Source organism: Scyliorhinus canicula, chromosome 2 (assembly GCF_902713615.1).
Source record: "Scyliorhinus canicula chromosome 2, sScyCan1.1, whole genome shotgun sequence".
Taxonomy (NCBI): Eukaryota; Metazoa; Chordata; class Chondrichthyes; order Carcharhiniformes; family Scyliorhinidae; genus Scyliorhinus; species Scyliorhinus canicula.
The window spans coordinates 149,420,519-149,708,876 of record NC_052147.1 but is presented as its reverse complement, the minus strand read 5'-3'; the positions used below and the strand labels follow the sequence as shown (position 1 = coordinate 149,708,876).

Genomic DNA, 288,358 nt, shown 5'->3' with positions numbered 1-288,358 from the left:
ATCATCCTGCAAAATTGGGTAATACTTACAGGCAAGTATCAGAGGCACGGTCGCATTCAGAAGGCTTGATGGACAGAGATAAAGGATAAGAGAGGTTGGATGGTAAAAAAGAGAAAAGACAGGCACTGATTATATTGTACCTCCTGTGGCGCGGGGTGGTACCCAATGTGCTTTCCACGAAATGAACTTCCTTTGACGTGCAGTCACTATTTGTAATGTACAAAACAAGGCAGCCAATTTGCACACAGCAAGGTGACCATGAGCAGATTGAGTTGGCAACAGAACAGACAGAAATGGCTCAGCAAGTGGAGCTGTGTTAAGTCCAACATAGTGGTGAAATCAGTCTTTCTTGGCAAGGAGATATCAAGAGGACTGGCTAAAAGTTGGCGATCAGGCTGTTCAGTAATTCATATCAGTGGAGGAGAAAGTGCAAAGACTAAAAGGATGACAGAATTCCAGATCATGGGCCTAAATGGCTGACGGTATGGCAGTGAGGAGAATTTTTCTCATTAAAAACTACATTACCGTGAGGTAACAGTACAGAAGTAAGGGCATTTATCAAGTGTTTTTCACAACATCAGAACATCCTAATGGGCTTTACAACCAATGAAGTACGTCTAAGTGTTGTTAAATTCAAAATACACAGATGCTAGGAATCTGAAATTAGAACATAAAGTGCTGAAAAAACTTAGCAGGGTTGGCAGCATCTGTGGCGAGAGAGGAGTTAATGTTTTGACCCTAACATGGCTGCTTTGGACTGTAGAGAGGTAGAAATGTGATGCGATTTATGCTTTCGGAAAAGGGATGGGGAGGGTCAGGGAGAGCAAAAGGTAAGGTCAGGTATGTGTCAAACTAAAGATGGGACAGATGCACAAAGCATGGATCTAGCGTGTTACTGGCAGAATATAGGACAACTCTGTTGTCTGAAAGCAAAGACATGAAAACAAGAAAAAACATGAAAACCCACTTCTTTACTGCCCCCCCCCCCACACCCCCTCCCCCCACGGCACATGCCCCACCATTCTCACACACCCCAAAACCGTGACCATTGTCATCCCCAGGAATGACATTTGGATTTAGTTTTGTTAAGTTTCTAGTGCCATTTTGCTTTAGATACAGTGCCCCAGTAGGGGCCGTCAGCCCCCTCTCGTTCTTTTTTAATTTATTGATCTTTTTATTTTATTAAAAAAGTACAAATAGGGGCTGTACCAGAGAAGCCTGCTCCTGGGCCTGGCTAACATGACAATCAACAGGACTAGGCAGCATGTGGTCGAAGGGGTTGTCCGTCTTTTATTACAAGGGCTGGCACATCGTCTTTTTTAAAATTTCTGTTTATTGTTTTTGGTTTACTAAAAGAGTATAAATAGGGGATTGGGACACTGGGTAGTGTGGGAGGAGAGTGGTGAGACTGAACAAGTCAATAAAGTCCAAACAACTTGAATCCTTTTAACACATACAGGGCCTTCTTAAATATTACATCTGAAATGTGAAACCTTCTGGGGTCCCAGGTTCGATCCCGGCTCTGGGTCACTGTCTGTGTGGCGTTTGTATATTTTCCTCATGCCTGCGTGGGTTTCGCCCCCACAACCCAAAGATGTGCAGAGTAGGTGGATTGGCCACGCTAAATTGCCCCTTAATTGGAAAAAATAATTGGGCACTCTAAATTTTATTTTTTTTAAAGAAATGCGAGACCTTCGACAGTGCAGCAACCACTTAGTGCAGTATTATAGAGTGCCACTCCAGATTATGTGCTCAAGTCGCCGAGCTGGGCTTCAACTCATGACCATCCGACTCCTTAGACTGGATAAATATTGCATCTACTGTACATTTTCCTCAGTCCTGTACTTATAATTTGTTCATTTTAACACAGCTCTGCATTACCATACCATTATCCTCACCCTTCCAGCCCAGCAGCTTAACATTCACTATAAGTGTACAGAAAAAACAACTGCTCGGCAGTGTTATTCAATATGTTCATTGCTGTGCAAACATTTGTGTTATAGGTCCTGGCTACTCCATCAGTACTCATCATTTTACTGTCTAATTTAGTTAAACGATACTGGACTTCAAAAACAACCGACTCTCTCAAATATTCATGCTTAATGCGAAGGTCTAGAAGTTAGTAACAAACGGTCAAAAATTGATTAAATAGCAACTAAAAGATCCAGCCCACTAACTCAGCAAAAACTCAACATGCACAATCTCTACGCATACAGCTATTTGCCAGAGGCACTTTGTAAAAAGTCCACACCAGAAACTTCCCACGTGTGGGAGCACAATGCACCAAGCATGTGATTGTGGAAGGAATTCAATGGGAGAGGACTCAAATGCTGACTTGCAAAGAGTGATCACATTTCAATTCAGTTAGGCCAACTTTAGCAATGTTGTCTTGTGGCAATGAATGTAATGAATCCACCTATCAGCGTTCTGTTGTCTGCTCTGCGTCGATCAAGCTCAAATACACACACTGAAATTGCTGCATTGCAGACCATATATGCATGCTGAACTCTATCCATACAGAGTTACAGGTTTAACCACAGAAATGCCTGATTTGCTTCTGCTGTGCGTGTTACTCTTACAAAACGAAGATTTTTTTTAAAAGGTTACTTGTCAATATATTTCTGCCTTCAAAACAGCTGGCCTTCATAGGATAACCACAATGAAAAGATCCAATGCAGTTTCCTGTTGCCATAGGAAATATACTGATCCACAGCTTCAATTGTCAGCTGCAGATTAAAGCACACACTATAGTTTTGAATTAACATTATTTCAAAAAGTGTGAGATAGGGAAAATGAATCCAAAATAGACAGCTTTACAGAAAGGAAAATGTAATTAACACTGTAACACTATGACAGTTGTTCAAAGACACTTCTACCCTGACTGCATCTGTGAAAGATGTGCACAAATCCTGTTACAAAATACAGATAACTTATTTCAGCCACCTTACATTTCCTGTGGTTTGATATTTGCAATACAAAACAGGCTAATAAGTTTCCAAAGAAAAGCTGCATTATCAGAGAAAAAAATGCAAATGAATCTCATGCTCAGCAGTCTTTGCGCCAAAGAATTGGGCTGTTTAGGGAAAGGAACCAACGTGCACCAGAATCTGGAGAAAATTGCAGAAACAAACTGCTAACAGCTGGGCTATACAGGGCACACACAAACATCAGAATGTAATGTCAATATAAAGAAACAACCTGCAATTCACAGTCACTGCAACAAGGTCAAAGGAAAGGTCTAACCATTCTCGAAATTTGTCAGCAATAAGATATAGGACAAAGACCTGTAATTGTCAGCCTGCGATTCAGAAAACTAACTTGCCTTTCCCTTGTCAGGTTAAAAATGTCACAGTGGCAAAGAGGGTTGTGAGTTCAAGTCCCACTCCAGGCCTACCGAGTAATATAGCATGGAACAAAAGTGACTTGACCGGAGTATACCAAGATCACTGAGAAAATGCAAATGACCTAAGCCTGTGTCCTCAGTGCACTCCTACACAGTGGGGAGCCCCGAACAATACATATGAGGCAGGAGAAAAGGGTGAACAGCTTCCACCTTCATTCTTGGCAGGACAAGGTCACCAACACAGAGGCATATGGGGCATGCGAATTCCATCAACATACACTCCTTGTGAAGCCAAAGATGTCTATGCTAGCTCAGATGGCTGATGGCCACAAATCCAAAGTCCTTCCGCACAGTGAACTGGTGACTCACAACCTCTTGGACGTTCACATCTCCACTACAAGGACACCTGCAAATTAGCTATGAAGATAGTGGACACTGACCCTGACAACTGGGAGATAGAAATGTGCACCTTCTCAACCCACTGTCTTCCTCTGCAGCAAATGTGACAGAGACTGCCCTGCCTGAATGGGGCCCCGGAGTTACAATACCAGGCACTGTTTAACAAAGAACATAGAACTGCACTGTACATTCAGGCCATTCAGCCCACGATGTTGTGCCGAACTAGTCTGAAACTAAGATTAAATTTTAGTGCACTCCATTGCCTATCCAATAACCGCTTGAAAGTTCCTAAAGTGTCCGACTCCACTACCATAGCTGGGAGTGCGTTCCACGCCCCAACCACTCTTTGAGTAAAGAACCGACCTCTGACATCCCTCCTATATCTTCCACCATGAATCTTATAGTTATGCCCCCTTGTGACAGCTACATCCACCCGAGGAAAAACATTGAGGGAGCTAGGGCTTTTCTCATTGGAGCGAAGGAGGACGAGAGGTGACCTAATTGAGGTGTATAAGATGATGAGAGGGATAAACAGAGTGGATGTTCAGAGTTCACTAGCACAGTGCAAACCATCAACTTGAGACAGAATTCCGACACCAAGCACAGTATTACGATCCCCGACCAGACCCCAACAGTGGCTAGGATACTGGACAGAAACTCAATATTTAAATTTAATTTTGTAAGACTGTGAGGAAAGGATACCTCGTTCCAGGAGTGATTCATGCAAAATAGGAATACGGTAGATTAAAACAAACTTTATTACTAAAATATCTTAAACAACACACAAGACAATAACTTACAATTACCCTTTAAGCAATGCTAATCGATATAGTGATACAATAACCCTTAACTGCTAACTCTACTTCCACTTAAACAAACCCATCACAGGTCAACATCCACTTTTAAATACAGTTAGCAGACCCAGGCATACTTGCTTAAGAGATGTTCTTTGATAGACCTCGACCTAAATCCCCTCAGAACAATGCAGAATCGATAGCTGAAGTTTTCAGAAACTGTCTTCATGGTTTGACTAGCTCCTCCCATTAATTACAAGATATCAACTGCACACAATGTCTCTAATTAACGACTCCACAGGGAACCCTCTTAATATAAACAAATATCTATCAGCCCAAGATTTTATGATGCTTTAATCGCACCTCGATTCCTAAAAAGCTTAGCAGCCTTGCAAACCAGGATTTTTTAAAACTCTACTGCAGCAGTCACACACTAACCCAGGCTTTTAACCCTTCCTGCACCAAATACATATAATACAATATATATGAAATTCCTACATGCATCACAGCAGGAATCTAAGCTGATGCTGCCATACAGTACAGAGAGATTGCTACAATGTCAGAGGTGTCATCTTTCAAATGGGACATTGACAGAGGCCTTGCTTGCCCGCTTAGATGAACATAAACGCTCCTACAGTACTTCAAAGAGCAGCAAGGAGTTACCCTCAGTGTCTTGGCCAATACTTATCCCTCAATCAACATCACTAAAAGCTAGTGCAGCACGGTGGTGCAGTGGTTAGCACTGGGACTACAGTACTGAGGACCCAGGTTCGAATCCCGGCCTTGGGTCAATGTCCGTGTGGAGTTTGCACATTCTCCCCGTGTCTGCATGGGTTTCACCCCCACAACCCAAAAGATGTGCAGGTTAAGTGGATTGGCACACTAACTTAATTGGAAAAAAATAATAATTGGGTAGTCTAAATTTATTAAAATAAAACATCACTAAAAGCACACAATCTGATCTTTAACGCATTAACTGTTTGTGAGATCCTGCTCTTTTCAAATTGCCCATCATGTGTCCTACATCACAACAGTGGCTCCATTTTAAATATTCCTGCATGGCAGTAAAGTGCTTTCAAATGTTGTGACGGGTCCTATGTAAGTGAAAGTTTTTCCTCACTTTCCTTCGAATAATGTTATGGGATCGTTCTTTGTCAGGCAGACACGACCTTGGTTTAACAATCCTTCAAAGTATGCTGAATAATACCGAGGTGTCTTCTTATTCATAGAATGTACAGTGCAGGAGGAGGACATTCAGCCCATCAAGTCTGCATTGGCCCTTGGAAACAGCACCCTGCTTAAGCCCATGCCTCCTCCCCATAACCCAGTAACCCTACATAACCTTTTGGACACTAGGGGGCAATTTATCATGGCCAATCCACCTAACCTGCACATCTTTGGACTGTCTGCGGAATCCGGAGCACCCAGAGGAAACCCATGCAGACACGGGGAGGAAACGTAAACTTCACACAGGTAGTGACCCTAGTTGAAATTGAACGCAGGCCCCTGGAACTGTGAGGCAGCAGTGCTAACCACTGTGTCGCCGTGCTGGATTAGCAGTCTTACTTCAATGGAACACATACATAGAGGCACTACAGGAGCAACAGTCCCTTTCTTGATGAGGGTTTTGACATAGAAACATACAAAACAGGAGGAGTAGGCCATTCGACGGGCCACTGGGCGGGCAGTGCTGTCCCCTTGCCCTCCACCACCTTCACCTGTGTCACACCACGAAAACCTTCCTGCTCCAGCTGCTCTCTCTTTCTCGTGGCACTTCTCGTCCGCTGATGCATACACCGACCTCACCAGAGGGTTCGTGTGATGGACTGGGCTGTGTTCACGACTCTATAGATTCTTACGGTCTTGTAATCACCAGATTACCTTCCCTGGGCACTCGTACACATTTTGCCCTCAAACACCTCAACATTCGGGTGGGAAAGAGCCAAAAAAAATCCACCCTGAGCGGGAGCTACCAAATAGAGCATAGAACATAGAACAGTACAGCACAGAACAGGCCCTTCGGCCCTCGATGTTGTGCCGAGCAATGATCACCCCCTACTCAAGCCTAACGTATCCACCCTATACCAGTACCCCCCCCCCCCCCAATTAACCTTCCTTTAACACTAAGGGCAATTTAGCATGGCCAATCCACCTAACCCGCACATCTTTGGACTGTGGGAGGAAGCCGGAGCACCCGGAGGAAACCCACGCACACACGGGGAGGACGTGCAGACTCCGCACAGACAGTGACCCAGTCGGGAATTGAACCTGGGACCCTGGAGCTGTGAAGCATTTATGCTAACCACCATGTTACCGTGTGACTTCTCACTCCATGGCCGCCACCGTAAATACCGACTACAGCCTTTTAACATCAACAAACGGGCACCAAAAGTACCTAGAAACCCCCCATCGGCCGCACTGCCAAACAGGATGGGAAAGAACCAATCGCCCAGCTGAAAAGCCAGTAGGAATGAGGGAAGGGAAATCTCAGCCTCGGAGCAGAGAACTTCAGGTAGAGCCACAAAACGGGCGAGGGCCCACCCACCAGAGCTCCGAGTGCAGACCCAGGCGCTGATGGACAAATGGACAAGCATTGACTCTTACCAATTATTACAGCTGCATCACAGCTTGGTATAGCAACTGCTTGGACCAAGACCGTAAGAAACTATAGAGTCGTGAACACAGCCCAGTCCATCACACGAACCCTCCTCCCATCCACCGACTCTGTCTACCACCAGCTGCCTTGGGAAAGCAAGCAGCAAAGACTCCTCCCATCCGGGATATTGTTTCTTCCGACCTCTTCAATCGGGCTAGAGATACAGAAGACCCTGAGGGTGTGGGGGCAGCAGCACCGGAGGCTGGAGGGGGCCTCGGTTTGGGAACCAATCTGCGGGAAACATAGGTTTGCTCTGGGGGGGGGGGGTTTCAGGGGTGGCAATGGGCGGGGACTGAGCAGTTTGGGGATCTATTTGTTGGGGCAGCTTCTCGAGCTTGGAGGGGTTGATGGAAGAATTCGAGTTGCCCGCCGAGAATGGGTTCCGGTATTTACAGGCGAGGGATTTTGTCAGGAAGCATGCACCAACCTTTCCCCACCTACTGCCCCAGGGGCTACAGGACATGGTGGTGTCAAAAAGGAGGATTGATGAGGGTAGAGTGTCGGAAATTTGTAAGGGGTTAATAGATTGGGAGGGAGCCCCAATAGAGGTAGTGAAGCATAACTGGGAGGAACAGTTGAGGTAGAACAAGTGGGTAGGGCTTCAGAAGTTTAATTTCACGAGCTTGGTGGGTAGGGTGAAGGCTGATTTGCTGAGGTGGGGCAATCAGTTCAGGCAGTGAAGATGAATGTGTTGCCGTGATTCTTGTTTCAATGCCTGCTGGACTTTTTGCCCAAACACCCAGGGAAGTATTCAGTGAGTCTGGTGGTGATGGCCACTTTGAAGATCTGGAGGTAGTGTAGGTATCATTTTAGGTTGGGAGCTGGGTCGGGGATGTCGATTCAGGGAATCATCAGTTGAGCTGGGGAGGATGGACACAAGATTCCGGGGAGGGGAAGAGAGGGGGATTAAGGAAATGAAGTATTTTTTTCTGGGATGGGGATTTGAGAGTTTGAAGGAGTTGGGCGAGATGTTTGGGCTGGCACGGGGTGAAAGTTTCAGGAAAATGCAGGTACAGGACTTTACAAGGAACGTCTTCTTGCACTTCCCGACGGTGACTGCCTCATCGTTGCTGGACGCAGTATTGTCAGCAGGGGGGACTGAAGAGGGAGGTCGTCTCGGCAATTTACAGGAGGATTTTGAAGGAGGACGGGGTGTCCATGGAAGGGGTTAAGATGAAGTGGAAGAGTTGAGGGTGCTGCTGGTGGAGCGTCTGTGGTGCAAGGTGCTGCGGAAGGTAAATGCCTCAACTTTGTGCGCAAGGCTAGGGCTGATACAGCTGAAGGTGGTGCACAGGGCACACCTCACAAAGTCTAGGATGCACCAGTTATTCAAAGGCAGCACGGTAGCATAATGGTTAGCACAATTGCTTCACAGCTCCAGGGTCCCAGGTTTGATTCCCGGCTTGGGTCACTGTCTGTGTGGAGTCTGCACGTTCTCCCCATGTCTGCGTGGGTTTCCTCCGGGTGCTCCGGTTTCCTCCCACAGTCCAAAGATGTGCGGGTTAGGTGGATTGGCCATGCTAAATTGCCCTTAGTGTTGGGTGGGGTTACTGAGTTATGGGGATAGGGTGGAGCTGTGGGGTTGGGAAGGGTGCTCTTTCCAAGAGCCGGTGCAGACTCGATGGGCCGAATGGCCTCCTTCTGCACTGTAAATTCTATAACGGCGTGGGAGATGTCTGTGAGCGATGTGGGAAGGGGACTTTGAACCATGTGCATAAGTTTTGGCCTACCCGAAGCCGGAAAGGTTTAGGTGTTCAGCACCATCTCTGGGATCCAACATGTGGACGTGGCGCCCGGTCCACTAGAAGCCATATTTGGGTGTTGGACTAGCCGCAGCTGCAGGCAGGTGCAGGGGGCGGGGGGCTGATGTTTTAGCCTTCGCCTCGCTGATTGCTCGTCGGCGGGTCTTGTTGAGGTGGAGGTCAGCTTCTCCACCCTGTGTCTCGCCATGGCGGGGGGGACCTGCTTGACTTTTTAACCCTGGAAAGGTGACATTTGCTCAGGGGAGGGGGGAGGCGAATAATCGATTCAACAGTTGTTGGGGTTTGTTTATCATGCATTTCTAGGATTTGGTTACCGTTGATTGTTGAGGGGGGTTTGGGGGGTTGTTGCGAATTGCAAAACTGTCCAAAATTTGTTGAATAAAAATACTTTTAAACGTTCAGAAAGGACAGCATTGATAATCGAGTGGGACTCAATTCGGGATATTATACAATGAACAGGTTTTGGTAAGCTGGAGGTAACAGCAGCTGCACCAGAGGGACAGCAGTGAAGTAATGGATGTTTGGGCGTGACAAAACCATGAACAAGTCTTCCTCATAGCAAAACCTGTGCTATGGAGGCAGATGTAGACTGACAGGATATGAGGTTGAAAACCCAGGATGCTATGGTCACAATCAGCACAGTTCAGCCTGGGAGACGCACAGAGTTGGAAGCAAGGTACTTAAGTCTATGGTGAAGGGCAGGACAACAATTCTGGTGATGTATGTCCCCAATGGTTAACTGGATCAAGTTCTATCACATCCAAGAGTCTGGCAGCACACAAAGTCAATAGATGGGAGGATAACTAGTTAGAGCTGGGCAACATGGTGCATCCAGAAGCTGAGCTCATATTTGTGCATCATATTGTCGAAGGGCAACGCACAAATGAGGTAAAAGACAAAATCTTGGAGTTGACAGTGCAGGGATGGAAAGAGAAACTTGTCACTTATATTTCAGTACAGGATACACGACAAAGTGTCTGCGATTTTTTTACTCCATGTCTATTTGTAGTAACTCATTCAGCCGTTTAAACTAAATTTATCTGTAGAAAGAATTAGTAGATTTGGAAAATTCAAACAAATCATAAAAGTATCAATTGCCACCGAAATACTTAACTATTTGTGCATGGCATGTCAATAACCTTCTAAAGCAAGTTTGGTCTATATTAAATTCAGCAGTTGGATGATAAAATGGTTAGGTTGCCATAATATCTCATGAAATAAATGCTTTTGCGAAGCAACGCAGCTGAAAGTGCCGAAAACATCAACGTGTCTCTTACCCTGGAGACCTCAATTTACCTTGACCCTGATTTCCAACCTATTCTTAATATTAATGAAAAATGAGCAATGAAAATGAAAACAGCCATAACAAAGCACATTGTCTGTTCAGGTTTGAACGGTAAAAGTACAGCCACGGAAGGCTGTGCAACAGGAAGCAGTCACAAAAATAGGAAAGAGCTAACGCTCAACAGTGGCACAGTTACCACAGGCAGCAGCCAAAACATACATAAAAACGGATACACTAATTGCATCACTTGAGGTACATATACAATTGAGAAAATTCAGCACATACCACACCACTCCCATGAATACTGCAGTTATCTTCCCATGTGAACACTTAATTGCCCTCTTATCCCAGATTTTAGGTTGCGTGCTGTGTGGTTTGGTGCAGGAGGGAGGTGTCAAGCCTTGTACCAGGCTGCATATATGCAGAGGCATCCATGTCACCCCAGTACTAAGTTTTGAAAATCCTTGACTTCGTTTGGTGTCTTTTCCCCCCTCACTACAGCGGATCCAATTTTGTTTTTTGTGTCATCTCCTTCTGTAGAATCAAAACGGGCTTGGGAATGGAAGAATGGAGAGTTGGGGGCTTCAGTGGTAGAGGAGGTTAGAGATAGGCAGAAACCAGAACATGAAGGAAGCCAACCCAAGTCAGAAAGGCAGCATTGGTAATCAAGTGGGACTTGGTTAGGAATAGGGTACAACAGGAGGCAGAATGGTGGCGCAATGGTTAGCATTGCTGCCTCACGGCGCCGAGGTCCCAGGTTCAATCCTGGCTCTGGATCACTCTTCCTGTGGAGTTTGCACATTCTCCCTATGCTTGTGTGAGTTTCGCCTCCACAACCTAAAGATGTGCAGGGTAGGTGGATTGGTCACGCTAAATTGCCCCTTAATTGGAAAAAAATAATTGGGTACTGTAAAATTTTTTTTTTTTTTTTTTTTAAAGGAATAGTGTACAACAAACAGGCTTTGGTGAGCTGGAATTTATCGAAGCTGGACCAGAAGAACAGCATTGAAGTAATAGACTTTGGATGTGACCAAGGCATGAACAAGGGTTTCTAGGGAAAATATACAGAGGTAGAAGCAAAGCTGAATAATGTCACAGAGGTGAACATAGGTGGTCTTTGTCTTCAACAGATGATATGGCTGCTATCAATACAGTTCAGCCTAGGAGGGGAATGGAGTCGGAAGCATGGCACACGGCTCTATAGTGACAGGCATGACAAGGGATCTGATGATGTCTCCAGTGATTAACTGAAGGAAGTTCTACCTCATCCAAGAAACAATGTTGAACATGTAGGGTATAAGGGTTCAATTTCAATAGTGAGAAAGGATATTATCTCCGACAATGTGGAATCTGTATGGGTAGAGCTGAGAAATACAAAAGGACAAAAAACATTAGTGGGTGTCATATATAGACCCCCAAACTGCACTGGTGAGGTTGGGAATGGCATTAAACAAGAAATTAGTGATGCATGTAATAAGGGAATATCGGTCATCATGGGTGATTTTAATCTTCACATAGATGGAGTAAATCAAATTAGCCACAATGCTATAGAGGAGGAATTCCTGGAGTGTATACGGGATGGTTTTCTTGACATATAAGTGGAGGACCAACAGGAGAGTAGGCCATTTTCAACTGGTACTGTGTAATGAGAAGGGAATTATTGCCAATCTGGCTGTACGGGACCCCTTGGGGATGAGTGACCATAACATGATAGAATTTTTATCAAGTTGGAGAGTGAAGTAGTTAATTCGGAGACTAGGGTGCTGAATCTTAATAAAGGGAACTAATGGGTGGCATGTGGCGCAGTGGATAGCACTGGGACTGCAGCGCTGAGGACCTGGGTTCGAATCCTGGCCCCGGGTCACTGTCCGTGCGGAGTTTACACATTCTCCCCATGTCTTTGTGGGTTTCACCCCCACAGCCCAAAGATGTGCAAGTTAGGTGGATTGGCCACGCTAAATTAACCATTAATTGGAAAAATAAATAATTGGGAAATCTAAATTTTAAAAAATAAAATAAAGGGAACTATGAGGATATGAGGCGTGAGTTGGCCTTGAAAATGAAAAATCGCTTATTGTCACGAGTAGGCTTCAATGAAGTTACTGCGAAAAGCCCCTAGTCGCCACATTCCGGCGCCTGTCCGGGGAGGCTGGTACAGGAATCGAACCGTGCTGCTGGCCTGCTTGATCTGCTTTATAAGCCAGTGATTTAGCCTTGTGAGCTAAACCAGCCCCTATGATAGATTGGGGAGAGTTACTTAAAAGGATGACAGTGGATAGACAATGGCAAACATTCAAGGAACACATGGAGGAACTACAGCAACTGTTCATTCCTGTCTGGCACAAAAGCAAAGGGGGCAAGAGGGCCAATCCATGGCTTACAAAGGAAATTAGAAATAGTATCTGATCCAAGGAAGAAGCATACAGATTGGCCAAGAAAAATTATAGATCTGAGAATTGGGAGCAGTTCAGAATTCAGCAAAGAAGGACGAAGGGATTGATTAAGAAGGGGAAAGTACAGTACGAAAGGAAGCTTGCAGGGAACAGAAAGACTGACACTAGGAGTTTATACAGATATGTGAAGAGAAAGATTGGTGAAGAGAAATGTAGACCCAGTGCAGACAGGAACAGGGGAATGCAGAATAAGGGACAAAGAAATGGCTGAGCAATTAAATACATACTTTGGTTCTATCTTCACAAATAAGGATGCAAATCAGATCCCAGAAATGTTGGAGAATGAAAGGTTTAGTGAGAGGGAAGAACTGAGGTAGATCAACATTGGTAGAGAAATGGTGCTGGGAAAACAGATGGTAATGAAGGCAGATAAATCCCTAGGGCCTGAGAATCTGCATCCCAGATTGCTTAAGGAGGTGGCTCTGGAAATAGTCGATGCATTGGTGGTCATCTTCCGGGATTCTATAGACTCTGGAACTGTCCCTGCAGATTGGAGGTTAGCTCACATCACTCTGATATTCAAAAACGGAGGTAGAGAGAAAGCAGGGAATTATAGACCAGTAAGCCTAACATCGGTAGTGGAGAAAATGCTTGAATCCATTATCAAGGACTTTATAGCGGAACATTTAGAAAGCAGTGGCAAGATCAGTCAGAGTCAGCATGGATTTATGAAGGGAAAATCATGCTTGACATATCTGTTGGAATTCTTTGAAGAGGTAACCAGTACAGTCGACAAGGGGGAGCCAGTTGATGTGGTATATTTGGACTTTCAGAAGGCATTTGACAAAGTCCCGCATAAGAGATTATTGTGCAAAATTGAAGTGCATGGGATTGGGGGAGGTGTATGGAGGTGGATAGAAAACTGGTTGGCAGAGAGGAAACAAAGAGTAGGGATTAATGGGTCCTTTTCAAATTGGCAGGCAGTAATCGGTGTGGTACCACAGGGATCAGTGCTGGGACCCCAGCTATTCACAATATATATTAATGATTTGGATGAGGAAACAAAATGTAACATCTCAAAGTTTGCAGATGATACCAAATTAGGTGGGAGGGTGAATTGTGACGAGGATGCAGGGATCCTACAGCATGATCTGGACAGGTTGGGCGAGTGGGCAAACCAATGGCAGATGTAGTATAATTTGGATAAGTATGAGGTTATTCATTTTGGAAGCAAAAACAGAAAGGCAGATTACTACCTGAATGGTTGTAAATTGGGAGAGGGGAGTGTGCAGTGGGACCTGGGTGTCCTTGTGCACCAGTCACTGAAGGTAAGCATGCAGGTGCAGCAGGCGGTAAAGAAGGCTGATGGTATGTTGGCCTTCATTGCAAGAGGTTTCGAGTATAGAAGCAGGGATGTGTTGCTGCAATTGTACAGTGCCGTGGTGAGGCCACACCTGGAGTATAGTGCGCAGTTTTAGTCTCCTTCTCTGAGGAAGGATGTTCTTGCTCTCGGGGGAGTGCAGCGAATGTTTATCAGACTGATTCCAGGGATGGCAGGATTTCACATGAGAAGAGATTGACTAGGTTGGGATTGTTCTCGCTGGAGTTCAGAAGAATGACGGGGAATCTCAGAGATTTATAAAATTCTAACAGGACTAGACAGGGTAGATGCAGGGAAGATGTTACCAATGATAGGTGTCCAGAACCAGGGATCACAGCCTTATTATTCAGGGTAAACCATTTCGGACAGAGATAAGGAGACACTTCTTCACACAAAGTGGTGAGCCTGTGGAATTCATTACCACGGGAAGTAGTTGGTGCTAAAACTTTGAATATATTCAAGTGGCGGCTAGATATAGCACTTGGGGAGAATGGGATCAAAGGCTATGGGGAGAAAGCAGGATTAGGCTATTGAGTTGGATGATCAGCCATGATCGTGATGAATGGTGGAGCAGACTTGAAGGGCCAAAACGCCTCCTCCTGCTCCTATCTTCTATGTATCTATAAGAGAAGGGTTAACTAAGTAGAGCGGAGCAACATAGTACAGACGGAAGCTGCCCTCATATCTGTGCATCGTTTTGTCGAAAGGCAACAAGAAAATGAAGTATGGTTTAAATCCTAATGGGAATCTGGGGGTGACAGCCTCGGGATGGAAGGAGAAACCATTGCTTAAGTTGCTCTGGCTACAATCAAAAACCCAGAGTCAGGTAACGACAGCCCCAAGTAACTAGATGGTCAAAAAGATGTTTGACCAAGGATGGTTGTGTTAACTTTGTCAAAGCTGTCGAGGGATGGAGGACAACAAGAAACGACAATTCACCATCCTTCAAAATTCCCAATGTTCCAATTTCAAAACACATGGTGATTAATTATTAATTTACTATTGCAAGGCAGCATGTGGCACAGTGGTTAGCACTGGGACTGCGGCGCTAAAGACCCAGGTTCGAATCCCGGCCCTGGGTCACTGTCCGTGTGGAGTTTGCACATTCTCCCTGTGTCTGCATGGGTTTCACCACCACAACCCAAAGATGTGCAAGTTAGGTGGATTGGCCACGCTAAATTGCTCCTTAATCGGGCCCTCTAAATTTTTTTTATTTTAAATTTACTACTGCACATATTTCTAAATATTTTCCCTTCTTTTTGGGATGGGACCATCATGACAAAGAATTTTTATTGCCTATCCTTGGTTGTCCTGAGGACATGAAGGAACCAGCCCTGTTGTGCACCATTGGAGCCACATGTAGGCCAGACTGGTTGGCATGCCCAATGATGCATCACATCAACATTAATGCATCACATCAACATTAATGCATCACATCAACATTAATGCAGCAGTTTTCAAAGCCATTCAGTGGCGCTAGCCCACAAATTAACCAGATTGATTTGAGTTTGATTTCACAACTTGGTGTGATTTGAACACTCAGCCTCTCGTTTCCTTGCCCAGCACCATACAACAACCGTGTGACTATCATATCAACACAAGGTCCTGTAGATCTTTCATTAGTTTATAAAGGCACCATCATAACAAACACGATATTTGCAACTTAGCTTCAATTATCCAACAATGCTCTATTTCAAATGTAAAAATTCTTACCTTGAAAGGGTGCCATGAGGCCAAGATTTCCAACCCATACCCTTGGCTCCCCAACAACCATTCTTGCAGTTAGTTTCAGGACAACAGTTTGCATGCAGAATTAGGAAATCCAGTCAGAATCAGCAATGCATTTTATGTATTACATATTATCTGCATGTTAATCAAGTTTGATGAATATAGTTGTCCTGTAACTTAACACATAAATGTACCCAACCACCCATACAACACATTTAGAAATCAAACTTTTGCGGGCAGCGTGGTGGCGCAGTGGTTGGCACTGCTATCTACAGCACTGAAGACTTGGATTCGATTCCTACCCCGGGTCACTGTCCATGTGGAATTTGCACATTCTCACCGTGTCTGCATGGGTTTCACAACCCAAAGATGTGCAGAGTAGGTGGATTGGCCACGCTAAATTGCCCCTTAAATGGAAAAAAAATAATTGGCTACTATAAATAAAAACTAAAAAAAAACAAAATCAAACTTTTGCATTAAACCTACACTTTATTTGCTTTGTTAAAAAAATGTATGAAAATGCATTCAAAACCTTCTGTAGCCTCTTTAAAATCAGAAATTGTGCTCTTGTGAAATGCCAATGTATTTTTCATCAGCAACTTGAAAGGAGCCATGTTAAAAATTACTTGGACCACTGACTTCTTACTGCTATAAAAATGTCAGCAGTGACAGAGATTGTGTCCAAATCTTTATCTTGAAGATAGAACATGCAGAAGAGATCAAATGAAGGGAACAAGAGGGCAAAGTGAGACGATGAGAACATACTTTTGGCCAGACTGAGCCCAAATGTCTTTGACAGAAAAATACATTTTACCAAAGTGGACAAATCCAATTCAAGACCAAAAGGAAGATCTCCATGTGGAGGCAGAGGCACAGCTACGGTACTAAATAGATAGAACTTTGTAGCTGACTTAATTTGAGAAGAGCAATATTGGATAGGATAAAAATGTTGGCAGTAATCAAAGCAGAAAGGGTAACTAAATCGGATACAACCTCAGTTACTGAGGGAAGAGTGTGTGAAAATGGCATAGGTTCTGGCCACACCTTTCACTCCTTGGATTTGCAGGAGGTTACACTACAGGAGGACGGTACCAGAGAATTGGAGGATTGCAAGTGTTGTGTTCAAAAAGAGAGGATTGGGACCAGCCAGACTGCCCAACATCAGTGATATGGGAAACTTCCAGAAACAACAATCATGTACAAAATAACTTGCCACTTGGAAAAGTAGTGCTAACAAATGAAAGTCAGCATGAATCTGTTCAAGACAAATGGTGTTTAATTTACTTGATTGTGTGTTTTGAAGAACTAACGGAGGTGGTTTATGAGGGCAGTACAGTTGATACTTTGTAAATCGACTGTCAAAAGGCATTTGACAAAGTACCACATAACAGACTCATTTGTAAAATTCAGCCTGTGGGAATTAAAGGGACACAGGCAGCGTGGATATGAAATTAGCCGAAGGACAGAAAGAAAGCAGTAGTGCCCATGGTATTGCATTTCAGACTGGCAGGAAGTAAATTGTGGTATTCTTCACGGGTCTGTATTCAGATCACTGATCTTTATATATTAATGTTCTGGGCATGCTGGACATTATTTCAAACTCTGCAAGTGAGATGAAACTCAAATGTAATAGCGAGAAGGGTTGTCACAGACTTCAAGTGGACATAGACTGGCATAATAGGCACGCATGGCAAAAGTAATTTAACGCAAAGGAGTGTGGTGACAATTTTGATAGGAAGAATGAGAAGAAGCATTCGAAGTTAAATTATTCCATTTTAAATAGGGTCTCGGAAACAGAAAGAGCTGAGATCGACGTGCACAAATCTGAAGATGGTAGGACAAGCTGATATGGAGCACATGGTTCCCTCGACGTTATAAATTGATGCACAGGGTGCAAAAGCAAAGACCTTATGCAAAACCTAAATAGCACGGGTTCGGCCTCTGCTGGGCTGCTGAGTTCAATTTTGGGAATTGTACTTCCAAAGATATCACGGTATTAGACAGGGTGCAGAGGATATTATTCAATTGTGTGGAGAAACTGGAATTGCTTTTCTTAGAACAGAGGAGATTATGAGAAGATCTAATGAGTGTTCAAAATCTTGAAGAGTCAGGAGAGTAAAGAGAAGGTGCTTCCAGTGAAACAAGGGCAATAACCAGAGGGCGAAGATTTAGGGCAATCGGCAAAGGGACTACATGGCAACAAATTGGAGATATCCAGAATGCACTGTCCGGAAGTGTGGTGGAAGCAGATACAAAGATTACTTTCAGAAGGGAATTAATTGATGAAATACTTGAAAGGAAGATGTTATGTATCAGAGTAACATCAATGGCTGGTCTACCATCACTTGTTACGCAATAACTTCACCGGTGTTTCACAGGTTTTGTGGAGTTCACCACTGTGTCCTGATTGAGCAGCATCTTGTAAATAAACCCCTTGCATATGTTATATGAACTTCCATGTGCCACCACTGAATCGTTCCAAGGTTATAACAATGAATATAACAGAAAAGTACAGGATTATGGGAAAAGATCATAGGGTGATACTACTTAAGTGCCGCTATCAAAGAGATGCACAGATGCATGAGCCAATGACCTCCTACCATATGGCCTCATTCTACAAAGGTATGATTCTATCTCAAAGCAACTGTTGTTCTTCTGAACCAATGTTTTTTAAAGTTTTACCCCAGGACCCACTTTGGCCAACTGGCCTACCTTTGGGATTCACTCCGACCGACCTTCACGACACACGTCACATTTGCTTTCCTTTAATGAGGAAGGAGAGCCTGCTTGGTCCTCACGATCTCACTTCAATCAGGTTCACAGGAGAGGGGCAGAGGGGCGGCATGTGGGGCAGTGGATAGCACTGGGACTGCGGCGCTGAGGACCCGGGTTCGAATCCTGGCCCCGGGTCACTGTCCGTGCTGAGTTTGCACATTCTCCCCATGTCTTTGTGGGTTTCACCCCCACAACCCTAAGATGTGCAGGTTAGGTGGATTGGCCACGATAAATTGCCCCTTAATTGGAAAAAAAATAATTGGGTACACTAAATTTTAAAAAAGGTTCACAGGAGCGGGCAATGTGGATATCAGGTGCAGACGCAGCAAGTTCCTCTGTGCTGTCTTCACCTTTGTGAGAATGGAAAATCTAACCTTGTAGGTCACCAAGAAGGGCAATAGGATCAACGCGCTTGTTTTACTCGGCACTGGAATCTCCTGGGACTTGCTGTTCCAGAATGCTGACAGTCTCGTGGACCTTTGACATGCTTTTAATGTGCTGTCACAGGTCAGGTTTAGCAGCTCAGTCTTTTCCTTTGGAGTTAGATGCAAGTTAATAAGTGACTCCGGTGTCTCAAACTCAAAAGGAATTTTTCACCCACCACTTCCCCAAAATCTGAAAAGTCTCCTCTCATTCGGCAACAAAATAGGTTTTGCATCGACACAATTGACAAAACCATACCTCAAGAAATCATCTTTATACTGCTTTGTTCCCGATTGAAGTTTCTTCTTTGTCTGCTGTTCAGAAAAGACCCTGGAACTCTGTACGGAGCTAACACTAGCACTGCTCTGTCCTGCCGTGAACTCTCCTGTGCGGCTCTCTCCAGCAGATTAAGATGTGCGATCCTAGCCTACAGGTACACTGCCTATTTGTGTCCCCAGCCATCTAACACAAGTCATCTCCACAGTCCGCATGCCTTGCTTGCTAGCAGTTGGTAAATGGAAGAAGCTCACCTCCATGATTTTGCATCAAAAGCAAGTACATATAGGGTGCTTACATCAAGTGTACATGCAGGACTTGCTGACCTGCTCACTGCTGCCACTTACGGTCGGAAGACTGCACTCGGCCTCATTTTGTTGTCATTTTAAAGCCGGTACCGGCCGCCATTCGCAGTTTAAATGCCAGCAGCGATCGAGACCAAAGCAGGAACACCGCAACCGATTGCTCCGTGACCTGCCCAACACCCGCCTGCGACCCACCCACGGTTCGTGACCCATACTTTAAAAAGCCCTGCTCTAATCTAAACCTCCTCACAAGAGGGCCTATCAGGTGAGAGGTGACAATTATATCCAGGCCTTTTAAATTATTTGATTAAAATAGGTTCCTCTAAGGGCAGAAGGTTTTTTTGAGTTAGGGCATCATGATCAGCACAGGCTTGGAGGGCCGAAGTGCCTGTTCCTGTGCTGTCATTTATTTTTGTCCTTTTTTAAATTATGACCTCACATGCTCATTCCTAATGTTGCTCCTCAGATAAAGATCATCTCTGTTGGAATCATGAAGACTGGTTCAATGATGATAATGAGGCAGTAGATTTACAGTCAAGTTTCAAAACTAGGCTTCCTTTTGTACAAATTGAGAAACCAAGGAGTTTGGATGAGGCTCAATGCATGGTGCAGTGGGAGATGTGGGACAGAAGAACCCGAGGAATTTCCACGTTGTTGGAAAGAAGAGGACAAATCATCAACTACAGTGCAGATAGGAAACCATTCAGGGCCCTGTGAAAACCCACAACCATAACAGAAATCAAAATCCAATCCAAACTGAACACAATACTCGAGGAGTTTCAGACACTATTACCAATTACTAGTTCATTTTTTCCAATTAAGGGGCAATTTAGCGTTGCCAATCCACCTACCCTGCACATCTTTGGGTTGTTGGGGTGAGACCCACGCAAACACGGGCAGAATGTGCAAACGCAGGCAGCACGGTGGCGCAGTGGTTAGCATTGTTGCCTCACAGCGCTGAGGTCCCAGGTTCGATCCTGGCTCTGGGTCACTGTCCGTGTGGAGTTTGCACATTCTCCCTGTGTTTGCGTGGGTTTCACCACCACAACCCAAAGATGTGCAAGGTAGGTGGATTGGCCACGCTAAATTGCCCCTTAATTGGGAAAAAATGAATTTGGGACTCAAAATTTTTTTAAAAAGAGAATGTGCAAACTCCACACGGACAGTGACCCAGAGTCGGGATCGAACCTGGGACCTCGGTGTCATGAGGCAGCACTGCACCATCGTGCTGCCCCTATTATTTAAATATTTTCCAAACAGGAGCTCAAGGTAGAAAACTGGGTGTCCCGATAGCACAATGGTTAGCACTGCTGCCTTACGCGGGTTCCATTCCAGCCTTGAGTGGCTGCTGCCTGTGTGGAGTCTGCACGTTCTCCCCATCTCTGTGTGGGTTTCCTCCGGGTGCTCCGCTTTTCTCCCACAGTCCAAAGATGTGCAGGTTCGGTGGATTGACCATATTGCCTCTTATTTGCCTCTTAGTGTTCAGGGATGCGCTGGGGAAGTTGTGGGGTTATGGGGATAGGGTTGGTGAGTGGACATGGGTAGAGTGCACTTTCGAAGGGTTGATACAGACTCGATTGGCTCAATGGCCTCCTTCAGGACTGCAAGGATTCTAAAACTGACCTAGATTTTAACACCTCACAAAAGATCTCCTCACATGTTGGTTAATGAGATTAACACCCGACAGTCCTTGTCCCTGCCTTCCACATACTTTTTTTTAAAATCGGGATTCCTATCGTGGCATCCAAAACAAAACGAAATGAAACAGTGAAACAGCTCACTTCTGAACACTTTACCATGATATCTACAAAATCAGATTAATATCTGTAATTTAAGATAACATAAATGCTAACGAGGGGAGATAATAGTGCAATTGCTCTGAGGTCACGGGTTCAAAAATCTGGTTCACAACTGCGCGTTTAGGGAAGGAAATCTGCTAACCTTCCCTGGTCTGGACCACATGTGACTCCAGACCTACAGCAATGTGGTTGACTCTGAACTGCTCCTCTGAAATGGCCGAGCAAGCCACTCAGTTCAATAATAATAATAATAATCTTTATTATTGTCACAAGCAGGCTACATTAAAACTGCAATGAAGTTACTGTGAAAATCCCCTAGTCGCCACACTCCGGCGCCTGTTCGGGTACACTGAGGGAGAATTCAGAATGTCCAATTCACCAAACAAGCACATTTTTCAGAACTAGTGGGAGGAAACCGGAGCATCCGGAGGAAACCCACGCAGACACGGGGAGAACATGCAGACTCCACACAGACAGTGACCCAAGCCGGGAATCGAACCTGAAACCCTGGCGCTGTGAAGCAGCAATGCTAAGCACTGTAGGTATGGGCAACAAATGCTGGCTTGCCAGTGACACCCAAACCCCATGAAATAATAAAAAGGGGGTGGGGAATGCATCTGAGCTTGTCTCAGGGTTCACCTTCAATTGATGCTGACTTGCATTGATACCTCCCCCTGCCAAACAAACTGAAACTATTGCTGTTCTGGCCATTTGAGAAGAGCAACAAAGGGTTTCTACTGCACACCCAGTCACGAGTCAATGCCATTAGTGGAGAAGAAAAAAACTGGTGGGTTGGGGTGGTGGGGGAGGAGGAGAAGAAAGCAGAAAATGATTGGAGTTAAAAAAAATTGAATAAATGAAGAACGGTGGTTTAAGGGTATCTTGGTTGATGCATCACAGCTCTTTGGTTCCAATATTTCTTGCCAAGATAACAATTTATGATTCACTGCTTGTTGCACTGAAATCTGAAATTGGGCTTTCCGCATCTCCACTTCTATCTCAAAAAATCTAAACCAAAACCTCGGGTCACAAACTTCGACTGATTTTGCAACACGAGGCTCCTGCTACACATCTGCAAGATTGTTGTGGTTAGTACAGATTAAAAATAATCACATCATGTGCTATAGTTATACTTGACTGCAGCCCTATACATGCAAATGCATGCTATACACACACCATACTCCAACACCCACATCTACATGCCACCATTAAACCCAGACTACACACTGTCACTCTTGTTTTTATTTCTGCATCACAGCTGAAACATGCTGGCTGATAGAGAAAAACAGAAAAAAAAACTTGCATTTATATAGCATCTTTCATGACTTGAGGATGTACCAAGGCAATTTGCTGCCATGAAGTCCACAAATCTAACCCTACAAGCAGTCACTCACCACCCTAACTTGGAAATAGATCACCGCTCCTTCACTGTCGCTGGGGCAACAACCTCCCTAACAACACAGTGGGTGTACCTGCACCTCAAGGACTGCCACGGTTCAAGAAGGCAACTCACCACCACCTTCTGAAGGGCAACTAGGGATGGACAATAAATGCTGGCCTAACCAGCGACACCCACATCCCGTAAATGAATTTTTTTAAAACTCCTAAGCTCTCAATTTCATCACGTAAGGAATTAATTTAGTCTCACTTTGTTGGAGCACCAAGTGGAAACAGCACTTCACTTTGTAATCAAGTCTAAGTCACTGAGGCACAAAGCATAAATTTTTTTGAAAGATCAAAAATATCGAGAGCAGTTACAGAGCTGAGTCAGAATTGTTGAGCATTTTAGCAGTTGAACCAGGAGCAGCATTGGCAGATGTCTGGAGTACCACTGTTGGATCCATTCTCCTTGCCAGGGAAGAGACATAGCAAGAGCTCTTCAAACAGGCAAATACACGCAAGAGAAAAAAAAAAATCTGAGTAAAAACAATCATTTGGATTTTTGAGCTCTGTAACACAAGAAGGCAGGTCAGAGAATTTGCGACTGTGCCATTTCATTAGTCTGTTCTGTACCAATACAAGACACTTTAACACCTGCAAACCTTGCAATAGCAAAATGAAATTACCTCTTCCATGCCTATTACTGCTATTTGTGGGCAAATGATGTTGTGAAAGCCACAATGAGGCTGTCTAAACCTATTACCTTTGGACCATTTACAGACAGGCAAAGAGTAGACCTTCATCCATTGCTCAAATTAATAACAGAAGGAAGCAAAAAGAACAGAAACTGGTGATCACAAAAGCGAGCTGAAAAGAACGAAAAGTGATATCATGTTAAGTCAGAATGTCACAGCACCAAGAGATATAAAAGACAGTTTCAGTGTCACAATTGTTTTTCCAAGGCCACATAAATCCTTTACGGGAATCATAAGTAAAATTAATGTATCAAAGCAGTGTGTTAAATTCATTCTTTATGGAAGAAAGCTATAAAAAATTCTGGACCGGGAAGGATTACTTCGTTCATATGGGATGGGAAGGTGGCCAGAGTGAGAAAGGTGCTGCTACAGAGGGGAAGGCAGGCAGGGGGTCTGGGTCTTCCGAACCTGATGTACTACTACTGGACGGCAAATGTGGAGAAGGTGCGGAGCTGGGTCGGAGGGGTTGATTCCCAGTGGGTCAGAATGGAGGAGAGTTTGGGTAGGGGGTCAGAATTGAAGGCGCTCGCAACAGCGCCGCTCCCGATGGCCCTGGGGAAATACTCAGGGAGTCCAGTAATAATAGCTTTGTTGAGAATTTGGAGGCAGTTCGCCAACACTTCGGGTTGGGGGCAAGGTCAAAGGAAATGGCGATTCGAGGGAAGCACAGGTTTGAGCCAGGGAAGTGGGATGAAAATTTTCGGAAATGGGAGGAGAAGGGGATTAAGACACGAAAAGATTTGTTTCTTAGAGGTCGGTTTGCAGGATTGAAGGAGCTGGAAGCAAAGTATGGGCTGGAGCAGGGGCAAATGTTTAGATACATGCAGGTTCGAGATTTTGCCAGAAAGGAGATACACAGCTTCCCTGTGGAGCCAGCCTCCACATTGCAGGAGGAGGTGCTGACAACAGGGGCACTAGTGTCGGCAGTTTACGGAGCTATTTTGGAACAGGAGAAGGCACCACTGGAAGGGATTAAAGCAAAGTGGGTGGAAGAGTTGGGAGAGGTTAGAGAGGAGGGGGTCTGGTGTGAGGTGCTCAGGAAAGTGAATGCCTCCACCTTGTGCGCGAGGTTGGGGCTGATACAGCTGAAGGTGGTATACAGAGCACACCTCATGAGAGCAAGGATAAGCCGATTCTTTGAAGGAGTAGAAGATGTGTGTGAACGTTGCAGGGAGGGCCCGCTAATCACGTTCATATGTTTTGGTCCTGTCCAAAGCTGGAGGGTTACTGGAAGGAGGTTTTTAGGGTAATTTCTAAAGTGGTGCACGTGAAACTGGACCCGGGCCCCCGGGAGGCCATATTCAGGGTGTCAGACCAGCCAGAGTTGGAAACGGGTGCGGAGGCAGAAGGTTGTAGCCTTTGCCTCGTTGATCGCCCGAAGGCAGATCCTGATAGGTTGGAGAGCAACCTCTCCACCCTGTGCCGTGGCAGGGGGACCTGATGGAATTCTTGACTCTTGAGAAGGTTAAGTTTGAACTGATGGGAAGGATGGAGGGGTTCGACAATTCATAGGCATTATTCATTATGCACTTTCAAGAATTGGATAACATTGAACATTAGCTGGGGGTGATGGGTGGGAGGGTTGGGAGGAGGGGGGCTGCGTGTCTTAATGGCGACTATGGGTCATCCCTAATTCCTTTTCGTCATTTATTTGTGTCAACATGCGGGTTAATGTTTGGGGTTTGGTGGGAGGATGGGGTCGTTGTTATTGATATGGGGATTGACATTTTTGCTCCCGATTATTGTTTATTGTTGGTGGGTGTAGATTAGGGAGAAATGTGAAAAAGGAGAATAAAAAATATATTTTTTTAAATGGTACAATGGACCTACTTGGCTTAGGACCCAATATACATGATGTCAGCCAAACATTGAGAAATTCAATGCATTAAATGGTTACAGGGCACCTAGACTAGTTGGAAGAAAGCAGAACGTTCAAGTAAATGAATGGGGGAATAGCAGAGAGCTTTAGTTAATGTAAGGGAATTTACAAACGTATAATGTCAACATTGAAACAATAACCAAGATACAAATCAAGGAGTTATGTCTGCCTGTCTAACATCAGCAATAAAGGAACATAGGAAATGTTTTCAGGGTGCAATTAAATGTTCATCCAATAGAATACTCATCAAGGATTTTCAAGTAATACACAATGCCTCAATCTAAAGGAATTCTTTGAATCAGCAATCAAATTATTGAATTACATGGTTACAGTTTACAGAAGTTTCAAGGGAATGGGGAAATAACAAATAAGTTTGACATTGCAAATTATGTAAACAGTCAAAACATGGAGGTAAAAACAGAAATTGCTGGAAAATCTCAGCAAGTCTAGCAGCGTCTGTGGAGGCAGATAGTAGAGTGAACGGTCAGTCGAATAGGACTCTTATTCAGAACTTGAGTCATTATTTTTTAAAATAAATTTATAGTACCCAATTATTTTTTTTCCCAATTAAGGGGCAATTTAGCATGGCCAATCCACCTAACCTGCATATCCTTGGGCAGTGGGGGTGAAACCCACGCAGACATAGGGAGAATGTGCAAACTCTACACGGACAGTGCCCCAGGGCCGGGATTCAAACCCGGGTCCTCAGCGCCGCAGTCCCAGTGCTAAAGAGTCATTATTAAACTCAAAACATTTGTTTTGTTTCTTTCTCCACAGATGCTGCCAGACTTGGCTGAATTTTTTTTCCAGATTTCCTGGACCCACTGTATTTTGCCTTTATTTTAGACGTTGGGATGAATTATATGCAGGCGCCGAAATGCGGCTTCATTCAAAAACCTTTTCACCCCTCAGAACGAAAATACACAAAAAGTTGGGTTTTTTTGACGAATTTTGACAGGATGGATGATGCCACAGTCAGTTGCTAACCTGTCCTAAAGCATGACTGGAAAACATGAGAATCACAAAAAGGCATTCAAACCTTAAACAAGATTAGAAGAAAATTTAAATGCATATTAAGTCAGAGGTGTGAAACAAATAGCCATTAAAACTAGTTAGTGCTATTATTCTAACTTTTTTTTAACAAAAAGACGCTGTACAAAGATCTGCTTCCAAACAGAAACTGCAAGCTAAATATATAGATAAACATATGATTCTGGCCCTTTGGGATCACGGGACGATCACCGACTGAATACAACTACTCAGGGAAAAACTGGAGATTGAAATATCTGATCGCGAACCTCTACCTCATTCAGAATAAGAGCAACATTTGTTTTCATGAAGGCTTTACTGTGGCTTAATGCCTTCTTCAGGAGAAAGAAATTACAGTTATATCACAAGAGGCCGCAGTAGTCAATACAAAGACACATTTCCACAGCTGGATTCTGTGGGAAACACATCACAAATTACACACAAGTTGCAATAAGGAACAAAATTAATGCCCTGTTTTCTTGAGCTTATTATTGAATATCTGTTGCTGGAACTAATGTGCTTCAAAATCTACACAAGCAGCTAATTCCTTGGCCAGCAGGACTTCCAACAGCGCAGTGGTACTCTGCAATGCATCCTAGCTTTTGTGTTCAAATCTCTAAATGAGGCTTGAATCCACAAACTTCTGATCCAAAGCGGAGTGTGCTACCTCAAGGCCAACACCTTGCCGGGAATGCGCCCTTCAACAATAAATTAAATAAATACTCTATTTTATTTCCTCAAAAATGTTATGGCATAACTTGCAACTGAAATAACCAGCCCTTTAATCTACTTTTCAGAAAGGAAGTATAAAACACCAACATGTAATCAATTTCATTATAAAAACAGAAGCAGGTTGGTCAATCTAGATCACATCTACTTGGAGAAGAATGAACTTGGCTTGCACACAAGTTTCTTACAATCCTAGGCGGGTCAATTCCACCCATGATGCCAATCAATTATTTCCCGTGATTTTAAACACAATTTCAATGAGCACAGGATCACTGCTTTGGAGTGCGTTAAGTTTACTTTTCAATATATTCAACTGTGAAAAGCAAATGCCGACACAGGATTTTTCCCCTCAAGCTACAAATGAGCCCATTTAGACTGAGGTTATATATGTGTGGGAGTGAACTCTTTTACAGTGACGACTCTGTGGCCAATTTTCCCCTCACTCACCCAGAGGCACTACAACAAACAATAGAGATATTTACCACATTGTGTCAATGTCTAGGTTGAGAGAAGTTAATTCAATACATACCGGGACCTACACTAGCACTCGGGTGGCTCATACGCTTCAGTCAATGCAGCAAATTCACCCTTTCGAAAACTTTTGAAGCCACATTTCTGTCTCTCCCAATAAGCTCACGGATCCATCTACACTCGAGAGTTTGTGGGTGTAGATCTGCTACGTACAACATTTAGCTTCATACAAACAAAATAATTTTCTGTTTAATGTCAGAACAGGGCACTGGGCACTGACACTAAACACATTTACGCAACTTAACTGTAGATTTCTCAAAAGAGATCTCAATCCCCTTGAAAAGAAACCTCTCAGAAGGTGGCTCTACGTATTCAAAATATTTGAGGCAATTCGGACCCGGAGGGTGACTGTCCGAAGGCTGTCAGCCGCCCACTGTCAGGAGCGCAGGGTGCACAAGACGCTCTGTAGCGAGGTGCGGGTATCACTCGTGCCTGACACTGTGTCGCCCCTTACCCCCTCAGGGGCTCCTGGAATCTGGCACATCATAACTGAAGGTTCTTTTGTTTTTCTGCCTCCATAGATAGTTCAGGCAGTGCTCTTCACCAACACTCCGACTCCCTCCCTCCCCACCACCCTCCTTTCCCCGCTCTCCCCACCAACCCCCTTCCTTTGATACAGAGACGTGGGTATCTGGTCTCTCCAGTGCAAAGTTTAGTACTTGTAACATTTGTTTTTTTGTAGAAATGCATTGTGAACTGTTTTAATAATCAGTGTATTCACCCCCACTGCCCCTCCCCGTACATTTGTTAGTGGGGGAGTATTTTGGAGATAGTGACCACAATTCTGTGACTTTCACTTTAGTAATGGGGAGGGATAGGTGCGTGCAACAGGGCAAGGTTTACAATTGGGAGAAGGGTAAATACGATGCTATCAGACAAGAACTGAAGTGCATAAATTGGGAATATAGGCTGTCAAGGAAGGACACCAGTGAAATTTGGAACTTGTTCAAGGAACAGATACAACATGTCCTTGATATGTGTGTCCCTGTCAGGCAGGGAAGAGATGGTCGAGTGAGGGAACCATGGTTGACAAGAGAGGTTGAATGTCTTGTTAAGAGGAAGAAGGAGATTTATGTAAGGCTGAGGAAACAAGGTTCAGACAGGACGCTGGAGGGATATAAGATAGCCAGGAGGGAACTGAAGAAAGGGATTAGGAGAGCTAAGAGAGGGCATGAAAAATCTTTGGCGAGTAGGATCAAGGAAAACCCCAAGGCCTTTTACACATATGTGAGAATGACTAAAGCGAGGGTAGGTCCAATCAAGGACAGTACTGGGAGATTGTGTACTGAGTCTGAAGAGATAGGAGAGGTCTTGAACGAGTACTTTTCTTCAGTATTTACGAATGAGAGGGGCCATATTGTTGGAGGACAGTGTGAAACAGACTGGTAAGCTCAAGGAGATACTTGTTAGGAAGGAAGATGTGTTGGGCATTTTGAAAAACGTGAGGATTGACAAGTCCCCCGGGATATATCCATGGATTCTATGGGAAGCAAGAGATGAAATTGCAGAGCCGTTGGCAATTATCTTTTCGCCCTCACTGTCAACAGGGGTGGTATCAGTGGATTGGAGAGTGGCGAATGTCGTGCCCCTGTTCAAAAAAGGGAATAGGGATAACCCTAGGAATTACAGGCCAGTTAGTCTCGCTTCGGTGCTAGGCAAAGTAATGGAAAGGGTACTGAGGGATAGGATTTCTGAGCATATGGAAAGACACTGCTTGATTAGGGATAGTCAGCACGGATTTGTGAGTGATAGATCTTGCCTCAGACAGTCTTATTGAATTCTTTGAGGAAATGACCAAGCACATGGATGAAGGTAAATCAGTGGATGTAGTGTACATGGATTTTAGTAAGGCATTTGATAAGGTTCCCCATGGTAGGCTTATGCAGAAAGTAAGGAGGCATGGGATAGTGGGAAATTTGGCCAGTTGGATAACTAACTGGCTAACCGATAGAAGTCAGAGAGTGGTGGTGGATGGCAAACATTCAGCCTGGAGCCCAGTTACCAGTGGCGTACCGCAGAGATCAGTTCTGGGTCCTCTGCAGTTTGTGATTTTCATCAATGTCTTGGATGAGGAAGTTGAAGGGTGGGTCAGTAAATTTGCAGACGATACAAAGATTGGTGGAGTTGTGGATAGTGAGGAGGGCTGTTGTCGGCTGCAAAGAGACATAGACAGGACGCAGAGCTGGGCTGAGAAGTGACAGGTGGAGTTTAACCCTGAAAAGTGTGAGGTTGTCCATTTTGGAAGGACAAATATGAATGCGGAATACAGGGTTAACGGTAAGGTTCTTGGCAATGTGGTGGAGCAGAGAGATCTTGGGGTCTATGTTCATAGATCTTTGAAAGCTGCCACTCAAGTGGGTAGAGCTGTGAAGAAGGCGTATGGTGTGCTTGCGTTCATAGCAGGGGGATTGAATTTAAGAGCCGTGAGGTGATGAGGTAGCTGTACAAAACCTTGGTACGGCCACATTTGGAGTACTGTGCGCAGTTCTGGTCGCCTCATTTTAGGAAGGATGTGGAAGCTTTGGAAACGGTGCAAAGGAGATTTACCAGGACGTTGCCTGGAAAAAGGGTAGGTCTTAAGAGGAAAGGTTGAGGATGCTAGGCCTTTTCTCATTAGAACGGAGAAGGATGAGGGGAGACTTGATAGAGGTTGATAAGATGATCAGGGGAATAGATAGAGTCGACAGTCAGAGACCTTTTCCCCCGGGTAGAACAAACCATTACAAGGGGACATAAATTGAAGATGAATGGTGGAAGATATAGGGGGGCGAGGAGGGGGGGGGGGGGGGGGGGGGGATGTCAGAGGTGGGTTCTTTACCCAGAGAGTCGTGGGGGCATGAAATGCACTGCCTGTGGAAGTAGTTGAGTCGGAAACATTAGGGACCTTCAAGCGGTATTGGATAGGTACATGGATTACGGTAGAATGATGGGTTGTAGATTCATTTGTTCTTAATCTGGGACAAAAGTTCGGCACAACATCATGGGCCGAAGGGTCTGTTCTGTGCTGTATTTTTCTATGTTCTATGATTCTCAACATGTCATTGAGAAAACGCAGAAACTGTTTATAAAACATCTACTCTTCAACATGGCTTCAGATGTGCAGCAAAAGTTCAATATTTCCCAATTAGCAAATTCCTTATCTTGGAGTGAATCGTGATTCCAAAGACTTTGCAGCCCCCGTAGACATCTGACCTGAAAGCAGTTCTTAAAATGCTGCTTCCGGCATTCTTGGACGCAGAATAGCTCTTTGTTATGTGATGAGGAAAGATATATGTTTAGCACTGGTGTTGGGGGGGTGGGGGGTCATTTGAATGATGAAGAGGAGTTATACTCCATTCCCAACAGTGAACTCCCATTTATGCAAATTAATGTCTGAATGTGCAAATGCAGGGTTAAGACCATTTAAAGTCTGACACATGGGTAAGCACTCTCTCAGAGAACCGGAGGGGGAGGAGCAGTTTGCAGTTTCCTACTGGGGAAACGTCTGGATCATACAGAATGGTGAGATTGCCATATCTTTTGCAACCTTGGCATGCCTAGCCACATATAACACAGGACCATCATCTTGTCTTTAGAGTACAGTAATAAAAAGAGGCTTCATTGTTAAAAGAGGTTATTTTTAGATTATGTTCATCTGCTCTTCAGTCGCGCTTGTGCTGAAGTGTTGAAACTCCAGTCTAATACTTCGTCCCAATTAATTTCAGTGCACAAGTGATTTATGACTGGATTTCATTTTTCTTCTATTGTCTGGTCTCTAGACCCCCACAGTTCAACAAATTCTTATGTCAGTTTTCTTTTGCAAGTCTTTCAAAGTCCCATTGATTCAAAACCTTCCTACCCAAGTCTTCGAAACAAGCAAATCACATGGGCTCCAAATTGATTTAATTCCACAGAACCTGTCCCTGGATATTTCTTGTCAACAAAAATCTCCACATCACAAAAATCTTAACACAGAATCCCTCACAATCCCCCCACCGTTTCCCACTTGCAAGCCAACAGCAATTCACAGAACAACGTGGGAGTGAACGCAACCCTGTCATTAGCCATGTCTGTGCCAAGGCACCCTGAGGCAAGAGCTGAATGCCATCTCTAAAACAGAAACGAAGCTCAGGAACTAATAGCTTCAGCTGCCAGACAAGTCTTCTCAGGTGCAAACAAAGAAAGGAACTGAAAATGACGCAGTCTGCCTTTGGTCTACGCACAGGGAGAACAGTCATCAAGAAGACATCACATTCAGGGAGGTTGGCGATATAATGGTTAAACCACTGGACTAGTAATCCAGAGACCCCAAGCTAATGATCTGAGGCTATGGGTTCAAATCCCACTACAGCAATCGGCTGAATTTAAATTCAGTTAAAGTTGATTCTGAAAATGGCTCCCTCTCGCAAGTGACTGGCCCTTCCTAGGTTGTCTGATGAGGAAAGGTCGAGCAGATATTGGTATTTAGAAGAATGAGAGGTGATCTTATTGAGACTTTTAAGATTCTGAGGGGGCTTGACAGGGTAGATGCACAGATTCAGAAAATGATGTCTCTCATTTAAGACAGCAATGAAGAGAGATTTCTTCTTTCAGATGGTCACCGGTCTTTGGAATTCCCTTCCATAGAGAGTAGTGGTCATTGAAAATATTCAGAGTGGAGTTGAATAGATTTTGATTAAGGATTATAGAGCAGCAGGAAGAAAAATGACGGTTGAAGCTACAATCAGATCAGCCATAATGACCGTGAGACGTAGGAACAGAAGTCGGCCGTTCGGCCCATCATGTCTGCTCCGCCATTCAATGAGATGGTGACTGAATCCTCAACTCTACCTTCCTGCCTTATCTCCATAACCCTTGATTCCCTTATGGATTAAAAATCTGTCTATCTCAGCCTTGAACATACTGAGCTACCCAGCATCTACAGCCCTCTGCTGTAACAAATTCCATAGAGTCACTACCCTCAGAGAAGAAACTTCTCCTTAAGGTCTTAATTGGGCGACGCCTTTCTCTGAGATTATTCCCACTGGCCCCAGACTCTCCCAGCATCTACCCTTAGTGAATGGTGGAGCAGGTTCAATGATTAATTACTTATTCCTTTTTAAAATTTAAAAATTAAATTTAGAGTACCCATTTCTTTTTTCCCCAATTAAAGTGCAATTTAGCGTGGCTCATCAACCTAACCTGCACATCTTTGGGTTATGGTGGTGAAACCCACACAGACACAGGGAGAATGTGCAAACTCCACATGGACATGCTCCCATTTCTTATCATCTCATAGGCTTGGCATATGCAAGATCAGAAGCAAGGTAAGACTGTATGATTGTGTAAGCTGGCACAGGCAGCTTTGCTGCCATCTTTGGAAAATAAATTCTATCAACAGGAAATCCTATTTGATCAGCAAGTACATACAAATGTGTCTGTAAATTACCTCAGCTTCTTAAAAGTTAATAATTCTGAGCTACACTTTTGAAAAAGCCAAAAATAGAAAATGCAGCACATAAAAAAATCACAAAGCAGTGACATATCATAGAATCTCTAGTGCGGAAGGAGTAGGCTAGTTGGCCCATTGAGTCTGCACTGACCCTCTGAAAGAGTACTTAATCTAACCTACACATTTTTAGACACTAAGGGGCAATTTAGCATAGCCAATCCACCTAACCTGCACATCTTTGGGTTGTGGGAGAAAACCTGAGCACACAGAGGAAACCCACGCAAAGGGAGAAAGTGCAAACTCAACACAGAATGTGACCCCAAGGTTGGAATTGAAACCGGGTCCCTGGCGCTGAGGTAGTAGTGCTAACCACTGTACCACCTTGTAATCCATCCGGAATTCCAGATACCATCAATTGCAGATTCTTAAATAAAGCTGCAGCCATTAATACTCCAATGAGAGCGTCAGTCACACACACCAAATGCAATCACAACATAAAAACGCAAAAATATTCAGATGGAATTAAAACCATGGGGAATTATTTGCAGTCAGTAAATCCATTGGGGGGCAGAGGGAGGTGGTTCAAAGCATTGCTGAAGAACCTAGGGTTCTGAAGTAATGGCTTGCAACTACTTTCAGATGTCTATTATTATGCTCTACACACACGTACACAGCAAGAACGCAACTGGCAAGAGTTTTGATTCATAGAACATCTTTCAGAAACATCACCTGTTAAAAACCACATCAGCAGATGGGGGGGGGGGGGGGGGGGGGTGGAAGAGAAGAGGTGGAGGCAATTGTCTGAGCCAGAGTTTGCAAATGTATGCAACTCTGGAGCTTTAAGAGGAGATTCGACTGAATGCAGCACTACCGCACAATTATTACTAAATTGAGAATGGATTTTTCTTCAAATCAGCATATTGAAAATCTAACTATCAACTCAGTTTTAGGTTTGTAAAATGCTGTTAACATACAACAGCCGGTACAAAAGAAAAGTCAGCAATAATCAGGGAGAGAACCAAGTCACCATTTGCAGACCAAAATCCAAGAAAAAGGGGGATGGGTGGTTGAAAAATAACTTAAATCAGTGTCACCGATAATGGCAATATAACGTCCTGATGAGTGCAAAATGAAAAGCTTTGACAGTGAAATCTTTTTTCAACAACTCTGTACCGGCAAACGACCATTGATAAAATCCTGTCAAGCCCTGCCAGCCTTCAAAGGACTGACTGCAAACGTTTTGACTCCAAAAATTAAAAGATCCGACTCATTTGTTCCAGTGTCTCTTGCAGCACCCCCACCTCCCCACAAATGAAGCAAGCAGTTCACCGAAACCCACCCGCAAGATGTCATGCCAGGAAACTCCAAGCCATCGGCAGCTGATTTTTTTTCGGCAATTTTTTTTTGCATTTAAAAAGCTGTTGCTTCGCCTGGTGCAGAGTGCAACTTGTCAGCTCGGGATGCTGCCTGCAACCCCCCCCCCCCCCCCCTCCTCCCCCCTATATCCTCCCATGCAGCAGAATTCAATGCTTTGCAAACTGCAAGGGCATCTGAAGGGAATGTTAGACTGCGCCCCTCTCCTGCCGGCGCTCCGGATTGCAGTGCCCGCGCTCGGGGTGCCGCCTGTGCTGGGGAAGGGTGGGGGTTTCGTGGGGGGGGGGGGTGAAGGGACAGTCTCTCACCTTCCGACAGCTCCAGTTCCAGCTCGGCCAATTTCACCTTCACATCGCGAGGGAGGCTGGGTGTTTCCATGCCGGCCATGGATGGCAAACCCACCCCCACCCACTTTTTTATTTTCTCTCTCCAGCTCCTTCTTCTTCTTCTTCTTCTCCCTCACGCTTTCGCTGCTACTGATGCCGCCGCCCTCCTCCTCCTCTTGCTCCGACTCAGCGCTGCCATGGCGCCAGTACCCCGCACCGACTAACCCTCCCCCCGCCTCGCTCAGGCAGGGCGCACGCGCGAGCCGACTAGCTGTCAATCACACGAAGGCGCCGCCCCCACCGGTCCGTCACACGAAAGCCCCGCCCCTCCCTTCAGTCACACGGATTTCCCGTCCGTCACACGAAAGTCCTGCCCCCACCTGTCAGCCACAGGAAGACGCCCCTCGCCCGTCAATCAGGTGCTGGCACCGCCCCCACCCGTCAATCACGCGAGGCACCGCCCACCTGTCAACCGGCCTTTCCTCCGGATCCCCGGCCGGTGGGGGGGGGGAACTCCGGCTCTCTCATTGGCTGCCAAATCGTCCACGTGCCCCGCAATGCCTGACACACCTTCCGATTGGCCTGTCTCGATGGGCCCTCTTGCCCAATCCCCGGAGTGTACCGCCCGCTTTCTCCTCTGAAAAACTCAACGTGTAGCATGTATCTGAAGAAGGAGCTGCGGAAAGCTCGTGTTTGAAACAAACCTGTTGAACTTTAACCTGGTGTTGTAAGACTTCTTACTATGTATCTGATAACAGAGGACGGAGTTGTTGGTGGGAAAACCAACTGTTAAATGGGGAAATGAATATAGTTGTGTTTAAACTTGAATGTTTTAACAAACTTTGAGAAGTTGCAAACATTTCTGGTTTCATATTATAGATGCACATTCACCTGAGGAAGAAGGTGCGCTCCAAAAGCTAGTGATTCAAACAAACATGTTGGACTTTAACCTGGTGTAGTAAGACTACTTACTGAGAAATATATAGATGCACAGGGAAATATGTCATAGAGACCCTTTGACTCTAGTCTGTGCCACTCATCAAGCACCTATCCTATTTCCATTTTCCAGTGTGTGATGTGGAGATGCCATCGTTGGACTTGGACTCAATGAGCACAGTAAGAAGTCTTACAAAACCAAGTTAAAGTCCAACAGGTTTGTTTGGTGTCACCAGCTTTTGGAGCACAGCTCCTTCGTCAGGTGAGCATTTTCCAGCACTCAGTCCCTAGCATCGTATGCTATGGCGTTTCAAGTGCACATCTAAATGCTTATTAAATGTTGCGAGGGGAACAGCACGGTGGCGCAGTGGGTTAGTCCTGCAGTCTCACGGCGCTGAGGTCCCAGGTTCGATCCCGGCTTTGGGTCACTGGAGTTTGCACATTCGCCCCCACAACCCAAAAGATGCAAAGGCTAGGTGGATTGGCCATGATAAATTGCCCCTTAATTGGAAAAAATTAATTGGGTACTCTAAATTTTTTTTTTAATGTTGCACATTTCTGCTCCCACCACTCTTTCAGTGAGGTCCAGATTCCAACCATCCTCTGGTTAATTTTTTTCCCCTCAAATACCCTCAAAATTTCCAGTCCATTAGCTTAAATCTATTCCCCCCCCCCCCCCCCCTCCCCGGTGCAAGGAAGATTTATCGGGACAATGCCAGAACAGAGGTTATAACCACCAGTAAAGACATGAACAGGCTGTGGCTCTTTTCTAGAGAATGTCCTGATAATGTAATGGAAAGGAGATTATATTAAACCTGCATTAGAAAACTGATTCAGCATCAACTGGAGTATTGTTTCCAAATTTGGGCTCTGCACTTTAGAAACAATGTGAAGCATTTAGAGAGAGTGCAGAAAGGTTTCAGGCTGAGGAACTTGGGACTGTTTCCTTGGTGAAAAGATGATTGAGAAGATTTGATGGAGGTGTTCAAAATCATGAGGGGTTTGTTTAGAGCAAATAGGGAGCTATTGTTCCTCTGGGTGAAAGGATCAAGAACCAGATATCACAGAATTAAGGTGACTGTCAAAAGAAGCAATGGCAACCCAAGCAAAACATTTTATGCAGAAGGAGGCCATTTAGTCAGTGGAGCCCATGACGGTTCTGTTCCTATTTAAGCAGAGTCCAAAACTAGGGGCCATAAAAATAAGATAGCTGCTCATAATCCCATTCAGTGGTGCAGTGGTTAGCACTGCTGCCTCACGGTTCTGAGGACCCGGGTTTGATCCCGGCACCAAGTCACTGTCCATGTGGAGTTTGCACAGTCTCCCTGTGTCTACATTGGTCCCACTCCCCCAACCCAAAAAATGTGCAGGGTAGGTGAATTGGCCATGCTAAACTGGCCCTTAATTGGAAAAAAAGAATTGGGTACTCTTTAAAAAAAAAAAAAATTTAAATAAACCCATTCAGGAATTCAAGAGAAACTTTACCCAGAGAGTGGTGTGAATGTGGAGCTTTCTGCCACAGGGGGGTTGTTGAGGTGTATATTGTAGATGCATTTAAGCAAAAACTAGATAAAAACATGAAGCACAAAGGAATAGAAGGACAAGTTGATGAAATGAAAAAATGAAAATCGCTTATTGTCACGAGTAGGCTTCAATGAAGTTACTGTGAAAAGCCCCTAGTCGCCACATTCAGTGCCTGTCCGGGGAGGCTGGTACGGGAATCGAACCTTGCTGCTGGCCTGCTTGGTCTGCTTTAAAAGCCAGCGATTTAGCCCAGTGAGCTAAACCAGCCCCTTAAAAATCGCTTATTGTCACAAGTAGGCTTCAATGAAGTTACTGTGAAAAGCCCCTAGTCGCCACATTCCGGCACCTGTCCAGGGAGGCTGGTACGGGAATCGAACCGTGCTGCTGGCCTGCTTGGTCTGCTTTAAAAGTCAGCGATTTAGCCGAGTGAGCTAAACCAGCCCCAGATGAGGTGAGATGAATTGGTTTGGGAGGAAGTTTGTGCAGATCATAAACACAGGCATGGACCAGTTAGGTATTAATGGCCTGTTTCTATGTTGTAAGCTTTTTAAAATAAATTTTGAGTACCTAATTCATTTTTTCCAATTAAGGGGCAATTTAGCGTGGCCAATCCACCTACCCTGCACATCTTTGGGTTCTGGGGGTGAAACCCACACAAACTCAGGGAGAATATGTAAACTCCACACGGATAGCGACCCAGAGCCAGGATCGAACCTGGGACCTCAGCGCCACGGGGCAGCAATGCTAACCACTGTGCTGCCCTCTATGTTGTAAGTTGTTATGACTGCAGCTAATGTTAATGCTGAATATCAGTATTACTTTAATAAACAGTACTTTAATCATATCAGCTCTCTGAAATTCTGTCTTTATTTCTACCTTCACTTTATCTGTACCTCTTAGTTTAGTCTCAGTTAAAGATTTCAAATAATCAATCTTCTGCTCCCAGAAAAGTCTTTGTGACAGCCAAAGCCATTTTCAAATGAGAGCTCTTTAATACCCCTCAACCAAAAACCCCTGAATCCTCCCCATTCTTGTATCTTTTAAATTCCCAAATTCCAATCCAATCAAGGAATTTTGATCCCTCAAAGAGCCCCTACATTTATTATAACCACAGCTGATGTTAATGCTCAACAGCCAGATATCAGATGGAAATCTCTCATCTCATTGGATTCTTTTTTTCATTGTGTTGAAATGGGAAGGAAAAGCTACTGAACACAAAAGCATAGGATAGCTTTTAAAATGTAAAGAACCAAAATGTTTATTAAATAGAAAAAATAAAAGTTAAACACAAAAGATTAAAGATACACATTTGGAAAAATCTTACAATGTAACACCGCCCAAATGCTTTGTCAGGTGCAAAATAAAATTATACTTTCTGGCAACAGTATTTAGAGACTCTTAACCACAAAATCCAGGAAATGTTACCTAAACTAAGAAATGACTTTCATTTTAAACAATCCAAAACTTCCCAGAACCAAACCACGCTGATGTGTTTTGTCCAAAACAAACTGTGTATCAGGATAAACATTCCACTGACCCAAAGCTAAGTTGCTTTTCTTCAATTAAAATACTTTCATAGCCTTTCAGTACACTCCAAAACAAAGGAAAGGGCATTGAGTTGAACCTCCCCCCACCCTGATAACGACCCCCACCCCCTTCACGAACAGCAAATGACTACAGCTGAAACCCTGTTGTCATAGGGGCTGGTTTAGCACAGTGGGCTAAACAGCTGGCTTGTAATGCAGAACAAGACCAGCAGTGCGGTTTCAATTCCCGTTCCAGCCTCCCCGAACAGGCGCCGGAATGTGGCGACTAGGGGCTTTTCACAGGAACTTCATTGAAGCCTGCTTGTGACAATAAGCTATTATTAGATATCCTTTTCATCTTGGTCCTCCATTGTCTTTGAATGTCCCTTTGAAAACTCAGGTTCCCCACTGCTGCCTGCGGCACTGAGGACCTGGGTTCAATCCCGGCCCCGGGTCACTGTGTGGAGTTTGCACATTCTCCCCTTGTCTGCGTGGGTTTCACCCCCACAACCCAAAGAGACACAGGATAGGTGAATTGGCCACACTAACTGGTCCTTAATTGAAAAAAAATAATTGGGTGCTCTAAACTTATATTTAAAAAAAGAAAACTCAGGTTCCCAAGTATTAAAATCTTCCATGTTCTTATTTTACCTCTATTTTGAATTAATTAAATTTAAAGCGCCTGACTCTGTTTACTCACAAAACCCTGCAAGATATGAATGCTCTTTGCCATCCTTTGAGATTCCTTTGAAATGCACCAGCTACACATTCTTTTTTAAAATAAATTTAGTGTACCCAATTCATTTTTTCCAATTAAGGGGCAATTTTGCTTGGCCAATCCACCTAACCTGCACATCTTTTGGGTTGTGGGGGCAACACCCACGCAAACACGGGGAGAATGTGCAAACTCCACACAGACCCAGAATCGAACCTGGGACCTAGGCGCCGTGAGGCTGCAGGGCTAACCCACTGCGCCACCGTGCTGCCTACCAACTACACATTCATTTCAACACATCCCAAATGCAAATTTCAAATTTACCCTGTCGACTTGTAATTTTAAACCCTCCATAAGGCCTCAATTCAAATTACAAAAAGATAATGCCTTTAATTTTTCATTCCTTAGATTTTAGAGCCACTGTGACTTCAACAATCTCACCTTTGATTAACCCTGAACACACTCAGACATAACTTCACCCTTATCTAGTCAGAATATATACATAACCACAGAAATATAAATATAGAAATTCAACGTAAGAGTCAGGATATTATGCTTCATTATAGAAGACATGCTGAGACCACAGCCGGAATTCCCATGTCGCTGCAGTGAATGAGGTTTTGGCTGAGTGCCAAATTCCCCATTCCCACAGGCAACGGTGGCAGGGAAAACTGAGGCTTGAGACCCCTGGCCCACATCTCGAATACTGTGTGCAGTTTTGGTCTCCTCATTTAAGGAAGGATGTAAATGCGTTGGAGGCAGTTCAGAGGAGTTTTACTGGATTGATACCTGGAATGAGCGGGTTGTCATATGAGGATAGGTGATAGGTTGGACAGACTGGGCTTGATCCCAATGGAGTTTTGAAGAGTGAGGGACGACTTGACTGAATTATATAAGATTCCAAACGGGATCTTCACAAGGCGGACATGGAAATTATGTATGTTTCCTCTTGCGGATGAGCCCAGAATGAGGCGGCACTGTTTTAAAATTAGGAGTCGCCCTTATAGGACTGAGATGAGGAGAAATATTTTCTGTCAGAGGGTTGTGTGACTCTGGAACTCTGTGCCTCAGAAGGTGGTGGAGGCCGGGGATCACTGAATATTTTTAAGGTGGAGGGAGATAGATTCTTGTTCGGTAAGTTTATCAGGGTAGATGGGAATGTGGAATTAGAAATACACACAGATTAATCATGGTCAGCCAAGAATGGCGGAGCAAGCTCGAGGGGCATCTTGCTCCTATTTCATATGTTTATATATACACATCATCACAAAGCTCGTTGTAATACTTAAAATTAATCGAAACCCCCAATCAGTGTATCCTCCTGTTCCTTTTTCTCTCAGGTGGTCATGGAAATATTTAAAGCACTCGATAAGGTCAACTCTCAGCTCTTCAAGAGAACAAAGTCATGGCCTGTTCAGTCCTTCTTACTGGTGTTTCAAAAACATTTCCAAATGAGGGGCAACTTAACGTGGCTTAGGCCAGCAGGGTGGCACAGTGGTTAGCACTTCTTTTTTAAAATTTAGAATATCCAATTCATTTTTTCCAATTAAGGGACAATTCAGCATGGCCAATCCACCTAGCCTGCACATCTTTTGGGTTGTGGGGGTGAAACCCACGCAAACACAGGGAGAATGTGCAAACTCCACACGGACAGTGACCCAGAGCCGGGATCAAACCTGGGACCTCGGCACCGTGAGGCAACTGTGCTAACCACTTGCGTCACCATGCTGCCCTGTGGTTAGCACTTATGCCTCATGGCACCAAGGGCCTGGGTTCGATCCCAGCCCATCTGGAGTTTGCACATTCTCCCCGTGTCTGCGTGGGTCTCACCCCCACAACCCAAAAAGGTGTGCAGGGTAAGTGAATTGACCATGCTAAATTGCCCCTTGATTGGAAAAAAGAATGAGGTACTCTAAATTAATAAAAGAAAAGTTAGCATGGCAGACCCTACCATACATATCTTTGGGTTGAGCTGAAACCCACGCAGACACGGGGAGAATGTACAAACTCCGCATGGACAGTGACCCGGGCCCGGGATCGAACCCAGGTCCTTAGCACCATAAGGCAGCAGTGCTAGCCACTCCACTACCGTGATGTCTGACTGCTTCATGTTGAATGTGTAACTTTGTTCTTTGTGTAACTACGCTGTTGTGGCTTTGTGTTTGCACTGCTATTTTGTCGTGAACAGGTGCCTGTGTGTATGGCACAGTGCCTTTTCCTTGTCGGTTCACGGTTAATGTGATATCTGGATCGTTACATTGTTTGATTTTATCCTTTTGTTGATATTGTTGACCATCATTGAACAAAATATTCTGTGGTGCTGCAGGTTGTGTTTGCTGCTTGCTGCTGCTTATAGCTGCAAATGCTACATCTTTGGGTTGTGGGGGTGAAACCCACGCAGACGTGGGGAGAATGTGCAAATTCTACGCAGACAGTGACCCGGTGCCGGGATCGAATCCGGGTCCCCAGCGTCAAAGGTAGACTGTGACCCAGGGCCGGGATTCGAATCCAGGTCCTCAGCACTGTAGGCAACAATGCTAACCATTGTGCCATGTGCCGCCTCATTAACCTTTATTTTATGTAGAATCTACATTGTCTACTTTGCAAAAATTCCCATGCCACATATAATGCCCGCTTCTCTTTCTAATCATTACGCTGTTACTTAAGCTACGACCCATGAATTTTATCGCACATCACATTTCTCCCTTCCAGTCACTTGCTGTGTATTTCTTTTTATAAGATATAATGTAAGTTTGAAATTTGGTATTTGTAAAGATATACTTTATCCGTAAAATATCTGAGGGCAACACGGTAGCACAGTAGTTAGCACTGTTGCGTCACAGCGCCAGGGTCCCAGGTTTGATTCTTGCTCGGGTCACTGTCTGTGTGGAGTCTGCACGTTCTCCCCATGTCTGTGTGGATTTCCTCCGGATGCTCCGGTTTCCTCCCACAGGTCCCGAAAGACGTGCTGTTAGGTGAATTGCACATCCTGAATTCTCCCTCTGTGTACCCGAACAGGCGCCGGAATGTGGCGACTAGGGGCTTTTTCACAGTAACTTCATTGCAGTGTTAATGTAATCCTACTTGTGTTTGATAACAGTATCACACCGGAGGTGGTGGTAATGGCAGAGGATGGTATGCAGGCTGGTAAGGTGGAAAGTGATTTGGATTCTCGGTTGATCATCAAGAAAATAAGCAACAAGGGGTCCAACATGTTCTGCAGGCTGATAATCAGCAAGAGGGAGATGATTGGGAAAGTCCCAAAACAGAATGTCCGATGCCTGGTACCATAGTGACCTAAAAGAGTCACAGGCACCCGCTGAAAAGCTCCATCCACTCTGGCAACAGCTCCTGATGAACAGGCAGCGACACACAAATGTGCACAGCTTGGATCACCCTCTGGTGGCAAGGGAATCCACTGCACCTCACTTTGCCATGGCAAACTTGCAACCAAATATGAACCAGATCTGATCCCCGCTTATCTTGAGGTCAGGTTCTTTTATGAGCAGGTGCTAAACTTGTCCTTTATCTCTGCTTCCCACAAAACGAAGAGCTGCCAGCTCACCTGATGCTGCAGTATGACTGTCAGTGGGAGAAACTGGAGCCTCTCACCCATTTGCAGAGCAAACCTTGGCACGTTTACACAACATGGATTAATTCATCATCGAATCATAGAATTTACAGTGCAGAGGGAGGCCATTCAGCCCATCGAGTCTGCACCAGCTCTTGGAAAGACCACCCTACTTAACCCCACGCCTCCACCCTATTCCCGTAACCCTGCAACCCCATCTAACCTAAGGGCAATTTGGCATGGCCAATCCAACTGACCTGCACAACTTTGGACTGTGGGAGGAAACCGGAGCACCCGGAGGAAACCCACGCACACACGGGGAGAACATGCAGACTCCGCACAGCCAGTGACCCAAGCAGGAATCAAACCTGGGACCCTGGTGCTGTGAAGCCATAGTGCTAGCCGCTACGCTACCGTGCTGCCCTGAATCACCAACAACAACGAAAAAGGTTATTTAAGACTTTGTGAAGTTGCAATCTCAGTTAACCAGAACATTCCAGCTGCTGTATACATTTCTACTTTTACAGACACCCTTTCAACTCGGTCAGGTTGTGAATTGTAACCTGCTATCGTACTGCGACACTGGCTGTGAACAAGCCATCAAACTGCTGATTGTACCACTATATGAGGGGCTGGTTTAGCTCACTGGGTTAAATCGCTGGCTTTTAAAGCAGACCAAGCAGGCCAGCAGCACGGTTCGATTCCCGTACCAGCCTCCCCGGACAGGCACCGGAATGTGGCGACTAGGGGCTTTTCACAGTAACTTCATTGAAGCCTACTCGTGACAATAAGCGATTTTCATTCATTTTTTCTTTTTTTTCATATGAAACCTATAAAGTAAAAAGATTATATATCAGTGTGTGGGGTGGGCGGCTCGGTGGCGCAGTGGTTAGCGCTGTTGCTTCAGGGTGTTGACGACCTGGGTTCAATCCCAGCCCTGTTTGTGCAGAGCTCACACATTGGCTGTGTGGGTCTCACCCCCACAACAGGGCAGCACGGTAGCATGGTGGTTAGCATAAATGCTTCACAGCTCCAGGGTCCCAGGTTTGATTCCCGGCTGGGTCACTGTCTGTGTGGAGTCTGCACATCCTCCCCCTGTGTGCGTGGGTTTCCTCCGGGTGCTCCGGTTTCCTCCCACAGTCCAAAGATGTGCGGGTTAGGTGGATTGGCCATGCTAAATTGCCCGTAGTGTCCTAATAAATGTAAGGTTAAGGGGGGGGTTGTTGGGTTACGGGTATAGGGTGGATATGTGGGTTTGAGTAGGGTGATCATGGCTCGGCACAACATTGAGGGCCGAAGGGCCTGTTCTGTGCTGTACTGTTCGATGTTCTATGTAACCCAAAGATGTGCAGCTAGGTGGATTGACCACACTAAATTGCCCCTTAATTTAGAAAAAAAAGAATCAGGTACTCTAAATTAACTTTAAAAATCAGTGTGTGGGGCAAGCTTTCTTTAATCAATTTCTGCAGTGATAGGTTTCTCCTGGGTGAGGTAAATTAATTTGCAGCAACTGGTCTTCAACCCTCAGGGAAGGTGGGGGTTACTGTCGACATTCAGCACAACTCCTGCCAGGTGGAACAATCAACAGTTCCAGAAGGTTCCCTGCTGTGTCTGCTGACCTCAGCTTCCTTAAGGAGATGGGACACTGTGAAATTAGAGAAAATCTTCTATTCCTGTGGCCCGTTGTGATGTTTGGCAATGCTCCAGTGGGAGCAAGAGGTCAAATTAGCCGATAGTCAAGTGAGGGAGCCAAGCACAGTGCCTTCTAGTTCACAAGTCTGTTGCTGCTGTATTCAGCCAGATCCAGCTTTTTAAAAGCTGCAGCCTTCATATTAATTCAGTCCAGACTGCCAGTTATTTCGGACATGATTCATGCCCTTCGTCCAATGGACATCCAGGCAAGAAGTCCTGGGAAAGTTTCAGGTTGAGACGTTCCTGATCACCGACAGGTATGATAAACCTTCTTTCCCTCTTGGTTAAAGTAATGCAACTCGCTGCCTGGAAACATTCCCTTACCAGCTCACCAACTGGAGAGTCTGTACAGTTAATCTATATAATCCCTACAGTGCAGAAGGAGGCCTTTCGGCCCATCAAGTCTGCACCAACCCGACTTCCGGTTGCGGCGATGCGGAGCTAAGCCGAACGTTCGGTGGCTCCCGCTATTTCCGGACTTTTGGGCTCTTTTTAGGGCCCGTAACGGCGATGGACGGACTATTCCCGGGGTGGGAAGACATCAGCTACGCTTCTCTGCCGGTGGATGGACTGGACTAGGAGCGGGGCGGTCAAAAAATCGGCTCTGGAGCAGAGAAAGGTGCGAGGGAGGAAGACCAAGATGGCGGCGGGCGGGGAATCGGCAGCGTGAAGGCAGTGGGCGCAGGAGCAGCAGGAGCTGCTCCATCGCTGCTTCAGGGAGCTGAAGGCTGAGCTGCTGGAACCGCTAAAGGCCTCACTTGACAAGCTCACAGCGACTCAGACGGCCCAGGGGGCAGAGATTTGCGAGGTCCGGCAAAAGGCCTCAGAGAATGAAAATGAAATCCTAGGCCTGGCAGTGAAGGTGGAGTTGCACGAGGCGCTCCACATGAAATGGCAAGCGAGGCTGGAGGAAATGGAGAACCGCTCGCGGCGGAAGAATTTGCGGATCCTGGGCCTCCCGGAGGGGCTGGAGGGATCGGACTTGGGGGCCTACGTGGTCACGATGCTGAACTCGCTAATGGGATCGGGGTCCTTCTGAGGGCCCTTGGAGCTGGAGGGGGCCCATCGCGTGTTGGTGAGAAGGCCCAAGCCTAACGAGCCGCCAAGGGTGGTTCTGGTGCAGTTTCACCGGTTCGTCGACCGCGAATGTGTGCTGAGGTGGGCCAAGAAGGAGAGGAGCAGCAGGTGGGAGAATGCAGAGATCCGAATTTACCAGGACTGGAGTGCGGAGGTGGCAAAAAAAAGGCATGGTTATAACCGGTCGAAAGCAGTGCTGCACAAGAGAAGGGTGAAGTTTGGCCTGTTACAGCCAGCGCGCCTCTGGGTCACTTATAAAGACCGCCAAACGACCGGTCGTTGGGATGGCGGGAGCAGCCGGGGTCAGCAGGAGTCAGCTGACTTACGGAAGTGCAACGTGAGGGGCAACGCAGCTAGGGGGGGCCCTAGCTGGGGGGGAGGGGGTGTTTGGGGGGGGGGGGGGAGTGGGGGGGGGGGGGGGTTACCGGGTTGCTGCTGGAAGGGCCGAAGGGGAACTGATGGTATTAGGAGGGGTCGGGACGAGGATCTGCCACTGTGGGGAACGGGCCGTGAGAGGACTGCGGGCACGTGGTTGGCCGTGGAGGAGTTATGGTTGACCGGCGGAGAGGGAGGGTGAATAGCCCCCCGATTCGGCTGGTCACATGGAATGTAAGGGGGCTGAATGGGCCGGTCAAACGGGCCCGGGTGGTCGCACATTTGAAGGGGCTGGGGGCGGATGTGGCTACGCACCTTAGGGTGGCGAATCAGGTAAGGTTGAGAAAGGGGTGGGTTGGGCAAGTGTTCCATTCGGGGTTGGATGCGAGGAACCGGAGGCTGGCAATTTTGGTGGGGAAGAGTATGTCGCTTATGGCGTCGAGTCTGGTGGCGGATAGTTGTGGCAGATATGTGATGGTGAGCGATAGGCTCCAGGGGGAGCGGGTGGTACTGGTTAATGTGTACGCCCCAAATTGGCATGATGCAGGCTTTATGCGGCGTATGGTGGGCCGGATTCCAGACCTTGAGATAGGGGGTTTGATATTGGGAGGAGATTTCAATACAGTGCTGGACCCAGCACTGGATCGCTCCAGGTCCAGGTCCAGGACGGGTAAGAGGCCGGCGGCGGCCACAGTGCTGAGGGGGTTCATGGACCAGATGGGAGGGGTGGATCCTTGGAGGTTTATAAGGCCGGGGGTTAGGGAATTCTCGTTCTTCTCCCACATCCACAAGGCTTACTCCCGGATTGACTTTTTTGTCTTTAGCAGGGCGTTGATTCCAAGGGTGGTAGGTGCGGAATATTCGGCGATAGCCATCACGCCCCGCATTGGGTGGACCTAGAGCTGGGGGAGGGGAGGGACCAACGCCCAATGTGAAGGTTAGAGGTGGGGCTGCTGTCGGACAAGGAGGTGTGCGGGCGGCTCCGGAGGTGCATAGAAGGGTATTTAGAAACGAATGATAATGGGGAGGTGCAGGTGGGGGTGGTCAGGGAGGCATTGAAGGCGGTGGTTAGGGGGGAGCTGATTTCCATCAGGGCACATAGGGCGAGGGGCAAGAAAAGGGAGAGGGAGAGGTTGGTGGAAGAGATGGTGAGGGTGGACAGGAGGTACGCGGAGGTCCCGGAAGAAGGGCTATTGGGAAGCATCGTAGTCTCCAAGCGGAGTTTGATATATTGGCCACCAGGAAAGCGGAGGCGCAGTGGAGGAGGGCGCAATGGGCGGTATACGAATACAGGGAGAAGGCGAGTCGGATGCTGGCACACCAGCTCTGGAAGCGGGAGGCGGCAAGGGAGATAGGGGGAGTTATGGATGGAGGAGGGAGTCTGGTGCGGAGTGCGAGGGGCATTAACGGAGTGTTTAGGACCTTCTATGAGGAGTTATACCGGTCAATGCCCCCAGTGGAGGGGGGAGGAATGGACCGCTTTTTGGGCAAGCTGGAGTTCCCGAGAGTGGAGGAGGAGCAGGTGGAGGGTCTGGGGGCGCCAGTTGAGCTGGAGGAGCTGGTTAATGCGATGGGGAGCATGTAGTCAGGGAAGGCACCGGGGCCCGATGGGTTCCCGGTTGAATTTTGTAAGAAGTTTTCAGACCTGCTGGGCCCGCTGCTGGTGAGGACCTTGAATGAGGCAAGGGGATGGGGGGCTTTGCCCCCAATGATGTCCAGGGCGTTAATCTCATTGATTCTGAAGCGGGATAAGGACCCCCTTCAGTGTGGATCATATAGGCCGATTTCGCTCCTCAATGTGGATGCGAAACTGCTGGCCAAGATATTGGCCAGGTGGGTGGAGGATGTGGTGCCGCAGGTTAATCACGAGGATGAAACGGGTTTTGTGAAGGGGAGGCAGTTGAACGTTAATGTGCGGAGGCTTCTCAATGTCATAATGATGCCGGCGGTGGACGGGGAGGCGGAGATAGTGGCGTCGATGGATGCGGAGAAGGCCTTTGACAGGGTGGAGTGGAGATACCTTTGGGAGGTTTTGAAGAGGTTCGGTTTTGGTGAAGGATTTATTAGGTGGGTGAGGCTGTTGTATGATGCCCCGGTGGCGAGTGTGGTGACGAATAGGAGGCGGTTGGAGAACTTTTGGTTGTACCGGGGGACGAGGCAGGGGTGCCCCCTGTCTCCCCTGCTGTTTGCGTTGGCGATCGAACCCCTGGCCATGGCGCTGAGGGAATCGAGGAACTGGAGGGGGATAGTGCGGGGGGGGATCAGCTGTCGTTGTACGCGGACGTTTTATTGTTGTACGTTGTAGACCCGGCGGGGGGTGCTGGAGGTGATGAGGATTCTTGGGGAGTTCGGGGACTTCTCTGGGTATAAGCTCAACGTGGGGAAGAGTGAGCTGTTCACGGTGTATTCGGGGGACCAGGAGAGAGGGGAGCTTCCGCTGAAAAGGGCAGAGAGGAGTTTCAGATACCTGGGGGTCCAGATAGCCAGGAGCTGGGAGGCCCTGCATAGGTTAAACTTTACGAAGCTGGTGGAGCAGATGGAGGAGGAGTTTAGGAGGTGAGATGTGTTGCCACTCTCCCTAGCGGGCAGGGTCCAGTTGGTCAAAATGACGGTGCACCCGAGGTTTCTGTTCCTCTTCCAGTGTCTATCTATCATGATACCGAAGGCTTTTTTCAGGAGGGTCAGTAGGAGTATTACGGGGTTTGTGTGGGCGCAAAAGACCCCGAGGGTGAGGAGGGTATTCCTGGAGCGGGGCAGGGAAGTGGGGGGGGTTGGCGCTGCCCAACCTGTGTGGGTACTACTGGGCTGCGAACGTGGCAATGATACGTAGGTGAGTGACGGAGGGGGTGGCATGGAAGAGGTTGGAGGCGGCGTCCTGTGTGGGCACGAGCTTAGAGGCGCTGGTGACGGCGCCGTTGCCGCTCCCCCCAGCAAGGTATTCTATGAGTCCAGTAGTGGTGGCCAACCTCAAAATTTGGGGGCAGTGGAGGCGGCATAGGGGGGAGGTGAAGGCTTCAGTTTGGTCCCTGATACGGGGGAACCACTGGTTTGTACCAGGGAGGATGGACGGAGGGTTTTTGAGCTGGCACAGGGCAGATTTCAGGCGGATGGGGGACCTCTTTCTCGATGGGAAGTTTGCGACCTTAGAGGAGTTGGAGGGGAGGTGGGGTCTCTCCCCAGGGAATATCTTCAGGTATATGCAGATTAGGGTGTTTGTTAGGCGGCAGGTGGCGGAGTTTCCTCTGTTGCCGCCAAGAGGGGTTCAGGACAGGTGCTCTCGGGGACGTGGGTCGGCGAGGGGAGGATCTCGGCAATCTACCAAGTGATGCAGGAGGGGGAGGAGGCCTCGGTGGAAGAGCTGAAAGCGAAGTGGGAGGAGGAGCTGGGAGAGTAGATCGATGAGGGGACGTTGGTGGATGCTCTGGGGAGGGTGAATTCCTCCTCCTCTTGCGTACGGCTTAGTTTAATCCAACTAAAGGTGCTGCATAGGGCGCATATGACTGGGACCAGGCTGAGCCGGTTCTTTGGGGGAGGGGACAGGTGTGGCAGGTGTTCGGGGAGCCCAGCAAACCACACCCACATGTATTGGGCGCGTCCTGCGTTGGAGGGGTTCTGGAAGGGGGTGGCGGGGACCTTGTCAAGGGTGGTTGGCTCCAGGGTGGAGCCGGGCTGGGGGCTCGCAATTTTCGGGGTAGCATCGGAGCCGGGAGTGCAGGAGGCAAAAGAGGCCGGTATTCTGGCCTTTGCGTCCCTGGTAGCCCGACGCAGGATTCTTTTACAGTGGAGGGATACGAAGCCCCCGAGCGTGGAATCCTGGATCAACGACATGGCCGGGTTCATCAAACTGGAGAGGGTCAAGTTTGCCCGAAGGGGGTCGGTACAAGGGTTCTTCCGGCGGTGGCAGCCGTTTCTAGACTTCCTGGCGGAGCATTAGGGGGTGGTCAACATCAGCAGCAACCCAGGGGGGGGGGGGGGGGGGGGGGGGGGGGGGGGGGGGGGGGGGGTTACTTGTTTGCTATGGGGGATGGGTGTGTGGTTTCATGGTTTCATGCTCATTATTTTTGTTAATTTATTGCTTTTGTATTTGGGGGGGTTACTGTTTTTCTTTGTTTTGTTGGTTAAAATTTGTTGAAAATTTGAATAAAAATTATTTTTTAAAAAAGTCTGCACCAACACTCTGAAAGAGCAGCCTACCTAGGCCCGCACCCCATCCCTATCCCCGTAACCCCACCGACCCTCTGAAAGAGCATCTTCCCAGGCCGACACCCCCTCCCTATCCCCACAACCTCACCTAATCTTTGGACGCGAAGGGCAGTTTAGAAATTTAGCATGGCCAATCCATCTAACCTGGTAGATTTATTAAGGGCGGACTTCCGGTGGCTGAGATGTGCTGAGTAGTCGCATGAAAGGTGGCTCTCCCCCTAGAAACTCAAACCAAGGTAGTTTTGACCTGAAGATCGGCCACCAAGGAACAAGGCCATCTTGGGTGGCCCCCAAACAAAGGGAAACCCCAGAGTGCAGAGGCACGTTCACATGGTGAGTATGGATGACCCTGCAGGATGGGGGGGGGGGACAGTAACCTCCCAATCAGGATAGTCACATGGAGGACAGCACGGTGGCACAGTGGGTTAGCCCTGCTGCCTCACGGCGCCGAGGTCCCAAGTTCGGTCCTGGCTCTGGGTCACTGTCCATGTGGAGTTTACACATTCTCCGTGTCTGTGTGGGTTTCACCCCCCACAACCCAAAGATGTGCAGGCTAGGTGGATTGGCCACACTAAATTGCCCCTTAATTGGAAAAAATTAATTGGGTAATCTAAATTTTAAAAAAAAGAATAGTCACATGGAACGTCGGGGGACTTAATGGCCTGGTGAAAAGATCCAGGGCGGAATTCTCTGTCGGCCGACGCCAAAATCGGGAAACGTACTTGGACGGAGAATAGATTCCAACACTGAAATCATGGCGGGTGCTGATTTTACACCAACCCACCTAGAGTTGCCGGGCGGGAGCTATTGTATGCACCACTGTCAAGGGCAGCACCAGCCGACAGTACCCCTGGCATCTCATAGACCTTGGGGCACAGGTGCATCTGTGCCATCTCGAAGACCCTATGCCCAGTCGGTTCAACACATCCATTTCAATGTGGACTGTGCCCATCAGGCTGCCCGGGCGGCTGGGTTCGCCGCCATTGCTGACATGCCTCAGGTCCAGGTGGTGATCGACGGGATGCTTGTCCCATATGATAACCTGAAGATGACAGGTCGCTCTACACCAACCAAAAGGGGTACCACTTGATGAACATGCAGCTGATATGTGACTATCAGATGCGCATCAAGCATGCCTGTGCCCGATACATGGGCAGTGTGCGCAACGCCTTAATCCTGGCACATTCTTGGGAGGTTGTCTCCTGGGCGACAGGGGTTATCCACTGCAGTTGTGGTTGATGACATCTATCCGGAGGCCACGCTCCAACGCTGAGACCTGCTACAAAGAAGCCCAGGCAATGACCAGGGATGTGATGCGGTTCAGGTGCTGGGACCGCTCTGGAGGAGCCCTCCAGTATGACGCTGAGAGGGATGCCCACATTGTGGCGGCCGGCTATCAGATGATCCCATCGAATACCTTAGGTGGCAGTGGGGAGGACGGTCCTGGGGGGCGGGGGGACACCCACAGCATCAGCCCATTCCTCACCGGTCCTGGGGGGCGGGGGGACACCCACAGCATCAGCCCATTCCTCACCCGCCCCCACCGTACACTTTCTTTGGCCAGCCCAGACCAGCCCACCCCTCACCTCCGTGTGACAGAGCACCGAGACAGGTTTAATGTGCACAAATATTTACAGATACATGCCCTAGCCCCGATAAACTGTGCCCTGCGCGCCTCAATTTAACTGGTGCCTAACTTTCTGGCCTTATGGACCATAACGCTACGTCCACATGGATCAGGAGTGGTCAGTACATTAGGAGTGGAGGCAGCCTGCTGTGTTTCCCACCAAGCAACCTGGGTCCCAGTTGGCGGCCATCTTCTAGGGCGACTGGGCCTGGATGGGCTTTGCTGCTGCTCGGGTGTCCAGGGTGACATGGTGTTGCCCTGTACTGCCCACCAGATGCGCCAGGGACAGGAGGGAGGGAGCCCCAGGCGCTGCAATGTTCTTGCACCTCTCCTGCGGGAGTCACCGGCATGGGCCCCATCAATTTCTCATCCCTCGAGATACCTGATGACCCCCGGGCTACTCCATGGAACGGGGGTGCAAATGGAGCTATCTGCTGAGGCTCCCCTGCCACTTGGCACTGCCAGCCTTGGAGGCCCACGCTGGTCTCGACCAGGGTCTACATGCATGCGGCCATGGAGCACAAGGAGTGGACCATCGCGGCCTGGGACTGTGCCACATCACGCTGTGACTGTGCCACCACCTTCTGGATCTGTGTCACGTCAGCCAGTGATTGTGCCAGCTCCCTCTGGGACTGGGCCACCTTCCTCTGTGTCTGCGCCATGCCAGCACCTGGACAATGCCACCCACGTTCCCAGCCATGGCCTGCTGTGATGTCCAGGTGGCTCTGGGACATGGCTGCTGGTGACTGGGCAACCCAGTCCTGGGCCTTGGCCAGCATCTGCACTGAATTCCCCAGGCCTTGGGCATGCTGATGTATAACCAAAACCCTCGCCCCAATGCCTTCACCGCGGACGCCATCCGTGCGGTGTTGGCTCGGGTAGCAGGAATGGTCGCTACCACCTCCTTCTGCTGCATGCTTTTGGACTCCTCCAATTGGACCTGCAGATACTGGATGCTCGCCGACAATCCCTCATGGGTGGCACGGTAGCACAGTGGTTAGCACTGTTGCTTCACAGTGCCAGGGTCCCATGTTCGATTCCGGCTTGGGTCGCTGTCTGTGCGGATTCTGCACGTTCTCCCCGTGTCTGCATGGGTTTCCTCCCGCAAGTCCCAAAGACATGTTTGTTAGGTGAATTGGACATTCTGAATTCTCCCTCTGTGTACCCGAACAGGCGCCGGAATGTGGCAACTTGGGGATTTTCACAGTAACTTCATTGCAGTGTTAATATAAGCCTACTTGTGACAATAATAAAGATTGTTTTGTAGTCCCTGACTCTGCGACTGCATCTCCACAATCAATGGGACTGTCTGTTCTAGATGCCTAAAGCCCCTCTGGATGGCAGCTAGTCCCTGGGGTTGGCCCGCTCTCCGACCGTCCGCCCCCTCGGGTGTTCCTATCGCCACCTGCTGTACCGGAGCAGCTGTGTGGTGAGCACCAGAGAGTGTCCCAGGAGCCTCCTCACTAAAATCCTCGACTGAGAGAAGTGTTTCTGGGATGGTGGAGGGTGTTGGAGAGACAGCTGTGATGGGAAATCACTGTCGTCCCCAGACCGGAGCTCCGGGGTGTCTCGGGTCTCTTGTCGAGGGCTGCCCTCCGTGCTGCTGTCGTCTTCACTACTCGGCTCACAGGGGTCTCCGGCTGTAGCACTGGCTGGGGGCGGGATGTGCCAGATGGAGCCGACCCATCCCCAGCAGGTCCTGCAAGACACAAGACAAGGGGCATGATTAGACCACGGGCCGAGAGGGAGGGGGGGGGGTGATGTGAAGGTGGGAATGAGGGTGGAGTGAGTGCGGTGAGGGTGGTGTGGGGTTAAGGTGGGGGTGACTGATGGAACCATCAATTCTACGGACACATGCTTGTAGGATTAGAATAGCAGTTTTAATATACTTACATCAGAGCCAGCCTGTTAGCCGTTGAACTTTCGGTGAACTGGCTGGCTGACTCTGCGGCACGGATCTTTATACAGCAGCTCCAGGGGGGAGGAGTTCTGGGCGGAGCCATGGGGGGAGCCCAGTACAAACTCTCGAGTGCTCCCAGAGCTACTCCCCCTGGTGGTCAGGTAGTGCAACTGCACTTACAATATTGATACATATATATACTTGGAACACAGTGAGATTGGTAACTTGTAATACCGTGTGAATCTCATTCACCCCAGTGACGGTGAGAGTGGGGGTGTTTCTGGGGGCGTTGACACATGTCCCATCGGGAACCCCAAAAGGGGTCTCACGTCCTCGCCTGTGGCCGATCTCTACCCCAGCGGCTTCCCTTTCCTCTGGGCCGCTGACCACATCATGGTGAGGGGCCACGGGACGGAGGGGGGGGGGGCAGTGTTAAACAGTCCGACGCATGCAGCCCAGGGGGTGGGTGGGTGCTGGCCTCAGTGGCCAGGGCACCCAGCCATGTGGCCGGTATAGGTGCCAGTGTGTGGTGCAGGGCGGGGTTTCACCCGCCCTCCGAGTTGGTGGGGGGGGGGGGGGGGGGGGGGGGGGGGGGGGGTCAGGTTACTGGTGTGTGGGATGGGGTTAGTGCCAGGGACACAGTGCTGCCTACTCACCCTGGCTGGCCTGAGGACATTGTGCAGTTTTCTTCCTGCACTGCTGGCAGGTCCGGACGGCGCTGCTCGTGGCGCTGGCCGCCTCTGCCGCGTGCGCCCAGGTACCGTGTCCGATGTTGGCTGGCAGCCGCCTTCACGGGCCAGAGTACAGGGTAGCCCGGCTCCCATCCATGGCATCAAGGAAGGTCTGGAGCTCAGCATCAGTGATACAGAGTGCTGCTCTCCTAGCTGCCATCCTGTTGGCTGGGATGGTGTGTGTGGGGAGTGAAGTGTGAATATGAAGCTGCAGCTTGTCAGCCTCCTGAATGCCAATCACAAAACCGGCAAATCCGGCACCGTTTCTCATGGGAATCAATTGTGCTCCATGTGTCGCCGGTGTTAACCCCTTAACAGTCACTGAATCAGTCCAATGCGGCGCCAGTTTTGCTGTCGTGGAAGTGTACGAAACGCTCCCTGGTGTCAACACTGAGTCTCAGGAACGGAGAATTCCATCACCAGAGTGTCGTCCACCTGAAAAGGCTGAGGGCCGACATAGTTTTCCTCCAAGAGACACACCTGAGGGAAAAGGCCCGACTGTGGGTAAGAAAGAGCTGGATAGCACAGACCTACCAAGTGTGCTACGGTGCAAGGTCTAGGGGCTGGCCATACTGTTCAGTAGGAGGCTGACATTTACTGCAATAAGGAAGGTGAAGGACCCAGGGGGGACGGTATGTAATGCCAGTGCTGTCCTGGAAGGGGTACCAGTGATACTTGTGAATATATGTACCCCAAACTGGGACGATGCAGACTTTATCTAAAAGACTATGGCAAAAATCCCCAACCTAGACTCCCACGGACCCATCATGGATGGAGACTTTAACTAAGTACAGGACCTGGTGATGGACAAATCCAGCTGCAAAACGGGGAAACAATTAGCCATGTCGAGAGAACTCAGCTCCTTTAATGGAGCAGAGGGGAGGACTGGACCCGAGGAGGTTCACGCACCCGAGAGAGACGGAATTTTCCTTCTTCTCTCCATTTTATCCCTATGTTTTCCACACAGTTTGAACAGTTTTAACTGCTTTATTTAAATGCCCCAAGATCCATTCTACTGAACGCAAGCCAATTTTCTTTCTGGCATCATCACATGTTTTCCACAAGCACTAAAATTCAAAACATCCTTCAATTGTGTTTGAATCAGCAAGCCATTGCGTGCTGTTTGTGGAATCCACAAGGTGGCAGCATTCCACACTACGCTGCACTGAACTCCTCTGTCATTCCAGATCACTGGTCATCACATTGGGCTGTGGACAGTTACCCCAGGATTGCCGTCAATCTGACAGCACCGACAGAATCATAGAACTACTACAGTGCAGAAGGAGGCCATTTGGCCCATCGTGGAAACACCGGCTCTCTGATTGAGCAACTCACTTAGTTACGTCCTCCCACCTTCTCCCCCATAACCCTGCACATTCTTCCCTTTCAGCCAGTAGTCAGAGATGAAATAACCGAGGGGTTATCCAGCGAGGCTTTGTGGGTGGAACAAAGAAATAAGAAGGGGATGGTCATCTTATTGGGGTTGCACTGTAGAAGAACAAGTATGCAGGGAGATTTGCAGGAGTAATAGAGTTGTCATCGTAGGGGTTTTTAATTTTACGAACATAGACTGGGACTGCCATAGTGTTAAAGGCTTAGAATGGTTGGAATTTGTTAAGTGTGTTCAGGAAAGTTTCCTCAGGCAGTATGTGGAGGGTCCTGCTCGGGAAAGGACGAAACTTGACCTACTCTTGGGAAATAGGGCAAGGCAAATGACTGAGGTGACGGTGGGGGACCACTTTGGGACCAGTGACCATAGTTCTATTAATTTTTAAATAGTTATGGAAAGGGACAAAACTGATCCACAGGTGCAAGTTCTAAATTGGGGCAAGGTTAACTTTGATGAAATTAGGCAGGAGCTTGCAAGGGTTGATTGGAATAGCTTGCTTGAGGGCAAAGGGACCTCCGCCAAGTAGGAGCCCTTTAAAAGTGAAATAGCTGGAGTTCAGGGTCTATATGTTCCTCTTAGGGTGAAGGGCAAGGCTGGCAGGAGTAGGGAACCCCAGCTGACAAAACATATTGAGGTTTTAGCCAGGAAAAAGAAGGAGGCATGGCTTAGGTACAAGCAGCTGGAATCAAGGGATTCGCTGGAGGTGTACAGGGGATGCAGGAGTATACTCGAGAAGGAAATTAGGAGGGCAAAAAGGGCGCATTAGGTAGCTTTGGCTGAGAGGATTCAAGTGAATCCAAAGGAATGATTTAAGTATATTAAAGGAAAAAAAATAACGAGACAGAGAATAGGACCCCTCAAGGACCAAAGTGGACACATGTGTGGAACCGCAGGAGAAGTGAAGAAGGCTTTTGGCATGCTGGCCTTCATCAGTCAGAGCATTGAGTTTAGAAGTTGGGAAGTTATGTTGCAGTTGTACAGGTCGTTGGTGAGGCCGCACCTGGAGTATTATGTTCAATTTTGCTCGCCTTGCTACAGGAAAAATATAAATTGGAGAGAGTGAGGGCAGCATGGTGGTACAGTGGTTAGCACTGCTGTCTCACGGCACCAAGGTCCCAGTTTCGATCCCGGCTCTGGGTCACTGTCCGTGTGGAGGTTATACATTCATAGATTTTTCATAGAATTTACAGTGCAGAAGGAGGCCATTCGGCCCATCGAGTCTGCACCGGCTCTTGGAAAGAGCACCCTACCCAAGCCCATACCTCCACCCTATCCCCATAACTGAGTAACCCCACCTAACACTAAGGGCAATTTGGACCCTGAGGGCAATTTAGCCTGGCCAATCCACCTAACCTGCACATCTTTGGACTGTGGGAGGAAACCGGAGCACCCGGAGGAAACCCACGCACACACGGGGAGAACGTGCAGACTCCACACAGACAGTGACCCAAGCCGGGATTCGAACCTGGGACCCTGGAGCTGTGAAGCATTTGTGCTAACCACTATGCTACTGTGCTGCCCAAATTAAAATCGCTTATTGTCACGAGTAGGCTTCAATGAAGTTACTGTGAAAAGCCCCTAGTCGCCACATTCCGGCGCCTGTCCGGGGAGGCTGTTACGGGAATCGAACCGTGCTACTGGCCTGCCTAGGTCTGCTTTCAAAGCCAGCAATTTAGCGCAGTGTGCTAAACAGCCCCGTGTCTGCGTGGGTTTCGCCCCCACAACCCAAAAGATCTGCAGGGCAGGTGGATTGGCCACGCTAAATTGCCCCTTAATTGGAAAAATGAATTGGCACACTAAATTTTTTTTTTAAATTGGAGAGAGTGCAGAAGCGATTTACAAGGATGTTGCCAGGATTCAAGGGACTAAGTTATAGAGAGGGATTGGACAGGCTAGGACATTTTTCTTTGGTGGCAGCATGGCGGCACAGTGGTTAGCACTGTTGCTTACGGTGCTGAGGACCTGGGTTTGATCCTGGCCCTGCGTCACTGTCTGCGAGGAGTTTGCACATTCTCCCCGTGTCTGTGTGGGTTTCACCCCCACAATCCAAAGATGTGCAGGGGAGGTGGATTGGCCAGGCTAAATTGTCCCCGAGAACCGAGGTCCTCAGCGCCGTGAGGCAGCAGTGCTAACCACTGCACCTCTGTGCCACCCCACCAATGATCAAAAGTAAGGTGAATGGACAACAAAGTCTGCTGGCACGACCTACTGAGTTTCTCTTTTGTAAAAATTAATCAAAGGAAACATCTGGATGAATTTTAACCTAGAAGATCACGGAAGGGCTGGGTACAGGTTAGTGGGGGAGGGGTTAAGTAAGGGGAAAATGTGAGCAAGGTGGGAGGCTGTGTCCACCCACCTACCTCTGTATTTCATTCCGGTAAATCGTAACTACGACCAAGGTTTATTTCAATACAATTCAATACTGCTCTACTCCCCTAAGGGTCTCCTTCCCGACTTACACCTAGGTGGGATTTTTATACCACTGGAGCTCTCCTTGTAGAGTGGAAACCCCACCTCTTAAAGGGGAAGTCCTGCCTCCCCCCCACCCAAAGGGGAAGTTCATATTCTGGGGAGGTCATGGGAAATGGTATTTTCCTGATCCCGGGACCTCCATTAGGATTACAGCATAAGGCTTCTTGCGTGCAATTAGCCCAGGAAACAGCAGAAATCATAGAATCCCTACAATGCAGAAGGAGGTCATAGAGGTCATTTGGCCCATAGGGTCTGCCTAACCCTCCAAAACAGCACCCTTCCAAGGCCCCCTCCCCCACCCTATCCTCATAACCCCACCTAACCTTTGCACACCAAAAGGCAATTTAGCAAAGCCAATCTATCTAACCTGCACATCTTTGGACTGTGGGAAGAAACTGAAGCACCCAGAGGAAATATATGCAGACATGGGGAGAAGTTACAAACTCCACAAGATCACCCAAGTTCGGAATCGAACCCGGTCCCTGGCGCTGTGATGCAGTGGTGCTAACCACTGAGTTGCCAATTTCACAATGTTACTCATTTAATTAGAGAAGTTTCAACATGGAATTTCTATTCTAACCTGGGTCCAGAGGTTTCCCAATCTTCCTGGAGCTCGCCAATTAAAACAGGGCGATGTTACAGTGGTAAGTGAGGCAGTTAAGGGCAGCGCGGTGGCACAGGAGGTTAGCACTGTGGCCTCATGGCGCTGAGGTCCCAGATTCAATCCCAGCTCTGGGTCACTGTCCGTGTGGAGTTTGCACATTCTCCCTGTGTTTTCGTGGGTTTCGCCCCCACAACCCAAAGATGTGCAGTGTAAGTGGATTGGCCACGCTAAAGTGCCCCTTAATTGGAAAAAAATGAATTGGATATTCTAAATTTATAATAAATAAATAAAAAGAAAAATATAACTTTTTAAAAAGAATTAAAATATTTTTTTTAAAAAGGTGAGGCGGTGAAGCCATGATGGCGAAAATATTATTTTATTACTTTTGGTCCGTGGACCCATAATCGGGATGTGCCTTTAATCAGAAGACTCTGTTGAAACAGTCTGCTTGCCAGGACGCTGTGTTCCCAGCTTTTGTATTTTGCAAAGGAGAAACCAGACTCTTTGGCACTGAGTGCTTCTTAGGAACCAGCTTTAGAGGGACTCAGTTCGATTGGTTAACTGATGGGTTGGCCATGGTTAGTGTTTTGCCTGACAACAGCCAGTGATTGGTTCCTGCGTGATGCTTTCTGAAAGAACTTGGCACAAGTATAAAGAGCTTGGAAGTGAAAGGAACGCTCTCACTTTCTCTCCCCTGCTTGCTGAAGCGAGAGAACTGCTCAATTGTCCTGAAACCAGTGAGTACCTGACACATTCTTTGCTGTAAACTTGAAATGATACTGAGTCTGCAGAGAAAGTAGGCAACCTTGCCAGAGAAAACCATCTCCAGCCCCGAAAGAAGAAGTACCAAAATGAAAACCTGAACTTTTGAAAGACATTGGCTGGAAGTCAACCCAGTGCATCAAAGATCCTTATCCTTTTATTTTTATTAATATTTTCTTCCCCTTTCCACCACCCTTACCCCTTTGTGTCGTTTGTCTGTGTGTGTGGAGAGAGCGGGGTGAGTTCTGAAGAGGGTTTGGGGTGGCACGGTGGCGCAGTGGTTAGCACTGCTGTCTCACGGTGCCAAGCAGCTGGGTTCTATCCCGGCCCCGGGTCACTAGCCGTGTGGAGTTTTCACATTCTGCCCATGTCTGCGTGGGTCTCACCCCCACAACCCAAAGAGGAGGAACTACTTCTCGCAGAGGGTGGTGATTTTGTGGAACACGCTGCCCCATACTGCGGTGGTATCGGAGTCATTAAATGGTTTCAAGAAGGAGATAGATATATTTCTGATACAAATATGGGGGTTATTATTATTATTATAAGCCATCACCAGAGGAACTTAAAAAATTCATATGAAGTGCATAATATGAAAGTGTCATGTGTACATCAATATATCTGAAGCCAGGCCAGACTTGACAAGGAGTTTGTGATATTAGTTTTAAATAAACTGTTTCTCAGTTTTAAATTAAGAACAATTAGGTCCTACTGCCATATTTGAAAACAGTACTTTAATATATAACTGCAAGGTTAAATCATTGGGACTGTCAGTCATTTAAATTGGGAGATTGAGTAAAAGCCCCTAGGTCATATTTGGAAGGCTTTCCACTGTTGGGTTGAAATTACTGTCAAAATTGTATTTAATTTTAATAATCTTTATTAGTGTCGCAAGTAGGCTTTTGTTGGTCTTACTCCATCCGAATGGGGATGTTTTTGACGGTAAAAGGTGTATGAGTGCCCAGGGAAGTTAATACTCCTCTGGTGAGGTTGGTGTATGGATCAGAGGACGAGAAGTGCCACAAGAAGGAGAGAGCAGTTGGAGCAGGAAAGTTTTCGTGGTGCGTCACAGGTTAAGATAGCGGAGGGCAAGCGCTGTCCGACTAATGGTTGACAGAGCAACTGGTGGAGTTTTTGGATGGGAAATTCCAGAAGCAGAGGAAGGAGGCTTCGGAAGACTGGGCTAAGGTGGTGGAGCCGCTCAGAGCTGCGATTGAGAGAATGGAGCAGAGGCTGGAGACTCAGGGCCTGGTGATTCAGGAGGTGGAGGTGGCGGTGGGGGAACACGAGGAGCGGATGGCCTCATTGGAGATGGAGTTGGGGATGGTTGAGGACAACCAGAAGAGGCTGAGAGATAAATTAGAGGAACTGGGGAACCGTTCCAGGAAACAGAACCTGAGGATCATCGGGATGCCTGAGGGCATTGAGGGAGCAGAGGCCGCCATATATTTGGTGAGGATGCTGGAGAGGCTGATGGGGGAGGGAGCCTTCGGCTAGCCCCTTGAGGTGGATGGGGCATAAAGGGTGCTGAGGAGGAGGCCGCATGTCTGGGAGTTGCCGAGGGCGATGGTGGTGCAGTTGCATCAATTCTTGGACAAAGAAAATATCTTGAAATGAGTGGGGAAAATCAACAAATGCACCTGGTAAGGGAATGAGCTGCAGGTCTACTAGGACCTGGCCGCGGAGTTGGCAAAGAGGAGGGCGGGTTCAACCAGATAAAGGCTACCCTCTTCAAGAAGGGGGGTGAGGCTTTGGGTTTTGTACTCTGCCCGCTTTTGGGTGACACGTCAGAAAGAGGAGTTTTATTTTGACTCAGCAGAGGAGGTGATGGACTTTATGAGGGACCATGGACTGGTAAGGGTGTGAGGACATTGAACGTTGGGGAGGAGCTTTGTGTTAATTTGTCATGTGAGAGTACCTTTACAAAATGGATGTTTAAGCAATGTACCTTTAAGAAATGGAGCAGCTCATATTACTGAAGTGATGTCAGAGGGTGGGGGTAGCTGAGTTGAGCTCACTTCTGTTTTTGGGAGTTAGTTTCAGTTTTGAGGAGAAGAGTTTGGGTGTGTCTGTGTTTGCAGTGACCTGCGGTGATCTCTGCCAGGAAAGACTATCTCTGACTCATTTGGGTGATTTAAACTCATAATAGTAATGTCTTTAACCTGATGTGTTTCTGTTTAAAGGTGTTTAAGTATTTTGGAGGTTTGAAGGAACATTTTGAGGGATTATTTAGTGTTGTATTATTTTCAGGGTTGGTAAATGATCCAATGTTTATTTAAAAAGGTTAAGTTGAATTCTTGGAATAACCATTGTGTTGTGTTTAAAAACCCACGTGTCCATAATTGTAATACACACCTGGAGACCAAGCCGTGTGCTTCAAAAGCAACAATACATTAAAGGGAGAGGCTGGTTGAACTCCATAATATATTTTGGGATTCTGAAAACGCCGCTCCCATAACACATTGTAAAATATACTGGGAGGGTAGTTTGGGGTGGGTTTCGATGGGGGAACGGCAATGCTGAGTGTGCCTTTTGTTTTTCTTGGTTAGTTGGCAGTGGTGTACATTAGGTAAAAGGGTTGGGGTGAGGGGGAGTCAGAGGCCTTGGGTGAGGGTCATCATGCTAGCTGGGTGGGCTAGTTTTAAAAAAAAAATTGAGATTGCCCAATTCTTTTTTTTTCAATTAAGGGGCAATTTAGTGTGGCCAATCGACCTACCCTGCACATCTTTCTGGGTTGTGAAGGTGAAACCCACGCAAATATGGGGAGAATGTTCAAAATCCACAGGGAGAGTGACCCAGAGCCGGGATCGAACCTGGGACCTCAGTGCAGGGAGGTGGCAGTGTGTTGGCTAATTAACGGGAATGAGATGGGGGATGTCAGTCAGAAGGCGTGGGGTGGGTGGATGGGTTGTTTAAGGGTGGGGGGGGGGAGGAGAAGGAGGAGGGTGGCTTATATGGGTGTAGTTGGTGTTGCGCAGTTGGGAAGGGAGAGATGGCGACAGACATCTGAGGGCGGGCCTGCAGGGATGGATGACACGGGTCGGGGGCTGGTCCAAGAAGGGGAATGGCTGACCGGCAGGAGGGGGAGGCCTTTTCTGGCTGTCCACAATCATCCCCAACTCCATCTCCAATGAGGCTATTCCAGGCTAGTCACGTAGAGCATGAGAGTGCTGAATGAGCCGGTTACAAAGTCACGTGTTTTCACACATCTGAGGAGTCTGATGGCGAACGTTGTATTTTTGCAGGAGACGCAGCTGAAGCTGGGTGATCAGATGAGGCTGAGAAAGGGATGGGTGGGGTAGGTGTTCCACTCAGGCTGGATATGAGGGGTTTGGCAGTGTTGCTTAACAAGAGGGTGGCGTTTGAGGTGGGGAGCATTGGGGGCCAATCCGGGGGTAGTTATGTGATGGTCAGTGGGAAGGTGCAGGAGATGCCGGTGGTCCTGGTAACTATCATTGCCCCGAATTAGGACAACATGGATTTTATGAAGCGGGAACTGGGAATGATTCCGGACCTGGACTTGCATCGGTTCATTATGGGGGTGATTTTGATTTGGTCCTGGACCCGGGTCTGGACCAGTTGAGTCCTAAGTCGTCGAGGGTGTCAGCAGTGGCTAGGGAGATGAGGGGGTTCATAGAGTGCATGAAGGTTCGAAGGCCAAGGGCGAAGGAGTATTCATACTTCTCCCGTGTGAGCCGGGTGAATTCCCGGATTGATTTCTTTATGATGGACAAGGTGCTGCTGGCGGAGGTGGTCGACTCGGAGTATCCAGCGATTGTGGTTTCTGACAGCTGGCATGCTGTGGAAGGCTTTCAAGGCTGTAATTAGAGGGGTATATATTTTGATTTGGGTGCACAGGAAGGGGGTGGAGGGGGAGGAGAGGGCAAGGCTGGTGGAAGACATTTTGTGGGTGGACAGTAGTAATTTAGAATTCCCAATTTTTTTTCCAATTAAGGGGCAATTTAGTGTGGCCAATCCACCTACCCTGCACATATTTGGGTTGGGGGAGTGAAACCCACGCAGACACGGAAAGAATGTGCAAACTCCACACGGACAGTGACCCAGGGCAGGGATTCGAACCCGGGTCCTCAGCGCCGCAGTCCCTGTGCTAACCACTGCGCCACATGCCGGACAGGAGGTACTTGGTTGCACCGGAAGAGGGGTTGCTGAGGCAGAAGCTCCAAATAGAAGTTGGGTTAGTGTCTACGGGGGAAGGCAGTGGGGCTGTTGCAGAGGGCCAGAGGAGCAGTGTATGATAATGGTGAGAAAGTGAATAGGATGCTGGACAATCATTTGAGGGAACAAGCAGTGGCAAGGGAGATTTTCGAGCAAGGGACAAGAGGGGTAAAGTGGTGACAGATCCTGAGGGGGTGAATTGGGCATTTGAGGACTTTTATAGGAGGTTGGATGAGTCGGAGCCCCTGACGGGAGAGGAGGGGATGCGGCAGTTCCGGATGGGTTGGAGTTTCCCAAGGTGGAGAAGGGGCGTGTTCAAGGCTTGTGGCCCCAATTGGGTTGAGGGAGGTGATGGATGGTATGGGTGCAATGCCGGCAGGGAAGGTCCTGGAACCGGACAAATTCTCAGTGGAGTCTTATAAAAAGTTTGGGGTGGAGCAGGGGGCCACTGTTCATGAGGACATATAATGAGGCGAGGTGGGGGGGGGGGGGGGGGGGGGGGGGGGGGGGGGGGGGGGGGGGGGGGGGGGGGGGGGGGGGGGGGGGGGGGGGGGGGGGGGAAGGGGGGGAGAAACTTCCCCCTACTTTATCGCAGGCTTCCATCTCCCTGATTTAAAGAAGGATAAAGACCTGGAGCAGTGTTGGTCGTAATGCCCGATCTCATTATTGAATGTTTAAAAAAAAATTTAGAGTACCTAATTCATTTTTTCCAATTAAGGGGCAATTTAATGTAGCCAATTCACCTACCCTGCACATCTTTGGGTTGTGGGGGTGAAACCCACGCAGACATGGGGAGAATGTGCAAACTCCACACAGACAGTGACCCAGGGCCGGGACCGAACCTGGGACCTCAGTGCCATGGGGCAGCAGTGTTAACCACTGTGCCACTGTGCTGCCCTTACAGATGTTACTTAACGTGATTATGATACCATCTGAGGGGCAGGATGTAGAGATAGTGGTGGTGATGGACGCGGACAAGGCTTTTGATCGGCTGTGTGTTTGAGGTGCAGGGGCGGTTCGGGTTCAGGCCGGGGTTTGTGGATTAGGTCCGGCTGCTGTACAAAACTACAGGTGGCGAGTGTGCAGATGATCCGAGTGAGTTTGGGTACCTTGGGCTACACCGTGGGACAAGGCAGGTGTGCCTGCTCTCCCCGATACTTTTTGCCTTGGCAATTGAGCCATTGGCAATGGCGCAAAGGGAGTTGAGAGATTGGAGAGGGATTGACCGGGGTCCGGGGTGAGGGCGCGGCATATAGAGTTTTGCTATATGACTTCTAATTATATATTTTGGACCCGTTGGGCAGCTTTGGGGGGGTGGGGGGGGGGGGGGGGGGGGGGTGGATTATGGAGATGTTGGTGAATTTGGCCAGTTTTTGGGATATAAATTCAACATGGGTAAGAGTGGAATGTTTCCAATCAATGCAAGATAGGAAAGGAGGTTAGTGGAGTTACGATTTAGGGTGGTGTGGACGAGCTTTAGGTACCTTGGTATCCAGGTGGTGCAGAGCTGGGCCCAGCTGCATAGATTGAGCTTGGCTCGATTAGTAGAAGGGATTAAGATGGATTTTAAGAGTTTTGTCGCTGTCGCTGGCTGGGCGGCGACAAACTCAGCGAAAATGACTGTGCTGCCTCAGTTCCGTTCATGTTTCAGAACTTCCCCAGATTTGTCCCTAAGTTTTTTTTAGGGAAGTCAATGGGGTTGGTCTGGAGATAGAAACCGTTCATCGATTTCTTCAAGGTGTTATGGGCCAGCGTTTAGAAAACTCCAAAGTATATCATGGAGTTCACCTGACCTACAACTGTTTATAGATTTTGGTTACAATGAGCACAAGAGCCTACCTTTCAGGTATTATTCAACAGAGGTCTTAGGTGCTTTTAATCAAAAAACAAGCTTTATTCTACAAATTTAGTTAACAATTTTATAAACACACACAGTAAGATTTTAATCAACAACAAACATAAAGACACAGCTACAATAACCTATGTATAACCCTTAATTAATTCCCCCTTAACTGTTCCAATTTGATAACAATATCCAAGGAAAAACCAGTACCCCCTTTTCAAAGGTGTGGTCCAGCAAACAGCACTCAAGTCTTGGTATTGATGCTCTTGTTTCCTTTCCAAACAGCAGGTTTGAATTCCTTCCAGAAAGCAACTATCTCCTTTAAGTTATCAAGTAGTCTGGAAACAGTATTTTAAATGAAGATAGAGAACCCTTCTTTTCAACCTGTGATGTCAAACTCAAAAACAAAAGTAAAAACTCACAGAGCCACAGCCCAACTCCACCCACACAATGCCATCACTGAAGCCATGTGATAAGACAAAAATATTTCTTAAAGGGACATTCCTATAACAAAGAAGAATTGAGGGGTCAGCAAGGGGGGTATTTGGCAGGCGTAAGGCGGTTAGAATGGAGAAGGCGGGATGTGGTGGGGTATTGATGTCAGGGGATTGGAGGGTTGTGGTTGTTTATTGGGTTCATGTGTTGTTCTTCTGATATTCTGGTTATATTTGTTAAATGCCTTGAATAATAATATTGTTAAAATAATTATCAATATCGCATGGCCCCTGGGCAGCACGAGGCACAATGGTTAGCACCTGCCTCAAGGAGCCGAGGTCCCAAGTTCGATCCCGGCTCTGGATCACTGTCCGTGTGGAGTTTGCACATTCTCCCCATGTCTGCGTGGGTCTCACCCCCACAACCCAAAGATGTGCAGGGCAGGTGGATTGGCCACGCTACATTTCCCCTTAATTGGAAAAAACAATAATTGGGTACTCTAAATTTTTTTTAAAATTGCACAGCCCTGCTGACAAAAAGTGCTGATACAATGCAAAAAAAAAGGTTTTTTTCTCTCTCTTCTGCCTTCTCTCTTACCTCCATCCCATTGTTCTCCTTCCATTGGTCTCTGTCGCCTTCACTACTTGTTTTCCTTGGTTTACCTCCATTCCTTGCCAGCTGTGACTCTGCAGCAAAGTTCAGGGCACAAATCCCACTCCAGGACTCAAGGTGCGTGTTATAATTTGACAGTCGTGCAGAGTAAAAGAGGATGTTGGAGTCAGCCTTTTTGGCACCTAGGTTTAGTCACAAAACCCAAAGGTAAAGACTCCCTTTTGCTTTCCCCACACACAGTGCAAACCAGTTCTTATATATACTTCAGAATGACGCCCTGACCTTTCCCCAGTTAGTAGTAGCTGCTCTCCCCTACAAGAGCATGTACCTCATTGTGACAGATTGCAACATTGACAGCCTACACTACTGACAGAGGCTGAGAGCCTTTTGAGGTGGCACCTTTCATATGAGGCATGTAACTGCGACCCGCCTGCTTGTTCGGGTGGCTGTGTAAAATCTCTGGCACTATTTTGAATAACAGGGGTGTTATCCCGGGTGCGCTGACCAATAAGTATCCATCAATCAACATCGTCAAATCAGATTATCTGATCATTGCCACATTGTTGTTTGGGGATCTTACTGCCACATTTCCCCAACAATAACATGACTGCAATTTAGATATATTTCGCTGGCTGTGAAATGCTATGAGATATCCAGTGTTCATGAAAAGTATGAGACGAATGCAAATAACCACAATTCTTTCTTTTCTCCTTGTCTGCTCTTGATTTTCACTGCTTTTTTTCAAACTTCCTTACTGTCTGCTTTCTCCCACAGTCCTCCTTTCCCTCCCAGCAGGTCACACAGGTGAGGAGGAAGAACAGGTGGTCGCAGGTATAGGGGTTAGCAACTTGGTTGAGAAATTCACTAAATCAATTGAGTCACCCGATTGGCAGCACGGTAGCACAAGTGGATAGCACTGTGGCTTCAGAGCGCCAGGGTCCCAGGTTTGATTTCCCGCTGGGTCACAGTCTGTGCGGAGTCTGCACGTCCTCCCTGTGTGTGCGTGGGTTTCCTCTGGGTGCTCCGGTTTCCTCCCACAGTCCAAAGACGTGCAGGTTAGGTGGATTGGCCATGATAAATTGCCCCTAGTGTCCAAAAAAGGTTAGGAGGAGTTATTGGGTTACGGGGATAGGGTGGAAGTGAGGGCTTAAGTGGATCAGTGCAGACCCGATGGGCCGAATGGCCTCCTTCTGCACTGCACTGCACTTCTACACACATCTGAAATCATACTTGATTTTGAAAACTGCAGGGCAACATGTCTTTGCTGGAAAGAAGATTTTAGAATTATATGGCTACCTCCCAACACCCATATAACTAGAACTCATAGCGCCTGGAATTAGGTTAATTCCAGAATTATTCTGTTTCTATTCAGCATAATAATTTAATCTGCTCTTTTATGTGTCCCCCCCCCCCCCCCCCCCCCCCCCCCCGCCCAACCAAACAACATCTCAAAAAATGTACACATTCCCAATAGGAGGGAATATGCCCTTGCATCAAATTATGCGCGGGTTCAAATGTTCTTTTTATTTTTAAATAATTTTTATTGGAATTTTTTACAGAAAATATAAAAATATAACAACAAGTATAGCAAAAAGCAGTAATATGCAACTAACAGCCCCATAACACCCACAATTCCCCCCATACCGTAACATCACATGTATCACACTCCCCCCCCCCCACCCCCACCCCCCCCGAACAAGAGAACTTAACCATAAATTAAAATTAAATAAATCAAATTTAATAAAATAAGCCAACATAATCAACGTGTCCCCCCCCCCCCCCCCCTCCCCCCCGGGGTTGCTGTTGCTACTGTCCCAGTACCCTATCGTTGAGCCAGAAAGTCGAGGGAAGGTTGCCACCGTTTAAAGAACCCTTGCACCGATCCTCTCAGGGCGAATTTAACCTTCTCAAGCTTAATGAAGCCCGCCATGTCATTGATCCAGGTCTCCACGCTTGGGGGCCTCGCGTCCTTCCACTGTAGCAAAATCCACCCCAACCCCAAAGATCGCGAGTCCCCATCCTGGCTTGACCCTGGATCCCACCACCCTTGACACCGTCCTCGCCACCCCCTTCCAGAACTCCTCCAATGCCGGGCATGCCCAGAACATATGGGCATGGTTCGCTGGACTCCCCGAGCACCTGACACACCTATCTTCACCCCCAAAGAACCTACTCATCCTCGTCCCAGTCATGTGGGCCCTATGCAGCACCTTGAATTGGATGAGGCTAAGCCGCGCACACGAGGAGGAAGAATTTACCCTCTCCAGGGCATCAGCCCATGTCCCGTCTTCGATCTGTTCCCCCAGTTCCCCTCCCACTTCGTTTTCAGCTCCTCTACTGACGCCTCTTCCACCTCCTGCATAAGCTTGTAGATATCGGATATCTTCCCCTCCCCGACCCAGACCCCCGAGAGCACCCTGTCACTCACCCCCCTCGCGGGGAGCGCAGGGAATCCCTCCACCTACCGTCTAGCAAATGCCTTTACCTGCAGATATCTAAACATGTTTCCCGGCGGGAGCCCAAATTTCTCCTCCAACTCCCCAGGCTCGCAAACCTTCTGTCGATAAACAGGTCCCTCAGCTGTCTAATGCCCGCTCTATACCATCCCCGAAATCCCCCATCCATGTTCCCCGGGACGAACCTATGGTTCCCCCTTAACGGAGCCTCCATCGAGCCTCCCACTTCTCCCCTATGTCGCCTCCACTGCCCCCAAATCTTGAGGGTAGCCGCCACCACCGGACTCATGGTATACCTCGTGGGAGGGAGCGGCCACGGCGCCGTTACCAGGGCCCCCAGGCTTGTATCCCCACAGGACGCTCTCTCCATCCGTTTCCATGCTGCCCCCTCCATCACCCACTTACACACCATCGACACGTTGGCCGCCCAGTAGTACCCCGAGAGGTTGGGCAACGCCAGCCCCCCCCCATCTCTACTCCGCTCCAAGAAGACCCTCTTCACCCTCGGGGTGCCATGCGCCCAAACAAATCCCATGATGCTGCTGGTCACCCTTTTAAAAAAGGCCCTAGGGATAAAGATGGGCAAGCACTGGAAGAGGAACAAGAACCTTGGGAGAACCGTCATTTTGACGGATTGCACTCTGCCCGCCAGCGATAGCGGCACCATGTCCCACCTTTTAAATTCCTCCTCCATCTGTTCCACTAGTCTGGTGAAGTTAAGCTTATGAAGAGCCCCCCAACTCCTGGCCACCTGCACCCCCAGGTACCTGAAACTCTTCACTGCCCTCCTGAAGGGGAGCCTCCCAATTCCCTCCTCCTGATCTCCCGGGTGCACTACAAATACCTCGCTCTTTCCTAAGTTCAGCTTATAGCCCGAGAAGCCCCCAAATTCCGCTAACAGCTCCATCACCCCCGGCATTCCCCCCTCTGGGTCCGCCACATATAACAGCAGGTCGTCCGCATACAGCGATACACGATGTTCCTCCCCACCCCGCACCAGACCCCTCCATCTCCCTGACTCCCTCAACGCCATGGCCAGCGGTTCAATCGCCAGTGCAAAGAGCAGGGGGGACAGGGGGCACCCCTGCCTGGTCCCACGATAAAGCCTAAAATACTCCGATCTCCTTCCATTTGTGACTACACTCGCCATTGGCGCCACGTAAAGCAGCCTCACCCATTTGATGAATCCCTCCCCAAATCCAAACCTCTCCAGCACCTCCCACAGGTACCCCCACTCAACTCTATCAAATGCTTTCTCTGCGTCCAGCGCCACCACTATCTCCGCCTCCCCCTCCACTGCCGACATCATGATAACATTGAGCAGTCTCCGCACATTCGTGTTGAGCTGCCGCCCCTTGACAAATCCTGTCTGATCTTCATGAATTGCCTCTGGCACACAATCCTCTATCCTGGTAGCCAGGATCTTCGCCAGCAACTTAGCATCTACGTTCAGGAGCGAGATCGGCCTATATGATCCGCACTGCAAGGGTCCTTATCCCGTTTTAGTATCAGAGAGATCAGCGCCCGCGACATCGTCGGGGGCAAAGCCCCCCCCCCCCCCCCCCCCCCCTCCCACACCTTATTGAAAGTTCGCACCAGCAGGGGACCCACCAGGTCCGCATATTTTTTGTAAAATTCTGCCGGGAACCCATCCGGCCCGGGGGCCTTACCTGACTGCATTTGTCCAATCCCCCTGACTAGCTCCTCCAACTCTATCAGCGCCTCCAGCCCCTCTACCAGCCTCTCTTGGGAAACATAGCCTGTTCATGAAGCTCTCCATCCCCTCTCTCCCCCTCGGAGGTTCCGACCGGTACAATCCCTCGTAAAAGTCCCTAAAGACCCCATTTACTTCTGTCCCCTTCTGCACTACATTTCCACCCCCATCCTTCACTCCCCCAATTTCCCTAGCCGCATCTCGCCTACGGAGCTGATGCGCTAACATCCTGCTCGCCTTCTCTCCATACTCATATACCGCGCCCTGCGCCCTTCTCCACTGTGTCTCCGCCTTTCTGGTGGTCAACAAGTCAAAATTGGCCTGCAACCTGCGCCGTTCTCCCAGCAACCCTTCCTCCGGTGCCTCCGCATATCTCCTGTCCACTTCCAGAAGCTCTCCCACCAGTCTCTCCCTCTCCTTCCTCTCTCTCCTTTCCCTGTGGGCCCGGATGGAGATCAGCTCCCCCCGGATCACTGCTTTCAGAGCCTCCCAGACCATCCCCACCTGGACCTCCCCCGTATCATTGGTATCCAGATACTCCTCAATGCTTCTCCGAACCCTCTTACACACCTCCTCCTCCACCAGCATCCCCACATCCAGGCGCCAGAGCGGGCGCTGGGTTCAAATGTTCTGTGTGACCACTGAATCAAACTCAAATCATTCCAGGAGCAGGTGAAATGAGATTCCGCTGCTGCATGTGGCATCAGTCCTTAATTTCTGAAAATATTTACTTCCTTCAGGGAACTGTTCTCCTGGGACAGGATGTTTTGTTATGATTACAGTGGAGAAGATTAACCTTTTAAAAAGAAATTTCAACTTCCAGTATTGACTGAAAGATTTACCCCATAAGATTTCACATGTTAAATTAAAGAGCATTTACTGTGCAGGAGTCTTCCAACTTAAGACTTACCATCTTTCGGAAACACCGATGGCGTGTGATGTTGTACGAAGTAAATAATGGCATGATGGGAAAATTGGTCAACTACTGGGTACAATGTAAGAAAAGCTGACTTCGCATGACCTAAAGCCTGAATAAGATCAGAGAAGGTCAAGCTGATCCAAAATGCCTGTGCTCCGCAAATACTGATAAGACTAACTCGTCATAACCCAAAGCAGTCTAAATACGACAAGATAAGGTCAGAACAAGTCTCCTCCGACTTTTAAAGATTCAATCAAAGGACAAGATAATGGTCTGAATGATGAGACAAAGAGTCCTGAAAGGTCAGCAAGGTGACGCCTGTTTTATGATATTGCTTATGTTTGTACTTCTGATCGAATTCCTGACCAAGCTGTAGTCACGTAATCCTGATTCTGATAATGTATAAATACTGAGCTAATTTTCTGTGAAAGTGCGGACTTGAGTAGGAATCAGCAGTGACACTCCCTGCTCTCTGACCTCAACTTTCAGCCAAAACTGCATGCAGTCTGTTCGAAAATAAAGTCTTGTTATGTTTTCTTAACGAGCGTTGTTGAATCTTTCTACCACAGTCCAGAAGCGGGAAAAATATTTACTTCAACAGGCGGGATTCTCCGTGCCAGAAACACGGCAAAATCGAGGCGTGTAATTCGGTGGAGAATAGTTTCCGATGCCAAAATCGTGGCAGGCACCGCCGGTTTGACGCCGTATCGCGATGCTCCGCCTCCTCAGTAATGGCCGTGCGTAGTTGAAACACTGTTCACATATCAGTATGGGGCCACCTGTGATTCTCCGCCTCCGATGGGCGGAGTTCCCTATGGTGCGGTCCCCGTGTACTCTCAAACATCGTGAACCTGGCGAGCTGACTCCTGAAAGAGAGAGAGAGGGCGTGTAGGCAGTGACCAGCACCGCCATACTTCACTGACAGTCATGCCGCTGGCCAGGGGAGGGCTTCTGCCAGGGTCGGCAGGAATAGTGGGGGGTGGCCAGGAGGTGGGCTGTGGGGTCGGGGTGGATGGGTATGCAACACAATTACTGCAGCCGGCAAGGCAGCCATGCAGCTGCGTATGCCACTGACAGCCCGTTTTAAACCTGGTGCCCTGGGTCGTATAGGTGACCCCCCCCAGGGCACCCGCCTGGGTGCCCTCTGGCCCCGGCCAATCCATCAGCTGTATGGGCGCGCTGAAGCACAACCTGTCCCATCTCTCCGGCCCCGATCAGTGTGTGTGTGGGGAGTGTATTGTTTAAGAGCGGCTGCAGCTTGACAGTCCTGCGAGTATCCGTCACAGACCCGGCGATTCCCGCACCATATTTTGTGGGTTTCGAGGGCGCCGGTGTTAGCCCCTCACCGGTACCAGAATCAGTGCAGGTGTGGCATCAATTTTTCTGACGTGAAAGTCCATGGATTGTCCGTTGGTGTCAACAGGGTTGGATTCTCCGATTCTGTGGCTATGTCCGCAGGATCTGTCTGGTCTTACGACCCAAAAGTGCACGCCGCCCCCGCACCGATGCTCCATCCAGTGGGGGGCTAGCAGCCGTGCCATGGAAAGCCCCGGCTTTACCTGACGATATGGAAGCAGAATGGCCAGGTCCGTGGCCGCACATTGGCGGCCTGCGGTGGCGGCACTGTATAACATGGCGCCGGCCGCGCACAGACCTGGCCTGCCAAAAACTGCCCCCCTGTAGCCCTCCTCGCAACCCCCAGACCACCCCACCAATCCCCGAAGCCTCCCCTGCAAGCAGAATGGCTCTCTCCCCGACTGTGGCGGCTCCACGCAATGTCCCTGAAAAGTGAGAGGACATGCGCCCCACGCCATCGGGGACTCGGCCCATCAGGGGTGGAGCATCAGGGGAAGGCCCCAGGTGACGTCCGGAGGCCGTCCCGACGGCCTGCAGCATACTTCTCGAGTATACCGTTCTTGAGGGGGCAGAGCATCCGAAAAATGGCCCCGCCCCCAATTCCGGCGTAAAAATTGATTCTCCGGCAGATCGGCGAACATGATTTCGGCATCGGTGATCGGAGAATTCCGCCCAAAGACTCAGAAACGGAGAATCGTGCCCAAATTGCTGACGCCAGAACTGAATGGGTGGTGTTCTACTATCGCAAAATTGCCGCTGTTCCCAGATCAATCCAGCAACCATTAAGGGGCTAGCCACATGGAACACGACTGATTCCAATGAAAAATGGTGTGTGATTCACCGGATTTGGGATTGATACTCGAGGGGCTGACAAGCTGCAGCCACATATCAGTCATACACTCCACACATACACATCCCAGCCAACAAGATGGCAGCAAGGAGTGCGGCATCCCGATTCACAGACACTGAGATGGAGGCCCGATTCGATGCAATGGAGAAGAGGCAGGCTACCCTGTACCCTGGAGTCAGGAGGTGGTTGCTACCCGCTGCCGTTCGTCGGGCCTGGGTTCAGGTGGCAGAAGCGGTCAGCGCCGTGGGCAACACCTCCAGGACCAACCATAAGTACAGGACAAAATTGTATAACCACCTCAGGGCGGCTGGGTGAGTAGGCAGCACTGTGCCCCCGGCACTAAACCCCATCCCACACACCCATAACCTACCCCTTCCCCGGGGAGGGGGGGGGCAATCAAACCTACACCTGCACCTCTTGCCATCACCCATATTGGCAGCCATGGCTGGGTGCCCTGGCCACAAAGGCCACCAGCTACCCACCCCCTGTGCTGCATGCGCATGACTGTCTAACACTGCGTTTTCTGTCTCCCATCACCCCCCACCACCGGAGAAGGCGGAACACACCCGCCAAGAGAGGGAGAAAACTGGAGGGAGACCGTTGGACCTGCGGCCCCTCACCGCAGCAGAGCAGCGGGCACTGGACTCGATTGTTGGCCCTGGGGAAAGGGCAGACACCAAGGTGGAGGTCCGCATTGGGCGAGCAAGTGAGACCCCTTTGAGGGGTGGTTCCCCATGGCACCTGTGTCACCATCCTGACACCCCAGTCCCCCACCCCCCCCCCCCCCCCAGCCCCCCCCCTCCACCACCACCCGCCACTCCAACACCACCCCACACTGCCCCCTCCACCCCCCCCACACTGCCACACCCTTGCCCCTCCCCCCCACCACAATACTGCCCCCTCCACCACCACCCGCAACCCCAGCCCGCTGTCCAATCATAAGTCTTCTCTTGTGTCTTGCAGGTTCACCTGGTGATGAGGCGGGACCTTCTGGTGCCCCCGCCCCAAACCCAACCACAACTCCAACCCCAGGAGGAGAGCAGCGAGGAGAAGGAGGAGGACACGGACACGGACACAAGCTTTCAATCCACAGCCCAAGACCAGTCCGGGGACGACACTGACTTCCCGTCACAGCTGTCTCCAACACCCTTCACCATCCCAGAGACACTCACCTCAGTTGGGCAATTTAGCGAAGAGGCTCCTGGGGTACTATTTGGTGCAACCACATACCTGCTGCGGGTTAGCAGCTGGAGGTAGAAACCCCTGAGGTGGCGGACGTCAGAGGGAGGCCCGGCCCCAGGGAGCAGCCATGGGTTCTGGATTTCTGGAAAGAATGGTCCCATTAGGGCAGCACGGTGGCCTAGTGGTTAGCACAACCGCCTCACGGCGCTGAGGTCCCAGGTTCGATCCCGGCTCTGGGTCACTGTCCGTGTGGAGTTTGAACATTCTCTCCCCGTGTCTGCGTGGATTTCACCCCCACAACCCAAAGATGTGCAGGGTAGGTGGATTGGTCATGCTAAATTGCCCCTTAATTGGAAAAAATAATTGGGTAATCTAAATTTATTAAAAAAAAAGAAAAGAATGGTCCCATCGATCATGGAGATGCAGTCACAGAGCCAGGGACTGCATGAGGCGTAGTCAGTGAGCAGCCAGTACCTGCAGGTACAATTGGGAGGAATTGAACTACCTGCAGGAGCTGGAGGTGGCGCTGGCAATGCGGCCACCCAGGCCAATACTGCACAGGTGGTGTCCGCAGTGGAGGCCTTGGGGACAAAGGTTTCGGTCATGGGTCAGAATGTCTCAGGCCTGGGACACTCTGTGCAGGCGTGGCCGAGGCCCAGGACAGGGTTGCCCTCTCACTGGCAGCCATGTGCCAGAGCTATCTGAACATTTCAGTACCGCTCCTGAGCTGAGGGCATCAGCGGTATTGCCCGGGCACTGACCATCATGGCATATGTTCGGGGAAGAAATTTCTATATGTGTGTCAGAATTGGTATAAGTATAATAAAGATGTCTCAAGTATTACAACAGCACATGTCAAGGGAAAAAAACAGCAGGCAAGGGGTTAAAATGTTGGACCTTAAAGAAAAGTCACCTGCACTGGAGATAATTCAATCATCTCACAGGGATAAGAAAGGGGACCCATGTCACAGAAATCATGGCTCCAGCCTGTCTGTAAGGGATTCATTGTCCAGCCCAGTGCAGGGGGTAAAAAACACGTTAACACCCATCCAGAAGTTAGGGTAAAGGAAATATGTTGAACAGAATCCAAGAGATTGTAAAGAAGCATTCTGTTAGCTGATCGTCTTCCCATTAAAGGGACCAGAAAATATGCACACTGATCACTTGTATTTCCGACTGAATTGATTACGTCAATGCCTACTTGTAAACCTGAAAGAACCTTAAATATATATGCCTGTAATTCTGACTATAAACAGAGCTGACTTTGAGAGTTAAGGCTAGCAGCAGAACTTGCCACTCCTGTGTGCATACAGCAATTCCGAATAAACACAGCTTTTACAACTCCACGCGGTCGAGAACAGACTCTGAGCATTTCTTCCCTCCAACAACACATATCCAGAGGGAGGTGGGCCAGTCATGGCTGATGTGGCTCAGATCTAGATGGTGGTGGCACAGCCACTGTGTGATGTGAAGCAGTAACACTCCCTGTACTCCATCGGCGCGAGCATCGAGACCCTCGTCAGGGCGGTGTGGGCATCCAGGCCTGGCAGTGGCAGGTGGAGGAGCCTCAGAGAATTGTTCTGCTTGCACCCCCAGTCCATGGAGTAAGCCTGGGGACCACCGGGCACCCCTAGGGTGGAGGAGGTGATGGGGCCGTGCCAGTGACTCCTGCAGGGGAAGTGCGGAACAGCGCAGCACCTCAGACATTCCCCTCTACTTCTGTGCATACAGTGAACATTACATGGTACCATGGAGTGAATGTTGAATGGGTGCAATTAGGAAAAATTAGGAAAACTAGATGCAGGCAAGAAAAAAAATCGAAAAGCCACTCCCTGCTTTGCTTGCAAAGAAATGTGACTTCAAGCACGTGACCTCCAGTCCGCACTACCCTCAATCAAATGGATAGGCAGAGAAGAGGTCCACATCGTCAAAATCCTGCTTAAAAAGGCCTGGCACCACGCAGTGACCCGCACTCAGCTCTGTTGGCATATGCACCACTCCACTGAGTTGTGGATTGGCTCCAGCCCAATTACTCATGGGTAGAAGGCTGCAGACAGCACTCCCCACCATGCCGGAAAAAGTCGATGAGCCATCGTGCAGAAAATCACGGCACAGAAACCAAAATAGGTTCAGTATTACAACCGACCCAGCAAAGATGTTGGACGACTTGGGACCGGACGACACCGTCAGGGTGCAGACACCGTAAGGATGGTCCATGACTGCCAAGGTCACGAGACAGGCAGGTCCCCAATCATTTGTCATCCTCACGGATCAAGGATCCATACTGAGACGGAATTGGAGGGAATTAATGAAGCTGAAGGGCAATCCGTTCACCATACAGCCAAGGCTGGATGAAGGAGATGCTCCTCCTCACACGCCTGAGCATCTGCACACGCCACCAAAGGAAGGGCCACCAACAGCGACAAATACTGAGCAAGTGAGGCTGCCCAACAGCACCCAAGCTGCCTCTACCTCAACACAAGCACTACAACGGTCCACTGGGTTTTGAAGACAACCTGACAGACTGGATTTGTAAACAGTACAAGACTTTTTAAAACACCGGACACTCAAAAAAAGAGAAAAAATTTGTATGTTTTCAATTCGACCCAGTTCAAATTAATGTATCTGTAAATAGCTTATATGTGTTTGTAAATGATTTAACAATCATCTTGAAAAAGGAGAGGATGTAAGAATATGTAGAATATCATTTGTGTCTAATTTAATAACCGAACTGTAAGTAAAGATAAGTGCCGGGTGCATAGACTCAGATTCTAGCATCCGACCACAGGTGGCGTGATGACAGGAGGGTAGGTCACTGGAAGACAGGACGCATGGCGATAGGAGGAATCTCCTGCACAGCACACAGAGACAGAATCTGGACAACAAGCACAGAGTACAGTCGCATATCGAGCAGCTCCTGAGTCAACAGTTAATAGAGTTAACCATAGTTGTTTGTATTAGCCATAATATCCAACTGGGATCTTACATCATAGAATCCCTTTAGTGATTCAATTAATTAATAAAGTTTTGTTCATTTACAAAGCCGCATGTTCTCTGATCATTTCAACGACAAGGACCTCGCCATCCGTGCATGCAGAGAACATTACAGACACCAGATGCACGAGCAGCAGCCAGGGTCATCCAGGCCTGGTTGCCCCAAAAGACGACAGTCAAAGGAGACCCAGGTCACAGGACGGGAATTGTAGCAGTCCGCCTCCATTCACCAGGGCACAATTTAGTGATAGCGACTAGGGCACGTATATGTATATATTTGTGCACATTAAACATCTGTTAACACTGTTACAATCTGCCTCAATGCTCTGTCAGAACAGTGTGAGGGAAGGGCTGGTATGGGCTAGCTGCAGAGGGATTGCAGGGGGTGGTGGTGGGGGGATGGGCAGAGATTGGGGTGGACTTGGTCCAGACAGCAGTTCAGCCAGCTCTCTCCGCTCCGGCATCCCAACCCCATGCCACTCCCCAGCCCCGCTCACCCCCCACCCCCATCCCTGTCCCCACTTCCGCCACCCCAGGATGGGACAGTGTGATGGAATGGCCAGCTCACATGGAGGGATCACCCAGATGGACGATGTAAAGGGCTACCGTGGGCAGGAGTCAGGCGTTGCCAAATGATGTGGAGCACCAGAGCTCATCGCAGAGCGGGTTGTCATCATCTTCCATCCCATGGATCAGACCTGCTGTTACTGCCAACCCAGACCCGCCTGCACTCTGTAGTGACACTGTGGGTGATACAACCACTGTAGTTATGTGTACTGCAGTAGGGGGATGTATGGCCGTACCTGTAATACAGGTTTCTCCGATAAGCCCCTGCCGGCTAGCTCCGCCCACAGGGAGCTTGTGTATAAATATGCGTTAGCTTCGCTGAGATACTATTCTACAGCTGCCGTCGGAGGAATACGTCTCACAGCAATAAAGCCTCTCTTGTACTTTACTCGAGTCTTTGTGTACAATTGTTAGCGCCACAATTTATTACAGTGAGATTTTCCATACACCATGGACATCAGGATCAAACCTGACCGCCTGCAGCTGGATCAGCAGTCGCCCCACGCCAGGAAAGACTTCATTCACTGGCTCGCAGTCTTCGAGGCCTACATCTCTTCAGCGGACCCTCCCCCGATGGAGGCTCAAAAACGACAGCTTCTTTACTCGAGATTCAGCTCCAGCGTGTTTCCGCTAATTCGAGATGCGCCTGACTACGCCCGGGCCATGGAACTGCTCAAGGAAAACTACGCACAGTCGACGAACACCCTGTTTGCAAGACATCTACTCTTTACTCGCGTCCAACAGCTGGGTGAGTCGATTGAGGACTTCTGGAGGGCCCTTATACCTCTGGTACGAGACTGCGACTGCCAGGCCCTCACGGCCACGGAACATTCAAACTTACTCATGCGGGATGCCTTTGTTACGGGCATTGCATCGGACCCAATTGTTAGCGCCACAGACACAGATAGGAATCATGGAGGGGACTGCAAGGTGGAGGTGCGCAGGAAGGGTGGATGGCCGGGGGGCGGATGTCCGTGCCGCGGGCCAGTCCCTCTAGTCAATGAACCTGGAGGTGATTTGAGCGTCTCATGGGCATCGGCCATGGTGCACACATTGTGTGGTCTCCTATGCGTACCCAGGTCTCATGCCATGCCTGTCCTGGCCTTCCTCCATATCCTCCTTGTCAAACGTGGCCTGGCGTTCATCCCCCACCTCCAGCACGTCGCCCCACTGCTGCGTGATGTTGTGCAGGACACAGTAGGATGTAGACGATGTGGGACACGCTCCGAGTGCTACACTGGAGGGCCCCTCCAGCGTGGTCCAGGCACCTGAACCGCCTTTTCAGAATGCCAAAGCATTGATCGATCACACCCCTAGTCGCAGCATGGGCATCATTGTAGCGGGTTTCTGCGTCGGTCTGCGGCCTCCGGATATCAGCCACCACTGCAGTGGATAAACCCTGTCACCCAGGAGCCAACCCCTCATCCAGGGATGTACCTCGAAGAGGTCAGAAACCATCAAATGTGCCAGGATGAAAACGTTGCGCACACTGCCCACGTCCCAGGCACAGATGTGCATGATGCGGAGCAGGAAACAAACCAGCTACATGTTCATCGAGTGGAAACCCTTTCGGGTTATGTACAGCGGCTTGTCATCTGCAGGCGCTCGTAGAGGGACATGCATCCCGTCTATCACCCCCTACATCTGGGGCATTCTGTGATGACGGTGAACCCCGCTGCCCGGGCATCCTGGTAGGCTTGGTCCACATTGAAATGGATGTATTGTGCCGACCGGGCATAGAGGGCTTCTGTGATGATGCGGATGCACGTGTGCACCAAGGTCTGCGAGTTCCCGGACAGGTCCCCACTCGGCGCCTGTTGTGTAAACGCTCAGGGCAGCCATCACCTTGAAGGCCACCAGGAGCGGGTGTCCCCCCCTCATTCCCTCTCTGTGTCAGGTGCACCATGATCTGGCAGATATTATCCCCCTGCTCAGCCAGAGTCTTCGACGGCATGATCGGTCCAGCAGGTCCTCGAAAGACAGGCACTGCCGGTACACACGAGGCTTGATGTGGTGCCTCCTTTCCGCCTGTTCCTCGGCCTGTTGGGCAGCCAGCTCTCCATCCTCACTGGCTGCCCTCCTGTTCCTTTCAGACAGGGTCCTCCTCGAACACCTCCAGCTCATACAGCCTCAATGCATCCCTCAGGGCTGTGGCGACTAGGAGGAAGGCCACCATTCCTGGCTGAATTCCATTGTTGGGAAAGAAAACCCCAACGCTTTGGCGAGGAACAGGATCAAAGGAAATTTGAGGATATCGAACTTAATTGTCACATTAAGGGTTGAGTGTGGGGGTAGGGGCATAGAGAAGTGGGGAGGGCATCCTGTGGAAACAGGGGCTGCAGTGCATACCGGGGCTATGGACGCGGCCCACCCAAGGGCAATACTCACAGTAGCCCCTGCAGTAGGCTGCCAGATAGGGGCTGCAGATTGCACCACTGGCATGGGTAATGCCAACCCCCTGGCAGCAGGGATGGGCAGCAGGGCCAGAGGCCACCGCAATGCTGCGCAATGATGGGGCCATGGGTGCAGTGGGCAATCCCCTCGTCTCCACACTCCAGCGCCTATTCAGGTACATAGAGGGAGAATTCAGAATGTCCAATTCACCTAACAAGCACGTCTTTCGGGACTTGTGGGAGGAAACCAGAGCACCCGGAGGAAACCCACACAGATACGGAGAGAACGTGCAGACTCCGCACAGACAGCGACCCAAGCGGGAATCGAACCTGGGATCCTTCTGCAGTGTTGCAATTCTATCGTTCCTTCCCTTTTCCTGGGATCAAACCAAGGTGCGCCACATTTCCCAGGAATTGACTTTGATACTCCTCCTTTTTCCTGTCCCACCCCACTCCCCCCACCGAGGTATGAGATTTCTTGTGGTCCTCCTACTAGCACCCAGCTAGGTAACCCTCCAACCCGCCTCCTCAGCCTCAGAACACGCTGAGTGGGGAGGGTAAAATTCTGGCCCACATCTTGTATTTGACAATTAAGATCAATATCCTCAAATGCTGTGATCCTGTTCCTCGCCAAAGAGTTGGGCTTTTTGTTCCCAACATATGTTCGTTACATTGAACCTAAACCTGCATTTTCACCTGACCTTATTTCTCTCTGGCAGTTAGACAAGAGTTAGAGCTGACCGCCCTCTATTCTAACATGCTCCCAGTTGTTGACTTCATGAGGTTTCTAAAGCAGATTATTTCTAACCCTTCATCCTGCAAACTCATCGAGATTGGTTAATCTCAAACTGGCACAATCACATGTCTTAACTAGGCTCTCCCTTTGTGAATTGTTGCCTTACAGTCTATTCTCGAACAAGCAGGATATGAGTCCAGATCAGGTGATCTTGGCCTGTTCTGTGCTGTACTGTTCTATGTTCTAAGTGTCCACATCATAAGTACAGTGAATGCAGCCTTTAATAGCAATCGAAAAAGGCACGTATCCACAAAATAAGTTCCTCTTTCTATCAAAATAGAAAGAGAATACACTGATTAAGAGCAAATAACCTTTCCAGTTTGGAATTCTATTGTTCCCAAATTCCATTGTCCAGAAATTTTCTGAGCAGAGCCGAACACCATTTTAGCCCAGTGTTTTCGAAGAGGAAACATAAACGGTGCCATTTTTGCATAAGTAAAACCATTTTTAGCACTGGTTTATCATGTTTTAACGCTGTTTCAGTTATCTCTGTTGTATCAATGTTTCAGATAAATATCACATTTGCGATTGGGTATTCTAACGTCATTCCATAATCCAGAAAATTCCAAAATCCGGAAATGACTTAGTCCCAAGCATTCTAGACTGCAGAGGTCACAATGTGTTTCCTTTACCGGGAACAGTGTAAGGAATCATTTGGATTCTTTTCCAGCAAGTGAACATATTCAACTTGAAAGGGTATTTTGGACTATACCAGCAGCATTTCCTCAAGAATAAACAACTAACTATGGAGTTAATGTTGACTTATTTAACCTCCACGGTTCGTACAGTACACAACTATTTCTGCAACCCGTTTTTGATCCTTTGCTTCAATAAGGTGGTGAGTCTTGCAAACTCTCTTCTTCGAAATGGAGTGGAAGCAGAATCTTTGAATGTTTCCAAGGCAGAGCTAGCTGGATTCTTCATCAATAAGAGAGTGAAGGTTATTGGGGTTAGGCAAGAAGTTACAGTCAGATTGTCACAATCTTATTGAATTGGCGGAGCAGGTTCGAAGGGCCGAGTTACCTACTCCTACTCTTAATTTGCATGTACGTATTGTCATGGGGCGATCTACTTCAACTAAATTATGCCTGGAACTCTCTCCCTAACAGCACAGAGGGTATACCTACACCACAAGGATTGCAGCAGTTCAAGGAGGCAGCTCACCACCACCTTGTCAAGAGGCAATTAGGGATGGGCAATAACTGTTGGTCGAGGCAGTAAAGCCCACACCCCAAGAAGACATTTTAAAATTGTCCATTTCCGAAGGTAACAGCAGGTGGGATTTCTGACTGTTCCTTCCCGGATGGGATTTTCCAGTCCTGCCGAAGGCAATCCCCATGCTCTGGACTCCTCAGCAGAGGAGGGTGAAAACAATGGGAAGCCCCCTTGACATCGCCAGGATTGAAACACCAATGGCAGGCTGCTGCAAAATACACCATGGGGGGAGGGGTAAGAACATAAGAACTAGGAGCAGAAGTAGACCGTCCGGCCCTTCGAGCCTGCTCCGCCATTCTATAAGATCATGGCTGATCTTTTCGTGGTCTCAGAACCACTTACCCGCATTCTCGCCATATCCCGTAATTCCTTTATTTTTCAAAAAAACATCTACCCTACCTTTAAATATATTCAATGAAGTAGCGTCTACTACTCCTTTCGGTAGGGAATTCCATACTTTAACCACCCTCTGAGTGAAGAAGTTCCTCCTTGATTCAGTCCTAAATCTGCTCCCCCTAATCTTGAGGCTATGCCCTCTTGTCCTACTTTCACCTACCAGTGGAAACATCCTTTCTACTTCTATCTTATCCATTCCCTTCAAAATTTTATATGTTTCTATTAGATCCCCCCTCAACCTTCTGAATTCCAGTGAATATAATCCCAATCTACTCAGCCTCTCCTCATACGATAACCCCCTCAACTCCGAAATCAGCCTAGTGAACCTCCTCTGCACCCCCTCTAGTGCTAGTAGATCCTTTCTCAAGTGTGGAGACCAAAACTGCACACAGTACTCCAGGTGTGGCCTCACCAGCACCTTGTACAACTGCAACATTACCTCTCTACTTTTAAACTCAATCCCCTTCGCAATGAAGGACAAAATTCAATTTGCCTTCCTAATTACTTGTTGCACCTGCAGACCAACCTTCTGTGACTCATGCACAAGTACACCCAGGTCCCTCTGCATAGCAGCATGCTGCAGCTTTTTACCATTTAAGTAATAATCCGTTCTATTGTTACTCCTACCAAAATGCATGAGTTCACACTTATTGACATTATACTCCATCTGCCAGACCTTTGCCCACTCACTCAATGTGTCTCCATCCCCATCTTGTTGGCCGCGATTTAGAGGTCTTTCTAGCCATGGACGCAAATCCTGTAATGGCTGCTAAGTTTCACTGAAGGCCAAAAATTTGGATTTGCGTCGGGGAAATTTCTGAATGTGATTTTCCTCGCCCCATTCTGATGATGTGATCAGGATCACACCCAGGGAGGCTTCCGGTGGCGACCATGGAGTGAATGGTCGCACATTTGGCTTTTAAGCCGGATTGTTGCAGGAAATTTGTAGAGAAAGGGGGTAGAAGCAAGAACAGATGAAAGAGCCCCTCAGTTTATGAAGCTGCGGCCCAGAAGTCATTGGAAAAGAACAAACCGGTGGTGGCGAGTGAGGAGCGGACAACGCAAATGGAGATGCCGGACGAGCAGGGTCAGACCCGTCAGCTCAGTGGTCGATGGACCAGTTGGTGAGCTTCTTAAATGAGAAGTTCACCCAACAACGGAAGGAGAGTGTGGAGGACCTGGCCCGGGGGGTGGACTCGATCAAGGCAGTGGTTGACCGCGTAGAGATGGAAACCGGCGGCCCAGGGTCAGGCGATCCAGAGGTTGGAAGAGCTGATGGGGAGCATGAGGACCAGTCCACCTCGATGGCAGCAGCGATTGGGATGCTGCGTGACCAGCAGAAGAGGCTGCTGGAGAAAGTGGAGGACCTGGAAAATCGTTCTCGGAAGGCAGAATATTGGGATCGTGGGACTGCTGGAGGGAATTGAAGGATCGGACGCTGGTGTGTATGTGTGGAAGACGTTGGAGAAGCTGCTTGGGAAGGTGCACAAGCCCCAGGGGGGTGAGCCACCAAGGGCGATGGTGGTGCGATTACATCGGTTCCTGGAGAAGGAACGCATTGTGAGGTGGGCCAGACAGATGAGGCGATGTACGTGGGAGGATGCTGAGATCCGGGTGTACCAGGACCTGGGTGCACAGCTCGCAAAAAGGAGGGCGAGCTTTAATAAGGTCAGGTCGGCCCTGCACAAGAAGGGCATAAAGTTGTGTTTACTGTACCCGGCTCTCCTATGGGTGACCTATGGGGGCCGAGAGTGGTACTTTGGCTCATCGGAGGAGGCAGCGGACTTCATGAAGGAGAATAGACTGACAGGAGAAGGAAGATCTTGAACTTTGACTGAGGAGATCTGAACGATGTTTTGTAAAACTTTGGATCTATGTTGTTTGGACATATTTCGGGGGTTTTGCTTGTTTCTTGCTGGGTTTTTTTGGTTCAGTTTGGGATTAGGCTGGTATATAGTAATTTGTAAAGGTAGGAGGGGTGGGCCTTTATGCTCTGACCTTGGGAGGGATTGTTTGTTTGTTTTTGCTTCTTGCCTTTGTTTCGACTGTTTGCACAAAGAGCGGGAGGGGGAGGGGGAGGGGAACCAGTGGGGGGGGGGGGGGGTAGGATACTAGGCATCATGGGCGGGGGATGCCTGGCTAGCTGGGAGGGCTAGTTCACGGAAGCAAAGTGGGGAGTGAGCTGAAGACTGAGATGGGAGGATGGGAGGGAGAGGGGGGGGGGGGGGGGGGGTTGGGTGGGGGGACGATTAAACTGCTGATGGGGAGGGGACTTTCAAAGTGGAGGAGGAGGAGGGTTGACGACGGTGATTGCCCGAGGTTGGGCCGGGGAGGTGCGGGACATGGGCCAAAGACTGGCCTCGGAGAGGTTATGGTTTGAGGCAACTTAAGGCGGATGTAGCCATGTTGCAGGAGACACATCTGAAGGTGGGGGATCAGATTAGGCTGAGGAAGGGATGGGTTAGGCAGGTGTTTCATTCGGGATTAGACTTTAAAATGAGGGGGGTGGCAATCCTGGCCAATAAACGGGTGGCATTCGAGGTGGGGAAGATCGAGCCAGACCCGGGGGGTAGATATGTTATGGTTAGTGAAAAGTTGGAGGGAATGGCTGTGGTATTGGTAAATATTTATGCCCAAAACTGAGATGATGTTGAATTTGTCAGGCGGTTGCTGGAGAAGATCTCGGACCTGGATTCACATCGACTGATTATGGGGGGAGATTTCAACATGATCCTGGATACAAGGCTGGATCGGTTGAGTTCCAGGTCTGGGAAAGTATCAGCTATGGCAAAGGAGCTGTGGGAGTTTATGGAATGCATGGGAGCGGGGGTAGGTCTGTGGAGATTTGGGAGGCCAGTGAGTAAGGAATTTTCATTCTACTCCCATGTGCACAAGATATATTCCCAGGTAGCCTTCTTTGTGTTGGACAAACACTGCTGGCTGAGATTGTGGATGCTGAATATGAAATGAAAAATGAAATGAAAATCGCTTATTGTCACGAGTAGGCTTCAATGAAGTTACTGTGAAAAGCCCCTAGTCGCCACATTCCGGCGCCTGTCCGGGGAAGCTGGTACGGGAATTGAACCGTGTTGCTGGCCTGCTTGGTCTGCTTTAAAAGCCAGCGATTTAGCCGAGTGAGCTAAACCAGCAATTGTGGTGTCAGACCATGCCCCGCACTGTGGGGACTTGCAATCAACAAAGTCAACAAAGGAAAGGCCCAGCGCCCGCATTGGAGGTTGGAGGTGGGGCTGTTAGCAGAGGAAGAGGTGTGCGAGTGGGTGAGGGAGGTCATTCGGGGATACAGAAGGATCAATGACACAGGTGAGGTTTTGGCTGGTGTGGCGTGGGAGGCATGGAAGGCGGTTATTAGGGGGGAATTCATCTCAATTTGGGCCCATAAGGAGAAGGCTGAGTGGACTGAGTTGGACAGATTGGTAGGCAAAATTTTACAGGTGGACAGGAGGTACATGGAGTCTCCGGATGACGGGCTTTTGAAGGAGCGTCAGAGACTGCAGCTGGAATTTGGGCTCCTGTCCACAGGTAAGGCGGAGGGGACAGCTGAGGAGGGTGAAGGGGGCGATGTATGAGTATGGGGAAAAAGCCAGAGGATGTTGCTGCATCAGCTGAGCAAACAGGAGGAGGCGACAGATATTGGGAAAGTGAGAGATATAGGGCGGGGGAAGTTGATTTTGGATCCGGCAGGGATGAATGATGTGTTTCAGGAGTTTTACAGCAGATTGTTCAAATCGGAACCCCCAGCCAGAGAAGAGGGTATGAAGCAATTCCTGGGGGGGGGGGGGGGGGGGGGGGGGCTGGAGTTCCCAAGGATAGATGAGGAACATAGAACATAGAACAGTACAGCACAGAACAGGCCCTTCGGTCCTCAATGTTGTGCCGAGCCATGATCACCCTACTCAAACCCACGTATCCACCCTATACCCGTAACCCAACAACCCCCCCCATTAACCTTACTTTTTTAAGGACACTACGGGCAATTTAGCATGGCCAATCCACCTAACCCGCACATCTTTGGACTGTGGGAGGAAACCGGAGCACCCGGAGGAAACCCACGCACACAGGGGGAGGACGTGCAGACTCCACACAGACAGTGACCCAGCCGGGAATCGAACCTGGGACCCTGGAGCTGTGAAGCATTTATGCTAACCACCATGCTACCCTGCTGCCCCTAGGAGTTGATGGAGGGTTTATGAGTCCCAATTGGGCTGAGGGAGGTTATAGACGGGAGGTTGGGGACGATGCAATCAGGTAAGGCCCCGGGACCAGACGGATACCCGGTTGAGTTTTATAAAAATTTCTCCGGGTTGCTAGGGCCGCTCCTGGTAAAGGCTTTTAATGAGTCCAAGGAGCTGGGAGTGCTCCCTCCAACGTTATCGATCTCCCTTATTTTGGAACGGGATAAGGATCTGGAAAGTTGTGAGTCGTGTGGACCAATCTCCCTGCTGAATGTAGATGCTAAATTGCTGGCAAAGATCTTGGCCATGTGCAGAGATGATTGTCTGCCGGGGGTATTAGGGGTGGACCAGACGGGATTTGCGAAGGGATGACACCTGACATCCAATATTTGACAGCTCCTAAATGTGATAATGATGCCTGTGGAGGGGCGCGAGATCGAGGTGGTGGTGGCCATGGGTGGAGTGGAAGTACCTGTGGGATGTCTTGGGAAGGTTCGGGTTCGGGCAGGGATTCGTGGATTGGGTCCGGTTGCTATATCAGGCACCAGCGGTGAATGTAAGGCCCAACCGGGTTCGATCAAAGTATTTTAGTCTGTGCAGCGGGACAAGGCAGTGGTGCCCATTCTCCCCACTACTGTTTGCCCTGGCCATAGAGCCTTTGACAATGGCGCTGAGGGCATCAAACATTTAGCGGGGGATAGTGAGAGGGGGTGTGGAGCATTGGGTCTCGCTCTATGCGGACGATTTGCTCCTTTATATAACAGACCCGTTGTGGGGGATTGCAGGAATTATGGGATACTGGAGGAATTTGGCCGGTTCTCAGGCTACAAATTAAACATGAGCAAGAGTGAGGTCTTTGCGATCCAGGCAAAGGGGCAGGAGAGGAGACAGAGGGAGATGCCATTCAAACTGGTGGGAGGGAGTTTTAGGTACCTGGGGATTCAAGTGGCAAGGGACTGGGGTCAGCTTCATAAACTAAATTTGGGCAGGTTGATTGAGCAAATGGAAGGGGACTTCCGTAGGTGGGCCGTGCTCCCGCTGTCACTGGCTGGGAGGGTGCAGACTGTGAAAATGACAATCCTCCTGAGATTGCTGTTTGAGTTTTAGTGTCTCCCAATCTTCATCCCCAAGACATTTTTTAGGAAGCTGAACGCGGCGATCTCGGGTTTTATATGGGTCGAGAAAGCCCCGAGGGTGAAAAAGGTATTTCTTGAGCGGGGGCGCAGGGAGGGAGGCTTGGCCCTCCCAAACTTTATTAATTACTACTGGGCGGTTAACATTGCGATGGTTAGTAAGTGGGTAGTGGGAGAGGGGTCGGTGTGGGAGCGAGTGGAGGTGGCATCCTGTAAGGGCACGAGTCTGGAGGCTCCGTTAACGGCACCTCTGCCGTTCTCACTGGCTCGGTACTCCACAAGCCCAATAGTAGTGGCAGCCCTGAGAGTGTGAGGGCAATGGAGGCAACATATGAGACTGGAGGGGGCATCGGTGTGGTGATCGATCTGTGACAGTCACCGGTTTGCTCCGTGGCGGGGGGCTGAATGGGGGCTTTAGGAGGTGGCAGCGGGCAGGGATTGAGAGATTTGGGGACCTTTTCATTGAGGAGGGTTTCCCGAGCCTGGAGGAGCTAGAGGAAGAGTTTGAGTTACTGGGTGGGAACGGATTTCGGTACCTGCAGGTACGAGACTTTGTCCGGAGGCAGGTCCCAAGCTTCCCTCGCCTCCCTCTAAGGGGACTATAGGATAAGGTGATGTCTAAAACAGGGGTTGGGGCGGTGAGGGTCTCGGAAATATGGAGTGGGAAGGGATCCCAATTAGGGAGATGAAGAGGAAGTGGGAAGATGAGTTGGGGAGGCAGATGGAAGTTGGGCTATGGGAGAAGGCCCTGAAAAGAATCAATGCATCTTCGTTGTGTGTCAGGCTCAGCCTGATCCAGTTCAAAGTGGTCCACAGGGCTCACATGACTGTGGTCCGGATGAGTAGGTTTTTTGAGGAGGTGGAGGACACGTGTGGGAGGTGCGGGGGAAGTCCGGCGAATCACGCACATGTTTTAGGCGTGTACGAAGCTGAGGGGATTTTGGCAGGGATTTGCAGATATTATGTCAGAGGTCCAGGAGGGTGACTCCGAGTCCAGAGTTGGCAATATTTGGAGTGTTGGAAGATCCGGGATCCCGGGGGAGGGGGAAAGGCTGACATTTTGGCCTTAGCCTCCCTGGTGGCCCGGAGACGGATTTGGGTGGGATGTGGGGACTCAAAGCCTCCAGCGTTGGGGGTTTGGGTCAGTGACATGGCAGGGTTTCTCAGGCTGGAGGAGATCAAGTTTGCCTTAATGGGTTCGATACAGGGGTTCGTTTGGAGGTGGCATCCGTTTACCGGCTTCTTTAAGGAAAACTGATCATCAGCAGGAGGGGTGTGGGGGGAATGGTGGGGGGAAGGGGAGGCATGGAAGTGGAGAATAAGGGGAGGGAATCTAATATATGGGTAGCTAGGCGTTAGGGCGGGTTAAATTGGGTATGTTACTGTGGGGTTTTTGTTGTGTGTCGGACCGTTCTGTTCCTTAGAATGTCAATAGGTTGAAAGGTTAAAATTATAAATGCCTCAATAAAATGTTTCCTAAACAAAAAGGATCACACCCAGGAAGGCCATGGGCCTGATTAGCCAATTTTATAATAAATTTGAATATCATTATAGGGCTTAATGTCACTACTTCCACCCTCAACATATCGTTCCACCCAGCCGGAGTGACATCACACTGACGTGAATCACAGCTCGTTTATAAAAACAAAAAACAATTGTGATGGTGACTGGGCGCGCACAGGTAAGTAGAGCCCTTGGATGGTGAGGGATGTGCAGCCCCTCTGGGAAACCCCATTGGGGGGGGGGGGGGGGTTCCCTTAAGTATAGTGGGTGGGATGCGCCCCAATGCTTGTGAGGGGGGGGGGGGGGGCGACGACAACTGTGAAGGGGCCATCCACAATGCTTACGTGGTGGGGTGGTTCCCTGATGCCTGTGTAGTGGGTGGGGCAGGGGAGCGTGCCCCAATGGTTTGGGCATCCTGATGCTTGCGCAGTGAGTGGGTGGGTCGCTCTGATGCTTGTTGGGCGGGAGGGGGCCTCTGTGTCCTGGAGGAATTTATATTTTGCATAGATTGGGGCGCCATCTTTAAAGGGCACCCTGATCTTTATGGAACTGGCCTTGCAGACTCTATTAGGACCTGCCAGATTATCAGCGTTTGGCCCATCGAGTCTGCACTGGCCCTTGGAAAGAGCACCATACTTAAGCCCACACCTCCACCCTATCCCCATAACCCCACCTAACCTAACCTATTTGGACACTAAGGGGCAATTTAGCATGGCCAAGCCACCTAACCTGCACATCTTTGGACTGTGGGAGGAAACTGGAGCACCCGGAGGAAACCCACACAGACACGGGGAGAACGTCCAGACTCCACACAGATAATGACCCAAGCCGGGAATCGAACCTGGGACCTTGGAGCTAGAGCTGTGAAGCAACAATGCTAACCACTGTACTACCATGCCGCCCCAGATTCTCTGGAGTGAAAACTCGGCTGTATAGCTGGAGAGATGCATGCTGGTTTTCAGTCTGAACCTGACACTCCAGACAACTTTTGGAAAAATTCAACCCCTTAGTTCTATTTCAGCTCACTGAATGCTGAGAATGGTACCTGAGCGGCGAAAAAAAAAGGACAAGAAATTTATGTTTTTCTTTATTCAGGGGAAAGTGAATAACATCCATTTCCATAAATTTTCTTCAAAAAATTAGCTTTACTTTAATAAAGACAAAATATTTTTTACCAATACTATACAACAGTAAAGAATATCTGTAAAGCTTGCGACGATTCATTCAACAACAAAATGATTAAGGGGCAGAATTGTCCGCCGGCAGCGCACTCACGCTCACAGGTTTCCCGAAGGCCGGTCACAATGGGAAACCCCATTGGCTGGCTGGTGGGACGGAGGATCCCACTGCCGACGGGAGCCGCCATGCCAGAAAACAGGTCTGGCGGGACAGAGAATCCCGGCCAAGTTCTCAAAGTTCCTGACTATTTAATACTATTCGGTACAAATTTCTCCGTGACTGTAAATCTCCAAACCTCTTGAATCTGATTATTATAAAGCGTTGAGCAAAGTTTCAATGCTTCACTTGCCCAACAATGTGCTGAAGCTCCCCAGGCAACATGCCTGAGGTAAAATGTTTGATTTCAATGTCAGTTGGAGTTTGTCACTGGGCTCGGGGACTGCGGCTCGAGTCAAACCACAGAAGATGGTGAAACTAGAATTCAATTAAAAATCTGGAACAATGGCTATGAAACCAGCGTTGATTGTCATAAAAGGCTATTCTGGTTAACCAGCATTCCTTTCGGAAAGGAAATCTGCCATCCTTACCTGGTCTGGCCTACATATGACATCAGACCGCACGGCAATGTGATCCATTCTTCCCTGCCCTCTGAGCCACTCAGTTCAAGAGCAATTAAGGGTGGGCAACAAATGGTAGCCTTGCCGTTTTAAAGAAAAAAAACCCATGAAAACTGCCCATTTTCAGCAACTCATCAGAGGGGATATCACCAATCCCACATGAAGAGAAAAAAAAATCTAAAGATAAATAGTGACATAGGAGTCCTGTGACGTACGTCCTGGATGCAGCCCACCTGACTGATGGATGCCATTGTCTCACTGGGGTGTAACAGCTTCCGCTTATATAGTCCCTTCAGCGTGGATGAGCGTCACAAGGTGCAGCACAAGAGTATAAGGAAGAAAATGATCAAAGGATTGAAAAAGGCAGCTAGGAGCTTTTCAGGAGCACCATGAAGAAAAAAAGCAGAAGGATTTGAGGAGCAAATTAAAGAGAGTTGGACCTAGCTGCTTGCGGTCACAGCCACCAAAGGCGAGGTCAGTGCACAAGGCCTCAAGTCAACAGAAATGGCGAAAGCTGCAGCAAGTTCAAGAAATGGGAGAGATGGGGAGGGGGGGGGGGGGGGTCGACAACTTTAAATTTCCAGGGTTAGAACCATAGAAGAGTTACGGCACAGGAAGAGGCCATTCAGCCCATCGTCTCTTTGCCGGCTGAAATATTAAATAAATACTGGCTGCTCAATTTCATGCAGGCTACAGCACCTCAGGTGTCGATCTAGGTACCTTTCAAGGTTAAGGTACTGGAATCAATTTAAGTTGGTGAGTTTACTCTCACAGATCAGCATAACGTTGCTTGGGATAGGGTATGAGCAGCAGAGTTTTAGATGAACTGAGGTTTTTGGCGAATGATGGCTGGCAAGGACAGCATTGTATAACGGCGGTGGTGAAGGCATGTATGGCTGCCTCAGTGTGTGCTGGAGGGTAATGGTGAGCAATGTCATGGAGGTTGAAGTGGGCTATCTTTGTGCCATGAAAGAGATGGAGTCCTGGGGATGAATCGGACACCATGGTGTGAACACCATGATTAAGCCTGGTGCAGTGACGAGGTCTTGAATGAAGTAGGTGATAACGGAATAGGACTTATCTTCACTGCTCTGAACCATGCACTCTCATCACAGTACCAGCAGTTTACTTATTAAGGACCGAGTATGAAGCGTCCCTGGTTTCCACTGTGAACTCTGTACAACAGTCATTCGGAGAAGTTTTACACAGAATCTAACACTCTGGACACACATGCTTCTGTACAAAAGTGCAATTGTAAACTTTACAATGGAGGATGTAAATTATTACACCTCTGTTTCCTGCACCATAATACTGTACTGATTAAATGTGCACGTCACCTCAGCTACATTTAGCACAGCACCAACGGAAGCACTTTTTGTGGCATTGGCAACCTGTCATTGCTGACACGTAAATGTTAATCTTACAAACAGACAAAGTTAAAAAAAAGTTAAATTAAATTGCTGCAGCTTGTGTAGAAATGCAATTGAAAATATATTTCACAGGACTCGGATACCTGTGCTTGGATGTTGATTAAACTGTCAAAAATACCAGACCAAGTGCTTTATGTATGAACCAAAGCACTCGTAATAGCTAATCGTCACCACCAGTGGAAGACGACCACTATCACTTGCTTGAGGCCAATGATCAACCACAACTGTTTCTCCGTTATCGCACGAAAGACCTTTTTATTTCCCCCCTGGTAAATTTGATAAATATAGTTGTGATTTGGAACAATCCCAAAGTTCACTTGCCTGAGAGGGATATTGGTCATAAACAAAAAACGGATCAAAGCTCCAGAGATGAGATGCACAGGGCCGCAGATATCAGCTTCTGACCTGATTCTCTAATGCAGATGTATTATTTTCCAGCAGCACAGAATCAATTCCATCTTATTTCTTTTGACAAAATGGCCATCAAATGCCAGGAGGAAATAGCAAAACGGTCCCAAAATGTACCAGGTTTGCAACTCTGCAAACGGAATTTGTAAGAGCAGGTTCGCACTGGCACTGGGTTCTGACAGCCAGACTGGGAAAGGGAAACTGACACTGGCATTTGAGACTAGGTTCTTGAGTAGTGGCACCAGAAACTGGGTACAAATGCTGCCATTTTGCAATAATGGCTGGTCCTGTAAGCCTGGTACTGACACTTTGGTATAAGCATTCATATTTGGCATTCATAATTCTGATAAAAATTTCCCTTCAGAATTCAGTATTGATTTCATTTGCTCAAACTTTCCTCGAATTTAATTTTTAGATTGGGTCTCCTCCCAATCAATTGTTACTGCAGCTACTGGCTGAAGACAGTAATCATGAATTCGGCCCCATACAGTGGACCTTCAGAAGATTTGTTTCCTTCTGCACTTCTCTGTGTAAACTTTAATTGGGTTGGATATTAACTGGGAGGGGGGGGGGGGGGGGGGGGGGGTGTTGGGTGGGGGGAGCAGGGTGCTGATTTGAGAAGAGCCGAGGGAAGATTAGGGAAACTGGGAGTTTTGACAGCAATATCCGAATTTGCAACTGGGGGAAAGTTTGAGGATTGAAACTTAAACTTCACCACACTGTGTGTCCCCCCCCCCCCCCCCCCCCCCCCCCCCCCCCCCCCCACCCACACATCCCACATTGTCTCTTCTGGTGATGTATCAAGTAAAAGCAAATGACCTGATGGTTTACAAAATAGATGTAAAATAAGCAGTAAAGTTAGTCCTTTAAAAACACAGGCTTGGTCAATGTAACATGCAAAACTGCCACAAGCTCAATCCAAATCTTCAGTCTTCATTGAAATTGGGGTTCATAACAGTGGTGGTTGCTTTCTGAAACAGTGGGTTATCAGCCTGGTGGGGACAAACAACACAGGATTAGAATTAAAATGTTACCTAACAAAGATAACATAGAATGACATTGGATATATTGCAGAACAACAGGCCACTCAACTGAACCTGGCTGGGGTTTATGCTGCATTTATCGCTACACCCAGGAGAATCATCTGGTAAACTAACCTGGTCATTCTCAGTGTTTAATTGTGTCTCCACTGAATCAATGCTCGATAGAGAGTTATTTTTCTATTTTCTCTTCCAGACGTGCTGGCTGACTTGTTAGGCGAGATTTAAGGCTGCCGTGGGACAGGCCGTGACCCACGGCAGCCTTCATGCCCACTTCCGGGGCCGATTCTCCTCCCCGGGCGGGGCTAGGAGCGCGGCCCCGTGCGCCACGGCGGCGCGGCCTTGACGACGGTCGTCAAGGCCGCATGTCAAGTGTCACGTGGGCTGATGTGGCCGATGACGTCGACCGCGCATGCGCAGGTTGGACAACGTCAACCTGCGCATGCGCAGTTGGCGTCTTTTCCTTCAGCCGCCCCGCAAGACGTGGCGGCTTGATTTTGCGGGGTGGCGGAGGGAAAAGAGTGCGTCCATTACGGACGCATGGCCCGCGATCAGTGCCCACCTATGGCCATGGTACTGTCGTGCCAATCGGGCCCCCAGATGCCCCAAATGGGCATCTGGCGCCCGTTTCACGACGGCAGTGAGCAGGTGTGTTTGCTGCCGTGATGAAACGGGAATGAAGGCCCGGCCGCTCGGCCCATCGGCCTTGGAGAATTGCCGCTCGCCGTAAAAAACGGCAATTTGGCAATTTGTGGCGTGGGTCGGGCGTGGGGGGGGGGGGGGGGGGGGGGAGAATCGTGCCCGTTGCGTTTTTCTCTGTTCTTGTGTCAGATTCCAGCATCCGTGATATTTTGCTTATTTCAATATATCCACCCTCCCATTTTCAACCAATTTGGCTAACCGCCAGCTAATCAAGCAAATCCATTTTGCTTTAAAAACTAGAAACATTCCATGGAGGGTATGAAATATATACCCGTTCAGTCCTCTACTTTAAAGTGGTACATTCTGCCAGTACATTAAATTGAAGTATCGCAAGTTGGCGTTGAAAATTTGGGGGGAACTGCGATGCAATGGGTAGCATTCCTGCCACAGAGCCAGAACGTCTGGGTTTGTGTCCTATCCCAATGGCTGAGGAAGATGGGTTCAGAACGTGGCCAAACAGGTTGAGCCTCCACATGAAAAATCCTTCCATTATGCGCCATGGCCAGTGATAAGAGTGGGGGAGACCCCCGGTTAGCGAGGTGATGGAACCTCCACCATCACCTTCCATAGCTCCAGATAGTAACATGCATGTATAAATGTGCTTGTTCCCATAGCAACTGGGGGGGGGGGGGGAGGGGGGAACAGGTTATTGAGTTGGATGATCAGCCACGATCATAATAAATGGCGGACCAGGTTTGAAGGGCCCAATGGTCCCATTTTCTATGTTTCTATCACTGGCTCTCTGAGTGAATAGTAACATGCCAAATGCCACTCGTTGAAAAGCTGCAGCAAGAAGCGTAGTTGAGACATTGAGAGACATAAAACTGAAATTCTGAAATCCCCGATCTTGTGGCACCGTGGGTTAGTGACCCTGCCTCTGAGCCAGAAGTGCCGGATTCGAGTTCCACCCCAGGATTTGATGGTCAAGGAGGATGCGTTCATAACGTGGCCAACCAGGTTGAGTGTGTCAACCTGTTAATCCTTCCAAACACTCCAATAGCTGATGGTAAGAGGAGAAAGACTCCTGGTCAGCCATGCTTGGTGTAGAGTGGTGCCTCTCAGGCTACAAGTCCCCTGACGACAGGCTAGCGACCTGTTCTGTGATCTACCAGCTATGGAATGAGATGAAGGGTTAACTTAGTGCACCACTTGTTGCAGGAAGAGAATTGGAATCTGAAATGCCATTATTGTCACCGAGCATAATTAAAGTGCGACAAGATCATGGCAATAGGAAGCAAGGTTTGAGAGACAGTGGGTGGGATTCCTGGCCACATCCGCCCAGCGACCGGAGAATCCTGCCCGAGGTCATGGACTTCTCCATTGTCCACCTCTCGGCCGTGGCGTTCCTGTGGTGGACGGGACGGAAGAATCCAGCCCAGCAAGTTCTTGCAGTCATTAAAATTTATATATCTAAGGTTTCTCAACCGTCTTGAAGATTCTGTCCATTTGCATTCAGGGATATATTAGCAAATTCAGATGCCCCCAATGGTCTGTTTAGAAACCGATAGTGTTTGATAGTTTTACTAAAAAAGGAACAATTAAATTAATTTTTCATTTCTAGATGTGGATACTCTGCAACAGTGTGTGAAATTTCTTTCGTGAAGTAATGGTCAGTAACGTGTTTGGTGTTCTGCACATAGGCTTTCAAAAGAACTCAAAATATATATTGCTAAAGTACCACGCTAAATGTTTCAGCAAAATTGAAACTCACAGGATTAAAGGGATATTGTTGGGTGCACAGGTTACGAAACGGGCTACGGGGCAGAAAGTTGGGCGTAGTGTTGTCTGCGTTTTCAGAGTGGAAGGCTGTATGTAATCATGAGGTGTTGGATGCACTGCTCTTTTCTCATTTATATTAATGAACTAGACTTGCACATATATGACATGAAGGCAAAGTTTGACACAAATGACACAAAATTCTGAAATGCAGTAAACAGTGAGGATGATACCCATAGACTTCAGAGGGACAGCATGGCTGTTTAAATCGGCAGTCACATGCTAGGGAGATGGGGGGAGACCATGGCACAGAGGGAATGTTGCTGGACGAGTAATCCAGAGGACATCTTGGGGCAAAGGTTCAAATCCCACCATGACAGCTGGTGGAATTTTAATTAAAATAATAAAAATAGGGAATTAAAGCATAAGCTTGTCTCAACAATGGTGATCATGAAACAGTGGCATAAAATTCTCAAACACCATTTTTAAGGAAGGAAATCTGCTGTCCTTATCTGGTCTGATCTACATATGATTCTAGATTCATAACAATGGCATTGACTCTCAACAGCGTGTGAAATTTCATAGAATTTACAGTGCAGAAGGAGGCCATTCGGCCCATCGAGTCTGCAGCGGCTCTTGGAAAGAGCACCCTACTCAAGCCCGTACCTCCACCCTATCCCCATAACCCAGTAACCCCACCTAACACTAAGGGCAATTTGGACCCTGAGGGCAATTTAGCCTGGCCAATTCACCTAACCTGCACATCTTTGGACTGTGGGAGGAAACCGGAGCACCCGGAGGAAACCCACGCACACACGGGGAGAATGTGCAGACTCCACACAGACAGTGACCCAAGCCGGGATTCGAACCGGGGACCCTGGAGCTGTGAAGCATTTGTGCTAACCACTATGGTTAGCACAAATGGTTGAGCAAGGCACTCAATTCAAGGGCAATTAGAGATGGACAACAAATGCTGGTCTTGAATAAGTTCTTAAAAGAGTTAAAATTTAACATACTTAATCCTTTAGTGTGAAGTGGTACATTTTGAAATGAATGAAACGAAATGAAAAATGAAAATCGCTTATTGTCACGAGTAGGTTTCAATGAAGTTACTGTGAAAAGCCCCTAGTCGTCATATTCCGGCGCCTGTTCAGGGAGACTGGTACGGGAATTGAACCGTGCAGTTGGCCTGCCTTGGTTTGCTTTGAAAGCCAGCGATTTAGCCCTGTACTAAACCAGCCCCTTAGGCAGGAAGAATGAGGAGATGCAATATAAACCGATTGGTACACTTTTAAAAGGAATGTAGAAACAGAGATTAGGGTGCAAAAACCATTGAGGATGAAAGCAGAAAAGATCATTGGCTTTATTAATGTGGTCAGAGAATAGTAAAGTGAGGACGTTGTTGCTAAACCTTTATCAATCATATCTTCGGCCCCAACTGGAGAATGGTAGCCAATTGTGATCTCTATCCTTCAGCTGGGATATCTCATGCCTCAATGCCTTAGGACAGAAATGACAGAGGTGGTTGAATAGCAGGTGGTAGGAACGAGTGACATCAGCGACGTTGATAGAATGGAGGAATTGGGGTTATGCCATTCAGGGCAGAGAACGTTCAGAGGAAACTTCAATGTGGTGTTCCAAATCATGCATATGAACATGCCTACATTTTACAGTGTTTTTTGGAGTGTGGAGAGGGTCGAGCTTCCTCTTTGGGAAGACCATGGTCAAGGCATCCCCATTCAGTCTTCTTGCAGAATTGAATGTGTCACTTTCAAAGTCAATACAACTACCTTGAAACAAGGGAAACAAGGCTATGTCTGAAGGCACGCAGGTTGAATTCCCACTCAGGGAATGATGAGTTCTTCGGGGTGACAGTGGAACAGTGGTGATGTCACGAGACAGGAATCCAGAGGCACACGCTGAGGCCCTGGAGAAAAGGGTTCAAATCCCAGCAGGGCAGCTGGTGGAATGTAAAAAAAAAAGGAGAGTGAGGCAGATCAGATTCACTGTGAAGACACTGGCAAGAGTGTAGACCAGATCAAGATCACTGTAAAGAGACTGGGAGGAGAGTGAAGCAGATCAGGATCACTGTGAAGAGACTGGGAGGGGTGTGATGCTGGTCAGGATCACTGTGAAGACACTGAGAGGAGAGTGAAGCTGATCAGGATCACTGTGAAGACACTAGGAGGAGAGTGAAGCAGATCAGGATCACTGTGAAGACACTGGGAGGAGAGTGAAGCAGATCAGCATCACTGTGAAGACACTGGGAGGAGAGTGAAACAGATCAGGATCACTGTGAAGACACTGGGAGGAGAGTGAAGAAGATCAGGATCACTGTGAAGACACTGGGAGGAGAGTGAAGCAGATCAGGATCACTGTGAAGAGACTGGGAAGAGAGTGAAGCAGATCAGGATCACTGTGAAGACACTGGGAGGAGAGTGAAGCAGATCAGCATCACTGTGAAGACACTGGGAGGAGAGTGAAGCTGATCAGGATCACTGTGAAGAGACTGGGAGGAGAGTGAAACAGATCAGGATCACTGTGAAGACACTGGGAGGAGAGTGAAGCAGATCAGGATCACTGTGAAGACACTGGGAGGAGAGTGAAACAGATCAGGATCACTGTGAAGACACTGGGAGGAGAGTGAAGAAGATCAGGATCACTGTGAAGACACTGGGAGGAGAGTGAAACAGATCAGGATCACTGTGAAGACACTGGGAGGAGAGTGAAACAGATCAGGATCTCTGTGAAGACACTGGGAGGAGAGTGAAGCAGATCAGGATCACTGTGAAGAGACTGGGAAGAGAGTGAAGCAGATCAGGATCACTGTGAAGACACTGGGAGGAGAGTGAAGCAGATCAGGATCACTGTGAAGACACTGGGAGGAGAGTGAAGCAGATCAGGATCACTGTGAAGAGACTGGGAGGAGAGTGAAGCAGATCAGGATCACTGTGAAGACACTGGGAGGAGAGTGAAGAAGATCACGATCGCTGTGAAGAGACTGGGAGGAGTGTGAAGCAGATCAGGATCACTGTGAAGACACTGGGAGGAGAGTGAAACAGATCAGGATCACTGTGAAGACACTGGGAGGAGAATTAAGCAGATCAGGATCACTGCGAAGGCACTGGGAGGAGAGTGAAGCAGATCAGGATCACTGTGAACACACTGTGAGGAGAGTGAAGCAGATCAGGATCACTGTGAAGATACTGGAAGGAGAGTGAAGCAGATCAGGATCACTGTGAAGACACTGGGAGGGGTGTGATGCTGGTCAGGATCGCTGTGAAGACACCGGGAGGAGAGTGAAGCAGATCAGGATCACTGTGAAGACACTAGGAGGAGAGTGAAGCAGATCAGGATCACTGTGAAGAGACTGGGAGGAGAGTGAAGCAGATCAGGATCACTGTGAAGAGACTGGGAGGAGAGTGAAGCAGATCAGGATCACTGTGAAGACACTGGGAGGAGAGTGAAGCAGATCAGCATCACTGTGAAGAGAGTGAGGGGAGAGTGAAGCAGATCAGGATCACTGTGAAGCCACTTGGAGGAGAGTGAAGCAGATCAGGATCACTGTGAACACACTGGGAGGAGAGTGAAGCAGATCAGGATCACTGTGAGGAGACTGGGAGGAGAGTGAAGCAGATCAGGATCACTGTGAAGACACTGGGAGGAGTGTGTTGCAGGTCAGGATCACTGTGAAGAGACTGGGAGGAGAGTGAAGCCGATCAGGATCACTGTGAAGACACTGGGAGGAGTGTGTTGCAGGTCAGGATCACTGTGAAGAGACTGGGAGGAGAGTGAAGCCGATCAAGATCACTGTGAAGAGACTGGGAGGAGAGTGAAGCCGATCAGGATGACTGTGAAGACACTGGGAGGAGTGTGTTGCAGGTCAGGATCACTGTGAGGAGACGGGGAGGAGAGTGAAGCAGATCAGGATCACTGTGAAGACACTGGGAGGAGAGTGAAGCAGATCAGGATCACTGTGAAGACACTGGGAGAGTGAAGCAGATCAGCATCACTGTGAAGACACTGGGAGGAGAGTGAAGCAGATCAGGATCACTGTGAAGACACTGGGAGGAGAGTGAAGCAGATCAGCATCACTGTGAAGACACTGGGAGGAGAGTGAAGCAGATCAGGATCACTGTGAAGAGAGTGAGGGGAGAGTGAAGCAGAGCAGGATCACGGTGAAGACACTGGGAGGAGTGTGAAGCCAATTGTAGCCAATGGTAGCCAATTGTGATCTCTATCCTTCAGCTGGGATATCTCATGCCTCAATGCCTTAGGACAGAAATGACAGAGGTGGTTGAATAGCAGGTGGTAGGAACGAGTGACATCAGCGACGTTGATAGAATGGAGGAATTGGGGTTATGCCATTCAGGGCAGAGAACGTTCAGAGGAAACTTCAATGTGGTGTTCCAAATCATGCATATGAACATGCCTACATTTTACAGTGTTTTTTGGAGTGTGGAGAGGGTCGAGCTTCCTCTTTGGGAAGACCATGGTCAAGGCATCCCCATTCAGTCTTCTTGCAGAATTGAATGTGTCACTTTCAAAGTCAATACAACTACCTTGAAACAAGGGAAACAAGGCTATGTCTGAAGGCACGCAGGTTGAATTCCCACTCAGGGAATGATGAGTTCTTCGGGGTGACAGTGGAACAGTGGTGATGTCACGAGACAGGAATCCAGAGGCACACGCTGAGGCCCTGGAGAAAAGGGTTCAAATCCCAGCAGGGCAGCTGGTGGAATGTAAAAAAAAAAGGAGAGTGAGGCAGATCAGATTCACTGTGAAGACACTGGCAAGAGTGTAGACCAGATCAAGATCACTGTAAAGAGACTGGGAGGAGAGTGAAGCAGATCAGGATCACTGTGAAGAGACTGGGAGGGGTGTGATGCTGGTCAGGATCACTGTGAAGACACTGAGAGGAGAGTGAAGCTGATCAGCATCACTGTGAAGACACTGGGAGGAGAGTGAAGCAGATCAGCATCACTGTGAAGAGACTGGGAGGAGAGTAAAGCAGATCAGGATCACTGTGAAGAGACTGGGAGGGGTGTGATGCTGGTCAGGATCACTGTGAAGACACTGAGAGGAGAGTGAAGCTGATCAGGATCACTGTGAAGACACTAGGAGGAGAGTGAAGCAGATCAGGATCACTGTGAAGACACTGGGAGGAGAGTGAAGCAGATCAGCATCACTGTGAAGACACTGGGAGGAGAGTGAAACAGATCAGGATCACTGTGAAGACACTGGGAGGAGAGTGAAGAAGATCAGGATCACTGTGAAGACACTGGGAGGAGAGTGAAGCAGATCAGGATCACTGTGAAGAGACTGGGAAGAGAGTGAAGCAGATCAGGATCACTGTGAAGACACTGGGAGGAGAGTGAAGCTGATCAGGATCACTGTGAAGAGACTGGGAGGAGAGTGAAACAGATCAGGATCACTGTGAAGACACTGGGAGGAGAGTGAAGCTGATCAGAATCACTGTGAAGACACTGGGAGGAGAGTGAAGCAGATCAGGATCACTGTGAAGACACTGGGAGGAGAGTGAAACAGATCAGGATCACTGTGAAGACACTGGGAGGAGAGTGAAACAGATCAGGATCACTGTGAAGACACTGGGAGGAGAGTGAAGCTGATCAGGATCACTGTGAAGAGACTGGGAGGAGAGTGAAACAGATCAGGATCACTGTGAAGACACTGGGAGGAGAGTGAAGCTGATCAGAATCACTGTGAAGACACTGGGAGGAGAGTGAAGCAGATCAGGATCACTGTGAAGACACTGGGAGGAGAGTGAAACAGATCAGGATCACTGTGAAGACACTGGGAGGAGAGTGAAGAAGATCAGGATCACTGTGAAGACACTGGGAGGAGAGTGAAACAGATCAGGATCACTGTGAAGACACTGGGAGGAGAGTGAAACAGATCAGGATCTCTGTGAAGACACTGGGAGGAGAGTGAAGCAGATCAGGATCACTGTGAAGAGACTGGGAAGAGAGTGAAGCAGATCAGGATCACTGTGAAGACACTGGGAGGAGAGTGAAGCAGATCAGGATCACTGTGAAGAGACTGGGAGGAGAGTGAAGCAGATCAGGATCACTGTGAAGACACTGGGAGGAGAGTGAAGAAGATCACGATCGCTGTGAAGAGACTGGGAGGAGTGTGAAGCAGATCAGGATCACTGTGAAGACACTGGGAGGAGAGTGAAACAGATCAGGATCACTGTGAAGACACTGGGAGGAGAATTAAGCAGATCAGGATCACTGCGAAGGCACTGGGAGGAGAGTGAAGCAGATCAGGATCACTGTGAACACACTGTGAGGAGAGTGAAGCAGATCAGGATCACTGTGAAGATACTGGAAGGAGAGTGAAGCAGATCAGGATCACTGTGAAGACACTGGGAGGGGTGTGATGCTGGTCAGGATCGCTGTGAAGACACCGGGAGGAGAGTGAAGCAGATCAGGATCACTGTGAAGACACTAGGAGGAGAGTGAAGCAGATCAGGATCACTGTGAAGAGACTGGGAGGAGAGTGAAGCAGATCAGGATCACTGTGAAGAGACTGGGAGGAGAGTGAAGCAGATCAGGATCACTGTGAAGACACTGGGAGGAGAGTGAAGCAGATCAGCATCACTGTGAAGAGAGTGAGGGGAGAGTGAAGCAGATCAGGATCACTGTGAAGCCACTTGGAGGAGAGTGAAGCAGATCAGGATCACTGTGAACACACTGGGAGGAGAGTGAAGCAGATCAGGATCACTGTGAAGTGAGTGAGGGGAGAGTGAAGCAGATCAGGATCACTGTGAAGCCACTGGGAGGAGAGTGAAGCAGATCAGGATCACTGTGAGGAGACTGGGAGGAGAGTGAAGCAGATCAGGATCACTGTGAAGACACTGGGAGGAGTGTGTTGCAGGTCAGGATCACTGTGAAGAGACTGGGAGGAGAGTGAAGCCGATCAGGATCACTGTGAAGAGACTGGGAGGAGAGTGAAGCAGATCAGGATCACTGTGAGGAGACTGGGAGGAGAGTGAAGCAGATCAGGATCACTGTGAAGACACTGGGAGGAGAGTGAAGCCGATCAAGATCACTGTGAAGAGACTGGGAGGAGAGTGAAGCCGATCAGGATCACTGTGAGGAGACTGGGAGGAGAGTGAAGCAGATCAGGATCACTGTGAAGACACTGGGAGGAGTGTGTTGCAGGTCAGGATCACTGTGAAGAGACTGGGAGGAGAGTGAAGCCGATCAAGATCACTGTGAAGAGACTGGGAGGAGAGTGAAGCCGATCAGGATGACTGTGAAGACACTGGGAGGAGTGTGTTGCAGGTCAGGATCACTGTGAGGAGACGGGGAGGAGAGTGAAGCAGATCAGGATCACTGTGAAGACACTGGGAGGAGAGTGAAGCAGATCAGGATCACTGTGAAGACACTGGGAGAGTGAAGCAGATCAGCATCACTGTGAAGACACTGGGAGGAGAGTGAAGCAGATCAGGATCACTGTGAAGACACTGGGAGGAGAGTGAAGCAGATCAGCATCACTGTGAAGACACTGGGAGGAGAGTGAAGCAGATCAGGATCACTGTGAAGAGAGTGAGGGGAGAGTGAAGCAGAGCAGGATCACGGTGAAGACACTGGGAGGAGTGTGAAGCCAATTGTAGCCAATGGTAGCCAATTGTGATCTCTATCCTTCAGCTGGGATATCTCATGCCTCAATGCCTTAGGACAGAAATGACAGAGGTGGTTGAATAGCAGGTGGTAGGAACGAGTGACATCAGCGACGTTGATAGAATGGAGGAATTGGGGTTATGCCATTCAGGGCAGAGAACGTTCAGAGGAAACTTCAATGTGGTGTTCCAAATCATGCATATGAACATGCCTACATTTTACAGTGTTTTTTGGAGTGTGGAGAGGGTCGAGCTTCCTCTTTGGGAAGACCATGGTCAAGGCATCCCCATTCAGTCTTCTTGCAGAATTGAATGTGTCACTTTCAAAGTCAATACAACTACCTTGAAACAAGGGAAACAAGGCTATGTCTGAAGGCACGCAGGTTGAATTCCCACTCAGGGAATGATGAGTTCTTCGGGGTGACAGTGGAACAGTGGTGATGTCACGAGACAGGAATCCAGAGGCACACGCTGAGGCCCTGGAGAAAAGGGTTCAAATCCCAGCAGGGCAGCTGGTGGAATGTAAAAAAAAAAGGAGAGTGAGGCAGATCAGATTCACTGTGAAGACACTGGCAAGAGTGTAGACCAGATCAAGATCACTGTAAAGAGACTGGGAGGAGAGTGAAGCAGATCAGGATCACTGTGAAGAGACTGGGAGGGGTGTGATGCTGGTCAGGATCACTGTGAAGACACTGAGAGGAGAGTGAAGCTGATCAGGATCACTGTGAAGACACTAGGAGGAGAGTGAAGCAGATCAGGATCACTGTGAAGAGACTGGGAGGAGAGTGAAACAGATCAGGATCACTGTGAAGACACTGGGAGGAGAGTGAAACAGATCAAGATCACTGTGAAGAGACTGGGAGGAGAGTGAAACAGATCAGGATCACTGTGAAGACACTGGGAGGAGAGTGAAGAAGATCAGGATCACTGTGAAGACACTGGGAGGAGAGTGAAGCAGATCAGGATCACTGTGAAGAGACTGGGAAGAGAGTGAAGCAGATCAGGATCACTGTGAAGACACTGGGAGGAGAGTGAAGCAGATCAGCATCACTGTGAAGACACTGGGAGGAGAGTGAAGCTGATCAGGATCACTGTGAGGAGACTGGGAGGAGAGTGAAGCAGATCAGGATCACTGTGAAGACACTGGGAGGAGAGTGAAGAAGATCAGGATCACTGTGAAGAGACTGGGAGGAGAGTGAAGCAGATCAGGATCACTGTGAAGACACTGGGAGGAGAGTGAAGCAGATCAGGATCACTGTGAAGACACTGGGAGGAGAGTGAAACAGATCAGGATCACTGTGAAGACACTGGGAGGAGAGTGAAGAAGATCAGGATCGCTGTGAAGAGACTGGGAGGAGTGTGATGCAGATCAGGATCACTGTGAAGACACTGGGAGGAGAGTGAAACAGATCAGGATCACTGTGAAGACACTGGGAGGAGAGTGAAGCAGATCAGGATCACTGTGAAGACACTCGGAGGAGAGTGAAGCAGATCAGGATCACTGTGAAGAGACTGGGAGGAGTGTGAAGCAGATCAGGATCACTGTGAAGACACTGGGAGGAGAGTGAAACAGATCAGGATCACTGTGAAGACACTGGGAGGAGAATGAAGCAGATCAGGATCACTGTGAAGACACTGGGAGGGGTGTGATGCTGGTCAGGATCGCTGTGAAGACACCGGGAGGAGAGTGAAGCAGATCAGGATCACTGTGAAGACACTAGGAGGAGAGTGAAGCAGATCAGGATCACTGTGAAGAGACTGGGAGGAGAGTGAAGCAGATCAGGATCACTGTGAAGAGAGTGAGGGGAGAGTGAAGCAGATCAGGATCACTGTGAAGAGACTGGGAGGAGAGTGAAGCAGATCAGGATCACTGTGAAGACACTAGGAGGAGAGTGAAGCAGATCAGGATCACTGTGAAGAGACTGGGAGGAGAGTGAAGCAGATCAGGATCACTGTGAAGAGACTGGGAGGAGTGTGAAGCGGATCAGGATCACTGTGAAGAGAGTGAGGGGAGAGTGAAGCAGATCAGGATCACTGTGAAGCCACTTGGAGGAGAGTGAAGCAGATCAGGATCACTGTGAACACACTGGGAGGAGAGTGAAGCAGATCAGGATCACTGTGAAGTGAGTGAGGGGAGAGTGAAGCAGATCAGGATCACTGTGAAGCCACTGGGAGGAGAGTGAAGCAGATCAGGATCACTGTGAGGAGACTGGGAGGAGAGTGAAGCAGATCAGGATCACTGTGAAGAGACTGAGAGGAGAGTGAAGCCGATCAGGATCACTGTGAAGACACTGGGAGGAGTGTGTTGCAGGTCAGGATCACTGTGAAGAGACTGGGAGGAGAGTGAAGCAGATCAGCATCACTGTGAAGACACTGGGAGGAGAGTGAAGCAGATCAGGATCACTGTGAAGACACTGGGAGGAGAGTGAAGCAGATCAGCATCACTGTGAAGACACTGGGAGGAGAGTGAAGCAGATCAGGATCACTGTGAAGAGAGTGAGGGGAGAGTGAAGCAGAGCAGGATCACGGTGAAGACACTGGGAGGAGTGTGAAGCAGATCAGGATCACTGTGAAGACACTGGGAGGAGAGTAAAGCAGATCAGGATCACTGTGAAGAGAGTGAGGGGAGAGTGAAGCAGATCAGGATCACTGTGAAGAGACTGGGAGAGAGTGAAGCAGATAAGGATCACTGTGAAGACACTAGGAGGAGAGTGAAGCAGATCAGGATCACTGTGAAGACACTGGGAGGAGAGTGAAGCAGATCAGGATCACTGTGAAGACACTAGGAGGAGAGTGAAGCAGATCAGGATCACTGTGAAGCCACTGGGAGGAGAGTGAAGCAGATCAGGATCACTGTGAAGACACTGGGAGGAGAGTGAAGAAGATCACGATCGCTGTGAAGAGACTGGGAGGAGAGTGAAGCAGATCAGGATCACTGTGAAGAGACTGGGAGGAGAGTGAAGCAGATCAGGATCACTGTGAAGACACTGGGAGGAGAGTGAAGAAGATCACGATCGCTGTGAAGAGACTGGGAGGAGTGTGAAGCAGATCAGGATCACTGTGAAGACACTGGGAGGAGAGTGAAACAGATCAGGATCACTGTGAAGACACTGGGAGGAGAATGAAGCAGATCAGGATCACTGCGAAGGCACTGGGAGGAGAGTGAAGCAGATCAGGATCACTGTGAAGACACTGGGAGGAGAGTGAAGCAGATCAGGATCGATGTGAAGACACTGGGAGGAGAGTGAAGCAGTTCAGGATCACTGTGAAGAGACTGGGAGGAGAGTGAAGCAGATCAGGATCACTGTGAAGACGCTGGGAGGAGAGTGAAGCAGATCAGGATCACTGTTAAGAGACTGGGAGGAGAGTGAAGCAGATCAGCATCACTGTGAAGACACCGGGAGGAGAGTGAAGCAGATCAGCATCACTGTGAAGACACTGGGAGGAGAGTGAAGCAGATCAGGATCACTGTTAAGAGACTGGGAGGAGAGTGAAGCAGATCAGCATCACTGTGAAGACACCGGGAGGAGAGTGAAGCAGATCAGCATCACTGTGAAGACACTGGGAGGAGAGTGAAGCAGATCAGCATCACTGTGAAGACACCGGGAGGAGAGTGAAGCAGATCAGGATCACTGTGAAGACAATGGGAGGAGAGTTAAGCAGATGAAGCATTTAAGTAGAGTTAAGAAGATTAAGCAGTGGATACAAACCCAGGTTGGTACGTTGCCTCCCTGGTTCCAGGGTGAAGGATGTCACCAAGCAGCTGCAGAGCATTCTGTGGGGTGGGCGAATAGCTAGTTGGCTGTGGCCCACATTAGCACCTGTGACACAGGCAGAAAGAGGAATGTGGGCCTGCGGTTAGCCTTATGAGAGCTTGGTCAGAATTTAGCAAGCAGGATCTCAAAAGTAGCAATCTTCTGATTACACTTGGTGCCGACTGCAACTGAGTATATAAGCCGCAGGATGGAGCAGATAAATGCATTGCTGGTAAGGCGGTACAGGAGGAAGGGGTTTAGATTCAGTGAGTCAATAGGAGTCAATTCTGGGAGAGGTGGAACCTCTTCCAGGCCTGATGGGCAGCAGCTAAACTGAGGCCGGCTAATTTCATTGTGGGATCATTTGCAAATGCTACTGGGGAATGCTAAAACTAACTTGGGTGTGGGAACCAGGAAGTAATACCATCGTGGGAGACTACGGTGCAGAGAATATTGACACAGATAGATTGTATTTGATTGCAGGTTGGTGGATTGGTGATGCTAAATTGCCCCTCCATTGGAAAACAAAGTACAGAGTGCTCTAAAAGTATAGAGTGCTCTAAATTTATATAAAAAAAAAGTTGTGCAACTACACACAGACGCAAAATGGCTGTTCTGATATATTTCGGTGTCACTTGGAATGGAAATACCCAATTTTTAAAAATGTGTTGCAAAAAAAAGTGTTACATACAAATATAACACTTTTTAAAATTCTTTCATGAGATGTGGGTATCGCTGGAAAAGCCAACATTTGTTTCTCATCCCTAATTGTATATGAACTGAATATTTCAGAGTGCAGTTAAAAGTCAACCACATTGTTGTGTGTCTGGAGCCGCATGTAGGCCAGACCAGGTAAGGACGGCAGATTTCCTTCCCTAAAGTACACTAGTGAACCAAATGGGTTTTTACGACAATCGACAATGGCTTCATGGTCATCAATAGACTTTTAATTCCAGATTTTTATTGAATTTAGGGCAGCACTTTAAATTCCACCATCTGCCCTGGCGGGATTTGAACCCAGGTCCCTGACGCATTACCCCAGGTCTCTGGATTACGAGTCCAGCGACAACACCACCACCCATCAGATCGGTGCGAAAATATTTAAAATACAAAAGTACTGTTTACATAGGATTATTTCAATGGGCGCTCATGATTGAAAACCAGTTTCAACTTTGTAGAAGGCTTGTTATAAAGGGCAACTGAAGATTTCTACATACGTCATTCCACTTGGATTTTGCTCTCTCCTTTTCAAATTTCTTGTACTCCCTTCGGTCATAGAGTTCAGTCACCAGTTTCCAGATCAGAAGAATGAGGAGTCCAATTAGAAGCACACCGACAACTCCTCCAGCAACAATTGCAATGATATTTGGAGGCTGAGGACATTCTGAAATTACGAAATGAAAACAGAAAGTCAGAGGAGTAAGTCAAATCTTTGGATAGTCCTTGTGCGTCTGCCAATGGAATCAATGACTGGCCACAAAGCTCAGTGCAATTCCTCCAGCAGCGAGCTTGTCCCAGCATCTTACCAGAAGTGAGCATCTCATAGCTGCTCTAGTATCCAGTGCTATTTTCATAAGCACATTCTTTTTAGCCTCTGGCTGATGTCACCATTGATTTGATATCTTCCATGTCTGGACATTGGGCTGAGTTTTACATGCCCCTGGCATGCACTGTTTACATAGGATTATTTCAATGGAAGCTCATGACTGAAAACCAGTTTCAACATTGTAGAAGTTTTGTCATAAAGGGCAATAGAACATTTGCCAGGGGCGGGTGGGGGCATGCACAATGGGTTAGGGTCTCATCCCACCACCTTCCCACCCACCCTGGAGCTCGCCTCCATAATATGGGGCAGGTACGGGTGCCGAAGTTGGCAACCCACACGCCATATTAAAATGATCGATTAAAGGTCAAGTAGTCTTATTATCAAACATATTGGGCGCGATTCTCCGCAAATGCGGAGAGTCGTGAAGGCTGCCGTGAAACCGACCGTGTTTCCCGGCAGCCTCCGCGCCCCCTCCCGGGACCCGATTCTGCTTCCCCGGTTGGGGCTAGCAGCGGGGCCCCGTGAACCTCGGCATCGCAGGCTTAGCGAAATTCGCCAAAGTTAACGGCGGCTGACGCGCACGATGACGTCAGCCGCGCATGCGCGGATTGGACGGCTCCAACCCGCGCATGCGCGGATGACGTCATCATGCATATACGTGAAACCCGTGCATGCGCGGGCCGGTATGCCCCTCAGCCGCCCCGCGGACTGATCCAGCGGGGCGGCGGAGGAACAAAGTGTGCGCAGCCGTGGTGCGGCCGTGCCAATCGGTGCCATGGTTACCCAGAACGGCACTTTGCGGCCGTTTTCACGAACAGTGAGAGCAGGTGTGTTGCCGTTCATGAAAACGGCCGTAAAGGCCTGGGAAATCGGCCCATCGGCTAGGGGAGAATCGCTGCTCGCCGTAAAAAAACGGCGAGCAGCAATTCGTGTCGGGGGGCGGGCGTGGGGAGAATAGCGGGAGGTCGGGAAAAATGTCGGGAAGGCCCTCCCGCTATTCTCCGACCCGTCGTGGGGGGCGGAGAATCACGCCCAAGCCCCTAAAGGTAGATGGCCTGCGCGATAGTGCATTTGGTGTGGGCAAGCGGGACAGCAGCAGAATGGCTAGTTTTTAAACCTGAAATGCTTAAAGGATTGGGGGGGGGGTCACTCTTTGGGGGATTTCCCTTGTTGATTGCAGGGTATATCTCCTTAGATTGAACACCCACTTTGTTCCAACCCACTCCTTCCCCTTATACCCACCATGTCTCTTATGCTCCCAAACTCTCATGTCCCAAGACTCTGGGCACACCTTCCCCTAGTCAGGGTATCCTAGATATTGGGCTCCAATCCTCACCAGGAACTGATGCTCCAATAAGGGTGCACATGTCCCACTCAGCCTGGTTAATGAGCCCCACTGTTCTTTACTACCGTAGGGCTGGTTGGCGTGCTGTTGGTTGGCTTCACGCTATGGTGGTTTCCAGCAAGGGGGGGCATCTGTCCTCCCTCTCAATGCCCCCCCTTCCTCTTCCTCCTCCCCCTCCACCCCCAGCAGTTATTCAGTCTGTAATGAGTGATGTTGACTCCCTTTTATTTTAATACCATGTTCTTGTCAAGGCATAGCAAGTCATGGTGCGTCACTCTGTAGCACCGTGGGAAGGGCGGGAAAGTCCTGCTCGATGAGGGCGACAGGAGACAGTTTCAGTAGTTTTAGCCTTGTACTGATGAACACAGCATTGGTTCTGTTTTCAATGTGAAGCAGGCGGAGGTTTGCATGCAATGGTTGCAAAGTTGGGTAGAGCATGGGTTTATCCTGGAGTACTCAAACACACCCAAATATGTTGCAGTTGTCTTCCACTGCTGGTGTTAGCTTTTTGCTCATCAGAGGTTTGAAGAGCAAGAGAGCTAATTCGTCTCAATAAGCCGAGCATAACTTGATGGAAACAAGTTGAATTACTCACTAGAGTTGAACCTATTAATGAGCACATTAACAACAAAATAGCTCTGCAGTCAACAGGTTTGTCTTAACTTGCTTCCTGAAACTAAGCAACTAAGTATTCCAAATACCACTTAATTTAAAAAAAATACATTTAGAGTATCCAATTCATTTTTTCTAATTAAGGGACAATTTAGCTTGGCCAATCCACCTCGCCTGCACATCTTTGGGTTGTGGGGGCGAAACACACGCAGACACGGGGAGAATGTGCAAACTCCACACGGACAGTGACCCAGAGCCGGGATCAAACCTGGGACCTCGGCCCCGTGAGGCAGCAGGGCTAGCCCACTGCCCCACCGTGCTGCCCTCCAAATACCACTTATGTATAAAGTTAATGACCAGGTTTTATTTGCTCATATTGGTGCAGTGTCCTTGAAGAGAGAAACCTTTTTGTTAGGACCAAGCTGAAAATCTTCAGCTCAGCTTAGAGCCCTGGAAGTAATTCCCTTTTCCAGGCATAGCTTGTCCCAGAATAGTAATCTATCGTTATCATGTCTTCCACATCACTATCTTTACTGAGCTGCTGGAGGTAAAGGTTTCCTCAAGGGCCATTAAAGTTGCATTCTTTGGTTTAAAAAAGGACAGAAAATGCAGAGCTGTCACCTTGATGCTAAATTGAGCGTGTGCGCAGGCCATTGTTGCAGTCTGCTTACATAAGGGAAGACATTTATACAAACCTGTTGTCTTCTTGATGGTCACATCATACTGTGAAACCCCATCTAACTCCTTCATTGAGAAACTCATCCAGCATTTCTTGGAGTCTTTCTCTTTACACACATTTTGGTCCTTCAGTTCGTCCACTAAAGTGTGCCGTATATTCTTACAGGATTCAGTGCAGTTCTTCTCGTACAGACCACTTGAGAATCCAAGACACTCAATACAATGTCTGCGGTAAATAAGTAGAGAAATGCAAAGGTCAAAAACTGCACTCCAAACACTGCTTCACCCATTCCTCCATTCCAACCTAAGATAGGTCATGGACCTGTGCCCACTCGCTACTTCTAAAGCGTTTCAAAATATTCAAACCCTATCAGCCTTACGAGCTTCATTATATTAACTTAGAATTCCGTAACAGCAAGACCTAGAAAGGGCAGGAGAAGATATAGAACAGTTAAGTATTTCATGAGTGAACTAAGACATTCAAATCTAACTCTCAGCCTCCGAAACAAGCAGTTTCCTGCCTTCATTTCCCACACTGTCCTTCCAGGAGGAAACAGTTAACTTTGGGGGAATGGATCTCTCACAACAAGATGCTGTTGGCTCAATTCTAGAGACGTAGCCTCCTGTACTCCACCTTCAAAGCTCTGCTGGCCCCCCTCTCCTAACTGTTATGGGTCCAGACCAGGAACCCAATTTTGGTTAAGATCCCAGATTAGAACCTAACTATTTGCATTTGGTAAAACTGCAAGGAAATGCTACTGCACCACAGGAGTGATAATACTGACCAGGAGACAGCTTTTATATTAATGCAAACTTAAATTAGCACATTAACAACAAAGAGGTTGTTTTGCAGTTAACAGGTAACATCGTAACTTGCTTCCTGAAACCTGCCTCTACATTCCAACTAAGCAACCCATATATTTCAAATACCACTTATGTACAATGTTAATGACCAGGTTTTATTTGCTTATATTGGTGCAGTGTCCTTGAAGAAAGAAACCTTCTTTTAGGGCCAAGCGGAAAACCTTCAGCTCAGCTTAGAGCCCTAGTGGTAACTCCCTTTGTCCAGGCATATTGCCCCCCCCCCCCATTTGTTACACCAGCTGCACTCAAAGCACACGGCATTCTTTTGTCTCTTGTTACAAGATGCGCCTTGATTTGTCGAGCCAGGCTCAAACTGTTACAACATTACATTAGCTTTCTATCTGCAAATAAGTAAAATGGCTTTTAATATCTTTAGCAATATACTACCCCGGCAAATATCACCGATTACTTCACTTTTAATCACAGATCTAGCAGACATACTGTCTGCTTCCTAGGTTTTCATATTTTTTCTGGAGAAATATAAAGTATGACAATTTTCTTATATTCATCACATAACACATACCAATATCTATTCATCTATCACCCTGTACTTACTTAACTACATTAGCTCCCAGCCCAGCCTTGCCTCAATTTAAAAATTCTTATCCTTGTTTTCAAGTCATTCCATGATCTCACCCCTTAGCTCCGTGAATTCCTGCAGCTCCGAAACCCTCAAATATCTCTGAACTGTTCCAATTCTGGTCTCTCGCACGCCTCCGATTTTGAATGTTGGCCCACTTGACAGTTGTGTTGTGCCATCAGCTGCCCAGATCCCAAGTTCTGGAATTCCCTACCTAAACCTCTTTTCCTCGCTGGCTTCTTCACCTTGAAGACGCTCTTTAAAACCTACCTCATTGACCAAACATTTGGCCACCCATCCTAATATCCCTTCAAACACAAAAACATAAAAATAGGAGCAGGGCTAGACCATTCCGCCCCTCGGACCTGCTCCACCAGTCAGTGAGATCATGGCCTATCTTTTTTTAAAATAGATTTAGAGTATCCAATTGCTTTTTTTCCAATTAAGGGGCAATTTAGTGTGGCCAATCCACCTACCCTGCACATCTTTGGGTTATGGGGGTGAAACCCACACAAACATGGGGAGAATGTGCAAACTCCACATGGACAGTAACCCGGAGCCGGGATTGAACCCGGGTCCTCAGCACTGTGAAGCAGCAGTGCTAACCACTATGCCACACTGCCACCCCCAAGATCTTGGCCTATCTTACTGTGGTCTTTATTTCATTTTCCTGTATATTCAAAGACCCAATCTTCACTGCTCTCTGAGAAGAGAATTCCAAAGATTAACGACACTCTGAAAGAAGAAATTCATCCTCATGTCCATCTTAAATAGGATACGTCTTTCTTTGAAACTATGACTCCCCCAGTTCTAGATTCCCCACAAGAGGAAAACATCCTCTCAGCATCTACCCTGTCAAGCCACCTCAGTATCTCAGATGTTGCAATAAAATCACCTCTCATTAATTAAATTCCAATGAATACAGGTTAGCCTTTCCTCACAAGGGATTCCCCTTCATCCAAGGAATCAGCCTGGTGAACTCCTCTGAATTGCCTCCAATGCAAGTACATCTTTTCTTCAATAAGAATTGGTTGACACTGTGGCTAGCACTGCTGCCTCACAGCGCCAGAAACCCAGGTTCAATTTCAGCCTTGGGTGACTGACTGTCTGTGTGGTGTTCGCACTTTCGCCCCGTGACAGTGTGGGTTTCCTCCGGGTGCTCCAGTTTCCTCCCACAGTCAAATAATATGCAGGTTTGGTGAATTGGCCATGCTAAATTGCCTCTCAGTGTCCAAAGGTGTGCAGATTTGGTGGGGTTAGGGGTTATGGGGATATGGTGGGGTAGTGGGCCTAGGTAGGGTGCTCTGTCAGAGCTGAATTGCCTCTTTCTGTACTGTAGCAATTCTATGGTTCTAAGGAGAACAAAATCGTACACAGTACTCCAGATGTGGTTTCACAACGCTCTGTACAGTTATAGCAAGACTTCTCTGCTTTTATACTCTATTACCTTTGCCCTAAACGGCATTATTCCATTTGCCAACCTAATTACTGACTGTACCTGCATTTTAGCTTGTTGGTGATTTCTGTCTGAGGATACCCGTGTCCTCATCCTTGCACAAGAGGAGGTCCCATTTACCCTACGCAATGCCTCACCCCATACTCCCCAATTGATCTTCCCTCCCAACTCCGCTTCCTTGACCTTCACCACCCACTTGCCTCCCTGGTCCCCAGCCACTGGTATATATCCCCAATTCTTCCGTCCCCTTTCACATCTGGGAACAGCAGTCGCTCCAGCAGGGGTATCCAGGCAACCTAGGGAACCCCTTCCTGACCATTCGTGCAAAATTCCTAACCTGCAGATACCTGAATTCACTCCTTCTCGGCAGCTCTATCCTCCCCCTTAGCTCCTCCAGATTCTCGCACAGCGGCGTTAGCACCGACATCTCTTCCACCCTAAAATGCCTCCTCAACTAATTCCATATCTTCACTGTGGACTGCATCACTGGGCTCCTTGAATACCTACTTGGAGCCAGTGGCAATGCTGCCATCACCATAGCCCTCAAACTAGACCTCTTAAAAGATTCCTCCTCTAGCATTGTGGGTAGCACAATTGCTTCACAGCTCCAGGGTCCCAGGTTCGATTCCGGCTTGGGTCACTGTCTGTGTCGAGTCTGCACACCCTCCCCGTGTGTGCGTGGATTTCCTCCGGGTGCTCCGGTTTCCTCCCACAGTCCAAAGATGTGCAGGTTAGGTGGATTGGCCATGATAAATTGCCCTTAGTGTCCAAAATTGCCCTTAGTGTTGGGTGGGGTTGCTGGGTTATGGGGATAAGGTGGAGGTGTTGACCTTGGGTAGGGTGCTCTTTCCAAGAGCCGGTGCAGACTCGATGGGCCGAATGGCCTCCTTCTGCACTGTAAATTCTATGATATCTATCCCTTCTCCTTCCCACCACCGCCGTACCTTGTTCACATTCGCCACCCAATAATAATGAAGCAAGTTCGCAAATGCCAACCCCTCCTGCTGCCTCTGTAGGGTCCTCCCCACCCTCGGCACCTTCCCCGCCCATGCAACGTCTGAAATGATCGTGTCCACTTTCCGAAAAAAGGCCTTTGGTACAAAGATCGGGAGAGCTTGAAAGATAAACAAGAACCTTGGCAGAATATTAATTCTCACCATTTGGACCTTCATTGCTAGGGTTAAGTGCAGTGTCTCCCACCTCTTAAGATCCTCCCTAGCCTCCTCCATCAGCTTCGTTAAGTTCCACTATGGAGCCACATCCATTCCCTTGCTATTGAATCCCCAAATACCTAAACTTATCCCTCACTACCGTAAATGGCATCCCCCCCTAAATTAGCCCGCTGTGCCAGCTCATTCACCGGGAATACCTCGCGTTTCCCTACATTCAGTTTGTAATCTGTGAACCCTCCAAACCTCCCCAACAGGCCCATAATCCTTCCCATACTCTCCAACGGATCCGAAACAGACAGCAAGAGGTCATCGGCATAGAATGACACCCGATGCTCCCTTTGTCCTCTCATAGTCCCCCGCCTCTCCACCGCCTCGCTGAGAGCCATCGGCAATGGCTCTACGGCCACCGCAAACAGCAGCGGTGACAGCGGGCACCCCTGCCTCGTACCCCTGTGTAAGTCAAAACTTTGTGAGCTTATATCATCTGTCCTCACCCTCGCCCTTGGTGAACATACAGCAACCGCATCCATACCACAAATCTCGGGCCAAATCTAAACCTTCGCAAAACCTCGAACAAATACCCCCACTCCACCTGATCAAATGCTTTCTCTGCGTCCATGGCCACCACCACCTCTGGTACCAGAGCCCCCGACGGATTCATCACCACATTCAACAGCCGTCTTATATTATCCGCGAGCTGCCTGCCCTTCACAAAGCCTGTTTGATCTTCTGCCACCACCCTCGGGACACAATCCTCCATCCTCCCCGCCAACAACTTAGCCAATACTTTCACATCTGTGTTTAATATGATATGGGCCTATATAAACCACATTCCTCCAGGTCCTTCCCCTTTTCGCAATTAGTGTGATTACTGCCTTCGTCATTGTCTCCGGCAACTCCCCATTCTCCAGCGCTTCATTAAACGCCACCAACAGATGTGGTGCCAGGTCCATTGCAAATTCCTGATAGTATTCCACCGAGTGCCCATCCAGCCCAGGGGCCTTCCCCGACTCCATACTATCCAGCACCCCCCTCAGGCCCAGGGGCTTCTCCAGCGCCTGCCTCTTTGCTTCCTCCTCCTGGGGAAATTCCAGCTCGTCCAGAAACCGTCCCATGTCCCCCTCCTCTCCTCCCGGATCCGCCTCAAAATCCCTGGCAGTATTCCCTAAATGTCTCATTTATCTTCCCTGGCTCTGACACCACATCCCCAGTCCCAGTCTGTATCTTCAATATTTCCCTGGGCTGCAGCCTGCCTCTGCAGCTGGTGCACCAGCATGCGGCTCGCCTTCTCCCCATACTCGTACTGCACCCCTCTTGCCTGACGCAGTTGTCCCACTGCCCTCCCTGTTGTCAGCCTGTCAAACTGCCCCTGCAACTTTTTCCTACTTGCCAATCTCTCCATGGTGGGCACCCTGGAATACTCCCTGTCCATCTCCACTATCTCGCTCACTGGACGGTCACGTTCCTCCCTCCTTTCCCTATCCGCACGAGCCTTAAACAAAATAATTTCCCCAGACCACTGCCTTGTGCTTCCCAAAAAATGCCCGCCGACACCTCCCCTTTCTGATTCAACTCCACATAATCCCTAATCGCAGCCCGCACTTTATCACAAAAATCTCCATCCGCCAACAACCCCGAGTCAAACCTCTACCTCAATCTCTGCGCTCGCCCCATACTGAACCGAATATCCAGCCAGTGGGGTGCATGGTCTGAGATAATTATCCCCGCATACTCTGCCCCCTCCTCCCCAAACAAAATCTCCCGACTCACTACAAAGTAATCAATCCTCGAATACACCTTACAGACGTGTGAAAAGAAGGAATACTCCCTTCCCCCTCACAATTTGCTTTCCCACCAATCTTTGTATCATCAACAAATATGGCTACAATACATTCAGCCCCTTCATCCAATTCATTAATTAAAGATTGTAACTAGTCAAGGTCCCCCAGCACTGATCGTTGTGGCACTCCACTATCTTCAGTTTGCCGACCTGAAAATGATCCATTCATTCACAACCCGGTTTGTTAGCCATTAACTCTGTCCATGTTAATATTTTATGCACAGCACCATGAGCTCTGGTCTTGTATCCTAGCCTTATGTGTGGCACCTTATCAAATGCTTTTTGAAACCAGTGGCTTTTTTCCCTTGCTACTGCTTATCACCATCTAAACTGAATTGACAGCTTGATCTTCTGGACGAAGCTCACCTTTCACGGTATTAATTTCATTCTTTATGAGCAGAGCTACCCGACCTTCTTGTCCTTTCTCCCAATCCTTGTCCATATCAAATGCCCTTGAGTATTCCATTCTGATGTGATTCTCTGAGAAGTACTTTCAGGATGTTTTATTTCATTGAAGATGCCCTTTAATTGAAAGTTTCTTTTGCGGTCAAAACCTTGAAGGTTTTGGAAATTCCCACCCCCCTTTTTTATTCATTCACGGGATGTGGGCATTGCTGGCCAGATCAGCAGCTATTACCCATCCCTAATTTTCCCTTAAGAAGCAGTTTTAGGGTTTGCCATGTGCTGAAACTTGTGCTACAGCCACAGTGAACTGATTACAACTGTTGCCTATTAACCTAGATATGAAACTACAGCAACGTGTTTTCCAAAACAGCATCAAATACATTTTCATTTGGAGTTTGCAAGGCAATGTTAGATTTACGCAGTGGCTGCATTTCCTGACAGCCAAAGTAACAGGAATCCTGACGTTCAGCATTGTCGGATCTCCATTATAATATAGTTACATCTAATTATCAGACCACTGCACCAGATAATCCCCTCTCCGTTACATATCATGTCGTCACGCTCTCCCAAGGCGTGCCCCTACAAGCAGAACCCGCCAGAGGAGTTCACGTGAGTGCACCGCTCATGAGATAGAGGGTCACACCCGGGCACTGGCAGTACCCACGCAATGCCTAGGCACTACATCCTGGCACTACCCCCAGAATTGCCCAAGGTGCTGCCTGGGTAGTGCCTGAGACAGTGTTGGGGGAGGGGAGGGGAGGGGTGGGAGGGGGGTGCCATGAAGGGGTGTGGGTATACCTTGAAGGGAGCTTTTTTGTTGCAGGGGTGGGACTGGTTTGTGGGGGGTGGCGTTGAGTGGCGGGGCTGTTATGTGGGGGTGTTTTTGGGATGGGGCTGTTTGCTTGTGGGGGTTTGTGTTTGGGGTGGAGCTATTTGTGGGTTCTCTGCTGGGGGTATGTGAGTTTGGCGGGTGTTCGGGGATGTGCGTTTGTGGGGGGTTGTTTGAGGTGGGGGCTGTTTGCGTTCTGCCGCTTAATCTTTCAGGTGACACCCTTCATTGTAGGTAGTGTTTGGGGTGGGGCTGTGTGTTTGGGGTGGGCGTTGGGGGTGTTAGGGGAGTGTGTTGGAGTGGCGCTGTTGCGTGGGGGTATTTGCTGGGGTGGGTTCTATTTTTACGCCATCGTTACATCATGGGACTCGCCCCTTCAATTGGCAGAGAAAGCCGTTGTTGGGGCTGGCAGCTCCCACGCCATTTTTGCCACCCTCTGTGCCACTCTGTCGCATAATGGGAAGACAGCGCCCGAACCTTTTCTTTCAAATCTGCAGAATATTTACATCATTTTCACCTTTAGTTTTAACTCTCTGCTATTTGCAAAAGCAGTGGAAACATGCCAACATCAATTCATTCCCCTGTTATGGAATGTAAAGCAAAGTAAATCAAAACTCCTTGCTCTAGGAACGTAGGTTCTGATGAGAATTGGTCATAATTTCAAGGAGCAGCAACGACCAATCTGAATTTTGTTTATCTCCATGTTGTAGGCTCTATTTTTAATCTTAGTCTTTGCTATCTGACGGATAACTGGCAGCTTTCAGAGGGGTACTTACACATAGGTCGGGCATGGAGATCGACAGCCCGGACATTCTTTGCAAAACGGAGGTTGGTATCCTGCATGACATTTACACTCATTACACGTGCATTTTCCTCTCCCACTGCAGGTGGCATTCATGCCTGACTCCACACATTGCCCAATAGCCTCTGCACACTCGCATGCAGTTCCACCAAAGCCTTTGTTGCATTCACATCGTCCACAATCACATTTACCATGACCTGAAGGGTAACACAAGAGAGAAAAATGGAATAATCACCTGTTAAGTGCCATTACATCCTCCTTGATAATTGTATTCTTTTGCAACAATTATACAAATATGCAACATGGGCAGCATGGTGGCACAGTGGTTAGCACTGCTGTATCACAGTGCCAGGGACCCGGGTTCAATTCCAACTTCAGGTGACGGTGTGGAGATTGCACCTTCTCCCCATGTCTGCGTGGGTTTCCTCCGGGTGCTCGTTTCCTCCCACAGTCCAGATGTGCAGGTTAGGTTGATTGGTCATGCTAAATTGCCCCTTAGTGTGAGGCCATTACTGCCTGCCATTAAGGAAGCCAGATATTTTTCATCAAAGAGTTCAAGCAGTCTTGTTAACTTCTGGGTATTAAAATGTTTAATGGACAAGAAGTTGACAATTTGGAAGTTCCACGGACAATTTGCACAGTGGATTGGACATGATAAATTGCCCTTAGTGTCCAAAATTTCCCTTAGTGTTGGGTGGGGTTACTGGGTTATGGGGATAGGGTGGAGGTGTTCTCCTTGGGTAGGGTGCTCTTTCCAAGAGCCGGTGCAGACTCGATGGGCCGAATGGCCTCCTTCTGCACTGTAAATTCTATGAAATGGTGCCATAAAAGTTGAAAGCTCTACCGTGAGATGGTGGAGTGGCCGATAAAGAATACAATAACCTTATTGAGCAAGTCACGGTTTTGTGTGACACTAGTGTTAAATATTGAAGGACAATGCCATGTCCTATTAATAGTTTTCCAATAGTTAGGGAATTTAACCGTGCAGTGGAAAGTATGGGACAAGGAACAGGATTGTTTTGAATTTTGCTATTCTTTGTATACGGCAACCAGATTTAGCCTACTTATGGTAATATATGGAAAGAACAAATGGATTGCTGTCGATAAGGTCCTGGAGAAATGGGTGAGTACCGGATTTGGATCACCAAAAAAAGTCCTGTTGGATAATGGAAGGGGATTTACGAATGGGTAATTTTGGGACATATGAAAATCTGAGTGTCATAGTCATGTATTCTACAGCTGAGAGCAATGGCTTGTGTGAGAGGAATCATGCAATGATAGGTGACATTTTTCATAAGACACTGGCTAATCAACCAGATTACAAATTGTAAATGGTGTTGGCATAAGCAGTGCATGCTAAGAATTCTTTACAAATGGTTGAGGGATATAACTAGTACCAGTTGGTGGATGGAAGAAATCCAAAGTTGCCTTCAGTGCTGTCAGATGCTCCCCCTGCATAAATAAATTTAGACTACCCAATTATTTTTTTCCAATTAAGGGCAATTTAGAGTGGCCAATTCACCTACCCTGCACATCTTTCTGTGTTGTGGGGGTGAGACCCACGCAGACACGGGGAGAATGTGCAAACTCAACACGGACAGTGGCCCGGGGCCGGGATTGAACCCTTCCCACCACTGGCTGAATGTCCAGGATGAAGGACAAGCACTGAAGGCCATGGACTGAGAAAACAGAATCTGAGAATGGAAAATAAGGAAGTGTAGTTCGAGGTACAACGATGGGTCAGATGATGAATCCCAGTTAAGGAAGTGTCATCTACAGTGGATAGGGCCTCTGACGGGGTAAGCAGGGGATCTGACAGTAAGAAACACCTAAACAGGCAAGTCGGGGGGGGGGGGGGGGGGGGTCACAGCCTGACTAGACAACAGAGTGTGGAGAATATTGTCCCATTACGACAAAGCAGCAGGAGCAGTGGTCCCTGCGACTTTAGAAATGTTTGTAACGATTGGCAAGTTAGGGGATAAAGGTACACGGGAGGATAAACAGAGGGAGTTGGACAGTTGGAGGGAGTTTGGTGTGTATTCAGTAGTCCCAAATAGGGGTCAGTCAGTGTTATCACAAAGGTGGGTGGATGGAAAAGGCCAAGGTGGGGTTAGTGACCCAGAGATTTGAAGAATGCTCAGCAGATAAAAAATGAGAGCAGACTCTCTCACAGCAGGGAAGGTAATTTAGAAAATGTTCTTCTGGAGACATTATTATGAAGTTTCCATCGATAGATACGAATGCTACTTTTCTACAGGGGGATCACCTCCAGGGTGAAGTGTTCCTCAAACCTTTTAAGGAAACGCAAGAGGTGGGGAAAAGCTTTGGAAGTTAAATAAGTGCGAATATAGTTTAAACAATGCTTCTAGCATGTGGGACATTTCAGGCTGAGCAGCGTTGTTAAAGTTGGATTGTGTCCAACGGAAGGCAGATCCAACCATGTTTTACTGGCACCATGATTACTGACACCATGGTGGGAAACTGGCAGGCATCTTCTTGACGGATGTCGATTATGCCCTGTGGGGTGGCATCAGTGAGCTTCAAAACAGAATCATTGACAAGATTTGAACAGATTGTAAGGTTGGGAGTCAGACTGATGAGTCCCTTAAATATATTGGATTAGAAATAAAACAGCATTGAACTGAGGTTGCTTTGCTTAAACTTGTTAGCCTATTGCAGTCAGATGAGGGCTTTGCACTTCCAAAGATGGGACAGAGTAGTTGTGGAGTCTGTTTGGGCATTCAAACTGGCTGGGCACCCAGACAAGTCCGGATGTGAGTTTTGATGTTCTTGAACTGAGTATTATAATGACACATCCCCAAGGTCCAGGGTATCTTGCAGGCAATCAAAATATTTTTAAAAATTAAAGATGGAGAAATGTGGGGCGGAATTCTCCCCTACCCGGCGGGGCAGGGGGTCCCGGCGGGATGGAGTGGCGTGAACCACTCCGGCACAGGCCGCCCCAAAGGTGCGGAAGTCTCCACACCTTTCGGGGCCAAGCCCTCACATTGAGGGGCTAGGCCCGTGCCGGAGTGGTTGGCGCCACGCCAGCCGGGGCTGAAGGGACTTCGCTGGTCGGTGGAAGTCTGCACATGTGCCGGAGCATCAGCGGCTGCTGACATCATCCCCGCGCATGTGCAGGGGTCACTTCCGCGTTCACCATAGAAAAGAGTGCCCCACGGCACAGGCCTAGCCTGTGATCGGTGGGCCCCAATCGTGGGCCAGACCATCGTGGGGGCACACCCCGGGGCCAGATCGGCCCGCGCCCCCCCCAGGACCCCGGAGCCCGCCCGCGCCGCCTGGTCCCACCAGTAATTCACGCCGGCTGGACCGGCATGACAGCAGCGGGACTTCGGCCCATCACGGGTCGGAGAATCGCCGGGGGGGGGGGCCGACAGGCGCGGCGCGATTCCCGCCCCCGCCGAATCTCTGGTGCCGGAGACTTCGGGAGACGGCGGGGGCGGGATTCACGCCGCCTCCCGGCGATTCTCCGACCCGGCGGGGGGTCGGAGAATTCCGCCCATGGTTTCAAGTTCCCATCTTTGGGGGATCTGAAGAATATTGTTCGTGTTCAGTGATGCCTCTTGCAAACCTTGTTGATGGGTTTTCAAGTGCAGTGGGATTTATAATATTCTTTGTGGGTGAAAATGACTTGGCATGCCAAGAAAATAAGGTGAGTAGTAAAGAGCACCCCAGCTGCAGATACTCTTGCATTAGAAAAGGAGCTTTACATGGCTTTCCTTTTCTCAAAAACATTGGGAGAAATGCTAAATGGGGGACATGATGAAGGGATAGTCCCAGCAGACTGTAACATCAACAACTGATCCCTTTGACATAATGTCTCAAGAGCGTGAATGAAAAAAGATTCCAAGTTGATACGGCAAGCCTAAAGCAAATGGTGTAGAAACAGGAAAGCTCTAAACTCCAGTGGGTTATACATCAGTTATCAGACTATTTCACCTAAAGGACCATTCGCAGTGACACATTGTTGGGGGTTTTAGAAAAGGAAGACTAGGGATGTGAGTATCTTTTTTAATGGGCAATTGTATTTTATCTTCAGTTTTCCATTTTCTGAAAATGAATGCACTTGTGTTTTCTTTGCTTTTAGACAGGGAAATGGTTAATGTTGAATTTGTGCGGCAAAAGAGGAACATTCCCAGTGAACCCAAAAGGGGGAGAAACAGAGCTGAAGGGGCTCCCGTTCAAAACGGCCCAGAACAGATTCCGTTACCAGAGACTGGACACAAATCCACAAGTGGAACCTGACCAGCCTGCTGGAGGAAGTAAGAGAAGACCTTCAACGGTGGGGCTCACTCCCACTCCCCCTGGCGGGGAGAGTGCAGACGATCAAGATGAACGTACTGCCAAGGTTCCTCTTCCTGTGTAGATCCATCCCGATCTTCATCCCCAAGGCCGGTGTGTGTGTGTGTGGTGTGTGTGTGGTGTGCGTGTGTCGAACCTACAATACTACCGCTGGGCAGCAACGGCAGAAAAAGTGAGGGGATGTGTACAAGAACCCGACACAGATTGGGTACAAATGGAGGAGGCATTCTGTAAGGGAACAACCCACCGGGCCCTGGCCACAGCAGCACTCCCATCCTCCTCAACAAGGTACACAACGAGCCCAGTGGTAGCGGCCACGCTGAGAACGTGGACCCAGCTGAGACAGCACTTCAGGATAACCAAAATCTCCCCTATGGCTCCCATCGGCGGCAATCACAGATTCCCCACAGCCATGCTAGACACTACCTTCAAAAGATGGAGGCAGGACAGGGGCACACTGACGGTCAGCGACTTCTATGTAGGGCACAGGCTGGCGACACTAGACGACTGACAAGGAAGTGGAAACTAGCAAGAGGACAGGAATTGAGACACCTCCAAATAAAGCACTTCCTCCGCAAAGAGACAGTAAGGACAGAAAGCACACTACAGAGGACCTGATAGGCACAAGCAGCGAGAAGGGGGTGCTATGTGGGAAAATATACGGACAGCTACTGGATACCGATGGACGGGACCAGACAAAAATGGGAGGACGAACTGGGGACAGGGGACTCTGGAGCGAAGCACTGAGCAGGGTGAGCTCCACCTCCTCCTGCACAAGGCTCAGCCTAATGCAGCTCAAAGTGGTGCACAGAGCGCACCTGACCAGAACCCGAATGAGCAGGTTCTTCTCGGAGGCGGAGGACAAATGTGAGCGGTGCCAGAGGGGCCCGGCCAACCACACCCACATGTTATGGGCTTGTCCCAAGCCTGCTGGGTTCTGGACAGCCTTCTCCGAGCCAATGTCCAAGGTTGTGGGGGTGAGGGTGAAGCCATGCCCAATAATGGCAATCTTCGGGGTATCGGAGCAGCCAGTGCTACACATGGGGAAGGGGGCCAACGTCCTTGCTTTCGCTTCCCTAATCGCACGCCGGAGAATCCTGCTCAGCTGGCGATCGGCAGAACCACAAGAGAAGAGGAAGGATGCTGAAACCAATTGGGGGGGGGGTACGTACAGTTAGTCAAATGAAGGACAAAACAAACCTCTCTGTAAAATAAAGCAAATTAGCACGGGCAAGAAAAATGTAATGTATATCAGTAACAACTGTTTATTAATATGAGAAAAGCCAATAAAAAGATTTTCAAGAAAAAAAAATGTTGAATTTGTGTTGCGATGACATGCATGTTTTAAATTTGTAATTAAGCACAGGACTCTTCAACTGGGGAAGGATTAGGGAATCAATGCAGGAAGGACATACTGGCACTGGAGCGGGTCCAGCGGAGATTCACACGGATGATCCCAGGAATGGTAGGCCTAACATACGATGAACGTCTGAGGATCGTGAGATTATATTCATTGGAGTTTAGGAGGTTGAGGGGAGATCTAATAGAAACTTACAAGATAATGAATGGCTTGGATAGGATGGACGTAGGGAAGTTGTTTCCATTAGCAGGGGAGACTAGGACGCGGGGGCACAGCCTTAGAATAAAAGGGAGTCACTTTAGAACAGAGGTGAGGAGAAATTTCTTCAGCCAGAGAGTGGTAGGTCTGTGGAATTCATTGCCACAGAGGGCGGTGGAGGCCGGGACATTGAGTGTCTTTAAGACAGAAATTGATAAATTCTTGATTTCTCGAGGAATTAAGGGCTATGGGGAGAGAGCGGGTAAATGGAGTTGAAATCAACCATGATTGAATGGTGGAGTGGACTCGATGGGCCGAATGGCCTTACTTCCGCTCCTATGTCTTATGGTCTTATATAAACCAGCTCACTCTGGGTGCCGGGTAGGAACTGGGAGAGTCTGTGACGCACGAACAGACTCAAAAACAGCTTCTTCCCCACTGTCACCAGACTCCTAAATGACCCTCTTATTGACTGACCTCATTAACACTACACCCTGTATGCTTCATCCGATGCCAATGCTTATGTAGTTACATTGTATATCTTGTGTTGCCCTATTATGTATTTTCTTGTATTTTCTTGAATTTTGTTTAATTCCCTTTTCTTCCCATGTACTGAATGATCTGTTGAGCTGCTTGCAGAAAAATACTTTTCATTGTACCTCGGTACATGTGACAATAAACAAATCCAATCCTTTACACGGCTACCTTAGAAGCATAGAAAAGTTACAGCTCAGAAGGAGGCCATTCGACCCATCTTGTCCATGCCGCCTGAGGACACCCAGGTTGCTCTTTCTAATCCCGCCTTGCTGCACCTGGTCCATAGCCCTATAGCTTACAGAACTTGGTGCAGATCCAGGTACTTGAGTATAGGGTCTCTGCCTCGACCACCAACTCAGGCAGCGAATTCCAGACTCCCACTATCCTCTGCGTAAAAAATCTCTTTCTCATGTCCCCTCTACACCCTCTGCCATTTACCTTGAATCTAAGTCCACTAGTTCTAGAATTCTCCACCAAGGTGAACAATTGTATCCTATCCACTCTATCTCTTCCCCTCATAGTTTCGTACACCTCAATTAAGTCCCCCTTAGCCTTATTTGTTCCAAGGAAAATAACCCCAATCTATCCCATCTCACCACATAGCTACACTTTTCTAGCCCTGGCAACATTCTTGTAAAAACCTCTTCTGCACTCCCTCCAGAGCAATTAGGTCTTTCCTGTAATGTGACCAGAGTGGCACACATTGCTCCAGTTGTGGCCTCACCAGTGTTTTACACAATTCCATCTTGGGTAATAAACCTGATTGATTAAGATGAGCTGGCTTCAGACTCATTCTTCCCCCATCATAGAATTATTGGAAGTATCATTTTGAGTATCACGCCATCACATCAAGCTGATGCTCCAGGCAGGTTACCGGTTTCCAAACAGTTCCTGCATTTTCTGTCGACCAAATGCAGAAAAGGCACAAATCTTTAGTCACTGGTGTAGCCTGGGGAAAGTAAAGGAACAGGGAGACTGCTCTATATACTAATGACTAGCTGCAGACTGGCTCCTTGGGTTGAAGTACTTTTACATTTTAAAACTATTTTTCTATGTCATCGAATGATGGAGGTTCATGTGACTTTCCCCATAGCAGTAAAATTTGGAATATAACATTGAGGTTCCATAAGTAGGAGGTGTGAGTAAATAATAAAAAGCAAGCATTGATTAAAAGACAAATTTAAAAATTACATTTCTGCTCAGATAATACTCACCAGCACACAATTTACCCAGGTTTCTCTCACAGTTCTGGTCATCGCACTCACAGTACTTGCCATAGATTTTTTTATTGGGGTTCGTATGGCAAATGCATGCACCGCACACACAGTCTCCCTGGTTACTGCAGATAGTCGATGTGTTGTCCTTCCGGCAAGCTGTGTCCAGATCTTTAGTCGAGTGTTTACCAGGGTCACACTCACAAAATTTGCCAATTCGATCTTCGGTACAACTGGAAAGAGGAACAGAAATCAAGCTTAACTCTTCCAATGATACCGGTTATTGACACAGTGCATAAAAGGTAGGAATGATGGCCACTGCGTCTCCCGCCCAACAAAAACACCTTCCTTGCCAATGCGATGCCAGCGACAGACTTTGGAAAGTAATTCACAAGCAAAATTCATGGGCAACACGGTAGCGCAGTGGTTAGCACAGTTGCTTCACAGCTCCAGGTTCTCAGGTTCAATTCCGGCTTGGGTCACTGTCTGTGCGGAGTCTTCACATTCTCCCTGTGTGTGCGTGAGTTTCCTCCGGGCATTCCGGTTTCCTCCCATGGTCCAAAGATGTGCAGGTTAGGTGGATTGACCATGATAAATTGCCCTTAGTGTCCAAAAAGGTTGGGTGGGGTTACTGGGTTACGGGATAGGGTGGAGGGCTTAAGTGGGGTGCTCTTTCCAAGGGCCGGTGCAGACTTGATGGGCCAAATGGCCCCCTTCTGTACTGCAAATTCTATGTTACAAAATACTGCGGATGTGGAAATCAGAAATAGAAACAGGAAATACTGGAAACACGCAGCAGTTCAAGCAGCATCAGCAGAGAGCAGGAGAGTTAACGGGCGTAACCTTCCGACACACCAGCTGTGGGAAGCTTTGACAGGCGGGCGGGCGCACCTTAACTTGGTGTCTTGCCAAAAGTCAGTTTCCCACACGGTGGGATGAACTTTTGGAATTGCTTTCTCAGGATTTTGAAGATGAGTGACAGGTAAAGAAATGGTAATGAAAATAATACCGATCCCTGGGGAGGAGGCAGGTATTGTCGCTACTGGACTAGTAATCCAGAGACCTGGGGTAATGTTCTGGGGACCCGGGTTTGAATCCCACCACGCCAGGTTTGAAATCTGGAATTCAATAAAAGAACTCGGGAATTACCTGGTCTGGCCTACATGTGACTCCAGGCCCACAGTAATGTGGTTAATTCTTGGCTACTCCTCTGAAATGGCTGAACGAAACACCTTTGGGTACGGCAATTAGGTATGGGCAACTAATCTTGGCCTTGTCAGTGACAGGCACATCCTATGAATAGATATTTTTAAAAATCCAATTACGGGACTTTGCCCACCCATTTTGTTCCCATATTGAAGTGAGTCACGCTGGCACACAATTTTTAACTATGAACATCCCTGGGTTCCAGATAAGAAATCAGGCTTGGATTGTGATGGTTTGAGAAATGTTTGTGTGCAGACGTTGAGTGAGGAAAGATTGAACTTGGGTTTCATGATCTTCGAGAGCAGAGAGAGAGAGAGAGCAATCAAACTGAATAATTATTGCCTAAACACCCGTATTAAGGGAGACCATTTGGGGAAGGGACTGGTTGGTTGTATCCGCCACATACTGACTTCCAAATCGCAAGTGTATTTTTACAGAGCGATCAGAACAAGGCACTTTTCCACAGCACGTAGAGAGAGTTTGAAGGGCTTTGCAGGATGGAGCCTGGCTTTGGTATAAACTTTCCGCTTCATTTTGGCGTAGCATTTCAAATAAGCTGAATGGTCAAATTCTACGCCAGCGCTAAGACTGAAAAAAAGGCAAAATCAAAAAAGGCGGTGCCGAGCTTAGATTTTAGAATCTTTTGATTTATACGAGAACGTCTAAGGACTTGCAATCCTGGGGACGAATGTATGAAGGAATAAGTGAAAGAAGGTGGCAGTGCATCAATATATGATTTCAGCGCAGTGAGGATGTTTTGGGGATGGGGCGGGGGAGCGGCAGGAAGTCTTGTGGTGCAGTGGTCGTGATCCCCACCTAAAGGCCAGAATCTCCAGGTTCAAGTGCCACTTCAGGGCTTGATGGCTCTGGAAGGTGTATTCATAACACTGTTAACCAGGTTGATTCTCAGCCTGCGGTAGGAATGGCCGGGTTTCCTGGTCAGCCACACTGTAGAAGTTTTTTTTTCAAATTTTTAAATTTAGAGTACCCAATTCATTTTTCCAATTATGGGGCAATTTAGTGTGGCCAATCCACCTACCCTCCACATCTTTGAGTTGTGGGGGCAAAACCCACGCAAACACAGGGAGAATGTCCAACCTCCACACAAACAGTGACCCAGAGCCGGGGTCGAACCTGGGACCTCGGCGTCGTGAGGCCGCAGTGCTAACCACTGAGTCACTGTGCTGCCCTCACAATGTACAAATTAACAGCAAACCACTGCGGTACTTGGCCAAGTTTAATCATGGATTAATCCCAATTGAAGTCCATGATCCTCTTAGGGCCCAGTACCTGATGTAGGGAGGAAGAAGATTATGTCTGACAAGATACTTTGAGTTTAAAATGGTTTAGATTTAGATTTATTGTCTCGTATACCAAGGTACAGTAAAAAGTATTGTTCTGCATACAGTCTGGGCAGATAGTTCAATACATGAAAAACATAGGACATACGAAACATACACAATGTTAATACATAGACATCAACATTGGGTAAAGCATACAGTTGTAGTGCTACAACAGTAGAGAAGCTGCGTGGAGAGATCAGTTCAGTCCATCAGAGGGTCATTCAGGAGTCTGGTAATAGCGGGGAAGAAGCTGTTTTTGAATCTTTGTTTTTGAATATTTTTGAAATGAGCTTCAGAGGACCGATAACCATGGCAACAGAAGGGAGTAAGTGTGAAAACAAGATTTGCAAAGAGAGAGAGATTAAAGCCGTGGAATGAGAAGGATCACAGAGTAAGCTTTCCCCTTGTATCATTTCCAGAGCAGGCACACCCTCCACATATACAGGGAGCAGTGCTGGCACAGTCAACAACAGCCTGCATTTATATGGCACCTTTAAAGTAGCAACATGTGCCAAGGCACTCCATAGGAACATTGCCAAATAAACTTTTGCAGTGAGTCGAGTATTAAAACATTGACCAAAAGGTTGCCGTGAGATTATCACGGCCTCAGAATAGTTGAAAGGAAAAGAAGTGTTCATCAAGGGAGACGAAAGAGATTTAAGGAATTTTAGTCCCAGTATTTTACCTGCATACACCACACTTGACTCTACCCTTGTTGTTGCAGTGAGTGGATAATTCAGGCTTGTCATCACATTTACAGTCACACCGCATTTGCAGTGAAATTTCCAACTTCTCCGTGAAACCCAAGGGTCTGATCTCAAAGGACTCTGTTTTGGTGAGGCACGTGTCTGCAGTCACTGTGATTGTGAAACTTATCTGGAAAAAGAAAGCCACAATTGCCACTGTCAGGTTTTGTATATTACGCTCACAAGCAATCGATAACTGGAAAAGCCTGTCTCCATGGGCCTGCCGTTAAAGGCCTCACCTCTATCTCCATCTTGTAGGTTGACATCTATGCGTTTTACCTTCTTGTTGTCCATTTCGGTCTGTTTTCTTTTGTGGATATAAGGCATGGCCTTTTTAAGATGGTGGCCACTGTTGGGACTACAGCTAGTCCAAAGAGTCGAAATGAAGTGAGCCCAGAACAAAACTGAATTCTGGGTGGGGGGGCCACAGTGGGGAGAAGGGGCATTCACGTTGCGGTGTGCGGGGAGGGGTGCGAGGAGGAATGGGGGTCATGTTGGTAAAGTGAGGGTTGGAGAGGCAAATGGGGAGGTGGACGGGTACCCAATCAGGAAAGGGGGCCAATGATGGAAGCTTATGGACTTCAGTAAGGCCTATGGACTTCAGTAAAGCCTTTGACAAGGTCCCTCATGGTAGACTAGTACAAAAGGTGAAGTCACATGGGATCAGGGGTGAGCTGGCAAGATGGATACAGAACTGGCTAGGTCATAGAAGGCTGAGAGTAGCAATGGAAGGGTGCTTTTCTGATTGGAGGGCTGTGACTCGTGGTGTTCTGCAGGGGTCAGTGCTGGGACCTTTGCTGTTCGTAGTATATATAAATGTTTTGGAGGAAAATGTAACTGGTCTGATTAGTAAGTTTGCAGACGACACAAAGGTTGGTGGAATTGCGGATAGCGATGAGGACTGTCAGAGGATACAGCAGGATTTAGATAGTTTGGAGACTTGGGCAGAGAGATGGCAGATGGAGTTTAATCCGGACAAATGTGAGGTAATGCATTTTGGAAGGTCTAATGCAGGTAGAGAATATACAGTGAATGGTAGAACCCTCAAGTGTATTGAAAGTCAGAGAGATATAGGTGTACAGGTCCACAGGTCACTGAAAGGGGCAACACAGGTGGAGAAGGTAGTCAAGAAGGCATATGGCATGCTTGCCTTCATTGGCCGGGGCATTGAGTATAAGAATAGACAGGTCATGTTGCAGCTGTACAGAACCTAAGTTAGGCTGCACTTGGAGTATAGTGTTCAATTCTGGTCGCCACACTACCAGAAGGATGTGGAAGCTTTAGAGAGGGTGCAGAAGAGATTTACCAGGATGTTGCCTGGTATGGAGGGCATTAGCTATGAGGAGCGGTTGAATAAACTCAGTTTGTTCTCACTGGAATGACGGAGGTTCAGGGGCGACCTGATAGAGGTCTACAAAATTATGAGGGGCATAGACAGAGTGGATGGTCAGAGACTTTTTCCCAGAGTAGAGGGGTCAATTACTAGGGGGCATAGGTTTAAGGTGCGAGGGGCAAGGTTTAGAGGAGATGTACGAAGCAAATGTTTTTACACAGAGGGTAGTGGGTGCCTGGAACTCTCTGCCGGAGGAGGTGGTGGAAGCAGGGACGATAGTGACATTTAAGGGGCATCTTGACAAATACATGAATAGGATGGGAATAGAGGGATACGGACCCAGGACGTGTAGAAGATTTTAGTTTAGACGGGCAGCATGGTCGGCACAGGCTTGGAGGGCCTAAGGGCCTGTTCCTGTGCTGTACTTTTCTTTGCTCTTTGTTCTTTGTTCTGTGCCAGGCCCACGCTGGCTTATCTGCAAGTATACCCTGTATACTTCCCATCGGCCTCAAAATTGCAAACAGGCAAGGAAACAACGCTTCAGTGGGTCATAATTGACCACTTCGGGCCCTCAATTGGGGCAGGAGCAGACGGGCTTCCACAGATCTTGCCTGGTCCCGATAAAATTCCTACAAATCGGGGGTGGGCAGGTAGGTGGAGGAAGGGCACCTGGTGAACTTTATGGGCTCCTCCATTCGCTATCCTGGTGGTGGTTTGGGGGGGGGGGGGGGGGGGGGGGGTACATCTAGATTTGCTTTACCTGGCAGTGATGTACAAATGATTTTAAGACAATCTGACCACTGTTTTGGAGAGATACCTGTTCAACGTGTCCAGTAACTAATTCTTCAGCATCAACATTAATGAAGGATATTAGGCTGAGGCTTCTTGAATGGCCTTCTGGATAGAGACCCCAGAAGGAGGATGACAAAAGCCCCACAGAATGTGAGCTCCTTGACTGGATTTACAGTCCCGCATTGAATTGATAGATGTTTACAACATGGAAACAGGCCCTTCAGCCCAGCTTGTCCATGCCGCCCAGTTTCTATCACTAAGCTAGTCCCACTTGCCAGTATTTGGCACATATCCCTCTATACCCACCCAGCCCTTGTAACCATCTGCTTTTTAAAGAACAAAATTGTACCCGGCCCTACCACTGTCTCTGACAGCCCGTTCCAGATGCTCACCCCCCTCTGTATGAAGAAAGTTCCCCTCTGGTCTCTGTTGTATCTCTCCCCTCTCACCTTAAACCTATGCCCTCTAGTTCAAAGACTCCTCTACCTTTGAGAAAAGATGTCGACTATCTCTGCTCCTCATTATTATTTTTAAAATGTATTTTATTGCAAACATGGATCAAAATAGGTTACAGCAAATAAACATCCCGGGAAACATACTTCTCAATAATCAACTATACAGTTTGCACAGATTTTTCTCCTTTTTCACCCCCCCGCGACAAACAGCCCCTCAAACACGGTCACAAACATCCCCCCACCTTTCCACAAGCCCCTCTGAAGAGCCCCTGAATTGGTCAAGTTCCTGTTGCAATCTTATATAATCTTCTTCACCATCCACTATACTACCAATCTTGGTGTCATCTGCAAACTTACTAACCATGCCTTCCACATTCTCATCCAAGTCATTTATATATATAAAACAAATAACAGTGGACCCAGCACCGATCCCTGAGGCACACCGCTGGTCACAGGCCTCCAGTTTGAAAAACAACCCTCCACAACCACCCTTTGGCTTCGGTCGCCAAGCCAACTTTCTACATTGCCCGGTGGCATTGTGGTTAGCACAATTGCTTCACAGCTCCAGGGTCCCAGGTTCAATTCCCGACTTGGGTCACTGTCTGTGTGGAGTCTGCACGTCCTCCCCATGTGTGCGTGAGTTTCCTCCATGTGCTCCGGTTTCCTCCCACAGTCCAAAGATGTGCAGGTTAGGTGGATTGGCCATGCTAAATTGCCCTTAGTGTCCAAAATTGCCCTTAGTGTTGGGTGGGTTACTGGGTTATGGGGATAGGGTGGAGGTATGGACCTTGAGTAGGGTGCTCTTTCCAAGAGCTGGTGCAGACTCGATGGGCCGAATGGCCTCCTTCTGTACTGTAAATTCTATGAAATGACTACTTCTTTCAACCTAGAATGTATTTTAGTGTAAGAGTGGGGGCTATGGACCCACATAGCTCAGGGACCACCATTAAGACTCTCAGTTTGAACTCACCTCCGTATTAATCTTCACATTTGAACAGGTTCCCTCCTTATCACTGTGGGTTTCTCCATCACTGCAGTGTGACGTGTAAGAGATCCGAACTCCAGTTGGCAGGTTTTTGTGTGCTAAAATCACGGTTGAAGATAAATTCTGCAAAAGAGAAATGAACCAATGAACTGAGAATAGTCGTTTGGCAGTACAGAAGTTGAGCACTGCTCTAAAAAAGGCAGATGCTGTCAAAGCTTTTCACCGTACATGCATCAGAACAATTCACAAGAATATCAAAGTTCAAAGCGAACAACGATACATATATTCACACACATAGGCCCCTTCCTTTGCCGACAGAAGGTGCATGTCTACACATGGCAGCTTTTGTGACTGAACTAATGGGTGACAGCCATTCCCTGGTTCATTCCCCAGGGCAATCCCTTAACCAATGAAAGTCAACCTGCCTGGTTTGAATTGAAGCAAAGCTCGACAGTTAACTGTCAGTTATCAGCAGACTTGCACATTCACCATGGCAGCGCCTCTACCAAACAGAGTCCGCTTGCCAACGAATTAGCACTTTTTTAAAAATTTGTTCATGGGATGTGGGTATCACTGGCTGGCCAGCATTTATTGCCCATCCCTGAGGGCGGTTAAGAGTCAACCACATGACTGACTGTGGATCTGGAGTCACATGTCGGCCAGGCCAGGTAATGACAACAGGTTTCCTTCCCTAAAGGGAAGTATCAATTGTTGCTTTCTTGTGAACCTGTCCTGATGTGTGCAAGACAAAAAACTTTGACAGTATGTGTCTTTTTTCAGCTGAACTGAGAATACTGAACTGAGAATACGATATGGTAGCATGGCCTACTCATTATCGGTGTGTTCCTGAACAATGTATTCTGAGCACGCAAAACTAAAATGGATTCAACTTCTCACTGAATAGAACGTACATTATAGGCATCTGTTATCAGCTGAACCACATTACTGGAATCCTCCTTCAACTCACCCACCGCAGACTTTGGAATCATTTTGCTCAGTTCCTGGAATGAAATGAAAACAGATGATTTTTGTTACTTCAATCATGTCACAACGTGGCTGTGTTTAAAAAAAATAAATAATTCTCGGCAATAACAGGAGCAGTGATGCTTCAAGTGGGAAGCTGAAATATTTAAAATTGGGCATGTGCCTTCTCCCTGATATCCCAGAAAGCTGCCTTAACATGGATAGGTACGAGGGAAATCCTGCAGTGACTTTGACTCCATTATTCATGGATGCCTTGAATAGTTTTTGATGATAGTGTTATGGGCCAGGGTTTAGAGAACCCCAAAGTGTATCATGGAGTTCAGCTGACCCACAACTTTTAATAGGTTGTGGTATGGGAGCACACGGCCCACTCTACAGGTGTGGTACAGCAGAAATGGAAAAGTATTTTTTAAAGCAAAACAATGTTTATTCTATGAACTCAAGTTAACCTTTTTAAAATATACAGTGAACATCGCAGCAACCATCAATTCAAATATAACCCCCAAAGAATACAACACTAAGTAATCCTTAAGCTGTCCTTTAAACATCCATAAGACTTTTTAAAAACTTTTAACAGAGGTACATCAGGTTAAAGTCACTATTGAGAGCAGTTATTAGTTTTAAATCACCAAAGGATCGATTTACAGTCTTTGGATTACAGAGCGAAAAACAAATACACATTCTGGCTGTGACTACAGCTCTGAAAACGAAACTAAAACACACCCTGCAGCAAACAACCTAAAACGAAAGTAAAAAGCTGACAGACAACACTCTGGCATCACTGATAAATACCCATTTCTTAAAGGTACATTTCTTAAACACCCATTTCTTAAAGATACACTCACATGACAATAGTAAAACCCACCCCTCTCCTTCTTGCCCAACATATCATGTACCTCTGTCCAATCGGATAAATTCCTGGGAGATGCATTTAAAAGGAGCGTGAAATTAGTTCAACTGTTTTGTTGCCCTGACTCTGATCCTGGCTTCTCTGGTGAGCTACATATGACTGGATATAGTGCAGCCCGCCGCCGTGGAAACCATGGTGCTCAGGCCCATTGAGTCGCAGGAGAGGCACGGCCCAGCATCACTCTCCCAGCAGTGGAGGAATCTCCTCTGATTAACCATTCACCTGATGAAGGAGCTGCGCTCCGAAAGCTAGTGAATCGAAACAAACCTGTTAGACTTTAACCTGGTGTTGTCAGACTTCTTACTGTGCTCTGATTAAATCAGAGGGTGTGAGGGCTGACACAGGATTCTAGGCTAGCGCAATGACATATCAATTAGTTATTGGGTCAATTGACATTCATGATCCTTGAGGCCCTGCAATTTAGTGCTGCCTCAGAGATTTGACAGGAACCGGAGGCTTTCATATGCTCTCAGAAGGCCACCCCGCCAGGTTTTCCTGCAAGCTGCTGGGGAGGGTAGTTGTGTCCATTGATACTGAGCGACCAAAGGAGCCAGCATCGAGAAAGGGGTAGCAGCAAAAAGACAACTCCCTTTCCTTGCCTCCCCCACCCTCCCCCACCCTCCCCCTCACACACAACCGGTTCACAGAGGCAGTGGCACATTTAAAAGTGCAGCTGCCTTCACTTAGATGCAATCTTTATCAGCCAGGTTTCTGACACACAATTCGTGGCTTTACACATTTGAGGAAAAAGTCTAAACCAGTGGTGGGCAAACTACGGCCCGCGGGCCACATGCGGCCCGCCAAATGTCTTTATGCGGCCCACCAAGATCAAGTCATAAAAAAAAATTAAAAATTTTTTTTTTTTTACATTTTAAGGTTAATGGGGGGGGGGGGTTGTTGGGTTACTGGTATAGGGTGGATACGTTGACTTGAGTAGGGTGATCATTGCTCGGCACAACATGTGTTTCATGTGAAGTTTCTACTTTAAAATATTAATTAATAAAAATTAACTGCTTTTTTTTTTCTTTAAAAACCTTTTATTTTGGCTATTTTAAATATTAATTATTTTACTTAATATACTATGCGGCCCTTTAAAATTGCGAATTTCTGAATGTGGCCCTTGCACAGAAAAGTTTGCCCACCCCTGTAAACCAAGCAGAGTTCTTTAGAGAGGTCAGGTATCCTGTGGGAGAGGCCAGGCACCCTTTGGGGATTGTTAAGAGTAGACATTAATTTGCATGAAAAGTGGATAAGCTTTGTGGGGCTTTCAAGTCATTTGAATCTCTGCGGCAGCATTCTCCGTTCTTGAGACTAAGTGTTGACGCCGACCCAGAATTCGTGGACTTTCACAACAGCAAAACTGTTGCCACACCTGGATCGATTCAGCAACTGTGGAGGGGCTAGCACCGGGGCCATGTGGAACACAATCGATTCCATTGAAAAACAGTGCGAGATTCACCGGGTCCGTGACTGACACTCAGGAGGCTGACAAGTTGCAGCCGCACATACACATTCCAATCCCCACCCACGTGCTGGAGCGTGCCAATACAGCTGATTGGTCGGCTAGGGCCAGAGGGTACCTAGGGGTTGGCCTGGGGGGGCACCTCTGCAGCCTGTGGCCCTAAGTTCACAGTGGGCTCTTAGCGGAATGTGCAGCTATATGGCTGCCTTGCCGGCTGCGGCAATGGTGTTCTGTGCCAGTCTATCCCGAGCCCACAGCCCACCCCCATGGCCACCCCCTTGGTTCTGGCAGAAGCCCCCAGCCAGCATCATAACTGTTAGCAAACTGTGGCGATGTTGGACACTTTCTGTACCCCCTCTCCCTCAGCAGCCATGACACTGGTTTCACGATTTTTAAAAGCACAAGTGAACCGCGCCGTCGGAAACTCGGCCCATCAGAGAAGGAGCATCACGGAGGACCCAGAGAATTCTGGGCCCGGCCCGCTAATGCCAAGAGTGTTTAATGTATGCAGAGTGGAACACATTAATATTAATGCTGCTGTCGAGGCACTGGAGAATTGCGATTTGGCGTGAAAATCAACGCCAAAATCAATTCTCTGCCCAATCACGTTTCCCGATTTCGGCGTTGGCCGACGGATAATCCTACCCCGATCTTTACATTTTTTGAAAAAAAAGCTTTCAGTCGAGGACAATCGGCACCTGCAACTTCATGAGCTGTTTGTTGACATTATTCTGAGGGTTAACATTATGGGATAAGTGCTGATTGACTGCTTCCAGAAACTGTCATTAACACAGTGGGGGGAGGGGTTGAACAAGATGCTGTAAGTTCACAGTTTAATTGGCAACTCTAAGTGGTTCAAAAGGGATTCACTCTCTTTGGTGTGCGGTTCTGAATACAAATGTTTGTTTTATATGGGTTAAAGTAGTTGGAGGGTTTTAAATGTATTGAATGGATTTTTAATTGACGAAGATGTTTCTTTAAAATAATGAAGTCTTTAACAGATACTTAGAACGTCATTTAATTTAATCTCAGCATGGTTTCAGACTTCTGCCCAATGGTGCATCCTGGGTAAGTTGGCATGGAGAGTGCAAGAACAAAGGGTGGTAAGTGGGGGCAAGAGCTGGCACTAAGTTGGCATAAGGGCTATAAAGGGTCATGAACAGAGGGCATTGGTTGACATGGAAAGTAAGAGAGGCCACGGGGGTGGTTAGAAGAGCATAGGTTGGCATGGATGTGGCATGGGGAATGTGAGGGATTGAGGGGGTGTAAGGGGTGAGGGAAGGCTGCTTTTGTTTTACTGGCTTCGACACAACCAGGGCCATGTCCCAGAGCACAAAGGCCAGCATGTTAACCAGCCCACCAGGTCACCTGGCAGCCCCTGTGCCCTCTGGCTGCCTCTACATTGTTTTCACGGTCACATAGAACATAGAACATAGAATGATACAGCGCAGTACAGGCCCTTCGGCCCTCGATGTTGCACCGACATGGAAAAAATCTAAAGGCCATCTAACCTACACTATGCCCTTATCATCCATATGCTTATCCAATAAATTTTTAAATGCCCTCAATGTTGGCGTGTTCACTACTGTTGCAGGTAGGGCATTCCACGGCCTCACCACTCTTTGCGTAAAAAACCCACCTCTGACCTCTGTCCTATATCTATTACCCCTCAATTTAAGGCTATGTCCCCTCGTGCTAGCCACCTCCATCCGCGGGAGAAGGCTCTCGCTGTCCACCCTATCTAACCCTCTGATCATTTTGTATGCCTCTATTAAGTCACCTCTTAACCTTCTTCTCTCTAACGAAAACAACCTCAAGTCCATCAGCCTTTCCTCATAAGATTTTCCCTCCATACCAGGCAACATCCTGGTAAATCTCCTCTGCACCCGTTCCAAAGCTTCCACGTCCTTCCTATAATGAGGCGACCAGAACTGTACGCAATACTCCAAATGCGGCCGTACTAGAGTTTTGTAAAACTGCAACATGACCTCATGGCTCTGGAACTCAATCCCTCTACCAATAAAGGCCAACACACCATAGGCCTTCTTCACAACCCTATCAACCTGGGTGGCAACTTTCAGGGATCTATGTACATGGACACCGAGATCCCTCTGCTCATCCACACTACCAAGAATTTTACCATTAGCCAAATATTCCGCATTTCTGTTATTCTTTCCAAAGTGAATCACCTCACACTTCTCCACATTAAACTCCATTTGCCACCTCTCAGCCCAGCTCTGCAGCTTATCTATGTCCCTCTGTAACCCTCAACATCCTTCCGCACTATCTACAACTCCACCGACTTTAGTGTCGTCTGCAAATTTACTCACCCATCCTTCTGCGCCCTCCTCTAGGTCATTTATAAAAATGACAAACAGCAACGGCCCCAGAACAGATCCTTGTGGTACGCCACTCGTAACTGAACTCCATTCTGAACATTTCCCATCAACTACCACTCTCTGTCTTCTTTCAACTAGCCAATTTCTGATCCACATCTCTAAATCACCCTCAATCCCCAGCCTCCGTATTTTCTGCAATAGCCGACCGTGGGGAACCTTATCAAACGCTTTACTGAAATCCATATACACCACATCAACTGCTCTACCCTCGTCTACCTGTTCAGTCACCTTCTCAAAGAACTCGATAAGGTTTGTGAGGCATGACCTCCCCTTCACAAAACCATGCTGACTGTCCCTAATCATATTATTCCTATCTAGATGATTATAAATCGTATCTTTTATAATCCTCTCCAAGACTTTACCCACCACAGACGTTAGGCTCACCGGCCTATAGTTACCGGGGTTATCTCTACTCCCCTTCTTGAACAAAGGGACCACATTTGCTATCCTCCAGTCCTCTGGCACTATTCCTGTAGCCAATGATGACCTAAAAATCAAAGCCAAAGGCTCAGCAATCTCTTCCCTGGCTTCCCAGAGAATCCTAGGATAAATCCCATCCGGCCCCGGGGACTTATCTATTTTCACCTTGTCCAGAATTGCCAACACTTCTTCCCTACGCACCTCAATGCCATCTATTCTAATAGCCTGGGTCTCAGCATTCTCCTCCACAATATTATCTTTTTCTTGAGTGAATACTGACGAAAAGTATTCATTTAGTATCTCGCTTATCTCCTCAGCCTCCACACACAACTTCCCACCACTGTCCTTGACTGGCCCTACTCTTACCCTAGTCATTCTTTTATTCCTGACATACCTATAGAAAGCTTTTGGGTTTTCCTTGATCCTACCTGCCAAAGACTTCTCATGTCCCCTCCTTGCTCGTCTCAGCTCTCTCTTTAGATCCTTCCTCGCTTCCTTGTAACTATCAAACGCCCCAACTGAAACTTCACGCCTCATCTTCACATAGGCCTCCTTCTTCCTCTTAACAAGAGATTCCACTTCTTTGGTAAACCACGGTTCCCTCGCTCTACCCATTCCTCCCTGCCTGACTGGTACGTACTTATCAAGAACACGCAATAGCTGTTCCTTGAACAAGCTCCACATATCCAGTGTGCCCAACCCTTGCAGCCTACTTCTCCAACCAACACATCCTAAGTCATGTCTAATGGCATCATAATTGCCCTTGCCCCAGCTATAACTCTTGCCCTGCGGGGTATACTTATCCCTTTCCATCACTAACGTAAAGGTCACCGAATTGTGGTCACTGTTTCCAAAGTGCTCACCTACCTCCAGATCTAACACCTGGCTTGGTTCATTACCCAAAACCAAATCCAATGTGGCCTCGCCTCTTGTTGGCTTGTCAACATATTGTGTCAGGAAACCCTCCTGCACACATTGTACAAAGAATGACCCATCTAATGTACTCGAACTATATCTTTTCCAGTCAATATTTGGAAAGTTAAAGTCTCCCATAACAACTACCCTGTTACTTTCGCTCTTTTCCAAAATCATCTTCGCCATCCTTTCCTCTACATCCCTAGAACTATTAGGTGGCCTGTAGAAAACTCCCAACAGGGTGACCTCTCCTTTCCTGTTTCTAACCTCAGCCTCACCTGGTCCAACTCCAGGTAGCATACGCCCGCCCACTCCTCTCCCCCGACCAGACCAGAAATCTAGATGCTTGGGGCACGTTCTCCAAAATTGGAGCAAAAATTCAGCCCAGTGTCCAATTCTGGTCACCGCACTACCAGAAGAACATGAAGGCTTTGGAAATAGTACAGAAAAGGTTTACCAGGATGTTGCCTGGTATGGAGGGTATTAGATTGAATAAACTGGGATTGTTCTCGCTAGAGAGACGGAGGCTGAGGGGGTGACCTGATAGAAGTTTATGAAATTAATAGGGGTATGGATAGGGTGAACAGTTGGAGGCTTTTTCCCAGGGCAGAAGTGACAATTACAAGGGGGCACAAGTTCAAGGTGAGGGGGGGATAAGTTCAGTGGATATGTGCGGGTGAAGTTTTTTTACACAGAGGATGGTGGTGGCCTGGAATGCACTGCCAAGTGAGGTGGTTGCGGCAGATACGTTAGCAACCTTTAAGGCTTATCTGGTTAGGCACATGAACAGACAAGGTATAGAATGATACAGGTGGTTGGTCTAGATAGGACACGTGATCGGCACAGGCTTGGAGGGCCGAAGGGTCTGTTCCTGTGCTGTATTATGCTTTGTTAAACTGTAAAAAGTCAATTGTGCATGATTGAATTCATTTCATATTAGAGCCATTCTTTTATGAATGGTTGTTTGCCAAAGTGACCCAGTTCTGTGAAATGTTGTGCAGAGTAAGATAGTTCTATATTTGGTTTGCTCTTTCTTTGGCTACTTGCCTGACACGTTGGCCTTGTTTTGAGAACAGCTGTCAGGCATGTTGACATGAACCATAAATGATTACCTGGTATACTGGCATTATTTTTCTTGTGACTGCGAATATGGGTTGAATATTATTTTCAGCCAACTTCGAAGCCAATTCAGCAACAGAGGGATAGTCCTGGCCAAGAAACAACAGAAAGAAGATACAATGTTCCATCAATCCAGATACATTAACAGCAATTCCTCCAGTGCCTGTCTGGGCAACGCTGGGGCCATTATTGGTATAAAATAATGTTACACAAGAGATGCTGGAATAGTTGTTCAACTTCGCATTCAGACACAGACCCTAATTTGCAGATCATCAGGTATTCATCGTGTGGTGTGGTGGGGAACTTGCAGGTGGTGGTGTTCCCACGTGTTTGCTGCCCCTGTCCTTCAAGAAGCTAGCGGTTGTAGGTTTAGAAGGTGTTGTCAAAGGAGCCTTGGCAAGTTGCTACAGTGCATCCTGTAAGTGATGCGCACTGCTGCCACTGTGGTGAAGGGAGTGAAGCTTTGAACCTTTCTTCCCATGCCCCATTCTGCCCCATGGTCACACAGTAAGGGAAGGTAAAGTCGCCATAGTCCCAGGTGACCATAGGCCTTTGAGGGGGAGAGCTGACAGGTGGTGATTTAACCCAAGGATCACCACACCTCAGGCGAGAGGCAAGGTTGAGAAGGCAACGCCTTCATAAGGATGAGAGAAGTGATGACTGTGGGAATAGTGGCAAAAGCAGATGTACTTGGCACAAAGCAAGGAAAGGCAGATGAACACAAACACCGACAGCTCTGTCTCAATCTTGGCAGGGTAGTTTCCAGATGGGAATATTTAGGCCACACCGTTGCGTTGAGCAAGACGATTATGTTCACACCAACAACCAATAGGAAAGTTGTACTCACATATTTAGTGTTATCTTCATAAATGCCCATTCTATTAAGATGGCATCGGCCATCATTTGGGGTCAGGATCGCTCCAAGTTTCCCATCCCCAGCAAAATGAAATCCATCGTCGGAAGTGTACACAAGAAGTCGTGTGACATTACGCCACCCTATCTCCTTCTGTGAGAAACAACATTGCTAGTTTTAGGCTGATGCACAGGGAATATACAAAGTTATAGCTTTTGTCGCATCCTTCAAAGACTTTTTGAATTTTGCTGAATTACTTGAAAACAATTTCCAGAATCAATATTTTGTTTTTAAACATTACCACTGTAATGCATTAATTCAGGGAAAGGCACAGGGTGAGAGATCTTCCATCTCCCCGTGGATCTACTAGTGAAGAAATTCCGACTGATGAGTCCACCTTGCCGCCATCTCCCTTCCCTGTTTCCCAACTGTGCCCCCCAGTGGCTGAACAAAATACCTCTGAGCATGTGGCTGCATGGCAACTTCCATTTTCCACAATTGAACACTGGATTCAGAGTTCACCTGGTAATCCATGATATCAAAGATTCTACAGCTGGTCGAGGGGCTTTGGGGGTTGTTTGGAAGAAGGATTTAACCCAAACTATGAAGGGAGGCTAGTTAAACTGTGGTTGTTTTCCTTAGAGCAGAGAAGGCTGAGGGGGGACCTGATTGAGGTGTACAAAATTATGAGAGACAGAGACAGGGTAAATAGGAAGAAACCTTTCCCCCCCAGAGGAGGGGTCAATAACCAGAGGGCATAGATTTATGGCGATCCTCAGGAGATATAGAAGGGATTTGAGAAAAACCTTTACAACCAAGAGGGTGAAGGGAATCTGGAACTTGCTGCCTGAAAAGGTGGTAGAGGCGATGTGGTGAATGTAACTCCGTAATTCACACTGTATTGTATATACATCAGACCATGCATTTGAAAGCGCAGTTGCGTTGCCCGACCACTAGGAGGAGTAGAGCTGGGAATGCTTAGGAGTTTGTACAGGGCTCCACCCTTGGCTCCGCCCACGACTCCTCCCCCTGGACTGCTGTATAAATACCAATGCTCAGAGCCAGTCGTTCAGTTCATCAAGAGTTCAACACGGAACAGGCTGGCTCTGTTGTAAGTAGATTAAAACCACTGTTCATATCTTAAAACATGTGTCTAGTGAATTGATGGTTCCGTCAGGCGAGAAACCTCACAACATTTAAGAAGCAATTAGATGAGCACTTGAAATACCACAGCAGGCAAGGCTACGGACCAAGGACTGGAAAATGGAATCAGAATAGCTAGGTGCTCGATGGCCAGTACAGACGCAATGGGCGGGATTCTCTCAGCCCGCGACCGGGCCACGCCGCCCCAATGCCGGCATTCGAATCTCTGCAGAGAGGAGAATCGGCGCCATTGGCGCGGCATGTTTGGCGTGGCGCTGGCCGTGGGCTGCTCTATGCGGCCGGCCCGCCAATTCTCGGGCCGGGATGGGCCAAGCAGCCGTTGTGGAAACGCTGATTCCCGCCAGCGCCGTTCTAACCCGCCCTCAGCCGGCGGGAACTCAGCATGGAAGAGTCGGGTAGCGGCCTGTGGGGGGCAGGGGGGGCACCGACCCCGGGAGGGCCTCCGATGCGGCCTGACCCGCGTTCGGGTCGACCTGTTGAAGGAGGCCTGCGTGCATTGGCGATGGCGCCACTGGGCATGCACGGATCCTGCGGCGCCCAGTTCGCGCCAGGATCGGCAGCTGGAGCGGCACGAATCGCTCCAGTGCCGTGCTGGCCCCCTGTAGGGGCCAGAATTAGTCCTGGCAGCGGCCCGTTTACGACGGTGTGGACACTCTGCTGTGGGATGAGGGAACCCCGCCCAATGTGCTGAAGGACCTCTTTCTGTGCTGTAAATCTCTATGACTTTGTGTACCACTAGAGTGCATTATATAAAAGCAACATGTTGTTTAACGATATGCAGATTCACAAGGAAATGGAAATGAAAACCTTGACAACTATTAAGTGTAGATTTCAATACAGTTTAATTTTTGTCTTTAAAGTCCAGGATATGAAGCAAGGTTGTCGTAACTATGTCAAGAAATAGTGGGTTGGTCGACTCTGTGAGTTAGTTGTGTTGCCAATATATTTTAATATATTCTTTCATGGGATGTGGGCTTCGCTGGCGAGGCCAGCATTTACTACTCATTCCTTATTGCCCTTGGGGAGGTGGTGGTAAGCTAGTTTCTTGAATTGCTGTGATGTAGGTACACGCACAGTGCTGTCAGGGACCGAGTTCCAGGATTTTGCCCCAGCGACAGTGAAGGAACGGCAAAATCTTTCCAACTCAGGATGGTGAGTGACTTGGAGGGGAACTTGCGGGGGGTGGTGTTCCCAAGTATTTGCTGCCCTTTTCCTTCTACGTGTTAGCGGTCATGGGTCTGGAAGATGCACTAGGATGGGAGCAGGGTTAGACGACTTCCGTTACATAGAGAGGTGTGAGAAGCTGGGATTGTTCTCCTTCGACCAGAGAGAGTTAAGGGGAGATTTAGTAAAGGTGTCCAAAGTCCCGAGGGTTTTGAGAGAGTGAATTAGAAACAAAACTGTTTCTACTGACAGAAGGGCAAACAGATGTGAGATAATTGTGGTCGTCATCACTGATGTATATATTGTATATATAGGGTGTTGATATAGGTGTTTTATGGTTAGGCCCCTGTACTACAGGTATGGGGGTAGATCCCTGCCTGCTGGCTCCACCCAGTAGGCGGAGTACAAATATGTGTGCTCCCCGTACAGCAGCCATTTTGTCAGCTGCTGTAGGAGGCCACACATCTCAGTGTAATAAAGCCTCAATTACATTCTACTCTCGTCTTTGCGTATTTGATAGTGCATCAATAATATCGAAGATGCTGTCAAAAGGCAGTAAACTGACTGGGGAGGTTGATGAATATGTAAGCCTTGATCTTCTGCACTTCTCAGTCGACAACGTGTGTATGTAAGGTAAGCTTGTCACTGAAATGAGCCTGTCACATGCAGCCTAACCTCACACACAGCTGCCTGCATCATGGCATCCAGCCCTGCCTCTGGAGGATCCAGATTCCCAGAAATGGATTGCTTGCCGACTTCTGTCGTGAACAAGTTAGCGTCGTCGGTCAGCTTGAGGACGTGCCGAAAATCGAAAGGAGGCTGACAGGCCTCGGTTTTGTCGGGACATGGATTTTTCATCTTCTCCGGGTGCGTATTGACAAACGGCAGCACTGTCTTGTCAACAAAGGAACCAAATCCTGCAAGGGGGAACAAAAATAGGTCATCATTTGGCCGAGTTACAAATCATACTGCGCCTCGACGGCGACTGTTAGTCAACAACTCAGCTGTGAGGGTGCTGAGTACATGTGATGAGGAGCAGTCACCCCAAATGTTCCCCCCTCAATCTGTGAATGCTGAAACCTGTTCGGCAGAATTTTACAGCACAAATAGGCCATTCGGCCCAACTGGTTTATGCCAGTCATTAGGATCCATGCAGTCCTACACCCACCTGCATCACCTAATCTTATCAACATATCCTTTTATTCCTTTCTCCCTCAGGTACTTGCATAATAAATAAGAGCTCAGGCCACTCGGCCACTCAAGCCTGCTTCCCCATTTGATAAGATCATGGCTGATTGGATTGTGGCCTCAACTCCACATTCCCGCCTGTCCTTCCAGAATCCTCGACTGCCTCATCAATCAAATATCTATCTAACTCAGTCTTGAATATATTGATTGTACCAGCTTCCACTGCTCGCTGGGGAAGAGAATTCCAAACACTCACAGCCCTCAGAGATAAGGAATTCTTCCTCATCTCTGTCTTAAAAGAGACCCCCCCCCCCACACACACACACACCCCCCACGCAGGGATTCTCCATTTCCGAAACTGTGTTGATGCCGGGACTGAATCAGTGGTGTTCTACAGCAGCAAAATTGGTGCCATTCCCAGAGCAATTCATCAGCCATTAATTGGCTCGCTCCAGCGCCATGTCGAACATGATCAGTTCCAATGAGAAACAATGTTGGATACGTCGGAGTCAGAATTAACACTCAAGAGGCTGACAAGCTGCAGCCGCATAGACACATTATATGGCACGAAGTTGACAGTGGCCAGTCAGCGTCTTGTGCAGCCTTGCAGGCTGTGACAATGGTGCTCTGTGCCCACCCACCTGGCCCGCCTCCTAGCCAAACCCCGCTCCTCCCCCCGGCCCTGGCAGAAGCCTATTGGCCAGCAGCACAACTGTCAGTACACTATAGCAATATTGGACACTCTCTGTGCCCCCCCTCTCTCTCTGCCTCAACAGCCACGGTCCTGTTTCCCGATTTTTGGAAGCACAAGTGAAACCCGCCGTCAGTAATTCCTCCCGGTGGAGGCGGAGCATCGGGGAGGCCCCGGAGAATACCGGGTCAGGCCCGCTAATAATATGCTGACGGTGTTCACTGTACGTGCGGAGTAGAATGTATTGACATTACTGTCGAGGCACCGGAGCATGGCATTCCCACGGGTGCCCGGCAGCGGCTGTGATTTTGGCCTCACAACTGATTCTCCGGCCAATTGCTGTTTGCGATTTCAGAGTCAGCCGACGGAGAATCCCACACCCATTATTTTGAAACTGTGCCCCCTAATTCTACATTCCCCCATAAGTACTGGTTTCACGCAATATAGGGACATGGTAGATTAAAACAAACTTTATTACGAACACAGTATTGAAATATCTTCAACATCACACAAGCCAATAGCTTACAATTACACCTGAAAAATTCCAATCAATACAGTGACACAATAACCCTTAACTGCTATCTTTATTCCCACTCAAACAACAAACCCATCACAGATCCCAATCCATTTTAACACATAGAACATAGAACATTACAGAGTAGTGCAGGCCCTTCGGCCCTCGATGTTGCGCCGACCTGTGAAACCCCTCTAAAGCCCATCTGCACTATTCCCTTATCGTCCATATGCCTATCCAATGACCATTTAAATGCCCTTAGTGTTGGCAAGTCCACTACTGTCGCAGACAGGGCATTCCACGCCATTACTACTCTCTGAGTAAAGAACCTACCTCTGACATCTGTCCTATATCTATCTCCCCTCAATTTAAAGCTATGTCCCCTCCTGCTAGACATCACCATCCGAGGAAAAAGGCTCTCACTGTCCACCCTATCTAATCCTCTGATCATCTTGTGTGCCTCAATTAAGTCACATCTTAACCTTCTTCTCTCTAACGAAAACAGCCTCAAGTCCCTCAGCCTTCCCTCATACGATCTTCCCTCCATACCAGGAAACATCCTGGTAAATCTCCTCTGCACCTTTCCAATGCTTCCACATCCTTCCTGTAATGCGGCGACCAGAATTGCACGCAATACTCAGCCGCACCAGAGTTTTGTCCAGCTGCAACATGACCAATAAAAGCTAACACACCGTACGCCTTCTTAACAACTCTCTCAACCTGGGTGGCAACTTTCAAGGATCTATGAACATGGACACCAAGATCTCTCTGCTCATCCACACTACCAAGAATCTTACCATTAGCCCAGTACTCTGTCTTCCTGTTATTCCTTCCAAAATGAATCACCTCACACTTTTCTGCATTAAACTCCATTTGCCACCTCTCAGCCCAGCTCTGCAGCTTATCTATGTCCCTCTGTAACTTGTAACATCCTTCCGCACTGTCCACAACTCCACCGACTTTAGTGTCATCTGCAAATTTACTCACCCATCCTTCTACGCCCTCCTCCAGGTCATTTATAAAAATGACAAACAGCAGTGGCCCCAAAACAGATCCTTGTGGTACACCACTAGTAACTGGACTCCAGGCTGAACATTTCCCATCAACCACCACCCTTTGTCTTCTTCCAGCTAGCCAATTTCTGATCCAAACTGCTAAATCACCCTGAATCCCCAGCCTCCGTATTTTCTGCAATAGCCTACCATGGGGAACCTTATCAAACGCTTTACTGAAATCCATATACACCACATCAACTGCTTTACCCTCGTCCACCTGTTTGGTCACCTTCTCAAAGAACTCAATAAGGTTTGTGAGGCACGACCTACCCTTCACAAAACCGTGTTGACTACCTCTAATCAAATTATTCCTTTCCAGATGATTATACATCCTATCTCTTATAAACCTTTCCAAGACTTTGCCCACGACAGAAGGACGGCTCACTGATCTATAGTTACCAGGGTTGTCTCTACTCCCCTTCTTGAACAAGGGTACAACATTTGCTATCATCTGCAGACAATGATGACATAAAGATCAAAGCCAAAGACTCAGCAATCTCCTCCCTAGCTTCCCAGAGAATCCTAGGATAAATCCCATCCGTCCCAGGGGACTTATCTATTTTCACACTTTCCAGAATTGCTAACACCTCCTCCTTATGAACCTCAAGCCCTTCTAGTCTAGTAGCCTGTATCTGTATTTTCCTCGACAACATTGTCTTTTTCCTGTGTGAATACTGACAAAAAATATTCATTTAGCACCTATCTCCTCGGACTACTGCCCTTGACTGGCCCTACTCTTACCCTAGTCGTTCTTTTATTCCTGACTTATCTATAGAAAGCTTTAGGGTTATCCTTGATCCTACCTGCCAAAGACTTCTCATGTCCCCTCCTGGCTCTTCTTAGCTCTCTCTTTAGGTCCTTCCTAGCTAACTTGTAACTCTCGAGCGCCCTAACTGAACCTTCACATCTCATCTTTACATAAGCCTCTTTCTTCCTCTTCGCAAGTGTATCAACTACTTTAGTAAACCACGGTTCCCTCGCTCGACCACTTCTCCCTGCCTGACAGGTACATACTTATCAAGGACACACAGTATCTGTTCCTTGAACAAGCTCCACATTTCAATTGTGCCCATCCCCTGCAGTTTCCCTCCCCATCCGATGCATCCTAAGTCTTGCCTCATCGCATCATAATTGCCTTTCCCCCAGATATAACTCTTGCCCTGCGGTATATTTTTAAATACTATTAACACTCTGGAATACTTGCTGTACAGAGATTTAGAGTACCCAATTATTTCTTTTCTGAATTGTGGTGGTGAAACCCATGCAGACACGGGGAGAAGGTGCAAACCCCACACTGACAGTGACTCGGGGGCGGGATCGAACCCTGGTCCTCAGCGCCGTAAGCAGACAGATATGTGTTTTGAGACTGCTTGCAAAGATAAACATGAACCCTGTCAGAATAATACAGAATCTCTGGCTGTATTTCTTTAGAGTCTTTCTCAGCACACCTTCCACCGTTAGACGAACTCTGAACTTCACCTGAACCTCAACACCTGACTACTTCAGCCCTTGACTCCTCCCATTAACTACATGATCTCACTAAACTGAAAACAATGTCTCCCATTAACTACTTCAGAGAGAACTCTCTTAATTTGCCCAAACTTTTACGATGCCTTAATTGCACCTCTGGCTCCAAAAAGTCTAGTTGCCTTGCAAACCAGGATTTTTAAAACTCTATTGCAGCAGTCACACACTAACCAAGGCTTTTAACCCTTACAGCACCAAAAACATGTGATACACTATATCTGAAATTCCTACATTCATCACACCCGTTTGCCCTCAAATGCACCCTCTTTCATTTGCCCCAGCTGTTCCCAATGGTAGCATTCTCCACAGTCTCACCGCCACTCTCTGAAAGAAGATGTTTCTCCTGGCTTCCTCATTGGATTCATTCGTTTAAGCAGGCCTGTTGCTATGATTGAGAAGCTCAGCCAATCGGGAACAGATATTTATTCCTGGCTCAGTACCAAACCTCATATATGCGGAGGTCATGTTGCCAGGGGGGTTATGCCACTGTGCGAGTAGTACAAAGGCCTCCAGAAATTGCTCTGGGAACAAGGATTCTACCATGGCAGCTGATGGAATTTAAATTAAAGAATAAATTTATTCTTTAATATGGACAGCACGGTAGCACAAGTAGATAGCACTGTGGCTTCACATCGCCAGGGTTCAATGTTCGATTCCCGGCTTGGGTCACTGTCTGTGCAGAGTCTGCACGTTCTCCCCGTGTCTGCGTGGGTTTCCTCCGGGTGCTCTGGTTTCCTCCCACAGTCCAAAGACATGCAGGTTAGGTGGATTCGCCATGATAAATTGCCCTCAGTGATAAAAAGGTTTGGAGGGGTTATTGGGTTAAGGGGATAGGGTGGAAATGAGGGTTTAAGTGGGTCGGTGCAGACTCGATGGGCCGAATGGGCTCCTTCTGCACTGTATGTTCTATGTTCTTAATAAATCTGGAATTCAAAGTTAGCCTCAGTAATGGTGACCATGAAGCCATTGTTAATTATTGTAAAAACTCACCTGGTTCACTAATGCCCTTTAGGGAAGGAAATCTGTCACCCTTACCTGGTCTGGCCTACATGTGAATCAAGAACCACAGCAATGTGGTTGGCTCTTAACTGCCCCTCTGAAATGGTTGAGTGAATCACTCAGCTCAAGGGCAATCAGGGATGTGGGTGGGTATGATCGGGAAATATGCAGATGACACAAAAGTTTGCAGTGTAATTGATGGTGAAGAGGATAGCTGTTGTCTCCAGAATGTTAGCAATGGTTTGGTTGAGTGGAAACTGTGAGGCAGTGCATTTAGGGAGGGCAAACAAAGCCAGGTAATACTCAATAAGTGGGAAAACAGGGGGTCTGGGAAGTGAGAGCCTTGGAGTGCATGCCCACAGGTCCCTGAAAGTGGCAGGACAGGTGGATAAGGTGGTAAAGAAAGCATATGGAATGATTTCCTGTATTGGGCGAGGTATTGAATATGAAAGCAGGGATGTAATGCTGAAACTGTATAAAATGCTGGTTAGGACACTACAATTCTGGTCACCACATTACAGGAAGGACATGATTGCTCTGGAGAGAGTGCAGAGGAGATTTACAAAAATGTCAGGGCTTGAAAATGGCCAATATGAGGAAAGGTTGGATCTGCTAGGGTTGTTTTCTTCAGAACAGAGGAGACTAAGGGGTGGCCTAACTGAAATGTACAAAGTTATGAGGGGACCAGAACCAGATGGTGTAGAAAGGAAAGACCTGTTTCCCCTAATTGAGGGGTCAGTTACCAGGGGGTATATATTTAAGGTGATTGGTAGAAAAATTCGAGGGGACATGAGGAAGATCTTTTCCATGCAGAATGCGGTGGGAGTCTGGATATTGTCCAAGTCTTGCTGTGTTTGGACTTGGATTGCTTCAGTATCTGAGGAGTCGCGAAATATACTGAACATTGTGCAATCATCAGCGAACATTCCCCCCACATCTGACCTTATGTTGGAAGGAAGGTCACTGGTGAAGCCACTGAAGGGAGTTGGGCCTAGGATACTACCCTGAGGAACTCCTGCAGTGATGTCCGGGTCTAGCTCCATTCTTAGTACTAAAAATAAAACCTGAGGAAAGCACACTTTTTAAATTGACCATTAAAACTGACATTAATTAACTTTAAAGATCTTATTTAGACCTTATTTCTCCCTTTAGAATTTCATCTGACAACTAGCCCCATCTGTTTATAAGTTCATCAGATAAAGGAGCAGAATTAGGCATTTTGGCCCATCGTGTCTGCTCTACTATTTGATCATGGCTGATCTCATCCGAGCCTTAACTCCACTATCCTGACCGTTCTCCATAATGGAAAGCAACAGGTCTTCACGGAGTCCCTGGTCATGCACTCTGACCCTGCGTGGACCAACTTGCCGGTGTGGTCGCAGACATCTTCAACCTCTCCCTACTCTGTTCAAAGGTTCCCACCTGCTTCAAGAAGACCACCATCATATTTGTGCCAAAGAAGAACCAGGCAACATGCCTCAATGGCTACCGTCCGGTGGCCTTGGCATTGATCATTATGAAGTACTTCGAGAGGTTGGTCATAAGACACATCAACTCCATACTCCCAGAATGCCCTGATCCACTGCAATTTGCATACTGCCACAACTGGTCCACAGAAAACACCATCTCCTGGCCCTACACTCACCCCTGGAGCATCTTGACAACAATGACTGCTATGTCAGACTCCTATTTATTGACTACAGCTCCATCTTCAGCACCATAATCCCAGCCAAGCTCATATCCAAACTCCAAAACCTAGGATTTGGCTACTCCGTCTGCAACTGGATCTTCGACTTCCTGACCCATAGACCACAATCAGAAAGGATAAACAACAACACCTCCTCCACGATAGTCCTCAATACCGGGGCCCCGCAAGGCTCCTACTTTTCTCCCTATACACATACGACTGTGTGGCAAATTATGGCTCCAATTCCATCTACAAATTTGCTGATGATGCGACCTTAGTGGGTCGGATCTCAAACAACATTGAGTTAGAGAACAGGAAGGAGATAGAGAACCTAATCGCATGATGCAAGGAAAGAATGGTAAGGACAAGGAAGGAATTGTAAGGTGAAGGAGCCTTGGATGACAAGAGAAGTGGAGCTTCGAGTCAACAGGAAGAAGGAAGCTTATGCAAGGTTGAGGAAGCAACGGCTCTAGAGGGTTACAGAGTAGCCAGGAAGGAACTCAAAAATGGACTGAGGAGAGCTAGAAGGGGGCATGAAAAAGCCCCGGCAGGAAGGATTAGGGAAAACCCCACGGTGTTCTACACTAATGTGAGAAATAAGAGGATGATCAGAGTGAGAGTAGGACCGATCAGGGATAGTGGAAGGAACTTGTGCCTAGAGTCTGAGGACATAGGGGAGGACCTAAATGAATATTTTGCTTCAGTCTTCATGAGAGAGAGGGACTTTGTTGCTCGTGAGAACAGCATGAACGAGGTAAATAGGCTGGAACAGGTTGATATTAAGCAGGAGGATGTGCTGGAAATTTTGAAAAGCAAAGTCCCTTGGGCCTGGATATACCCAAGGTTACTACGGGAAGCAAGGTAGGAGATTGCTGCACCGCTGGCGATGATCTTTGCGTCCTCATTCTCCACTGGAGTAGTACTGGATGATTGGAGGGAGGCGAATGTTGTTCCCCTGTTCAAGAAAGGGAATAGGGAAATCCCTGGGAATTACAGACCACTCAGTCTTACGTCTGTGGTGAGCAAAATACTGGAAAGGATTCTTGGAGATAGGATTTATGATTATTTAGAAAAACATTGTTTGATTAAAGATAGCACGGCTTTGTGAGGGGCAGGTCATGCCTCACAAGCCTCGTTGAATTCTTTGAGGATGTGACGAGACACATTGATGAAGGTCAGCAGTGGATGTAGTGTATATGAATTTCAGTAAGGCATTTGATATGGTTCCCCATGGTAGACTCATTCAGAAACTCAGGGGGTATGGGATACAGGGAAATTTGGCTGTCTGGATACAGAACTGGCTGACTGAAAGAAGACAGTGAGTGGTAGTGGATGGAAAGTATTCTGCCTGGAGGTCAGTGGCCAGTGGTGTCCCACATGGATCTGTTCTGAGACCACTGCTCTTTGTGGTTTTTATAAATGACTTGGATGAGGAAGCGGAAGGGTAGGTTCGTAAATTTGCCGATGACACGAAAGTTGGAGGAGTTGTAGATCGTGTCGAGGGCTGTTGCAGGTTACAACATGACAATGACAGGATGCAGAGCTGGGCTGAGAAGTGGCAGATGGAGTTCAACCTAGATAAATGTGAAGTGATTCATTTTGGAAGGTCGAATTTTAATGCTGAATACAGGGTGAAAGGCAGGATTCTTGGAAGTGTGGAGGAACAGAGGGATCTTGGGCTCCACATACATAGATCCCTCAAAGTTGCCACCAGGTTAATAGGATTGTTAAGAAGGCGTATGGTGTGTTGGCTTTCATTAACAGGGGGATTGAGTTTAAGAGTCGTGAGGTTTTGCTGCAGCTTAATAAAACCCTGGTTAGACCACACTTGGAATATTGTGTCCAGTTCTGGTCGCCTCATTATAGAAAGGATGTGGATGCTTTGGAGAGGGTGCAGAGGAGATTTACCCAGGATCCTGCATGGACTGGAGGGCATGTCTTGTGAAGAAAGGTTGAGGGAGCAAGGCATTTCTCACTGGAACGAAGAAGGAAGAGAGGTGACTTGATGGAGGTGTACAAAGTGATGAGAGGCTTGGATAGAGTGGATAGCCAGAGACTTTTCCCCAGGGCGGAAATGGTGTCACGTGGGGGCATAATTCTAAGGTGATTGGAGGAAGGTATAGGTCAGATGTCAGAGGTAGGTCCTTTACACAGAGAATGGTGGGTGTGTGGAATGCACTGCCATCGGAGGTGGTGGAATCAGAGTCATTAGGGATATTTAAGCGACTCTTGGACAGACACATGGACAGCAGTAAATTGAAAGGGTGTGGGTTAGGTTGATCTTAGATTCGGAAATTGGTCAGCACTGTGCTGTACTGTTCTATGTTCTCTATGTTCTATGCAATGACACCAATCTTTCCCTCGACGTCAGCAAAACTAAGGAGCTGGTCATCGACTTCAGGAAGCGAAGTGTCGTACACACCCCTGTCCACATCAATGGTGCTGAGGTGGAGATGATTGACAGCTTCAAATTCTAAGGTGTACACATCACCAACAATGTGTCCTAGTCCACCCATTTTGATGCTACGACCAAGAAAGCTCAACAACGCATATGTCCTCAAGAAACTAAGGAAATTTCTGGTTGTTCCGATACCCCGAAGATTGCCACTATTGGGCATGGCTTCACCCTCACCCCCACAATCTTGGACATTGGCTCGGAGAAGGCTGTCCAGAACCCAGCAGGTTTGGGACAAGCCCAAAACATGTTGGGATAGTTGGCCGGGGCCCTCTGGCACCGCTCACATTTATCCTCCACCTCCGGGAAGAACCTGTGCATTCGGGTTCTGGTCAGGTGCGCTCTGTGCACCACTTTGAGCTGCAAAAAGCTTAGCTTTGCGCAGGAGGAGGTGGAGTTCACCCTGCTCAGTGCTTCGCTCCAGAGTCCCCATCCTACCTCTGTCCCCAGTTCGTCCTCCCATTTTTGTCTGGTCCCGTCCAGTGGAGTCCGGGCTCTGTCCAGTAGCTGTCCGTATATTTTCTCACATAGCCCTCCCTTCTCGCTGCTTGTGCCTATCAGGTCCTCTAGTAGTGTGCTTTCTGGGGTCCTGGGGTACCTTACTGTCGCTTTGCGGAGGAAGTGCTTTATTTGGAGGTGTCTCAATTCCTGTCCCAGCATCCACCGCAGTCTGGGGTAGCGCGTTCCACAGATTCACAAAACTTGGGAGAAGTAGTTTAAAAAAATTAATTGTTCTTGTTAAATAAATTATGGCTTCACTCTCTTCCCTGAGATAGTAAAACACAACATTTTGTTGCAGCAGATGTCGACTTGACCACTTCCAGACTATGGTTAACAATGCCCATTTTTTAAAGTTGAGCGACCACAAGCCTTATTAATCTACAACAAGCAATATGGGAAGTGATGGATGGCTCACCAATTTTGATCGATTTTGTGACACGCCTCAGGGCTTGAAGAAGCTGCCCTCCCAGGTTCTTCACATTCACCAGATCGTCTTTCATGGAGTAGGACAGGTCCATGAGGTAGTACAGGTCAACAGGGTAACCCTCCGCACGCTTAAACCTCACCTGAATCTTCTGTGGGCGGCCTGAAACATAAGGCAATATAATTGATAAAGTGTCAGAAACAAAACTGCAACTTACCCTTTATCTTCAAGTCATATATAAAGTTTTTCATCTATTGTTGTTTTAATGTCATCGTCCGTAGAATCTACAGAATCATTTACAGTGCAGAAAGAGGTAATTCGGCCCATCGAGTCTGCACCATCTCTCCAAAAGAGCACCCTAATCTCGGCCCAATCCCCACTGTACCCCTGTAACCCAACCTAACCTTTGGACACAAAGAGACAACTTAGCATGGCCAATGCACCTGACCTGCACATCTTTGGACTGTGGGAGCAAACTGGAGCACCTGGAGGAAACCCACGCAGACACTGGGAGAATGTGCAGACTCCACACAGTCACCCGAGGCTGGAATTGAACCCAGGAACCTGGTGCTGTGAAGCAGCAGTGTTAACCACTGTGCCACCGTGCCGCCCCGAAGTCCAAAGTGAGATAAAAAATGTCATATGTTTTATCGATCTTGATAACTGACCTTCCACTAAGGTTGTGCTCATCTGCCCATCTCCAAAAGCACCTTCCTGACAAATTGTTGGCAGCCTTCCGATCCGTCACACAATTGTTTCACGCTTTGGTGGTCAACTCCACATTGAACTCCATCTAGTGTGACTCAGGAGCCCCACTCCGGCAGGATGGGTCCCTGCTGCAGTTGAAGACAGGGAGCTGAGATGGTGCACGATTCACTTGCCTCAGTTTGCCCTGGGCCCTCTTCTCAACCAGCTGAACCTTTCATTCCTGCTCACCTCTTCCAGTGCCTTTCCAAACAGTCAGTCGCCGGTTGGCAACTGTCTCCAGGTTGTCCATGCTTATGTTTGCCATCTTCATATCTCATTTTATTTCTGTGCGGCACGTAGCGCAGTGGTTAGCACTGTTGCTTCACAGCACTAGGGACCCAGGTTCGAATCCCGGCTTGGGTCACTGTCTGTGAGGAATCTGCACATTCTCCCAGTGTCTGCTGGGTTTCCTCCGGGTGCTCTGGTTTCCTCCCACAAATCCTGAAAGATGTGCTTGTGAGGTGAATTGGACACTCTGAATTCTCCGTCAGTGCACCAGAACAGGCGCTGGTATGTGGTGACTAGGGGCTATTCACAGTAACTTCATTGCAGTGTTAATGTAAGCTTATTTCTGACAATAAAGATAATTATTATTATTTGCAGGTGTCCTTGTAGTGGAGGTGTGCAGATGTCCTGTAGGAGTGTAGCCCAGTGGCCAGTTCACCATGTGGAAAGTATTTGGGTTTACCGCCATCATCGATGATGTGTATAATGCAAAGATTGTGACCCCGTGCAAGGGCGACCACAGTAATTGTAACAACGATTGAGGCACCGCCCTGCAGAGGGAACATTGTAGAGAAGTATTTGCCCAGGTTGCCTGTCAGACTGCATATCCTGGCTGAAAGCTTCTTCCCAAAATTCCAGCATAGTTTCAGGAATAGAAGATCTACAATCAACACAATCCAAAGATGTGCAGGTTAGGTGGGGGTATGGGGATGGGGTGGGGAAAGCGGGCCTGGGTTGATTGCTCTTTCAGAGGTTCGGTACACACCAGATGGGAATGGCCTCCTTCTGCACTGTCGGGATTCTATGGGTAGTTCTCTCAGTCTGACAGTTTCAAGAGAAATACCGTGAACAAACGAGACCATTATCTATTGCCTTCATCGATCTCACTATATCAATTATAGCGGCTGTCTATTAAGCTGCTGGAGATAATTAGCTGTGTGGTCAAGCTACTCAATGTGATCTCCTCTTTCCGTGACAACATTCGTGTTTAGGTCAGCTGTGACTGGACAAGATCAGCACTCTTGGAGATCCCCAGAGATGTCACACGAGGTTGTGCCCTGGCAAACACTCTTTGGAATATTCTCCTCTGTTGTTGTCATCTGCATTTGGTTCATCCACAGAAGGTGGCTCCCTACAGATGAGAACAGATAAAAAGCCTTCCCTCCCCACAATTAGCCTCTGACTGATTTTGGCACGGGTTTTTTAGCCACTTTCCCTTGGGTGTTTGCTAAGCTAAATCAAACATAATTCCGTGATAGGCATTACCATCGTGATTCTACCGCCCGGTCATGCCTGACGTGGAGCCGGGCACGATGGGTGAATTGTGGGAGAGACCCAAATTGGGGGCAAAATCTCGTACAAGTCACCTGACTCGCAGCACGCAGCACGATTTGGATCATGCCCTCACTGGGCTTGATCCAGGTAGTGACATTTAAATGATCATTTAAATGCAGGCAGTCATCTCGACACCGCATTCACCTGGCGCCTGGGAGTCTCCAGCTGCACTAGCAAGGCTTCAACCTGGCGCCCATTAGCACTGCTCACCACAAGCAGATACCAGTCGTGATGGCCACTTAGAGGTATCGGCAGCCAATGAAGGCCCCCAAGGGCCGGGGACAGAGTCAACTATATCCCGGCATCCCTCCTGGCATCTGTGCACCCTGGTAGTGCCAAGCTGCACTGCCAGGGTGTCAGTGTCAAGGGTTACAACCTGAGGGGGGGCCATTCCCATTAAATGGGTGAGGGGGGATGAAGGGTGGGGGAGGTGAAGGGGGATATGAAGGGGCCTCATAAAGGTTGGCGGGTGAAGGGGGACCTGGGGTACCTGAAAAAGGGGCGGTCCTCAGCAACCTCATAGTGGGGTGTCTCATCTGGGGGGGGGGGGGTGGCAAGTAATGCCCATGTCTGTGGGGGTTGGCACTGCCCATGGGTGGGGGCTGTGGGGGACCCTCACACTTACTGAGAGATCAGGGCGTCCTTTCAAAATGGTGCCCTGATCTCTGAGGATCTGGTCTTGCTGGTGAATTCCACTTCCCACTGCTGAAAAAATTTGTAAGCGTGGACTAGACCGGGAAGAAAGTCCTCATGGACCAAACAAATGTCTATAAGTGTGGGTGACTACCGGTGTGGATCTCAGCCAAAAAGCCAGTGGGGAAACACCCGCCAAAGATGCCCAAAATGACACTTAGAAATCTTGGTTGAATCGTGCCCAAAAACTGTGGTCCAAACACTGGCTAAGAGAGGCTACAGGAGATGAGCTAGTCTCTTGAACCTCTCTCAACCTACCTGTCCAATACTGACCACCTTCCGCTTGAGTGCGACCAACTGCCCATCTCCAAAAAACATCTGCCCGGCAGATAGTTGGCAGCCTTCCAATTCATGAGAGAATGTTTTTCGCCTTGGCGGTCAACTTTGTGTTAAGTATGGGCTGGTGTGGCCCAGGAAACCCGCTCTGGCATGGGGAATCTTTGTCACAGTTGCTGCATACGAGGACATTGGGCTGGGATGACTCGCTAGCCTCCCTTTTCTCTGGGTCTGAGCTTTTCATTTCTGCTTGACTCTTCCAAAGCCCTTCCAAACAGTCAGCCTCCAGAGGTCCTCGGTGACTGTCTTTCACTTGCCTGACTGAGGGGAGTCAGACTGGAGAAATAAGCATGTGGCAGATTCTCAATGTACAGGTGATGATCTCATCGTGGGGATTCTAGTAGCAGACAAGCATGTGCATCATGTCAGGAAAGACGATTCTGATCAAAGATGAGTGTGTGCATCCAGAATGAATAGCTGGGTGCCTGAATCAGACCCACCACAAGTATGTGCATTAATAGAAGCTGATCTAACTCGTGTTTGGTTCACCAGCTTGCAGACAGTGAGTGAACTGAATTTCCTGTGAACACAGCTGAGTGGTCTGAAGGCAGCCAAAGGGAGGGAGACAACTGAAGCGTAAGGAGAAAGAGCAAACACAATTCATTGCGGAGAAGTGTGATATCGGGCAAGCTCGCACAAGAAAACATGAAAATATCGACATCATGGAATGCCTGCATGTTAAATTTAATTAACCTCTCCTTTGCCCATCCACCCAGATGCTGCACAATTTCAGCTTTATTTATTTTCTTCTTCTGCTCCCTCAGCAACACAGCACAGCCTCATCAAAACTCAGACTGTGAAAGGTACTGGGTCCGGTTTCAGCTCCTTGTAAGGGAACGCATTTTTAAAAATAAATTTAGAGTACCCAATTATTTTTTTTTCCAATTAATGGCCAATTTAGCATGGTCAATCCACCTAACCTGCACAACTTTGGGTTGTGCAGGTGAGATCCACGTAGACAGGGAGAGAATGTGCAAACTCCACATGGACAGTGAGTCGGGACCAGGATCAAACCCGGGTCATCGGCGCTGTGAGGCAGCAGTGCTAACCACTGTGCCGCCATGCCGCCCTGGGATTGCATTTTGAACAAATTAAAATTTCACCCAGTTTTTACGAACAGCACAAAAAAAAAGCAAGAGGCTGGCAACCAGCCATCGCCCTCCACATTGGCCTTTTCCTGTTCCTTGGTTTCATTCAGATTCCTTGAACGATATATGAAGCAATATGATAAATATAAACATTTGAAATTTGTTGAGATTTTGACTTGTTGGTTTTTGTTTTATTCATTCTTTCATGGTATGTGAGTGAATTTGGCTGGGCCAGCATTTTTTGTCCATCCCTAATTGCCCCTTGAACTAAGTGTTTTGCTCAGCCACTTCGTCAACCACATTGCTGTGGGTCTGAAATCACATGTAGGCCAGACTGAGTAAAGGCAGCAGGTTTCCTTCTTTGAAGGGCAATGTTGAACCAGATGGGTTTTTTATGACAATCGATAATAGTTGGCAGGTCACCATTATATGACTATTAATAATTGAATTTAAATTCCACCCAAGCTGCCGTGGTGGGATTTGCACCTGTGTCCCCAAAGCACTGGTTTGGGCCTCTGGATTACTAATCCGGTGACATTACCACTCCACCATCATCTCCCCATATGATATAGCTCGCAACGTGAGCATTTACCTCGTCGAAGATAAAGTTTAACTTTCTGCGGTTTTATCTGTATCACATTAGCTCCTGAATTCACGAGTGGCTTGTCCACTTTCAACTCCATGTTATTTGGTGGGTTGATTATGTCTGCTTGTATGCAACCTCTCTTTTTCAGGGTGTCCTCAGAGTCACAGCGTGCGGAATTTGGTTCTCCAGCCTTGGTGAAATTCTGTGCAGGAAATAAAAGCATACATAATGCAGAAAACAACAACAGCATGACATTCAGCAATACTTCCTGCCTGCCCAGAGAGGCAGCACATTTGCAAAGGTTTCTGACAGTGCATCAGGTGGGGCTGCTGGATTGAAGTAGGGGCTACAATGGCAAATCAATCAGATTTTCAGCAAGGTTAGAGGTCGCAGGTCTGCCAGCAGCCACCAGGAGAGCAACACGGTTAATGTTTTGAGTTCTTTAACTTTTCGACAGAACTGAAAGTATTTTTAGCACATCCCTTAATATTCTTTTTTTTTGTGAAGTGGAATATGGTCCCATTCCTGAGGTAGAAGTGGGCACTTTGTTGTGGAATCAGCAGATTTTACCAGCCTGCATATTCCTCCAGCGTTTTATCAGTGGTGGTTACAACCCAACATAAACAGAATAGAGAAGGATGATTGTCAGATTACGACTGTACACATTTCTGTCTGTTCGTTATTGTTTCTCATTCAAAAAGTAATCTGAACTGCTTTTGACTCATGTTTTTACTTCATACCGATTACCTCAACCTGCAAGAGCATCATCAGTCTAATTCCACACTAACAGAAGGGCTGGGCACTTGCCAAATCTTCCTCACGCAAGGAATATGAGAAGGAATCTACAATTAATTGGTGGCAGCCTCTCTCGGTGTGAACCTATGCCTGGAAAATTAGCTGGATTGAGGAAAAACAGACCGAAACATCCTCATAGTGATGGATCGTCAAGGTGGTGGAACGGAAAATCTAGGAACCCAGTTATTACAATGTTTTACTGATCCCGGATTCTGCAATATTGGTTGCACCAGCAGCTGTTCGACTACCAAGCCCCTTCGCCCTCACCAAAGGAAATATGTGCTCCAGGCAAGGGGAAATGAGGAACCTTCAGCTTTATTTAGTCAGATTCGACAGAATCAAAAGATCTTGATTGTTTTGTTTTAAAATAAACTTTACATTTCTAAATGACCTGGGGTTTGCAGTCAGCAGTGAACAAACTGCACTCAATTTTGCTTGGATCTCTTGCATTACATTTTGCTATGAATTGGAAACCATTTGGGAAGGGGGTTGAGAACAAGGAATTACAGGGTCGCAGTCTCAGGGTACGGGTAGGCCATTTAGGGCTGAGATAAGGAGAAGGTTCTTCACTCAGAGGGTGGTGAACATGTGGAATTCTCTACCACAGAAGTTACTGAAACTAAGAAGGAAATAGGTAGACTTTCCGTCTCTAAAGGCCTCAAGGTGTATGGAGAGAGAGGGCCAGTATGGCGTTGAGATAGAGGATCAGCTATGATCACATTCAAAGGGCTGAATGAGCTACTCCTGCTCATATTTTGTATGTTTCTATTTCAGTAAGACTCCATATACAGTCCCTCTGCAAGGTATCTGGGACCAATGTGAAGAGGGCAAGCTTCTCAGTATCTCCTTAACCAACAAGATTTAATTTTTTTAACTGAGGTGCAGAGTCTGAACCAATGTAAAATCACAGAAAGCAAAAAATAAAGAGAGGGAAAGAAAGGTGGGATTCAAGGAGAATGGGATTAAAGAGGCAGAACGAAAAAGTTAAAAGTTCACTTTTTAAATCTCCAACAATAATTAAAATCTGAAGGAGTGAGACCCCATAACTGTACAAGTTTATTTTCAATACCAGACAGGCTGTTCCTTGATAAATGACTCCACTGTAGGAATTGGGCTCCTCAGAATGCCAATTCCACTGCTTTATTGATTTTGTGGCCGAGGTTATTGACATTTCAGCCGAGCTTCTGAGGGCTAATCATATGCTTCTGAAATTTCAAATTTACAATTCTTATAACAATCTCAAAAGTTAGTCCTTTGAAATGAATACCAGCCATAGATAACTCTCAAAAGCACACACTGTCTCTCACATAATCCAGCTAGACACTGCTTGAATAGCTGTATTGTCAGGAATTGATTGGTTCATCATATATATGGTTTGTCCTACCTTCCATTACAGACTATTCCACTTTCAATTAGCAATCAGTTCATCACCAATATAATCCATACCAATATTTAAAAATGGGCTCCCTTCTTTCTGATACAAGCAGTTCCATTCTCAAGTATTGTTTTATTGCTGGTAAACCATATTGTACTTTCAGTGGGCACTGTACCAGACATTATAAACTGTGCCCTTGTACACAATCCAGCTTACCAGTGTCTTACACCAGGCGCATGTCGGACCTAAATTGATGCATTCCCGGCAGGTTGCTTCTGCATGTGTGGGATTACAGGAAGGATCTAAACAAAAAAAATAGAAAATTGGTTCATTTACTGTTACAGCCGATTGTATTTATAAAGATCGCATGTAAAAAAGCAAGATAAAGGGCACATCAAACATACCTAGTGCCACCTCTGCAGCATATTGCTATTTAAAATTTATTTAGAGTACCCAAATTTTTTTTTCAGGGACAATTTAGCGTGGCCAATTCACCTAACCTGAACATCTCGGATGGCACGGTAGCACAGTGATTAGCACTGTTGCTTCACAGCTCCTGGGTCCCAGGTTCAATTCCTGCTTGGGTCACTATCTGTGTGGAGTCTGCACGTTCTCCCCATGCTTGTGTGGATTTCCTCCGGGTGCTCCGCGCACAAGTCCCGAAAGACGTGCTTGTTAGGTAATTTGGACATTCAGAATTCTCCCTCTGTGTACCCAAACAGGTGCCGGAATGTAGGGACTAGGGGCTTTTCACAGTAACTTCATTGCAGTGTTAATGTAAGCCTACTTGTGACAATAAAATTAATTAATTAATTAATTTGAGTTGAGGGGGTAAAACCCACGCAGACACGGGGAGAATGTGCAAACTCCACACAGACAGTGACCCGGGGCCGGAATCGAACCCGGGTCCTCTGCGTCGTAGGCAGCAGTGCTAAATACCTTGCCGCCCTGCAGCGCATCGTCACAATCAAATGGACAAGAATTATTGGGTGGAATCCAAAGTCTAAGTTTGGTGGCAGACACAGAAGGGTGAGTGATTTGCGTTGGGGAGGTCTTATGGCTGAATAGGTACAGGCTTGGCATGTTCAACTCATTACTTATCCATCCATGGGGAATGCAGCAAATCTCGTGATGGGAGGTCGGCAGGATGTTTCGTCCATCTCGTCATTACCTCATGGGCTCAAAAGTCCGGAAGCCATATTTAAACGTCACTTAGACAGCCTTCCCCCCTCCTCCCTGAGCCTACCTCCCAGGTCCAGCCTACACATGACCCCCACTCCACCCACCTTCCAGCCGTCGCACAGCTTGTGCTCCAGCGCTCGATATGAGTGAAGTTACGAAGCCCTTGAGAAGACGGTTTAATAAGGCAGTATTAAGTGCTGTATCCTTTTCACTGAACAGGGTGTCCAGGTAGCACACAATAAAATAAAGAACATGCATTTCTATAACTTTGACAATGGAGCTTTTCATAGCCTCAAGACATCCCAATTTATATAGCCAATTAAACCTTCTACTGGGGGCTTATACCTCCGAGCCTCGCGAGGGGGGCTTGGGGAATAAACATCCTCGACAGACTGGACACGAGATAGAACCTGGAATCACAATTAGACACACAGGTCAAAAACTTCCCCAGAGAAACGACGACATACCCCCAGATACCAGGATATTCGATAGTTGAGGAACTGTTGGACACGGGTGACCTAGGGAGGGGAAACTGTACAAGTGACCATTGGAGGAGGTAGGCTCCCCCTGGATGAGACCAAGGAAAAATGGGAGAAATAACTAGGTATAGAAGTGGGGGGGAGGGGACACACTACACAGGGTGGGGCAGCAGGGTAGCATGGTGGTTAGCATAAATGCTTCACAGCTCCAGGGTCCCAGGTTCGATTCCCGGCTGGGTCACTGTCTGTGTGGAGTCTGCACGTCCTCCCCCTGTGTGCGTGGGTTTCCTCCGGGTGCTCCGGTTTCCTCCCACAGTCCAAAGATGTGCGGGTTAGGTGGATTGGCCATGCTAAATTGCCCGTAGTGTCCTAATTAAAGTAAGGTTAAGAGGGGGTTGTTGGGTTACGGGTATAGGGTGGATACGTGGGTTTGAATAGGGTGATCATGGCTCGGCACAACATTGAGGGCCGAAGGGCCTGTTCTGTGCTGTACTGTTCTATGTTCTATGTTTTAACTGGGGGAAATCATGGAGAGTATCAACTTCATGCAGACAGGGAAGATGCCGGGTCCAGATGGACTTATGCAAAAGATTTATGACACCACTGGCCCTGCACTTGCAGGAGATGTTCGCTGACTTGCTGGTGATGGGCACCCTGCCACCAAGACCAGCACAAGCATCAATACTGCTTATACCCAAAAAGGACAAAGCCAATCTCGCAACTCAGTGTTGATGCAACAACCCTGACTAAGCAGCTGAAGGGTTGCGTGCCGGAGGTGGTCGCTGAGGACCAGGCGAGTTTTGTCAAGAATAGGCAGCTGACATCAAAAATCAGGCACCTGCCAAAGGTGATAATGACCCACCCGGGGAGAGAACACCTGAAGTGATCATCTCCCTTTACGCAGTAAAAGCCTTCGACAGAATCACATGTAAGTACCTCATAGACGTACTGGAATGGTTTGGGCTTGGGCCAGGGTTCACTCCTGGGTGAAACTAGTGTACAATATTCCCATGGCGAGTGTCGAGACTAACACCACCAGATCTAAATACTTCCAGCTGCACAGAGGCACGAGGCACGTCCACTATCCCCGCTGCTGTTCGCTCTTGCAATCGAGCAACGAGCGATCACCCTCAGAATGGCGAAGGTTTGGAGAGGTATGCAGAGGAAGGACAGAGAGCATAAGGCAGGGGTGGGCAAACTACGGCCCGCCAAAGGTATTTCTGCGGCCCACCAAGTCATTAAAAAAAAAGATTTTTTTTTTTTTTAATTTTTAAAAAAAAAAATTTTTTTTAAGGTTAATGGGGGGGGGGGGCTTTTGGGTTACTTACTGGTATAGGGTGGATACGTTGACTTGAGTAGGGTGATCATTGCTCGGCACAACATCGAGGGCCGAAGGGCCTGTTCTGTGCTGTACTCTGTTCTATATGAGGCGCCCAGAATCATAACCGGGTGAAGTAATTATTTTACTTAATATACTATGCGGCCCTTTGTGAATTGTGAATTTCTGAATGTGGCCCTTGCACGGAAAAGTTTGCCCACCCCTGGCATAAGGTATCACTCTTTGCAGATAATCTGCTCGTCTATTTCTTGAACCCCCAAGACAACATGGAAGGGATCATGAAACTCCTAAAGGAGTTTGGTGCCTTCTCGGGCTACAAACTCAACCTGAGCAAAATTGAAATATCCCTGGCGAACCTTCGCCGGGGGTGAACCCAAATATCCAAATTAGGGTCCTAAAAGGAGAAGAAGCCTGCGAGGCCTGGCCCTCCCAATCTGACAGTACTATCACTGGGCGGCTACAACAGGAAGAGTGAGGGGATGGATGAAGGAACCGGGAACGGAGTAGACGAGGATGGAGGAGAGTTTCTGCACGGGTCATCCCTCTGAGCCCTAGTCACAACTGCACTGCCATCCCCTCCGACCAAATACTCAAGATGCTCAATGGTGGTAGCCACGCTCCGAACGTGGTATCAGATGAAACAGAACATTGGCCAATCTGAAATGTCCACTATGGCCCCCATCTGTAACCACAGGTGTATGCCTTCAAAAGGTGGGGACAGGGGGAGGGGACACTGATGGTGAGAGACATGTACACAGACAACAGAATAATGACCCTGGAGGAACTCATGGAGAGGTTCCAACGACCAAAAGGAAATGGACTGAGACACACAGATCAAAATCTTCCCCAGAGAAACAACGACATACCCCCAGATACCAGGATATTCGATATTTGAGGAATTGTTGGACACGGGTGACCTAGGGAGGGGAAACTGTACAGGTGACCGTTGAAGGAGGTAGGCTCCCCCTGGACGAGACCAAGCAAAAATGGGAGAAAGAACTAGGTATAGAAGTGGGGGGGGGGGAGGGGACACACTACACAGGGTGAACACCACCTCCACATGCGCAGGGCTGAGCCTAATGCAGTTAAAGGTGGTGCAGCGAGCGCACCTAACCAGAACCCGAATGAATAGGTTCTTCCCAGAGGTGAAGGACAAATGTGAACCACGCCAGGGAGGCCCGGCCAACCACACCCACATGTTCTGGGCCTGCCCCAGAATTGTTGGGTCCTGGACGACCTTCTCTGAGGCAATGTCCAAGGTTGTGGAGGTGAGGGTAGGACCTTGCCCAAAAGTGGCCGTCTTCAGAGTCTCAGGGCAGCTAGAACTCTTTAAAGGCAGGAGGGGGTTTGGAGGGGGGTGGGGGGGGGGGGGGGGACGACACGACTGTGGCCCTAACCTTTGCTTCCCTATTCGCCGTCAAAGAATCCTGCTCAGCTGGCGATTGGCAGCACCTCCCAAAGCTGCAGACCGGTTTTCCAACCTGGCTGAATTCCTCCAGCTGGAGAAAATAACATTTGCCATCCAGGGGTCGGAAGAGGGCTCCCACAGGACCTGTTGATGGCCAGCAACCCGTAAAGCAAGGGAGAGGGGGTGGGTGGAGGGGCTTGGCCGCAGAACATAAAGGAACAGGAAAGGGGGAAAGGGGGGAGGCAGGGGGAGGGATTGAAGGTTAATGAGAAAGAGCACGAGGAACAAGAGACAAAGTTGCAGGAGACGGGCCTGCGGAAAACCAGAGTGAACAACAAGAAAACACCGGTTAATACACGTTCTGGGCCACACTGGGAGTACAGCAGGGGCAGATCATCCAAAGGGGGACCACGGCTACAGAGGGAGGAGAGGCAAGTGTATGTCAAATAGATAATGATCTTTGTTTGTTCTTGTTTCCCTTTTCTCTCTTTGGGGTTTCTCTTTTGGAATTTTAATTTTTTCTTTTTTGCTTTTGCTATGTGTTATGCGCGGTTACGGAACTTGTAATTTAACTTACGAACTGAAATGCGAAAGATAAACTGTGAAAGCCAATAAAGAGATCTAAAAGTATACAGTCAATTAAGTACTTCTTTTGAAATTTAGCCACTGTAGGAAAAATGGCAGCTAATTTCCGCACACAAAAGTCCCACAAACATCAAGAGATTATGACTGGATAATCTGCTTTAGTGAGATTGGTTGAAGGATAAATATTGGCCAGGACGCCAGCAAGAGCAGTTAACACGGTCCAAGTCGGTTGGTGGAGCACAAACCGAGACACAGAGCTTCTCTTTATTGAGAGAGTTTATTGGCTTGTGCAGTCTCACAGCTCTCCTCCCACTCAACCCAGTGTCCCAGCCATCCCCTGTTTATATGTGCTTAAAGGCAACTGATACTCATCACCTGTTTCTCTTAACCTTTATAGTGTAATTGACAAGGGTGGCAGACTGCTGCCTCAGAGCATCAGGGCCCCGGAGGTGGGTGGCCTGTTTGGAGTTTGTACTTTCTCCCCGTGTGTGCGTGGGTTTCCTCCGGGTGCTCCAGTTTCCTCCCACAGTCCAAAGATGTGTGGGTTAGGTGGATTGGCCATGGTAAATTGCTCCTTAGTGTCCAGAGATGTGCAGGTTAGGTTATGGGGTTACACGGACAGGGCGGGTGGATGGAGGAGTGGACATGTGGAGAGTGCTTATTCAAACGGTCGATGCAGACAGGATGACCTCCAGTTTCACGATGTGGTGATGCCGGCGTTGGACTGGGGTGAGCACAGTCAGAAGTCTTACACCAGGTTAAAGTCCAACAGGTTTGTTTCAGTGCTCCGAAAGCTAGTGTTTGAAACAAACCTGTTGGACTTTAACCTGGTGTTGTAAGACTTCTTACAGTGCTCCAGTTTCACTGTAGGGATTCTATAATATTAAGAAATGTTAACAATATAATTGGTAAGAGCTCCTCTGCTTTTCATAATGTTGCCATTGCATCTTTTATGTTCAGATGTTGGTTAGCACAGTGGGCTTGTCATGCAGAACAAGGCCAGCAATTCCCGTCTCCCCGAACAGGTGTCGGAATGTAGCGACTAGGGGCTTTTCACAGTAACTTCATTTGAAGCCTACTTGTGACAATAGTGATTATTATTATCATCTGATCTATATTTTGACCAGACCCACTGTCGTATCCATTGAATTCATTGAAACTTTCCTACAATGGTAACTGTACAAATGGCTAACTGCAAAGTCATGAAATGGTGGCCCAAAATTTTGAGATTTCCCCGAACCTTTGCACAGTTTGGATCTCTGTATCACTCAGTAGAGGCACGGGGAAAAGTGCAAAAGAAATTTACACAAATTGTCCCAAAAAAGACTGAATGCATTGGTGCTGCTAGGAAAGGGGAGGACCATGAGGCAAACTGCAGAGATCTTTAAAATTGTGAAAGGTTAATGGGGTTAAATAGAGAAAATGTTACCACTTGACGGGGGTGCAGACCTGGGGGTCATAAATATAAGGTGGTCACTAACAAGCCCAGCAAGGAATCTAGGAAAGACCTCTTTAACCAGAGAACAGTCAGGATGTCAAACTTGCTACCATATGGTGCGATTGAGATGAATAGTACAGATATATATGTAAGAGGAAGCTAAGTAAGAACGAGGAAGGAAGGAGAAGAAGATTATCATGTGAACGTTATGCAAGTAGAGTGGGGATAGGTTCATGGGAAGAGAATACGAGCATAGATGTCTACGGCCAATTGCTGCATGTACTCTGTACATAACATGGAGCACATTATAGCTAGAACACAGCAGAAACGCAGGATTATTTTGTTTTAACTTGGCTGAAAAACAGGTGATCTCAAATGGCAAAAGCAGAGAGCTAAACCAAAATTGTAATGGCCATATCAATCAGGAAACAATGATTGTAGAAACCAGGAGGCAGAAGTGGGATAGGAGAGGAAGATAAGAGGAAGACACTGGAGAATAATCTCAATATAGAAACACAAGAGAAAGAAAGTGACACAAACAGGGAAAGGAGAGAGAATAGCAATAGAACAGAAGGCAGGGGCAGCACGGTGGTGCCGTGGGTTAGCACTGCTGCCTCACGCCGCCAAGGTCCCAGGTTTGATCCCGGCTCTGGGTCACTGTCCATGTGGAGTTTGCACATTCTCCCTGTGTTTGCGTGGGTTTCACCACCACAACCCAAAGATGTGCAGGGTAGGTGGATTGGCCATGCTAAATTGCCCCTTAATTGGAAAAAATGAATTGGGTATTCTAAATTTATAAAAAGAAAAAAAAAGAACAGAAGGCAGAGGATACAGGGAAGTCAGTGGCAAAGCAGTGATATCACTCAGCTGGTAATCCAGAGGCCCAGGTAAATCCTCTGGGGACAAGGGTTCAAATCCGATCATAGCAACTGGTGGACTTTAAATTCAATGAATAAAACTGGTCTCAGGGATGGTGACCGTGGAACGACCATCAATTGTCAAAATAAAAGCCCCCATCTGGTTCACTAATATTGGGAAACCTGCTGTGTTTACCTGATCTGGTCGACATGTGACTCTAGGCCTACAGCAATTGTGTTTGACTCTTAAATGCCCTCTGAACAGGTCGAGCGAGCCAAGCAGCACAAGGGCCAATTAGGGTTGGGCAACAAATATTGCCAACGGCACACACCAATGAAAGGATAAGTTAAAATGTTAAAAATCTGAAATGGAGAAAGTCGTTGCCCACATTAAATGGTGAACAGAGCATTGAAGTTGAGAATTCGGTGAAAGTGGACATGTTTCAAAATTTAATTTGATGTTTTGAATGTAACTTTGAGCGTTAAAAACATGAAAAGAAACCAACAATTTTGTTCACAGAAACTACCCGTCAGTGGCTTAATTAGCTGTTTGTGAGCAATGGTAAATTGGGTGTGACTTGTGGAAGTTTCTCAAAGTTAACAGTACCTGGATGCACAGAGCAGTCATAAATATAGTGAATCGTAAACTGAGTGCAGAAGAAGGAAATAATAATAATAATCACTTATTGTCACGAGTAGGCTTCAGTGAAGTTACTGTGAAAAGCCCCTAGTCGCCACATTCCACCAGCTGTTTGCGGAGGCTGGTACAGGAATTGAACCCACACTGCTGCCTTCTTCTGCATTACAAGTCAGCTGCTTAGCCCATTGTGCTAAACTGAGGGTGGTGTTATGAATTGTGGAAAATTGAGATTAAGAAATGAAATTAGGATAAATTAAAATAAAACGGGGAATTGATAGGGGCAGCTGTCTGAAGGGGGGCTTGATATACGAATTAGCATCCCAGTGAGAAAAGCAACTGTTTACCTATGTGATTGGGGTGTGTAGAAGACGTAACTTCAAAGGGGAGATAAGGGAATTGGCACTTTTATGCTAAAAAGCCAGGTCCGCAGGGTGGGTAACATACAAAGGGAAGGAATTATATATCCATAGCCCAATAACTGGAGAAAGGGACACAGTAGAGGCAGCTACCATCACAGCCACACCCAGCTGCAGAGAACAGTCTCCCCTGGAAACCAGTTACTGCTCAAAGGGCAATCAGTTAAAATCCAAAACTCAAACCGAGAGGATTATGCCTTTGCTGAAACTGAAGACGGTTTTCCCAAACATGGAGCAATAACCTGTGGGGTTAATTATTTGCTGGATTTAGCTCATAGAGTTAAATAATATTGAATGTTGTTTGGGAACAAACGGCATCTCAGAATTCAGGAAACGTAGGTATTTGGGAACAAAAAGGCAACTTTGTGTAATCCTGTGTGTGTATAGCCATCAGTATAGTTCAGTGTACTGTTGTAGGGTATTATAGTCCTTCTTGTCGTGTGTTTTTCTTTTAAGTGAATAAATATTCTTTAATAATTGATCACAAAATGACTGGACTATTCCTCCCTTTTTGCATATCTTTTCTCACAAGTATACCAAATTGAAAATACACACCACTAAAAAACGGTTTTCCAACTTACCGTTCTGGGTTTTGGGATACCCTCACATTTAATATCAGCGTGGTTCTTTTAAAAAATAAATAAATTTATTCTCCTCCTTTTTCACCTTTTCTCTCAAATTTCCACCCACCAACAATGAACAATAAGCAGTAACGAATACAATGTCAATCCCTATATCAACAACAGCAATCCCATCCTCCCACCAAACCCCCAACAGCACTCCACATGTTCACTGAAACAAATAACAAAAAGGATTCAGGAATTGCCCATAGTCACCATTAACACATAGAGTTCCCCTTCCTTCCAACCCTCCCCTTATGTTCAATGTTATCCCAATTCTTGAAAGTGCATAATGAATAATGCTCATGAATTGGAAAACCCCTCCATCCTACCCCTCAGTTCAAACTTAACCTTCTCAAGAGTTAAGAATTACAACAGGTCCCCCCGCCACGCCAGGGACAGGTTGGAGAGGTTGCTCCGCATCCGTTTCCAATCCCGGCTGGTCCGACACCCCGAATATGGCGTCCCGAGGGTCCGGGTCCAGTTTCACGTGCACCACAGTTTACCCTAAAAACCTCCCTCCACTAATCCTCCAGCTTTGGACAGGATCAAAACATATGAATGTGATTTCCACATTAGCCCCGCAAACCACCGACACTAACCCCTTCTCCAGTCTCCCTGTCGTCAGCACCTCCTCCAGCAATGTGGAGGCCGGCTCCACCAGGAAGCTCTGTATCTCCTTACTGGCAAAATCTCAAATCTGCATGTATCTAGACATTTCCCCCTGCTCCAGCCCATACTTCTCCAGCTCCTTCAATCCTGCAAACCGACCCCCAAGAAACAAATCTTTTAGTGTCTTAATCCCCTTCTCCTCCCATCTCTGAAAATTTCCATCCCACTTCCCTGGCTATCAGTGGGGTTCTGAACAGTAGGATTCAGTTCAGTGGGAAAGTTGAGATTTTTTGACTAATTTGGAGTGTTTGTGCATTTTAGGGCAGTAAGTATCTAAAATCTTGTCAGTGTTTTAGCGTTTAGTGTAAATTATTGAGTAGGAAAAAATAAATGTGGAAAAAAAATCTGAAGTCGATATAAATAATCAAGAGTATGATGTAGCAGAGAATCTTGTCTCAAACGCAAGATTGTTCTGAATGAAGCCTGTGGTAGATAACTCTATTTCAAATTGCTCTGATTCAGTTTCATTGAGCTGGCATTGCAGACAGTCACATAGGTGTTTTTAGACAGTTTACTGCAGAGCTCAGTCAGATTTTGCAGAGAGATGCAGGATCAGAACGGGGTTGGTATTGATGATTGCGTGCAGAGTAAAGGGAATCCGGGTGAAATAGGGATTGAGGAGCCCCATGGACTTTGGCCCATACTTATGCTTGGCAAGGCACAGCAGTGCACCTTCTGCAGTGGGGCTGACCAGCAGATTCTTCCATTCTTACCGCCTACTACCTTTGAAAGAGTTGCAAGTTGATGCTCAACCATTGTGGCGGTGCTATGAACACACCTTCTTGGAGTAAGACTCAAACCTGGAGCTTCTCGTTTGGAGGTAGGGATGCTACCCACTGTGCCATAAGACCTCCCAGCTATGGTGACTGCACTGACAAAATACTTAATTGGCTGTGAAGCATTTTTGGAAGGTCCTGTGGTTACAAAAGACGCAATGTGAACGCAAGTCTCTTTTATTCTTCCTGTGTTATGTTTCTATGTGCATTTAAATTTCACGTTCACTCACCAGCCAGCCCTGTTCCCAGCACAAAGGCAAACATCAGCTTGAAGAGGAACCACTTGACCATTTCCTGTTTCGAAAAAAAAAATGAAAAGGTCGATATCACAATCTCCATTTGACTCTGAATGCTAAACTTGAAGTGCACTCATTCATTAACCCATTCCAGCTTCCTCTTTATTCGGTACTGTTCACTAAAACCCATCCGCTATGGGCCTTATGAACTATAATGTTGACCAGCAAGATATCTGAAGTTGGTCTCATCCCGTGGTTTAAAAGGGGAAGAGGTTCGCCAATTATACGAATTAATCATTTCTGAAACACATTCATCAGCAGTCAGATGGAAAAAGCGTTTCACAAGATACAAATGCAATATGCCGCAAATGGTGGCAATCTGCAATAATGAAACAGCGGATTTTGGAAACAACGAGAAGGGCTAGTGGCTTAAACTTGGCTTCTCTCTCTACTGGTGTGGCCAGATCCGCTGAGTTTTGACAGCAATTGCTGTTAATACACGACGGGCGGGATTCCCCGGTTTCATCCGTGGTGGGGCATATGTGCCCAAGTGCTGAAAATTTGGTGCTGGAGCCAAATCTCCATTCACTTTCAACGGCGCCGGAGAATCCCAGCCATGAGCGAGCAAGGACGGACTATTTTGGATAACGTGTCTCAACTTTCACACGGTGAAAGCCATGCTCCTGTGACGGGATGGTGGCTCAGTGGTTAGGGTGGGGGAGTGGGCCAAGGTCAGGTGCTCTTTCAGAGGGTCAGTGTAGACTCGATGGGCTGAATGGCCTACTTCTGCACTGTTGAGATTCTATGATATTCACCCAGCTTCTATAACATGACTGCTCAATGACGTGCTCACCTTGATGAAGTTGAGCAACTGTCTGCTATTTGGGACATAATATAATTAAAATCCCCACCCATTAAGAGCAATCCCATACCTTCATCCAAGACACGGCTGATGATCTTTTAAATAAATTGTGAGTCATCCTAATTGGGGGCATATACATTTACCAGTGAGGCCCCTTTCCCATCCAATGTTCCATTAAACAATATAAACCCATCTTCATTGTCCTTACGTTGTTAGTGGACACAGAAATTGGATGGCTGCACCCACTTTTCCTCCATGATGCATGCGAGGAAAAGAACACGTGGTTTGCCCAAGATCTGCCCAACTTACTACATTCCATGTCTGACAGGTACGTTTCTTGCAGAAATGCAGTTTTGCAATTTAGATGTTTCAACTGACAGCGTATCCTTTCCCTCTTAATAGGGCTATGTCATTGTTTCACAGTATAGCTAATTACCTTTAGCGCGCACATAATAATCTATATTCACCTGACTTGGCAGACATGCCCAACCTTGTCAATAGCCTAATATCAGGGACAAGAGGACTGAGAGAGAGGAGGGAAGAGAAAAAGAAAAAAAAAAGGTATTATCCATACAATGGCTTCAACATCATTCCCTTGCAGATACTTCAAGTTAAATACTTGGGGCTGGGTTCTCCGACCCTGCAGCTATGACAGCAGGATCTGTCTGATCTTACGACCAGAATGTCAGTGCACCGAACCTCCATCTGGTGGGGGGGCGAGCAGCTGCGCAGTGTAAAGTGTCGATTGTGGGGGGTTCAGTGATGGTGATGCCATTGAGTGTCAAGGGGGCGATGGTTAGATGATCTCTTGTTGGAGATGGTCACTGCCTGGCATTTGTGTGGCACAAATGTAACTTGCCACTTGGCAGTCCAAGCCTGGATATTGTCCAGGTCTAGCTGCATTTGGACATAGACTGCTTCAGTGTCTGGGGAATCACGAATAGGGCTGAACATTGTGAACTCCTCAGTGAGCATCCCAACTTCTGACCTCATGATGAAAGGGAGGTCACTGATGAAGCAGCAGACGATGCTTAGCCCAGGACATTCAAAGTGGTAGCAGGGTGACCTGAGCACAGTCAATTATGTCCTGGACTTGTAGGAATGCTGCAATGTATTTGAACACCACTGCCCCAACCTGCTGCTTTTGGATATCCGGATATTTCAGGAAACGTGGAGTACATGACCAGTTTAATGTTAGGACAGACTATAGTCTGACTGACGTTGCTGATTTTCACTATGGTAGCCTGGACGATCTGGGGGCAATCAAGTCCAGTGACTTTCATTTCAACCAAAAGTGCTGTGGGGGATGGTTACAGTGGGCTATAAGAGTCTCTAGCTGACTCCTGGAACAGCATAGCTTCCTTATTCACTGCAGCACAGAGGACCAGAGATCTGCTGGAAAGCTGAGAATTCCTGCTAGCCCAGGGGTGGGCAAACTTTTCCATGCAAGGGCCACATTCAGAAATTCACAATTTTAAAGGGCCGCATAGTATATTAAGTAAAATAATTACTTCACCCGGTTATGATTCTGGGCGCCTCATATAGAACATAGAACAGTACAGCACAGAACAGGCCCTTCGGCCCTCGATGTTGTGCCGAGCAATGATCACCCTACTCAAGATGTGGAGATGCCGGCGTTGGACTGGGGTGAGCACAGTAAGAAGTCTTACAACACCAGGTTAAAGTCCAACAGGTTTGTTTCAAACACGAGCTTTCGGAGCACAGCTCCTTCTTCAGGTGAATGGAAAGGCTTGTTCCAGAAATGTTTATATAGACACAGTCAGAGATGCCCCGGAATGCGAGCACCTGCAGGCAATCAAATCATCAAAGATGCAGAGAGAGAGGTAACTCCAGGTTAAAGAGGTGTGAATTGTCCCAAGCGGACTCAACCGGGATCTGGGATTCATGTCGCATTACATTCGGCCCCCACCAACAAGCCTGGACTTGCAGAGGCCTACCGACTGAACTGGCTTGGGACAATTCACACCTCTTTAACCTGGAGTTACCTCTCTCTCTGCATCTTTGATGATTTGATTGCCTGCAGGTGTTCGCATTCCGGGGCATCTCTGACTGTGTCTATATAAACATTTCTGGAACAAGCCTTTCCATTCACCTGAAGAAGGAGCCGTGCTCCGAAAGCTCGTGTTTGAAACAAACCTGTTGGACTTTAACGTGGTGTTGTAAGACTTCTTACTGTGCTCACCCTACTCAAGTCAACGTATCCACCCTATACCAGTAAGTAACCCAACAGCCCCCCACCATTAACCTTAAAATAATTTTTTTTTTTTTTAATGACTTGGTGGGCCGCATATAGACCTTTGGCGGGCCGCATGCGGCCCGCGGGCCGTAGTTTGCCCACCCCTGTGCTAGCCCATTCATTACTTCCTGCCCAATCAGCTGTCACTTTTTCTTTGTCCAATACCCCAGCAGACTGGATCTAATGGGACCCTTATATGCTACCAGTGTTAATTCTAATAATTGTGTGTTGAGGAAGAATTTTTTTTTAAATATGTTTTTATCAGGGTATTTGCAAGTTTTTATAATAATAACAATAACAACGACATAAACATGGTACAATAAACATTTCCACCCCATCACAATCTTCACACACCCCAACCATAAAACAACAATCCGGCCCTTCCCCCACCCTTTGGCATTCTGCTTCTGCCGACATTTTCATTTTCTCCGGGAAAGTCGAAGAACGGCTGCCACCTCCGGGTGAACCCGACCATTGACCCTCTTAAGGCAAACTTTATCTTCTCACAACTGAGAAACCCAGCCATGCCACTAACCCAGGTCTCTCGGGGGCTTCGAGTCCCTCTTCATTAACAAGATCCGTCTCCGGGCTACCAGGGAGGCAAAGGCCAAGACGTCAGCCTCTTTCGCCCCCTGAACTCCTGGCTCTTCCGACACCCTAAAGATCGCCACCTTCGGATTCTGCATCACCCGTGTTTTTAGCACCGTGGACATTGCCTTAGCGAAACCCTGCCAAAATCATCTGAGCTTCGGGCATGCCCAAAACATGTGGATATGATTTGCTGGGCTTCCTGTGCACCTCACACACCTGTCCTCTACCCCAAAAATTTGCTCATCCAGGCCACTGTTATGTGTGCCCGGCGGACTACCTTAAATTGTATCAGGCTAAGCCTGGCACGTGATGTGGAGGTATTAACCCTGCTTAGGGCCTCCGCCCACAGACCCGCCTCTATCTCTCCTCCTAACTCGTCCTCCCACTTGCCCTTAAGTTCCTCCACCGGAGATTCCGCCGCATCCAAAAGTTCCTGGTAAATATCTGAAACCTTCCACTCGCCCACCCAGATACTGGAGACTACTCTATCCTGTATCCCCCGTGGCGGCAGCAGCAGGAAGGCCGGCACCCGGATTCTCGGGAAGTCTCAAACCTGCAGATACCTAAACCCATTCCCTGCTGGCAATTCAAATTTATCCTCCAAGGCTTTCAAACTGGGGAAAATCCCGGCCATAAATCAATACCCCATCCTCCTAATTCCTGCTCTTTGCCATCTCCGGAACCCACCATCCAGCCTACCCGGTACAAACCGATGATTATTATAAATCGGGGTCCAAACCGATGCTCCCTCCACTCTCTTATATCTCCTCCACTGCCCCCAGATTCTCAGAGCCGTCACCACCACCGGACTTGTGGAGTATCGGGCCGGGAGAACGGAAGAGGTGCCGTTATCAGTGCTCTCAAACTTGTGTCTTTACATGACGCCACCTCCATCCACTCCCATGCCGACCCCTCCCCCACTACCCACTTCCTAATCATGGCTATATTAGCCGCCCAGTAGTAATTTCAAAAGTTCGCCAGCGCCAACCCACCCTCCCCCCGACTGCGCTCCAGCAACACTTTCTTCACTCGCGGGGTTTTACCCGCCCACACAAAGCCCAAAATAACCTTATTAACCTGTATGGAAAAAGCCTTTGGGATGAAGATGGGGACGCACTGAAAGACAAACAGAAATCTGGGGAGGACCGTCATTTTCACGGTCTGTACCCTTCCTGCTAGTGATAGCGGGAGCATGTCCCATCTCTTAAAGTCCTCTTTCATTTGTTCTACAAGCCGGGATAGGTTTAACTTGTGCAGTGCCTCCCATTCCCGGTCCACCTGGATTCCCAGATACCGAAAGCTCTTTCCTACCATTCTAAGTGGCAGCTCTCCCAGTCTCTTCTTCTGTCCTCTTGCCTGGAACACGAACATCTCGCTTTTCCCCATGTTCAATTTATACCCCAAATTTCCCGATGATCCGCACAACTTCCCCATCTCCTCCAAGAGGTCTAAGATGTACAAGAGCAAGTCATCTGCGTAAAGCGAAACCCGGTGCTCCACCCTCCCCTCCCCCAGAACCAGCCCTTTCCAGTTCCTAGAGGCTCTTTACGCCATGGCCAATGGCTCTATGCCAGAGCAAACAGTAATGGGGAGAGGGGGCACCCTTGCCTCGTCCCCCGGTGTAGTTTAAAATACCCCGACCTCAGCCGGTTTGTACGCACACTCGCTACTGGTGCCTGATAGAGCAACCGCACCCAGTCAATGAAGCCCTCACCAAACCCAAACCTTCCCAGCGCCTCCCACAGGTAATTCCACTCCACCTGATCAAAAGCCTTCTCCGCATCCATCGTGACCACCACCTCCATCTTCCCTCCTTCTGAGGGCATCATAATAACATTTAAAAGCCTTCGGAACATTGGCCGTGAGTTGCCTGCCCTTTACAAATCCCACCTGGTCTTTCCCCTATCAGCCCCGGGACACAGTCCTCTATCCTTGTGGCCAATATCTTGGCCAGCAGTTTGGCTTCCACATTCAGTAGAGAAATTGGCCTGTATGACCCGCATTGCTCCGGATCCTTCTCCCGTTTCAGAAGCAATGAAATCGAGGCCTGCAACATTGTTGAGGGGAGGACTCCCTTCTCTCTTGCTTCATTAAATGTCCTCACCAGCAGTGGGCTCAATATCTCTGAAAACTTCTTATAGAATTCCTCCAGGTAGCCATCCGGCCCCGGGGCCTTGCCCGACTGCAAGCCCCCCAGCCCCTTGATTATTTCCTCAGTCTCAATTGGGGCTCCCAGCCCCTCCATCAGGACCTCCGCCACCCTCGGGAACCTCAACTGATCCAAAAACTGCCTCATTCCCTCCACCCCCGCCGGGACTTGTTAACCCGCCCACAGTTCGCTTAATCTGCTAGCAACCCCACATCCAGCCTCCACAGTGGGCGTTGTCCTCTCTCCAAACTAACCCATAGATCCACACAATGTGGGGCATGATCTAACACTGTGATTGCCGAGTAGTCAGTAGCCACCACCTTCGGTATTAGAACCCTGCTCAGAACAAAAAAGTCGATGCGAGAGTATACCTTGTGGACATGGGAGAAAAAGGAAAACTCCTTTGCCCTTGACCATGCAGACCTCCATGGGTCTACTCCTCCCGTCTGTTCCATAAACCCCTTCAATTCCTTTGCCACAGCCGGCCTCCTCCTTGTCTTGGATTTTGACCGGTCCAATTCCAGATCAATGACTGTGTTAAAATCTCCTCCCATAATCAAGTTTTGTTACTCTAAGTCTGGGATGTTACCTAACACCCTCCTCATAAATTCCACATTGTCCCAATTCGGAGCATATATGTTCACGAGTACCACCCGCACCCCCTCCAGCTTCCCACTCACCATTATGTACTTACCCCCCTTGTCTGACACGATACTTCCTGCCTTGAATGCCACTCGTTTATTAATCAAGATCACTATCCCCCTGCTCTTTGAGTCCAGCCCTGAGTGGAATACTTGGCCAACCCATCCCTCCCCCCACTGTAATGCCTCAGACTTTGTGTGACCCCGGAGTGAAGATTTGGGGAGGTACGATCGCTGTTGAGCAGTGAGGCTGGGGGGGAGACTTTAGTTGCTCAGGGAGTGGGAAGTGATGTGTGGGGGTGGAGAGAACAGTCGTTGAGCATTGGAGGAGGGGCTGATGAAAAGGCAGCGTTTGTCCGAAAGAAAAAATGAAAACCTAGCTTCTCGCAGGTTTATTTTGCAGCAAAAAGGCCCCAGAAAGCTGATTATCAGCCCACGCCCACCAAGGAAAAGGCATTTAATAGAGCCCTGCAAATTGTTAGAAATCAATCTAAACATTCTGCCCATGTCTGCGAGGGTCTCACCCCACAACCCAAAGATGTGCAGGGCAGGTGGATTGGCCAATCTAAATTGCCCCTTAATTGGGAAAAAATGAATTGGGTACTCTTTTTTTCAATAAATCTAGAGTACCCAATTCATTTTTTCCAATTAAGGGGCAATTTAGCGTGACCAATCTACCTACCCTGCACATCTTTGGGTTGTGGGGGAAAAGCCCACGCAGACATGGGGAGAATGTGCAAACTCCACACGGACAGTGACCCAGAGCCAGGATTGAACCTGGGACCACGGCGTCGTGAGGTAGCAGTGCTAACCACTGCACCACCTTGCTGCCCTAATTGGGTACTCTAAATTTTTTTTTTATTTAAAAAAAGTAATCAATCCAAGCTCCATGGCAGCCGTCACTGTTGTAGAAGTTGCGACCCCAAAATTTCCTCTCACACCCCACTGACGGTCAATACTCACAGCCTGGGAGGCACTGGTTATATATATGACCGTTAGCCCTGCTGTCCTGTGACTCGAGTCCTTTGAGAGATATATTCAGGGCAGTACAGTGACACAGTGATTACCCCTGCTGCCTCACTGCGCCAGGGATCTGGATTCAATTCCGGCCTTGGGCGACTGTGGAGTCTGCACGTTCTCCCCGTGTCTGTGTGGGTTTTCACCGGGTGCTCCAGCTTCCTCCCACAGTTCAAAGATGTGCAGGTTAGGTGAATTGGCCATGCTAAATTGCCATTTAGGGTCCAAAGATGTGCAGGCTAGTTTGGCTTACGGGGATAGGGCAGGGAGGTGGGCCTAGGTAGGGTACTCTTTCAGAGGGTGCAGACTCAATGGACCGAATGGCCTCCTTCTGCGCTGTAGGGATTCTATGGTTCTAACCGCAATATCAGCAACATCTGTTGCACCAGTATATACCTTTGCGACTGCCTGGCCGTAAATCTGGAAATGTGTTAACATTTAACAGTGGTCAGCCCTGCTGCCTCACTGCGCTGAGGACCTGGGTTCAATCCAGGCACCGGGTCACAGTCTGTGTGGAGTTTGCACATTCTCCCCGTGTCTGCGTGTGTCTCATCCCCTGAATCCAAAGGTGTGCAGGATAGGTGGATTGGCCACGCTAAATTGCCCCTGAATTAGAAAATCTTTTTAAAAAATTCTATTGAGCATTTAGCAGCCGTCGGGGAGTATTCGCTGGTGTGCGAACAAACTGCGTCCGTAGTAATTTACATCTGCCAGAACAAATCCATTTGTTGATGTGCTGTAAATTAGGGTTTGTACTTTGAGCGGCAGTGAGAGTTCTCTCTGGCTGAGGTACATCATTGCTTCATGCCAGACTGACAGGATGTGGTGCAACGCACAATTCCATTTTAACTTGAGGAATGATGACATTTCCCGAACTAGAGGCTGCCGAAAGCCACCAGCCGGGCTAATGTTGCAGAACCGTAACTGAACATCCCCTGGGCTCCGCCAAAATTGATTTGAAACAAACATTCCCTTTTTTTCTTATAAAAGAAAATGGACAGACTGTGGATCACTGTCTCAGAAAATTATGGCAAACTTTAACTGTTCCAGTGACGAAAAATAAACCCTCCCTATCCCGTTAAAAAAATTTTTTATTGAATCTTTAATGCGATGTTGTAGTATATTGAAAAGATCTGAGTATATATATTTTGTTATGCTGCCCTCTCTGCTGGGGAGGTGAAAATGAAGTTAGTTCAATAACTACTGCTTGCTGCGAGGCTACCAGTCCGGTCCTGCCCACCACCGGGATTCTCCGGTCCTTCGGAAAGTCTTTTGGCTGAGCCGCTGAATCTCCCACAGACGGTGTCCTAAGATCCATGGCCTACTTGTTCATCTTTTTAGCCTAAGACACAACAGGAAGATGGCAATGAGGGTGGGATTCTGTTATAACCCCACTGGAGGCCACGGGGGAGGGGGTCTGCAATCTCAGAGTCCCTGTGGCCTCACCTGAATGTCATCTCCCTAGATGAGGGGGTGGAGCTACACACATAACATAAATACCCCAGCCCAAGTGTGGGCCAGGCTCACAAGACCCTTCGCAGAGTAGGAGTTGCAATATGGAAGGTAAAATAATATTGAGTTTTCTTATAGTTTTGCTTCCGTGTAGTCGCTCGCCTGGAACTTTACAGATTCCAAACCCACGCTCGCAAAACACAACACATTACCCATTTACCCATGGGTTGCCAGATATCTTGGTGTCAGATTCTGCTGCACAGTTTACCGTTTATGTCAGAAGAATCTGAACTAGAGTCCGACGCACTCTAATACCTCACCATAACCCTCAGCATTGAATGTTGCCAGATTGTGAAGAACAAAGAAAAGTACAGCACAGGAACAGGCCCTTCGGCCCTCCAAGCCTGTGCCGACCATGCTGCCTGTCTAAACTAAAATCTTCTACACTTCCTGGGTCCGTATCCCTCTATTCCCATCCTAATCATGTATTTGTCAAGGTGCCCCTTAAATGTCACTATCGTCCCTGCTTCCACCACCTCCTCAGGCAGCGAGTTGCAGGCACCCACTACCTTCTGTGTAAAAAAACTTACCTCGTACATCTCCTCTAAACCTTGCCCCTCGCACCTTAAACCTATGCCCCTAGTAATTGACCCCTCTACCCTGGGATAAAGTCTCTGACTATCCACTTTGTCTACGCCCATCATAATTTTGTAGACTTCTATCAGGTCGCCCCTTCAACCTCTGTCGTTCCAGTGAGAACAAACCAAATTTATTCAACCGCTCCTCATATCTAATGCCCTCCATACCAGGCAACATCCTGTTAAATCTCTTCTGCACCCTCTCTAAAGCCTCCACATCCTTCTGGTAGTGTGGCGGCCAGAATTGAACACTATACTCCAAGTGTGGCCTAACTAAGGTTCCATACAGCTGCAACATGACTTGCCAATTCTTGTACTCAATGCCCCGGCCAATGAAGGCAAGCATGCTGTATGCCTTCTTGACTACCTTCTCCACCTGTGTTGCTACTTTCAGTGACCTGTGGACCTGTACACCTCGATCTCTCTGACTGTCAATACTCTTGAGGGTTCTACCATTCACTCTATTTTCCCTACCTGCATTAGACCTTCCAAAATGCATTACCTCACATTTGTCCGGATTAAACTCCATAAAAGAGGTGATTGCAGAGTATTTGCTGGGTGATTCGCTAGACACTAACTTCCATGCTTCTCTTCGAGGCAGGTGGGATAATTTTCCGTCCTTTTGAAGACAAACCCCACAGGTTGCTCACCCTCCAAGTTAGTGTTTAACAAGCTCCTGGAACAAAGGCCCTTAAGTGGGCAATTTATGACCACTTAAAGACCTCAGTCCGATCTGCAGTTTTCGATTTTCAGAGTGTGGTAGCCACCACTGATGTATATACTGTATATATATGTGTTTTACGGTAAGGCCCCTGTACTGCAGGTACGGGGGTAGATCCCTGCCTGCTGGCTCCGCCCAGTAGGCGGAGTATAAATATGTGTGCTCCCCATACAGCAGCCATTTCGTCAGCTGCTGTCGGAGGCCACACATCTTTGTGTAATAAAGCCTCGATTACATTCTATTCTCGTCTCGTTGTAATTGATAGTGCATCAATTTATTACACTGAGATTTTTCAGAGATGGACCTCCGCATCAAGCCGAATCACCTGCAGCTGCATCCTCAAGCAGACAACGCCAAAAAGGACTTTGAACATTGGCTAGCCTGTTTTAAAGTGTACATCGGGTCTGCGCCTGACCCAATCCCAGAAGCACAGAAGCTCCAGATTCTGTACACGCGGCTTTCCCCTCGTCTAGGACGCGCCGGCCTACGAGAAGCCATGGCGCTACTGAAAGAAAATTACGCTCAGTAGACCAACAAAATCTACGCCAGGCACCTCCTGTCCATGTGGCACCAACTTCCTGGTGAGTCTGTGGAAGATTTCTGGCGTGCCCTGCTCGCCCTAGTGAAAGACTGTGACTGCCAGGCTGTTTCAGCCACTGAACATTCGAACCTGCTGATGTGAGACGCGTTTGTTATGGCTTAGGGTCTGACTACATCCACCAGCGCCTCTTAGAAGGGGCCACGCTTGACATCGCGGCGACCAACAAACTAGCGCTCTCACTTACGGTCGCCTCACGCAACGTTCAGGCCTATGCCCTCGATGTCGTGGCCCACCCATCCCGTGCATCTTGGACCCCTCCAACGGCCATCACATCATGGGCCCCATGAGCGACACCCCCAGCCAACCCCACGCCTGCGGCGCGCGGCAGCCAACCAACCCCGGGGGACCCAAATGCTACTTCTGCGGACAGACAAAACACCCCCGGCAGCGCTGCCCGGCGCGGAGCGTGCTCTGCAAGGCCTGTGGCAAGAAGGGACATTTCGCTGCAGTGTGCCAGACCCGCTCAATCGCCGCTATTGTCCTGGCACCCCCACGTGCGACCAGTTGGCGCCCCCATCTTCCCCTCCTCGGACCACGTGGGCGCTGCCATCTTGCTCTACTCACAACACGTGCGGCCCGTGGGCGCCGCCATCTTGCCTGCCTCAGAACCAATGCGCGCTGCCATCTTGCCTGCCCCAGGACACGTGCGGCCCATGGGTGCCGTCATCTTACCCACCTCATGACCCCTGCCCTTTGGGCACCTCATCAGACCACTCATCGCCTGCACCCGCCGACGACCAGCCGCGTCTCGCTTTGGTCACGATTGACCAGTCTCCACCGCACAACCCCGCGACCACTTCGACAAAGGTGAAGGTTGACGGGCACAAGATATCCTGCCTTCTGGACTCCAGGAGCACTGAGAGCTTCATCCACCCCGAAACGCTGCCCCCTCGCGGTACACCCCGCTAACCAGAGAATCTCCCTGGCCTCCAGATCCCACTCCATGGCGTTCGGGAGTACTGCATCGCCACCCTCACCATCCAGGACATAGAGTTCAGCGGCTTCCGGCTCTGCATCCTCCCCAACCTCTGCGCTGCCTTGCTACTCGGCCTGAATTTCCTGTCCAACCTCCAGAGCCTAACCCTGAAATTTGGCGGGCCCTTACCACCCCTTACTGTTTGCGGCCTCGCGACCCTTGAGGTCGACCCGCCTTCCCTTTTTGCAAACCTAACCCCGGATTGCAAACCCGTTGCCACCAGGGGCAGACGGTACAGCGCCCAGGACAGGATCTTCAGCAGGTCTGAGGTCCAGCAGCTGCTACGGGAAGGTATTATCGAGGCCAGTAACAGCCTCTGGAGAGCCCAAGTGGTAGTGGTGAAAACTGGGGAGAAAAACAGGATGGTCGTTGACTACAGTCAGACCATCAACCGGGACACGCAACTCCACGTGTACCCCCTCCCACGCATATCTGATGTGGTCAATCAGATTGCACAATACCGACATCTTCTCAACTGTAGACCTCAAATTCGCCTACCACCAGCTCTCCATCCGTAAGGCAGACCGCCCATACACTGCCTTCAAGGCAGATGGCCACATCTACCATTTTGTTAGGCTTCCCTTCGGCGTCACCAATGGGATCTCGGTCTTCCAAAGAGAGATGGACTGAATGGTCAACCTGTACGGGCTGCGGGCCACTTTCCCGTACTTAGGCAATGTCACCATCGGCGGCCACGACCAGCAGGGCCACGACGCTAACCTTTCCAAATTTCTCCACACCGCCACTCTCCTCAACATCACGTTCATCAGGACCATGATGCCAACCTTGCCAAATTTCTCCGCACCGCCACTCTCCGTCTCCGCAGACGGCCGCCTTTACCATTTCCTTAAGGTTCCCTTCGGCGTCACTAACGGGGTCTCGGTCTTCCAACAGGAGATGGACCGAATGGTTGACCGGTACGGACTGCGGGCCACTTTCCCGTACCTGGACAATGTCACCATCTGCAGCAACGACCAGCAGGGCCACGACGCCAACCTTTCCAAATTTCTCCACACCGCCACTCTCCTAAACCTAACGTACAACAAGAAGAAGTGCGTGTTCAGCACGAACCGATTAACCATCCTCAGCTATGTCGTTCAGAACGGAGTTCTGGGGCCCGACCCCGATCACATGCACCCCCTCACGGAACCCCCCCTCCCCCACTGCCCCAAGGCCCTCAAACGATGCCTGGGGTTCTTTTCGTATTACGCCCAGTGGGTCCCAAACTGCGGACAAGGCCCGCCCACTCATTCAATCCACCGTTTTCCCACTGAGAGCCGAGGCTCATCAGGCCTTCAACTGTATCAAGGCCGACATCGCCAAGGCCATGATGCACGCGGTCGACGAGACGCTCCCCTTCCAAGTCGAGAGCGATGCATCAGACGTCGCTCTGGCCGCCACCCTCAACCAGGCAGGCAGACCCGTGGCATTCTTTTCCTGCACCCTCCATGCCGCCAAAATTCAGCACTCCTCTGTCGAAAAGGAGGCCAAAGCGATCGTTAAAGGTGTGCAACATTAGAGGCATTACCTGGCCGGCAGGAGATTCACTCTCCTCACTGACCAACGATCGGTTGCCTTCATGTTCAACAACAAACAACGGGGTAAGATCAAAAACGATAAAATCTTGAGGTGGATGATCGAGCTCTCCACCTACAATTACGAGATTTTGTATCGCCCCAGCAAGCTCAACGAGCCCCCCGATGCCCTATCCCAAGGTATATGTGCCAGCGCACAAGTCGACCGACTCCGGACCCTGCACGGCAACCTCTGTCACCCAGGAGTCACCCGTTTCTACCATTTCATTAAGGCCTGCAACCTGCCCTACTCCATCGAGGAAGGCAGGGCTATCACCAGAGACAGCCAAGTCTGCACGGAGTGTAAACCGCACTTCTACCGGCCAGACCGTGCACGCCTGGTGAAGGCCTCACGCCCCGTTGAACGCCTCAGCGTGGACTTCAATGGGCCCCTCCCCTCCACCAACCGCAACACGTACTTCCTCAGTGTGGTCGCCAAATATTCCCGATTTCCCCTTTGCCGTCCCATGCCCTGATATGACGTCTGCCACCGTCATCAAAGCCCTCAACACCATCTTCGCTCTGTTCGGCTTCCCCGCCTACGTCCACAGTGACCGGGGATCCTCATTTATGAGCGATGAGCTGCGCCAGTTCCTGCTCAACAGGGGCATTGCCTTGAGCAGGGCGATCAGCTATAACACCCAGGGAAATGGGCAGGTGGAGCGGGAGAATGGGACGGTCTGGAGGGCCATCCAGCTGGCCCTATGGTCCAGAGATCTCCCGGCCTCCGGCTGGCAGGAGGTCCTCCCAATGCCCTCCACTCCATTCGGTCGCTCCTGTGCACCGCGACTAACGAAACTCCCCATGAACATCTCTTTGCCTTCCCCAGGAAGTCCACCTACGGGGTTTCACTCCCAACATGGCTGGCAGCTTGAGGACCCGTTCTTCTCCGTAAACACGTGCGACTCCACAAGGCGGACCCTTTGGTTGAGAGGGTACAGCTACTCCACGCCAACCCGCAGTACGCTTATGTAGCCCGACGGCCGCCAAGACACAGGCTCCCTCAGGGACCTGGCACCAGCTGGTTCCCCACACACCCCGCCCCCCTCTGCCCCGGAGCCACCCTCCCTTCCCCCGGCACACCCCACTGCAACCCCCGCTCCAGGACAATCCATCCTCCCCTTGCTCCCACCCGGGGATGACGAGGATTTCGACATGCTCCCGGAGTCACCGAAGACTAAGCCGACGCCTGAGTCACCACCAGCAGTGCGGCGCTCTCGGCGACAGATCAAGGCACCGGACCGTCTAAATTTGTAATATTCTCTGTAATTTTTAAAACCAATCTGTATGTATATATTCCACCATCCCCGCTGGACTCATTTTTAACAGGGGGTGAATGTGGTAGTCATCACTGATGTATTATATTGTATATATGGGTTTTACGGTAAGGCCCCTGTACTACAGGTACGGGGGTAGATCCCTGCCTGCTGGCTCCGCCCAGTAGGCGGAGTATAAATATGTGTGCTCTCTGTACAGCAGCCATTTTGTCAGCTGCTATAGGAGGCCACACATCTCAGTGTAATAAAGCCTTGATTACATTCTACTCTCGTCTCGTCGTAATTGATAGTGCATCACAGAGGAAGGAAACCTGTCTGGCAGATTTCCCTACATGGGCCAAAGGCTAGCAGAAGGGGGATTCCTCATTTAGGGGGGTATCCTGTGCCTATTGGGGGCATACCCCATTCGACCCATCTGCCTCCTGCCCCTCTAACCCAATCTTCACTCTGCAGGCCTTCCCCCGTTGCTGGGATCTCCCATGCATGCTCACGCAAAATACCCAGACTTGTATAAATCCTGGACTTTCCTAAATCCAGTGTCTACCTTCACTTTTTCTCAGGGACTGCTAGTAGACATAGCAATAGGCATGACTCTGTTCTGGAACTGCTGAACTACAGAGCCTTTAGCCAATCAGATTAGCCCACAACTCTTTAGGGTTGGATTTCCTGTCCCTGGAGTGCCCCTCTGACCCTATTAAACAACCTCCCCTTCAGTGTATTATCACTGGAATAGCCTAACAATCGCCCAAATTTTCCTAGTATCTCCACGATTTTGGCCATTCCCCCCCATCGGTTTAGTGACATAGAGCAGCAAGTCATCCGCATAGAGAGAGACCCTGTGCTCCCCCTCCTTACCCCCTCACTATCCCCTGCCAGGCATTCGCTGCTCTCAGGACCGTTGCTAAGGGCTCTATGGCCAGGGCAAACAGTAATGGGGAGAGCAGGCATCCCTGCCTTGCCCCCCTACAGAGACTAAAATACCCTGACCGGACTCGGTTGGTTCTTACATTTGCCATTGGTGCCTGATATAGCAGCCGGACCCAATCCACAAATCCCTGTCCGAGCCCAAAGCTGCCTAAAATATCCCAGAGGCACTTCCACTCCACCCGGTCGAAAGCCTTCTCCACATCCATGGCTATTGCCACCTCAACATCGCGCCCCTCCGCTGGTATCATTATAACATTAAAGAGCTGTCTAAAATTGGATGTCAGGTGCCTGTCCTTCACAAATCCCGTCTGATCCTCCCCGATTACCTCCAGGACACAATCCTCTATTCGGGTGACCAAGATTTGTGCCAGCAATTTAGCGTCTATGTTCAAAAGGGAAATTGGCCTGTATGATCCACAGCTCTCCGGGTCCTTGTCTCGCTTCAGGATGAGAGAGATTGATGCCTGTGATAGCGTTGGGGGGAGTACTCCCAGCTCCTTAGACTCGTTAAAAGCCTTGACCAGAAGCGGCCCCAGTAGCCCAGAAAACTTTTTATAAAATTCCACTGGGAATACATCAGGCCCCAGGGACTTACCCGATTGCATTGCCCCCAATACATCTATCACCTCCCCGAGCTCAATTGGGCCCCCCAGCTCCTCATCTACCTTCGGGAACTCTAGCCTCTCCAGGAATTGATTCATACCTTCCTCCCCAACCGGGGGTTCCGGCTCATATAGTCAACGATAGAATTCACAGAACACGTCGTTAACCGCCCCAGGGTCCATCACTACCTTCCCCCTCATGTCCTTTATTTTCCCTATTTCTCTCGCCACCTCCTGCTTCCTCAGCTGATGTGCTAACATCCTACTAGCTTTCTCCCCATATTTGTACCCCGCCCCTTTTACCCGCTTCAGCTGCCCCTCTGCCTTACCTGTGAACAGGAGCCCAAATTCCATTTGGAGTCTCTGACGCTCCTTTTCGGAGCTCTTCATTCGGAGACTCCGCGTATCTCCTGACCACCTGTAAGATTTCAGGGTCAGGGCAGACTCGATGGACCAAATGGCCTCCTTCTACACTGTGGAGATTCTATGATTCTATGAAAAGCAGGATATAAATGCATTCTTGGCCTTCCTTCTCTAAAAGGTGCCCAATAACCACCAAATTTGAGAAGTAACGTTGAAATTTCTCTTGCGCAGCATTTCCATTTTAAAAATAGCGTACTTTGTGCACCCGTGTCGTGTGGACAAGGGTGTTGCAATGAATTGCAGTACCAGCATATAGCAAAATGCTCATTTCCTGTTTTCACTTCAAATGGGTCAGTGATTCAGTTTGCAGTAATGCTTCACATATTTTATGTTTATTACTCATTGATAAGTAAACAAGTAACACTAGGGTAAACCACAACATCACTGCATTTTTACCAAGGCAGAAATAAGGTACATTTCCCTTTTTAGAGAATTTCAGAGCCCAGGAGGTCATTCAGTATCTACTTGAGCCAGCATTGCCCAGCATTGCCCAGCATTGCCCAGCATTACCCAGCATTGCCCAGCATTGCCCAGCATTGCCCAGCATTGCCCAGCATTACCCAGCATTGCCCAGCATTGCCCAGCATTGCCCAGCATTGCCCAGCATTACCCAGCATTGCCCAGCATTACCCAGCATTGCCCAGCATTGCCCAGCATTGCCCAGCATTGCCCAGCATTACCCAGCATTACCCAGCATTGCCCAGCATTACCCAGCATTGCCCAGCATTGCCCTGCATTACCCAGCATTGCCCAGCATTGCCCAGCATTGCCCAGCATTACCCAGATTGCCCAGCATTGCCCAGCACTGCCCAGCATTGCCCAGCATTGCCCAGCATTGCCCAGCAGTCACCAAATTAGTTCCATTCCTCACACTTGAGAAAATTTATGTTTGAAGTATTCAGTCACTGGCCTTTTTCAAATCAAAATTTGAACCAACCTAGGTTATTAAGTTGCAAGTAACATTTGCGCCACTCAAGTGTCAGGCATCTCCCTTTTTTTAAAATAAATGTAGGGTACCCAATTATTTTTTTCCAATTAAGGGGCAATTTAGTGTGGCCAATCCACCTACCTTGCACATCTTTGGGTTGTGGGGGTGAAACCCACGCAGACACGGGGAGAATGTACAAACTCCACACGGACAGTGACCCGGGACTGGGGCTAATCACTGCGCCTTCATGCTGCCTAAGTATCAGGCATCTCCAATGCGAAAATCTAATCATCGCCCCTTGACACTTAATGGCATTACCATCGCTGATTTCCCCACTATCAACCTCCTGGGGGTTACCATTGGCCAGACACAGAACTGGAACAGCCATAAAAATACTGCGTGGGATTCTCCCATCGGGCGGCTAAGTAAAACCGGAAGTGTTTTACTCCGGCATCGGCGCCCGTTCCGGGGCCCCATTCTGCGGCCCACAGGGGGCTAGGGCAGCGCTGGAGCGGCCTACGCCACTCCAGCTGCCGATCGCGGCCTAAACCCGGCGCCGCGGCATTCGCGCATGCGCAGTTGGGCCGGCGCCAACTAGCATATGCGCAGTGGCCTTCTTCCCCACAGCGGCCCCGACGCCAAATGGCGCAGGGCTGCACACAGGCTGCCCCCCGGTCGTGCAGGTCCGGGCCGGAGAGTCGGCGCATACTCCAACCAGCACCGCGCCAATGGCATTGATTCTCCACACTGCGGGGTCGGAGTATTCTGCCCACTGTTTCTACAACAGCAGGTCAGAGATTGGAATCCTGCGGCAAGTAATTCACCTCCTAATTCCAAACCCTGTCCAGTATTTACAACGCACAAGTCAGGAGTGTAATGGAATACTCTCCACTTGCCTGGATGAGTGCAGCTCCAACAACACTCAAGAAGCTCAACACCATCCAGGACAAAGCAGCCGCTTGATTGGCATCCCATTTCGCAACTTAAATTCTCACTCCCTCCACTACTGATGCAGCAGTGTCCACTATCTACAATACTGTTTTTCAAACTGTTTGGCCCGGGACCCATTTTTACCAACCAGCCATCCCTTGTAACCCACGCCGGCCGACCTTCACGACCCACACCAGCCATCCCTTGTAACCCACGCCGGCCGACCTTCACGACCCACACCAGCCATCCCTTGTAACCCACGCCGGCCAGCCTTCGCGACCCACACCAGCCATCCTTTGTGGCCCATGCCGGCCGACCTTCACGACCCACGCCAGCCATCCTTTGTAACCTACGCCGGCCGACCTTCACGACCCACACCAGCCATCCTTTGTGGCCCACGCCGGCCGACCTTCACGACCCACACAAGCCATCCTTTGTAACCTACGCCACCCGAACTTCACGACTCACGCCGGCCAACCTCCGTGACCCACCATTTGTGCTTGCTTTTAATGTGACAGGTGAGCCTGCTTGATCCTTACAAACTCACTTGCTTTGTCATTCAATGTTACTTTTCTGATCATGACTTCAGCTGATAATTCAAGATCTCACTGCACCCGTTGAAAAAAAATCAAGAGGTTTCTCCTCAAACTCGCCATGTTTAGTCTTCAAATGTCTTTGACGTTTTGAGGGTTTTAAATTTTCATTTGCCAGTACTTCCCTGTATATAACACATATGAGCTAGGATTCTCCGTTGGCCGACGCCGGAATCGGGGCGTGCGATTGGGCGGAGAGTAGCTCCTGACGCCAAAATCGCAGCAGGCGCCGGTTTGATGGCAAATCGCGATCCTCCGCCTCCTCATAAAGGGCGTCAATGCGATGCACGCAGCACGTAGTTGAAACACCGTTCACATATCATTAGTGGGACCACCCGCGATTCTCCGCCTCCCATGGGTCGACTTCCCGATGGAGCGGTCCACGTGTGCTCTCAAACATCGTGAATCTGGCGTGGTGACTGCTGAGAGGAAGAGAGAGCGTACGGACAGTGTCCAGCACCCGCTGGCTGGGGGGCTTCTGCCAGGGCTCGGGGGAGTAGTGGGGGGGGGGGGGGGGCAGGTGGTGGGCTGTGGGGTCGGGATAGGTGGGTATGCAACGCCATTACTGCATGCCGCTGAGAGCGCCGATGCCCTGGGTCATATACACGACCCCACCCCGGGGGTACCCCCGTGGCCCCAGCCAACCCATCAGCTGTATGGGTGCTCAGCACAACCTGTCCCATCTTTTTGGACCTTATCAGTGTGTGTGTGGGGAGTGTATTGTTTAAGCGTGGTTGTAGAATGTCAACCCTGCGAGTGTCCATCATGGACCTGGCGAGTGGGCGGCATGTGGCACAGTGGTTAGCACTGGGACTACGGCGCTGAGGACCCGGGTTTGAATCCCAGGACTGGGTCACCGTCCGTGTGGAGTTTGCACATTCTCCCCATGTCTGCGTGGGTTTCACCCCCACAACCCAAAGATGCAGGGTAGATGAATTGGCCACGCTAAATTGCCCCTGAATTGGAATTTAAAAATAATTGGGTACTCTAAATTTATAAAAGAAAAAAAAATCATGGATCTGGCGATTCTCACCGTTTTCCATGGGTTTCGAGGGTGTTCCACGTGGCGCTGGTGCGAGCCCCTCACTGATAGTAGAATCGGTGCAGATGTGGTGCCGATTTTTCTGACGCGAAAGTCCACGGATTCTCCGTTGGACTCAGAAACAGAGAATCCTCCCCATGAACTTTGAACACTGAATAGCAGTGTGATGCACGATCAATTGCACAAAGACGAGAGTTAAATACAACTGAGGCTTTCTTACACTAAGATGCGTGGCCTCCTACAGCAGCTGGCGAAATGGCTGCTGTATGGGGAGCACACATATTTATACTCCGCCTACTGGGCGGAGCCAGCAGGCAGGGATCTACCCCCATACCTGTAGTACAGGGCCTTACCATACATATCCTAATATATACAGCATGGTTACTACCACATTCACCCCGTTAAAATTGAGTCCGGCGGGGGTGGTGGAGAACTATATACAGCACAAGTTTAAGATACAGAGAAAAAAAATGTGAGTGCAGAACCAATTACAAGTTTAGCTGGTCCGGAGCCTTGATCTGACGTTGGGAGCGACGCAGTGGTGGCTACGATTCTGGCGTCGGTCGGGTCCTTGGTGACTCCGGGAGCGTGCCGAGATCCTCTTCATCCTCGGGCCTGGGCAGGGGGAGGACAGATGGTCCTGGGGGGGTTGCTGCTGGGTGCGCCAGGGAAGGGGAGGGTGGCGCCGGGCTGGGGGTGGGGGTGTGGAACCTGCTGATGCCAGGTCCCTGAGAGAGACAGTATCTTGGCAGCCATCGGGGTACGCTACGTAGGCATACTGGGGGTTGGCGTGGAGTAAGTGCACCCTTTCCACCAACGGATCCGCCTTGTGGAGTCATACGGAGGAGTACGGGTCCTGGAGCTGCGAGCCAAGTCGGGAGCGACACCCCGGAGGTGGACTTCCTGGGGAAGGCAAAGAGACGTTCATGGGGTGTGTCGTTAGTTGCAGTGCATAGGAGCGACCGAATGGGGTGCAGTGCATCGGGGAGGACATCCTGCCAGCGGGAGGCCGGGAGATTTCTGGATCGTAGGGCCAGTTGGAAGGCCCTCCAGACCGTCCCGTTCTCCCTCTCCACCTGTCCGTTTCCCCGAGGGTTATAGCTGGTCGTCCTGCTCGAGGTGATGCCCTTGTGGAGCAGGAACTGACGCAGCTCATCGCTCATTAATGAGGATCCCCTGTCACTGTGGATGTAGGCGGGGAACCCGAACAGAGCGAAGATGGTGTTGAGGGCTTTGATTACAGTGGCAGACGTCATATCGGGGCATGGGATGGCGAAGGGGAATCTGGAGTACACATCGACCACACTGAGGAAATACGTGTTCCGGTCGGTGGAGGGGAGGGGCCCTTTGAAGTCCACGCTGAGGCGTTCAAAGGGGCGGGAGGCCTTCACCAGGCGCGCGCGGTCCGCTGGTAGAAGTGCGGTTTGCACTCCGCACAGACCTGGCAGTCTCTGGTGATTGTCCGTACTTCCTGGACGGAGTAGGGCAGATTGCGGACCTTAATGAAGTGGTACAACCGTATGACTCCCGGGTGACAAAGGCTGTCGTGCAGGGTGCGGAGTCGGTCCACCTGTGCGCTGGCACATGTACCTCGGGATAGGGCATCGGGGGACTCGTTGAGCTTACCGGGGTGATACAAAATCTCGTATTTGTAGGTGGAGAGCTCAATCCTACACCTCAAGATTTTATCATTTTTGATCTTGCCCCGCTGTGTGTTGTTGAACATGAAAGATACCGACCGTTGGTCAGTGAGGAGAGTGAATCTCCAGGCGGCCAGGTAATGCCTCCAATGCTGCACAGCTTCAATGATGGCCTGGGCCTATTTTTCGACGGAGGAGTGTCGAATGTCGGAGGCATGAAAGGTTTGTGAAAAGAATGCCACGGGCCTGCTTGCCTGGTTGAGCGTGGCGGCTAGTGCGACGTCTGATGCGTCGCTCTCCACTTGAAAGGGTAACGTCTCGTCGACAGCGTGCATCGCGGCCTTGGCGATGTCGGCCCTAATACAGTTGAAGGCCTGTGAGCCTCGGCCATCAGGGGGAAAAGAGTGGACTGGATGAGTTGGTGGGCCTTGTCCACATAATTTGGAACCCACTGGGCATAGTAAGAAAAGAACCCCAGGCAGCGTTTGAGGGCCTTGGGGCAGTGGGGGAAGAGGAGTTCCATGAGGGGGCGCATGCGGTCGGGGTCGGGCCCCAGAACTCCGTCCTGGGCCACATAGCCGAGGATGGCTAAGCAGTTCGTGCTGAATACGTACTTCTCCTTGTTATAAGTGAGGTTTAGGAGAGTGGCGGTGTGGAGAAATTTGGGCAGGTTGGCATCATGGTCCTGCTGGTCGGGCCGCAGATGGTGACATTGCCTAGGTACGGGAAAGTGGCCCGCAGCCCGTACAGGTTGACCATTCAGTCCATCTCTCTTTGGAAGACCGAGATCCCGTTGGTGACGCCGAAGGGAACTCTAACAAAATGGTAGATGCGGCCATCTGCCTCGAAGGCAGTGTATGGGCGGTCCACCTTACGGATGGAGAGCTGGTGGTAGGCGGATTTGAGGTCTACAGTTGAGAAGACCCGGTACTGTGCAATCTGATTGACCATATCAGATATGTGTGGGAGGGGGTATGCGTCGAGCTGCGTGGACCGATTGATGGTCTGACTGTAGTCCACGACCATTCTGTTTTTCTCCCCAGTTTTAACGACCACCACTTGGGCTCTCCAGGAGCTGTTGCTGGCCTCGATAATACCCTCCCGAAGCAGCCGCTGGACCTCGGACCTGATGGAGGTCCTGTCCTGGGAGCTGTATCGTCTGCTCCTGGCGGCGACAGGTTTGCAATCCGGAGTTAGGTTTGTGAATAGGGAAGGTGGGTCGGCCTTTAGGGTCGCGAGGCCGCACACAGTAAGGGGTGGTAGGGCCCGCTGAATTTCAATGTTAGGCTCTGGAGATTACACTGGAAGTCCAGGCCGAGTAGCAGGGTAGCACAGAGGTTGGGGAGGACGTAGAGGCGGAAGCCGCTGAACTCTATGCCCTGGATAGTGAGCATGGCTATACAGTTCCCCCGGAGTGGGATCCGGAGGCCAGGGAGATTCTCTGATTGGCGGGGTGTACCGCGAGGGAGCAGCGGTTTACCGTATCAGGATGTATGAAGCTTTCGGTGCTCCCGGAGGCCAGCAGATAGGAGATCTCGTGCCCACCAATCTTCACGCTTGTGGAGGCGGTTGCTAGATTGTGCGGGCGAGACTGGTCGATCGTGACTGAGGCGAGCCGCGGCTGGTCATCGCTGGTGTCAGACAATGGGGTGCTCGAGGGGCATGGGTCCTGGAACGATTGTGGTGCCCACGTGCTATGGGGGAGACAAGATGCAGGTGCCTGACGATCCTGAGGAGGACAAGATGGCGGCGCCCACGGGCCGCACGTGGCGGGGGTTGAACAAGATGGCAGCACCCATGGGGAGGAGAAGATAGCGGCGCCCACTGTCCGTACGCGAGGAGGGGTTGGAGCGATAGCGGTGGCTGAGCAGGCCTGGCACACCATAGCGAAGTGCCCCTTTTTGCCGCAGGCCTTGCAAAGGGCGCTGCTGGCTGGGCAGCGTTGGCGGGGGTGTTTTGGCTGCCCACAGAAGTAACATCTGGGGCCCCCGGGGTTGGCTGGTTGGCGCGTGACAGAGGCATAAGGTTGACTGAGTTGGGTCCCCGATGGGGCGGTCGTCTTGGGTTCCACGATGCGTAGGAGGGGTGGGCCGCGCGGCCGGGGTGTCGGCCTGGATATTGCGCAAGGCGACCGTCATCGATAGCGCCAGCTTTTTGGTTTCCACGAGGTCGAACGTGGCTCCCTCTAAAAGTCGCTGGCGGATGTGATCTGGCGCGATCCCCGTAACGAAAGCGTCCTGCATGAGTAAATTTGAGTGATCCGTGGCCGGGACGGCCTGACAGTCACAGTCTCTGACCAGGGGAATTAGGGCACGCCAGACATCTTCTATTGACTCACCAGGGAGTGGACTACGAGTTGAGAGGACGTGCCTGGCTTAAAGCGTGTTAGTCCGCTAAGCGTAATTCTCTTTCAGTAGGGCCATGGCTTCATCGTAGCTCAGCGCGTCCTGGATAAGTGGAAAAAAGCTGGAGCTCAGCCGTGTGTGGAGGATCTGGATCTTCTGAGCTTCCGGAATTGGGTCTGGTGCAGACCTGATGTAAGCTTCAAAACAAGCTAGCCAGTGTTCAAAGTCCTTTTTGGCGTTGCTTGATTGCGGATCCAGTTGCTTGATGCTGAGGTCCATCTTCTGAAAACTTTAGTGTAATAAATTGATGCACGATCAATTGCACAAAGACGAGAGTTGAATACAACTGAGGCTTTATTACACTAAGATGTCTGGCCTCCTACAGCAGCTGGCGAAATGGCTGCTGGACGGGGAGCACACATATTTATACTCCGCCTACTGGGCGGAGCCAGCAGGCAGAGACTACCCCCGTACATGTAGTAAAGGGCCTTACCATACATACCCTAATATATACAGCAGTGTTTACTACCACACAGTGGCACAATTAATACACCCACACCTCAGGTAATCATCGTTATTCTGCTTTGTTCCTGTTTTCAGCTTCTTCTTCATGGGTTCTTCACCAGAGGTCTTGGAGTTCACACCAGCACTGCTGGCAGCTACAAAATGGAGGAATCTCTCTCGCCCCCAAATATGATGTCAGTGTACCTGCTCTCTGTCACCCCTCCAGGAAGGAAGACTCCAGTGGTTTTTTTTAAAAATCTGCTTCTGGTTCAGTGGGCTGATGTCAGGAGGAGGCATTCTGCCCCCCGAGCTCCGGGCCTGCGCACTGCTGAGGGGGCACGCATGCGTGGAACGACCGGCATTCTGAAAGCCGGTTGCGGCTAACATTTTGAAAAGTCGGTCGTGCCGTTGGGTACCACTTCCTGCGATTGGGAATGCCACAAGACATGGTGCCACAATCGGGAATGCCACGACACATGGCCCGGCGACCCTCCCAATACCTGCCCACAATCCACCCACAGGTGAAATGAAAATTGCTTCTTGTCACAAGTAGGCTTCAAATGAAGTTACTGTGAAAAGCCCCAGATTGCGACCCAGGGTTGGTTTGAAAATGACTGATCTACAAGATGCACTGCAGCAACTCACCAAGGCTCCTTCAATAGCATCTGCCGAACTTGTGACCTCTACCACATAGAAGGAACAGCAGCAGTTACATGGGAACACGACCAACTGCAACTCCAAGCCACATACCATCCTGACTTGATGCATTCCTTCACTGTCGCTGGGTCAAAATTCTGGAGCTCCCTCCCTAACAGCACTGTGGGTGTACCTACACCACAGAGACTGCAGTGGTTCAAGAAGGCGGCTCCCCACCATCTTCTGCGTGCAGTTCTGGTCACCACATTACCAGAAGGATTTGGATGCTTTAGAGAGGGTGCAGAGGAGGTTCACCAGGATGTTGCCTGGTATGGAGGGTGCTAGCTATGAAGAAAGGTTGAGTAGATTCGGATTGTTTCCGTTGGAAAGACGGAGGTTGAGGGGGGACCTGATTGAGGTCTACAAAATTATGAGAGGTATGGACAGGGAAGACAACTGGGCCCAGGATGCCCTCTGGCTTTATAGTGGTCGTGTCCTGTCTGGTGATTGGCTGCTGTGTTCTGTGTGCTCACTGGTCATCCTGTGTGTCAATCACTGCCTGTCTGCACTCCATTATATACATAGCTGTATATTATGACAGGGGACTCAACCCATGCTAAACCCAAGCATTCTCCCCCAAGAGGACGATGACTCGGGCTCAGAAATGAAGACTGAGGTGAGTGGACTGACCCGCAGCAGGACACGGGAAGTCAACATCGAGAAAGAGTCTCCATCAGTTGTCGTTCAACACTCGGCTAGGAAGTGACAACCCCCCATCCACTTCACGCCCCCAGATCTGGATCCGTTGACGGTGGACTCAAGGCCCTGTGCAAAAAGGTAAAGAAGGCCTCATCGTCACAGGAGTGAAGGAGAGGATCTGGACTTTGTGTGGAGGGAGCAGGAGGAGAGGGGTTAGGAGGGATGTGATAACCCTCATGAGGACCACGGGGTATCACTCATCGATCTCCCCATGGGTTCGTGCAGTACGAGTTCCCATGGTAATGGGCAGTTCCCCACCCAGCTGGGCCTCATCACTAAGTCCTTTAAATGCTGTTCCAGACCTGGGCTGGGAGTTCCATTAGTCCCGAGCTGGGACACTTGTGCTGTGCACTGCGGATGTGGCTTTACTTTTGAGTTCAGAACATATCTGTTTAAACCTTCATCTTCATGTCTCCTGGATTATTACATAAACCAAGTTCATAAACGACCTGTCTTATTGAAGTTATGGAATCTGTAGTCTGTATAGTTGTATAGAGAGATACACATTAGCACAGAGTAAGAAACGCCATGTACACCTGATCGAGAGTTGGCATATAAACCACCACTTTGATGGATATCCTGTTATTGTTCTTTATGAATGTTTCCTGTGAGATCGTAGTTCAAAGGTCATTTTGAGGTCAGTTATAAGTTCTTGTGCAGTTTGGGGTGAAATATGAAGGGCTAGTTCCCCATGGAGATTTTTAATCAATTGAACTGCCATGGCCCATCAGAACAATAATGCAACTACTGAGCAGCCACCGCCCAGAGGGTGAGGGGATGGCTACGAGAGCCAAACACGGAATGACCCGCCGAATCTCACAACGGCAAAGTACACATCCTGCCCAGTGGTGATATTAACACTGAAAACATGGAACCAAATAAGGCAGCATTGCGGATTAACTGGGATGTCCCCCATGGCCCCATCTGTGGTAACCACAGATTCCCACCAGCCATGCTCGACGCCACATTTAAAAAATGGAGACAGGAGGGGGGAACACTAGCTGTCAGAGACTTTTACATAGGGGACAGACTCACGGCCATGGATGAACTGAAGGAGGACCTGGACCTGCCGACGAGACAGGAACTCGGACACCTCCAAATTAAACACTTGCTCCGCAAGGAGACAGCAAAGTACCCCAGGACCCCAAAAGGCACACTACTCGAGGAACTAATCAGCACGGACAGTAAGGAGGGGGGAAACTGTGGGAACATATACGGATGGTTATTGGATAGGGCAAGACTACCCATTGGATGAAGCCAGATGAAAATGGGAGCACAAATTGGGGACGGAAGTGGGTTGGGGACTCTGGTGCAAAGTACTGAGCAGGGCCAACTCCACCTCCTCCTGCGCTAGGCTAAGCCTCATGCAGCTGAAAGTGGTGCACAGAGCCCCCCTGACTAGAACCCGAATGAACAGATTCTTCCTAGAGGTGGAGGACAAATGTGAGCAGTGCCAGGGAGGCCCGGCCAACCACATCCATATGTTCTGGGCCTGGCCCAGACCTGTCGGGTTCTGGACAGCCTTTCTTCAAGGCGATGTGCAAGGTTGGGGGGGGGGGGGGTGAGGATGGACTGTGCCCGAGAGTGGCAGTCTTCAGAGTATCGGAACAACCAGAACTAAATATGGGGAGGAGGGCGGACGCCCTAGCTTTCGCTTCCCTAATCGCATACCGGAGAATCCTGCTCGGCTGCCGATCAGCAGCACCACCCACAGCTGCAGACTGGCTGGCAGACCTCTCGGAATTCCTCCATCTGGAGAAGATCAAGTACACCATCTGAGGGTCGGACAAGAGATGCCACAAAGTATGAGGGCCATTCATCAGCCTGCTCCAAGACCTGTTTGAGGGCAGCAGTGACTAGGGAAAGAGAGGGCAGGGGGGGAATGCGGGAAAGAGAGGGAGGAAGACAAGGGAAGGCACCACAAGAGAACAAGGCGGAGGAGGGGAAGGGGAGAAGGGAATCCAAGGGGGCCAAAGAGTGGAATACAAGGGGTTAAAAGGAGGGGATAGAAGGGGAGGTACCCCCCCCCCCCCCCCAACGACAAAAAACTAAAGGACCCCAACAGAAAGAAACGGATACCAGCCACCAACAAGGTTGGGGGGGGCAGCCAGGGGAAACCTCAAGTAAAAAGCTGTGTAAAATAAGAAACAACTTTATTTGTAAATAGCAGACACACTTGAGCCTTCACTCTGTAAAAACTGGAACGTGACAATAAAAACACTTCAAAAAAAGAACAATAATGAGAAGCAAGCAAGAGCCGCAATAAAATGAAATATTTGCAACACTTTGTGAGCACCTACGTTCACACTTCTTGTCAGTTAGTTAGGTGTTAACAATCTGTTCACACATAGGATCCACAGGATGGAAAGCCATTTTCTGCTGCTTGATGAATCATGGCAGACATTTTGATGCAGGTCATACACATTGGTTACTTAAGCAGCCTGTGGCATCACGGAAACGAGCAGAGCATTTGCAAGGCATAACTCAATTTTTAGGCTTGATTTTGGTGATCATTTCATTCAGAAATACGGATCAAACTCGCCATCAAAACCAAATTTGCGGAAATGCAGCCCTTTCTTCTCACTGCCGACATGAAGGGGTGACATTTGCCATTGAACCCATGATCATCGAGGGCGAAAGCAATTCAAACAATTGTTCAATGATCTGAAGTCCACTCTGGAACGCCAAGCACACCTTCACTTGGCAGCACGGTAGCATTGTGGTTAGCAAAAATGCTTCACAGCTCCAGTGTCCCAGGTTCGATTCTGGCTTGGGTCACTGTCTGTGCGGAGTCTGCACATTCTCCCCGTGTGTGCGTGGGTTTTCTCCGGGTGCTCCGGTTTCTTCCCACAGTCCAAAGATGTGCAGGTGGATTGGCCATGATAAATTGCCCTTAGTGTTGGGTGGGGTTGCTGGGTTATGGGGAGAGGGTGGAGGTGTTGACCTGGGGTAGGGTGCTCTTTCCATGAGCCGGTGCAGACTCGATGGACCAAATAGCCTCCTTCTGTACTGTAAATTCTATGATTCAATGATGACAGATCAGAGTGATGTACCCACTCTTTTCATAGGAATGGAGGAACAGGAACAAGAGTAAGCCACTCGGCCCTTCGAAGCTACTCTGCCATTCAATAAGACCACAGCTGATCTCCTACCTTAACTCCATTTCCCCACACTATCCCCATATCCCATGATGTATTTAATATCTAGAAATCAATTGATCTTGGTCTTGAACATACTCAATAATTGATCCTCCGCAGCCTCCTGGGGTAGAGAATTCCAAGATTCACTGCACTCTGAAGAAATTCCTCCCCATCCAGTCTGAAATGGCCAAACCTTTATACTGAGTCTGTGTCCCTGGAATCAGGACACCCATGCCATGAACACCTCATCTGTCAGAGAATCAAAAATTCTCTTTATATGCTTGAGCTTGGGGTGCAGTGGGAGGTGAAATTGGGACTCTCAAACCTCAGGGTCAAAAAGGCTCGTTCTTGGGAACTATCTTAGTTTAGAGGTGGCAAGTAGCAGACTTGGACTTGGGAGCATTATCCAAGAGCAGGTTGGAGTCTTCATTGCTGCAAGTGTTTGAAGCCTGGAGAATGGGTACATGGAGACACTGAGGGTGAATCTCGGAGGCCAGGGAAATTGGATAGTGAGAATAGGGACATGCAGAAGACAAGTTATAAAGTATGAAAGGCATAAGAAAAGTAAAGAAGACGTGAAGTAAGGCGATGAATAAAAATGAGGAAATCTAAGGTTTTGCCCGTCCTGTTTTGGAGTAAACATCATGCTTCATACATGGGTTGTCCAACAATTTAAAAAAAATGGAAACTACGGCACCAAACGCCAATCTTTTCAAACAACGCCAATCTTTTCAAACAACGCCAATCTTTTCAAACAACGCCAATCTTTTCAAACAACGCCAATCTTTTTCAATGCTTCTGTGGTATCATTATATGAAGGATTTCAAACTTAAAATTACTGGTATCGTCAACGGGATTCAAGCAACCACCTTCCCCAAACCGATCCTTCCCGTATTATTCTCTTCTTTTTCATAAATTTAGAGTACCCAATTCTTTTTTTTTCCTAATTAAGGGGTAATTTAGCGTGGCCAATCCACCTACCCTGCATATCTTTGGGTTGTGGTGGTGAAACCCACACAGACACGGGGAGAATGTGCAAACTCCACACGGACAGTGACCCAGGGCCGGGATCGAACCTGGGACCTCGGCGCCATGAGGCAGCAGTGCTAACCACCAAGCCCTTCTTCCAGTTATTCTCATATTTTCCATTTAAAAATAGGAATTTCATCCGAAAAAAGAAGGACCTTTACTTTTTTCTTTTCTTAAAAAATAAATTTATAGTACCCAATTAATTTTTTTCAATTAAGGGGCAATTTAGCATGGCCAAACCACCTACTTTGCACATCTTTGGGTTGTGGGGGTGAAACCCACGCAGGCACAGGGAGAATGTGCAAACTCCACATGGACATTGACCCTGAGCCAGGATCGAAGCTGAGACCTCGGCGGCGTGAGGCAGCAGTGCTAACCACTGCACCACGTTTACTTTTTTCTTGGCCCACCTCACAGTAGCCCCCCCCCCTCCCCCCCGTCCCCCCCGCCCGACGCCCCATCTATGTGCCCTATTACTCTGAGAAGATGATAGGGAGCCTGCTCCAATTGCCATCAAGTGGCTCAAATTTCCCCGGCTCCATCCGTCGACCTAACCTTTGTGAGGAGATGGTTGCATAATGATGATGTCACTGAGTTAATAATCCAGAGGCTCAGGCTAGCACTCCTTTCAGGCGAAGCAACATTTCAAGAAGCAACACCTCATCCAATTTTTTTGATTGTATTCACTGCTCCCAATGCAGTCTCCTCTACATTGGCAAGGCTAAACACAGGCTGGGTGTCCACTTTGCGGAGCACCTTCGCTCAGTCAGCAAGCATGACCCCAATTTTCCGGTTGCGAGCTATTTTAACTCAGCACCTTGCTCTCATGCCCACATGTGCATCCTTGCCCTGTTTGTAATGTCCCAGTGAAGCCCGGCGCAAGATGGTGGACCAGCATCTCATCTTCCAGTTAGGCATGTTACATTCCTCGGGACTCAAACTTTGAGTTCGGCTGCTTAAGAATCTGAGCTTTCTCCTTCATCTTTAAATATCCCACACACATGTATTGCCTCAATACAACCCGCGCCTCCCCCTCTCACACCAGGCCATCTGCCTTTTGTTCATAAAGTTACCGCATCTTGTTGCAATCTCTCACAGCTACCGTTTAAAATCCAACACATTCTCCCACTTTTCAGTTCTGACAAAGAGCCAAAGGGACCCGAGACGTTAACTCTGCTTTCAGATGCTGCCAGACCTGCTGAGTTTTTCCAGAATCCTCTGTTAATTCTCTGGGGCCATAAGTTCAAATCCCACCATAGCTTTTGACAGAATTTCAATCCAATTAATAAAATTTTCAGTGACGGTGACTATGAAACTATCATCCATTGTTGTAAAAACCCATCTGGTTCACTACATGAACGGGCCCCTTTTAATGAAGGAAATCGGTCATCCTCACCCAGTCTGGCCGACATGTGACTCCAGATCCACAGCAATGTAGCTAATCCTTAACCGCCCTCTGAAATGGCCGAGCGAGACGCTCAGTTCAAGGGCAATTAGGGATGGGCAACAAATGAATGGCTCTGCCAGTGACGCCCACATTCCCCGGAAAGAATTAAACAAAATCTTTGCAACTCTACATGCTGGCATAGTTAGAACAGAGGCTCACCAGAGGTGAATCATATTGCATCCCTTACCCTGATACAGCAGATTAGAAAGTTACTTAATCGATCCAAATCCACACCTTGTAATTTCCTTCAGGAATATGCCTGACATCAGCCACTGCCTGGCTTCAATGTGCTCTCAAATCTCACCAATACTGAGAGTGTATTTTCTTAAATGGGAAAGGAGTGTTACTGCATGACAATCCCTCGTTCCAGTGCATGAAAGAGATGTTTGCTACTTCTGTCGATTAGAATTATATGTGAAATTATGCCTCAAATTATTATTATTTTTTTAATAATCTTTATTGTCACACGTTAACATTGCAATGAAGTTACTGTGAAAATCCCCTAGTCGCCACACTCCGGCGCCTGTTCGCCTCCACAGAGGAAGAATTCAGAATTCACCAAACAGCACGTCTTTCGGGACTTGTGGGAGGAACCCGGAGCACCCGGAAGAAACCCACGCAGACACGGGGAGAACGTGCAGACTCCTCACAGACAGTGACCCAAGCCGGGAATCGAACCTGAAACCCTGGAGCTGTGAAGCAACAGTGCTAACCACTGTGCTATTAGTGCCCCTGCCTCTGAGCCAGAAGCTCCGGGTTCGAGTCCTATTCCAAGACTTGATGGCCAAGGAAGGTGGGTGTCGACCTGTAAATCCTTCCTAACACGCCACTGGCTGGTGTAAGAATGTGAGAGTCTCCTGGTCAGTCACGCTTGATGCAGAACGAAGCCCCTGAAGCTATAACTCTGAGGACAGGTCAATAACCTGCACCAGAGAAAATAAGCTGTGGAAAACAGACGGAAGAACATGCTTTGTCCACCTCATGCAGCTCTACACACAGGAAGCTCTCTACATCTAAACAATCTCAATATCTTTCACTTTCTATCAAGAAGCACTAGGGGATGAAAACTGATTCCTCTGAACCCGAGTTGGGAAAGAACCTCGTGGAATGACAAGGCTCTATTCAGACTGACATATTGAAATAATATCTCACCTTTAAAGACACTGGACAGACAAACATAAAAATGCATCAAGTCTAAACACTCATTAGCAGGATCCATGATCAATACTTCATGGAGTCCTTTCAGCATGCAAAGTTGTACTCTTGCAAAGTACTCTCGTACGATCAGTTACCAGAAGATTGCATGGTTGTTGTGTCGTAAGGAAAACCGAAAAACAACTAAACATGTTGTAATGCATTTTAAATGTTGCAACAGCTATGTGTTCAAAACAATCAATGCTTCTTTCGTAGCTCTATGGTAAATGAACCACCTGGCTGTGGCACCGTGGCATATGGTCCACGGCAACTCAGGGCATTTGCAATTGAACTGGCACAGCGGTATGAGGGCTAGAATTGGATTTGGAATCCGTCAGCTTAGAAAGAGAAGTTGATCCAAAAATGCCTGGTGGCTCTCTTGTGTGTGTAAATATCAAGCAAGTGCAGAGTGTGGTTCAGCTGTGATTGCCCCGCATGGTTAAATGCCAACATTTACAGTTACGGTTCATCGATGATGAATGTCTATTTGCAAAAGCTACCGGAGAACTGCTGATGCTTGTGGAAACTACAGTACAAAATGACTCATTAAACCAAGGAATCTTTACGGCACATTCAGCCTATGGGCAGCCATTCATCCCATCAAGCCCATGCCAGCTCACTGTACAGCAATCCAATCAGTTACCATCTCCATCCCCTCCTTCTATCTCTGTTAGCCCTGCAAGTTTATTTCCCTAAAGAGTCCCTCCAATATCCTGTTGAAGTACGTGAACATGAACGCTTCCACCACCCTCACAGGCATTGACCACATTACCGGGCCATTATCACAGGTTGGGTAGAACAATTCTTCCTCACATCCACCCTGCATCTCTTACCCAAAACCTTCAATCTGTCTCCCTGCTCCTTGTCGCTGTACCATCAGTTAATGGGAATGTGATAACCCACGCTCGGCCCACGGCGAAACTGATCTCTCTGTGGGGCTCTGGAATATGAGCTTCCCAATAATAGGTGCAGTACCACCCAGCTCGGGCTTGTAAGATCAAGCATAATAGCCAGCCCGGACAGGGACCGGAATGCTGATTGTCTCAACGGGACTGTGAGACAATCCCAACACCGTTGGTGTTATGATGGGGAAAGCGGCAGGAAATGTAAGCGCTTCACGTCAACTGCTCTTCCACTCCTTTCCCACAAATCAGCATAGGATTTAGAATCACAAGCCCATAGATGTTAAAAGTGCCAAAGGATGCCATTCAGCCCATCAACCTGAATATCCGAATTAGGAGCAGGACTAGGTCATTCGGGCCCTTGAGCTTGCTCCGCCATTCAATAAGGTCATAACTGATCATGTCTCTGTCCACTCTTTGCTCAAGCAATCTAAGACTAATCCCAGTGCCCTGCTCTATTCCCATTGCCTGTTCCTGTATCCTCCTCTGCTTCAGATATGAATCAAATATTCCCTTCATGGATGGCACAGCCTTGGCCTTGACTACTCCTGGAGTTAAGATATTCAGTGTTCCATCAACTTATATTCACAGGGCCAAGCGATTCCCGGCTTGGGTCACTGTCTGTGGGGAGTCTGCACCTTCTCCCCATGTTTACATGGGTTTCTTCCGGGTGCTCCGGTTTCCTCCCACAAGTCCCAAAAGATTTACTTGTTAGGTGAATTGGACATTCTGAATTCTCCCTCTGTGTACCTGAACAGGCGCCGGAGTGTGGCGACTAGGGGATTTTCACAGTAACATTATTGCAGTGTTAATGTAAGCCTACTTGTGACAATAAAGATTATTATTATGTACAAAGGTATTTTCCTTGCCTCTTTCCCTCATTCTCTTTATGAAAATTGGTATTGGATGACCACTCATCGCTGATTTCTCAACCGCAGGAATGTTGGAAGTTAACGGGATTAGCAGTGAACTTGAAATGAAATGTGTTGGGCAGTTCGGACTTTCAGAGTTTAGGGAAAGACCAGTCACAAAACCAATAACTAGTCCAGCCCACCATCACACCATGCAGCACCTGACCGAACAGGCCCCAAAGTTATTTTATCCGTTCAATAAGAATTAAAATTCATGCATCGCAGCTCACATAATCATAGAATTTACAGTGCAGAAGGAGGCCATTCCACCCATTGAGTCTGCACCGGCCCTTGGAAAGAGCATCCTACCCAAGCCCACACCTTCACCCCATCCCCATAACCCAGTAACCCCATTTGACCTTCTTTGGACACTAAGGACTTTTGCTGTGAAGCAAAAGTGCTAACCACTGTGCTGCCGTGCCACCCACGAAGATGACTGGTTGATGGACCTCTCCAGTTTTTGGATGGCTGGATTTGAGGCACTTGTCCTTGTACTGTCTTCTTGGTGGGGTTCTCTTAATGTCATGAGGTTAACCTGAGGACTAGTCTGTCTGTTCTCATTTGTGTCACCTCACTGTTTGCCTATTGGCTGCCATCTGTACACAAATCAAAAGTAATTCATGAGCTGTGAAACACAATGACATACCCTGAGGATACAAAATGCGATCATAAATGACAATTCATCTCACTCCCAAGAGTGTGTCCATCAACGAGTCACATTGCCTGTCATAGAATACAATCTCCATGAGTCATTCGCTTCTTTGTTGAAAGAGTATCTTTCTAAAAAAAGAGTTGGAGACGTGCCACCAGCAAATCATAAACCTCAGACGTATTCTATTCCTAAACTGGGTGGCATGGTAGCACAGTGGTTAGCACTATGGTGTCACAGCTCCAGGGTCCCAGGTTCGATTCCAGCTTGGGTCACTGTCTGTGGGGAGTCTGCATGTTCTCCCCGTGTCTGTGTGGGTTTCCTCCAGGTGCTACGGTTTCCTCCCACAAGTCCCGAAAGACTTGCTTGTTTGGTGAATTGGGCATTGTGAATTCTCCCTCTGTGTACCTGAATTGGCGCCGGAGTGTGGTGACCAGGGGCTTTTCACAGTAACTTCATTGCAGTGTTAATGTAAGCCTACTTGTGACAATAATAAAGATTATTATTAATTAAGCCATTTCCTGGCTGACAAAGTTTTTTTTTATAAATTTAGATTACCCAATTATTTTTTCCAATTAAGGGGCAATTTAGCGTGGCCAATCCACCTACTCTGCACATTTTTGGGTTGTGGGGGCGAAACCCACGCAGACACGGGGAGAATGTGCAAACTCCACACAGACAGTGACCCAGAGCCGGGATCGAACCTGGGACCTCAGCGCCGTGAGGCGGTTGTGCTAACCACTAGGCCACCGTGCTGCCCCTTGGCTGACAAAGTTAACGTGAAAGTTCCTGAAGCTTCTCACATAGTTTAATGGTAGAGGAATTTTCCCCAGCTTCTATTCCACAGCCACCCTTTAACACATCATCTCACACACTCTGTGTGTAACCTCCAGGGTGACAGTGATAATCTGTCCTTTTAAAAAATATATTGAGTATCCAATTCTTTTTTTCCAATTAAGGGGCAATTTAGCGTGGCCAATCCACCTAACCTGCACATCTTTGGGTTGTGGGGATGAAACTCACGCAAACACGGGGAGAATGTGCAAACTCCACACGGACAGCGACCCAGGGCTGGGATCGAACCCGGGACCTCAGCGCCATGAGGCAGCAGTGCTAACTACCACATCACCGTGCTGCCCTAGTGATAATCTGTCCTGACTAAAGTATTACCCCTTTTGCCACCAATCTCTGGAGTTTTTGAGAAATGTATTCCTGCAGATTAAGACCTCCTGCTGTTGCAGTTTGCCATCCTTTGCTGTTACTGTATGTGTTAAAAATCTACTCACCTTCTGAAAATTATCAAACAAGGTCCAATTATTTATTCTGTGTCACATTTGAATCATGTCAATTTCCATCTATCTCTGTGTTCTGCAGTCAGCATGGTTCAGTGGTGGTGCTCTCGTCTTTGTATCAGTGAGGTTCAGGTCTATTCCAGGAATTCAACATCTAAACAGACGAACACTCTGGCCCAGTGACTGATGGGGTGTTGCGCTATTGCAAATGCCATCTATCAGATCAAACATGAAACAGAGGCTCCTTCTGCCAGTTAAAATAGGCATGAGAAAATGTCCTGCTTTCAAAGAGCAATCAGATCACCTCGTATCCAATTGTCACCAGAACATTTAAAATAATTCCTTCTCTTGCCACAACGGTATCGGCCTCCGGGACCCACAGCAATTGATCCCCTCCTCCTCCTTTTCCTCATTTACATGACAGCTATGACATCCAACTTGACCTCTCCACCCCACTTGTGAACCCTTCCACTGCTTCCATGTTCATAGAATTTACAGTGCAGAAGGAGGCCATTCGGCCCATCGAGTCTGCGCAGGACCTTGGAAAGAGCACCCCACCTAAGCCGCCGCCACCACCCCATGCCCATAACCCAGTAATACCACCTAACCTTTTGGTAACTATGGGGCAATTTATCATGGTCAACCACCTAAACCCGCACATCTTTGGACTGTGGGAGGAAACCGGAACACCCGGAGGAAATCCACGCAGACACGGGGAGAAAGTGCAAACGCCACACTGACAGTCACCCGAGGCCCGAATTGAACCCGGGTCCCTGGAGCAGCAGCGCTAACCACTGTGCCACCGTGCCACCCAACTGTGCCGCTCAATGTGTCAAACACCTGGACTGACATCCAGTTATGGATGACCCTAACTTCCTTTAGTCATCAGGGTGGAGACTGAAAGCACAGGCTTTGACTTCCCAGTCACTCGCGAGTTCTGATCAGCCCTCCACCCTGACACTAATTCGAGACACCCCACCCCACCCCGACTCCCCACCCAAACCTTCAAGTTTGTGATCAATGCTTCCAGTTGATTCAGACGAGTCAGGACCTTGGAGTTGTCTTTGAAGCCAAGCTGAAATTCCTGCCTTTGTACTCGCTATCTCACAATTGCCAGCTTCCTCCATTACTTTGGCTGTCTTTATCTCTACATTAACCAGCCTAAACCTTCGAAGGTGCTTTTTTTCACCTCCAGACTCAAATACTTCATTCTCCTTTGTCTTACATTCTTCGCGGTAGACAAACCTAAATGCATCCTGAGATGAGGAGGAACGGCTCCTTGCAGAGGGCAGTGAATCTGTGGAACTCGCTGCCCCATAGTGCAATGGAATCTGAGTTATTAAATGGTTTCAAGAAGAAGATAGATAGATTTCTGATTTTTTTTTAAAAATCAGTTAAAAGGATATGGGGAACAGGTAGGAAGGTGGATTTGAGACCAGGGAGAGATCAGCCATGATCTGATTGAATGGCGGAGCAGGCTGAAATGGCTATATTGCCTACTTCTGCTCCTCATTCCGATATCCTATGTTCCTATGTTCAAACCCCTGCAACCCATATCGAATTTACATCAACTAAAACATTCATAGACATTCTTACAGAGGCACATTGACCCCCCCCCCCCCCCCACCCCATCTTCTTCCGTCAACTTAAACAAACAATTCACTCTTATTTATAAACACTAACATGCTATAATTTCTCTATATCTCAGTAACCACTTCCAGCCAACAAAACCCCTCCCTTTGCAGAACTCTCTGACTCTGGCCTCATTGTTGAGCTCCACCTTCTCTCGCTTGCCTTGGTGATCTTACCTTCAGCCACTTTTTTCCTCTACAAATCCCTTCTGCTCCATAAAGCACCCTACACAAAGCTCAACTGACGAAGCTTCAGGTCACCCTTCCTAATCAGTCTTATGGCTCAGCAGCCATTTTCCTCATGCCTCTGTGAAGTGCTTTTGGAGGCCTTGCCATGTTCAAGGAACCACAAAACACCAAATTACTTGTGAACTGACTCAGACACAACACTGTTAGGATACCATAGGTCTCTGAGCTGGAGCCAAACACTCACAAAGATAGAAACTGATCTGCCAGAGGTATCAGTCAATAGGTTTTGAATAGTTTGGCCGCAGATTTTTTTTCTTGTATTTGCAACAACTTCGAGCTTGTAAAAATAAAAATGGAAAATATGAAGGATAACTTCAACTGAACCTACAAGGGGCATTCTGCATCTGGTGCGCACTTCTTAAAAATTTAACCCAGGTTGTCCAATGAATGTTTCTTTTGAAATTCAGAATGATGTTCATTAAAAATATTACAAGATAAATGGCTCTTAACAAATGGCTCTGTATTTAGTGCCTTTACTGTCCCAAGGTACTTCACAGAAGCATCACCAAACAGACGTTGACACTGTGCCACATATGGAGATGTTGAGACAAATTGCCAAAAGCGTGGTGGAAGAGGTGGGTTTTCTGGAGCATCGTTGAAGCAGGGTGGAAGAGACAGTGGAGAGGTTTACAGAGAGGATCCCAGAGCTCAGAGGATCATCACGAGTGATTAAAATTGAGGACATTGCAGGCGAGGCCAGAATTGAGGGAGCCCAGGGATCTGGGAGGGCTGGAGGAGCTTACAGAAGGGAGAGGCAGGCACTCGGAAAGATGTGAGCTTAAAATGTGGGAATTTTAAAATCGAGGTGATCTCGGTCAGGGAGTCAATATAAGTCAGCCAGCACAGAGATGGATGGATGGATGGGTGGGTGGGCCAAGGGGGACAATTTGGGGCCCGTGCAGCAGAGCTTTAAATGAGTTCAAGTCTACAGAGGAAGCGAGGTGGGGCACACACTGAAACGGTTTACTGTTGGTCAGATAACAGAAAGAGCTGACAGCTCAAATGGGACAGTGTCACACAGATCTGGTCCCCACCAACTGAACCACTGGGAAACTGATAACAAAACGGCACCAAAGTCCCCACACCCAAGCCAGGGCTCGGCACAAGTACAGATCGAGCACATGCACTGAGTCAAACTGTGGAAGTGATATCTTGCGATTCGGGACACCGTTCCAACGAGAGAAAGCAGGATTTTATCCTGAGCAAGGTGCATCAAAAGCGGGCTACATTTCCCAGCCAAAAAGTTGCGTCCTGTCACACACAAGTTGAAATATAGAGATTGCAGCTGCCATTTAGCAAAAGCAGAAGGTTAAATTCGGGGAGGGGGGGGGGGGGGGGTGGCACAGAAGCTGGAGAGATTGGATCTGATCCCAGGTCACAGATGGTGTTGAGAGGAGGGGAGAAGTTAGACAGCATTTACCCGCCTCTCCCCCGAGTGAGGGCTGGACAAGTGCGAGGACCAGTCCACTCACAAACACAGGTTTGCCCTGAGCAATGAAGATTGAGTTACTCACTGTGCTGCTCCACTTCGCCCTGTTACTGCACTCGCTCAGCTTCTACACTGTCCCCCTCTCTCTCTCTCGCCAACTCTGCTAACAGCCTGATACAGTAGCAACCACTTCCCTCTGTAAGGAGGAAGTGAATTGTGGAGAACACTTGCTCGCCGCTTACAACCCCATCCTTGGCAAGAGGCCAAAGACTAGTGATAGCCCACTGTAGGTGGGCGGGGGTGGTTCTGGGTTAGTAAACTGAGTGAGAGAGGATTTTTTTTACCTCTCTCTACACATTCCCAATCATGGGCAGGACTTTATCCAAAAGGATTTTAAGAAACAGTTCAGACCAGTTATTCTTATTTCCCCGTTTGAATTCTTTCCCCTTTCTGGGTAAACTCCTACTCATGATTGGAAATCTGTGGAGAGAGATTAAAAATACCTCTCTCAGCCATTTTACTGATCCAATACAACCCAAAAGTAATGCAAACCAGTTATTCTTATTTCCCCGTTTGAATTCTTTCCCCTTTCTGGGTAAACTCCTACTCATGATTGGAAATCTGTGGAGAGAGATTAAAAATACCTCTCTCAGCCATTTTACTGATCCAATACAACCCAAAAGTAATGCAAACCAGTTATTCTTATTTCTCCGTTTGATGTTTGTTCCCCTTCTGGGGCAAGTCGGGGTGACACAGTGGTTAGCACTGCTGCCTCACCGCACCGGGGTCCCAGTTTCGATTCCCGGCTTGGGTCACTGTCTGTGCGGAGTCTACACGTTCTCCCCGTGTCTGCGTGGGTTTCCTCCGGGTGCTCCGGTTTCCTCCCACAGTCCAAAGGTGTGTGGGTTAGGTGGATTGGCTATGATAAGTTGCCCCTTATTGTCGAAAGATGCATAGGTTAGGTTGAGGGATTATTGGGATAAAAGATGCTACTCCAATACCACTAATGTACATGATCTTACTCAGATAGCGAAAACTGAACAAGCTCATGACCTTTCATATAGTTCGGAGCTATAGCCTTGCCTTTTCAAATGAATATTCTCCAGCGTCAAGCATCATGCTGCAAAACATTAATCATTCATTATTATGTTAGGTCATCAATCCAAAGGATAGAGTCATATTTTTCAGACAGGTCTCTTTCCCCTTCCTACTCCCGAAAGTCTGACTTCATTGCTTGAAGTAATCTATGCATGCTTATGGTACCTCAGCCAAAAAAGTAATTCTCCATGTCTGAGCACAGACAGCATGTGTCAACAAAACTATCTATCCTTAGTACTTACCCAATCTACCTGCAGTGTTTTCCAGTGTAGAGAAGGCTGCGCCATGACTAATATATGCAGCGTAAAGGAATGCAGGAAATGCATCTGTACATTTCTTACTCACATGGAAGGTGTCTTTAAAGTTTTGGACAGTGGGACTGCAAGAAGTAAACAAACAGGTATTGCTTCTGCTCGGGTTGTATGAGAAAATTTCAGAGGAAGAGCATATGGACACGAGAGTCTCTTGTAGGGTCTCATATTTAAAGCCACACTCCGAATGTAACAGGAATGAATAACAATACCAGGAAATGTGTTAAAATTACAATTTTATTGAATATTGAATGATGAGAGTTATTATAATAATGATTGTGGTAGTATGGCTAGAGAGATCATATTACCGGAGAACCAAGCTGCCATTGGTACAGCAGCCTCGCTGCCCATTGGCCCAGGCAAGTCATGTGCCTCTCTGCCAATTGGTTGTGGCTGGTCATGTGACTCCCCGCCGATTGGCTGAGAGGTTGGTAGCTCCGCCTACAAGGCAGGGTATAAGAGCTCGTACTGGCTGGCAGTCGGCCTTTCTCTGTATGACCACTGCCGGGCTCACATCTAGCGTATTAAAGCCTGTTGTTTGGAACTTCACTACGACTCGAGTCCAATTGATGGTGCATCAATGATAAACACCATAATATAAAGGGGCAAAAGTTGTCCAATGAGCCCATCATGTCTGACCTACAATTCAATGAGATCATGACTGATCTAATGTGATAATCATTAACTCCATTGCCCCACCTTATCTCCATAACCCTTGATTCCCTCACTGATTAAAAGTCGGTGCATCTCAGCCTTGAACATACTTTAACGATCCAGCCTCTACTACCCTCTGAGAGAAGAAATTCCTCCTTGTCTCTGTCTGAACTGGGTGACCCCTTACTCTGAGATTATACCCTCTGGTCCTCAACTCTCCCACAAGGGGAAACATCCTCTCATCCTTTACCCTGTTAAGGGTATAAAAAAAAAGAAGTGGGAAGAGAGGAAGTAATAAAGCTAATTTAATTGAAAGGAGAAAGCATTTTGTACAGAAATATAAGAAGAAAGGCATTTTTTAAAAGCACAAATAGCCCCAAATTGGTCTGTTCTATAACAGTAGCATATACTGGTGGAAAAGAAACAACCCTTGGGAGGTACATTATCAAGTCTCTGAATAAACTGAACAGGGCTAGACTCTATATCTCTTCTTCCATCGGTTTCAGTGGTTGACTAATCCATAGGGGCTGCAGTAGTAAATCCTGGAAGCAGTATCCCTTTAAGCCAAATTTCTGACTCCATTCCAGTCTTTCAAGGCCTTGTTCAGACTTACCCAAAATATAGGTTGGAACAAGCAATTTTTATCATGATCAACTTTTCCAACAGGCTCTACAAAGTCTGCGAGGTTCACAGAACTCGGGACGTTTGCACACCCGGAATGGTGTCTCTCACCTGTGTCGCCTCAGTGGCACAGTGGTTGACACTGATGCCTCACCGTGCCAGGGTCCTGAGTTCAATTCCAGTCTTGGGTAACTGTCTGGGTGGAGATTGCACAATTTCCCCTGCCTGTGTGGGGTTTCCTCCGGGTGCTCCGGTTTCTTCCCACAGTCCAAAGATGGGCCACTTAGATGGATTGGCCATGATAAATTGCTCCTTAGTGTCTAAAGATGTTTAGGTTAGGCTAAGTGGTTATTGGGATAGGGCAAGCTTCAGTGGAGTGCTCTTTAAAGAGCCAGTGCAGACTTGATGGGCCGAATGCCCTCCTTCTGTACTGTAGGGATCCTATGATACTGTCCATCAGTAAAATTCCATCTCGTCGACCACACTGTGCATAAGTCCTGGGTTGTGGTTCAAAGGTCGTCAAGGTCAATGCAATAAGAACAGTTTCTCTTTTAAAACAATGGCAAACAACTTGTCTTGCAGTGGCACATCTAGAAAAAGTATAATGTTCAGTCAAAACAGCAGTTGTGAATGTGATGTGCGAGAACATTCCTTGGGGGGGGGATCCAAGTCCACAGTTAATAATGTTACTGATTATATTACTGGTCAAATATCAAAGCACACCTAGTTTTAAATCATTGTCTACAAAGAAGGATTTGATAAAGGTTCACTTGGGAATCAGAATTGTAGAAGAAATCAAATTGCAAAGGTTAGTGATTACTGGCTGAAAGCTCAAAGGCAGATTGGTGAAAGAATTAACTATCTCAAGCGAGAATTCTCGAAGAAGTCGATAAACGACTGCCACCTCTGGGCAAACCCCTCCACAGAATGCCTCAACACGAATTTTATCTTTTCCAGCCCAATAATCTCTGCCAGGTCACTAACCCACAGCCCCGGTTTCGGCGGCCCCTATTCCCTCCATTCTAATAATATCCATCTCCGGGCTACCAGGGAGGCAAAGTCCAAAACATCGGCCTCTCTCACCCCTTGGTCTCCTGGGTCTTCCCACACTCCGAAGATTGCCCCTTCTGGACTCGGGATCACCTTCAACTTCAGGACCTCCGACATAATGTCAGCAAACCCCCTGCTAGAATTCCCCAAGCTTCGGACACGCCCAAAATATGTGGACATGGTTCGCAGACCCACTCGCACATCGTCCATACCTGTCCTCCACCCCTTCAAAAAACCTGCTCATCCGGGCCACAGTCAAATGTGCCCTACGGACCACCTTAAACTGGATAAGACTGAGCCTAGCGCACGACGATGATGCATTAACTCTCCTCAGGGCATTCTCCCACAACCCAGCCTCCAGCTCCCTACCCAACTCTTCCTCCCACTTATGCTTCACTATCCCTATCGGCTCCCTCTCAGCCCATCAGTTCCTTGTAAATTTCCGACACCTTCCCCTTCCCTATCCTTGTTCTTGACGCCATCTTGCCCTGTAGCACCTGGAGCAGCAGGTGAGGAAAGGACGGTATCTGCCTCCGAATAAAGACCCTCACCTGCAAATACCGGAACCCATTCCGAACGGGGAGCTCAAATTTTTCCTTCAACTTGGAAAGCCGTTGTTAATGGACAGATCCCCAAACCGCTCAATCCCCGCCTAATGCCACTCCCGAAACCCCCCATCTAACCCCCTCCCCGGAACAAACTGGTGATTCCCACAAATTGGTGCCCAAACTGAGGCCCCCTTCAGCCTCAGGTGCTGCCGCCATTGTCCCCACACCCTGAGGGCCGCCACCACCACCAGGCTTGTGGAGTACCAGGCCGGCGAGAACGGCAGAGGCGCCATTAACAATGCCCCCAAACACTTGTCTTTGCAAGAGACTGTCTCCATCCACTTCCACACCGGCCCCTCCCCACTGCAGATCCATAGCTATGTTCTTCACCCGCGGGGCTTCACCCACCCAAACAAACCCTGCAATCACCGCGTTCACCCTCCTAAAAAAAGCCTTCGGAATAAAAAGCGTGAAGGTCTGGAACAAAAACAAGAACCTCTGGAGAACCATCATCTTCACCGACTGCAACAGTCCCGCCAATGACAGCGGGAGCACATCCCACCTCCTAAAACCCCTTCATCTGTTCCACCAGCCGAGCCAAATTCAGCTTATGCAGCTGCTCCCACCCCTGCGCCACCTGAATGCCCAATACCAAAAGTTCCCCTCCAACACCTGAAACGGCAACTCCCCCAGCCTCTTCTCCTGCCCCCTCGCCTGGATCAGAAAGACCTTGCTCTTCCCCTTGTTCAATTTATACCCCGAGAACCAGCCGGATTCCTCCAAAATCATCATAATCCTCACAGTACCCTCCAACAGGTCCGAAATATAAAGCAGCAAGTTATACGCATACAACTATCCCCCCCCCCCCCCCCCCCCCCCCCCCCCCGCCGGGTTCACCCGGTTTGTCCGCACACTCGCCACCAGTGCCTGCTACAATAACTGGACCCAGTCCACAAACCCTTGACCGAACCCAAATCGCCCCAGCACCTCCCACAAATAATCCCACTCCATCCGTTCGAAGGCCTTCTCCGCATCCGTGGCGACCACCACCTCCACACTTTGTCCCTCCGGGCGCATCATCATAACATTCAGTTACCTCCTGCTGTTGGCTGACAGATGCCTCCCCTTAATGATCCCCGTCTGGTCCTCCCCTATCACCCCCGGCACACAGTCCTCCATCCTTGAGGCCAAGATCTTGGCCAGTAACTTGGTGTCCATATTTAATAGTGAAATGGGCCTGTAGCCCATACTGCTCCGGATCCTTGTCCCTCTTTAAAATTAAGGAGATCGAAACCTGTGATAACCTGGGGGGGAGCAGCTCCTGCTCCCTCGCCTCATTAAACACACTGACTCGCAGAGGCCACAGATTCCCCTGAGAACCTTTTGAAAAATTCCACTGGGTTTCCGTCCAAGCCCAGGGTCTTCTCCGCTTTCATTGCCCCAAGACCCTCCATCACCTCCACCAGCCCAATGGGGGTACCCACTCCCTCCACCAGGTCATCCTTTATCTTTAGGAACTCCAACACCTCCAAAAACCACCTCATTCCCTCCACCCTGGCTGGGGGTTCCGTCTCATACAGCCTCCTGTAGAAAACCATAACACCTCATTCACCCCCACCGGATCCAAAACTGTGTTCTCCCCCAATCCTTTACTACTTTTCCAATCTCCCTCGCTGCCTCCTGTTTCCTCAATTGATGCGTCAACATCCTGCTCGCCTTTTTCCAATATTCATAGACTGCCCCTTCCCTCAACAAGGCTGCCTCCGGAGCCTCTGAACACCTCCTGTCCACCTGCAAAATCTCCTCCACTAACCTTGCCATCTCTGCCCGCTCCATCTTATCTCTGTGTCCCCATATTGAAATATACTCCCCCCCCCATATCGAAATATACTCCCCCCCCCCCCCTCTTTACCACTGCCTTCAATGCCTCCCACAGCGTGCCGATTTTGGAGAGTAGTCCATGGTGAGTCTGATGGTGGGATGAAATTTATTGATGTCATCGTGTGGACTACATGATGACATCAATAAATTCCATCCCACCATCAGACTCACCATGGACTACTCTCCAAAATCAGTTGCATTCTTGGACACACTCATCTCCATCAAGGACGGTCACCTCAGCACTTCGCTTTACCGCAAGCCCACCGATAACCTCACGATGCTCCACTTCTCCAGCTTTCACCCGAAACATATTAAAGAAGCCATCCCCTATGGACAAGTCCTCCATATACACAGGATCTGCTCAGACGAAGAGGAGCGTAACAGACATCAACAGACGCTGAAAGATGCCCTCGTACGAACGGGATATGGCGCTCGACTCATTAATCGACAGTTCCAACGCGCCACAGCAAAAAACGCAACGACCTCCTCAGAAGACGGGATGCAATTGACAGAGTACCCTTCGTCGTCCAATACTTTCCCGGAGCGGAGAAACTACGACATCTTCTTCGCAGTCTTCAACACGTCATCAATGAAGATGAACATCTTGCCAAGGTAATCCCCACACCCCCACTACTTTCCTTCAAACAACTGCGCAACCTCAAACAAACCATTGTTTGCAGCAAATTACCCAGCCTTCAGAACAGTGACCACGACACCACACAACCCTGCCATGGCAATCTCTGCAAGACGTGCCAGATCATCGACATGGATACCACCATTACACGTGAGAAACACCACCCACCAGGTACGCGGTACGTTCTCGTGCGACTCAGCCAACGTTGTCTACCTCATACGCTGCAGGAAAGGATGTCCCGAAGCATGGTACATTGGCGAGACCATGCAGATGCTGTGACAACGAATGAACGGGCATTGAGCGACAATCACCAGGCAGGAATGTTCCCTTCCAGTCGGGGAACACTTCAGCAGTCAAGGGCATTCAGCCTCTGATCTCCGGGTAAGCGTTCTCCAAGACGGCCTTCAGGACGCACGACAACGCAAAATTGCCAAGCAGAAACCTATAGCCAAGTTCCGCACACATGAGTGCGGCCTCAACCGGGATCTGGGATTCATGTCGCATTACATCCACCCCCCACCATCTGGCCTGGGCTTGTGAAATCTTACCAACTGTCCTGGCTTGAGACAATTCACACCTCTTTAACCTGGGGTTACCCCTATCTCTGGATCTGTAAAGATTTAATTACCTGCTAATGCTCGCATTCTAAGCATTGTCTGGTATCTTTGACTTTGTCTATATATATGTTTCTGGAACATACCTCTTCATTCACCTGAGGAAGGAGCAGTGCTCCGAAAGCTAGTGTTTGAAATAAACATGTTGGACTTTAACCTAGTGTTGTAAGACTTCTTACTTTTCAAACATCCGTGCCATGTAGAAGCCAGCGTCCGCTCCCTCACTGCCCTCCGGCAGCCCCACAATCCTCAGGTTCTGCCTCCGGGACTGGTTCTCCAAAACCTCCTCCTGGAGCTGCCTCTGAATATCGCACATCACCCCCAACACGGCCGCCATCACAGTGAGCTTCTCCTCGTGCTCCCCCCATCGTCTCCTCCACCCTCTGGATCGCCTGGTCCTGAGCCTCCAGCCTCGTTTCGAGGTAGTCGAGCGCCGTCTTAATCGGGTCCCCCCCCCTGGCCACCAGGGAGGAAAAGGCCAGAACATCGGCCTCTCTCGCCCCCTGGGCTCCCAGATCGTCCGACACCTCTGGACTTGGAACCACCCTCAGTTTTAATACTTCTGACATGAGGTCAGCAAACCCTTGCCAGAAACCCCTCAGCCTCGGACATGCCCAAAACATATGGGCATGATTCGCGGGACCCCCTGCACAGCGCCCGTACTTATCCTCCACCCCCTCAAAGAACCTGCTCCAGGCCACCGTCATGTATGCCCTGTGGACCACCTTGAATTGTATCAGGCTGAGCCTGGCACAGGATGAAGATGCATTGATTCACCCATCTCTTCTACTCACTTTTGCTTCACCTCCTCTATCGGGGCTCCCTCCCACTCCATCAATTCCTTGTAGATCTCTGAAACCTTCCCTGCCCCTAGTTGTACTCTCAACACCATCTTATCAACTGCTCCTTTCTGCTAAACCCACTCCTGGTCCACGGGTCCATCCACCGGTGGGACACCCTCTCCTTCCACTATTCTTGCACCTTTTTTCCTCAACAAGTCCGCCCGTTAGCCGGGGAAAGTTCCACATTGGTGGGAATTGTTTAAACTACAACTTTTTTTAAAGAAACCAACATCTAACACCACAGTCATTTTGGGTGGGACTCTCTAATCTAATCCCCTTGCCGTGGGTTTCTCGGCAGCGCACTGTTCAAGATTCTCTACCCCCGCCACTTGTCACAATGCACAGTTTGGGACGCCCTCCTCTGAATATACTCATATCTTTCTCAAGAGATGTATCCCAATAATTCCACCTTAAACAATTAACATTTGAAATGTTAGTCTAGCCGTAGTGTCTCAGTGTTCAAATTGAACCACTAGGTTAGATTCCTGAAGACATGTTTCAACATCATCCACGTGAAACCAAGTATGCAGAGTACACGGAAATGAAAACTGAAATTGCTGGAAATGCTCAGTAAGTCAGGCAACAAGCACGGACGCAGAAACAGAGTTAGGCTTTAGGTAGTTGCCCATTCATCAGAACTGGAAAAATGTAGAGATGTTGCAAGAGATTTATAATCCTTTGTGACCGTCTGTTTGGTGCTTCAAAGGGACTCTGCACTGGTATGGTTTTTATTTAACTATAGTGAAAATTAATGCACAATGTATTTGACCAGCAGTTGTTTGCCTTTTCAAAAATATACATTATTTATAAAATTTGTGAAAGTACATTACAAACCATTTCAACTTGAGAATTACAGGAAGTGCAATAAAATCCAACTTGCCTCCATACAGTATAGTCGACTCTTCATATCTACAACTTAAATTCCATGTCAGGCATGCAGCCTGAGGGCGGAATATTTCAGTTTAAAAATTACAGCAAGTACAATAGAATTCAACTTTCCTTCACAGAGCATCTCAATGCAACTTCTTTACTCTGACATTCTCAAAGTACACTCAATAACAGGCTTATGGACCAGCATTTTCAAGGAACAATTGAGAATTGCATTACCCATTTGGCCGCTGGGTCGAGGTCATGTCCCTACTCTCCCTTACATACATGGGCAGCACAGTAGCACGGTAGCCCAAGTGATTAGCACTGTGGCTTCACAACGCCAGGGTTCCAGGTTCAAATCCCTGCTGGGTCACTGTCTGTGCGGAGTCTGCACGATCTCCCTGTGTCTACGTGGGTTTCCTCCGGGTGCTCCGGTTTCCTCCCACAGTCCAAAGACGTGTAAGTTAAGTGGATTGGCCATGATAAATTGCCCTTAGTGACCAAAAAAGGTTGAGGGGTTATTGGGTTACAGGGATAGGGTTTACAGGGAAGTGAGGGCTTAAGTGGGTCGGTGCAGACTTGATGGGCCGAATGGCGTCCTTCTGCACTGTATGTTCCATGTCTATGTTCTAATTTGTTCACCTGTCTAGGGTGCTCCTTGACCTTCCTTACGCTGAGAGATACCCACATTTCTTCAGATATACCCAAAAACTAGAACTGGGAAGCCATTGGGGTAGATATTCTAATCCCAAACTCTTGTTATTTGTTGAAATGTAATCAAATATACTCCCCTCGTATTCTTTAGGTGGCACGGTGGCACAGTGATTAGCACTGCTGCCTCATAGCACCAGTGATCCGTGTTCAATCCGGCCTTGGATCATTGTCTGTGTGAAGTCTGCACGTTTTCCCTGTGCCTGCGTGCGTTTTCTCCGGGTGCTCTGGTTTCCTCCTACAGTCCAAAGATGTGCACATTAGATGGATTGGCTTGTGTCCAGGGATGTGCAGTTTAGATTATGGAGTTACAGGGATAGGGGAGTGGGTATGGGTAGAGTGCTCATTTGAAGGGTCAGTACAGACTTGATGAGCCGAATGGGCGTCTTCTGCACTGGAGGGGTTCTATGGTTTTCTTATACAGATGCCGCGAGTTTTAAGAGATAACTTTAAGAGATGGGTTCAAGTTCCAACTCATCGTCCCTCACTTTGTCTGCAACAACACCATTATCAGTTGCTCTGCACCCACCACGTGTTGAATGGAAGGCCTAATGCAGATAATTTTGAAAAACAGCACACAACTCTATTTTTATTCACTCAGCATCGCTGGCTGGGCCAGCATTTGTTGCCTATCCCTAATTGCTCTTTCAGGCCATTTCAGAGGGCATTTAAAAGCCAACCACATTGCTGTAGGTCTGAAGTCACACATAGGCTAGACTAAGTAAGGACAGCAGTGGGCGGCATGATAGCACAGTAGATAGCACTGTTGCTTCACAGTGTCAGGGTCCCAGGTTCGATTCCCATTTGGGACACTGTCTGTGCGGAGTCTGCACGTTCTCCCTGTGTCTGCGTGGGTTTCCTCCGGATGCTCCGGTTTCCTCCCACAAGTTCCGAAAGATGTGCTTGTTAGATGAATTGGACATTCTGAATTCTCCCTCAGTGTATCCAAACAGGCGCCGGAGTGTGGCAACTGGGGGATTTTCACAGTAACTTCATTGCAGTGTTAATGTAAGTCTACTTGTGACAATAAAGATTAGCAAAAAAAAAAGATTTTCTTCCTTAAATGACATGAGTGAACCAAATTCATTTTTACAACAACGTAAACAACATGGTCATGGGCTGGTTTAGCTCACTCGGCTAAATCGCTGGCTTTTAAAGCAGGCCAGCAGCACGGTTCGATTCCCGTACCAGCCTCCCCGGACAGGTGCCGGAATGTGGCGACTAGGGGCTTTTCACAATAACTTCATTGAAGCCTACTCGTGACAATAAGCGATTTTCATTTTCATTTTCATTTTCATCCATCATTAGACCTTTATTTCCAGATTGCTATTGAAATCAAATTTCACCATCTGCCGTGGTGGGATTTGAACCGGGGCCATTGAATTACTCGTCCCGTGAAAACACCACTATGCCACCATCTCCCCTCAAGTGCCTAATCCCTCGACATACCCTCATAACCTAGATTCTTAAAATGAGCAGGTTTCAAGCAAATATCACGCCTGGAAAAAGAACAAAACTTGTAAAAAAAGGTCTGTGATTGGATGAAGGGCAGGGGCAATGAAATGGCAAAAGGGTTCAAGGTAAAAGTGGGTGGTATTAGGATGAGGAAAGAGGCAAAGGATGTTTCTGCCCAATTCAAAGGTATGGCGGGGGAGGGGTTCCTTATTCTCTTGGTCTGCCATTCCTAGAATAGCGTAGCAGGTCAAGGACAGAGAGGTCAGAGAATTAGAATCATAGAATTCATAGAATCATAGAATTAACAGTGCAATTAGAATGACATGCTCAGGCACACGCTTGCAAACTGAGCAACGGTGGTTTTTCAGTTCGGTATTTTGTATTTGTTGCTCACCACAGAGTTTCTGTTACATTGGGAAGATTAAACAGATATTGGGTGGTGGCTTTGCAGATTACCCCTACACGCCGAGCCTGAGCGTCTAGTCATTTGTCATTTCAATGCACTCCCACAGTGACCTCTATGCTCTCTGCCTCCAACACGCTTCAAAGAATCTCAAGAAAGAACTCGGGCAAGCTCAGAGCTCAATATTGAACAATATTCAACAATTTCAGATCACACCATTTATTCAGACAGCAGCTGTTAGTAATATAGCATTATTGGGGGGCATGGTGGCACAGTGGTTAGCCCTGCTGCCTCATGGCACCGAGGACCTGGGTTCAATCCTGGCCCTGAGTCACTGTCCGCGTAGAGTGTGCACATTCTCCCCGTGTCTGCGTGTGTCTCACAACCCAAAGATGTGCAGGTTAGGTGGACTGGCCATGCTAAATTGCCCCTTGATTGGAAAAATTAAAATAAAAAACAATATAAAACCAAAATACTGCAGTTGTTGGAGATCGGATATGAAACCCGAAAATGCTGGTTAAACTCTGCAGGTCTGGAAGCAACTGTGGAGAGAGAAATACAGTTTTCTTTCAATTTAGATTACCCAATTATCTTTTCCATTAAGTGGCAATTTAGCATGGCTAATCCACCTACCCTGCTCTAATGGGGATGGTCGTGGAACTGAGGGTGTTAGAGGGGCTGGTGAAGAGGGCGAGGGTTTTTACACATTTAAAGAGCATAAAGGCCAACATGGTGATGCTGCAGGAGACTCATCTGAGGGTGAAGGATCAGGTGAGGCTTAAGAAGGGTGGGTGAGTCAGATCTCCCACTCAGGGTTCGATAGCAGAGCTCAAGGGGGGGGGGGGGTAGCGGTATTGGTGGTTTGCGAAAGAGGGTGGTTTCAGATGGAGAAGGGGGCAGTAGCGGCAGTCGGTGGTTTGGGAAAGAGGGTGAGGTTTCAGGTGGAGAAGGTGGTGGTGGACCGGGGGGGCAGGTACATGATAGTGACGGGGCGCTAGAGGGGAGGTTGTGACGCTGGCAAGTGTATATGGCCCCAACTGGGCTGATGCGAGGTTTGTGAAATGGGTGAAATGGGTGCTGGGTGCCATCCCGAATCTGGATACCAATGACCTGATAGAAGTGGGGGATTGGAACATGGTGCAGGAACCGAAGATAGACGGGTCCCAGCCATGCTCGCTGGACCAGTAAGGGGGGGGTCGCAGGTGCTGGCTGGGCTCATGAAGGAGATGGGAGCAGTGGGCCCGCGGAGGTTCTTACACCTGAGGGAACGAAAGTATTCGTTTATCTCCCGGTACATAAAGTGTATTCGTGGATACAATTTTTCAAGATGGAAAAGGCGCTGTTGGCTGGGGTGAGGAATGAAAATGAAATGAAAATCAATTATTGTCACGAGTAGGCTTCAATTAAGTTACTGTGAAAAGCCCCTAGTCGCCACATTCCAGCGCCTGTCCGGGGAGGCTGGTATCGAAAAGATATCTGGCAACTCTTGAGCAAGCATAATTAGAATTAAGGATGGTGACCATATTAACCGCCATAAACAGAGCCAATTAAGGAGAGAGCATAACGAGCAACATTTACTGGCGACATCTGACGGGACATGACTTAGAAGTGGCCCCACCACTCCGAGACAACCCAAAATTTGAATTAGAAATCCAATTGGAAACAGAAAAAAACCTACAAGTGTTTGGACAATATTGATCAAGCCTCCAGAATTCGGACGTTTATTAATGCATGCGTACTAACAGGGATATAAGGTAAACCTGAGAGATTTTGTTGCGTAAAATAGTCGGCTGGAAATTAGCGGAAGCCGTACCCGTGACTACATCACCGCTTTATCACCCTGTGGTGGTATGATTTGCATAGCTGTCTGCCATTGGTGCAGGACACTGGCTTACCATTGGCCCTGGTCGGTCATGTGCCTCTCGACCGATTGGTTGAGACCAGTCATGTGACGGCTCCCCGATTGGTCGAGAGGCTGAGTTAACCCCGCCTCCAGAGCGAGGTATAAATACCCAGAACGCCCGGCGGTCGTCCATTTACTGTAGTCGACCGCAGGGCTAACTTCGAACTTATTAAAGCCTAACTTTTGTACAGCAACTCGTCTCGCGTTCGATTGATGGTTCATCAATTTAATAAGCTAGAATTTTGAAGATGGAGCTCCGGATCAAGCCCGAATGCCTCCGCATCAGCCCGCAAACTCAGAACACTTCAGAAATCTTTAAACATTGGCTGGCATGTTTCGATGGATACCTGGCGTCCGCAAACAGCCCCCCCACCATGGCACAGAAGCTTCACATCCTCCACTCCAGCGTGGGCATGGCGGCCTACGCGATGATTGCGGAGGAAAAGATTACGACGCGGCCATGCTTAAGCTGAATGGACAGTTTCTTAAACCGGTAAACAGAGTATTCGCCCGACATCTGCTGGCTACCAGACAACAGCTCCCCGGTGAGTCATTAGACGATTTTTACCAGGCCCTCACTGTCCTGGGGAGGAATTGCTCCTGCCTCCAAGTTTCAGCCACGGAGCACATGGACTTCTGATTAGAGATGCTTACGTGGCTGGGATGCAGTCTGCCGCTATCCGCCAGCGGATGCTGGAGAAAGGCGACCTCAGCCTAACTGAGGCACGGACTCTCTCCACCTCCCTGGAGGTCGCCGATTTAAACGCCTGCGCCTATGCCCCCAGCCGCGCTGCAGCACCCTGGGCCTCCTGGCACGCTCCCCCACCGCCATCCGCCGCTCCCGACCCCCCTCAGGCCTGCGCCGCGGGGCCCCGCTGCTATTTCTGTGGGTTCGCTAAACACCCTCGCTCGCGCTGCCCGGCCCGCTCCACCCTCTGTAAGAGCTGCGGGAAGAAGGGCCACTTTTCATCCGTCTGCCAGGCCAAATCGGTCGCTGCTGTACCGCACAGCGACCGGGGATCCCCCCCTCCGGGCCCTTGCAGGCCCTTCCAGTATACCGCGCCAATCTCTCCCCCCCGCCCCCGGGCCCCTGCGCCCGGCCTGCGCGCCTCCCCCTCTCCTCCGGGCCCTTCCGGGCCCTTCCAGCGCACCACGCAAATCTCTCGTCGCCGCCCCTGGGCTCCTGCGCCCGGCCTGCGCGCCTCTCTGCACCCGCTCTCAGCCGCTCCGATCGGCCTGCCGTCACCGCTAACCCCGCCCCCAGCAACCACGAGGGCCCCGCGGGCGCCGCCATCTTGGGCCCCGGACGCCACGTGCGGGTCCTGGGCGCCGCCATCTTGGGACCCCGACTCCACGTGCGAGTCCTGGGCGCCGCCATCTTGGGGCCCCGATTCCACGTGCGGATCCTGGGCACCATCATCCTGAACTGGCACGCAAGGTTCTGCCAGCAACTACTCGGCCGACGACGACTACAACGATGGTTCTTCTCCACGGCTCGCGGCCATTCAACTCGACCAGTCACGGCCACGCACGCTCGCCAAAACAACGACGCTGATCCACCTCAACGGCCATGAGACGGGCTGCCTGCTGGACTCCGGGAGCACGGAAAGCTTCGTTCACCCTGCCACGGTAAGACGCTGCGCGCTCCCTGTCCATCCTGTAAAACACAAAATCGGGTTAGCCTCCCTGACCTTTGCGCACCGGCACTCCTAGGACTGGACTTCCAATGCAACCTGCAGAGCTTGACCTTCCAATTTGGCGGCCCTATACCCTCCCTCACTGTCTACAGCCTCGCGTCCCTCAAAGTGGACCCCCCCTCCTTGTTTGCTAATCTCACCCCCGATTGCAAACCCGTCGCAACACGGAGCAGACGGTACAGCGCCCAGGACCGATCCTTCATCAGGTCCGAGGTCCAGAGGTTGCTGAAGGAAGGGGTCATCGAGGCCAGCAACAGTCCCTGGCAAGCCCAAGTGCTGGTGGTCCGGACTGGGGAGAAAAACCGGATGGTCATCGACTATAGCCAGACCATCAACTGGTTTATGCAACTGGACGCGTATCATCTCCCCGTATTTCCGCCATGGTAAACGATATCGCGAAATACAAAGTCTTCTCCACTGTGGACCTTAAGTCCGCTTATCACCAGTCCCCCATCCGCGCGAGTGACCGACTGTACACCGCGTTCGAGGCTGATGGGCGCCTCTACCACTTCCTTAGGGTTCCATTCGGTGTCACAAATGGGGTCTCGGTCTTCCAACGGGAGTTGGACCGAATGGTCGACAAGTACGGATTACGGGCTACCTTCCCGTATCTCGATAATGTCACCATCTGCGGCCACGATCAGCAGGACCATGACGCCAACCTCCGGAAATTTCTCCAAACCTCAAAACTCCTTAACCTCACTTACAATAAGGATAAGTGCGTGTTTAGCACCGACCGTCTAGCCATCCTCGGCTACATAGTGCGTAACGGAGTGATAGGCCCCGACCCCGAACGCATGCGCCCTCTGATGGAACTCCCTCTCCCCAACTCCCTCAAATCCCTCAAACGCTGCCTGGGTTTCTTCGCCTAATACGCCCAATGGGTTCCCAATTACGCCGACAAGGCTCGTCCCCTCATCCAAACCACGACCTTCCCGCCGTCGACAGAGGCCTGCCAGGCTTTTAGCCGCATCAAAGCGGACATCGCAAAGGCCACGATGCGCGCCATTGACGAGTCCCTCCCCTTCCAGGTCGAGAGCGGCGCATCAGAAGTAGCTCTGCCGGCCACTCTGAACCAAGCGGGCAGACCCGTGGCCTTCTTCTCCAGGACCCTCCAGGCTTCCGAACTCCGCCACTCCTCTGTGGAAAAGGAAGCCCAGGCCAGAGTCGAAGCTGTGCGACATTGGAGGCACTATTTGGCCGGTAGGAGGTTTACCCTCCTCACAGACCAACGGTCAGTGGCCTTCATGTTTGATAATGCACAAAGGGGCAAGATTAAGAATGACAAGATCTTACGGTGGCGGATCAAGTTGTCCACGTACAACTATGATATCTTGTATCGTCCTGGGAAGCTCAATGAGCCTCCTGATGCCCTGTCCCGCGGTACCTGCGCCAGCGTGCAGATAGACCGCCTCCGCTCCCTCCACGCGGACCTCTGCCATCCAGGGGTGACACGTTTCTACCATTTCATTAAGGCCCGCAAACTGCCTTTCTCCATCGAGGAAGTCAGGACAGTAACCCGTGACTGCCACATCTGCGCAGAGTGCAAACCGCACTTCTACCGCCCCGAGCGCGCACATCTGATCAAAGCATCCCGCCCCTTCGAACGTCTTAGCATTGACTTCAAGGGGCCCCTTCCCTCTAACAACCGCAACATTTACTTCCTGGCGGTAATCAACGAATACTCCCGCTTCCCCTTCGCCATTCCCTGCCCCGACATGACCACATCGACCGTCATTAAGGCCCTCCTCTCCATCTTCTCCCTGTTCAGCTACCCCGCATACATACACAGCGATCGGGGGTCCTCATTTATGAGCGACGAGCTGCGTCAATTCCTGCTCGACAGGGGCATCGCCTCTAGCAGGACGACCAGCTATAACCCTCGGGGTAACGGACAGGTCGAGCGGGAGAATGGTACCATCTGGAAGACCATACTACTGGCTCTCCGGTCCAGAGATCTCCCTATTTCCCGATGGCAAGAGGTTATCCCCGATGCCCTACATTCTATCCGCTCACTCCTCTGTACAACAACTAATCAGACACCTCATGAACGTCTTCTTGTTTTCCCTAGGCAGTCGTCCTCCGGATCCCCTCTCCCGACGTGGCTGACCGCCCCCGGACCCATCTTGCTCCGGAAGCATGTGCGGGTGCACAAGTCCGACCCGTTAGTGGAACAAGTCCAGTTGCTCCACGCTAACCCGCAGTATGCATACGTGGAGTACCCCGACGGTCGGCAGGACACGGTCTCCCTCCGGGATCTGACACCCGCCTTCCCCCCCTTCACCACAGACCCCCCTTTTTTTTTTTGTCCCCCAACGCCCCACCCAGGCCACCCCTTCCCCATCCATGGCGTCTCCACCACCAGCCCGGGTGACGGAGACTGTTCAAGGACCATCGCTCCCGGACTCCAGGACATCAGCGGAACCACCACCATCGGCTGAACCAACGTCACCAACCCCACTGCGGCAGTCTGCCAGAACGTCACGGGCAACGAAAAGGCTGATCGAGTCTATTTAATTTTCAACAACACCATGGACCTTGTATGGACAATATGTACTATTGTTAATTTTTTTTAAAAATTCTCCCTTCTCTGGCTGTTACCCATACCACCAGTTCCCTTCCCCCCCCCCCCCCCCTCCCGGCTCTCGTTGATACCCCCCCCCCCCCCCCCCCCCGGCTTCTTTCTCCGCAAGGGGTGATATGATTTGCATAGCTGTCTGCCATTGGTGCAGAACACTGGCTTACCGTTGGCCCTGGTCGGTCATGTGCCTCTCGACCGATTGGTTGAGACCAGTCATGTGACGGCTCCCCGATTGGTCGAGAGGCTGAGTTAACCCCGCCTCCAGAGCGAGGTATAAATACCCAGAACGCCCGGCGGTCGTCCATTTACTGTAGTCGACCGCAGGGCTAACGTCTATCTTATTAAAGCCTAACTTTTGTACAGCAATTCGTCTCGCATTCGATTGGTGGTTCATCACACCCCCTGTTCCAAATTCAGTAGAGAACCCACACATAGAGAAAAGATGGCAATGAAGGCAAAGGAACGACTTATGAACCCCCAGGAATTCAAGGTCACAGCGACCAGTAGAGTAGGTCAGTGTCCCGTTTGGGAAGAAGAGATCAGGAAATATCTCAATGGGAAAGGATGGCCCCTTTGGAGCGAATTCTGCGCTAATGAGGAAACAGGTCCCGGGAGTATAAGATATACTTGGTGGGAGAACCTGACAGAGATCCACAAGAAGAGCTTGGGAAAAACTCGCAAGCCGATGGCAATCGTGTCCTGTCTGGCACAATTGTGAGACACAGAGAAGGTCGTTAGGACGCTCCGTAGAGAGATAGAGGAGAGAGATAGAACCAGTAAGGTAGATGTGAGTGAGATTGAGAAGGAGAACAGAGAGTTGAGAGAGAAGCTAGCAGCAAAGGACAGAGAGGTGGATGATGCCATGAGGGCACACCAGTCTTGTCTGGCGCACTTAAGTAGCTTCCAGGCGCAGTATGATAAGGCCTACCAGGACACACAACGTGCGGTCTTGGTAAGACAGGAAACAGAGCAGCAGGTAGAAACATTGCAGAAACAGTGCAATGATTTAAAGGCTCCGTAGACCACGCAAAATGCCGGAAGCAAATTGCAGAATTGCAATCCTTGCTTTCAGTTCAAAATGGCTTTCAGAGCACATTCGGACCCCAACTAGATCAGGAAAATGGCACCGATTGGCAGGAATTAAATGAAACAGCCCATAGATACGTACATGGAGCATGTACGCAGGAGAAACCCCAGAAAAGGAGAGCACCCCAACCCCCCACTGAACAGGGGGAACATACCCCCATGAACCCGGTAACCACACACCGTAGGGCCGCAGCAGCAGGAGACACAGATTTTCTCTACACAACCCCCTTAACCGTGACCCAATTACGGGATGCGTGTGAGAAAATTCCACCGTTCCTCCCCACTTCAGACCCTCACCAATTCTTCGCTTGGATAAAACAGCAGGCCACCATGTACGGCCTGGATGAGAGAGAGCAGGTAAAGCTCACAGTTTTGAGCCTCGACCCTTCAGTCGTGGCAGCCCTTCCCGACACACAGAATGTAGCAGGAGGCACACTCCAAGAGATGAACACAGCGATCCTTGATGCGATTGGCTACAACAGAGGAGACCCGGTAGAAGGCCTAAACAAATGTAGGCAAAATAAGACAGAGCACCCCACAGCGTTTGCTGGACGCCTGAGTATACACTTCACAGCAGTTTTTGGAGAGTTAGCCCCCACCCATTTGTCCGCAGATAACATGGCCAAGTGGACTCGAATCCTGATCTCCCAATGCAACAGAGGCAGGACAGAGAGCTTGTGCAAATTATGACCCTGAGACAAAGCCCACAATGAGAAATGGGTTTTGAAAAGGTTGTCCCGCGCTTGGGAGCAATCCGTTCACAGCAAGCCCACATTTATCAAACCCGAGGAAGAGCAGGCAGATGCAGATATGCATACAGTTAAAGTGCACCAGAACCCCGCATGGGTAAACGAGGGCAGGAACAGCCCACCCCAGCCCAAATCACTGGAGTGTTATAACTGTGGTCAGTTAGGACACTTTGCACGAGAGTGCAACGCGCCACAGAAACAGCAGAGAGTCCAACAGTCAGGCACCCTAAACAGAAATAGGGCAAAGCCTATTCATAGTGTTAGCGCCCATTCAGACAGTGGAGACATGAACGGCACCGACTGACGGTGTTCGGGCTCTCCAACTTGGGTCTGTGACACCCTTTGGGATAAGTCCGGTCGACCGGTCGTAGCAGGCAAAGTCCGGGGACAGCCTGTAGAATTTCTTTGGGACACAGGAGGGTCCCGCACCACACTCAATTCCTCCACAATGTTCCAGAGGGACACGTGGCCCACAACAGACACCATTACACTCAGCGGCTTTACAGGTCACTTACAACAGGGACACATCACAGCCCCTGTAGCGATACAGATAAGAAACATAACCACCAAGCACCCCGTAGTGTTAGTTGATCTGCCCCACACAGCAGAACATATCTTAGGGATCGATTTCATGAGCTCCCACAACCTTTCCTTTGATCCAGTCAATAAGTGTGTTTGGAGAATGACAAAGGCAGCACGAGTCCCCGCCACACACAGTTGGAGAGTACGAGAATAGAATAAGCTCAGTAGGAGACTTCTGGTTTGACCCTCGAACCATTAGTGCAGACAGACAGGTTCGGGCAGTCCTGCAGGAACACAAAGCAGCATTTGCACAGCACAAGTACGAGTGTGGCAGAATGGCTGGCTCTGTGCAGATTACAGGTCCTGACCCCAGACCCCAGAAGCAGTACGGATTTCCCTAGGAAGCCGAGGGAGAAATCTCAAAAGTAATAGACAGCTTGTTAGACCAGGGCGTACTGAGATCAGTAGCCTCCACAAACAATGCCCCGATTTGGCCCGTCAGGAAACCCGATGGATCAGGGCGACTGACCATTGATTACCGGGAACTGAACAAAGTAACCCCAGCAGCAGCCCCCACCGTAGCCCCAAGTCCTGAGACCATGCTCAAGCAGGGACTCCAGTCACGATTCTTTTCAGTTTTGGACATTAGCAATGGCTTTTGGTCCATTTCATTGGCTAAAGTGTGCCAGTATAAATTTGCCTTCACCTTTAAAGGACAGCAGTATACATGGACGTGCCTTCCACAAGGCTTCCACAACTCCTCCTCCGTTTTCCACCGACAGCTGGCAAATGGATTAGCTAAATTTTCCCGCCCCGAATGTCTGGTCCAGTATGTAGACGACCTGCTACTACAGGCAGACACAAAGGCAGAGCACATTTCGCTCCTCGCAGAACTCCTAGGAGTCCTGAAAGAAATTGGCTGTAAGGTAAATCCCAAAAAGGCCCAGATTTTGAAAGAAAAAGTGATTTACTTGGGTACAGTAATCACTCATGGTAAACGCGAGATCGAGCAGAAAAGGATTGACTCGATTGTCAAATTGCCCCTTCCCCACAATGTCTCAGCCCTCCGGTCAAATTGCCCCTTCCCCACAATGTCTCAGCCCTCCGGTCATTTCTAGGACTGGTTGGCTGCTGCCGAAACCACATCGACGGTTTTGCCACGAAAGCAGCGCCCCTATCGGAATGTCTCAAGAAGCAGGCACCTTGGGAATGGCTCCCACAGCATACGGATGCCGTGGATGCTTTACAAAGAGCACTCAGCACAGCCCCCGCACTATAGCTTCCAGACCCACTTTCCCCGTACGCTATCAAAGTAGCAAGCACCGACCGAACCCTTTCGGCCGTGCTCCTCCAGGAACGCCATGACCAGTTACGACCCGTGGCATATGCCTCACGAGTATTAGACCCTGTTGAGCAAGGATTTTCTGCCTGTGAAAGGCACCTGCTCCCAGTTTTTTGGGCAGTACAATACTTCTCATAAATAACAGGTCTCAACCCCATCACCATCCTCACTGAACACACCCCGACACAGGTTTTGTTAGACGGCCGGCTTAAAGATGGCACAGTCAGCCAAATCCGCGCAGCCCGTTGGACCCTTCTTTAACAGGGACGGGACATTACAGTTAAACAAACAAAGACCCACACTTTCCTTGCAGACAATTTACAGTACCCAGGCACCCCTATTGGATGTGAGATCATCACCACACAGCACAACACAGGCCCATTCATTCCGAAGACACCTCCCAGGAAAATAGGCAGTACAGACACGTGCGCATCCCTGAAGATTTATGTAGATGGCTCCTCCACAGTTTTGAATGGAAAAAGAATAACAGGTTGCGGAATTTATGTAGAGAACACGCAGGGACGTGCCCCTAGAAGAGATCTCCCTAAAGTTGCCAGGACACTTAGGCTCGCAGGCAGCGATCGCATACATCGTAGACCACCCCGACTCGTTCCCGACCCCAGCAGACATCTATTCGGACAGCTTGTATGTCTATAATAGTCTCACAGAATTCCTACCCCTGTGGGAAACAAGAGGATTTGTTTCCACAGACGGAAAACCCCTACCCTCAGCCCCATTATTCCGCCATATTTTAGAGAAGGCAAAAGACAAGAAGTATGGAATTATTAAGGTTCTCAGTCACCACCGTCCGTCCCCCCCCCCCCCCCCCACCCCGTCCCCCGGTAACGTTAAAGCAGACGCCCTGGCGAAGGCAGGTTCCAGGTAGGGTTATTTTTGGAACCCCCCTGAAAGCACCCCAATACACGCAGTTCAGGTCTCACAGACCAACATCCAGGATTTAGCTCAGGCACAGAAACAGGATGAGAAACTCAGGGAAGTTTTAAAAGGAACCTTCCCAGCCCCTTATGACAAATTTAAAAATTCGATCGGCACACACGTCGGTGTGATTCTGAAAGACAGCCTGTATGTGGTTCCAAAGCAGGATAGGAACCAGCTCATTTGTCAGTTCCATGACAATCATGGACACCAGGGAATTGAACCCACTTTAGCCCACCTCAGACCACTCTGCTGGTGGCCAAATTTAAAAGCCGACGTGACACAGTACATAGAGAATTGTTTAATCTGTGCCCAGAACAATCTTAGTCATACCCGCCTCGTTAATGGCCCCTGGACTAATCTCCAGATAGATTTCATAGGACCCCTACCCCCTTGCAGAAATGGGTATAAGTATGTGTTGGTGGTCATCAACACTTTCACAAAATGGGTGGAAGCTATTCCATCACGCGCAAATACAGCGAAAACAACGGCAAAAATCCTAACCCACCACATCTTTACAAGATGGGGACTCCCCCGCAGTATAGAGACCGATCAAGGCTCCCATTTCACAGGACAGGTTATGAAAAACGTCCTCACAATTTTCGGTATAACTCAGAAGTTTCACATCGCGTACCACCCCCAGTCAAGTGGTATTGTTGAACGCATGAATAGAACACTAAAAGCCACCCTCAGGAAAATGGTTCAGCAAAATAACAGCACCTGGGACTCAGTTCTCCCATTTGCATTAATGTTTTTAAGAAACACGGTATCCACGTCCACAGGATACACCCCCCACACTCTCATGACCGGACGCCCCATGAAAGGGACAGAATATTTATTGGATTTGGCCAGCCCCGCAGTGACAGCCCTCACACATGAAAATTCTGTACAGCAGCTAGTAGAGAACGTTAAAGCAGTCCAACTCGCAGCAGCTGTGAGACTGGGAACACGGAAGTAACAGAGCAAGGCTTGTTTCGATAAGACAGTGCATGCCACTGAGTTTGCAGTAGGGCAGCAAGTGATGCTTTCCCTATACAACCCAAGTTCATTCCTTTCTCCGAAATTCTCAGGTCCGTACTCTATTTCGGACAAAGTCAGCCCCTCGGTATACAAGATCACATATCCTAATGTAAAGTCTGCGTGGTTCCACATAAACCAGCTCAAGGCTTATGGCTCGCAGAATAGCCACACACACCACATCCTGCTCGCAGCATCAAACGAGCACGCCCCGCCCACAGATGACGCATTCCTACCCTCTCCCAGCCAGTCCAGCCCGTCCTCAGACACGACTTCAACTCCGTCCCCAGAGACACGACTCCGCCTCTCCCCGCCCCCAACCAGCAGCGACAGCGTCAGTGATTGCGACAGCACTGACGACAGCCACAGCACTCCATGTTATGTTATCCCCCTGTACCCATTCCCAGCGATTCCGAGCATGATTCAAGTGACCCCTTTGAGATCACCTCCATCAAAGCCCCTGACACAGACCCACCGCCCGACGATTACGGATTGAACCCCAGTAGCTCCAACCTCGATACACGAATCTGGCACCGAGACAATTCGTTCAGGCTCATCTGGAACAATGAGATGGTCCCCAATTCGCCCCATGCAGCATTGGCGAGTTTACTCCAGTCGAGAGTATGGCAGCCGGGAGAAGATGACGACATTGAGTCTGACTCCCACCAAACGAATCCCTTTGCGACTCGTGTTCGCTACCGAAAACTGAGGTGTCCAGATGATGGTTAAAAAGGAACCGATAGAGAGATACGGTGTCCTTTCTGATGGAACCTGCACCGTTTGTTGCATGTTTGTTTGTTTGTGTTTCTGTTAAGTGTTGGTCGTTTAGAATTTACACAGTTTCCCATCTCCACGCCACTACTCCTTTAACGCCCCCTGGCAGTTAATGGAGCAAGTTTGTCCACGGACAACCGACTAGCTTATCCGCAGAAACCTCTGAGAACTTGCCCAGACACCGGTTCATAACTGCTCTTCTGATTCGAGAGAAGAGGCATTACTGCGACTCCCACGACGGTAGATTTCTTGGGTTTGGGTGGGATTATTTCTTTTTATATATTGTTGCGGTTGTTCTTGTTTTTCTTTTGTATAGTGAAAATAATGAAAATATGGTGAATAAAAATATTGTTCAAAAAAATAGAGAAATAGAGAAATAGAGAAATGGAATTTTGCAATTTCTGTTTTTTTGTGTCTCAATCAATTTACAGAAAAAAAGCTGTGAAACCATTGAAAGAGGAAATGCTGATGTACAGGCCCCAAGGTGTAGAAAGATTGAATGAGGAACCTATTCCTTCCTGATCCACTGGGGCTATGATAGACAGCGGCACGGTGGCACAGTGGTTAGCACTGCTGCCTCACGGCACCAGGGACCTGGCTTCAATTCCCACCTTGGTCGACTGTGTGGAGTTTGCACTTTCTCCCTGTGTCTTTGTGGGTTTACTCCGGGTGCTCCAGTTTCCTCCCACGGTACAAAGATGTGCAGGTTAGGTGGATTGGTCACACTAAATTGCCCCTGAGGGTGGGGTTGCAGGAATAGGGTGGGGATTTGGGCCGGGATAGGGTGCTCTTTCAGCGGGCCTGAGCATACTCGATGGGCCAAATGGCGCCCTTCTGCACAGTAGAGATTCTATGATCCCTCCCTCACGGCGGTAGCGAGGTGTGCGTCCCGTACCAGTGGGGCCATCCAAAACCGGAATTTGCATGCTTTTAAATGTGGTTGCCAGGTTGGACACGGTATGCTCCATCCTTCCACGATGCTCCACCCCTCTCAGGCAAAAGTCCCGGGGGATGCAATTTACTACAAAAATTTACAAAAGGGGCCTGGTCATCAATAGGATGGGCATGGCCAAGCTCAATCAGTGGCACACCAGGTGCTGCCATTCAGTGCACTCACCAGAAGCACAGCCCCACTGCAGGGGAATGGCAGAGCTCATCCCAAACAAAGGCCACATGCACCGTGACCTTTGGCACCCTCCCTGGCACACTGCCCCTCTCAGAGTAGAGGCCTCACCAGTGACACTATCGACTAGCCCACCCCTCAGGACAACCAGCTGTCTCCAAGCCCTGTCTGCCCACCGTGCCCCTGATCCCATCCTCCTGCCCCCAGACAGATTGTCACCATCTGTGAGTCCACATCACACGGTAGTTAGACACCCAGCAGACGCACACCTCCCACGCTCACCCCCATCTGTAGGACCTGCCCTCACACAAGCCTCTAAGCATGGAGGCGATTGGTGGCACATGGTGACCTTCTCCACCACACGACCAGTTGCCACCCAGCTGGCAGGATAACACACAGCCCAGCCAATGAGGACACCCACAGAGAGACCCCAGTGGGGAAACAGGACAAGGGCCACAGAGCCTATCACTGACATAGGTTGCGGCAGCTATTGGTACCTCAGTTGGCAGGGACGGGTGGTGAGGACAGAGGCTCCCCAGTGCCACTCACTGATGGGGACAAGGGTGCAGTGCTGATGACAGAATATCGGGGGGGAGAGGTTAAGGGGTGGGGGTGGGTTTGGGGGTGACATGTGGAGGCAGCAGCTGAAGTGCAACTCGGGGTCATCATGTAGCCTGTTGGATATGGATGGGCAAAGGAATACTCATCTTGCTACTAAATCTATTTCCGTCCCCCTGCAGCGAATGAAGTTTGATGTACAGCTATGCTCGCTATCTACCTGGCCGCAGTTTTAAAAAAAATATATTTTTATTCTCCTCCTTTTTCACATTTTTTCCCGAATTTACATCCACCAACAATAAACAATAATCAGCAACAGATATGTCAATCCCCATAACAATAACAATGATCCCATCCTCCCACCAACCCCCAAACATCAGCCCGCATGTTCACATAAACAAAGGACAAAAAGGAATCAGGGATTACCCATAGTCGTCCTTAATATACACAGCCCCCTCCCCCAATCCCCCCCCCTAACTAATGTTCGATGTTATCCAGTTCTTGAAAGTGCAGAATAAATAATGCCCATGACTTGTAGAACCCCTCTGAGCTTCCCCTCAGTTCCAACTTAACCTTATCAGGGGTCAAGTATTCCAACAGGTCCCCCCGCCACGCCAGGGCACAGGGTGGAGAGGCTGTTCTCCATCCCAGCAGGATCCGCCTTCGGACAATCAACGAGGCGAAGGCTACGATATCTGCCTCCGCACCCGTTTCCAACCCGGGCTGGTCCGACACCCCGAATATGGCCTCCAGGGGACCCGGGTCCAATTCCACGTGCACCACCTTGGAAATTACCCTAAACACCTCCTTCCAGTACTCCCCAAGCTTTGGACAGGACCAAAACATATGAAAGTGACTAGAACCACCCCCCCCCCCCCCCCCCCCCCACCTCCCCGCAATGTTCACACACATCTTCTGCTCCTTCAAAGAATCGGCTCATCCTCGCCCTCGTGAGCTGCGCTCTATATACCACCTTCAGCTGTATCAGCCCCAACCTCGCACACGAGGTGGAGGCATTTACTCCCCGGAGCACCTCACGCCAGACCCCCTCCTCTATAACCTCTCTCAACTCTTCCTCCCACTTTGCTTTGATCCCTTCCAGTGGTGCCTTATCCTTGTCCAAAATAGCTCCGTACACCGCTGACACTACCCGCCTTCTCCAGTCCACTTGTCGTCAGCACCTCCTCCAGCAATGTGGAGGCCGGTTCCTCTGGGAAGCTCTGTATCTCCTTCCTGGCAAAATCTCGAACCTGCATGTATCTAAACATTTCCCGCTGCTCCAGCCCATACTTCGCTCCCAGCTCCTTCAATCCTGCAAACCAACCCCAAAGAAACAAATCTTTTAGTGTCTTAATCCCCTTCTCCTCCCATTTCTGAAAATTTCCATCCTACTTCCCTGGCTCAAATCTGTGGTTCCCCCGAATCGGCATTTCCCTTGACCCTGCCCCCAACCCGAAGTGTTGGTGAAACTGCCTCCAGATTTTCAATGAAGTTATTATTACCGGACTCCCTGAGTATTTCCCCGGAGCTATCGGGAGTGGCGCTGTTGCTAGTTCTTTCAGTCCCGACCCCCTGCACAAACTCTCCTCCATTCTGACCCACTGGGAATCCACCCCACTTACCCAGCTCCGCACCTTCTCCACATTCGCCGCCCAGTAGTAATACATCAGGTTTGGGAGACCCAAACCTCCTGCCTGCCTTCCCCTCTGTAGCAGCACCTTCCTCACTCTGGCCACCTTCCCTCCCCATATGAACGAGGTAATCCTTCCCTCAATCTCCCTGAAAAAAGCCTTTGGCAGGAAAATCGGTAGGCATTGAAAAATAAACAGAAATCGCGGCAACACATTCATTTTAACTGCCTGTATCCGACCCACCAGTGACAGAGGGAGACCATCCCACCTCGCCAGATCTGCTTTCACTCTCCTCACCAAACTAATGATGTTGTATCTGCGAAGCCTCCCCCACTCCCGGGCAACCTGCACCCCCAAATACCTAAAGTGAGTCCCTACCCTACGGAATGGCAGCCCCCCCACCCCTGCCCCCACCCCCGGCCGAGACACCACAAAATACTCACTCTTGTCCAGGTTCAGCTTGTACCCTGAGAACGACCCAAATACTCGCAGTAGCTCCAATATTCCCCCTGTCGACCCACTCGGTTCCGACACACACAGCAGCAAGTCGTCGGCATATAAGGGCACCCTATGGTCTAGCCCACCCCCCACCCCCGCACTATTCCTTTCCATGCTCTCGAACATCTTAATGCTCAATCGCAAGTGCAAACAGCAGGGGGGACATAGGACATCCCTGCCTAGTCCCATGGTGGAGAGAAAAGTGTCTCGAGCTGATATTGTTTGTGAGGACACTCGCCCTCGGCTCCTTGTATAATAGCTTTACCCAGTTCACAAATCTTAGTCCAATCCCAAACTGCTCCAGAACTGCCATCATGTACCCCCATTCTACCCGGTCAAACACCTTCTCAGCTTCCAATGCCACAACCACCTCTGTTTCCTTCCCTTCCGCCGGTGCCATAAAAACCTTCAAAACCCTCCTAATGTTCGAAAACAGCTGCCTCCCTTTCACGAACCCGGTCTGATCCTCACCTATCACCTTCGGGAGGCACTCCTCCAGCCTACCCGCCAGTACCTTTGCCAATACTTTTGCGACCACATTCAGAAGTGATATGGGCCTATACGACTGATGCGACCATCAATTCACTCAAGACATGAGTAGAAGTAAACTGTGGCTTTAATCGACTTACAATTGAGCCTGCCTGCGACCAGATGAACTGAGGGCAGGCTCGCAAGGCCGCAGCAATTTATACTTCCGGTTGTGGGAGGAGCCATGGGTGGAGCCATGGGCGGAGCCAAGGGTGGAGCCCTGTACATGCTCCTCATCTCCCCCTGTGGGCAGAGCCGTGCAACGGCTCTCAGATGGAGCCCACAGGGTCACAGTGATACACAGTGTGAATTATACATATTATACATTGACCACATTCACCCCCTGTTAAAAAAATCAAGTCCGGCGGGGGTGATGGGTCTATAGGTTGAGTCGGTCCGGTGCTCAAATCGTCCGCTGGGATCGGCGGAGCACCGGGGTTGCGGCAGCTTTGGATGGCTGTGTGCTGATGTCCGGTGTGAATCTAAGGGTGGGCTCCGGGGGTGGTTCGTTCCGAGCTTCGTTCCTGACCAGGGTGATGGGTGAAAGGGGGCGCAGGAAACCTGTAGGCGCTGGGGTGCAGGGCATGGGGGGTCGGGTGGGGTGTGCTGTGAGGGGTACCTCAGCGGTAGTGGTGGTGGTGGATCCTGCAGGCGCCAGGTCCCGGAGGGAAACGGTGTCCTGCCGGCCGTCGGGGTGTTCGATAAATGCGTAGTGTGGGTTTGAATGTAGTAGTAGGGCCCTCTCTACTAGGGGGTCCGTTTCATGTGTTCGGACGTGCTTCCGGAGGAGAACCGGGCCCGGTGTCCTCAACCAGGATGGAAGCGAGGCCCCCGTGGTAGTGCCCCTAGGGAAAACAAACAATCACTCGTGAGGAGTCTGACTAGTGACCGTACACAGGAGGGACCTAATTGCATGGAGCGCGTCGGGGAGGACCTCCTGCCAGTGGGAGGTCTGGAGATTCCCGGACAGTAGGGTCAGTAGGACGGTCTACTAGGCCGTCGCGTTCTCCCTCTCCACCTGCCCGTTCCCCCTGGGGTTGTAGCTGGTAGTCCTGCTCGAGGCGATGCCCTTGTCGAGCAGATACTGACGCAGCTCGTCGCTCATGAAGGATGAACCCCTGTCGCTGTGGACATAGTTAGGGAAACCGAACAGAGTGAAGACACTGTGACAGCTTTAACCTCCTCGGTGGAGAAAGGCAGATTGCGGGCCTTGATGTAGTGGGCGAGCCGGCTGACCACCGGGTGGCAGAGGTCATTGTAGATAGCCTGTAATCGGTCGTCTTGCGCGCTGGCGCATGTGCCGCAGGACAGGGCATCTGGGGGCTCATTGAGCTTCCCCGGGTGGTACACAATATCATAATTATAGGTGGAGAGTTCGATCCTCCACCTCAAGATTTTGTCATTTTTAATTTTGGCCCGTTGCAAGTTGTCGAACATAAAGGCAACCGATCTCTGGTCGATGATGAGTGTAAACCTCCTACCTGCAAGATAGTGCCTCCAGTGCCGTACGGCTTCCACAATGGCTTGAGCTTCTTTTTCGACAGGATGTCAAAGTTCCGAAGCGGAGAGGGTTCGGGAGTAGAAAGCTACTGGCCTACCTGCCTGGTTCAGAGTGGCAGCGAGAGCGACCTCTGAGACGTCGCTCTCCACTTGAAAGGGGACGGATTCATCCACCCCCCGCATGGCGGCTTTGCGATGTCCTCCTTAACGCAGTTGAAGGCCTGGCGGGCTTCGGCTGACAGTGGAAAGAGTGTGGTCTTAAATAGTGGGCGGGCTTTGTCCGCATACTGGGGGACCCACTGGGCGTAGTAGGAGAAAAATCCAAGGCACCTCTTGAGGGCCCTGGAACAGTGAGGGAGAGGGAGTTGTAAGGGAGTTGCATACGGTCAGGGTCAGGCCCTAGGACCCCGTTTTCCACTACATAGCCGAGGATGGCTAGTCTGATTGTGCGGAAAACGCATTTCTCCTTATTGTATGTGAGGTTGAGTTTTTGGGCGGTTTGGAGAAATTGGTGGAGGTTGGCATCGTGGTCCTGCTGGTCATGGCCGCAGATGGTGACGTTATCCAAGTACGGAAACGTGGCCCGCAGCCCGTACTGGTCCACCATTCGGTCCATTGCTCGTTGGAACACCAAGACCCCATTCGTGACGCCAAAGGGGACCCGGAGGAAATGGAACAGGCGGCCGTCTGCCTCGAACGCCGTGTAGTGGCGGTCCTCCAGGCGGATTGGGAGCTGATGGTATGAACACTTCAGATCCACTGTGGAGAAGATGCGGTACTGGGTGATCTGGTTGATCATGTCTGCAATTCTGGGGAGGGGGTACGCATCGAGGTGCGTGAACCGGTTAATGGTCTGGCTGTAATCAACCACCATCCGGAACTTTTCCCCGGTCTTGACGACCACCACCTGAGCTCTCCAGGGGCTAATACTGGGCTCTATAACTCCCTCACGTAAGAGTCGCTGGACTTCGGCTCTAATAAATACCCTGCCCTTCAGGCTATACCGCCTGCTGCGAGTGGCCACGGGTTTGCAGTTAGCGGTGAGGTTAGCGAAGAGTGGAGGGGGGGGTCGATTTTTAGAATTGCTAAACTGCATATAGTGAGGGGGGTAGGGGTCCGCCGAGACTGTGTTAGGCTCCTGAGGTTACATTGAAAATCGAGCCCGAGTAGGAGAGGGGCGCAGAGGTCTGGGAGTACGTACAATTGGAAGTTGGAGTAGTTGGCGCCCTGTATCGTTAGTGTCGCAACGGTGTGCCCTTGTATCTGAACCGAGTGCGACCCAGAGGTGAGGGAGATAGTTTGCCGTGCTGGAAATATAGGGAGCGAGCAGCGTCTTACCAGGTCTGGATGAACGAAGCTCTCGGTGCTCCCGGAGTCGAAGAGGCACGGTGTCTTGTATCCGTTGACTTGAACGGACATCATGGAGCTTCTGAGGTGCTTTGGCCGCGACTGGTCCAAAGTGACTGTGTTGAGTTGCGGGTAGTCGGTGGCTTGATCAGTGGTGCTGGAGCGGCCCCGTGATGACTGTCGCGGAGGTTGTAGTCGTCGATTTGCATATCGGGTGATGGCCAAGATGGCCGCCCCGTTGATCGCATGTGGCGGGTGGCGAGGAAGATGGCGCCCAAGATGGCGGCCCACATGACTCGCACATTGCCGGCCGCGTGGCGGAGGATTGCCAAGATGGCGGCTGCCATGAGTCGCACATGTCGTGCGGAGGCGGAGTCGGCAGACACGCTGCCACATTTCGGGGTCTGTGGGCCTGTGAGTTGGAGGGGCGATTATTCTGGATAGCGTTCGAGTTTGAGGATTTAGTTTTAGCTAGGCATACCTTTGCAAAGTGTCCTTTCCGTCCGCAGCTACTGCAGGTCGCGTTGCGGGCCGGGCAGTGCTGCCGTGGGTGTTGGGGTCGGCCGCAAAAGTGGCACGATGGCGCTCCGTGGTGGCCGAGCGGCGCAGGCCTGGGGTAGTCTCTGGTCGGGGGTCCACGATGGGGTCGCATGGTCAGCTGGGAACGAGTTAAAACTTTAAAAAGCGACCTCCAACGAGGTTGCTAGTGTTACTGTGTCCTCCAGGTTCTGGGCCCCTTTTTCGAGGAGATGCTGGCGCACGTAATTGGACCGGACCCCTGCAACATACATGTGGTGAATGTGATTCACACTATATATAGTTGCCAATATCACTCCATGTATATATGTTCGTTATCTACCCATTGTAAGTGCAGCTGCACTATCCGACCACCAGGGGGAGTCGCTCTGGGAGTACGCGAGAGTTTGTACTGGGCTCCTCCCTTGGCTCCGCCCAGGACTCGTCCCCTGGGACCGATGTATAAAGATCTTAGAGCCTTAGAGCCAGCCTGCCATTTCACCTGAAGTTCAACGACGAATAGGCTGGCTCTATTGTAAGTGTATTAAAGCCTCTGTTCAGATCCAACTACACGTGTTCGCTGAATTGATGGTTCCATCAATACACATCTCGGGACTTCCGGTTGCGGCTATGACCAGCTAAGTCGCACGTTTGGCTGCTCCTGCTACAAAGGTGTTTTCGGGCCGATTGGAGGGCCCCAACGGCGCTGTAAGGACAAATCCCGGTGGGGGAAGGCTCCCTGAAGAGAACCAGACCAACTTTATGGTCGGTACCCGGAGTGGGGTGGTAAAGAAAGCAACAGCAGCTCCCCAAAAAAAGCGGGGGAAGAAGACCAAAATGGCGGCCGGTGGCGCACCCGAGGAATGGAGGAAATGGGCGGAGGAGCAGCAGGCCGCTCTCCTGCGCTTCTTTACGGAGCTGAAAATGGAGCTCTTGGAGTCAATGAATGCGACGACCACCAGGCTGATGGGAGCCCAGGCGACCCAAGAGGCGTCGATTCGGGAGTTGCAGCAGGAGATGACTGCGAGGGAGGAGGAGGCCACGGTCCTCGTGGGAAAGGTAGAGGTGCACGAGGCACTCCACCTGAAATGGCAGAGCCGTTTTGAGGAGCTGGATACCCGAATGAGGCGGAAGAACCTGAGGATCTTGGGCCTGGCAGAAGGCCTGGAGGGGTCAGACCTCCCGGGATACGTAGCAGAAATGCTGAGCTCCCTGATGGGGGCAGGGGCCGTCCCTTCGCCCCTGGAGCTGGAAGAGGCCTACAGGGTCATGGCTAGGAAGCCAAGAGCAAATGAGCCCCCGAGGGCGGTGCTGGTGCGGTTCCAGCGACTCAGCGACCGTGAGAGAGTGCTGGAGTGGGCCAAGAGGGAAAGGAGCAGCAAGTGGGAGAATTCGACGGTGAGGGTCTACCAGGACTGGAGTGTGTAGGTGGCAAAGCGGCGGGCCCGGTACAACCGGACGAAGGCGGTGCTACATGCAAAACGGATCAGGTTCGGAATGCTGCAGCCAGCGCGCTTGTGGGTCACCTACAGGAACCAACACCACTATTTTGAGTCCCCAGAGGAGGCGTGGGCCTTTGTACAGGAAGAGAAACTGGACTCGAATTAGACCCAGGGGATACTTTTAGGCCGTAGCCGCTCGGGTACTTTCAGCTGAATTCTTTGCTTGGATCTTGAACTCTTGCTGTGGGTTTTTCTTCTGATGTTTTTTCCCCCTTTGCCAACTTCCCTTAGTTATTGTTATTGTGGTTATTCATGGTTATTTATGGCTATTTATGCTGTTTGGTAGAGGGCGACTGTTAAGTACATTGTTATTTGTTATCTATCTGTTATTTATAATGTTAAGTTGGGGAGGCGGGACGGGGGAGAGAGCAGATCGGGGATATGGGCTCCTAGGGGGGGTTCTTTACAGGCATGGACGGGGACGGGGGTGGAACTGAAGATGGCGGGGTGGGGTGTGGCAGGGCGAAAGCGCGGGCTTTCCTCTGTTTTCCCGCGCGCGGGGCAGAGGAGGGGGGAGGGGAGGAGTGCGGGGCGTGGCTAGCAATGGTGACCTTTCCCGCGCTGGAGCGGGGCCAGGGAGGAGTGGCAAGGGGGGGGAGGCCCCCCCCCCCCCGAGCCGGGGGGAGTCGGAGTGTGGCAGGAGCAGCCGGGTCAGCGTGAACCAGCTGACTTACGGGAGTACGATGGAGGGTACATCGCGGCTAGGAGGGGTCCTAGCCTGGGGGGGGGGGGGTTAGGGAGGGACACCGGGTTGCTGCTGAAAAGACCAGAAACGGGAAGTGGAGGACTGGAGAGGTGGGGGGAGGGGGACATCGCCATGGGGAGCGGGTCAGAAGGGGAGGGTCGACCCGGGGCGAGCAGGGAACAGGACATGGCTAATCGGCAGGGGAAGGGGGCGGGTCGTCCCGCGACCCGGCTGATCACTTGGAACGTGAGGGGGCTGAATGGGCCGGTCAAGAGATCAAGGGTATTCTCACACCTGAAGGGACTGAAGGCTGATGTAGCAATGTTACAGGAGACCCATTTGAAGGTAGTGGACCAGGTTCGCCTGAGAAGGGGGTGGGTGGGACAGGTGTTCCACTCTGGATTGGACGCAAAGAACCGGGGGGTGGCGATTCTGGTGGGAAAGAGGGTGTCGTTCGTGGCGGAGGAGGTGGTGGCGGATAAGGAGGGTAGGTATGTGATGGTGAAGGGTAAGCTGCAGGGGGAGAAAGTGGTGATGGTCAACGTATATGCCCCGAACTGGGACGACGCGGGTTTTATGAGGCGCCTATTGGGCCTCATTCCGGGACTGGAGGCAGGGGGCTTGATCATGGGGGGGGACTTTAACACAGTGCTGGACCCCGGGCTAGACAGATCGAGCTCAAGGACCAATAGGAGGCCGGCAGCGGCAGAAGTGCTGAGGGGGTACATGGAGCAGATGGGAGGAGTAGACCCATGGAGGTTTGGTAGGCCGAGGGCGAGGGAGTATTCCTTTTTCTCCCACGTCCATAGAGTGTACTCCAGAATCGATTTCTTCGTGTTGAGCAGGGGGCTGATCCCAAGGGTACGGGAAGCTGAGTACTCGGCCATTGCGATCTCTGATCATGCACCACATTGGGTGGATGTGGAAATGGGGGAGGCGCGGGACCAGCGCCCGCTGTGGCGGCTGGATGTGGGGCTGTTAGCGGACGACGAGGTGTGTAAAAGGGTCCGGAAGAGCATTGAGAGCTATCTGGACTTGAATGACACGGGTGAGGTGCAGGTGGGGATGGTCTGGGAGGCCCTAAAGGCAGTGATCAGGGGAGAGCTGATCTCCATAAGGGCACACAGAGAAAGAAAGGAGAGGCAGGAGAGGGAGAGGCTGGTGGGGGAGCTATTGGAAGTGGATAGGAGATATGCGGAGGCACCAGAGGAGGGGCTGCTGGGAGAACGGCGCAGCCTGCAGGTCAAGTTCGACCTGCTGACCACCAGGAAGGCAGAGATGCAGTGGAGAAGGGCACAGGGCGCGGTCTATGAGTATGGGGAAAAGGCGAGCAGGATGCTGGCACACCAGCTTCGCAAACGAGATGCGGCTAGGGAGATTGGGGGAGTGAAGGAGAGGGGCGGGAAAGTAGTGCAGAAGGGGCAAGAAGTGAATGGGGTCTTCAGGGATTTTTACAAGGAGTTGTATCGGTCTGAGCCGCCGACGAGGAGAGGGGGAATGGAGGACTTCCTAAACAAATTGAGGTTCCCAAGGGTCCAGGAGGGGCTGGTAGAAGGGCTGGGGGCGCCAATAGGGCTAGAGGAGATAGTCAAGGGAATAGGTCAGATGCAAGCGGGGAAGGCGCCGGGGCCAGATGGGTTCCCGGTGGAATTCTACAAGAAAAATGTGGACTTGGTGGGACCGGTACTGGTACGAGCCTTTAATGAGGCGCGAGAGGGGGGGGTTCTGCCCCCGACAATGTCGCAGGCTCTGATCTCCCTGATATTGAAGCGGGATAAAGACCCCGTGCAGTGCGGGTCCTACAGGCCTATCTCGCTTCTGAACGTGGATGCCAAGTTGCTGGCAAAGATCCTGGCAGCTAGAATAGAGGATTGTGTGCCAGGGGTAATCCATGAGGACCAGACAGGGTTCGTGAAGGGGCGGCAGCTCAACACGAACGTGCGGAGATTGCTGAATGTAATTATGATGCCGGCAGTGGAGGGGGAGGCTGAGATAGTGGTAGCGCTGGACGCGGAGAAGGCATTCGATAGGGTGGAGTGGGAGTACCTGTGGGAGACGTTGGAACGGTTTGGGTTTGGGAAAGGGTTTATTAAGTGGGTGAAGTTGCTCTACTCGGCCCCGACGGCGAGTGTAGTGACAAACGGGAGGAGGTCGGAGTATTTCGGGCTCCACCGAGGGACCAGGCAGGGATGTCCCCTATCCCCCCTACTTTTCGCACTGGCGATTGAACCGTTGGCGATGGCACTGAGGGGTTCAGGGGGGTGGAGAGGACTGACTAGGGGAGGGGAGGAACATCGAGTATCGCTGTATGCGGATGATCTACTGCTGTACGTAGCAGACCCAGAAGGGGGAATGCCGGAGATAATGGAACTATTAGCAGAGTTTGGGGACTTTTCGGGGTACAAACTAAATTTGGGCAAAAGCGAGGTTTTTGTGATACACCCGGGGGATCAGGGAGAGGGTATTGGGAGACTCCCCTTCAAGCGAGCAGGAAAGAGCTTTAGGTACTTAGGGGTGCAGGTGGCAAGGAACTGGGGGACCCTCCACAAGTTGAACTTTTCCAGGCTGGTGGAACAGATGGAGGAGGAATTTAAGAGGTGGGACATGGTACCGTTGTCGCTGGCGGGGAGGGTGCAGTCAATCAAAATGACGGTCCTCCCAAGGTTCTTGTTTTTATTTCAGTGCTTGCCCATCTTCCTCCCTAGGGCCTTCTTCAAAAAGGTGACGAGTAGCATCATGAGCTACGTGTGGGCGCATGGCACCCCAAGGGTGAGGAGGGTCTTTTTGGAGCGGAGTAGGGACAGTGGAGGGCTGGCACTACCCAATCTCTCGGGGTATTACTGGGCGGCAAATGTGTCAATGGTGCGCAAGTGGATGATGGAAGGGGAGGGGGCAGCTTGGAAACGAATGGAGAGGGCGTCCTGTGGCAACACAAGCCTGGGGGCCCTAGTAACGGCACCATGGCCGCTCCCCCCCACGAGGTACACCACGAGCCCGGTGGTGGCGGCCACCCTCAAGATATGGGGGCAGTGGAGGCGACACAGGGGGGAAATGGGAGGTCTGTTGGCGGCGCCAATAAGAGGGAACCATAGATTCATCCCGGGGAACATCGACGGGGGATTTCAGAGCTGGTACAGGGTGGGCATACGGCAGCTGAAGGACCTGTTTATAGAGGGGAGGTTTGCGAGCCTGGGAGGGCTGGAGGAGAAGTTTGAGCTCCCCCCGGGAAACATGTTCAGATATTTACAAGTGAAGGCATTTGCTAGGCGGCAGGTGGAGGGGTTCCCCCTGCTCCCCAGTAAGGGGGCGAGTGATAGGGTGCTCTCGGGGGTCTGGGTCGGAGGGGGGAAGATATCAGACATCTATAAGATAATGCAGGAGGCGGAAGAAGCATCAGGGGAGGAGCTGAAAGCCAAGTGGGAAGTGGAGCTGGGAGAGCAGATAGAAGACGGGACGTGGGCGGATGCACTGGAGAAGGTCAATTCTTCCTCCTCGTGTGCGAGGCTGAGCCTCATTCAATTTAAGGTGCTGCATAGAGCTCACATGACGGGGACAAGGATGAGCCGGTTCTTTGGGGGTGAGGACAGGTGTGTCAGATGTCTGGGAAGCCCAGCGAACCATGTGCATATGTTCTGGGCATGTCCGGTGCTGGAAGGGTTCTGGAAGGGGGTGGCAAGGACGGTGTCGAATGTGGTGGGGTCCAGGGTCAAACCAGGATGGGGGCTTGCGATCTTTGGGGTCGGGGTAGAACCGGGGGTACAGGAGGCTAGGGAGGCCGGAATACTGGCCTTCGCGTCCCTAGTGGCTCGACGAAGGATATTAATTCAATGGAAGGACGCGAGGCCTCCAAGCGTTGAAACTTGGATTAACGATATGGCTAGCTATATTCAGCTAGAAAGGATCAAATTTGCCCTGAGAGGGTCGGTACAGGGATTCTCCAGGCGGTGGCAACCTTTCCTTGACTTTTTAGATCAGAGATAGGCGTACGGGGTCGTGGCAGCAGCAACCCGGGGGGGGGAGGGGGGGGGGGGAGGGGAGGGGGGGGGAGGGGAGGGAGGGGGGGGAGGGGAGGGGGGGGAGGGGAGGGGAGGGGGGGGCAGCAATGGTCGTGGGGGGACATGCACGACTGTAACGCGGGCAAGTCTGCTCGCTGCTCATGTCTGAAACTGTAGGCTGCCTTGTTTGTTAAGTTGTTGCTTGGGGGGGGGGAGGACTGGTGCGCGCGAGAGGGCGGGCGAGGGAGGGATAATTGCCTAGAGGGATTGTGTTGTAAATAATTTAAAAATTAGTAGGGGTAAATGTCTGTATGGAAAAACTCTTTCAATAAAAATTATTTTAAAAAAAAAAAATACACGTCTCGGATGGGGAGTTCCATGTGCTGGGAGGCTGTCACAGCCTGGAAGTTACATTCCTGTGCTAGAGCTTTTAGGTCGCGCAGGTAGTCTTCTAGCGACTCTGCAGGGCACTGGAGGCGGGTAGTAAAAATATGGCACGCGCAAACTTCATTTACGGGCCGCACGTACAGGCGATCGAGTATTACGAGGGCTTCGGTGTACGAGTCGGTACTATCAAGTTGAGTAGAAATGCGATGGCTCATCCGTGCGTGTACAAGACTGATTTTCTGCTCTTCAGTAACAGCGGAGGTAGTCGACGCAGCCAGGTAGGCCTGGAAGCACCAAAACCAATGCAGAAATATTTCTTTCGCTTCTGCGGCCTGTGGGTCGAGTTCCAGTCGATCTGGTTTGAGGGCTGATTCCATGGTGATTTTTTAAGTCGATTAAATTGATGCGACCGTCAATTTACTCAAGACACGAGTAGAAGTAATGTGGCTTTAATAGACTTACAACTGAGCCTGCCTGCAACCAGATGAACTGAGGGCAGGCTCGCAAGACCGCAGCACTTTATACTTCCGGTTGTGGGAGGGGCCATGGGCGGAGACATGGGCGGAGCCAAGGGTGGAGCCCTATACATGCTCCTCATCTCCCCCTGTGGGCAGAGCTGCGCAACGGCTCACAGACAGAGCCCACAGGGACACAGTGATACACGGTGTGAATTATACATATTATACATTCACCGCAACCACCCACGCTCCGTCGGATCCTTATCTTTTTTTAGCAACAATGAAATTGATGCCTGCCCCAAGGTTTGTGGCAGCACTCCCTTCCCTATCGCCTCTTCAAACATCCCCACCAACAGGGGTGTCAACTTATCCTTGAATTTTTAATAATATTCCACCGGAAACCCATCCGGCCCTGCCACCTTCCCCGACTGCATCCTCCCAATCACATCTTTTATCTCCTGCTCCACTATCGCTCCTTCTAATGTAGCCCTGTCCCCCTCTCCTAGCCTTGGGTACTCCAGCCCATCTGGAAATTCCTGCATCTCCCGGTCTCCCCCAGGTGACTCTGATCTGTACAACCTCTCATAAAATTCCTCAAAGACCTTGTTAATAAGATCCGGAATCACCACCAACTTCCCTGCCCTATCCCTCACCTTAAGAATTTCCCTTGCCGCTGCCTCCCTCCGGAGCTGACCTACTAGCCTTATCTCCATGTTCGTAAACTGCACCCCTTGCTCATCTCAGTTGGCGCACAACCTTCCTGGTAGACAGTCGGTCGAAGCTCACCTGTAGTTCCTTCCTCTTTTCCAGCTTCACCGGGTCCCCATCTTCTGCATAACTCCTATCTACCTCTAACCTCTCCTCTTTGTCCATCCTGGCATTAAAGAAAATCACCTCACCTCCACTTTTAGAGCCTCCCAGACAACTGCCTTCGACACCTCACCCGTACAGTTGAAACCTACATATTCTTTAATTACCGTTTCAATTTTCTAACAGAATAGAATAGAGAAATACAGCATGGAACAGGCCCTTCGGCCCATGATGTTGTGCCGAACTTTTGTCCTAGGTTAATCATAGATCATAGAATTTTGGACACCAAGGGCAATTTATCATGGCCAATCCACCCAACCTGCACATCAAAGCCTTTCCCACCACAAAAAAGTCGATCCGCGAGTATACCTTATGGACTGCTGAGAGAAAGGAGTATTCCCGTTCCCCTGGGTGCAGGAACCTCCAAGGGTCCACCCCTCCCATTTCCACCATTAGCCCAGCTAGCGCCTTTGCCCCCCCTGACAGGACCAGCGAGCACGGCCGTGATCTGTCCAACCTTGGCTCATGCACCAAGTTCCAGTCCCCCCCCCCCCCACTATCAGTTTGTGTGTGTCCAAATCGGGAATGGCCCCATACACCTTCTTCGCGCGAATCCCACATCGTCCCAGTTGGGACCGTATACACTTACCAGCGCCACTAATCTCCTGTCCAGTGCCCCGGCAACAATCACATATCTACCTCCCTGATCTGCCACTACCTTCTCCACCTGGCAGCGTACCCTTTTGCTGACCAACACCGCTACCCCTCGAGCCCTTCCGTCAAATCCAGAGTGAAACACTTGGCTAACCCAGCCCTTTTTAAGTCTCATCTGGTCTTTCACCCTCAAGTGAGTCTCCTGTCAACAACTCCACTGTGAGATCCTGGTATATACGAATACCACTGCCTTCCCACCTCACCTCTCGCTCTACTTCACCCAACTAAAAACTTTTTCCTTCACCTGGTAGCTATGGAAACAGACTATCACAGGTGGATTTTTCACCTTTGGCTTAGGCAGGAGTGACAGGTGAGCCTCATCCAGCTCATAGAGGGAGGAGCCCTCCTCCCCCAACAACTTGACAACCATCTCCGCAAATTACTCCAGCCCCTCAGGCAGTCCCACAATCTGCAAATTCTGCCTTCGTGGCCTGTTCTCCAGGTCCTCCAGATTGGCTCTCAGCTCTTTGTTACCTTCCTTCACCTCCCGCAGCTCCTCTCCTATCGAGGTGAACTGGTCTCTGTGCCAAGACAATGCCTCCTCCACCCCATTCAACACTTTGACTTGCTCCCACACAGCTGTCGACATCTTTCCCAAAGCCTCCTTTATTGGGCCCATCATATTGATGCACTATCAATTACGCAAAGACGAGAGTAGAATGTAATTAAGGCTTTATTACACTGAGATGTGTGGCCTCCTACAGCAGCTGACGAAATGGCTGCTGTACGGGGAGCACACATATTTATACTCTGCCTACTGGGCGGAGCCAGCAGGCAGAGATCTACCCCCGTACCTGTAGTACGGGGGCCTTACCGTAAAGCACCTATAACAACATCCTCTATATACAATATATAGATCAGTGGTGACTACCACATTCACCCCTGTTAAAAATGAGTACTGCGGGGTGGTGAAGAACTATATACAGGAAATTGTGTTGTAAAAGTACAGTCAAAATTATAAATTCAGGCAGTCCGGTGCCTTAATCTGTCGTAGAGAGCGCCAGAGTGCTGGTTGCGACTCAGGCGGCGACTTGGTCTTCGGTGACTCTGGGAGCGTGTCAAAATCCTCTTCATACCCGGGTGTGGGCAAGGGGAGGGCGGAGTGTCCAGGAGCGGGGGCTGCAGTTGGGTGCACCGGGAGACGGGATGGTGGCGCCGGGTCGGAGGAGGGAGTGTGTAGAGAACCAGCTGGTGCCAGGTCCCTGAGGGAGACTGTGTCTTGGCAGCCGACAGGGTACGCTACGTAAGCATACTGCGGGTTGGTGTGAAGTAGCTGTACCCTTTCAGCCAACGGGTCCGCCTTGTGGAGTCGAACGTGTCTACGGAGGAGAACGGGTCCTGGAGCTGCCAGCCACGTTGGGAGCGATACCCCGGAGGTGGACTTCCTGGGGAAGGCAAAGAGACGTTCATAGGGGGTTTCATTAGTCGCGGTGCACAGGAGCGACCGAATGGAGTGGAATGCATCAGGGAGGACCTCCTGCCAGCGGGAGGCTGGGAGATTTCTGGACCATAGGGCCAGTTGGACGGCCCTCCAGACCATCCTGTTCTCCCGCTCCACCTGCTCGTTTCCCCTGGGGTGGTAGCTGGTCGCCCTGCTCAAGGCAATGCCCCTGTTGAGCGGGTACTGGTGCAGATCATCGCTCATGAATGAGGATCCCCAGTCGCTGTGGAGGTAGGCGGGGAAACCGAACAGAGCGAAGATGGTATTGAGGGCTTTGATGACGGTGGCAGACGTCATGTCGGGGCATGGGACGGCAAAGGGGAATCTGGAGTATTCATCGACCACACTGAGAAAGTACGTGTTGCGGTCGGTGGAGGGGAGGGGCCCCTTGAAGTCCACACTGAGGCATTCAAAGGGGCGGGAGGCACGCACGGTCTGGCCGGTAGAAGTGCAGTTTACACTCTGCGCAGACCTGGCAGTCTCTGGTGATCGCCCTGACTTCCTTGATGGAGTAGGGCAGGTTGCGGGCCTTGATGAAATGGTAAAAGTGGGTGACTCCTGGGTGACAGAGGTTGCCGTGCAGGGTGCGGAGTCGGTCCACTTGTGCGCTGGCACATGTACCTCGGGATAGGGCATCAGGGGGTCGTTGAGCTTACCAGGGCGATACAAAATCTTGTAGTTGTAGGTGGAGAGCTCGAACATCCACCTCAAGATTTTATCATTTTTGATCTTGACCCGCTGTGTGTTGTTAAACATGAAGGCAACCGACCGTTGGTCAGTGAGGAGAGTGAATCTGCTGCCGGCCAGGTAATGCCTCCAATGCCGCACAGCTTCAACGATGGCTTGGGCCTCCTTTTTGACGGAGGAGTGCCGAATTTCAGAGGCATGGAGGGTGCGGGAAAAGAATGCTACGGGCCTGCCTGCCTGGTTGAGGGTGGCGGCCATAGCGACGTCTGATGCATCGCTCTCCACTTGGAAAGGCAGTGTCTCATCGACTGCGTGCATCGTGGCCTTGGCAATGTCGGCCTTGATACGGTTGAAGGCCTGGTGAGCCTCAGCCATTAGTGGGAAAACGGAGGATTGGATGAGTGGGTGGGCCTTGTCCGCATAGTTTGGGACCCACTGGGCGTAATACGAAAAGAACCCCAGGCACCGTTTGAGGGCCTTGGGACAGTGGAGGAGGGGGAGTTCCATGAGGGGGCGCATGCGATCGGGGTCGGGCCCCAGAACCCTGTTCTGGACCACATAGCCGAGGATGGCTAAGCGGGTCGTGCTGAACACGTACTTCTCCTTGTTATACGTGAGGTTGAGGAGAGTGGCAGTGCGGAGAAATTTGGCAAGGTTGGCATCATGGTCCTGCTGATCATGGCCGCAGATGGTGACATTGTCCAGGTACGGGAAGGTGGCCTGTAGTCCGTACCGGTCAACCATTCGGCCCATCTCCCGTTGGAAGACCGAGACCCGATTGGTGGCGCCGAGAGGGACCCTAAGAAAGTGGTAAAGGCGGCCATCTGCCTCGAACGCAGTGTATCGGCAGTCCAACTTACGGATGGGGAGCTGGTGGTAGGCAGATTTCAGGTCCACTGTCGAGAAGACCCGGTACTGTGCAATCTGATTAACCATATCAGATATGCCTGGGAGGGGGTACGCGTCGAGCTGCGTGTACCGATTGATGGTCTGGCTGTAGTCAACGACCATCCTGTGTTTCTCCCCAGTTTTGACCACTACCACTTGGGCTCTCCAGGGGCTATTGCTGGCCTTGATGATGCCTTCCCGAAGCAGCCACTGGACTTCAGACCTGATGAAGGTCCTGGGCGCTGTACCGTCTGCTCCTGGTGACGACGGGTTTACAATCCGGGGTGAGGTTTGAAAAAAGGAAAGGTGGGTCGACATTGAGGGTTGCGAGGCCGCAAACGGTAAGGGGTGGTAGGGGCCCGCCGGATTTCAGGGTTAGGCTCTGGAGGTTGCACAGGAGGTCCAGGCCGAGTAGCAAGGCAGCGCAGTGGTTGGGGAGGACGTAGAGGCGGAAGCCGCTGAACTCCATGCCCTGGACAGTGAGAGAGGTAATGCAGTACCACCGGATCGCCACGGAGTGGGATCCGGAGGCCAGGGAGATTCTCTGATCGGCAGAGTGTACCGCGAGGGAGCACCGCCTTGCTGTATCAGGTGAATGAAGCTCCTGGAGTCCAGCAGGCAGGAGATCTTGTGTCCGTTGACCTTCACTTTAGTTGAAGCAGTCGGGAGGTTGTGTGATCGAGACTGGTCAATCGTGACCGAGGCGAGACGCGGCTGGTCATCAGTGGTTGCAGGTGATGAGTGGCCTGATGAGGTGCCCGAAGGCAGGGGTCCCGAGTTGGGCAAGATGGCAGCGCCCACGAGCCGCACGTGTCGTCATGGAGGCAAGATGGCGGTGCCCTGGGTCTGCACGTGTCTTGAGGATTGCAAGATGGCGGCGCCCATACGTTTTGGGAGGAACAAGATGGCAGCGTCCACGGGCCGCACGTGTTGAGAGTCGAGCAAGATGGCGCCGTCCACTGACCGAACGTGGTCCAAGGAGGGTAAGATGGTGGCGCCCACTTGTCGCACGTGGGGGGTGCCGGGACAATAGCAGCAATTGAGTGGGCTTGGCACACTGCAGCAAAATGTCCCTTCTTACCACAGGCTTTGCAGAGGGCGCTCCGCGCCGGGCAGCGCTGTCGGGGGTGTTTTGATTGCCCACAGAAGTAGCATTTGGGCCCCCCCCCCCCCGGGATTGGTTGGCTGCCACGCAGCACAGGCTTGGGGCTGGCTAAGGGCGGTCGTCTGTGGAGTCCACGATACACAGGAGGGGTGGGCCGCGCGGTCGGGGGCATAGGTCTGAATATTGTGTGATGCGACCATAAGTGAGAGCGCTAGCTTTTTGGTCACCGCAAGGTCGAGCGTGGCCCCTTCTAGGAGGCACTGGCGGGTGTAGTCAGACCCTATGCCTGTAACAAATGGGTCTCTCATCAGCAAATCCGAGTGTTCCGTGGCCGAAACGGCCTCACAGTCAGTCTCTAAGTAGGGTGAGCAGGGCACGCCAGAAATCTTCCACTGACTCACCAGGAAGCTGGCGCCACATGGAGAGGAGATGTCTGGCGTAGATTTTGTTAGTCTGCTGAACGTAGTTTTCCTTCAGTAGCGCCATGGCCTCTGTGTAGGTTGGCGCGTCCTGGACAAGTGGAAAGACATTGGAGCTCAGCCGCGTGTAAAGGATCTGGAGCTTCTGTGCTTCTGGAAGTGCGTCTGGCGCAGACCCGATGTACGCTTCGAAACAGGCTAGCCAATGTTCGAAGTCCTTTTTGCCGTTGTCTGCTTGAGGATGCAGCCGCAGGCGATCCGGCTTGATGCGGAGGTCCATCTCTGAAATCTCAGTGTAATAAATTGATGCACTATCAATTACACAAAGACGAGAGTAGGATGTGATCGAGGCTTTATTACACTGAGATGTGTGGCCTCCTACAGCAGCTGACGAAATGGCTGCTGTACGGGGAGCACACATATTTATACTCCGCCTACTGGGCGGAGCCAGCAGGCAGGGATCTACCCCCGTACCTGGAGCGCAGGGGCATTACCGTAAAGCACCTATAACAACATCCTCTATATACAATATATACATCAGTGGTGACTACCACACATATCATCCATCAACTCCTTGAGCAAGGCCATCATCTCCTTCAGATGCCTATGGAAATACTGCCGCTCAAACTCCAACGCCATCACCTCAGCCAGCGTATCCACTGTAATTGGCAGAGCCTCGACTGGTAGGCTTGCTCCTGCCATCTGTCCTCCCACAGCACTCCGCATTGAGCTCGAGCTCTCAGGCGGACTATCACTCGCACTTTTTCATCCCGTATTCTTCTTCTGGCTTTTCAACATCCTTTAGTTGCTGCAACTTTCCTGGAGATAATCTCATAAAATTTCCCCCAAAATCTGGATGAAAGGGCCAAAAACTGAAAGCTCCAGCAGGAGCCACCCAATCTAGCTGGTGCGGCCTCCATCTCCATGTTGCCACCGGTAGTCAGGAGCCATCTTTCAGATGAGATGATAAGCTCAGGCCCCTTCTGCTCACTTGAGTGGATGTTAAAGATCCTGTGGGAAGAAGCCTGCTGTCTGGGCCAATATTTGTTCCTCAACCAACAGGAGAACAAATGCACTGATCCAAAAGCAAAATACTGCAGATACTGGAAATCTGAAATCAACACTGGAAATGCTCAGCGGGTCTAGTAGCATTTCTGGAGAGAAACATCATTAATCCTTTGGGGTCATGGGCTCTGTTGAAAGATGACACCAGGTTTGTGGAGTATTTCCAGCATTTTGTGCGTTTATTTTGTATCATGAAACAGATGATGACGGCACGGTAGTGCAGTGGTTAGCGCTGCTGACTCGCGGTGCCGAGGACACGGGTTCGATCCCGTCACTGTCCGTGTGGAGTTTGTACATTCTCCCCCTTGTCTGCATGGGTCTCACCCCCACAAAAATATGTGCAGGGTAGGTGGATTGGCCATGCTAAATTGCTTAATTGGAAAAAGAAGAATTGGGTACCCTAAATTTATAACAAATAAATAAATAAAACAGATGATCTGTCATTCCCACGCCGCTGTTGAGTTTGGGAGTAGGATCTTGCTGTGCCAAAATTAGCTGCCATTTTCCCGACATGATAACACTTCAAGGATACATTGACTGTAAAGCGCTTTGATGTGTCCGGTGGTTGTGAAAAGCACTATGTAAATGTAAATCTTTGCTTCTTTTCTTTTTGGAACTCTTCCTCAAAAGGCAGTGGAGGCAGAATTGTTGAATATTTTTAAGGCTGAATTTGATAGATTCTTGATTAACAAGGGGGTGGGTAGGAATGTGGGGTTGAGGTGACAGTCAGATCAGCCATCGTCTTATTGAATGGCGGAGCAGGCTCGAGGGGCCGTGAGGCCCACTCCTGCTATTAATTTGTATTTTCATATGTTCACACATTTCAATCCTCCACATTCCCCTTTACACTCTGACCAACAATCTCTCTCCACCATGACTCAGACCTCACATTCAAAACTTCACTTCACCTTCACACTTCTTTTTGTTTCTTTTTAAAAATAAATTTAGAGTACCAATTCATTTTTTCCAATTAAGGGGCAACTTAGCATGGCCAATCCACCTAAGCTGCACATCTTTGGGTCGTGGGGGCGACACCCACGCAGACACAGGGAGAATGTACAAACTCCACACGGGCAGTGACCCAGGGCCGGGATTGAGGCTGGGACCTCAGTGCCGTGAGGCAGCAGTGCTAACCACTGCACCACTGTGCTGCCCAACCCTCACACACTTAACACTGAATGTTAACCACCCAACCACAAACCCAAAGTTTGCACGCACGGCCAGCTATTCAACCATGACAGACACATCAGCTAAACATGTCACACGTCACTCACTGATACACTTCTCCCTCTCTTCCAGGACAAGGCGGCATACAACCAAAAAGCAGCAACAAAAAGTCGGTGGGTCCCAGGCACGGCTGCAGGGAGGAGTTGCTCACCATCATTAGTGTGGACATGATTGAGGCTTTGGCCAGTGGTGGAGTCAAAAGCATAGGAACTAATGGTCTACTCATACCTAATCCTCCTTCCCACTTCCCCCTCAACCTCAATTACGTCAGATATTAATGCTGCACACGGTCTACAAATGAATGGCAGGTCGGTGGCACGGTGGTTAGCACTGCTGCCTCACAGTGCCCAGGACCCAGATTCGGTTCCAAACTCGGGTAACTGTGTGGAATTTGTACGTTCTCCCCGTGTCTGTGTGGGTTTCCTCTGGGTGCTCTAGTTTCCTCCCACAGTCCAAAGCTGTGCAGGTTAGGTGGATTGGCCCTTAAGGTGGGGTTACAGGGGGGGGGATTGGATCTAGGTCGGGTGGTCTTTCGAAGTGTCGGTGCAGACTCTGTGGGCCAAATAGCCTCTTTCTGCATCGTAGGGATTCTATAAACATGCAAATTAGGAGCAGGAGTAGGCCTTCAGCCCCTCGAACCTGTTCCGCCATTCCAAAAGATCATGGCTGATCTGAGTGACCCCAACTCCACACTCTGCATACCGTCAAAAATCCTTGGCTCCCTTGTTAGTCAAAAATCCTCTGCCTCTGCCTTAAAAATACTCATTGGCCCTGTGTTAGATCCGAGGTAAGCAGCCAAGCACAAGCTGTAGGCTAGAGCACAAAGAGGTTTGTTATTACTTACAGTCAAATCACCACCATACCTGGAGGGTCTCCTTGGTTGGGGTTTTTATACTAGAGGGGCTACACCTGTTAAGGGAAAGCCCCACCTCTTTAGCAGGGAAGTTCATACTACCCGGAGGACACTGGAAACCTGATGGGTTCCTATCCCGTGACATCCGCTGGGGTTATAATCTGATTAATACTACACTCCTGTATGCTTCACCAGAGGCTGGTGTTTAGGTATTTACATTGTGTAGCTTGTGTTGCCCTATTATGATTTGTCTGAGCTGCGCCATTCTGTGCGGCTGGGAAACCCACAGACAGGGGTGCGCTGCTGGTGGGACCAGGGAATCCCAACAGCTGGAGGATTCTGGCCTATGTGTATGAATGCTCCCCCCCCCCCCCCCTCCCCCCCCCTCCCCCCCCCTCCCCACCCCACACACAAACTATACCCATAACTTTGGGACTTTCCCCTTTCAGATACACAGCTGTCAGCAGGCCAGGCTATGGTGTACGATTGCAAAGCTCAGAAAGAGAAGAGACTGATGATGAAGCAATACCATTACTCAATCTTATATTCCAGCCAGCAGTTCACATGTTGACACAGCAGTGCGGTTTGTAGGCAGGATCTGCCTATAGTGAGACACTCAACACGAGCGGCCGTCCTTACCTGGTCTGACCTACATGTGACTCCAGACACACTGCAATGTCGCTGACTCTTAACTGCCCTCAGAAGTGGCCGAGCGAAACACTCAGTTCAAGGGTAATTAGGACAGGTCTCATAACCCCCATGATCCCACAGGGAAACTATTATCGATCTCCGCGTTGGGCTTGTGATGTACGGGCTTCCCGGTCGGGGGCGGAGGGCCACCCAGCTGGGCTCGTCAGAACCGAGCATAAAAGCCGGCCTGAGCAGGGACGGGCATGCTGGTTGTCCCAATGGGGACCGTGATTGTGGATAGTTACTGCCGAGGGCAATTATAGTTAAAAATAAAATAAACCTTTTGTTCCCACCCCTGGTATACTTGGCCATTAAAGATGGACAAGAAATGTTGGCCTTGCCAGTCACACCCACAGGGGTTTATCACAGTAAATTCATTGCAGTCTACTTGTGACAATAAGCGATTATTATTATTACTCCATGAGCAAATAAAAGGGGAAAAAAAAGACAACTTCTGGTGCTGAGGATTCAGGTGAGGGTTTTGATGAGACAATGTACAGACAAAAGATTGACGTGTGAGTACACAGTGAGGCTTAGCGAATTGATTTGCCTGCTCCAGAAAACCTACTGTCATTGTCAGGTGAGCGTGGAGGGATTTTGCACACAGCTTTGAGCAGAACCTGGAACCCATTCTTTCCAGGGTGGATGTGGTGCCTTATTCCGTCGCCACATTTGTGGACCTCGCCTTGAAGCCGTGCCTGAAGGCTGATAATTCAGTTTCCATTGCAACACAAGGAGAAACCACACATTGTCTGAATGCTGTCGTGGAGGATCAGACTGAAGTCATCATGACTGCGATGCCAGTGCTCAAAGGAGAGGGGGAGGAGGTCAAAGGGGAAGGGGGGTGGGGGAAGAGGTAGATGCTACATGGCCACCTCTGAGATGCACTCCCAGTACACACTCTCAGTGCACACTCCCAGTGCACACTCTCAGTGCACACTCCCAGTGCACACTCCCAGTGCACACTCCCAGTCCATGCTCCCAGTTCAACGCTCTCAGTGCATGATCCCAGTGCAAGCTCTGTAAAGTAAAAATGGGAAATTATGTCATTTGAAACATGAAAATTTGACAAGACCTGACCTGAGGGTATATGAGAAAATGTAGGGAAAAAATCCCATGAAGGGTTAACAGGAGCAGCAAAAGAAGTTTTGAAATGCAGATAGCCTTTATCAAACAGGCGTTAAGAAAACAGCTTGTAACAGCTCAAGCTGTAAAACTGATGCATGTCTTTCAAGTTAAAGCAGATTGAACTTTTAGTTACATGAAGGGAAACAATATTTTGCACCGTCTTTGAAGTTAATTATTTTAGTAAGCAGTTATTAAAGAATTGCCAGGATCTTCAGTTGAATTAGGTGACAAATGTTTAGGTGTGAAATCTTGCTGACACCAGTTGAATATGGGAAGCCGGAGACGGCGTGTCCACGAGAACACAGGTTAGCACCAAATAAGTGTCACAGTTCTGACAAGCTAAGGGCACTATTTTGTAATAAAGCAATTTTAGAAGTGACAGGAACCGGAGCCCCTCTAGGAACAAAGCACTTTTGAACATTGCAAGGGAAAAAATGTAATCAGAGTTCAATTAAATAAAGTTATTTACAATAATGTCATATAAACTTAATAACTCCTAGAAGGGAAATATAAACCCAAAATCGGTAGCAGCCAGCAGAGTCAGCTCTCATAGCTGCCCTCGGTCATGGGAAGGACAGAACACAGAAACCGAGTAGAACAGTGAATCCATCAGGAGAAAACCAAAAGATAAATAAGAGAGATTGTCAAGGTTTAGACCTGAAGGTCTTTTCAACCAACCAGGATAATCCAGAAGCAAGATCTTTTTACTTTTCTGTAAAAACAGTGATTGTATCTTTAAAAAAAACCTCAAAGTTTTAACCTGAGACAGTGGTTGTTACAAAGTCTACTTTACTTACTTAGCAACGCAGGACCCAGGTTACTAAGTGGTAAGTAGATGAAATCTTCTATGAAGATATGGGTTATATTGGGGGATAAATTGAAAATATAGATTGACCCGAATAGCACCCATCGAAGCCTGCATAGGAGTCAGGGAGTGAGAATCCCTGCTCACCATTTACAATGTCTTAGTGACCCTTTTTGGGATCGGGGGAACTCTAAGAATAGTGGTAAGTTTTTTTACTTCAGCTCCCAGTGCACACTCCCAGTGCACACTCCCAGTGCACACTCCCAGTGCAACACTCCCAGTGCAACACTCCCAGTGCAATACTCCCAGTGCACACTCCCAGTGCAACACTCCCAGTGCATACTCCCAGTGCAACACTCCCAGTGCAACACTCCCAGTGCAACACTCCCAGTGCAACACTCCCAGTGCACACTCCCAGTGCAACACTCCCAGTGCAACACTCCCAGTGCAACACTCCCAGTGCAACACTCCCAGTGCAACACTCCCAGTGCACACTCCCAGTGCAACACTCCCAGTGCACACTCCCAGTGCAACACTCCCAGTGCAACACTCCCAGTGCAACACTCCCAGTGCACACTACCAGTGCAACACTCCCAGTGCACACTACCAGTGCAACACTCCCAGTGCACACTCCCAGTGCAACACTCCCAGTGCACACTCCCAGTGCAACACTCCCAGTGCAACACTCCCAGTGCACGCTTCTAGTCCATACTCCCAGTTCAACATTCTCAGTGCACGATACCAGTGCATGCTCCCAGTGTGTACACGAACAACCTGCCCAAAATGGCGTCCTGCTCTGGTCATAACTATATGACCAATGCCAAAGTGTGTATGTGCGGTGTGGACACCATTTTGAAGATTAAATCAGCATCAGTAGTACTAAAAGTGCAGAAGCTGCTCAACTGAATTTTACAGCCCATGTCTCAAATGACCTTCCTTCCATCATAAGGTCAAGTAATACTTGCGCCACACTAATGCCAGGCAATGACCATCTCTGACAAAAGGGAATCTAACCATTGCCCTTTGACATTCAATGGCATTACCATCGCTGAATTCAACATCCTGGGGGGTTACCTTTGACCAGAAACTGAACTGGACCAGCCATATAAATATTGTGGCTGCAAGAGCAGGTAAGAAGCAGGAAATTCTATGTAGAGTAACTCACTTCCTACCTCCAAAGCCCATCCACCATCTCCAAGGCACAAATCAGGAGTGTAATGGAATACTCTCCACTTGCCTGGATGAGTGCAGCTCCAACAACACTTAAGAAACTTGACACCATCCAGGACAGAGCAGCTTGTTTGATTGCCCCTCCTTCCACAACATTCACTCCCTCCACCATCGACACACAGTAGCAAAATGGGAACCGTCTGCAAGATACATTGCAGTAACTCACCATGCCTCCTTAAGCAGCATCTTCCAAACCCACGATCACTAACATCTAGAGGGACAAGCGCAGCAGACATATATGAACACCAACATCTGGAAGTTCCCCTCCAAGTCACTCACCACCCCGTCTTGGAAATATATCAGCCATTCCTTCACCGTCGCTGGGGCAACATCCTGGAACTCCCTCCCTAACAGCACAGTGGGTGTGCCTACACCACAGGGACTACAACGGTTCAAGAAGACAGCTCACCACCACCTTCTCAGGGCAGTTAGGGATGGGCAATAAATGCGGGTTAGCCAGCGATGCCTACATCCTGTAAATTACTCTGGGGGATACGACACAAAGCACCCCTCCCTCCACCAAAAGGATTGTCAGCCACAATATAAGGCCCAAAAACATTTTGCACAAAGACTGTGCACAAATCCCACATTCAACATTCAGTTTAACATGATTTGAACTTGTTAATTCAGGGTACAGGCCATCACCCTCGTAATTTATTTCCCTGTAAAAGGAATGACGTTGATAACCATCTGGATGAATGTATACGCACCCAACTGGGACAACACAGAATTTATTAAAAAGACAATGGCGGAAATCCCCGACATAGACACGCACCGATTATGCTGAGGGAACTTTAACTGTGTATAGGATCCATTGATGAACATATCAAACCCCAGAGCAGGGAAAATAGCAGGCATGGCGAGGGAACTGGGATTGTTTATGGAGCAAATGAGGGCAGTGGACCCATGGCGGTTCCTACACCCAGGTGAGAAGGAATTCCCGTTCTTCTCACCAGTACACAAAGTCTATATCAGGCATTTTCAAAGTGGGGGTCGTGACCCTTGAGTGGGTCGTGGGTGGGTGTAGGGAGGGTCGCGGAGCCATTCATCACTGCGTTCCTGATCGTAAGAATTCAGGCGCAACGACCAGAGCAGCTGGCTTTTTAAAATGCCGGCTGCAAGCAGCTTTAAAAATGATGGCTGCAACTAGCTTTAAAAATGCGGGCGCGCTGCGCAATGCATGCCCACTCATCAGTGCGCATGCCCGGAGCCCAGAGAGAAAAACCACCTCCTCCTTGTGGCGCTAACAATTGCGCACAAAGACTCGAATCGGTACAAGAGAGGCTTTATTACAGTGAGATGCTATTCCTTCGGCTGCAGCTGTAGAATTGCATCTCAGGGAAGCTTATGAATATTTATACTGCTCCCTGTGGGCGGAGCTAGGTAGCAGGGGCTTACCCGAAAACCTGTAATACAGGTACTGTCGTACATCCCCTAATGCAAGCACACACATATATACAGTGGTAGATCACCACACTCCTGACGCCAGCACGCTGATCCAGAAGAAGATTTTTTTTGATTCAATTCAGTCTTCCTGCATCTGTCTTGAATGTGCTCAATGGCTCAGCCTGCAAAACTCTCTTTGATAGTGAATTTCAGAGATTAAAAAGATTCACATTACTTTGAGTTAAGCAATTCCTCCTCATCTATGTCTAAAATCATCGCGTTGTAATTTGCAGACTGTATCCCCAGACAGAAACCACCCACCTGAGGAAAACTTACATTCTGCATCTGCACTGTACTGAGAGAATAATGCTTCTTTCAATGAAGTCATTTCTCATTCTTCCCTACTCTAGACTATAGAATATAAACCCAGGCTCACCTGTCGCATTAAAGGGCAGGGAAAATGGTGGGTCGCGAAGGTCGGCCGGTGTGGGTCCCGATGGATGGTCAGTTGGCAAAAATAAGTCCGGGGCAAAAAAGTTTGAAAAACACTGATCTATACCCACATTGACTTTTTGTAGTGGGGTGCTTCCAGAAATAGTAAGAGCGGATACTCGCAATTGTAATCTCCGACCACACTCCATATTACATTGATGTGAGGTTGGAGACAGGCCGTGCCCAACGCCCCACATGGCAGTTGGACATGACTCTCTTGGCCAACAAGGTCTTCCTTAAGGAAACATCACAGGCCATAGGCGAGTCTGTTACTAACAACCAGAACTGAGAAGTCTCACCTTCCATGTACTGGGAGGCACTGAAGGCTGTGATTAGGGGAGAAATTATAGCCTACAAGGCTTGTAGGGACAGGGAAGAGAGGGTGGCTCGGCAGCAACTGATCGACTCCATTCTGGAGATTGACAGAAGGTACTCCGAGGCACCGACGGTAGAGCTTCTGGCGGAGAGGAAAAAGCTACAAATGGGCTTTAACCTGCCATCCAGCGGGAAGGCAGTGCACCAACTCCACCAGACACGGGGAACTTTTATGAGCATGGAGAGAAGGCTAGCCGCCTGCTGGCTCACCAGTCGAGAAAGCAGGCAGCCACGAGGGAAATGGCCCAAGTAAAGGACAGCGGAAGCAGACAGGGAGCCGAACCAAAACAGGTCAACAAAACATTTGAAGGGCAGCATGGTGGTGCAGTGGTTAGCACTGCTGCCTCACAGCGCCAAGATCCCAGGTTCGTTCCTGGACCTGGGTCACTTTTCATGTGGAGTTTGCACATTCTCCCCATGTTTGCGTGGGTTTCGCCCCCACAACCCAAAAATGTGCAGGCTCAGTGGATTGGCCACGCTAAGTTGCCCCTTAATTGGAAAAAATTTATTGGGTACTCTAAATTTGTTTTAAAGAAACAAAGCATTTGAGGCCTTCTACTGGGGACTGTACACCTCTGAACCCCACAACGGGGATGAAACGGTTCCTCGATGGGCTGGAATGACAGACAGAGGGAGCCACTAGGACTGAAGTACTGGAGCGGTTTGGGCTAGGGACGGGGTTCACCTCACGGGTGAAACTCTTGTACAACACCCCTAAGGCAAGCGTATGGAACAACACCACCAACTCTGAATGCTTCCAATTGCACAGAGGCACAAGGCAGGGATGCCCACTGTCCCCGCTCCTGGTCACCCTGGCACTAGAGCCACTGGCAATCGCCCTGAGTCCGGAAAAATGTTGGAAGGGAATCTGAAGAGGAGGCAGAGAGCGCAGAGTCTCACTCTCTGCAGATGACCTGCTCCTCTACATCTCGGACCCACAAAGTGGCATGAAAGGAATCACGAAGCTCCTGGGAGAGTTCGGAGCCTTCTGGGGCTACAAACGCAACGTGGGCAAAAGCGAAGCTTTCCCGGTGAACCCAAGAGGGGGAGGGGCAGAGCTGGAGAGTCTACCATTTAAAGTAGCCCGAAACAAATTGCGCTACCTGGGGATCCAGATAGCCCACGACTGCACACGGATCCACAAGTGGAACCTGACCAGTCTGCTGGAGGATGTTAAAAAGGACTTACAGAGATGGGCTGCACCCCCATTTTCCCTGGCAGGGAGGGTGCAGACGATCATGATGAACGTACTGCCAGGTTCCTCTTCCTGTTCAGATCCATACCGATCGACATCCCCAAGGCCTTTTTCCATTCAAGAAACAAGATGATTATGGTGTGTGTGTGTGTATGTGGTGGGCTGGGTGGGGGCAAGAATCCAAGAATCCCCAAAACAGTACTACAAAGGAGAAGAAAGATGGGAAGCCTGGCCCTCCCAAACTTGCAGTACTGCCACTGGGCAGCTACGGTGGAAAGAGTGAGGACATGGGTGAAGGATCTAGACACGGAATGGGTGAGGATGGAGGAGTCCTCATGTACAGGGACGGGCCTCCAGGCCCTCGCCATGGCAGCGCTCCCAGCATTGCCAGCAAAACACCCCACACGCCCAGTGTGATAGCGACCCTGAGAACTGAGGCAACATAGTGGTCTGACCAATATGTCCACCAAGGCCCCATCTGGGCAACCATAGGCTTGCACCAGCCATGTTCGGTGCCACCTTCAAGAACTGGAGGCAGGATTGGGGGGGGGGGGGGGGGGGGAGGACACTGACAGGGATTTTACACAGGGGACAGACTAGCCATCTTAGAGGAGCTGACGTGGAGACTGGACCAAATGAGAACAAACTCCGACATCTATAGGTCAAAAACATTCTCCGCAAGGAGACGACTACATAGCCACGAACCCTGTGAAGCACAATGCTGGAGGAGTAACTGGACACGGACAGTCTGGGGAAGGGAAACTGGGGACATGTATGGACAACGATTAGAAAGGACGAGTTCCTCACTGAAAAATCATGGGAAAAATGGGAGGAAGAGCTAGGAATGGAAATAGGGATGGTTCTGGAGCGAAGCACTGTAAAGGAGCAACTCCACCTCCTCATGCCTTATGCAGCCGAAAGTGGTGCACAGAGCACACCTGACAAGACCCCGAATGAGCAGGTTCTTCCCGGAGCTGGAGTTCAAATGTGAACGGTGCCAGGGAGGCCCAGCCGACCACACACATATGTTCTGGGCCTTGTCATAATATACACCAGTATATCATGGTGCAGACACGCACTGATGGACACACACAGGGACCAGTCAACATGAATAAACACCGCAGCCAATCACCAGTTAGAATACACACACTATAAAGGCAGAGGGCACCACTGTTCCCGCTCATTCTGGGTGCTGCCTCTGTGTGTAACAGGAACTCATCCAGCCCAGCACAGACTCACACCACGTGCTGACAGAATCAACTGGTTTGGACAAGGCTTAGGTCTCTAGTTTAAGTTAGCATCATTTAGACCCACAGTCATCGTGTGTTAGTTAGTTAGAAACAGTTAATAAAATTGAGTTGAACCTTCATCGGTGTTGGAAGTGTCTGTTCATCTCTCAAGTCTACATTGGCCAACACTTCAGGCCTGGCCCAGACTTGTCAGGTTCTGAACAGCCTTCTACAAGGCACTGCCCAGGTTGAAGGGATGAGGGTGGAGCCGTGCCCAAAAGTGGCAGTCTTCGAAGTATCAGATCAGTCAGAACTATTCATGGGGAAGAGGAACGACGCCCTGACTTTTGCTTCCCTAATCGTACACCGGAGAATCCTGAACGGCTGGCGATCAGCAGCACCACCACAGCTGCAGACTGGCTGGAATTTCTCCACCTGGAGAAGATTAAGTACACCATCCGAGGTCGGAGGATGGCTTCCACAAAGCGTGGGGACCATTCATCAACTTGTCCCAGGACCTGTTTGAAGCCAACAGCCAATAGAGCCGGAGGAGGGTGGCAGTAGACGCACGGGGCCAATGGGATCACAGTGAGCAGACAGGGAATGGAGTTGTATGGTTGGGGTGTGTGAAGATTGATATGGGGGGGAAGTGGTTATTATACCATGTTGATGTCAATGTCTATGTTATTTTTATAAACATTTTCAAATACCTTAATAAAAATATTTTAAAAAATAAAATAAAACCCCTTTGCCACAGCTGTGTTTGACAATTGGGTTATTTAAAAGTTGCTCTCTTTTCCCTCATTGAATGATATAAGGATTTTAGCAATTGTTTTTATTCACGAATGTCCTTTAGGGAAATAAATCTGCCACCCTTACCCGGCTTGGCCTACATGTGACTCCAGACCCACAGCAATGTGGTTGACCCTTAACTGCCCCTCTGAAATGGCCGAGCGAGACATTCAGTTCAAGGGCAATCAGGATGGGCAACAAATGCTGGCCTTGGCAGCGACACCCACATCCCATGAAATATATATAATTTTAATCTGCTGGACGTAACTTCTTTCTTAGATATTACCATCCAGGGCTTCCGGTGGCAGTTATGCAGCAATAAGCCACACATGTGGGAGCTCCCGTTTTAAAGAGATTTTTCGGCTCTTTTGAGAGCCCAAAACGGAAATTTTTCGACGTCTCCCGGTGGGGGAAGGTGTGCTGAACGACTTTCCCTGCAGTCCATGCCTCGAACTCGGAGTGGAAAGGTGGAAAAAACAGCAGCAGCTCCTCAGAAAAAACGGGGGAAGGGATCCAAGATGGCCACCGACAGAGCTCCAGAGGAATGGAGACTCTGGGCCCAGGAACAACAAACTGATCTCCTGCGCTGCTTTAAAGAATTCAAGGATGAAGTACTGAGCTCTCTGCAGGAAACAAACAGAGGGCTGTCAGAGATTCAGTCCACCCAGGGTGCTGCCATCAAGAAGTTGCAGACGCAGGCCATTGAACGAGAGGAGGAGGCCGTGGTCCTCGTGAGTAAGGTGGAGGGGCACGAAGCACTCCACAAGAAGTGGCAGGAACGCTTCGAGGAGCTGGATCACCGCATGAGGCGGAAAAACCTGTGGATCTTGGGCCTTGCGGAGGGGCTGGAGGGATCGGACCTGACAGCCTATGTGGCTGTAATGCTGGGTTTGCTACTGGGGGCCGGGTCTCTCCATCTGCCCCTGGAGCTGGAGGGAGCACACAGAGTACTGGCCAGGAGGCCTAAGGAGAATGAACCCCCGCGTGCGGTGCTGGTGAGGTTCCACCGGTTCAGTGATCGGGACTGCGTGCTGCGCTGGGCCAAGAAGGTGAAGAGCAGCAATTGGGAGAATGGGGTAGTGCGGATCTACCAGGACTGGAGTGCGGAGGTGGCTAAGCGGCGGTCCGGATTTAATCGGACGAAAGAGGTGCTTTATAGAAAAAACTGGACTTGAACTAGGGGTTGGGGGTTGCGAGGTCGGCTGTAAGATATTAGTGCTGGATTCGGCTGTTGCTGTGTTCTCTTTTTCTTCTGTTTTTTTCTTCTTGTTTTAGTACTTTTGCAATTTTGATATGGTTATTTACGGAGGGGTTGTTCTGCTATGTTTTTGTTTTTGTGCTTGGGGCATTGTTTGGGCTGTGTATCTTGCGGGGAGGGTCGGGGGGGTATGTTGTATTCTATGTCGGAGTGGGGGTATGGAGGGGGGCTGATATTTGGGAGCTGCGTCAGAAGGGTGTGGTGGGGCAGGGCGAAAGCGCGGGCTTTCCTCTGGTTTCCCGTGCTGTGGGGCTGGGGGGGCGGAGATGGTGACGGGGGAGGTGGGGCCTTAACTGGTTCTTCCCCGCGCTGGAGCGGTGCCAGGAGGAGGGATAGATTGGGGGTTGATCCCACTTCGGGAGGGGTCGGGCTATTGGCGGGAGTTTCCGGGGTCAGCAGAAGTTAGCTGACCCACGGAAGTACAATGGAGGACGGTTCGCGGCTGGGAGGGTTCCTAGCCTGGGGGGGAAGGGAGGGGGGGAAAGGGGAATACCGGGTTGCTGCTGGTAGGGTCAAGAAGGAGCTGGTGGGGGCTGGGGGGACAGAGGTGAGGGGTTGTCGCTATGGGGACGGGGTCGAGCAGGGGACGCTGGCCTGGGGCGGGCAGTCGACGGGCTATGGCTAGCCGACGGGGGAGGGGGGCGGGACGCCCTCTGATCCGGTTGGTCACCTGGAATGTGAGAGGGTTGAATGGGCCGGTGAAGCGGTCAAGGGTACTGGCTCACCTGAAGGGGCTAAAGGCGGATGTGGCAATGCTTCAGGAGACCCACCTGAGGGTGGCGGACCAGGTCCGCCTGAGGAAGGGATGGGTGGGGCAGGTTTTCCACTCGGGCTGGATGTGAGGAACCGGGGAGTGGCGATTCTGGTGGGGAAAAATGTGTTGTTTGAGGCATCGGAGGTGGTGGCGGATAAGGGGGGTAGGTATGTGATGGTTAGGGGCAGGCTACAAGGAGAGAAGGTGGTACTGGCTAGTGTGTATGCCCCAAATTGGGACGATGCGGGCTTTATGAGGCATATGTTGGGACGGATCCCGGATCTGGAGGCGGGAGGCCTGATCATAGGGGGGGACTTTAATACGGTGTTGGATCCTTCACTGGATCGGTCCAGCTCTAGGACGGGTAGGAGGCCGGCGGCGGCCAAGGTACTGAGAGGGTTTATGGATCAGATGGGTGGAGTGGATCCATGGAGGTTTGTGAGGCCGAGGGCACGTGAGTACTCTTTCTTCTCCCACGTACATAGGGTCTACTCTCGGATAGATTTCTTCGTGGTGAGTAGGGGACTGATTCCGAGAGTGGAGGAGGCCGAGTATTCGGCCATTGCAATCTCTGACCACGCTCCGCATTGGATAGAGTTGGAAATGGGGGAGGTGCGAGACCAACGTCCGTTGTGGCGGTTGGATGTGGGGTTGTTGGCGGAGGAGGAGGTGTGTAGGAGGGTCCGGGCAAGTATTGAGGGGTACCTTGAGGTGAATGATACGGGGGAGGTTCAGGTTGGGATGGTCTGGGAAGCCCTGAAGGCAGTAATTCGTGGGGAGCTGATATCCATCCGGGCACACAGGGAGAGGAGCGAGAGGAGTGAGAGGGATAGACTGGTGGGAAAGATGCTGGAGGTGGACAGGAGGTATGCAGAGGCACCAGAGGAGGGACTGTTGGGGGAGAGGCGCAGCCTGCAGGCTAAATTTGATTTGCTGACCACTAGAAAGGCTGAGGCACAGTGGAGGAAGGCACAAGGGGCAGTGTACGAACATGGTGAAAAGGCGAGTAGGATGCTGGCTCATCAGCTCCGTAAGCGGGATGCGGCTAAGGAGATTGCTGGAGTGAGTGACAAGAGTGGGAATGTGGTGCGGAAGGGGGTAGAGGTGAATGAGGTCTTCAAGGACTTTTACGGGGAACTGTACCAGTCGGAGCCAACGGGGGAGAGGAGGGGAATGGAGAGGTTCCTTGACAGGCTTTCTTTCCCGAAGGTGCAGGAGGAGAAGGTGGAGGGGCTGGGTGCGCCGATTGAGCTGGAGGAGCTAGTTAAGGGGATCAGGCAGATGCAGTCAGGGAAGGCACCGGGGCCGGATGGGTTCCCGGTGGAATTTTATAAAAAGTTCGTGGACCTAGTGGGCCCCTTGCTGGTGCGGACACTCAATGAAGCGTGGGAAGGGGGGACTTTGCCCCCGACGATGTCACGGGCGCTGATCTCGTTAATTTTAAAGAAGGACAAGGACCCCCAGCAGTGTGGGTCATACAGGCCCATATCTCTCCTCAACGTGGATGCTAAGGTGCTGGCAAAAATCCTGGCCACCAGGATAGAGGACTGTGTGCCAGGGGTTGTGCATGAGGACCAGACAGGTTTTGTGAAGGGAAGGCAGCTGAACACAAATGTGCGAAGATTGCTGAATGTCATTATGATGCCGGCGATTGAGGGGGAGGCAGAGATAGTGGTGGCGCTGGATGCGGAGAAGGCCTTCGATAGAGTGGAGTGGGGGTACCTATGGGAGGTGTTGGGGAGGTTTGGATTTGGTGAAGGGTTCATTAGATGGGTAAGGCTGTTATATGAGGCCCCGATGGCGTGCGTGGCTACGAATAGGAGGAGGTCGGAGTACTTCCGGCTTTACCGAGGGACCAGGCAGGGTTGCCCCTTGTCCCCCTTGTTGTTTGCACTGGCAATCGAGCCGCTGGCGATGGCATTGAGAGATTCAGACAGGTGGAGAGGCTTGGTGCGAGGTGGAGAGGAACATAGGGTGTCGTTGTATGCCGACGACCTGTTACTGTATGTGGCGGACCCGGTGGGAGGGATGCCGGGAGTGATGGAGTTACTAGCCGAGTTTGGGACCTTCTCAGGTTATAAATTAAACTTAGGCAAGAGCGAGGTGTTTGTGGTGCACCCTGGAGACCAGGAGGAAGGAATTGGTAGGCTCCCGCTTAGGCGGGCAGGGGAGAGCTTTAGGTACCTGGGAGTGCAAGTGGCCAGGGACTGGGGGACTCTCCACAAGCATAACTTTACCAGACTGGTAGATCAGATGGAGGAGGAGTTCAGGAGGTGGGACATGCTGCCATTGTCGTTGGCGGGGAGGGTGCAGTCCGTCAAAATGACAGTGCTTCCGAGGTTCTTGTTCCTTTTTCAGTGCCTGCCCATATTTATCCCCAGGGCCTTCTTTAGGAGAGTGACCGGCAGTATTCTGAGCTTTGTGTGGGCACATGGGACTCCGAGAGTGAGGAGGGTATTCCTGGAGCGAGGAAGGGATAGAGGCGGGTTGGCGCTGCCCAACCTTCTGGGGTACTATTGGGCAGCCAATGTGTCAATGGTGCGTAAATGGGTGATGGAGGGGGGAGGGGCGGCGTGGAAAAGAATGGAGATGGCGTCATGTAGAGGTACAAGCCTGGGTGCCATGGTAACGGCACCGTTGCCGCTCTCCCCCAAGAGGGTTACCACGAGCCCGGTGGTGGCGGCGACCCTAAGAATCTGGGGACAGTGGAGACGGCATCGGGGGGAAACAGGGGGCTCGATGGAGGCTCCACTGGGTGGCAACCATCGGTTCATCCCGGGGAACACGGATGGGGGATTCAGGGGATGGCAAAGGGCGGGCATCAGCAAATTGAGGGACCTGTTTATTGGCGGGAGGTTTGCGGGCCTGGGGGAACTGGAAGATAAATTTGGCCTTCCCCAGGGGAACATGTTCAGATACCTGCAGGTAAAGGCGTTTGCTAGGCGGCAGGTAGAGGGATTCCCTTTGCTGCCCTCGCAGGGGACGATGGACAGAGTGCTTTCGGGGGTGTGGGTAGGAGAGGGGAAGGTGTCTGACATCTATAAGGTAATGCAGGAGGTGGAGGAGTCGTCAGTGGAGGAGCTGAAGGCTAAATGGGAGGAGGAACTCGGGGAGCAGATAGAGGATGGGACTTGGGCGGAGGCCTTGGAGAGAGTCAACTCCTCCTCCTCATGTGCGAGGCTTAGTCTCATCCAATTTAAGGTGCTGCACCGGGCCCATATGTCCGGGACTAGGATGAGTAGGTTCTTCGGAGGTGAGGACAGGTGCACCAGATGTTCGGGGAGTCCTGCGAACCACGCCCATATGTTCTGGGCATGCCCAGCACTGGAAGAATTCTGGAAGGGGGTGGCGGGGACGGTGTCGAGGGTGGTTGGATCCAGGGTCAAACCAGGGTGGGGACTCGCGATTTTTGGGGTTGGGGTGGAGCCGGGAGTGCAGAAGGCGAAAGAGGCCGGTGTCCTGGCCTTTGCGTCCCTAGTAGCCCGTCGAAGGATTCTGTTACAATGGAAGGATGCAAGGCCCCCAAGCGTGGAGACCTGGATCAGTGACATGGCGGGATTTATAAAATTGGAAAAGGTCAAATTTGCCCTGAGAGGATCAATACAAGGGTTCTATAAACGATGGCAGCCTTTTCTGGACTTCCTGGCTCAGAGATAGGTAACTGGGTCAATAGCAGCAGCAACCCGGGGGGGGGGGGGGGGGGGGGGGGTGCATTATTGTAGTGTTTATTCTGTAACTTTATAGTGTGTTAATTTGCGTTGTTGTTAAAATGCTGGGTTGTTCATGGGGATGGGGCGAATGTATATGATTGTTAATATTATTGTTATTTTCGGTATTTTACTAAGGTGCGTTATTGTTGTATAAAATCAAAATTTCTCAATAAAAATTATTTTTAAAAAAAAGATATTACCATCCAGAACATTCAGACGTTGAAGCAAGTTCTCTATTAGAATCCCTGCAGTATGAAAGGAGGCCATTCGGCCCATTGGGTCTGCACTAACCCTCTGAAAAAAACACCCTACCTAGGCCCACTCCCCCCACTCTATCCCCACAGCCCCACCTAACCTTTGGACACTAAGAGGCCAATCTACCTAACCTGCACATCTTTGGATTGTGGATGGAAACCGGAGCACCCGGAGGAAGCCCGCGCAGACACGAGGAGAACGTTCAGATTCCGCACAGTCACCCGAGGTCGGAATCAAACTGGGGTCCCTGGCCCTGTGAGGCAGCACTGTGCTACCAGGCCACCCACTATTCTGCCGTAACTGTTGAAATATCACCTCATACATTTGTTTGTTTAACTGTTCAAATGATGAGGTTTTGGGATGGTTTTGCTTGTTGAAGGTGTGATATTAGTGTAACTTTTATGTTGCAATGCCATGGACTATTAGAAAATGGCATTTTAAATCAACAGTTGTGTTTGTTTGTGTGCACTTTACTGTCGACATCTAACTGTCCTCAAGCTATTTAATAATTGCTGTTGATCTGTTAATTTTAGTCAACTGTATTGAGACATACACCTGTGGGTTAATGAGTCAAGCAGCCAGTACCTTAATTAAGAATCAGCACTGAAGTGTTGTCAGTATCACCCAACTTTAGCAATTGTAGAAAGTCCTATAATGATTCACAGTGACATTACTGCGCTTCCGAGAAATCACGTCACTGGTAGATGTTTAAAGCTCCCACGCAGGTCAGACTGAAACTGCCTTTCTGCCAAGAGGGTGTCAACATGCTCAACAGGAAATGAGTTTCTAATCATATCTTAGTGAGTTACAAGATAATTAGTGCTGAGCAGAGGCATTCATTTTATCTGCTTCATCCATCAGAAAACAAAAGTTATGTCACCTCCATTCTGCCAGTGAAGTAGCTTTAATGAATCAACCGGTTTTGCCTGCGCCGAGAGACATTCTTGTGACGCAGTGGGTAGTATCTCTGTCTTTCGGCTGGAAGCTCTGGGTTCGAGTGCCACACTAGGGCATTACGGCCAAAGAAGGTGCGTTCATAAAGCGTCAAACAGTTTTAAAAAAATAAAATTTAAAGTACCCAGTTCTTTTTTTTCCCAATTAAGGGGCAATTTAGCATGACCAATTCACCTATCCTGCACATCTGTTTGGGTTGGGGGGGGGGGGGGTGGTTGGGTGATACCCACGCAGACACGGGGAGAATGTGCAATCTCCACACAGATAGTGACCCGGGGCCAGGATCAAACCCGGGTTCTCGGCACTGTGAGACAGCAGTGCTAACCACTGTGCCACCGTGCCGCCCTGAAGTGAAACAGGTCACTTATCAACTTGTAAATCCTTCCAAACACACACCAATGGCTGGGGGTAAGAGCAGGAGTGGTTCCACGTCAGCTATGTTTAGGAAAAAACATTGGAGCCTCTACCTTCACTCTCCATATCTCCAGACGAGAACATGCTTGTAAAAGTGCATGTTGCCAGGGCATCACAGACTCCTTGGGGGAGTGTGGTTGGCTTGGATGGTTGGTGTGGCATGTTGCTATTACTGACTGAGTCTGTATGCAAAGTCCGACATTTGAGTGTGTGAAACAAAGGGCATTGCTCATGTTACAATGTCAACAGAGCAGTTCAATGTTCTCTATGCCAAACCATTACATTTTCTTCTTGCATTGCAGCCATGTGCTGGGAGTAGTGCTCCTGACTGAGTCCTCCTCGGTGATCCCTCCTTCTCCCGCCCCTCCACTGCAGACAAAGGACCTCTTCCTCCACTGTACCTCCTCCACCAGGACCAGTGATCTCTCTGAGAATCTGGGAGGCCTCTCCCTCAGTACCTATGCAGCCTTGAAACATATCATTGCCTGTCACTCAGCACACCTCACACGTTCACTGGGGGTGCAGGCTCCATATAGCACTCCGGGAAAATTGCTGCTTGTCATTACTTGAGACCTAAACAATGCAGTTCTCTGTTGTTAGTGCCTCCAGACACGTCTACAACATAGTAATTGAAGAATCCTGCTCCAGACACCACGCAGTCGGTCTCGTGGCCTTGAATATATTAACATATTTTTAACAATTCATAACATATAGTAAAGGGTTCAGGTATGGAGCTGACTCCACCCTAGATCTTTGCATATCTCTGTTCATCTCCAGACTGACCCTGACTCTGGGTTATGTGCTTTCTTACATCACTGTGTAGGTGGTACCATACTCAGTCCCACATTTACCCTTAAGTACCAGACCCTACTCAGACAGTAATCAGCAATTAACCTATGCTTCGACAATGCTATTGACGTCAAGGCGATGGCTGCCATTGTGAGTGAAGTTGTGGATGACAATCTCAGCTCTCTGGCACAGGTTATTGGTGCTCACATTGATGGATTGCAAGATATCCTGAAGGGAATGGGTGAAGCGGAGAAGAGAATCCTGTCAGTCGATGGGGCAGTTTCCTCGGTGGGAGTTCACCTTCAGTACGTGGAAATCCTGTTGAATGGTATGCCGAATATCCTGGTTAATTCGGAGGAAAGGGGCCAGAAAAGGAGTACCCATGCGCACGGTTTCCCAAGGGGAGCTGGGGATGAATTCCCAGCCGGATTTGAGAACAGGCTGCCTTGTTTTCACAATCTCGATTTGAAGTCTGTGCATTTCGAGTTCGACGGAGCACATTGATTCTGGTCTTCGAGGCTTGGGGTTGGTCAAAGGCTTTGACCACTGGTCTTACTTTGTCTTGCCCTCTGGGTCTGTCGAGAAGAGCCAGAGGTGGCCGGACAGGACGGGTCTTGGCCACCCGTCGGGGACTAGGTTTCTCATTGCTGGGGCTTCAGGACAATGACATGGTGGAGATGGACAGGCTTTAGTGGAACTCAATGGATCCTGGATGTTGCTCAATGACCCTGTCATGGCTTTGGCCTTTCAAAGACCTGTGGATGGTTATATTATCCTGCAGTTCATCATTAACCCTGAAGTTTGTTCTTCTGTAATTTTACTCCTGATTTTGTGTTATTTCCTTTCATCCTGATAAGAATGTATGATATGTGAGCACAGATGTGTTCTCGCTTGTTATTCGTTATTCTGTGAAAAATGAAGGTTGTGCGGTATTTACCTGATTTCTTTTATACGCTGTAATCCGTGCTTTACACTGAGTGAATACAGTTTTTGATACCCTTCAATTTATTTATGGATAAGTTGAGTTGTGCCACAGCAGAGTGGTGGGTAGGTGGTTTGGTCGAGAGGTAGTTGGTATGGCCTGAAAACTCCTCATTGTGGGTGAGGTAAATCATCACTAGAACTATTGGTGTCACGTTTGTCTTTTGTACTTTGGTTATTTTAGCACAGTGGTTAGCACTGTTGCTTCGCAGTGCCAGGGTCCCAGGTTCGATTCCCAGCTTGGGTCACTGTCTGTGCAGAGTCTGCATGTTCTCCCCGTGTCTGCGTGAGTTTCCTCCGGGTGCTCCAGTTTCCTCCCACAAGTCCCTAAAGACAGGCTGTTAGGTAATTTGGACATTCTGAAATCTCCCTCTGTGTACCCGAGCAGGCGCCGGAATGTGGCAACTAGGGGATTTTCACAGTAACTTCATTGCAGTGACAATAAAGATTATTATTATTTTGGGATTATAGAATCCTTGCTGGTCTCCTAAGAAGGTACAGACATCATGGGCGGAATTCTCCTTTCTGGGGACTAAGTCCATACGTCCGCCGGAAAACAGGCGAAAATCACTGCAGACATTTTTGTCAAAGATTCGGGGTGTTTCTCCATTTTCAAAGGGGCTAGCAGGTCCCCGGCATGGGACCCACAGCTCCGGCTGCCGGCGGGGCCCTGCAGTTACACCCACGCATCCGCGCATGCGCACGCAGACCGGCCGCGGGTCCTACAGGGGCCTGGCGCGGAGGAACATAGGCCGCCCCCCCCGGAATGAGCGGGACCGCAGGCCTGGCCACCGTGGAGGCCACCCCGATTCGGATCCCCCCCGCCCTCCTAACCAGGATGGCCCCCTCAGCTAGAACGCTGAGGTCTGCTGGGTGGGGCCACATGTGAAACCCGCCGGCGGGACTCGGCGGGCACTCAGCCCGTCGATCGCGGATAATCAACGCGGGGCCGCGTTCAACGGCCCCCGACCGGCTCCGCGTCAACCACACGCACGCCCCTGGTGGGCCCGTGGAAAATCGTGGAAGCGCCGGATTTCCAGCGTGAACTGCCCGACGCGGAAGGTCTGAGAATCCCGCCCCATGTATCCTGGAAAATACTTTTTTCTGTTGGCGCCTCTAGTGTTGTTGGAGTTGGGGAAATATGTACTGGTGCAAGCCCGGGCGTGGTCAGTCATTCCTGGGATATCTAGTCTTTCTTGGGTTGGTCCTCTATATTTACTTGGCTGCACGGGTAGTGACAGTGGTTACTTGGCTCATGGGCAGTGGGCATATCATCCTGTTGTTAGGGTTTCTGTGCTGAGGGGAAATGGGTAGAATCCCATTGATGGAGGGGCCTAAGTGGTGCCTCCGGGGTGCCTCAAGATGGAGGTAATTTGCTTTGTTCAATGTATAAGAACGATGTGAGTATCCTTGGCCCGTCGGCTCCTATTGTAGTGTGTCATTGATCATAGTTTAGCTCGATTGAGTAAGTTAGGGCAGTAGTAACTATGTTTATCCGGGTCAGATTGGATGGTGGAGTAGGTCACCTTCCCCCTGGATGTCCCCCTTTCGGGGCTTGTGGACTAGTTTCGTTCCTGAGATTTGGTTCCCCTGGGGACGTGGCATTATGCTGGCTGTGGGGCCTGAGTGCTTTGGTTCAGCACTGTTAGAATCTTTCTTCGGTTGGAGGTTAGGCTGGATGGAGGAGTGAGTTGCCCTCCTCCATGTGGTCTTATCCAGGGACATCCAAACTGTCCTTGGGGTTTAGGGTTCCTCTGGGGGAGGTAGGGTTATGCTGCTCTGTTCCTAGTATCCTTTTTGTGAGAGTGTACATAGTGTCTATTGGCTAATTCAGGTGTTCCTCGCTCTCTCTTTGGGATTCCTTTCTTAATCTGGGTAAGTGAGGTGTTGATACAGGCTCTGCTTTATTATACTTAATTCTGAAGCTTTTCCCTTAGCCTGTCGGAAGGAGGAGAATTGTAATTTTCCTTGAGAAATCCTGTTGAAAAGACTTGACGACTTTTCTTCTCCTTATCGATTGGGTTTCCTTAGCGGAGAGTGGTTTTGTAATAGTCCACACGGGGCCTATGGGATGGGAATGATTATCTTCCCCCCGGCCCTTACGGTGTCCGAGTTAGCCGGGCGGGTGATCTCTATTGACCTCTGTGTAAAAGATCGGCCAGTAAGACACCGACCAGAGAGGAGCCTTTAACGGTCTACCAGGCATTGTATATATAGTGCTCTGAATCAAAACTTTGTTTCTTTTACTCAGTGTGGACTCTCTGGGATGGATTCCCTGCCAGCGGGTTGCTCCATTATGCCGGCAGCCCGGGGTTTCCCGGCAGCGTAGGGCAGCCCCACAATGGGAAACCCCATTGACTAGCCGGCGTAACAGAGCATCCAGCCGGCGGGTAAAACAGAAATGTGGTGCAGCGGAGAATCCAGCCCCCGTATCCTTATTAAACTGGTGACGAGGAGTAAACAGGTTTGCTGTCGATGCTGTGACCTTAACAGGGCCACCACACCGATTTTCTGGACCCAGGTTTGGATTTACTTGATGCAGTGAAGTTACTGTGAAAATCCCCTAGCCGCCACACTCCAGCGCCTGTTCGGGTACACTGAGGGAGAATTCAGAATGTCCAATTCACCTAACAAGCACGTCTTTCGGGACTTGTGGGAGGAAACCGGAGCACCCGGAGGAAACCCACGCAGACACGGGGAGAACATGCAGACTCCGCACAGACAGTGACCCAAGCTGGGAATCGAACTCGGGACCCTGGCGCTGTGAAGCAACAGTGCTAACCACTGAGCTCCCGTGCTGCCCTTACTGACTCTGTTAGGTTTTGATTTTTACCCCATAAGGAATCTCATTTATTGTATAGCTTTCTCTTTGTTGCCCTGTAGAGTGGGGTGTGCACTATGGTGCCATGTCCTCATGGCTTTATCCTGTTATCTTGTAACCCTGACACCCCACCTCTGTTTTCTGTATTCTTTTATTCTTTAATTTCCTGTATGAAAGGAAACGCCAACTGCAACAAATACAATGGTTGATAATCTGAGCAAGTTGTACGAATATTTGCTGATCTTTTCTGTATAAATATGTCCCATAATGGTCACCCTGTACTGTACTAGATTTTGTGTCTTGTGGTTAAATGTAAAATATCCCCTTACAACTAATGTCTTTGTGAATTTTTTCTGTATTTCTTTTTCTTTATTTTGGGCTTAAAGAATAATTAACTGCCTCCTGCAAAGGTACAGGCAAGTCTCATATCCAAGAAAAAGATGTTATAATGTGTCACTGGTCCCTCTGGTATGATTAGCTTTGGGGGGGGGGGAAGTATTTTTGGTTCATGCCTGAACGGGGCACACAAATCTTATCCTATATTTTCATTGGCTGTGTGAGCAATTGTGACACATGAAGGTGGGAACCATTTTACCATGTGTTCATGTCTTTACCCTCTTCTCCCCCATTCTCTAGCTTATCACTGTTCTTTCAGGTAAAAATGGAGGCCCCAAGTTTAATGATGAGGCTGAACTTGTTCTCCTGTCTTATTCTGCATTCATGTACACGGAAGCATCTATACTGTCCTGTACCAGTTTTGAGCATTTGTTGCTGTAATATCCCGCAAGGGATCCCTGGGGTAGCAATGCTTGCCTTTCCCATGCTCCTTGCAGAGTACAAGCTCCCCTGCTAGACCCAGTTATATAAGGTCAGCCAATAAGGCACCAAACAAGCAGGAACCCGGTAGGGGTCTACCGGGAAGTGTATATATATCGTTTGCAATTAAAACTTTGCTCTTATTTTGACTCGGCATGTACTACTTATTAAACTGGCGACGAGGAGTAAACTAGTTTGCTGTCGAAGTTACAACCTACTGAGCTGAGCCACCGCCCCGATATTCCAGAGCCAGGTTTGGATTTCTTTGATTCGACGTGCCTCTGTTCGGGCGTTTAGATGCATTTAAGGCTGGTGTTGAAGACTGGAACCAATATATGTGTTATTTCCTCTGGGCCAACAATATCATGGAGAACGAGCCCCAGATGGTCACACTATTGACAGCCTGTGGACCGCATACGTTCGGGTGACCCAGAGTCTCACGTACCCGGCAATGACGGATACACAAACATTCAACCAGCTTGAGACACTTGCGGCGTCACACTTTAACCCAGCCCCATCGATAATCGTTCAAAGATATCGGTTTAATGTGGCAGAGGAGTCGATGTGGACTCCCTGCTTCTTTATTAAAGTTATTAAAAATGGAAAAACTCTAATGAAAATATATATCAGAAAAAGATTGCATCTGGGTTCTGCCTTTGGGCTCTCCAAAAATCCTTCAGGTAAAACATGGTAACCAGTGGTGACCTGAGCGATGGAGTGACTTGCTAACTGCCCATGCGCTCCTTCGGATTTCTGGCGGACATGTTAAAATCGATTCCTTTGTCTGATCCCAAGGAAACCTGACTCCCATTTTGAACAATCACATTTACCCTTTACACTTGCAGCCGAGTGTTCAAGAGCCGCCTTGCAGCTGCATTTAGGTATTTGCTTTCTGTCACCTGTTCACATGAAATCTCTGTTTGCAGCCTTGTAAACATCTGATGAGAGACAAGTGGGCAGGCAGTAATCTCCTCTAGTGCCTCATGTGAATGCTTTCCAAAGTAGCCATGTCAAGGTTAATGTGCATCCAGCTCTGTTTAATGGGGTTAATCAGTATTCAAGAAAATAGGTTTAACTAGATACTTTTTTAGCTGCTACTTCTCTCTGCAGGGGGGAATTCTTGCTAATATTAGCTCTTATTGTTTGTTACTTTGTCATATTCTATGGCTCAACGCTCATAGTACAAATCGATAGATTCCTCATGTTATTTATTTCCCTCAGCGGTTTGAAAAACTTGTTCTACATTACAAGTTCAGACAAAATTTACAGGTTCAGTAGGTCGGGTGCCTTGATCCTCCGCTGTGATCGCCTCGGTCCCGGTGGTGATGCGGGCGCCGACTTGGTCGCCTGTGACTCTGGGAGCGTGTTGTCCTCGTCTTCATCCCCGAGTGGAACCAGTGGGAGGACAAATCGTCCTGGGGCGGGTGCTGTGGTGAGGTGCGCTGGGGGGAGGGTGGGTGGTGCCGGGGCAATCGGAGGGGGTGGTGTTGGGTGGTGGGCCGTGGGTGGGGATCCAACTGGTGCCAGGTCCCGGAGGGAGACTGTGTCCTGGCGCCCGTCGGGGTGCGCCACGTAGGCGTACTGTGGGTTCGCGTGCAGTAGTTGTACTCTTTCGACCAACGGGTCTGCCTTGTGGGTCCGCACGTGTTTGCGGAGGAGGATGGGTGCAGGAGCTGCCAGCCATGTTGGGAGCGAAACCCCGGAGGTGAACTTCCGTAGTGGGTGGATGAAGCTTTCTGTGCTCCCGGAGTCAGAAAGGCAGGAAGTCATGTGCCCATCGATTTTCACCGTTGTCGTTGCGGTTGCGAGATTGTGAGGCCGGGACTGGTCGAAGGTGATCGAGGCGAGCTGCAACTGATGCTGGGAGGCCCTGGGCTGGTGAGCGGTGGTGGCAGGCGATGTGCGGCCAGACGAAGTTCCCGATGAGCAGGGGTCCTGAAGCGCTGTCCAAAATGGCGCCGAAGATGGCGGCGTCCATGGGGCGCACATGGCGGGCGGCGTTAAAGATGGTGGCACCCACGGGCCGCACGTCGCCTGCGGGGAAGAAGATGGCGGCGCCCGTGGGCCGCACGTGGGGGGTGTAGGAATGGGTCTAGAGACAGCAGCGATCGACCGGGCCTGGCACACAGCAGCAAAATGTCCCTTCT

General features: G+C 49.3%; 2 protein-coding genes across 3 annotated transcripts in view; both read right to left on the bottom strand.

The window, feature by feature from the left end:
* The window catches only part of LOC119959312 (disco-interacting protein 2 homolog A-like), a 304,446-nt gene extending 269,481 nt beyond the window's left edge, over positions 1 to 34,965 (bottom strand). For both annotated transcript variants that reach the window (XM_038787623.1, XM_038787632.1), the window contains exon 1: positions 34,716 to 34,965. In XM_038787623.1, coding sequence (XP_038643551.1) covers positions 34,716 to 34,794 — 79 coding nt within the window. In that variant the 5' untranslated portion in view covers positions 34,795 to 34,965. The remainder of the gene's footprint in view (positions 1 to 34,715) is intronic.
* Positions 34,966 to 94,968: 60,003 nt separating this feature from the next.
* On the bottom strand, positions 94,969 to 216,118 carry LOC119959306 (integrin beta-2-like). Its single transcript, XM_038787615.1, has 16 exons — positions 215,987 to 216,118; positions 175,938 to 176,001; positions 165,512 to 165,597; positions 163,132 to 163,327; positions 158,107 to 158,277; positions 147,750 to 147,991; positions 144,741 to 144,899; positions 143,887 to 143,982; positions 136,596 to 136,685; positions 135,670 to 135,807; positions 132,059 to 132,249; positions 128,825 to 129,057; positions 121,167 to 121,389; positions 113,262 to 113,470; positions 110,281 to 110,447; positions 94,969 to 95,194 (listed from the first exon to the last, which is right to left on the bottom strand). The coding sequence occupies exons 2-16, from the start codon at positions 175,996 to 175,998 to the stop codon at positions 95,129 to 95,131; spliced, it is 2,328 nt and encodes a 775-aa protein (XP_038643543.1). The 5' UTR covers positions 175,999 to 176,001; positions 215,987 to 216,118; the 3' UTR covers positions 94,969 to 95,128.
* Positions 216,119 to 288,358: the final 72,240 nt, after the last annotated feature.

Coding starts and splice junctions, on each gene's coding strand:
- LOC119959306 (XM_038787615.1), bottom strand. CDS start 175,998: ATGGTCAAGTGGTTCCTCTTCAAGCTGATGTTTGCCTTTGTGCTGGGA. Junction 147,992..158,106: donor CACAAAATCGATCAAAATTG/GTGAGCCATCCA, acceptor TCCCCCTTGCAG/GATTTGGTTCCTTTGTTGAC. Junction 121,390..128,824: donor CCTGGGTAAATTGTGTGCTG/GTGAGTATTATC, acceptor GTTACCCTTCAG/GTCATGGTAAATGTGATTGT.